This window comes from Ictalurus punctatus, chromosome 11 (assembly GCF_001660625.3).
Source record: "Ictalurus punctatus breed USDA103 chromosome 11, Coco_2.0, whole genome shotgun sequence".
Lineage (NCBI taxonomy): Eukaryota > Metazoa > Chordata > Actinopteri > Siluriformes > Ictaluridae > Ictalurus > Ictalurus punctatus.
In genome coordinates, this window is record NC_030426.2 from 9,782,772 (window position 1) to 10,016,198 (window position 233,427).

The 233,427-nt window shown below is 38.9% G+C and overlaps 7 protein-coding genes and 1 long non-coding RNA gene across 12 annotated transcripts; 3 read left to right on the top strand and 5 right to left on the bottom strand.

Annotated features, from left to right (window-relative positions):
• The first annotated feature begins 5,658 nt into the window (after positions 1–5,658).
• Positions 5,659–20,363, top strand: wnt2ba (wingless-type MMTV integration site family, member 2Ba). 2 transcript variants are annotated; one of them, XM_017479568.3, is made up of 6 exons: positions 5,659–6,046; positions 13,894–14,114; positions 14,840–15,117; positions 15,401–15,665; positions 16,007–16,123; positions 16,281–20,363. In XM_017479568.3, the coding sequence occupies exons 1-6, from the start codon at positions 5,925–5,927 to the stop codon at positions 16,373–16,375; spliced, it is 1,098 nt and encodes a 365-aa protein (XP_017335057.1). In that variant the 5' UTR covers positions 5,659–5,924; the 3' UTR covers positions 16,376–20,363. The 2 variants fall into 2 exon arrangements, with proteins under 2 accessions (XP_017335057.1, XP_017335056.1); XM_017479567.3 differs by having other exon boundaries at positions 16,007–20,363.
• Positions 20,364–22,891: 2,528 nt separating this feature from the next.
• Positions 22,892–40,722, bottom strand: st7l (suppression of tumorigenicity 7 like). Its single transcript, XM_053683509.1, has 15 exons — positions 40,463–40,722; positions 39,951–40,033; positions 38,319–38,478; positions 37,900–37,954; positions 37,668–37,783; positions 37,483–37,561; positions 32,296–32,384; positions 32,103–32,203; positions 31,733–31,847; positions 31,521–31,593; positions 30,977–31,079; positions 26,842–26,992; positions 25,314–25,406; positions 25,016–25,155; positions 22,892–23,126 (listed from the first exon to the last, which is right to left on the bottom strand). The coding sequence occupies exons 1-15, from the start codon at positions 40,629–40,631 to the stop codon at positions 23,031–23,033; spliced, it is 1,623 nt and encodes a 540-aa protein (XP_053539484.1). The 5' UTR covers positions 40,632–40,722; the 3' UTR covers positions 22,892–23,030.
• A 2,857-nt stretch (positions 40,723–43,579) lies between these two features.
• On the bottom strand, positions 43,580–57,512 carry capza1a (capping actin protein of muscle Z-line subunit alpha 1a). Its single transcript, XM_017479564.3, has 9 exons — positions 57,458–57,512; positions 49,858–49,921; positions 49,552–49,603; positions 48,270–48,327; positions 47,891–48,097; positions 47,551–47,630; positions 47,309–47,459; positions 45,309–45,371; positions 43,580–45,136 (listed from the first exon to the last, which is right to left on the bottom strand). Exons 1-9 carry the CDS (start codon positions 57,494–57,496, stop codon positions 44,996–44,998), a joined length of 855 nt encoding a protein of 284 aa, XP_017335053.1. The 5' UTR covers positions 57,497–57,512; the 3' UTR covers positions 43,580–44,995.
• A 3,940-nt stretch (positions 57,513–61,452) lies between these two features.
• On the top strand, positions 61,453–80,539 carry mov10a (Mov10 RISC complex RNA helicase a). Of its 2 annotated transcripts, XM_017479562.3 has the most exons (22): positions 61,455–61,627; positions 61,907–62,006; positions 62,180–62,376; positions 62,609–62,850; positions 64,200–64,455; positions 65,756–65,893; positions 67,699–67,861; positions 68,055–68,206; positions 68,308–68,478; positions 68,557–68,704; positions 69,014–69,175; positions 69,262–69,365; positions 69,517–69,614; positions 69,689–69,787; positions 71,669–71,780; positions 71,885–72,002; positions 72,162–72,353; positions 72,432–72,494; positions 73,382–73,507; positions 73,757–73,845; positions 74,292–74,410; positions 78,473–80,539. In XM_017479562.3, the coding sequence occupies exons 1-22, from the start codon at positions 61,509–61,511 to the stop codon at positions 78,529–78,531; spliced, it is 3,027 nt and encodes a 1,008-aa protein (XP_017335051.1). In that variant the 5' UTR covers positions 61,455–61,508; the 3' UTR covers positions 78,532–80,539. The 2 variants fall into 2 exon arrangements, with proteins under 2 accessions (XP_053539467.1, XP_017335051.1); XM_053683492.1 differs by lacking the exon at positions 78,473–80,539 and having other exon boundaries at positions 61,453–61,627; positions 73,757–73,847; positions 74,293–74,410.
• Positions 80,108–99,789, bottom strand: rhoca (ras homolog family member Ca). 2 transcript variants are annotated; one of them, XM_017479560.3, is made up of 5 exons: positions 99,637–99,789; positions 90,026–90,183; positions 86,834–86,954; positions 84,325–84,455; positions 80,108–83,230 (listed from the first exon to the last, which is right to left on the bottom strand). In XM_017479560.3, the coding sequence occupies exons 2-5, from the start codon at positions 90,179–90,181 to the stop codon at positions 83,057–83,059; spliced, it is 582 nt and encodes a 193-aa protein (XP_017335049.1). In that variant the 5' UTR covers positions 90,182–90,183; positions 99,637–99,789; the 3' UTR covers positions 80,108–83,056. The 2 variants fall into 2 exon arrangements, with proteins under 2 accessions (XP_017335049.1, XP_017335050.1); XM_017479561.3 differs by lacking the exon at positions 99,637–99,789 and adding an exon at positions 99,292–99,413.
• Positions 99,790–102,939: 3,150 nt separating this feature from the next.
• On the bottom strand, positions 102,940–120,282 carry ppm1j (protein phosphatase, Mg2+/Mn2+ dependent, 1J). Of its 2 annotated transcripts, none has more exons than XM_017480457.3 (10): positions 119,714–120,282; positions 112,676–112,793; positions 110,411–110,740; positions 108,626–108,738; positions 108,349–108,433; positions 107,825–107,943; positions 107,622–107,685; positions 107,281–107,388; positions 106,887–107,038; positions 102,940–105,398 (listed from the first exon to the last, which is right to left on the bottom strand). In XM_017480457.3, exons 1-10 carry the CDS (start codon positions 119,968–119,970, stop codon positions 105,251–105,253), a joined length of 1,494 nt encoding a protein of 497 aa, XP_017335946.1. In that variant the 5' UTR covers positions 119,971–120,282; the 3' UTR covers positions 102,940–105,250. The 2 variants fall into 2 exon arrangements, with proteins under 2 accessions (XP_017335946.1, XP_017335947.1); XM_017480458.3 differs by lacking the exon at positions 119,714–120,282 and adding an exon at positions 119,466–119,677.
• Positions 120,283–132,963: 12,681 nt separating this feature from the next.
• Positions 132,964–222,800, top strand: tafa3a (TAFA chemokine like family member 3a). Its single transcript, XM_017479188.3, has 5 exons — positions 132,964–133,564; positions 182,933–183,045; positions 210,944–211,093; positions 214,143–214,267; positions 220,048–222,800. Exons 2-5 carry the CDS (start codon positions 182,934–182,936, stop codon positions 220,057–220,059), a joined length of 399 nt encoding a protein of 132 aa, XP_017334677.1. The 5' UTR covers positions 132,964–133,564; position 182,933; the 3' UTR covers positions 220,060–222,800.
• On the bottom strand, positions 195,643–196,539 carry LOC108271549 (uncharacterized). Its single transcript, XR_001813853.3, has 2 exons — positions 195,919–196,539; positions 195,643–195,737 (listed from the first exon to the last, which is right to left on the bottom strand). It is a non-coding gene; the product is annotated as an uncharacterized LOC108271549 (long non-coding RNA).
• Positions 222,801–233,427: the final 10,627 nt, after the last annotated feature.

The window sequence follows — 233,427 nt, forward strand, 5'->3', positions numbered from 1 at the left end:
GAGTTTCTGTGCATGCTCTCCCCATGTCCATATGGGTTTCCTCTGGGTTCTCTGGTTTCTTCTCACCTCCCAAAAGCATGTAGATGGATTGGCTATGCTTAGTAGCCCCAGGTGTGAATATGTGTGCAGGGTGCCCTGCACTGGACTGGTGTCCCATTCAGAGTGTATTGCTACTTCAGGCTCACTATTAATAGGATAGGCTCTGGATCCACTGCCACTCTGACCAGGATGAAGAATGGTTACTGAAGAATTAATGAAATTTCAAATGTTTATCTTAGTATTCACTATGTTTCTCTGTTTTTTATTAATATTTTTCTTAGTGCTTCAGGGGCTCTTGCAAAGATTTATGGCATCATTAATTCCACTAAGTATCTGGATATTTTAGCCTTAAACCCGGTTCGAGCCTAAAAGATTCAATCCAAATCAACACAGAAATGGTTGTGGGACACAAAAAACAATGTTTTGCAATAGCCATCTCAATCCCCGGATTTGAACCCTGTTGAAAACATGTGGTCTGAATTGAAGCGTGGAGTCACATGCACAAACCTAAGATTATAAAGAATTAAAAAGTTCTGCAAGAAGGCGTGCAACAAGATACATCATGTTCTTCAACCTTCTTATATATATATATATATATATATATATATATATATATATATATATATATATATAAATTTATTTTTAAAGGGAATTATTGGCAATTTTTGTGGTTAACTTATATACACACTGAAGATGTGAGAGCAATCTAACCTTTAAAAGAAGTAAATTTATTCTGAGAAAAAATTAGATAAATAAACCCTTAAGAAAACCATTAAAAAAATTTTTTAACTACATTAGCAATTATTAGCACCCAGACATTCCTATGAGCAAAATGTAAATGTTTACGGACTCTTATGTGGTCATCCATGACTTCCTGTTTCACTGGGGTATAAATGAGGTGACATAGAGGCCAAATCCCTGCAGTCATTCCTCACCATGCAGAAGATTAGAGGATACACAATGAAGGGAGACTATATATATATATATATATATATATATATATATATATATATATATATATAGAGAGAGAGAGAGAGAGAGAGAGAGACAGAGAGAGAGACAGAGAGACAGAGAGAGAGAGCGATAGATAGAGATATAGAGATATAGATATAGATAGATAGATAGATAGATAGATAGATAGACATACATACATATATAATGTATGTATATATATCTGGCATATCTATGCAATTGAAAATCTATATGTATCTACTTGTATCCACATTTAGGACAGTAATTAAGAAGAAAACAACTGGAGCTGTAATGAACCTGCCTGAAAGAGGACGCAGGTGTGTTTGGCCCCAACTCATGGTGAGAAGATGATTAGAGAGGTAAACATCTCTCAACGGATCACAGCTGGAGATTTGCAGAAGACGGTCATGGCCAGAAAAGTCACCAAATCCAGATTTCTGTAAAGCTACTTTGTGATAATATCAATTGTTAAAAGCTATACTGAATTAAAGGCTACAAAGCTATAACTAAATGTCAACTCCATGGCAACAAACTGTTTGGAAGGTGTGCCAGAAGAAAGCCTTTTCTTTCATCTAACCACAAATGTAAGCACCTGGAGTTTGCTAGACACTACTCGAACTCCTATGGACAGATGAGACAAAAATAGAGCTGTTTGGCAACAAACATTTAAGGTGGGTTTGGCATCAAAAGATGAATGGTTACACAGAAGACAACCTAATCCTCACTGTTCAGTCTGGTGGAGGATCTATGATGGGTAGCTGTTTTTCCTCCAATGCCATTGGAACTTTGGCATGCATGCCATTATGCCATTAAAATGAACATCTGGCTGCCTCTATCAAGAAGCTACAACTTGAACTTCCAGCAGGACAATGATCCAAAACATATGTCCAAATCCACACAAGGATGGTTCAATGACCACAGAATCAAATGTTTTACTGACGTGGCCATCCAAGCCTTGGCTTAAACCTCACTGAAAACTTGTGGGGAGAGCTGAAGAGTCCACAAGAGAGGACCTGGAGCATCTGGAGAGATTCTGAATTGAGGAGCAATCTCAGATGTTCTTGCTTTGTGATCTCCTCATCAAGGAGAAGATACTGTGCTGTATTATTTGGGCAAAGGGGGGTAGTACAAAGTATTGATTGCAGGGGTAATGCTACTCATGACAGTGCTTTTTATATATATATATATACAATTCTCTTTGAATAAATTCAGTACTTAATAAATTCAGGATTCAGTATTCCATTCAGTAAATTCAATAATGCTGGAGCTGACTGTAAATATCTTTTAGAATATTGCTATAAAATGAAGAGAAATGGCCTGCCCAATGATCAGCCATTGTTAATTAGTGAACAGGGTTTAGAGTTTCTCCATGTGCTCACTCCTCTACTGGATATTACCAATTAACATTCCTGTTAAGCACATGAGTTTGTGGTTATTAAGCCTGCAGAGACACGTGCATGGCCTCCAGAAATCCCTCCTCGTGAACACTAGCTCTTGGGCATGAGAGAGGAAGATAACTTCACCACATCAAAAAGGGAACAGACATCCCATGTGAATAACATGATGATGACCAGAATGGACATGATTATAATTTTTGCAATAACATCTGGAGGAGCTACTACTTCATTGTGGATTTAAGAGAAGATTATTCGAAATGTAGTCTTGTCACAACTAGAAAAATTGTTACCCATTCCCTATATTCCACTGCAGTGCTGCTGCCTGTCCAGGCAATTTAATCGCCTGGAAATCAAAGCTACTAGACATGCAGAATGATACTAATTGCCAGTTGGGGTTCCCTTTTCCCATATAATCTTTCTTTGGCGCACATACACATATTCATCCAAAACAGTGAGGTTTCCAATGGGTTTATCAATCATCAAACCAAAATCTCACGGGACTCACCATTGATCCAGAGTAGAATTTTTGCAATGCTGCACTAATAACAAGACCACAGCCTCTATGGACAAGCATAGCAGTCATTATTCTGCAAATAATTTGAAACTGGTCCTAGCCACAAACCCCAGCTCTCCAATGAGCTTTTTGAAGAGGACAAGCCTGAAAGTCTGTTCGTTCCTGCCTCATCCCAGGAGAGAACAATTATACTAGTGTGATTACAAAGCCAAATAACTGCGCTCTATATTATAATGCAGAAATCGAGTCTGGGCATGTTTAAAGGCAACACCACAACCACATCTAAAGCCTGAAATAAACTGGCCCTTCAGGCACAGCAAAGCAAAATGATAGAGGTTCGAGTTTTCTTAATGCAAACATTTTAAAATATAGAAATGATATTTTGATTATCAACCCAAAAAAACTCCCCCTCTAAAACAGTTGTTTCTTCTATAGCAGACACCCCCAACATGGTTTTAATGGGTCACCATGTCCCAGTCCCGGCTGCTGTCATAGAGATGTCACAGTAAAATCTACAACCTAACATGTGGACAAACTAAGAGTGGGTCACAAGCTAACAAGCATACAGGAATTGAAACGGCAGACGTAACAAAGTCACATCCTGAAATAAATGAGCAATGTCAACCATCTTCACAGAGAATGTGTTCATTGTGCTAAATATAGACTTGAATAAGCTGCTCTATGCTGCTACCTAGACAAACTGGACTACAGGAATTAATGTCACTGGTATAGATTATACAAGCCCTTGTGCCCTGTAGATGAGGACATTATCACCCTGGAAAAGGAAACTCCTATCAGGATAGAAAGGTTTCATAGGATAAAGGTGATCCGATATTAATCAGCAGTGACTTGCCCCTCTATGGGGATACTGAAAGTGGACCCAAGCCATGCCATCAAACCTCCTCCCTACTGCTTACAGAAGCCACCAGTGTTTTCCTTTCATTTGCAAAACCCTGCAACGTGATGGACTATCAAATAAGATTTTTTTATTTGATTTGAACTATCAAATAAGGATAATGAAAGTCTTTTAGGAAGCTAGGAACATGTTTTTTCTTTCTATCTATGTATCTATCTAGAAGAAGAAGAAAAAGAAGGACAATATATATTTTCTTCTTTTTTTGGGCAGTTTGGTAATTAAGCATTTTTAAAAAAAATTATTTAAATTTAAGTAAGCACAGACATGTGTAAAGACACATCCTGTATGTTCATATACACATTTTGGGTTTTCATATACACACATTTATGCAAATATATTGCAAACACATTTTGGCATCTAAACAAAAGAATAATAGGTTTGCCAAAAAGGCAAACAAAACAAAAGAAAAATAATTTTTATCAGTAAAAAAAAAAAAAAATTGATATATGGAAATATATCTATTATGTTTTTAACACCAATACCAGTAGCTTTCTGGGTGAAGTTAATCAAAAACATTTGAATTCAGTGGTCAGGTTCATGTTTATTTTCTGGAAATTTGGGAACTCTTACTTTCACTTTTCTCCGACAGGACCTTAATTCCTTCTTCGTTTCTTGTGTTCAAGTCCGCACTCTTAAAAAAATGATTAAACAAACAAACAATAAATTAATAAATAAACATTACAAATAAGTAAAGATCCTGAATCGTCTGCCTACATTAATAACACTGTAAAACTGAAAATTTGTTCATAAATTGATTTGTTTGTTTATGATGCTGCTGATGTGAAGCACGTTAGAGTGGCTCAGAGGTTTAAAAATGTGGCATTTGTTTAACCTCTTAAACCAGTGGTCACTAACCCTGGAGATCTACCTTCCTGAAGAATTTAGCTCCAACCTGTTCCCACCTGACCATCTAATCATTGCCTTAAGAAGTTCTTGATCAACTAAAGTAGGTGTTAGATTTTGGTTGGAGATGAAACCTGCAGGAAGGTAGATCTCAAGGAAGAGGGTTGGTGACCACTGGTCCAAACAAACAAGTTTTCTTATACGTTGTTGTTATTTGTTACTTAGTGTTATGTTCTACACTCTTAACAAATGTAGGTTATTTAATGGCTCTTTACAGCATCTTAGGTCCTGCAAAGAACCTTCTTCTTGTCAAGCCCCATTTGTCATAGTATAGCATTCTTGAGTTGAGCGATATGGTTCTTTGGAGGTTAAAGAAGTTCTTTATGGTTCATTATAGGTTCTTCAGAGCAGTGTATTGGTTCTTCAAGGTATCACCCCTTAACAGGTTAAAGTGAACCCTGTAAGGTTCTTTGTGGGACTGGAAATGGTTCTCTTGGCATCTCTCTTAACTCTCTCAACCTTACTTTGGTTCCTTAAAGCACTAACTAAAGTTTTGTATGTATGTATTTATTTATTTCAGAGAACTTATGATAATATGGTTTCTTGTGGCACTGCTGTGAAGAACCATTTCTAGGTTCTTTACAGCACCACTAAATAAATGGTTCTCTAAAGAACGTGAGAGTAAAAGGTTTGTTGTGCAACTTAAAAGGGTTCTCCTATGGCATCAGGCATTTGGTTGTAACCGGAACCTTTATTTTTAAGAGTGTTTCTCTTGCTATCCTTGTGAGGACCTTTCATTGACATAATTGTTAATACAGATAGGCCTAATTAATGCTAAGACACACACACACACACACACACACACACTATCAGTACCGACACTAAACACTGTCCAATGAGGGAGCGGGACGGAGCAGAAGTGATCTCTCCCCCCGCCCACATCCACTTATTATCCCTGACAGTCGGATGCTGCAGCAGATACACGGCACTGCTCTCAGAGCTGCTCTGCTTCAACTTCCAGCACAGAACGAAAAAAAATGCTAATAATGAAAAGGATTTTACGGTAACTGGATTTAAACCTAGATTTTTAACACAGAGGACAGCTTCATTCCCTTCCTAAGAGACATCCAGAGCAGAGAACAGGTACAGCACTCGAAAGATGGGAAGGCAGATGTGTTAAAGACTACGCAGGACTGCTGAACTAGTAGAAGAACAGAGGGGAAACTCACTGCTTTCCCCTAAGATGCTGGAGCTGCGTAAAGTCAGGAGGTCGGGAAGTAGCGGACCTGAGAGAGCGCAGGGGATCTGCCTGCCCTTCATCCTGCTGCTGCTCATGTTCACTCCGAGCGTGGACTCGTCCTGGTGGTGAGCGCGTTTTCATTTCCTATTTAAAGTGACATAACTGAACCACCCATGTACTTTTAGTTAGCTTTTAGAGGAATGATTTAAATGTAGCCTACACTAAATGCACCTTTCCAGGTGGTACAAAAGATCTACAGAATGCTTGATGGTACCACAACAGTGACAAGGAAATGCACATTTTAGTGGCCCCTTTTTCTGGGTGTCAAGCCACTGTAGAAATAATTAAAAGCCAAAGATCAATACTCAAGTATGAAAGTAACTGACTAAAATTTAAGCGCAAAGAAGAAATGTATAGTTAATTATAGGATAGATAAATAGATTATAATAGTCTATAGATATGAAACTGTAGGCCAAACTTTCATGGTCTCTGGGGTGGTACTGTTATGGGTATCAATGGTAAATCCTTTGTATCTTTAGTATGAGACTATTTTCCTGGGAAGGTGCATGTGGTGTACATTTAATTATTTAAGGTTCACTTAATTTATATTGAAAGGTGAAAGATGCATAGTCAACATATTAAAGATGTATGCTTGCTGGTATCATCCAACCAACAATATAAAAGCACAGTTTGGTTACGTTTATGTATGAAAGTGTGAATATAAAGAGAAATATGGTGTAATCTACAGGATATATCCCATGTTTGTACCTACTCAAACTCTAAAGCATCTGTCAAAAACAAATCTCAAAACATAAATATGTAACTAAATCTCGATATTAATAATCGGTGATCAGTAGGTAGCTCTCAAATAATGCAGCACTGAAATAATGATGTGTCAGATACAAGTACTCGTAAAGGGCATTGAAATGCAGCAGTTGTACAATGCTTGAGTGTGACTACTTTATCAAAAAACATCTTGTGGTTAAATTTGATCAAATCTGATATCTGAAACCTGATCAGAACTATAAAGGAGCTTACTTTCCACCCACCAAGTAAAGAACCATGTGTTTAATATTAATCTAAACCCTACACTGAATAAAATCTAAACTTAATATAAACAGTTGCCCACTGGAAGTTTATATAATAGTGACTATGGTCTGTTAATCACACATATCCAGTGATGGCACAGTAAACATGGAGGGCTATACAGTACTAAGAATACTGAAGGTTTTTTTGTATGCCCTTGTTGAATATTTTGTGTGAATCAAGTCCCACAAACACCTCCTGTTAAAGCAGGCTGGGGTTTTCTGTACTATTTATTACATATTCAACCTGCACTTAATTTGCACAATGCTACTATTTGCACTTTTAGTAGACGCTAAACTGGATTTCGTTTCTGAGTACATGTACTGTACAATGACAATAAAGTTGTATCGATTTATCAAGTTAAGAAAGGTGGTCAGATCACATTTATTTATTAAAAGTGAGTCTCAAGTCACCTAAAGGCAGTAATATAATAATATTCCTCCTCAATATCACGGACCATTTCACAATCGACATGGTCGAGAAATGTATCCCACAGATTTCATCGCATTTGGATCAATGGCAGATTTTAAGATCATTTTTTAGTTTTCTACAAATGATCATTGTAGAGAAAACTCAGGAGTCAGTGAGAATTTTGGAGAATTACTTTGTACTGATGCAGTGTTACTTTAAGATTATTTTGAATTTATTCCTTTTGCTATAACATTAATTTGGTTTACTCTGTGCTGCTACAGTGCCATTCACTAATCTTGGCACCCTTGGTAAATATGAGCAGAGAAGGCTGTGAAAAATTGTCTTTTTTCTTTTAACCTTTTGTTCAAAAAATTCACAAACATACTCTGCTCTCATGGATATCAAACAATTGCAAACAAAACACAGGTTTATCCAAATATATATATATAATTTGTTATACTTTGTTTTATATATATATATATATATATATATATATATATATATATATATATATATATATATATATATATATATATATACTTTGTTATGTGAAAAAATATAGGTGTGTAACAATTATTGACACCTCTATGAATTCATATGAGAAAAATATATTTGAAGTACATTCCCATTCGTATTTTACATTTTCTTTAGTACACCTGGGTGATTAGGCAGAGGAAATTGTTCAACCATGACTTCTTATTTCACAGGGGTATAAATATAAGGTAACACATAAGGCAAATTCCCTTAGTCATTCATAACAATGGGTTAGACCAAGGAATATATGTAACTGTGATGTGCGGCAAAAGGTTGTTGAGCTTCATAAAATGTGAAGTGGCTATAAGAAAATAGCACAAGCATTGAAAATGTCCATTTCCACCATCAGGGCAATAATTAATAAGTTCCAGTCAACTGGAAATGTTATGAATCAACCTGGAATTGGACGTGTGTCTGTATTGTCTCAATGCACTGTGAAGAGGACGGTTCGAGTGGCCAAAAAATATCCAAGGATCACAGCTAGAGAATTGCAGAAGTTAGTTGCGTCTTGGGGTCAGAAAGTCTCCAAAATCTGAATTCACCTACATCACCACAAGTTGTTTGGAAGGGTTTCAAGAAAAAAGCCTCTACTCTCATCCAAAAACAAACTCGAGCGTCTTCAGTTTGCCAGACACTACTGGAACTTCAAATGGGATCGGGTCCTATGGACAGATGAAACCAAATAGAGCTTTTTGGCAATAAACACCAGAGGTGGTTTTGGCGCACACAGAGAGGTAGCCATATGGAAAAGTACCTCATGCCCACGGTTAAATATGGTGGTGGCGCTTTAATGTTTTGGGACTGTTTTTCTGCCAGAGGACCTGGACATTTTGTTCGGATACATGGCATCATGGACTCTATCAAATATCAACAGATATTAACTGAAAATCTGACTGCCTCTGCCAGAAAGCTTCAAATGGGCCGTGGTTGGATCTTTCAGCAAGACAATGGTCCAAAACATCCATCAAAATCAACACAAAAATGGTTTACTGACCACAAAATCAAGGTCCTGCCATGGCCATCCGAATCCCCTGACTTGAAACACATAGAAAACCTGTGTGGTGAATTGAAGAGGAGAGTCCACCAGCGTGGACCTCAAAATTTGAAGGATCTGGAGAGATTCTGTATGGAGGAATGGTCTCAAGTCCCTTGCCATGTATTCTCCAACCTCATCAAGCATTAAACAGTAGGAGAACACTCAGAGCAGTTTTCTTGGCAAAGGCAGCTTGCACAAAGTATTGACTAAAAGGGTGCCAATAATTGTTGCGCACCTATATTTAACAATGATATTATTTTTGGATAAACTTGTGTTTTGTTCGCAATTGTTTTCCAATTTTTCACAGCCTTCTTTGCGCATATTTACCAAGGGTGTCAATATTAGTGGAGGGCACCGTACAAAATTAATTGGAATGAAGTGTACTTTGGCGCGATCCAAGACACACAGCGCCATCTAGCAGAAAATAAAGATATTGTTAAACATTATATAACATATTATTGGAGATTGCCATCGCACATGGTAACATACTGTAGTACTGTCCTCTTTGTGTCTGGCACAGATCCAGATCAAGTCCATAGAATAATGTTGCATTGATTTATGGTCACAAGAATTATGTTGTCAATTCACCAATATGTAAATAGTTCAGCCAATTTTTATTTTGATTCCCTATTGCTTATCAGCCTATAGAAAGATATGTATCCCACACATATGTACCATAGTTCAAGTGAATTGGACCTATGGTTCATAAGGAGAAGATGTTTGTAGTTTTGGCAAAATTTTCAATGAATTGGAAAGTTTATCATAGCAAACTTTATGGGTCCCAATGGCTTTTTTTTGTTCCCCATGAGACGTAGTGCTACCTATGGGCTCATGTGTGCCATTTCTGGTGTGGCAGTTACTTGTGGCCTGTAGTATCAAATTTCAAAACTTCTTACCATTCAGATCTAGTTATTGGGCACTTTAGGGAGATAAGGAGAATAAAAATAAGAAGAAGAACATTAACAATAACAATAGGTTTCCTGCTGACAGAGGAATCCTAAATAAAGCTGCAAGCAGCATTTAACGGGGCCAAGCACCAAAGGCGCAGCAAGCGGAATGCAGAGCCCAAAGAATATAAAGGAGAAATAGAATGTATATGAATGAATAAAAGATAGGTTCAGAAGCACAGCTGAGAATAAGATTGAACAGGAAATTAACAGAACAGAGGTATTTATTTGCATGCCAAGAGGTTGAAAGGTGACCGCAATGCTGAGCCACAAAAGAAAGAAACCAAAAGACAAAACATTGCACAAACATTTAAGAATGTGCACCACACAGGAATTGAATCCAGGACCTTTAGAATTTATGCTTGTTATTTATCACAGTGTGCCACACATGGAATGACACTTACAAAAGAAATTTTGGATAATGTTTGCATAAATTATGTGTTTTTACATAAAACCTTATATCTCTAGAACACTAGGTGATACTGTGTTCAAATTTCTCAGGTACCTAGAGGACATGCTATGAATCATCCGTCCGAAATTTTTTGCCAATATGTCAAATATTTTAAAAGATATTACAATATATTTCAAATTTCAAAATGGCGGACAGACCATCTTTCATCCAATCTTGGCAAAATTGGTATCCCCGAATTCACCATGACCCAATGAATCCCATAATAAAAAGTATTCAAAAGTTATAAGCAAAAAATAAATGTTTCAAATCTCATGACCTGTAGGAGCCGCTGTTCTCAAATTTGTCATGGACCCTCAGATCATGCTGATGATGAAGAGTACAAAGTTTCATCGCGATTGATAAAAGTATGGCCAAGATACAGCCTCTGACTCAATTTTGTTCAAAATAACTTTTAAACAAATATGAATATCAAAATTATATTTGGTCATGGCTCTGTCCACTGATCAATCATCTGAGCCAGTTTTGGTAAGAATTGGACAAAATTTGAATGAGCAATATAAAAAATAATACTGAATACTGTACATTTCAAAATGTTGACTGTAATGGGTGGAGTCTTAATGTAAGTTATGGATTGTGATCACTATGAGGAGAGTAATCTGATTAACTAATTTTCTTTTCTCTAGGACAAAGTGTTCAACAATTCTAACCATTTGGATTATTTTACTGGATCATAACTATGAGTGTGCCAAATTTCATTTTCCTACTTACATAGACATGCCATAGATTCCCAGTGGGAATAATAATAATAATAATAATAATAATAATAATAATAATACAAAGAAAAAAAAGAAGAAGAAGAAGAAGAAGAAAGGTAATGAAAACAATAGGTGCCTATGCACCTTTGGTGCTTGGCCCCTAATAATAATAAGAAGAAGAAGGAGAAAATACATAACAATAACAATAATTTTCCACCTGATGGAGGAATCCTAATAAAAATAAAAGTCAGGAGTCTTTGAAATTGCATTACTTTAGGGTGGCATGGTGCAGTGGTTAGTGTTGCTGGCATACAGGTTGAGGGTCCCTGGTGTGATCCTGAGCTCAGGTTACAATGTGTGCATTTTTGCATGTTCTCCCCATGTCTGTGTGGGTTTCCTCCCACCTACCTTTAAAAAAAACAAACTGGTAGATGGATTGGCTATGCTAAATTGCCCCTAGGTCTGAATGAGTGTATGAATGTTTGATGGACTGGCATCCCATCCAGGGTGTATTCCCACTAGGGGCCCAGTGTTCCCTGGATAGGCTCCATATCCACCATGACCCTGACCAGGATAAGGCAGTTAATGAATGAATGAATGAATATGTGTTAGCTTATCCATGAGGAGAGAATTTATTGGTACAAAAAGCCAGTAGGTGGAACCTACTCTTCTAACATTGCGTTCATCCATTGCTAGTGACAATCCTTGGAGTGTGTTAGAATACACACTGCTACCAAATTCTACAAAGTTATTTTTAGGAGAATAACACAATAGTAAGCCAATTATGAAATCTCAAACATTTATTGATCAGTGCAGCCAAGTAATAAGGAAAACAACTTACCAGCTGGCAAAGATGGTTTACCAGGTTGACCTGGTCGGCTTGTGTTGTGGCAGCTGGTATCTAGTCAGACCAAGCTAGATATTTAAGCAGGGCTTAGTAGTAGTATTGAAATAAAAAAAAATATATATATTAAAAATGTCTATCTAGATCCACAATGTACACTGTAAAACCAGATAAGTTCATTTAACTTAAACTAATTACCTCAAAATTTTGAAGTTGATAAATCAATTTCTTTAAGCCAAATACACTTTAATATAACAAAAGATTTATGCAAATTTTGTAATTTAACATACATTTTTGTTATATTTAAGTGTATTTGGCTTGGCTTGTATTTGGTATTTTCATAAACTCCTTTAAATGCTAGTATTATCTTGATTGCAAGCTAGTCAATGTTAACTACCTTTTTAGAAATCTGGCTTGCTGGTAGCCAAAATATTTTTTTAAATAAAGGAATAATGGAAAGGTATAGTCCTCTGTGTCAGTTTTAGTCCTACATGATGTTAACCAATCTGTTTAATTCTTTTGAGGCAGAGCTGCCTTCAGAGCTATATTGTACATGCCCATCTCACATTCTTGTTCAGGACCACAGACTATGTTTCACTTTGGTCATGGGTTATTGCTTTTCAGCTCCCAACAGAAGATGTGATGAAAGATTGGTAGATTTCTCAATTAAATATTTCTCTCTGTCACTAATTGAGGGATCAGTGGGCATTCCATCACGTCTCAGTGATAGCAATATCAACATAGCCCAACATCCTTACCACGCTTTTGGCCGATTGCATTGCAGTCTACAGCTGTGTAAACAGCAGAAAGTTTCAGTAGTCTACCCAATTTTAGATACTTGCCCCCTACCAATGTGAATGTCCGCTTTCTCAACCAAACAGGCAGCAACACTGTACCTGTATCTTTGTAGCTGTGCTGAAGTAACTAGAGGGGCCGTGCTGCTTCATATAAGGCAGTGGGGATCTGGTAGTGTGAAGTTTAGCCAGTAAGACAACTATGGCTGTGTGCCCGCAGCCTCAAGAACCATAGTGATAAATATCTCTCCTTTCCTACAGTAATTTATGCAGTTATGGGGATTGTTGTCATCATAGTAATCAATTCACACAGTGCTTTTCTGGCTTGCAAGCATTAGTCTTTCCCAATCCCAGACACATGTGGCTGATAAGTCTTTTGCTGTGGAGAAAATGTGTGTGTATGTGTGTGAAGGATTAATAGGGCAGCTCTGTAGAGCAAGGCCTCCCTGGTTGTTGAGAAGGGTATTGTGCAGTGTGTGTGTGTGTGTATGAATAAAGAGAGGGACGTCCATAACAGGAGTGGAAACTGAACACTGTGTTCATCTGAGCACTGTCGCACGAACTTGGTTACAATTGATTGGATAATGAGATCCAGGAAGAACAGCATAAACCTTACAGTCTGTGTGTGTGTGTGTGTTTGTGGTGTGTGTGTGTGTGTGTGTGTGTGTGTGTGTGTGTGATAACTCTGAATCAAAGAGGCCAGTTAGAGGACACTGTAACCCCCATTCATAATCCAGACAAACCAGGATGAAGTATAATCTAGTATAACAGTATAATCTATTACAAACATACTGTGTTAGAAAGGATCAATCTAGAACTCTAAAGCATACTTCGGCTTGTCTTTCTTGAGGAATACTTTAAGGTTCTATACTGAAGCTTATTAAACCTGTTTTCCCTAACAGAGAGGGTTCTAAGTAGAAATGTTTTAAGAATCGAAGAACCATTAACTATGAAGAGAAAACTTGAGGAACCCCTTTTCTAACCCTGTATGATGAGTCTTAGCTTTTGAATTCTCAGCTCCTTATTGTAACTGAATCAGTTTTGTTCTAATTGTTAAATCCCGCATGTGCATAATACATTGTTACAACATTGTTATCAAACAGCGGTTGATCGTGTAGATCCACATATCTTTTGTGGTTCTCCCCTTCTGCAGGTACATTGGTGCACTTGGTGCACGGGTCATATGTGACAACATTCCTGGCCTGGTCAACAAGCAACGGCAGTTGTGCCAGAGACACCCAGACTTAATGCAGTCAATTGGTGAGGGAGCCAAGGAATGGATTCACGAGTGTCAACACCAGTTCCAGCACCATCGCTGGAACTGTAGCACGCTGGAACGTGACCACACTGTCTTTGGCCGCGTCATGCTCCGAAGTGCGTCCCACAGTTACTTACAGTGCACTTACATAACACATTAAGTACAATAACATAAATCATTTATTCAGGAATGTGTTAAATATTGCCTATAAGTAAGTCATACCAGAATAAGAGGGAGTAAAAAAAGCCATCACTTCTCAGATTTCCAAAATGGGCGGGAATCTGAAAGAGATTGGATATTCTCCAAATACAAGTGGTGTGCAGGGGGATCTGCACGGCCGATGTATAAACAGTAATAGGAGATGTAAATATTTGTGAAGATGACTCTGGCAGACAGACAAAACTGCTCACTTTGACATATCACCCTCTGTTTTGGCTAAGTGCATAAGCGGGAGGATGAATAATGAGGGGAATAGGGGTCATTGTGTTCTCCACAGAAGGAAAAAAATACACCTCAAGGCTATGAGTGCAGTCATCCAGACAATGAAGGTGAGGGAGTGTTGGTCTGAATCAGTCTGAGGGTAGGAAGCGCCAGGGTGGCCTTCCACACTTGAATAGGCCCGGCATGTCAAGAGCTTAAACCTGAGAAGATGATGATTATGTGATGATCCATCACACCAACACAAGGACCTGCACACTTTCATACCTGGTTCAATAAAAGGAGTTTATTCATCTACGCTGAGACCTAGATCGATTTTAAAGTATTATTGAATGTTTCCATTGTCTTTTTGTTCTTGAGATTTATAGCTAATAAGCTGATTGTTTTGTTCCGATCATGACAGGTAGCCGTGAGGCAGCATTTGTGTATGCAATCTCCTCTGCTGGAGTGGTGTATGCACTCACTCGAGCCTGCAGCCTGGGGGAGCTCAAGAGCTGCGGCTGTGACACCCACAAGAGAGGAAGAGCACATGATGAATTGGGTGACTTTGACTGGGGTGGCTGTAGCGACAACGTGAATTATGGTATCAAGTTCGCCAAAGCCTTTGTGGATGCCAGGGAGAGAATGGTAAAAGATGCCCGAGCACTGATGAACCTGCACAACAACCGCTGTGGCAGAATGGTGAGGATGCGCCATTAGGGTTGAAAGGTTTTCATAATAGTGATGATTCATGAGACGCTTGGTTAATTTAACACTGCCTGTCGACATATACACTAAAAGATCTTGTCTTCTCTGCCGTACATTAAGCCAAATCCCATACAATCTTCATTACACTACACGTACGCTGTCTAAATGACTGAATCCAAATGGCTTTCACGTCTTGCTCCACTATTACTGTGCGAATACTTTGAAAAATAAAGTCAGTTCTTGCCTTGTGGAGTTGCTCAACCATTATTCTTCTTAGGCAGTGAAGCGCTTCATGAAGCTGGAATGCAAGTGTCATGGTGTCAGCGGCTCATGCGCTCTGCGGACATGTTGGCTCGCTATGTCTGATTTCCGGCGCACAGGAGATTACTTGAGGAAGAAGTACAACATGGCGGTGGAGGTCACAATGAACCAGGATGGCACAGGGTTTATGGCTGCAGGCAGGAACTTCAAAGGTACAACGAAAAACGAACTGGTGTACGTGGAAAATTCTCCAGACTATTGCCTCATGGACCGAACAGCAGGTGGGTGAATAGTCGCAGCCATTGAGCCCTTGTACTCTACTCAGTCTAATATTTGGAATAATGTGATTTAATGGAAAAAAAAGAGGATTATACAGATTTGGATGATTTATCTCAGTTACTTTAGCTGTTACTTACATGGTGATCTTTCACAAATCTCTTATTCTTGGACTCTTCAAAGGCCAAAAAGCAAAAAACAATGATCCTCAATACAATCCCATTTTTATTTATAGACCCTTGAGCACCCTGTCCATATCCATGACAGAGGTAATGACAGTCACTAGCTGGATGGAGAACAGTGGATGCGTCATTATCCTATATCTGTTTCTTCATGCTTGTTTCAGGTTCTCTAGGCACAGCAGGGAGGGTGTGCAATAAATCTTCCAAGGGCATGGACGGCTGTGAAGTTATGTGCTGTGGTCGTGGATACGACACCACACGGGTCAAACGGGTCACCAAGTGTGAGTGCAGATTCAAGTGGTGTTGCTCGGTCGAGTGCCAAGACTGTGAAGACACCGTGGATGTTCACACTTGCAAACCGCACAAGCGCCCAGATTGGCTAGATCTTACTTGATTTCTGTGGGTGTGGCCAGTTATTGAAAAAATTTCTCTTCTCAGGGATTCGAAGTGGACCAAAGAATCAGAGGATGCATGGTCTCTGTCTACAGAATGTTAATCCTTGTTGGACTTCCATGGCAACAGTGCAGAAGTAAAACTGTTCTTCAATCTGGAACATTGCTAGTCTTTGGACAGCAAAAAGAAAAAGGATTTAATATTTGTTTTGTCACTGTTGTTGTCATGGTTTCATGACCTCAGATAAGAGCATAGAAATTGCTGCAAATGGCTTAAAAACGTACAGACAAAACAATTTTGACAGCTTGTGGACTCTCTGAGAAATTGAGCACTAGACAGACACTGGACGCAGTGCATCATGAATATCATCTGCGACAACTGCCTGTAAACGGAATAGAACTTCCTCAAATTGAAACTGACTGGAAGTGTACCCCGCTGTATGATCTGTACAATAAGAATAACAAATCTGCAGGAGGAGTTCACACTGTTAATGTACATGGAAGGACTCAGCATTTAACATGACACACTGCTATGACACACTACTATAACACAATGCTATAGTTAACGTTTCTTCAAAATTCTTTTCATTTTTAATATATATCGGACTTGGAAAAATACTGAAAGATCAGATCCTCTTGTAAAGCCTTTTTGTCATTATGCGTTATAAGATGTTTCTATTAGATGTTATAAGATCTTTTGTTATTGAAACTGAATATCTACGCACTTAAGCATCATTTTTCATGTGAGCACTTTTTGTGAGGGTTTAGATAAAACTGTGATCAAAGAGTGTTTACATTTCGATTCTCTCAAAAATCGAGCATTGTTTACATTGAATGAAATAAAACGAAAACCAAAAAAAAAAAGCTGACACGGTTCATGGAACTGTTATTCCATTTAATGTACTTGATGCACCAAACTGATACTAAATTCCAATATTGGCAATAATTGTCCTGAAACATTGGATTGATAATGGGACTGGATTTGATATATTTTCCATTCAGTGACAGTGATTGTAGTGAATGTGTGTGGTGTTGACTGGCATGACACAGAATTTGGAAGTGAATACAGGACACAGCTTCTTCTAAAGCATGTCACCGTCAAGCCCCTGATGTTTCACATAACTTGGCAGCATTGGGTATTATACAATATTCAGTGCTCTCATATCAGTATCATATCGCTAATGGAAAAAAAAGTGGGATCAGTGCATTCTTTAGAGTGCAGTTCATACATTTTTGAAAGCCCGTCCCTCTGGTCTCTAAGCTCATAACACTAGTTGTGTCACTGTCACATATAGACTGCACTAAATCACAAGCAGTTAACCAAATCACATGGTAATAGATCCTAAAACGTGTCAATGTGTTTAAAAAAAAAAAAAAGTGATTATTTCCCCTCTGCAATGTCTTAATTGTTTGCCATCTTTATATCCTCGTGCAAAACTATATGTGTATGATACTAAATGTCAAATCATTACCATTTAAAGATATACTGTACCATGATTGAGTAGTAAAAATAGCCAGGACAAAATGGCAAGCATTCATTTTGCTACGCCAAACGTTCTGTTTCTAAATTTGTTATGAAGCTGGATGAGCGGAGTCAGGGCTTTGGCATACTGCTGGGATAACGCGTGTCCAAAATGCCACTTCCATTAATCTAAAGCAACCTGAACCTTTGTCATGTGCAGGATGAGGAGACTTGCGCTGTTCTGGGTTATACTGGCTGGAAGGTTAAAAAAATTTATTAATTTAAATGGGGGGCGTCAGGTTTCAAGCAAAATGTTTATAGTTAAGAAAAATCAGTTAGTCTCCCTAACCTCGATTATGTTTTCACTTTCAGGGTCTTATCCTAAGATATCTTTTTTCCATTCTCTGTTAAAACCCCTGTCAGATTATGCTTTCTGGCATTCAACAGCACTGTCTTTCACCTTTTCTCAGCAGAGGAAAAGATTATGTGTTGAGAAAGACTTCAGGAAAACATGTCAGTGTGTTTACTTTAAAACATTGTACAATAGCCCCTTTGATACTGTACGGCTGATGTTGAAATTTATACATGTTCTTAAACAAAACAGACTAGCATTTTAATTAGCACACTAATCCCTAAAATTTGAAGTGTTTTGGTTGAAGGCTTGGTTCTTACATGTTATTTCGGTTTCCTGAGGCAAGTGGCATTAACAATGGTTGATTAAAGGGATAATGAACATAAACATTACATGACCATTTTCACACAGTGCCAAGTGTGTGTGGTCCCAGTAACTGCTTTTGTTTGGAGTCATATGCTGTAGATAATGATCTTGTCAGGCTGAAAACCTCCCAGCTGTTTTCAATTCAGCCAAATATAACATTCTGTTATTTATTTCTCTTTTTCATGACGAGTTTGAGGTAGTTCTTTCAGAGTTGGCTCATGAACGCTTATGAAATAGTATGTACGCTACCATTTCATTCGTTTAAAAGATAGATGGCAAGTCAAAGTCTTACACGGAGAACATAATTCTTGCTATTACAATTTGTGTAACATTTGACATGGGATAAATTTAAGCTGTTATTTAACTTGATTTATTTACCCCCAAAAGTGGTACAGGAACATTAGTAATAGACTTATTATATAAACTCATTTTTGCCCTGGTGTATGTACTTCATGTCATTCTTTTGCATTTTAGACATATGCAAACAGGTAGGCCTCATGGGGGACTTTGTGCTTCCCTCTCATGACTGTCGTTCATGGTTCTGGTCAGTGCCAAATTTATAGTGGAGTCTAGTGTAATATATACATGTCGCTCGTGTCAGGGGGTGAAATCAGTCCCAGAGGTGAACAGTTGGGAGGTTTAGCACGCCTGCAGCCAGGCCCATGGTATGGGATTAACACATAAAAACTCTTATCTGGTGTGTCAGCTGGCAAAAATGAAGCTCTCCTTACTTTCAAAGCTAAGACCCTTTGGGTGCTACAGCCAGGGAGGATCAGAGACCTTTCCTTTCCTCATTTATATGAAGTGGCTTTGATTGTGCTTGAGGTTTAAGAGTCCATACATGTGGTCTGGTGGAGGGCTGGGATACATGATCAGAGAATGGCCACTGATTCAACTCTTGCCGTCAGCGTCCCACTGTCTTGTAGTTATGTTTTTTTGTTTTGTTTTTTTACCCCCAACGCACCCAATTTAACTGATAGAAAGCTTGATAATTACCAGTTCTGTGTGCCCCACCAAGGAACAGGCAATCCAGAAGACATCCAACCTCCTTGTACACATTACAGTGTTTGGTCTCACTGTCATCTCAGAGAAGAGCCAAAGCAGGTCAGCAACATGACTGCATGAGGATGCATGGATATTATTACTCTTGCCAGTCAGATTCAACAGGTGTCTGTTGAGGATGCTAGGAATGATGAAGGTACCCACATTGGTAATCCCACTAAACTTACTGTAGCTATTGGCTTTCCCCAGCGAACGCACTGTTAGGGCAGCACATATGCCGCGGCAGTAGCATCTCTACCCAGACGTGGTAACACAAATATAGGTTTGGAAATGTGCATATGGATCTTTTCACCAGTGCCAAATCAACACATAGCCGGTTGTGGATCTCTGCTGGGACAGAATGCCTTAGCCCACGACTGGCCTCACCACTTGTTGTATGCCGTTCCTCCTTTACTTCTGATTCTTCCTATACTGCTTGTGGCCTTGATATGTCTGGCAAGACCTTGGTTCCCACTGCTTCCTTCTCTAGTAGTTGGAACATTGTAGTGGCTTCCTCCCTGAGCAGATCTGCCATCTTAAATAGATGCTGTTTAGAACTGGCACTCTCAGCCAAATCACCAACTGAGGACTGTGATCTAGGACTGTGGTTCCCAAACTTTTCCAGGGCAAGGCCCCCCAAATGGCATTAACATTTGACCGAGGCCCCCCTTTTGCCTTTAAAACACATTAAAAATACAGACTTCTGAATATATCCCCCTTGTTTATTCATAATTACATCTTACATCTTTAAATTACATTAGGAATTGATTGTGTGTGTGTGCATGGCTGTCTGAGAGTGAGAAAGAGAAAATATACTAGTGGGAATGGGCTTGGTGGCACTGACACAGTTTGTCAAGCCTGGCCAAATTGTTGAGGCCCCCGGGGCGCCCCCCAAGGGGGCCCCCACTTTGAAAACCACTGATCTAGGACATGGGTCTTGAATGCCCATCAGTGGAAGTTGTTCTACAAATGGTGTCCACCTCATTAGCTGGCTCATGTGCATTGCTTGATTCCTAGGATTCTGACTTTCCTTCAAGTCCCATACTACCCTACCCTACAGGAAAATGTAGGGCCTTCCTGATTTATATTATGCTTCAATACAATGAGCCAACTATAGTATAAGTGTCTGAAAGTGATATATTCTGCATGCTAGATATAATGCTGGATCAAGCACTTAGATAAATCAATAAATCACAGCAGAACACTTTTGGTAAAGTGTTGGCTTTTATACTCTTTATATATGTTAATAAACCAAGGGTTAGCACTACATTACTTTATGGCTTGGTTGTCATCTGTAATTATTTCATTATCAGAGTATCTTCAACACTTAACATAGTTTTGCTTCTTCTTGTATCGATTCTGGATTCCAGACAGGCATGTTCTCTTCATTTTGAAAAGTGGGACAATTCTAATTACACTTGTGCAAGTCCAACATGTTAGAGAGATAGGGCACCATTTAGGGGGATTCCAGGTATAGTGTTGTACATTACACATCAGTGGTTTTGGGGGACTTCTGCACTTTGGGATTTGACATTTCATTGACTTTTGGGGCTCCATCATAACTCAGGGTCCAAGCAATTGCCTGCTTTGTGAGTCCTGTAGCTATGACTCTGTATGTAGAGGCCCATAGGCATAGACATCTGATCTTCTGACCAGCTGTTCATTTTCTATTGATGCTTCCTTCTCTAAGCTGGTGCTGGCTCCTCTGTTTGAACATTACATTCTCCATATAGTCCTTTCACAAATCACTTCTGCAAGGTAGAAACTGTAGTGTGTATATATGTGGGGGTTTACAGTGGTCACAGGCTCTTGGGTGGGATTTACAGTGTCACTTGGCTGATGGTTACTGTAATACCACATTGACATGTTTGTTAGCAAGAGAAAGCAGTGTTTTTAATCTGTTTCTAATCATTACTGTAATTATCATTATAAATAAAATGGTAAAGTGTTAGATTTTGCACTTCACTGTAAGCCTATTTAATTTTCTCTCTGATATTTTTTGGTGTCATCCGTAATAAATATACTTAACTGATGTGAACTAACATACTTACCTAATGTAAGTGAAGTCAAACAAACACTGATAGATTTTGTTTCACATAAATGAACTCAAAACATTCTCAATTTACCTTGACAAAAAGCAAGGACACCGAGTCAGCACATCTTTCCAACGGGAAAATCGAGACGATACAAGAGGAGACGGGACTACTGCAAGATGGGGAAACAAGGATACAGGCCTTCCAGGATGTTAGATAGTCCAATACACCTACACATCTATCGGTCATTCCAGATTCACAATTGGCTCATCATCTGTTTTATTGTGGGGGAAAAAAGATGACTGCTCTTTTGGTTTTTTCAGTGAGAACTCATGGCAGAATACTCAAAATGACTCAGATTTACATAGAACCTTCAAGGGTTACCTGTAGGCCACAGGCAAAGAGCGACTCATCATAAACATGGATTCTTTCTGTGAATGCTGGTAAAGTACAAAGGCATTATCGTTATTGTTTCAATTTCACTCACACACTTAACGAGTATGGAGAGAAATTATTCAGACCTGCTGATGGGTATTATAAGAATATACAGTTGTCAGGAGTCTTGAGATTTCAAACTGTTAATACAGCATCACTTATTAATATGATTTTGTATTTAGGGCACTTTGCGTTCCTTTGAAAGCACCATCATAGTAACGGATGAACCTTAGACAAACAATCAAGTTCCTGCGTGTGGTTTTCCTTCAGAAAGCACTCATTCATGTGTTTGTTTTAGAAATCCATGTGGTTGGATTCCACTTCTTCATAACAAGGCTGCAATCATCGCTTATGACAACATAAACCTCTCGGACTCTCAGGTACTTATCGAGTTGCCTGTTAAGCTTGTTTACCTAGCAGAATGGCCTCTTGAACCGACATTTTGTTTGTAAACAGTCCACTGAAAAAAAGCAAGCACGTCCACCAGTTTTTACAGTCACTTTTCCTACCTGCATATATTCTTTCAAATATCACATTATGTTTTCGTTTTTAATACACAAGGTCTTTTATGTATTGATTGTTATTCATAATTACTGGGACAATAACAAGCCACAAAATCTCATCCAGCAGCTGATCACTCTTTTTAACCCACACCCACATTACAAAAGGAGTTGTTTTGATTCTGTAAGATGTGCTTGTGTGTAAAACTTGCTTGTGAGAGCTGCTAAAACACTTTTACTGCTTCTGTCAATCTCCAACAAGTTCAACCAGTTCTACCAGTTGTTGCTATGGCAGAATGCCTCACCTCTATATATCACCGTGGCACTCAGCGCCACGGGAAGGAAAACGGATCTAGTATTATCGGCATGGGAAGATGGCATGTTTCAAGATGGCATGCTCTACACAATCAGAAGACCAAAAAACAAGGCAAGATTCGATCCAAAAAAAAAACAAAAAAAAAAAAACCAATCGCTCAAAACATTTTATTACGATCAGCACGGATCACACAGAACTTCTTAGCACATTTAATGCTACACATCCAGTAGATTGACACCGGGATGTCTGCATGTATTTTGGTGGGGGGAGGGGTGTAGGGAGGGTTGTGTTTTAGATTCTTGTCAGCTGGTACCAAAGGCAGGAAGGCATAAAGTTCTCCATCTTGTCTGCAAAAAAGCCCAATGGTGCAAAAAGGGTGCTGAAGAACTGTGGGGGGAAAAAGCAAAAGAGAAAATAATCCAGTGAAAAACAAACTGCATTCAGTATGTAGGCATCTTATCTGGACAAACAACACAAGGTGTAAAAGTACAATTTCAGTTAGTTCAGTGACAGCTGGTATAATTCTCAGCTCTCCTCCTGACCCCATGTTTTTCCTTTTGAATAATTTTTGTTGTTTTAACATTTAAAAAGTCAAAAGGAGTGGCCTGTCAGTGGCTGTCATTGTATATGCTGCTGTTTTTGTGCTTCTAATGAACAAAGCACATTATCCTTGTGAAAAAGAAAGAAAGAAAGAAAAAAAAGGCAGAAGAATGAATTATAACCAAGTTGCTGATTCATTCCGTCCATTGACAGTCAGCAGAGAATGCATAAATACATAAATTATTAAATTTGCCCCTCTGACTACTACACTTTGAGTCATAGCTCAAGAGGAGCGCAGGCCAGACACAAACATTAGCGACGTTTTTCTCCAAACTCAAGCCAGCGCACAGCTCCAAGTCGGCATGTTAGCATGAAAGCGCGCATCTGAATAGCATTTGAAGGATTACAGCTCGACTGATCATAAACAAGCGCTTAATGTGTTTATGAAGAGATGCGTTTCACAGATGAACAGGTGTTTATGACTGAACATGGCAAGTTTCAACTGCAGTGCGAACAACAAGGGAGGAAAAGATTCTGATGCTCGGAGTCGGAGCTGGAGAAGCATCATCTATTTAAGCGCAGATCCAGGGAACAGATACGGCTAATGTAAATAAGTGCTGTACCATGACAAACGAGAATGATAAAAAGATACAGGCTGGCGAAGGTTGGTGTCCTCATAATGCTTAGTTTATTACTATGAAAAATTAGGGTACTATTCGACTTGAACAGCATGTTTACAATGGACATGTGTGTGCTCGATGGGGTGGACGTGGAACTGTACGTGCGTCATTGCGTGTATGTCATGAAGGACTTTGTGATTTGAACAATCTGTGTCAATGGCAAGCTCCTTTTTACCCTTTCCAAAACACAAGAGGCTTTAAGTGCACGCAAACCAAACCGAAATCCACATCATTCGTCAACAAAATTAGGGGAAACAAACACAAAATAATAATAATAACAACAATAATAGTAAAAGATGCGAGTGTCCAGTCACGCCATGTGAACTGGGTTAACGTTTGAATGGCGATCAGACCACAGCCATGGCTAATCTGGAGGAGATTTAGAAGGTCTGGCCTGAGAGCTCTGCTTTTTCTCACCTCTCTTCCTCTTGGCCCATTTCACTCACTTGTTTTAACTGAGGGTTACATTAAGCAGGCTCTGGTTTCTACTGTAAACTCTTAACATATGTGGAAACTTTCTTAAAACAAGAGCCTATAAAGCAAATATCCAGTGTTAGGCTTTATTTAATGAGTGTGGAACAGGCCAAGTGTAGATAAAGGCCCAATAAAAGATAGAGGCTAGGGTTCTAAGCTACTACTTGAATATCCTGACATACAAACTCATTTTACTTGTTGTATTTGTTAGCTTATTCAGATATTCAAATAAGGCACATGCAATATGAAATAGTAATAAAATTAACATTAAATTATTGTTAGATTTTACTGAGAAATACCACCATGATGTTTTGATTTGCATATTTTCCATCTATATTAGGCAGAATATTAATTTAGCAATAATAGTAGTAGTATTCTAACGGTTCTCGAGATGGATACCATATCCAGGTCAGACTGAAACGATTAAATTGCAATTATGGCTGCATGCAAAAAAAGAATGTTAAACTGTTAACTGAAAGGAAAAAAACAAAAAAAAAACAAAAAACTGTGGTCTGTTATAATGCTCATGGTAGTGCTACCTCAAGCAAGTGTATTCACATCAGTGCTGCTATAGAGACTTACAGCTTTGACAAAGACGCCCATGAGATCGGGGAACTGGTGTGTGAGCATAGCCAACATGGCAGTGAAGGAGCACAGGCCTGCTGTAAACAGGATGAAGAATGGCAGCTCCTTCTTAGGGTACACTGACACCTCATGAAAAGCTGAAACAAAAGAGGAAAACACAGATGACCACATTTCTGAGATATATATATATATATATATATATATATATATATATATATATATATATATATATATATATATATATATATATAATCTGAATGACATGGCTAACCTGAAATAAGAAGGCTATACTCACATGGCAGTAGTTCTCTGTCTGCTGTCTCTGTGCAGCCGGGGTATGGGTAGAACAGATGACCCTTCTCCAGTGGGTAGGGAATAATCCGGAATGCTGGGCAGTGGATATCAAAATGAGATGAAGCTGTCATTTTTCAGGTGTTTACCTCAAATCAAATCTGGGATTATGTGGGGTAGGGAATCATCACAGGTTTCTTATTCCTTCCAAATTGCAGAATAAATCATCCAAACTTACGTCACTTCTGCTTTCTGAGCAATTTTTTGCAAAATCCAAGACAAGAGACACAGTACATAACTATCTTGTTCTTATTTGTGTTTAAATTAATTAATTAACTAATTAAAAATAACACCACATGGGTCAACTGTACATGACTTTCAAATTTGCAAAGTTACATAAAAAAAAAAAATCAATCAGGTTTTTATGAGTTGCATTCAGGCATTCTCTCTCATCTGGAAACTGCGCCGTTGTAAAAATTGAAAGAGGTCACAAATTTAACCAATCGCAGCATGGGCTACACCAAAGTTCAGTTGGGAGATAAACTCAGGCCACTATTTTCAAGAAGACCAGTTCACTAGATCAAACGCAGATTCAGAAAATAGCTTTAATAGCCGGACTATCCAAACAGACAGAAGCATTCAAATATGCCTGTTCATGCTTAGCGCCATGGCTGTTTATTTATTTACATTAATTTGCATTGTTTTAATTCATATGTGGATTTAGTGTAACTTTGGTTTACCTATTATTGCTATGATGAGAGATCTATCAGAGAGTTCTTTGCCATGAGGTGCCATGTTGAACTTCCAGTGACCAGTATGAGAGAGTGTGAGAGCGATGACACCAAATTTAATACACCTGCTCCCCAATCACACCTGAGACCTTGTAACACTAAGAAGTCACATGACACTGGGGAGGGGAAATGGCTAATTGGGCCCAATTTGGACATTTTCCCTTAGGGGTGTACTCACTATTGTTGCCAGTGGTTTAGACATTAATGGCTGTGTGTTGAGTTATTTTGAGGGGGCAGCAAATCTGCACTGTTACACAAGCTGTACACTCACTACTTTACATTGTAACAAAGTGTCATTTCTTCAGTGTTGTCACATTAAAAGATATAATCAAATATTTACAAAAATGTGAGGGGTGTACTCACTTTTGTGAGATACTGTGTATATATGTATTAATAAAATTTATTTATTTATATTTATGCATTATGTTTATGGATGCCCAAAAAGCACTGAATTAAACTACAGTCCTGAATGAATAATATGTTCTGGTGTGTGTATTGGGTTCTTTTCAGTCTTATATATTTGGACAAACAGTCATGTAAAGTTTGAGTGTGAAGTTTATATTTGTGACACTCAGTTTGTGGCTTTTATTTTAAATAAATTTTAAAAACGGTACTGAAAGTTTGGCCCGTGCACACCCCGCCCCCCCAATCTGATTAATCTATCAATCCAAAAAAATAATCGGCCAACTAATTATGAAAATAATCGTTAGTTGCAGCCCTAATATATACATATATACTTACTGCCCTCCCAGGTGCAGTGGAGCAGGTTGAGCGCTCCCTCTGCTCGTTTCCAGTGCTGCAGGTGGAAGAACGCGTATGCCACTGCTTCACTGTCACCCCTCTTCAGAATGTGCTCTGGTGGCAGGATCAGGCTCTTCATCTCTAAAAGATACTACACACATGCGTTTTACATGAGATTCTAAGCAAAATACTGTGAATTTTGGTACTGTGTGTTTGAGCTCTGTGCATATACAAATATGTTCATGATCCATTGCATTTAGGCTTCAGTGGATAGCAGCTACATTATAGAATTCCTGTCTGGGGACACAGAATAGTTCCAGAGGACAGGAATCTCATTCAGTCTGCTTGCAATAACAGACATCCATCAAAATGCCTCCATCAGATGGCTAAATGACCCCTTTCATGGGCACACTGGAGTCATAAATGTGTCCATGTGCCACCAACAAACAGGCATACAGACAGACATACATCTGCCCTTCCTGACTACCCCTGGCATTAGACTGGCATCTGTCCTTGGTGGCATCCCCTGGCATGCACACGTGCACACACACACTGCTTTGAAGTGGGGATAGAATGTCCGTGCCTTTTATGTTGCTGGCTCTCTTAAAACAGTGTTTCTCAGCTAAGCCTCTGTCTGCCTCACACTGACCATCATTCTTTCAGTCTGCCAACAGGGACCAGACGAGTGCACTTATACTTCACACACACACACACACACACACACACACACACACACACACACACACACTCTTGTGGTTTCCTAATTGGCAGGCAATTGGGAAACCATTGAATAACCATGTGCATATACTGCCCTCCACAATTATTGGCACCAATCAAGAAAATGAGCTCAAACATACAAGTTTGTATTTACAAGTATTTACAACATACAAGTATTTGTATTTAAACATTCCCCCCCGCCCAAACACTAAACATATTTAAATGTTTCTATAAAAAAAATTAAATAAAAAAAAAAAAAAAACACTGGCTTTTTGGCAACCTTTCAATTTATATTATTTTGTGTGACACCCACCCTAGAAAGAATAGCAGTACGTTATTATATAAGCTCATGTGTGCATTTGGACTTCTCTTTCCCGTCCCGGCAGGGCAGCTGTGGCTCAGGTGTTAGAGCGGGTTGTCCACTAATCGCAGGGTTGGCGGTTCGATTCCCGGCTCACATGTCTCCACAGGCCAAAGTGTCCGTGGGCACCACTCTGAACCCCAAGTTGCTCCAGAAGGCAGGCTAGAGTCTTGTGAGTGTGCGTGAGAATGGGTGAATGAGACACAGAGTAAAGCACTTTGTAGAACTGCTAAGGTTAAAAGGTGCAATATAAGTGCAGTTAAGACTAAAATGGTCATTGCAAAACAATGAGTTCATGTTTCTTGAAACATTTCTTTGTTGATGTGGAAGTATGTTTGGCTCATCTCATTGAAAGCTGTGCTTGTGGTCAAGTCTGTACCCACTGGCAGAGGCAATCAGATTTCCAGCTGATAGGCCCTGGTACTTAGCAAAATTCATGATGCCAACACTCATCCCAAGAGCCCCTGAATCACTAGCCACAAAACAGCCTGAATCAGTGATCCACCACTATATTTAACAGTGGGGTGTCAGGTGCTTTTCCTTATGCAGTCCCTTTCTGTCACCAGACATGCTGATGGAGTGCACAAACAAAAAAATTTGATTTTGGTCTCATCTGACCCTGACCCATGACGCATAATTGCACTTGGTGAAGTTCATGCGCTGCATTTCTTGCAACGCTTGTTGGTGAATTTCCAACTTTTGCAGATGTGAAAATTTTGTTACAGCCCTAATTGTGCTTCGTAATATTTACATTCCAAAATGGATTAAATTCATTATTTTCCTCAAAATTCTACAAACAATACCAGATAATGACGACGTGAAAGAAGTTTGTTTGAAATCTTTGCAAATTTATTAAAAAAAAAAATTTAAAAAAAAAAGCACATGTACATATTCACAGGCTTTACTCAATACTTTGTTGAAGCACCTTTGGCACCAATTACAGCCTCAAGTCTGTACCTGATGGAGTCCAACCTGTTGGAGCTTGAGAGGTCCTGCAAAGAAGAATAGGAGAAACTGCCCAAAAAAAGGTGTGCCAAGCTTGTAGCATCATACTCAAAAAGACTTGAGGCTGTAATTGGTGCCAAAGGTGCTTCAAAGTATTGAGTAAAGCCTGTGAATATGTACATGTGCTTTTTTTTTGTTTTTTTATTTTTAATAAATTTGCAAAGATTTCAAACAAACTTCTTTCACGTCGTCATTATCAGGTATTGTTTGTAGAATTTTGAGGAAAATAATGTATTGAATCCATTTTGGAATAAGGCTGTAAAATAACAAAATGTGGAAAAAGTGAAGCGCTGTGAATACTTCCCAGATGCACTGTATAACTGCTTATGTATTTTTTTTTTTATATACCCATGACCTCATTTGTGCAATTCAACAACTATCTGTTGCTTTGGTGTTAACCAAGTTTTTAGTTGTTTCGGCAGGGGACACCCTTGACAGGGTACCAACCCATTGCAGGGCACAATCTCGCTCATACACTCGCACACACACACACACACACGCACGCACACATACAGACACACAGTACAATTTAGAGATGCCAATTAACCTACAATGCATGTCTTTGGACTGGGGGAGGAAACCGGAGTACCCAGAGGAAACCCGCAAAGCACTGTGAGAACATGCAAACTCTGCGCACAATAGGGCAGATGTAGGAATCGAACCCCTAACCCTGGAGGTTCGAAGCAAACATGCTAACCACTAAGCCACCGTGCCCCCGCAAATTTTTTTTTTTTACTATTATTTAAAAGGCCATTCCAATGAGAAATTATCTAGTTAGAACAAAGATATATAGTTTCTCCTATTGTATGAGTGGGAAAAATAAATCATTGTGTGCAATGTTATTTTATACAATTATTTTTGCTCATTTTTATGAAGGGTGCCAACAACACTGGAAGTGTAAAAGTGGGTAAGTTGCACAGGTACCAAAAAACCTCTCTGAAATAAGAACTTTTTGTACTAGAAAATGGTTTTCTGGTGCCAAAGATTCTACTATGTGCAATGTTTTTAGACACTTCACAGTATGTCTCCAGTGTCTCCTATGATGTAGGGCCATACAGGCACTATGGCAGTTGAATGTACAGGTGTGTGTGTGTTTGTGTGTGGCATTCATCTTAGACAGGTGCACTTTGTAGTCAGATCCATTGTGTTTGAGGCTACATGGTGTAGGTGTGGGTGTGTATGTATGTGATGGGGCCTGGACAAGTTAGAACCAGGTACTGAGAGAAATGATGCATGAGGGCTTAAGAGAGTTTTAACTTAATCTTAAAAGAGCAAAGTAAAAAAATAAAATAATAAACAAAGAAAACAAAAGGAAGACAATTTAATACAGTAAACAATGGTCAGGCCATTGCTGCTGTTGTTCAGCCAGCTGTTCTACCTGCATATCTGAGAACATAAAACTCCAACTGAATTCTTAATGTGCAACTGGGGGAGATTTGAGGGGGGTAAAAAAACAAAAAACAAAAAAAACAATGACTGTCTATAATAATGCAACAGCAGCACCTACTGGTCTGTTTAGTAAACTGGGTTATGGTACTTTAAAAAAGAGAGTTTTCTGAGCACCACTTTCTGCCTCTTCCAGTGTTTCCAATTGTAATTAATTTTAGTCAGTTTTTTCTTTTTTAAATACTTTCCCTTTTGCTAACTCTATGCAAATTGTATTTTACACCACGGACATTTGCTACACGTCGTACTATGTATGATGTGTGTGAGAGACAAAATTCGAATTTGATTTGAATTTGTATTTTTCTGCCTTCGAACAGATGAACATAATGAAAATTCAAATTGTGTTATGATCTAAATGATAAAACATTAAAAATGTTAATACTGGGGGCGTGGGGACAAAAATGCAACAAGATGCAAAAAGAAGAATTTTACTTTGAACTGTAATCAAATTGAACTCTAAGGCCCAAGGCCATACACACCTGTACTGAGAAACACCGCCAGCCCGAAAATTAAAACGGGTATTTATGTAAATATGGAAAAACTAATTACAAACAGCACACAGGAAAATATCAGTTTGTGTCGATAATAAAGGTGATGGAGTCTAACCTTTGGTACATGTGGGTTGAACTCTACAGCTCTGTGTATAGCCTCCACAGCATTCATCTCTGCAGTGCTAAGTCCTCGCCTAGAGGCTGTCTCCGGTGAGAATCTGAAGCACACACACATGCAGAAACTCAATTATTTCCTGCTAATCCAATTAATTACACTACCAGTTAAAGGTTAGACACACTAGGAACTAAATTATTTTTAGCAACTAGCTCAATTATATGACTTGTAATCCTTGTTTCCCCATGCAAGTACTTTTTACTTCAACTTTAATAGACTTCTCCTGGGTAAAGCTCTGAAGTGAAACTGGATGAGAAAATGCCAAGATGCACAACCTCATCAGGAATACTGTTAGACATTTTATAACAAGAATAATTACTTTAATGCAGTTTTTTTTTTAAATATAAACTAACATCAAAAGAAAAGCCTTCTATGAACACAGGTGTCTACACTTACTATAAAACAATAGAAATGGTTCTGTTAGGAGGTTTGTATTAAAGCTGAGAGAAATGTGTTTAACTGGAAATGTACATTACCCACTTACTTGTCTGACACTGCCCGTGCTTTAAGTAAGGCAGATGTGTAGCATATAGTGGCAGATTTTGGCAAGCTGATATCTTGAAAAACAGAGCAAAGAAACAAATGAGGCTTAGGAGCATGTGATGAGGATGGAAAATAAGTATGCTATCCTACTGCTAAACTAAATAACTAGATCATTGTTGTAAGATGCCAAATGACAATGCTTCTTCAGCTCACCATCATATTTTGCTAAAACTGCTTGGACATCAGCATAGGCCTGTAGCTCCAATAATGCTTCTAGAAGGTTCTCGTGTATATTTAACATTCCAAGTAAGGGATATTCTTTTATTAACTATGGAAGAGAAGGGAAAAAAAACAAAAAAAAAAAACAAATCACAACAAAGCCATTCAAACTAGTAGAATAAAAATGAATGAATATCAGCGTACTGCGTAATAAAATTATTCTTGTTTGAACAGTACAGTCAGAGTGATTGCAGTATTTTTCTAAATATTCAAACAAGAACAATTCATCACATCACAAAATACCTATCCTGTATGCAAATCTCCTCTGCAAACACTGCATGCAAAGTATACACATTGGTCTTACATCTCTCATCATCTTCACAGCTTCTTTTATACGTCCCAGTTTACGAGCACACATGGCCAGTCTGCGCTTGATGTACACCAGAAGATTTGTGTCTTTCCCCGCTGATGAATCAAAGGCAATTAGCATTATTATAAATACAATTATACCATGTGGGCTGAGTGTGCACAAGTGTGTGTATGTGGATTTCATGTACCGAACTTTAGCGCTTGTTTGAAGAGTCTCTCAGCTTCTATAATGGTAGTGGCTTCCTCTTCAGCAAGAAGCACATACGCTGCAGCACATCTGTACAAATGTAAGTGTGGATTTAAGGCTGAATACCGCAATTGTCCCCTCTAGAGCAGCGGTTCTTAACCTTTTTGCGAGTGTGACCCACTTTTAAGAACGACATCCGCCAGTGGCTTCTCTGTGAACCTCTGTGTATGATCGCTTAAAATAAAAGTTTTGCCGCAACCCCCCCATGTTAAGAACTGCTGCTGTAGAGAAAACATGACAGCTACCTTTAAATCAGAACAAAAAGCTTCCCATTGTTTGTTGTGTCCATTATAATCAAGCCAAATTATGGAGGAATATTTAAAAAATATATTTTTTTAAAAACTAAATAAACTTAAAAAAAAAAAAAGAGTAATAATAACTAAATCTAATATAATGAAATGATACAATTTAATTAAAAAAAATTTTTTTGAAACACTTTCACTAGAAACAGTGTAATATTACAACAATTAAAAATAAAAATTCCCCATTAGGGATTTAATATATAACAAAATAACAAATATAAACAATATACTTATACAAACATTGACCATTTCTATTGCAGTAATATCCAGAGCAATGCTGACATGTAAATACAGGCCGAGGTTAACCATAATTCATACAAACAGGTCAATATTACTTTCCAACATGGACTCACCCTCCACTTTAATAGGAACACCTGTACATTCATGCAGTTATCTTATCAGCCAATCATGTGACAGCAGCACAATGCATAAAAAACATGCAGATACAGGTCAAGAGCTTCAGGTAATGTTCACATCAAGCATCATAATGGGGGAAAAGTGTGGTCTCTGTGACTTTAACCGTGGCATGCTTGCCAGATGGGTTGGTTTGAGTTTTTCAGAAACTGCTGATCTCCTGGGATTTTCACACACAGCATTCTCTAGAGTTTACAAAGAATGGTGCCAAAAGCAAAAAAAACATCCTGTGAGCTGAGGGCATGCAGGTTGAAACACCTCATCGATGAGAGACACAGTGTTCTCTACTAATATTGGCACCCTTAAGAAATATGACCAAAGGAGGTTATGAAAAATTGTCTTTATTATTTAACGTTTTGATCTTTAGTTCAAAACCTTCACAGAAATACTCTACTTTCATGGAGATCAAACAAAACACACACAAAAAAAATTCTGTTAAATGTGTGCAACTATTACTGGCACCCCCATGAATTAATATGAGAAAAATATATTTGAAACCAAAATAGAGCTTTTTGGCAATAAACACAAGAGATGTAGCCATATGGAAAAGTATCTCATGCCCACGGTTAAATATGGTGGTGGCTCTAATGTTTTAGGGCTGTTTCTCTAACAGAGGACCTGGACATTTTGTTAGGACACATGGCATCATGGACTCTATCGAATATCAACAGATATTAAACGAAAACCTGACTGCCTCTGCCACAAAGCTTAAAATGGGCTGTGGTTGGATCTTCCAACAGACCAATGATCGAAAACATACATCAAATTCAACACTAAAGTGGTTTACTGACCACAAAATCAAGGTCCTCCGATCCCTTGCCATGTATTCTCCAACCTCATCAGGCATTATAGAACACTCAGAGCTGTTATCTTGGCAAAGGGAGGTAGCACAAAGTATTGACTAAAATGGTACCCAAAATTGTTACATACATTTAACAAAGATTTTTTTTTAATAAACCCATGTTGTGTTTGCAACTGTTTGATATCCATGAACTTTAGAATATTTTTTTAACAATATAGACAATTTTTCACAGCCTTCTTTGCTCATATTTACCAAGAGTGCCAATATTAGTGGATGGATGAATTCTCCACTGTATCAGTGGGGAATGACCAGAGTAGACTGAGCTGACAGGAAGTCTATAGTAACTCAAATAAGCACTCGTTACAACTGTGGTGAGCAGAAAATCATCTCAGCATGCACAACACATCAAACCTTGAGTTGGGTGGGCTACAACGGCAGAAGACCTCGGGTTCTAGTCCTGTCAGCCAAGAACAAGAATCTGAGGCTATAATGGGCACAGACTCACTGAAACTGGACAGCTGAAAACTGGAAAATGACCAGTTGATTCTGTGCCCATGATGGCCTCAGATTCTTTTTTTTGGCTGACAGGAGTGGAACAATGTGGTCTTCTACTGTTGAAGCCCATCCACTTCAAGATTTGATGTTTTGTGCATGCTGAGATGCTTTTCTGCTCACCAAAGAGTGATTATTTGTGTTACTTTATCCTTCCTGTCAGCTTGAACCATTCTGGCAATATTCCTCTGACCTCTCTTATCAACACCCACAGAACTGTCACTCATTCAGTGTTGTTGTTTTTTTTGTGCTTTTTCATCATTCTCTGTAAACTCTAGAGACTGTTGTGTGTGAAATTTCCAGGAGACCAGCAGTTTATGAAATACTCAAACCAACCCATCTGGCACCAAGAACCATGCCACAGTTAGTCACAGAAATCACATTTTTTCTTCATTCTGATGTTTGATGTGAACATTAACTGAAGCTCTTGACCTGTATCTGCATGATTCTGATGATCTGCACTGCTGCCACATGATTGGCCGATTAGAAATCTACCAAAATGCGCAGGTGTTCCTATTAAAGTGGACGGTGAGTGTATATGCTTATATGAGGAGCATTATTATGGCTGACTGACAGCTCAGTTGGAACAAAAAACATTTTAGTATACGAAACATCAGAGGGAAGCAGCTGAATAAAATTTCTATTCAATCATTTGAATAGTGTGCTACACAGAAGAATAATTATTGTGTAGACCTTTGTATCTGATTAGTTTTCCAATTGGAATCGCTGCATACTTTTATGAGAGTCACGACACACAGTGACCGACATGGACAGTGCTAAAAGGTCCTGTGGGGAAACAAAGCTCATTACAGATTTTAAACGATTCATGAAATGATTGAGAGGTTATATGGGCGATAAAATTGGCAACAAACTAATATCTAACAGCAGATACAGGACATGAATTCTCCACAGTGAAACTGGCTCAGCTTTTACCATTCACCAGACATCCAGATAGTGCTCTTGTTTTCTCAGAAAATGTAGCTACATGGTGAAGAGAAACCTATCTAACCTTTTCACATATACATAAATACAATTTTAGGGATGTAACGAACCACTCTGATCCGGTTGCAAAGCGATGGTGACGATTCAAGTCGGTTGAGATATTAAACGAATTGTGATGTGCGTTTTAAACAGCGGGGGTGGTGAAGCAGTATACTGTGATACAGTATACACCTCGCTTTACAGGCACGATAGCAGCGAGCAAGTTGTAGCGTTAGCAGCAAACTCATTCAAATCGGAGGAGTGACGGCATTTTGCCTTTCCGAAGACTAAAAATGAAAGCAGTGAAGTGGTAACAGACAAAACAAAAACTGTGTGCAGATACTACAAGATGTTAATATACACTAATAACACACACATGATGCGGCATATAAACCATCACCACAGCGAGAAGCTCCATTCACCTCCGTCTTCATGTAAAAAGCTATTAATAGGCCACACCACACCGACCGGCGGATTTGCAGACCTGCTCGCGGTAACGAGTGCGAGAGCCACAGAAATCACAAGGTGCATCGGTGTTTTCATGGAAAAAGAAAACAGCCACCTTTGTCCCTAGTGAAAGGGTTTTTTTCCATCAACAGGGGACACTGTGAATGTGCAAAGATCTCAACTTCTGCCGGAAAATGCGGATACGCTGATATTTCTTTTAAATTTTTTTAAAAATTAAACTTTTTTTTTAATCCAAGCTAGGAAACAGCACAGGCAAGGCGTTAGTTTGATTATATAAAGAGATTTCTTTTATTTGTAATATTTATTTATTTCATTTGTGATTTGTTTAAAAATTCCAATTTAGTTTTATTATTTGACACAAGATATAAAATATATTTCAATTTCACAAAGAAATATGCAGCATTTTGTCTGAGAAATAATAAAAGGACACTTTTTCCATTTAGAATTTGTCTTAAATCTCATTTTGCTAAAAATATATATATATATATATATATATATATATATATATATATATATATATATATATATATATATATATATATATATATATATATATATATATATATATATATATATCATGAAACCAGTATGGTGAATCGCATCGCATCGCGAATTGAGTGAATCGTTACATCCGTGATATATATATAAGTTATATAGATATAGAAGTTATAAATATTAGAAGTTAATTAAAGGAAACCTGTTAACCTGTTTTATGTCTGCTTGAATGGAAAGGTTTAAATTTTCTGTTATCAACCAGAGCATGTGAGCAGAGCAGCTGAACGTCGGGCTGAATTTTCTGCGGCCGGTTGGAGCGTACAATATGTGGCTATTTAACTAAGTGAATAGTAAACTAAAGGAAACTCTGGTTGATATCAAGATAAACATACTGACGATCGGACAATGTAGTTATATAAATACAAATATCTTGTCTGAACAAAAGAAAATGCTTTTTTACATGTCCTGTGAATGACTGCCTGCCGGTCTGTCTAAGTAGGCGCTCTGAATGTTGCCGTGGCGACGACCAACTGCCTTGGCAATCTAACTGCTCATTGCTTGTTGTGTTATTGTTGTAGATGGCAGAAGAAGTGGGTGTGTCATACATACTCAGCCAATCACCAAGCCCTTTGTGTTTGATGAATAAAAGCGACAGTTTTCATTTAAAGCATACTTTAGGTAGCAGGCAACATCACTTGTTTCATTGACTGTGATTAACTGAATGAAAGAATCATTTTTATAAATCAGCTATTTATTTGTGCTCAACATTCCCTGCATTATTATTTACGTATTCTTATACGGCACAACCTATATAACTATTTATATATTTATTTTAAACACTGTCCATATACTTATTTTAACAATGTCCAAAATATTGCTCCATATTGTAGGCACAAATGAAGTTTCCAAAATCAAATATAAAAACAACTTAAGATATATCAAATAATAGCTACATGATAATGTGTCTTTAACATAGACATGTGGATATTCTACTAGATTTGCTCTGAACCTAAACATATAATAATACAGAGACGGAACTAAGGAACCAAAAACAAGAAAGAGGAAGGAGGAGACAATTCATTACAAAATAAGAATACGAATTACTATTACTCACTCATGGTTGAGCTCAATAGCCTGGTAAGCAGCTCTGATACGAGCCTGAGGATTCCTCTCTCGCCAGGCCTTCTGCATCACTGTTTCACACACACACATTGACCTACTGCCATCCGCACAGACTGCATACGACTCAATAAGTAAATATGTTCTATAGCTTTACAGATTGAGGAAGACGAAACTAACCAGTATCCTCTGGTTTGAGTTGTTGTGTGTCAGAGGTAAAGAAGGTCTGATGGTCTTGTGCTGACAGATTCATGTCGTAGTAAGTCAGTGGTTCTTTACCTGTCACCCACGTGTACCTGAGGAAAGAGAGAGAGGAAGGAGGAAGGTAATGATGGGTGACAGCAATATTTATACACAACAAAAAGGCTGGATGCAAAACACAGGGAACTAATGACAGAGATAGAGAGCTCACCTGTTATACTCTGCACCTCGAAAAAGATTAAGGGGGTTCCTCCATACTTTACACTCTGCGAACAGACGCATGCCACCAATTAGCCATTTCAGTACAGGCTTACTAACAGAACAAAAGCACACGAGGTCAGTGCGTGTGTTAATTCAACAACCTATGACTGGTAATGTTCAAGTGTGTTTTTGTTACAAACTACACAAATTGTCCAAGAAAATACGTCTCGTTAAAAATGATCCTCCACGACAGTTCCCATTGCACACGACGTTTTTACTTGCTTGCCCCTAGGTGTGTAACTCAATACACATGCATCTTCAGTTATTCCTTTGGACATGAGATGATGTAACCTTCCCCACAGAAGTGCACTGATAGTGTAGGAGAAGAAAGGCACAGCTGTGTTCTTACAGATGTGCGTTTATGGCTACCTGAGACACTGGGCCGCTGCTCCACTTCCCCATTAGCTGAGGAGAAGAGACTTGCTGAGCTGTTGGTCTCCACACCGCCGAGGAGGGGACGCAAGTGACTGACAGACACCTGTTCGATGAAGGACGTGCCGTACTTTCTGAAGTACCACCACTCGAAAATCTGAGCCCGAGGATGCAGATTGATGACGAGGAAAAAGGGAGTGAGAGGTAATGGAACAAAGACAGACATTTCACATGTGATTTTCTATGTTTTTCCTCTTTTGGTCTGTAGGGCTGTTAAAAGCAGTCTTTCACCTGGGTTCTCTGGTTTCCTCCCAAAAAATAAGGCAGTACACTAAATTGTGCCTGGGTGGGTGTGTGTGTGTGTGTGTGTGTGTGTGTGTGTGTGTGTGTGTGTGAGTGATGGACTGGTGTGCCATCTACGGTGCCTCACAACCAGTGTACCACCCTGACCAGGATGAAGGAAGGAAGGGAGGGAGGGAGGGAGGAAGTGAGAGAGAGAGATTCTCAGAATTTTATTGCCAAAATTGTTTCCGTCAAGCTTCACAGGTGCTGACGTGACGCTCTGTCCAACAGCTAAGAGATCAGAAATATATATATCTTTGGGTATGAGGAATTTAGGGTGTTTTCAAACCTGGTACATTTCCTCCCTTGGTTTGGTTCGTCTGGACACATATGAACACGGCAATCAGAGCTCGGAGAGGTTCTCGTGGTGAGAAAGCAATCTGACCCAACAGAATGATGAGCCAAACTGTATAGCAATGCATGATGGGAACTGCGTTACCTTTGTTTTTTGTTTTTTTACACGTGTTTGCTAAAGGCTCACAAAATGAATCGTGGTTTAACTTGGACCAAAGACGAGGTAAAATGCCTCATCGACATTTGGTCTGACGAGCATATTTCTGAACAATTTTCAAAGTCAAGCATCTCAATGAGATGGGCTTTTAATTCTTCTATGGAACATATCGATTAGATCAATTATAATAACTACAGGTAAAAACGAAAGCCACAATAAGCTCACGGACCTACTGTCTATCCAACTTGATGGATGATCGCTATGAGAGAAACCCCAAAGCAGGTGCACTCTGACCAATAAGAGGACAGTTTACTCACATGTGACCTGCAGAAACACATTTTGGTACTCTTTGAAATGTTGCCTTGTGAAAGCGAACCGAGCCAAGGAGAAAATACAGCGTTGTGACAATTTAAGTCCGTGTTTCGGCACAAAGCAGAGATCTACAGTACTGAAAACGCCACCAATCATTCATTCATGTGCTTAATCCTGGTTAGGGTTGCGGTGGATCCGGAGCCTCTCCAGGGAACACGGGATGCGAGGCAGTAATACACTCTGGATGCAAACGCCAGTCCATCACAGGGCACCATGCATGCATGTGTGCGTGCGTGCGCGCGCGCGCGCGCACACACACACACACACACACACACACACACACACACTCCTAGGGGAAATTTTGCATAGCCAATCCACCTAGCAGCATGTTTTTAGGGGAAACCAGTGAAACCGGACAAAAGTGCAAAACTCCATATTTTTTTTTAATATAAAGAGAGAGAGAAACTTGAGGTAAAGACTCTCTGACTGCTAATAATGTCTTTCATCATGAATATGAATCTTACCAGTATAAGACCAGAGATGAGCGAGGAGGTTCCTGTGAGTGCAACATAAAACTTAGGGGTAAGAGTGTTCAAAAACATGGATGCTGCAAGAAAAGAAAGAAGAGGAGAAAAACAAAGGAAGAATAACGTGTTAGTTGAGTGTTAGCTCCAGATGCCAGAACACAGGGACATCACAGAGAATCCATACTGTCCTCATACATGCATTTTAATCAGTGTATACACAAGGCTTCAAGTCTCGGTTCCTCCAGCAACACAGTTAGCATTAACAAGCTACCATGAGCGACCAAAAATACATAAATAAATAAATAAATGAATGAATAAATAAATAAATATAAAGCCCCGACACTCTTCCCTGCAGTCTTTAATAAACCTGAACCTTTAAAGAAACCCCAAAGGAACCAAACTAAGCTGCTGTGCGCAAGAACACACAGCGATACCTGCTAGCTAGGCTGCATTAACATTAGCAGTCCGCGCGACTAGCATCAGCAGCAGCTTGTTGTTTTGAACATTACCGGCAGCGACGGACTCCTGGAGCTTCAGCGGACTCCGCAGCACATAAATCATAGTTAACACCATGGCGAACCAAACCGCACACACGTACGTCCACGAGCAGGACAGCCACGACTTCAGCTTCTCCGCAAAGCCATGGGCTTGAGGAGCACTGCTGTTCTCGTCCGCCATTTTTCACCGTATGACAATAAACATGAGAATGACGGGATACCGGAGAAGGCTGTAATATGGGCAAACCTCCATAGGACGGCGCCGGCGCCACGTTCCTCTTCCCACCCGTATTCGGACACATTTCCCCCCGCCTCCTCTGCACAAGGATTGTGTCGTTTAGTGTTACAGTAAACCTGTGCTTCCTTCACATGCGCCCTTGCGTGCAGGTTTTCCAGCGACTGAATGTTTGGTATTAAGTTGGCTAGCCGTATCTTCCTCTCATTGGCCGCTGTTTAAAACAGACTACATTTGCTATATAAGGCAGTAGCTGGGGTTAATCCATACTATAAGTAAACTGTATTTATAAACATACACAAAGCCTTATTTCTGACCAGTGGTCATCTAGTACACCATAATAATAAAAAATGATACGATTTACCCCATGCTGCAAAGGAGAAAACTCTTAGGAAACTTATTTGAGTTAAATCAAAAAATCGATCGTCGTTGTATAATCTAACATGGAGAACATATCGAACAGTTCTAATGATTCAGAAAAGATTTTATTTGGATCATCTCGCACTAAGTCACAAACAAGTAGCCACACTGTGGAAGGGCGGCTGAAACGACTTTTAGGTTGGTAACTCGTATTTCACAACTCCGCAAGCACATGAAGGAAGCACGATTGAATAGCTGACTGCTCAAGCTGTGAACTATCCAATCAGAGTGCTGCAGTAGGGCAGGGAGGCGGGATTAGCCGTAATACTGGTGGAAAGTAAATCCACAGACTGCACCCGTTTCCGAAGCGGTTCCAGCTGTTCGTCTGAAACAACGTATAGACAGTTGTTGTTTTTTTTTTGTTTGTTTTTTTTCAGTTAGTGTGTGGATTCATTTCGCCTCCGAGAGATGCGAAGCGCACATAAGAAGACATAAGATAGACATCCGTGCACATTTAGTTTCCAGTTTATCAGGTCCATCTTGTAGCTACACTCATTGTCCTTGATAAGGTGCAGAGGCACTTGGTAGGTGTGCAGTTGCTGACTGTAATCATGTGATCTTGTTCATTTGATTACAGTGCAGGAAATCACACCCCAATATGATTAAAGTTAATTATAGGTATTAATGAAGACTTTGCAGTTGTTAGCCTGTCGAGAGTCGTGTATTTCTCATTTGAACAGTTACACTGGGCACTGCACTGCTTGTTAGACTGGTCCCTTGAATGGACTGGGTTTAGTCCAAATTCAAACTCACTGGACACTTTATTAGGAACACCTGTACACCTACTCATTCATCCATCCATCCATCTTCTACCACTTACTCCTTTTCAGGGTCACGGGTATCTGGAGCCTACTCATTCATGCAATTATCTAATCAGCCAATCTTCTGGCAGTAGTGCAAAGCATAAAATCATGCAGATACACTCCAGCAGCTCCAGGTCATGTTCACATCAACCATCAGAATGGGTTGGAAAATGTGCGAGTTTGATTGGCATGTCTGTTGGGCTGGTTTGAGTGTTTCTATAACTGCTGATCTATAACTGGGATTTTCACACACAACAGTCTCTAGAGTTTACTCAGAATGGTGTAATAAAGAAAAAACATCCAGTGAGCGGCAGGTCTGAGGATGTATAAGATATGCCACAGTAACTCACATAATCACTCTATACAATTGTGGTGAGCAGAAAAGCACCTCAGAATGCACAACACGATGAACGTTGAGGTGGTTGAGCTACAACAGCAGAAGTTCATGCCAAATTCCACCTCTTGTCAGCCAAGAACAGAAAGCTGAGGCTGTAATGGGTACAGGCTCACCAAAACTAAACAGCTGAAGACTAGTACAAAAAAAAAAGAGAGAGAGAGACCACTGTACGATCATATTTGGGTGGTGCTCCTATTATCCCAGGAGTAATCATCATAAGATGGGACAATTGTGGCCATAAAGGGATTTGAGACCTGGTCAAACAATACTCGATCGGTATTAAGGGAACTAAAGTGTGCCAAGAAAACATTTCTCACATCATTACACCACCATCAGCCTAAACTTATGAGACAAGGCATTTTGAAACAACCAGATGCAGTCTTCTGCTGTTGTAGCCCGTCCACCTTAAGGTTTGGCATGCTGTGCATCCTGAGATGCTTTTCTACACACCACCTCTGTAAAGAGTAATTATTTGTGTTACTATGGACTTCCTGTCTGCTCGAACCAGTCTAGCTGTTCTCCGCTTACCTGTCTAATCAAGGAGTTTTCCCACATTATAAGGTCTGATGTGAACATTAACTGAACATCTTGATCTGCATCTGCATGATTTTATGCATTGCACTGCTGATATGTGATTGACTGATTGGAGTTATAATCATTCCATTAGAAATTAGAATTTCAATTAAATGAAAACTCTGAATGTGAATTTGAATCATACCATCTGAAGTTTTGAACTTAAATTGAATTTCATGTTTTGCAACAGCACAAACAAATCTGAGGATGAAATTCACTCAAGTTGTAGGATTAACACTTGAAATTCAAAACGTTTGTATACAACTCATTTCCAAAAAGCATTCGGCCTCTTTATTAATTCGTAAATTCTGTTAGAATTTATTAATCAAGTATCATTTTATTAAGTTCAACTTTCCAGTGTCATGAAACTGCAGCTCTTACAGAATGAAAGTGTTTTGTAAAAACTAGGCTACAACACTGGGGAGAGATTTTCTTTCCTAAATTTATTCACCCCCCGCCCCCATTGCATCCTTTGTAACAGTATTGTAATTCACTCCATTCGAAACAATGTGACTAACATCAGGGAGTTTACAAGCTGCTGATGACACGTGAATCCCCCAAAAATAAACAAACGAATCTTCCATTGCAAAAAAGAACACCATGATTTGTGATATTTAATCAATTCTAGACCCTTCAAACCCTTCTGTAATATAAATTTAAATTTAAATGACCCTTTAAAATATACTCCATAACAAAAGACGCAAGTTGGTGCAAATACTTTATTTGTCCGGAATCCTATTTGTTCATACACTATATAAAAAAATAGCAAATGCTCGGGAAGGAAGCAGAAACTGAGGCTAAACTGTGGAACTGCATACAGTAATGCTACCAGTGGGAGACACCAGGGGGCGATATTGCGACCACAGTTGGTGGGGGTTTTTTTGTTTTGTTTTGGCAAATTTTCAAATGGCAGTACACTTAAGAAGTACTGTCAATAAACACTGCTCTCAGGGAAGAAATTATTGTGCTGATTAAACACTGGCATAAAAGAGGCATCAGGAAACCCTGTTCAATTTTCATTTGTCGGGTGAAACAAACACACACCTCACAAATGATAACTAGAGTATTAAGTTATTGTCCATAATAATATATTCCAATAGCAGTGATTTTGTATGTGGAGCTTTAAATGGTGTAAATATGCTTCTATCACTCAGGTACTGAGGAGTTTTCAGGACAGAGAGGTGTAATATTGCCAAAAGAAAGACACATACTTAAACATACAACTTTAAATGACTTGATTTTGGACTGCAGATTAGTTTAAGCTAATTGCGGAAACAATTTCAAAAAATTTAATTGAGGACAATAATGTGGACACACACACACACACACACACACACACACACACACACATACATATACATATATATATATATATATATATATATATAGCACTTTTAGAGGTCTTGAGAGATTTAGTTTAGTTTTGTTTATTTATTTAACTATTTTTATCATCCAAATCAAGTTCATGTAAATGTTAATGAAGGTGTGTAAAGGCTATTCAAAGTGGCAAAAAAAAAGGCTTTAACCTAAGCAGTAATCACCCTAAACCTTCTTCATACAAAAAAACCCATCTGCTCAAGATTGAAAAAAAGAAAAAAACCTGGAATTTTGGATTAAAATCAATAACTTTCAAGAAGGTTTATAAAATTAAACTCTATACCAAAGCGTATTTAAAAACAGCATTTTAATTAGTGGAGATTAAACATTTGGTCAAGGACATAATTGAAGCGGTGTCCAGAAACTCCTCTGAGTGATGCGTATAAATCAGGGAGGTGGGGATAAAAAGTATAACATTTCTGACCCTGTGCACTGGTGTTGCAGGAGGTATTGGTTCAACAGCAAGGACCACTGCTACTGTACACCCAACAGAACAATCTCACAGCCTTCTGACAATACAGAAAAGGAGGCAGTCTCTTTAGCTGAGGTTAAACCTTGGCTTTTAGGGAAAAAACAAAAACAAAACAAAACAGTAAAAGGAAATAAGGACATTTCTTAGCACATTTGTCCTAAGTGCCTGTGCCCAAGCCTGGCCCCGGCCTCGAGCTCAAGCCCAGGCTCCCCGCAGGTCATTTCTTGGCTTGTGCTGCGAGCAGAGGGGGAGGCATGCCGGCTCAGCTCTAAGCGTTCTGCATCTCTTTGCCGATTTTATAGCTGAGGATCTTGTTCCAGTCGATCTTGGTACGGGTGACGGGAAGCGGTCGGCGTAAGGCTTTGAAGGTGGTGTCCGACATGTTCTGGTAGTTCTCATTGATTGCAGTCTGAGAGACAAAAATAAATAAACAAACAAATAAATAAATAAATAAATAAATGAATGAATGAATGGTTTCGTTGTTTAATACGCAACAGATGACGTCTTCCAGACAAGGTGCAGTGAAATGGTAGAAGTGCACAATCACCAAATGAATAATAATGTATCAAATTAATTCCTACCTGGTATTCAGTCTCTGCGTTGTTAATAACTTTAACAAATTCCTCAGCAGTCTGCTTCGGATTCTGTCAAAAAGATACGGACAAGCACAACTTAAGCACGAAATAACTCGAAGGAAAGCGATTAGAGCCGATGCCCAGGGTGTGAGAGTGACACTTGTTATCAAGTAGACTAGTCACTTGCAAGAGGCTAAATAATAAACCTGAAAGTTACATGGACAAAGGGAATAAATATCTTGTTTCTGTCAAGAGCTGATGGGCCAGGGTAGAAACTCCAAGATAGGAATAACCCTCATGTGGACAGAAGTTAGCAGTCACAAATCAGACTATCAGGAGTCAGAAATCAGACAATCCATTTCCAATTAGCAATAGAAATAATGATGTGTTTTCTTTAATGAAGAAAACCACACACTGCCAATGTTTACTGTTATTATACAAATACATACTGTACATGTGCAGTACAGCAAAATCATCCCAACTTAAAAAAAAAGTCAAGAGTGCAAGGTTAGCCAGAATGCAGTCTCAAGCCTCTGCACCAGACAAGGTTACGGGACTGACTTGTGTACCCTTCTGTTGCAGCGTGTTGGTGCTGAGATTTGAACCTTTTCTCCAGTAGCTCAGACTCTTAACTGCTGATACACTAACGAAACTTGTGGTTCAACAGCATTTAGCTGAACTTGACTGGTGTGAAGTGAATTTAATTGCTACCAGAAGCACATTCCTATGTACACTGTATGACCAAAAATATGTGGACACCTGACCATCACACCCATATGTGGGCCTTCATCAAACAGTTTCCACAACGTTCGAAGCACACAATTGTATACAATGTCTCTGTACGCTGTAGCATTAAGATTTCCCCTTCAGTGACAGTAAGAAGCCCAAATCTGTCCCAGCATGACTATGCCCCCATGCACAACGCAAGGTCTATAAAGACACGGCCTGATAAGATTGACGAAGAACTGGACTGCACAGAGCCCTGACCTCAACCTCACTGAACACCTCTGGGATAAACTGGAACGTCGACGTCACCCCAGGTCTCCTCACCTGACATCAGTGCCTGACCTCACTAACGCTCTTGTGGCTGAATGAGCAAATCCCAACAGCCACGCCCAAAATCTAGTGAAAAGCCTTCCTAGAAGAGTGGCGCATATTATAAGAGTAAAGGGGATCAAACTATGTAATGGGACGTTCAACAAGCACATACAACCAACTATTGGCCATATATAATTTTCTTTGCCAGACAAATGATATTCAGTCTGACAGCTTATACATGGTTATGTTCTTAACGTGACTGATCTTAAATACTGCAATCGAAAACTACTGGCCTGATTTGTTTTTGTGTTAAAATGCTCTTAGCAAATTTAAATTAATTACTTACATTTTGGGGAATTTAACCCACGGAGTTCATGAAAAATACTGACAATTTGTCGACCACCAGCTTACAGAGTATCTGTAAGAGTGGGAGAGTATTTAAATGACTCCACCCCAAACCTAAATCCTCACATTTCTCTCCCAGTTTCATTTTGTATTGCTTTCTGATACTTTTCTGTCTCCCCTTATTACTAGGATTATTATATAAAAACACAAATTCATCAGAGAGCTGTGTCATGTGAAAAATACTGTAATGCGGGGTTGTGTGGGCCCATGACGAAGTAATCAGTGTCGCTTAGCAACGGGACAGTCTAATACAGGTATTAGCAATTATGCTATTAGGCTTAAGCAGATAGGTAACAGCAAAAACAATTAGTCGGCAACAGAAAAAAATAATTACTGTATATTACTTAAAGTAAAATATGTATATGTACATGCATTACGCCTGTGCAAACAACTTATATATATATATATATATATATATATATATATATATATATATATATACACACACACACACACAATTATATTATATTATATTATATTAATATATATAGATCCCGATAACCTCTATTATCAATGTGCGCCCATTTCTCACAGGCATTGCTGTAAATGTTGTTGTAACTCACAGAAACAGTGAGAGACTCCTGAATGTCCTTGTGGCTGACCAGTTGCACATTGCCATCTTCATAATAATGCACCTGGACCTTGAGCACACCCACCACCTGAGTCACACCCTGAGACACGCTGAACTTCCATTCGGACCGACAGCGACCGTTCCTGCACACACACAGGACACCACCTCATGATTTCCTCAAGACAGTTTGAGAGGTGAAATACAAAAGGACACAAAGGACAAATGCTACCTTACCAGAAGTTTTTGGGTTGAAACTGATGTCCTTCAATGCAGGCAATGATTGTCTGGTGGCCATCAATGGTTTTCCCATAAACCTACAGGAAGTGAGATGGTTGTGGAAATGCACAAACACTGAACACTTTAAACAGGAGAAATGTTCAAATCGCATAAGAGACGGATAAATTGACTACACTGAGACAGGGGAAAAAGCTTAACGCTTAACACACTAGTACTAAGCCCTTTTGGGATTACAAAACACAAAGGGAAATGATGCATGGCTAGGCATCAGGGAGAGATGCGAGATTAGTTCCAAAGCTCCCAGATCCAGAAGCAGGGCAGGATGGAGCTCACTTACAGTGCACACTCCAGTAGGGTAGTGATCTTTGATGTAGGCCCTGAGCGCAGTGTCACATGCGTCCCTCCACGGCTCCAGAGCTGATTCACCCTCGTAGGACCGCAGGTCGCTGGCCTCTTTCTTCAGGTGGTCAAACTTAAACGAGAGCTTGTTTCGCGGGTCAAAGAAGCGCCCGTTTCCCAGGTCTCCATGCTCCGTGATCAACACCTGCATTTTAACAAAGGGTTTAGTATTACTCCATTAAGAACAGTCAAACTGACGATCATTTATATAATTATGTAAGGAATGGTGACAAATTAGTCAAAGGACCAAGACATTGTTCAGGCTAACAAATTATCATATTAGTTAAAAATCACACTGATGCGAAGGTGCAAATGACCTGATCTTCCTTAAGTTTGGTGGGTGCAAACTGGTCCATGTTGTACTGGGCAAAGGCACTGTTTCATGGAGAGAAGAAAAAAAAATGGATTGAAAACCAGATTAAAGGGACGGTTTGAAAACATTCCATTCTAAGCTTTAAAATCGGATAAAGGTAAAGTTAATAAAAGTGAAGTTAATCTCACTCCTAAGCCATCAAAAACCTGGGACTGAAATACCTTTTAGAGAACCAGCTGAACTGTATTTTATCTTAAGCGGCCAGTATAGAAACATGAGAGAGACATTTTGCTCCAATAACAGGACTAGCCAAATCTGACAATGGCAAAATGGTGGGAAGTGTTTTGTGGGAAGAAGGCAATAAAACCCAAGCTTCCTAGAAAGAGCTGATATGAACCACAACAATGACTACGTTTACATGGACAGCAGTAATCTAATTATTGACCTTACTCTGAGTAAGATAATAATGTGACTAAGGTGTTTACATGAGTCGCTTTTAGAATACTCCTGTCATGTTCCCGTTTTACATGTTATAGAGCATAATTAGATTAACAGCCCACGTCATTTTGTCACCGCTCCACGCCGTCCCTCCAGAATTTCACGTATCAACATACAGTTGGTCTTCGTTATGGTACCGTATACAGTTTTGGGTGTTTTTATCTAATTTTTTACGAACGCTTTAAGTGCAGTTAATTATTTGTCGTGCTATACGTGCTAATAGACAACTGCTTGAAGCCGTGGGCTGCGTCCCAAACCGCGTACTTACCATCTATATAGTAGCCGAGATACATGTATTTTTCCCCACTACAGGCCTATATAAGGTAAGTATGCGGTTTGGTACGTAGCCGAACTCTCTTTTCGCCGTAAAACGGCCGTGTGTGATCGTGTCCTGTCGCAAAATGGGGTGAAAACTCTCACACGACCTTAATAATGTGATTAAGGTGTTTACATGTCTGTAATACTCGTCCATAATGTGACTAAAACAGGAATACTCCACATGTCTCAATTTGGTTATTGCTTACTTCGAGTATTATTGCTTACTTAATCAGATTAAGGTAATTAAACATTGCTGTTTACATGGTAGTTTCTTAATCAAAGTATGGCCTTAATCGGGTTAAGAGTGGATTATTGTTGTCCATGTAAACGCACTGAGTGTCAGAAAGAGGGGTTAAGCTCTGGACTGGGCTCACTTCATTTATTGGGGTTGTGGGACATAGGTGAAGAACAGAATTAAAGACAACACAGTCCCACTGAAACGTAAATTTGTAACAAAAGTGAACACTCACTGAGCCGCCCCTTCCCTGAGCAGATTGTCATTGTTGAGCAGTAGCCGGACATCTGAAATCACACAACAGCATTCTCAGTATGTTTCAGCTGTGATACAAAAGTACACGTATACACTACTGCAACACCCTACAGAGCTGGTGTTCAATTCCAGCCCTCTGGATCGCCAACAGGATCCTGCTCGAACATGAAAATCCATCTAATTTGATTATCATTATTATTATGTCTTCCATGAGCTGAGACAGATCACATTCACATTAGTTTCTGGTGGAAATTATTCTTAGCTGAGTGCAGGTTTGAGCTCTCACCATTGAAAACTTCATTGAATTCTCCAGGTGGTGCGTGGATAACAAAACCGGCAGCAATGCGGACCTGTTGCAAAAAAATATATTAATAATAATAATAATAATAATAATAATAATAATAATAATAATAAATGACTGACAGATAACATCAGGTAATTGTTTGACGCATACTATATTAGGAAAATTTAATAAAAATTAATTGTTTAGCAAGAAGGTTTCACAGATGTTTCTACATTACCACAATAACAAATACTGTACATTAGTCGAATGTAGTTTTAGGGGGAAAAAAACAAAAACAAACCCCCAAATACTGTATGTTATAAAAAAAAAAAAAAAATTATTATGTACAAAAACTTGTTGTCTTAATAATGTCCTTTAAACTGTTTCAAAGCACCTGATATTGTTTTGTTGGTTTCGCCTTATGGTGTGGATCAAGAGGTCTGCACAGGGATCCCAACAGAAAATTCACAGACGTGGCTATTCAGGCTACATCCACATTAATCCAGATAGATCTGAAAACGGCATTTTCATTTTTAAAAACGCTCAAGTCTACACTGGCGTTTTCCAAAAATTGCTTGTCCGCACTGAAACATCTGAAAACACTTACATCCCTATACCGCGCATGCGTAAAACCATAAGAAGCTTTGGCCTGCGTCATTTCCGTCAGTGGTTTGTATAAAAATGCAGTCTGAAGGTTGTACAAAGTGCCATTAATCTTTAACAAACCTATCAAACAGGATCGCATCACAACAACTGCAGTACAACATCGTCCACCAACTTGTTTAAGTTGAACGGGTCACATGACTGACGTTTTCAAATGTGTCCACTTGGGAGGAATGTTTTCAAAAAGCTCTGTTTCGCAGGACAAAACGCCGTCTCCGTGTGGAGGGAAAGCCAAAACGTAGAGAAAAAGACGCGTTCTCAAATGTATCTGGATTAATGCCTCAGATATGAAGTTCGCTGGACAAAGGCCACACTCATTAACATGAACGCATATATAGTGTTTGCGTGGCGCTGTGTCCCCTTTACTGCTTACATTCTGTCATTCATCATTTCCTGCTTCATTCCAGTCAGGTTCACAGTGGTTTACATTACTAACTTGTTTATATTTTCACAAATAAGACCAATAAGGTCATTGGAAAATACCAGGATTGGTAAAGAATGTCTGAGAGCAGAGGGGAATAAATTATTTTTAAAAACCTCGAGTTTGGTTTGTCGCTCTGTTACAGAACACAACCCCGACATGTAAACAACATGGGGGATGCAAACTTTTGTAGTGTAAAAAAATTAGATATTTTATTCATAGAAGACTAGGCCAGAGTTGCTGTCAGACATTGCAATGTGCTCTCTGGTCTGTTCAGCGCTATAGGCCACTCCTCAGAAGGGCGAGGTCTTTTCTTAACAATGAGCTGATGGCCTCGTCACACTTCCCACAGCAGCAAGAGTTAAAATAATTTTTTTTTCTTTTTTTTATAAAAACAGCTCACACAGACTCACTGTGGTTGACTTTACACAAGGCCGCCTCACTTTCCGAGCTTCAATACGATCAGTTTCATATCCCTTAAATAACACGCTATGCAAGCTAAACTCAAGTCAGTAGAATGGCACAAACTTTGCTAGAATCCCTCTCTTCTGTACCTCTCAGCATTTTCTTTTGCATTCTCAGCATATAATGAGAGAAACAAATAAACACAGGAATGGATGCAAACACAAGCACAATCACATACATCACTTTTCCAAAGTCTTATATTTGGGTACCTTGCTAATGAAGACAGGAAACAAATCGACCTAGGAATGTCAGCGTATAAAAGTTATTATATATTAACTCCATTGCTAAACAGTCAATGTGAGCGAGAAATCATTGTGACTTCTGAATCTGGATTCAGCAGGTTAGACGGTAGTACAGCCTTACTATAGCAGCGAATTATCTGGACCCCATTAATATTCAGGAATTCAGTTCGATTCCCTCCTTACTCCGGGCATTACATGCACAAATGAACCATAAAACTAATAATATGAATTAATGTTCAACACGAATGAAAATGAAGGCAAGTTAGTGTGTCCCAAACTGTATACTATGGAATGTAAATTGGGAAGCAGGTTTTTAAATTTTTTTTAAATTTTTTTTTTATGAGCTTCTGTTTTGTTTTTGCTTTTACTACTGCCAAGTCCTGGTGTAATGACGTATTTCCCCTCACACAGATGTAGAATGTACGTACAGTTGAGGTCACAAATTTACATATGCCTTGCAGAATCTGCTTATTTTGGAAACATGTAAATATCTTGTGTAGCTTCTGGAGGGCAGTGCAAAATAAAAATAAAAAATTTCTGTAGAAAATCTGTAGTGTGTTGCCTTCTTGAGAATCAGTGAATGTTAGCATCTTCTGTAATACTCGTGTACGAGTCCCTCAGTTGTCCTAAGTGTGAAAAGATGGATCTCAGCATCATACAGACACTGTTGGAAAGGGATTAAATATGCAGAAGATGCTGGAAAAGCTAATAATGTGCAGGACCTGGAGGATTGTTCTGAAGAACAGTGGGCAGTTTAACTGCTCAGGACAAACAAGGGACTCATGATCAACTCTCACAAAACATAAAAACCATCCAGGTAACAACACACAATATTAAAGGAGTTATATCATAATTTTTAATTTTCCTTTTGTTTGGGTGTGTAAAGTATCTGTTTGTGCATGTATCTCCCCCAAAAGGATTTATTTTACCTAACAGAGAACACTGCTCCAGACCTGCACAAAACGTGTCGTTCGAAGTCCAGACTTACTTCCATAACACGTCTACATCACAGTGTGCACTATCAGCATAATCCTGCCCAAAGGCAGGCACGAAAAAAAGAAGGCGAGGCTTCAGTGAATTCATGCGCCATGTTGTGGAGACGCTGTGTGTTTCGGTGCAAAAGCAAAATCCCTTTGTTTAGCCTTCCGAAAGGAGACAAAATTAGTAATCAGTGGTTACTGTATATTTATAAACTTCCTGAGCAGTACAACCCAAACATTTACTTGTGCACGGCGCATTTTATGGAGGACAGCTTCCTGAACCTGGGCGAGTACAAGGAAGGCTACACACAAACGCTACTCGTGAAAAGTGGGGCGATTCCTTGTGCTCCTGAATCAGAACCTGTACATGTGTTTGATTATTTTATGAAGTATCTGTTATTCACTGTTCAAATGCGGAGTTTCGTGTTGTGGTTCAGTTGTAGACCTCTAGTAACGTTCTAGCTAAAGTTTGCTAAGTTGCCTCAGTTTTTTAAGTGTGTGTTTATATGTTAGTGGTCTGACAGAGATGTAGATTGTAGCTGCTGTTGTGATTGTATCTTAAAACGGTTTATAACAATTGAATCACAAGAATCTTAGTTTTCCAAAGGTATTTTGCATGAGTACCCATGTACACACAGAAGCTGTGTACATAGCATACATTTGGTCAATCACAACGCAACGGGTCAGCTGGCTAATCAGAGCACTCTGGGCTTTTCAGAGGTGGCGCTATTGAGAAATCAGAGCGTTTCAGGCAGCCTGGGAATAGACATACAGCAATAATGTACAGTATGTGACAAATAATGTGTTTTGTGAACATTAAAGCATGTTAACCTATTCTATTACACCCAATAAACAAAATCAATGTTTAAAAATCATTATATGACCCCTTTAAGAATCAAGGGTATGTAAACTTATGAACGGTTTCATTTGTGTAAATTCTTATCGTGTCTTGTGGACTCTATGTTAACATCTCTTATATGAAATAGCTTCTTCAGGGCAGTACTACATTTTTTTTTTTTTTTTTTTAAACGCAATTTTTATGATATTTTGTTTTAAATGAATAACATTTTGCAGATTCTGCACGGTGGATGTAAACTTTCAGTGGTAAGTTCTCTTTAGACTGATCGCCATGTCATTAACTCTAATTTCACCTTAAATTAACTGCTAATCCTAGAGGTGCACATACTTTTGCCACTCATGGCTATGTAATATTGGATCATTTTCCTCAACAAATAAATGACCAGGTACAATATTTTTGTTTCATTTGTTTAACTGGGTTCTCTTTATCTATGTTTAGCACTTGTGTGAAAATCTGATGTTTTAGGTCAAATTTATGCAGATGTATAGAAAATTCTAAAGGGTTCACAAACTTTCAAGCACCACTGTATGACCTCAAGTGTATATGTTAACCATCTGCTGTTGTTTTTGCAGGGAAACTTTGTACAGAAAATGCAAGATGGCAGGAAGTGATCTTCAGGCAGACTTGTTTTGCACTTTTTTTTAACATAAGCTTGTAGTGTCGAAGAAACTTCGGCACATTTCTGTATGCGACACAGCAGCAACAACAAAATCTTAATTAGATCAATTTGAGCATAAATTTGAATGCTAAGTACTTTGAGCTGGGTACAGGAGAACCCTAAAAAAAAATGTTCATGGACATTGCTATGTCAGTGGTGACTGAATAATTGTGCCATGTACAAGGCTACAGAAAATGTTCAACAGGAAGTTGTGATAGCTTGTGCCTTAACACTATATACACCTCTAAAATACCATCTATTACTGCCAAGAAATTCTCAGCAATAAATTCACAGGTGTGACCAAAAGGACATTAGCCACTGTGGCCAAGTTGCTGGGGAGTACTCCTGAAGTGTTCAAGTCTCCCAGAGAGAAATTATGGAGACTTTGTTGGCTATAGGGTGACAGTGGATTTCCCCTCCATGTCTATTTAATATTACCATATATAAAATGAGATTTTAAATCACTTTGAACACATTTGGTGTTCATTTATATGTCAAAAAGAAAGAAATAAAAATCAAACATGAACATAAAATCAACAATTTCCAGAAGCTCCAACAAGCAAATAAAGTCCAGTGAGCTCAGGGCTCAGGGATACTACCCTAATTAGTATTACTCTGTGAGAAAATTATACTATTTCTTTCTAAATAATATTTAATTTGGAATGACTCAGAGAGACAGTCAGACGAACCTAAAGCCAAATCTACACAATCCAAGACATACTGATTGAAAGGGTATATATACACAGGGCTGGACAAATCCGGGACAAGCAAATGTCATGTCCAGGTTCCTTACACTGAAAGACATTTCTATTTGGTGTGTATATATAAACACAATGCACTTTATGTTGGTGCAAAGCATAACGATACTTAACTATTGCACACATCACCCACAACCATCATTCCACAGGTATGAGGAAACACCCAAAACCAGGTGGAATAAAATGCAACGCACAGTGGCCATATAACTAGCACTTACACCACCTTTGTGGTCAAACACTAACCAGAACCAAATAATGTCCTTAACATGGAATGTGAGGACAGAACCACACAGTTCATTACTGAAACACTGGCCAACAAGCCAACGGTGTGTTGAAGGGGCACAATCACTATGTGCTGCTCTTAGTCTCTATTAATACACTTAACTAGCAAAATACTTCATCATACATTATGTTAGGTGGTTTTCCCACTGGGTATGTCTGCTGCGGCCCGAACATCCCAAACATGCATGGAGAACACAAAGCGACTCAACATATACATTTCTTTTATTTTGGTGCTATTATGGAAAGCAGTGGACATTTTCTGTGTCCCACAACGTTCCCCTGCCACTCATGGTAAACACGTTTTTGTGGAAACTAGTGATGTCGTCGTCGGATAAAACGCATGCGTAGGTTACCGAGTGCGAGTTGCGTTCACATCCACGGAAATCATGGAACAGTTCCAGTGCAACCGGACTCAGACCACCAACTACAGGTAGACTCAGGTTCGGTACCGCGGTGTGCTTCCCAGTCCGCATAACAGCTTTCAGATGATTAATTTTTCCATGTACACCGTGCTCTGTTTCAGACTAAACTGCCAGTGAGAAAGCCCCCTTAGTTTGCACTTTTTAGCTTAATCAACTAGGTTTCTGAGCAACAATAACATGAGACTGGACAGCACTTTATTGCCCCGCGGCCTAGCTAACGAATTTATAAGTGTTCAACCCATGCTATGACAAAATTAATAACTTTTTCTAGCTAAATCTGTGAACTATTTATGGGGGACAACCAACAAATCTCTGTGTCCGATTCAGCCAAATCAGCCTAGTTAGCGTTTTAAGAAGAGACGCAAAGTCTGTAGTGCTCAAACGCTAAATCCTGAGCATTTTGCTTCCATGTTATACTAAAAACCTGCTTGTTTAACGTAGTTAGCGAACTAAATTACTCCAGGCTCCTGTACCAAAACCACATTATTCTAGTATTAGTGCATCTTCAACATGCATCAGAGTTTAGGACTCATCACTCGGAGAAGAGCTAAGGCCACGGGCTCTCCATGTTGAAGCTCAAATAACTCAAATACCCCAGCTTGCTTCTGCTGGTCTCTACATGAATCTAACCACATAACTGTCACAAGCTTGCAGGGTAGCAGCAACGCTAAGAACCGGAAGAGATCATTCGCTTGAAGCAGATTGCAGAAGCACAGAGGGATGGTGGAAGGAGGAAGGCATGTAGCAGCATGCACACTCAGGGCTGGGGCACTGAGACTCAGCTGAGAATACAAACAAAAGCCAAAGGCATTGTACAAAATCAAACAAACTGTGAAAATACAATCAGAACAACAACAGCACACAGTTTGGGTAATGCCCAGTAGTTTGATGATCCTGTTTAAACATCGAAGCTTTATCAGGTTCAGTCGAAACATACAGGATTTCGACAATAAAGGTCCAAAAATGTGGAACGGAAAATGTGATTGTCTCTCTGTGGTTAAACACAGAGATAAAACACAGATGCAGCCAGAGTAAAAATAAACAGGACTCGGTCTGTTTCCATAGTCTCTAAGAGGAGTGTGGAGAAGTGTTGTAACTAGTTCATCATACATGTACATTATTACACTACATTAGTTGGCACCTTCTAACCTATTCCCTTAGGGTTCTGGGCAACCAAAAGAGAAATATAAATAAAGCAAATGTAATTATTGTCATTTAGGACAGTGGAGTCGCCTGCTCTGTTGATTTTATTGACTCTTCCAGTGAAGTTAAACTGTGGGCTGAAATGAAGAAGTCGGTGCAGTCGTTCTAACTCATACACTTCCCGACATTAAAATTGCCCCCCCTTGGTAAATATGAGGAAAGAAGGCTGTGGGGGGGAAGTGTCTTTATTGATTATCGCTATCAGTGCAATATAACGCACTTGATTACTAGTCGTGCTAGTTTTCTTGAACTATGAAACTGCACTGAGCAGTTAAACTCACTTCCACAACGGTTGACTTGGATTACTAGCCACCCAAAACTAGCCAGGCTACGTCCCAAATACCTTCCTATATCACCACATTAGCGCACTTCATAGATTATAGAAATAATGCCATCCACACCCCATTTAGTGCACTAGACAAACAACAGGAAGCGATTTGAACTCCAGCCGGAGCTTGATACGGTCCTCGTCTCGTATTACATTACGGTACAGAGTGCTAGCAAGCTCGTTTAGTGAGATTTTCCTGCACATTCCTAAATCCTGTAGTTACAACGAGCCAGGACTGGAAACAATATTGAAAACCACTTATCTGTAAAACGGCCATAGAGGAAAAAAAGAAGCGCAAAAGTTTTAATCAATCGGTTCCTACCTTCTCCTCATCAGTAAGCTGTTCGTCGACGTCCGCCATCTTGGCTCAGCTGGACCAACCATGTCAGAATGCATCACGGGAATTCGCCGAAGCGAATTGTTACAAAGAAAGAAAGAAAGAAAGAAAGAAAGAAAGAAAGAAAAGCAATAAAACATTTTTTAAACAAATGTTACGTCGGTTTCACATAATATATAGATATAATCAAGACAGCATAACAATTTACAATCAAGCTGTCATAGCCTATTTGAGTCATCTCTATTAGTGAACTCAGTAAAGTAATAGAATAATATTTGATCTTGGCTTTGCAATTATTGTGTAAAAAAACAAAACAACGAACAAACAAACAAACAACTACATTGTAATTGTGACAGTTTGTGAATCCTTTGAGTATAATATGGTTGCAGGCACTGAATCACCGTGACACACCCTAATCTTTGCTTATTTGTTATACTCATGCTCATCAATGAACAACTGTTTCCTGTATTCTGTATAGCTGCCTGTCTGTTAGTGAGCTTCGAGATTTTGTGGTTGTTCCACAAACACCTCATCAGGTAAGCACCCATGTCTTTATATACAGTTGAGGTCATAAGTATACACACACCTTGAAGAATCTGCTAAATGTTAATCATTTTATATAATAATTTAAATAAATAATAAACATTTAAATAAAAAAGGTGTGAACATTCATAGGTTCTCAAGAACAATATACATTAAATGCCAGGGGTGTGTAAAAGTTTTAACAGGATGAAGGGCAGAACTAATAATTAAAAAAAAAAAAAAAAAAAAAAGATCTTTAAACAAAAATAATAACAATTTACACCAATCATCCTGTTCCCCTGGCTCTTACTGTAGTGTGTTGCCTTCTTGAGAATCAGTGAATGTTTGCACCTTTTGTAATAGTTGTGTACGAGTCCCTCAGTTGTCCTAAGTGTGAAAAGATGGATCTCCACATCATACAGGCACTGTTTTAAAGGGGTCAAATATGCAGAAGATGCTGGAAAAATAAAGAATGTTCTGAAGAATTCTGATTTTTCTGAAGAATGTCGTGGAAAACAATCTTTCCAGCCTAACAAAAAACTTCAGAGTCAAGAGGGTTTGTACATGCCAAAAGGTAATCAAACTTTATTGAAACAATAAAGCGTGGCAGTCTGAAGAAAGTCTAACTTATGCAAACACACACAGCCCTTTTTTTTTTATACCTTTCTCCACAGCGTACTTCTCTTAGGTGGGGTTTTGCTTTTTCTCATTAAAAACAGACAAATCTTCTTAGCCACAATTAGTTATTCATGTCTATATGTTATCTTAAATTTGAGGAGCATGCGCATTTAGTTGTTTTTCTTGAAATGGTTTTATGAGGACAAGGTTTCTTTTTTATAAAAAAAAAAAAAGAAAGAAAGAAAGAAGAAAAAAGGTTTAACTGAGACAGAGACTTTGTTTTTTGTCTCTGACCAACACTCCCTTCTTATGTCTTAATGAGCTTCTGTCTGTTTCTATCTGCCGTCCTAGCTGATATCTACCTCCCTTCCTGAGGCCCTAGCCTAACTCATTAATTGGTATCCAGTCTCAAGTTTGTTTACTTACAAAACCAGTTTCAGCAAATGTCTAATGCTAATTTATTGCTGTGCAGAAAGGTGCAGGACAATACAGAAAAACAATTATTGTACAGTAAGACACAGAATTCATCTAACTCAACACACACTTAGAATATACCTTGATCAAAAAGTGTTCTGTGGATTTAGATTACACTTCTAATATTGGTTATACATATAGAGTATGCTTGGTAACTAATATTGATTATTAGATTATGCTTCTAAGTAATAATTCTAAATGTTGGTTATAAATATTAATTGTACTTTATTAACATATCCAAATGTTAGTTACACATATTGATTACACTTCATCAATATATTCTATAAGAACAGTGGGCTGTTTAACTGCTCAGGACAAATGAGGGACTTGAGATGAACAGTTATCAGAAAACAAACACAGTCGTTGATCATCCAGGTAACAACACACAGTATTAAGAATCAAGTGTACAGTGTGTAAACTTTTGAAGTGGTTAATTTGTGTAAATTCAGTTATTATTGGGTCTTGTGGACTATATGTAAACATCTATTATATGAACTATCTTATTCACAGCAGTACTATATAAAAAACAAAATGCAATTTTTATGATCCCTCTTATTTATTTAAATTATTCACACTTTGCAGATTCTGCCAGGTGTATGTAAACTTATGACCTCAACTGTACCACTTTCTCAGAAGTTTTTGTTATTGTGTGATTTAAGAAAAATAGTTGTTTATCGCCAGAATAAGCATTGGACCATTAAACAGAGAAACTTGACTTATTCAACAAAGAGGGAAAGAAGGTCCTCACTGGATTGTTGTGTGCCTCAATGTGGTAATTCTACAAGATATAATTTGGATTAAACTTTTGTGCATTTCATTCTGATTCAATAAATTTTTGGCCTTAATGTTGATAATTGTGTCAAATTTTGTACATTTGCCCCCTTGCAGTTGATTACAAATCATTTAGGCTAGACAAGGTAAGTCTATCTGTCTGTCTGTCTGTCTGTCTGTCTCTCTCTCTCTCTCTCTCTCTCTCTCTCTCTCTCTCTCTATATATATATATATATATATATATATATATATATAAATACAAAATATTTGATAGAACTGACCAACTACATAGTACTTACATTTATAATATAGCCATTATTATGTTATTTTTGTTTGATTGTGTTTTTTTTTCTTTTGTTGTAGTTCCCTCTCTTATTGTGGGTGTTGTATCGCTTTGTTTTTCTTTTTTGCTTCAAATGTAAGAAAACCAATAAATAAATAAAGAAATTGACTTTCTTAAACAAAGTAGTAGAATCTAATATATGAGTCTGGGTCTTTTAAAGGTAACACCTTTAATACATTTTAACACTTTATATAATACTTTTAACACTTTATAAAATAACAAACTAAATTTTTTCCTACTCCACTCTCTCTATATATCCCCTGAATCATATCTTCTTCCACAATAACCACACCACTCAAAAATTATACCACTCTATTCCGGTAAACAACAGCTGACCTTGGACCTACCAATAGTGTCACCCTGTTTTTTCTGGTAGGCACAGTCCACATTGATTTTGGTGTTTAGGCACTTGATTGCCAGCAGACCAAAGGGTGACCACTCAGGTGGTTTAAAGTCCCACATATACAAATACAACGCAATCAGGAGATGCCCTCAGATAGGACCACTAATGGTAATGGTTTTAATAGTTAGATGATTGTTTGTAATGATATTTGTAGTGGAAACCATTAGAATTTCTGTGATGGTTTCTACACTTTTTTTATTTATTTATTTATTTTTTTTTTTTATAAATTTCAGCACTGAAATTACACTCAAGTCAGAATCCTCCAGGTACATCGAGAATGCAACCTGAGTGATTATATAACACCTGCACCGTTCATACACGGCACATTCACAATTCCTTTAAAGAATGGCTTAAATTCCTACAAAACTATTTTTTGCCTTTATTGATTGAAGTTAATCCGCGCCATTTTATGCAACTAGCCAATAGGCGCACATGCATGCATTATTCTTTTCAATGAAAGTTATTATTATTATTATGTGTCAACACTTAATTCATTTACGGAAGCAAACAAGCACAAATTGTACATTTAAGACTAGTCCTTGTTAAATTATCAAGTTATTCAAAATCTATAAATATTAGTGATCAAGTATCAACGGATGTAGCGTCAAGGGTGCTCAGGGACCGTCTAAAAATTATAATCTAATAATTTGTTTACCTTCAACAACATGCAGTTTTATAGGCTCTTTGTGTTGGTCGGAGATGATAAAAGCTTATTATATTCATAAATACGTCAAATTGTGCATGAACATGTATCTTGTTTTCTGGTCTGTGCTGGGATTTGTCTTCGTTTTGTATGTGTTCATGTCATTGCTCGTCTCAGACGCGCCCTTGGTTTATTCCGCCCTATGTGAAGGGGTTACTACACAGCAGAGGAACTGTAACTCTAGCAGCTGTTTAACAGAGCAATGCCTTCACTCAGAGAAGTTTGCGAAGTTGGCTTGGATTTCATCGAGTTCTTGGGGGAGAGAAAATCAAAAACGGACAAAAAAGAACTTCGAGACATTTACAACCTCGAGTTTAAAAGGTTTCAATGGGAAAGCTTTCTGTTTATTCTGCAGGCTCGTTTGCAATAAATAGCTTTAACCTTTTAAATAAAGTATCATTCTTAAACTAAGTGTAATTCTTAACCCTAAGGTATAATGCTACACGTAGTTCGGGTTATATGTCCAGCAGAAATACAAAAAATAGCCTGTCATAATAATTGTGTGTTTATTGTGTTTGTGAAGTTCTTCCAGACAAGACTGTATGGTAATGATGACTAATGGTCGTATGATTGTGACTGTCCCAATTCCTGGTTTCTTAGGGAAGGAGGACCTGCTTTTTCTAGGTTGGTCTCCGCCTTGGTGTGTTTCAACAAAGCCAGTATAAGACGAGGTGAAGTTGTCCTGCATGGCAAATCTCAGGTAAGTCCCCTTTCTATGTGTCTGTCTATTTTTTGCGCCTTTCTTACTTTTTCCTCAGTCTCTACTGCTGCGCTCTCGCTCTCTCTCTCTCTCTCTCTCTCTCTCTCTCTCTCTCTCTCTCTCTCTCTCTCTCTCTCATATATATGGTACCTCTCCTGAATTCTCTTACATAGATACGTCTGTACTACTGTGACCAGTGGAGATCCAGGACACACTCAAATCCGACTGTAGGCTCGAGACCTGATCATGAAGACAGCACAGCTCCAGACTCTAGACAAGGTGCCCCGTACTCATCACCCCGTGTCAACCCTGTCCTCATGCCAAAAAAACGACTGGCTCAGGAAACCCTTAAAAAACTCAGGGCAAACAGGTAAAGGCTAGAGCCGTTGCTGTATCCAGCAGTGATGAAGTTCTGCCAAGTTAGGTTTTCTAACAAACTGCGATTACCACAGCACAAAGAACAGATCTTGACTTCACCAGCAAAACCAATGCTCAGTTTATGGATACAGATGCACCTTATAACATATCTGTCTTGTCCACGTATAAGTTTTTTTTTTTTTTTAAACACCAATCAATCTTTGGTATTTTATCATTCTTTACAGACCACAGCTTATCTCTGACAAGGGAGGCATCGAGGTCACATCATCTCCTGTAGGCAGAAATGGAAAGGTCGTGCTCAATATTGAGCTTCTAGACACAGTGTATGTGGTGAAGTTCCAAATCGTAAATAAAGGACAAAAGTGCATTCACTTCACCTTCTACACAGCGCTGCACAGGATACGTTGCTTCACTTTAGTTGATGAGAGGAGAGTGAGCAGGGTTTCCCCTCTGCTCCTTTGTCCAGGTGAGAAAAGCCTCTATGAATGATCTCATACTAAACCTACTACTGTATATATTTCAGATGGAAATAAGATTATCAGCCACTATTTTAACATGATATTTAATTTCCATTCTACATTATATAAAAAAAAAATAGATAACGGTGTGTACTGTTACAGAAAAATGATAATAACGGGGTGGTGTCATGCAGCACATCCTGAAGTATAGCAGTTTGCCAGCACTTATGAGATGAGAAAGGAACGTTATACTTTTTTAACCATTTGCAGTTATAGTTAATGTTATGAAACTGCTGTGAGACAAGTACATTCATATTTGAACTTGTAACAGTTATAAATAGACAGACTCTCTTTTCATCTCAAGCTAATAAGCCAAAAAACGCAGCTTGCCACGTTTTCCGCATACAACAAAGCTCTCTGTTGTGATGACTTTCCTGTGTTTGAAAACGTAAAGAAGCTTTACCTCTGATTCACAGTGTTGACACTCAAAACTCAATAAAAAAATCTCCTCACAGAAAACTTCACCATATCAACAAAAGAAAATATTTTTTTATTATTTTTTAATTAGTTTATTGGAAGATGCACCATACAAGTCCCTATATACAATAATGTATTAGAACAAGCACTTTAATGTAAACCTGTGATTTGTCTCGTAGCTGGAAAATTAATCAACCCCTTATGACCAATCAGAATTGAGAATTCAACAGTGCAGTGGTATAACACACATTAATAATGGATGCATGGTTTACTTGTTCACATTCAATATCGGAATCTAGGGATTCACTGATCCAATACTGAGTATTGGTATAAGGGTTGATCCTGAATGTTGGATCAGTCTTGGATTTGGCATACGTTCTGACATTCATTTTATAGATAGAAAGTGGCTGTTGATTGACACAATTCGGATCTTTTAAAATGAATGTTCAATATACAGCATGTCCTTTCTTAAAGCCCTGGTGAAATTATTTCCATAATTACCTTCTTACTATTGGCTATATCTTATGAAGAATTTACTATTGATTGCAATGGAAAGAACAATGTTGGTCTTTCACAGCTGAGGAATTACTGAATTTCCTTTAGAATTGTTTTAATTTTTCTAGTATTTTTTATATAAGCTATCACCACTGTGATATTTTGCTTATTGTGGCAAGGTCAGAGTGCTTCAGTGCTTTTGTTTGACGAGTATGTATGACAGAATCAGATCAGTATTGGGTCTTGGCCAATGCTTGGAGCTCAAATATAAGTATCAAAAATAGAAAATGGGGGATTGGTGCATCTCTCGGGGAATCTGACTGTGCGAGGTAAAAACAAATAAATAAAATATTTCTTTTGATTAAAACCTGTTAATGTCTACCAGGTGAGAGCTATGCAGTTGAGGTGAAGTACCAAGCTCGCAACTATGGCTATTTCCCAGCCACGATGTACTTTGAGTTCTGCCCCGAGTCCGAGTCTTCAGAACCCCCCAAACCATTCTGCATTGTGAGGGAAATTGAGGCAGTGGTGCACACTCAGTTGAGCACTGATCTGGGCCCAACAAGTCCATATAGAGCCAGACAGAAAGGGCAGAATCGCCCCAAGGACCGAGTGGTGGAGGAGGGTGTGCCTCCTGAGAGGTAAGTCTACTGGAATGTAGAGTTCTCTTCCCAGAACATAGGAAAGATAATGGGTGGATTACAAAATCAAGCTCAATTGGTGGAAAGTACTGTTACCTTGCCAAATAGTAAGTCAGTCTTTTCAACACTATTTACTGATGTAGTTTTATTGTTTAAAGGCATTATGGCATAAGGCATGAATGCATTTTGAAACATTTTGAAAGGCAGAATCTGCTTTCGACACGTCACACCAATGGCCTTGCACAGTTAGGTCTGTCATGATGATTACTTTATCGACTTATCGTACGATATATGGACATGACCTCGAAAATTTTTGCTGACCTTGATAATGCCCATTGTGTTTACATGCGTGTTTGTTTACATAAGAGTGAATAGCACCATGTCAGGCAGACAAAATCAGTAAACAGAACACAGGCACAGGCCAGGCAATCAGTGCACAGCAAAAACAGGGATAATCCAACGTACACAAACAAGAAAACGGAACTAGATCAATAGCTTGGAGAATACGTCAGGCGTCAGGTGGCAAACACTGAACTGCACACAGCGGCCGGTGCTAGGGGGGGATTCCTGGCACACCAACATTTTAACCATTCGTGCTGCTTCTTTCTTCTCGTCAGCTCTATTCTTTGCATTTAAGAATAGTTCTAGTGTTTCAAATATTCCAGTCATAGTCAATAATGTCGGGTTTAAGCTGCTTATGCCACGTGAGCTGAAGCTGAACAGTGAATGAACATCGGTAAACTGAAGTGCTTTATTAGCGGGTTAATTAACTCACCCAAACGCATCATGTACACACATGAGATTAATCCGACATTTACACAACATAAACCTAATATTACAACTTGTTTCTGTACGAAATGACACAAAACCATGTTTATGCTAATATATAAAATGTGTAAATATTTGTTTTAATTTTTGCATTTTCTCTTCAACTAAAATGCCACTAATATTCAAAGCCATTTTAGTCAGAGTAAAATTGACTTAAATTAATAAATATGACATGACAAAATATTGACTAAATTTAAAGCATATTTTTGTCAGAAGAAAAAAAACCTATGCTATTATCATTAGCCTAGATCAGTGGCATAAAATGGTCTTAAAATGACAATAATATTGTTCTTCGCAGTTATCTCTGGGACTATATATCGTCCACTAAAATTACTTCTTGTGACAGGCTTATTCACAGTACTAAAATTCCCTATAGGAGCTTTTACAAGATTTGTGTGCAACATGAACATTGAATGGATTTACATGGATTCAGTGCAGTTATTCTTTCCTTTTTTTCTGTTCTCTGTATCAGCATGACGCATGCTTTAAAACAGCCTGTGAAGCTCAAAGACTATAAGTACTCCGCTTACCTGAAGAACTTGGTCCACCACTGGAATAGTGATGGTGAGAAACTTTCTCCTACAGCCAGGCAGCAGCTTCACAGAGCGAGGTGAGTTTCTGCTAATCAGAAATGTTTACCATTTAGGTTCTGTTCACTACTTAGCAATCAATGCCCCATTGACCCAAGTCAAGTCTCAAATGCAAAAACCTCAGTATAATTTCACTTATTATCTGTGAAAGCTATATTTGTGCCATATTATTATGTTCTTTTATAATAAGTGAATTAAGTGAATAAAGTGAATGTGCATAATTTAAAACTGAACAGAAGGCTTAAGCAACAAGGATGTACAGTATCTCACAAAAGTGAGTAAACCCCTCACATGTTTGAAAATATTTGATTATATATTTTCATGTGACAACACTGAAGAAATGACACTTTGCTACAATGTAGTGAGTGTACAGCTTGTGTAACAGTGTACATTTGCTGTCCCCTCAAAATAACTCAACACACAGCCATTAATGTCTAAACCGCTGACAACAAAAGTGAGTACACCCCTAAGTGAAAATGTCCAAATTGGGCCCAAAGTGTCAATATTTTGTGTGAAGATGCCCCACAGATGCTCAATAGGGTTTAGGTCTGGAGACATGCTTGGCCAGTCCATCACCTTCACCCTCAGCTTCTTTAGCAAGGCAGTGGTCATCTTGGAGGTGTGTTTTGGGTCATTATCATGCTGGAATACTGCATACCGATCATGCTCTGCTTCAGTATGTCACAGTACATGTTGGCATTCATGGTTCCCTAAATGAATAGCTGTATGAGTGCTGCCAGCATTGCTGCACAGGTTGAAGGGGTGGGGGGTCAGCCTGTCAGTGCTCAGACCATACACCGCACACTGCATCAAATTGGTCTGCATGGCTGTCGTCCCAGAAGGAAGCCTATTCTAAAGATGATACACAAGAAAGAACGCAAACAGTTTGCTGAAGACAAGCTGACTAAGGACATGGATTAAGAGACCAAGATAATCTTATTTGGTTCAGATGGTGTCAACTGTGTGTGGCGGCAACCAGGTGAGGAGTACAAAGACAAGTGTGTCTTGCCTACAGTCAAGCATGGTGGTGGGAGTGTCATGGTCTGGGGCTGCATGAGTGCTGCCAGCACTGGGGAGCTACAGTTCATTGAGGGAACCATGATTGCCAACATGTACTGTGACATACTGAAGCAGAGCATGATCGGTATGCAGTATTCCCGCATGATAACGACCCCAAACACACCTCCAAGATGAAAACTGCCTTGCTAAAGAAGCTGAGGGTGAAGGTGATGGACTGGCCAAGCATGTCTCCAGACCTAAACCCTATTGAGCATCTGTGGGGCATCCTCAAACGGAAGGTGGAGGAGCATAAGGTCTCTAACATCCACCAGCTCTGTGATGTCGTCATGGAGGAGTGGAAGAGGACTCCAGGGGCAACCTGTGAAGCTCTGGTGAACTCCATGCCCAGGAGGATTAAGGCAGTGCTGGAAAATAATGGTGGGCACACAAAATATTGACACTTTGGGCTCAGTTTGGACATTTTCACTTAGGGGTGTACTCACTTTTGTTGCCAGCGGTTTAGACATTAATGGCTGTGTTGAGTTATTTTGAGGGGACAGCAAATGTACACTGTTACACAAGCTGTACACTCACTACTTTACATTGTAACAAAGTGTCATTTCTTCAGTGTTGTCACATGATAAGATATAATCAAATATTTACAAACATGTGAGGGGTTTACTTACTTTTGTGAGATACTGTATATGTTTGACAGACTTTCATAATGTCTTAAAGTTCAAACCCGGTGCAAAAACCCGGTGCAAACTGCAAATATACACAAGTGCATGTATTACCATTGCTTACTGGAGTTTTTTCATATTCTCAGAGGTTTGTTGGAGTCGCCCATGTCTGTAAAGCAGTATGCTGAACGTTTCCAACTTATCCTACACCTAGAGGAGATTCAAATGGAAGAGGATATAAAGAAGTATGATCTGTATGGCCAGACCATGAAACAGGACAAAATGAACAAAAACCTACTTGTACTGCGGGTGAGTGCCAATTCTTTCATGTCCAAAAAATAGGTGTAAGTGGTATAATATACAGTAGTGAGTCCTTTTGTTATTTATTTGTTTGTGTTCTAATTTATCTAATTCCTTCCCTAACACCCAAGGTCATTTAACAGCATTTGGATTGGATTTATTTGGATTGGGTTTATTGTTTTTCTGTCTCTCTCTGTCTCAGGTACCTGGCGTGGCAGAGAACAGGCCATCTGTGCTAAGAGGAGATAACTTGAATGTGTATTTGTCTGAAGATAAGGCCCAGCCTATCACTGTGTATAAAGGCTATGTTCATCGTGTAGAGCTGGAGAGTGTTAAGCTGGGGTTTTCTAAGAAGTAAGAAGGGCAACAAGCCTTGAGAATCAGTATTTTTTTTATACCATGAATTAATATGCTACTGTTGGACCAATTTTTTTCTTTCTTTTTTTGTTCTGTAGGCTTATAAAGAAATTCATTCCCAAAATGAAGTTTAATGTGGAGTTCAGCTTCAATCGCTTCCCACTTAAGCTCCAGCATCGAGCTGTACAGCTGGTGGCTGAACACAGGCTGGGAGACGTGTTGTTTCCCATTCACAATGGAGTCAAGCAGGCGGCCCTGCCAAAGCTAAGGTCACTCAGATTCAACCATTAACTCCATATGATAACCAAAAGTATATTTTTTGAATACAAATTATTATTACTGTGCAGGATATACAACCGAGATCTGGAGACCAACCCTGAGCAGAAGGCAGCAGTGCAACACATTTTGTCTGGCCAATATAAACCTGCCCCCTACCTGATCTTTGGTCCACCCGGCACAGGAAAAACTGTCACGCTGGTCGAGGCCATAAAACAGGTATATCATTGCATATTTCTGAATGTGCATAATTGAGAATCAGGAAATCAGACCGCACCCATTGGACCTTGGAACTGAATCCATTGTGTAAATTGTGGTTTGATGTTTCAGTATACCATTCATCAACATTAATATTACAAGGGTCCAATTAATGCTGTAAAATAGATGATGTATCTCGATGGAACAAATCTGACAGACTTTGGCAGTGTATTTAAAAAAAAAAAAAAAAAAAAAGAAAAGAAAAAGGAAGTAATATAAATAGTTCACTGGTGAAAACCAATGGTGTCTTTGCATGTTTGCGTGGTTTAGGTGAATAAATCTGGTCCTGGTGTCCATGTTCTGGCCTGTGCACCTTCGAATAGTGCTTGTGATCTGCTGTGTGAGAGGTTGCTGGGATTCGTGGATGCCCATCGACTGTTTCGTCTCTATGCCTGCAGTAGAGACCCCCGTACTGTGCCACTGAAACTACTGGTATGCATACATGCTACATAATCGATCCTGTAGAAAGGTTTGTGTTGAGATTATTTATCTTAATTTATTTGTGTGTCTCTTTACAGAAATACAGTAATTGGCTAGAAATGCAGGACAGTTTCATCTTGCCCTCAAAGGAAACTCTGATGAACTACACCATCATCGTGGTCACGCTCATCACTGCTGGAAGGTAAAAGCCCCTCTGCCCTAACAGTATTTTATAACTACATGTAGCATAACACGATTTCAGTTTTTTTGCCACTCATCTTACCTCTAAAAATGACTTTCATTCAGCATCTTACATAATAGTGTTCCTGAGCTACTGGTTGAACTGTTTTCAGGCTTGTATCTGGAGGCATCCCAGTGGGTCACTTTACGCACATCTTCATAGATGAGGCTGGGCAAGTTGTGGAACCTGAATGTGTTGTCGGAATTGCTGGTAAGTAAGTATGACAGTCTGTTTGAAAGTGCAAGATCATTTCTGTTGTCATTTCTTGAATCATGTTTCCTCAGGTCTTCTCCATCCCGAGAAGGGCCAGCTGGTTTTGGCTGGAGACCCTAAGCAGCTTGGCGCTGTCCTTAGATCTCCACTGGCACAACAACACGGACTGGGTAACTCGCACTGTTGTACAACCCCAATTCCGAAAAAGTTGGAACGGTATGGGAAAAACTACTAAAAACAATGAGGAGTGATTTGTAAATGTACATTGACTTGTATTTAAAACAAAAAACGTATAAAGAGAAGGCATTTGATGTTTTACTTAATCAACTGCATAGTTTTTTGAAGGTAAACGTTTACTTTGAGTTTGATACATCCAACATGTTCAAAAAAAGTTGGGACAGGGACAATTTAGGACTAATAGCGATGAGACAAGTTGAAATAAGAAGGTGATATGAAACAGGTGAGGCAATTGTCTAATGATAGAATATATCTAAGAATATAAGAAGCCTTATTGGATGAAACAGGCAAATAATCCAACACTTTGAGAACAACATTCCCCAAAGACAAATCTGTAGGATTTTGGGGATTTCACCTTCTACAGTGTACAATATAATTAAAAAATTCAAGGAATCCGGTCAAATCTCTGTGCTTAAAGGGCAAGGCCAAAAACCACTGAATGCGCGTGATCTCCAATCCCTCTGACATCACTGTCTTAAAAACCATCATGAGTCTGTAATGATATCTTGACCTGGGCTCGGATTCACCATTTGCCGCTGCATCCACTCGTGCAAGTTAAGGCTTTACTATGCAAAGCAGAAGCCAAACATCAACACTGTCCAGAACTGCCGCTGACTTCTCTGGGTTTGGTCTCATCTGAGATGGACAGTAGCACAGTGGAATCGTGTTTTGTGGTACGACGAGTCAACATTTAATGATAATGCATCTTTATTAGTCACATATACATTACAGCACAGTGAAATTCTTTTTTTTCGCATATTAGGAAGCTGGGGGCAGCCATGATACAGCGCCCCTGGAGCAGAGAGGGTTAAGGGCCTTGCTCAGTTTGGCAGTGCTGGGCTGGGCTCAGGGCTTGAACCCTTGACTTTCTGATCAGTAACCCAGAGCCTTAACCGTCAAGCCGTTTTTGTTTTTGGATAAAACAGCCGTCGTGTTCTCCGGGCCAAAGAGAAAAGGGACCATCCAAGCTGTTATCAGCGTCAGGTCCAAAAGCCAGCATCTGTCATGGTATAGGGGTGTGTCAGTGCCCATGGCATGGGTAACTTTCACATCTTGAGGGCACCATTAATGTAGAAAGATATGTACACGTTTTGGAGCAACATATGCTGCCATGCAGACGTCTTCTTTTCCAGGGGATGTCCCTGCATTTTCCAGCGGGACAGCGCCAAACCACATTCTTCCCGGATTACAAGTGCATGGTTGTGTAAGCAGAGTGTGTGGGTTCTAGCATGACCTGCCTGCAGTCCTGACCTGTCTCAGATTGAGAATGTGTGGTGCATTATGAAGCGCAAAGTAATTCAATGAAGGCCCAGTACAGCACAGCTGAAGAAATACATAATGGATGAATGCAGGAAAATTCCTGCTAAACTTCAAACTTGCTAAACTCAACTAGCTGGTGTCTTCAGTGCCCAAATGTTTAATAAGTGTTCTTAAAAGAAAAGGTGATTTTTACACAGTGTTAAACAGTCGACTGTCCCAACTTTTTTGGAGCGTGTTGCAATCAGATTTGAAAGGAGTGTAGTTCAAAAAATAAATTAAATTCACAAAGTAAAACATCAAATAATGTGTTTTCAATATAGTACAGGGTGAACTGAATTTTCAAATGGCTTTTTTTTTTTTTTTTTTTTTTTTTTTTTTGCATTTTCCATACTGTTCTAACTTTTTTGGAATTGGGGTTGTATGACTAAATATTTAGATGTGTAGTAAGACTCTGGGCTCAGCAGAATAGTTAAGCTTTTAACATTTACTCTGGAATGCAAAATTCAGAGTGTTAAACATGCTCTTTGGCTGTAATATCCATGGGTGTGAAACAGGGCTTTCACTGTTGGAGAGACTGATGACCCAAATCTCCCTCTATCAGAAGAACCAAGATGGCCGCCAGGGTTATGACAGTTGTTTTGTCACAAAGCTACTACGTAACTATAGGTGCCATTTTCATTTCCCCTTTGGCTTTGTTTCCATGGTTACAAGGTTATTCCAACTGGTTCTGAAGCTAATTAATGTTCAGTTGTTTCATCTTATTTTTGCAGGTCTCATCCTGCTATTCTGAAAATCCCTAATGAACTTTTCTATGACAATGAGCTGCAAGTATTTGCAAATCAAATGGAGCGAGAGGCCTTCTGCAAGTGGGAGCACCTTCCGAAACAGGTACTTCAGTCTAATGCTTTGTAGCAGTTCCCATGAGAAATTTTTGCAGCTCTTGGCTATTCACAAGGTAATGTTATGACTGACGCCTGTGGAGAATGTGGCTTGTTATGGAGACTGTGTGCTGAGTGTTCAGTTTGGCAACATTGTGTTATTGACCAGGGCTTCCCAGTGATATTCCATGGGGTGATGGGAAAAGATGAGAGAGAAGCAAACAGCCCATCCTTTTTCAATGTGAGCGAAATAGAGGTCCTCATCGGCTACCTCAAAAAACTCCTGCAAAGTCATGGAAAGAAGGGTCTGCCCAAACTCAGTGCCAGTGACATTGGCATCATTGCTCCCTACAGGAAGCAAGTAAGAATACTCATAGCTAATTTTAGTATCTATGTGGATAGATTTTTGATTCATTAACTTGAAAATATATTTCACCAGGTGGATAAAATGCAGAAAGCTCTCAAAGCAGTCAGAGAACTACATCAGTGGAAAGACATTAAGGTTTGTCAGCTTTTCCTTGGAACTAGCTTATATTTAGAGACCTGATCATGATAAGTTTCTGACTTTGGTAAACATAGATTATTTACATGTTGCTGATTATACACTCACAGAGCACTTTATTAGAAACACCTGTACACATACACATTCATGCAATTATTTAATCCGCCAATCATGTGACAGCAGTGCAATGCATAAAATCATGCAGACTTGGGCCAGCAGCTTTGGGTAATGTTCACATCAACCATCAGAATGGTGACAAAATGCTGACCATGGTATGACTGTTGGTACCAGATGGGCTGGTTTGAGTATTTCTATACCTGCTGATCTCCTGGGATTTTTACACACAACAGCCTCTAGAGTTCAATTAGAATGGTACACTAAAGAGAAAATGTCAGTGGAGAATAGCCAGACTGGTTCAAGCTGAAAAAACACTACAGTAACTCAGATAATCAGCCTGTACAGTTGTGGTGAGCAAAAAAGCATCTCAGGATGAGGCTGCAGTGGGCACAGGCTTACCAAACCTGGACAGCTGAAGACTGAAAAACCTAGCCTGGTCTGATGACTCTTATTTCTGTTGAGGCACACAGATGGTTGGGTCAGAATTTGGCACCAGCAACATGAATCCATGTATCCAACCTGCCTTGTGTCAACAGTCCAGGCTGGTGGAGGTGGTGTAATGGTGTGGAATCATGTCAACATGGACCAGAATCTCAAAGAAATGTTTCCAACATCTTGTGGAATCCATGCCATGAAGAATTGAGGCTGTTTTGAGAGCAAAGGGAGACCCTACCCAGTATTAGTATAGTGTTCCTAATAAAATGTTTGGTGAGTGTATGTGAGAAAGTTTACACCAAAACGAGGTATGACTTATGTACCTGGTGCTACAGGTGGGCTCAGTGGAGGAGTTCCAGGGGCAGGAGAAAATGGTGATCATGGTGTCTGCAGTCAGAAGCAGCAACAGCTATGTTAAGATGGACCAAGATTTTAACATTGGTTTCCTCACAAATGAGAAGGTATACCTATTTTTGCCCTGTGGCTGGGGCTTACGTTTAGGTCAGAATTAGACCAATACTGGTTAATGCTGAGGAAACGGTTCTAAGGGGTACTAAAGTAATGGACTGGTAGATGTAGTATGTATTTTTTCTTTATTTATTTATTCATTCCTGTATAAGAATTAAATTGTTTACTTTGTTGGACAGGTATTTGTAGTGCTTAGCATAGCATTAAGTTCTGTGTCTGAACCTTTTTCTCTTCTGCCACAGAGGTTTAATGTAGCCATGACCAGAGCCAAAGCTCTGCTTATTGTGGTAGGAAACCCTGTCATCCTGAGCAAGAATCCCACCTGGCAGAGGTAGGACACAATATCTTAAACTTTTAGGACACATGTAGGAATTTCAAACTAGTTCATTCTTTTCTAATGCAAAACAGTATACAGTTATTCAGTAGTTAGACCCAATGTGCTAATCCATATACCGTGCCTTGTATAAGTATTCACGCCCTTTGAACTTTTCCACATTTTGTAGTGTTAGTAACTGAAATGGGTTCTTTTGTGTGTGATTCGTGGCATAAAAGCCCAGTTAGGCCTATTTCAATTGACCAAACTATTGTGGCCAGTGGTGGTCCTATGGCAGTCCCTTTCATTGATGCATGGTGTATGCTGATAATCTACATAGCAACTGTGGGGCTACAGTCAGGATTTATATACCTACAAAGTGCACCTATGGGGTGTATCTGATAATGTGAACACTGAGTCTATATGGGTACGGATGACCAAATACAATTCTGTGTATATGTTAGGTTTTTTCAGTACTGTGAACAAGAGCAGGGCTACACTGGCTTTGACTACAAGGATTTTGAGGGGGAGGACGATGTGGTGACTCGACTGGCATCTTTAAAAATCCATACCTCTGCTGATGGTATGTATCTTGCTCAGAAATATTCACATTGATTTGTTTTCAGTCTTCTATCCTTAACAGACTTCTCAGGAAATAATGATGTTAACGAGTAAGAATAATTAATTACAGTAATTTTGGTGACGTTCAAGTCAGTTTGTGTGTGTGGTGCTGATTATCACAGTATTCCCGATTCTCTTGATGTAACGTGCAGAAAAACCTCTGGTGAGGTGTACTCTTATGCCAGACACTAAAGCAACATCTACAATGACAGAAATTTGGGAATGTACAAAACCAACATTGTCTCTCACTGTTCTATACTGACAGGAGTGATTTGTCCACACGGCACTAAAGAATGGAAGGATGATTTTTAAAAAGGTTTTATTAGTTTAATGCGTTTTTAGCAGTACAGTGGAAATACAAAAAAGTCTACACACCCCTGTTAAAATGGCATGTTTTTATGAAATCAAGATAAATCAAGTCAGATCTTGTTCCACTTTTGTGATTATAGCAACCACCAAAATTCTAATGAAAAACAAATAGAATTATTTTTTAGGGGGAAAAAAACTTACAATAACCTTGTTGCATAAATGTGCACACCCTTTAACTAATAGTTTGTTAAAGCACATTTTGCTTATAATACAGGACTCTCTTTTTGGGTAAGAGTCTACTAACTTAACACACCTAGACTGGGTGATTGTATTCCACTCTTCTTTTCAAAATTGCTATAAAATTGAGCCATAGCAATTGAGCCTCTCTCGATGGCGCTTAGAACTCTTCCTGTATTTCAGGGTATAATTTGCAAAGGAATTGAACATAAACTAACCCTATATGCTGATGACTTACTACTTTATGTTACAGATCTGATTGCATCTAGTTCTGAGATAATACGCATATTAAATGACTTTGGGAAATTTTCCGGGTATAAACTGAACCTACAGAAGAGTGAATGCTTACCCATAAACCAATCTGGCCAAAAAATAAAACAGACTGAAATACCTTTTCATTTGGAGGACTCAAAATTCAAATATCTCGGAGTTAATGTCACCCGTTCTTATTCTGCGTTAATGGCGGCGAATTTTACACCCTTAATTTCATAATTTGAAGTCGGCCTTCCAAGGATGGGCAGCTCTACCACTATCCCCTCTTGGTAGAATAAACACAGTAAAAATGAACATTCTTCCAAAATTCCTCTACCTTTTCCAGTCCATCCCTTTGTTTTTACCCAAATCTTTCTTCAAGAATATAGACCAATTAATCTCCTCTTTTGTATGGGCAGGGAAAACTCCCAGGGTTTCCAAATTTTCACTTCAGAGGAGTCGACTAAGTGGTGGCCTCTCCTTGCCCAATTTCATGTATTATTATTGGGCGGCTAATATTCAGAAACTGGTGCTCTGGGTGCAGGCCCCCTATCTTCCATGGTGCCACTTAGAAGCGAAGTCTTGTACTTCAACCTCCCTCCCTGCTATGGTGTTCTCCTCCCTTCCTATATCCCTTTCACAATACACGGATAATCCAATAGTATGTACCTCTCTAAAAATTTTCTATCAGTTTCGCCGTCATTTTAAATACATCTCGGCCTCAACCATGGCACCTATATGTAATAGCCACCTCTTTCCCTCCTCCTTTATGGATTCCACGTTCTCTTTGTGGGAAAAGAAGGGTCTGAAACGCTTTGAGGATCTTTTCATTAATAATGTGTTTGCAAACTTTTCTGAATTATCCTCGTCATTCAGCCTGCCTCCGTCTCACCTATTCCGTTTCTTTCAAGTTAGGCATTGTGTCTCCTCCCTATTCGCTGGTTTTCCCTCCTTACCTACAAAGTCTGCATGGGAAGAGGTGTGCAAGCTGAATCCTAATAAGGGTGGCATTATTTCATGGATATATGCAACGATCTGGTCACAGGACGATTCTTACAATATCAAAACCATTAGTGCTTGGGAGGAGGAACTGGGCCTGGAGCTTGAGGATGATTACTGGGGCAGAGCGTTAGATAATATACGTACCACCACGTCCTGTGCTAGACTTAGTTTCATACAATTTAAAGTGGTCCATAGAGCTCACTTCTCTAGGAGTAAACTGTCTAAAATATATCCCAATGTTCCTGACATGTGTGGAAAAATGCAAACTTTCACCCTGTAACCTCAGTCGTATGTTTGCACTCTGTCCCAAATTGCAGAACTTTTGTGGCTCTTTCTTCTAAACTATGTCTGACGTTCTTAAAATCAAATTACATGTCTGTCCTTTAATTGCCATCTTTGGTGTTCCATCTCAGCGTCAACCTCTGAACCATAAAGAAGCTAGTGTTATGGCCTTTGCATCGTTACTTGCTCGGCGCAGAATACTGTTGTCTTGGACCTCTCCACAACCCCCCTCTATATCAGTCTGGCTTAAAGATTTAATCTTCTTTTTAAAACTTGAACAAATCAAGTACATCATCAGAGGCAGGGGTGACTCATTTTTGGCAAAATGGTCACAATTTATTACCTACTTCAATGATGTACGCACCCTGGTGGTGGATTGAGGAGAGGTAGACAGATCATCTTACCCCCTTTTTTTGTTGTTGTTGATCTTCTGAAGCATTTCTTAGTTAACTTGGATTTGTGCTTTGGGTCGTTATAGTGCTGGAAGGTGACAGTTTTCTTCATCAAAGAATGGCCAAGATACAGCCTCCGATCCTATTTTGGGTTGCCAGTTATGACATCATAACTTTTGAAGACATATGAATATCAAAATTATATTCAATCACTTTTGTGCGGCTCTGTCCATTGATCATCTGAGCCAATGTTAGTAAGATTTTGACAAAATTTTAATGAGCATTCGTGAAAAAAACTGAATACTGTACATTTCAAAAGAGTGAGTACTGTAATGGGTGGAGTCTTAATGTAAGATATGAACTGTGATCAATATGAGGAGAGTAATCTCTAAGAGTTCAACAATTATAACCATTTGAAAAGTGCATTTTTTTTAACTACTGGTGGCGCTATAGAGTTGCTCCTAGAGACCCCATAATTGATCAAGATACTATTCATGGTCATATCTATGAGTGTGCCAAATTTAATATAGAGCTGCCATAGACTCCCATTGTGGAATAATATTATTATTAATAATAATAATAATAATAATAATAGGGAAACTAACTGAAACTAAGGGAAACTACGCAGCTTCGGTGCTTGGCCCATAATAAAGTAAGTCCTACAGCAAGATCTTTATTAGGGGTTAGAATAACTACATTGATGACAGGTGTATGATAATTATGTTTGAACATGAGTTTGATTGGTGTGATTTGGTTAATTCTGAGTCACATGCCCCATTATAGAAGGATGTGCACACTTGTGTACTATTTTTATTTATTTTTCACTTGAATTTTGTTGGTTGCTAGATCACATTAAAAGGTGGAAAAAGATCTGACGATCAGTTTTAACAGGGGTGTCTTGACATTTTCTATCCACTGTAGACATGATGAAATTTGAGGACATCTTTACCTCCATGAGTGCATAGCTTCTGATGAGGACAACATTTGGATGAGGACTGTAGACACTTCCCTTAATCAGAAAGCAGTTATTAAGCCTGAAGTGTCAGTGCTACAAAGCTTGAATTGTTATTACAGACGCAGGAAGGTTTCAGGAAATAGGGTGCTCATGTATCACATGCATCACACCATAGGATTATTATTTTGTCAGTTAGCCTGAATGTAGCTCAGAATTAAACCTCACAACCACAGTACAATAAATTGCAACCACTAGACCACAACACTGTCTTATTTTTTATGAAGTTCCAGCAGATAATTTCTTACTCTCTACATATGGGTCCTGAACATGTCTAAAGACCTTGACACTGTCACAGACACATTTTTGTTTGTCAAATATTTTCCACACATTCCCAGATCTCAGGGACATATAGAAGGCGACATGTAAATTAAGTAGCTATTTTACCTCCCTCCCCATCGCTGTAATAAGCATAATGGGGGGGAAGCCCCACACACACATCTGCACAATTCAGATGTCATGCAAAAACATGTGGAAGCTGTCAAGATGTACACATTTACATCTGCATGTCATTAAAGATTTGTGTGATTCTGTGTAGAAATAGAAGCGAGTGCAGTGCAACAGCATGTGCATCCAGAGTGGAGGAACGAACAGTAACAATTCCCACAGATCAACCGTCGACCATGTGCGCAGTGAGAATCTGGGCTGTGACCATTGCAGCACCTTCCTAAACTGTTGAGAGAGCTGCTAAGAGCAGAGAGACACATTCAAAAGTTAATACCAACAGTACTACCTGAAACATTTCCTCATGTGCTGATGTGATACATAGTTACATTGTTTTCATATTAGATTATATTTCCTACTTCAATTAAGGTACCATAAATAAAAAAATCATCACAGATCACATTCGATAAATTTATCCTTAAAGTAAATTGAACAAAATGATCAAGTGCTTAGTACAAAATCATTTTATGTGTTCATGATTTCTTGCTTTCAGAGTGAATCATTGACTATGTTTACATGGACAGCAGTAATCTAATTATTGACCGTACTCTGAGTAAGATAATAATGATTATAATAGTGATTAAGGTGTTTACATGAGTCGCTTTTAGAATACTCCTGTCATGTTCCCGTTTTACATGTTTTAGAACATAATTAGATTAACGGCACACGTCATTACGTCACCGCGCCACGCCGTCCGACTCCCTCCAGAATTTCACGTATCAACATACAGTTTTGGGTGTTTTTATTTTTTTTTTTTATGAACGCTTTAAGTGCAGTTAATTATTTGTCGTGCTATACGTGCTAATAGACAACTGCTTGAAGCCGTGGGCTGCGTCCCAAACCGCGTACTTACCGTCTATATAGTAGCCAAGATACATGTATTTTTCCCCACTACAGGCCTATAGTAGGCAAATATGCAGTTTGGGACGCAGCCGAACTCTCTTGTTCGCCGTGAAATGTTGAGCACTGCCGTGTGCTCTCACATGTTCATAATGTGATTAAGGGGTTTACATGTCTGTAATACTCATCGATAATGCGACTAAAACAGGAATACTCCACCTGTCTTAATCCGATTAGTGTTTACTTCGAGTATGACCTTAATCAGATTAAGGTCATTAACAATTGCTGTTTACATGCTAGTTTCTTAATCACAGTATCGTCTTAATGGGGTTAAGAGTGGATTATTGTTGTCCATGTAAACACACTGATTGACCTTTTGGTATATCTTTATAAGGCTACCTGTAGTCCTTTTTGATCAATGCTTTTTTGAAAGAGGTTGGTTTGTTTGTCTAGTTTAAAAAATGAGGTTAGTTTGTCTAGTTGAACATTTATGTGAACTGCCGTTTTAAAGCCTTAATCAGTTCTCAGTCCATTAACAGAAACTGCTTGCATTTTTTGAGGGAAAAACAACAATAATGCAATTTATTTAAATTTCACCTTTCCATGCTCTACAAAGACCATACATGTTCACACATCATATTCTTACTGGAGTTGGGCAATAAATGCAATAAAAAACTTTTCTATAAAAATGTCTACATTCGATGTTACTTTCACACTGCCGTCTAGGATCCTGAAAAGGCAACATACTATACAGAATGGGCTTGTTCCAAAACCAAATTTATTTACTTAGAATTTATTCAATATTCCAGACTTTCAGATGAAAAGTAAGATATTTTAGTAACCTGGAACTGCAAGTTATAACAAATGATCAAAGAAACAAACACACAAATTAAGTGTAGATATTGTGCTCCTTTATTTTGTGTGCTATAATTGATGGTATGGTGCCGTTTGACTACTGAGTGATATGTTCTGTCTTACATCTCTGGCAAGTTCTAAATTCAGAACATCACACATTATATCTGTGTACTTGGTTTGTATAGTTTGCATTCTTTATCCAACTAGATTTAGATGCTACAAATGAAGAGCAACAAAGTTGTTACTTTGAATATTTACTATACAGTACATAGAGGTTACTGAAGTCAGAGTGTAGAAAAACAAACAGCAGTGAGTTCAATCTTTAGCATTAAGACCGTGCTGTGTGAGGTTGACTTTTAATCACTTATCATCTGAAAGGGGCAGTAATGTAAACTATTGATACAGAATCTTACTAAAAGCTGTATCTGCACATCATCCTTGCAAGCAAAATAATAAAAAAAAATAAGAGAGACAGTACAGAGGTTTCAGACCAACACCAATGTGACTGGCATGCAAGACTATAACACCACTTCTATAATATAACACCGATTCCAATAATACACTCAGTGCTTTACCTACAGTGAAAATGGCCGACTCAAAAAGCAACTGAAGGCACAGAGGTCAATAGGAAGTGTGTATGTAAAGGTGCACTCAAATGGTTTTTCTGTTTGTTTTAACTTATACATATACAGTCATGTGGAAAAAATAAGCACACCTCATGGAAATTGTTGGCTTTTTATTTATTTATTCATTTCCTATTTGGACAAGCAAACATTTGATTGTCTTTGAAACAGTGCCTATTAATAAAGTTGATACACTATCAAATGACATAAAATTGACATTTTGTTGTCATTTTCACAATTTAAATGAACAAAAACCAGATCAGTCGCATGGAGAAAGTACGTACACGCCATAAAATTAGAATCAGGTGTTGAAGATTGGGTGCCAGTGAGCAGAACCTGCTTAGGAAGTGCAAGTGGAACCTGTTTTATATATACACATCTCATATCTAGTGTCTGGAGTTCCCTTTGCTATTGAGGTGTGTGGCGTCATCATGCCAAGAAAGAGTTCTCTAAGGCCTTCAGAAAAAAAAAAAAGGTTGTGAATGCCTATGAGTCTGGCAAGGGATTTAAAAAGATCTCCAAATTATGTGAAATGCGTCATTCCACTGTAGGGAAAATAATCTACAAGTGACGCAGATTTCAAATGACAGCCAATTTGTCCATGACTGTCTGTCCCAGCAAATTCAGCCCAAGAGCAGACCGTCTGCTGCAAAAAGAAGTCTCCAAGAAGCCCAAACGTTCTTCATAGAACCTGCTAGTGTCTTGCAACTGTTGGTGTCCAAGTGCATGCATCTACAATCAGAAATGTACAAATTTGATCTGCATGGGAGGCGTGCCAGGAAAAAGCCTTTGCTGTCTAAAAAGAACATTAAAGCAAGATTACAGTTCGTCAGTGATTATATATGCAAAGACGAGGTCTTTTGGAATAATGTGCTGTGGACAGACAAATCAAAGATAGAGTTGTTTGGTCACAGTAACAGCAGACATGTTTGGCACAGACCAAAGACAGCTTTTCAAGAGATACTAACTGTGAAGCATAGTGGTGGAAATGTTATGGTTTGGGGTTGCTTCACTGCCTCAGGGACTGGACAGCTTGCATTCATCGATTCAACTATGAATTCTGCATCATATCAAAGAGTGCTTGAAGATAATTTGAGGCCATCTGTACAAAAGTTGAAGCTGAACCAAAAGTGGACCTTTCAACAGGATAATGATCCTAAGCACACCAGCAAATCCACCAAGGAATGGCTCAACAAGAAGAAACGGGGGGTTATGGAATGGCCGAGTCAAAGCCCGGATTTGAATCCCACTGAAATGTTGTGGGGGGGATTTGAAACAGGCAGTACATGCAAGAAAACCCTATTGCAACTAAAAGAATATTGCATGGGACAGTGGTCAAAAATTCCAGCAAGTCACTGTCAGAGACTGGTGGACAATTATGCAAAATGGCTACAGGAAGTTATTTCTGCTAAAGGGGGCAATACTAGCTTCTGAGGCTAAGCAAGGGTGTACTTACTTTTTCCACAGAAGAATATCAGAATGCTGTTAGATGAGTGATTGAAAGCTATTTTTCCTTGTGATTTTGTTCAAGTAGATCCACTTCATTAATAGGCACTATTTCAAATATCATCAAATGTTTGCTTGTCCAAAAAAAAGCCAGCAATTTCCAGAGGGTGCACTTATTTTGTTCATATGACTAGATTTAGATGCTTTACTGATGCTGTAAAAGTTCACGTGCATAATGAGACTCTAACCTAATTGAATATGTATGGCAGACTTTGGGGTGTCCTGTTGGTTTGACTTTCACTGCATCTTTGCATACTGATCTGAGTACAATAGAATACAATCTCTCAGCTACTGAAACCCAGATCAGAGCAGCATCTAATGGTATACATCAGTGTATATCCAGTATAGACAGCCAACACATCCATTAGCAGAAAAAAAGTTCAATTAACATTTCAGAGAAGCTCAACCATGTAAAATGACATTTGAATCCACAAAAAAAAAAAAAAAAAAAAAAAAAAAAAGACGTGTCAAAGCATCAGTGCATAATGCTTTGTTAATTGGTAATTACTTATAACAAGTTCAAATGAACAATTCAGATGCCACATCTAGAAATAACAGCTATGATCAGGGTAGTGTCTAAACATGTACACTTAGTGTGAAATAATACAGCATAGTTATATCAGGTGCAAATCTCACTTTGTAACAAGTGTTACAGGCAAATAAAATAAAAATAACCGAGGCATCTTGTGCCAGCCTATATTACTGTCAGTCTTGGTCCTTTTGATGCATATGCGATATACAGTACAGTACATAGATGCTGTTTGGTTACAAATCAGATGTTCTTTCATGGGCTGTTGAATGCCATATATTTCTAGGACATCGGCAGATGCTTCTGCAGGACTCGACAAAATCTCTCACAAGATCAAGCAGCCACTCCTCTTTTTCCTCTTCCGGACTTGCAGCGCTGCCCTTGTGGCCATTTCAAACACTTCCCTCACACCATCCTTGGTCTTGGCTGAGCACTCCAGGTAACCGAAGGCACTAATACGGTTGGCCATGTCACGGCCTTCCTCTGGCTTAACAGGCTCCTGCAATCAGGGCATAACAAGTACAGGCGAGATGTTCAAGGACGTTTTTCTCTACAACATTTATAAATGTTTTGCGCATGGAGTGATTTTGGAAATTAACATGTTGTGGCCTGAAATGCATAAACTTAATGCATTAAGGATCTTGTTTGAGACTGGCTACAGTATTGCTTAAACAAAATCACACACACACAACCAAAATTATGTTTAATCTTTATTGTTTTGAGGGAATTAGAGCTAATATAATCTGTTGACTCATAAGATTCTTATTAGGATTATAGGCTAGGCATTGCATAGCCTAGTCAACTAATACACTGCTGTAGGAATCTGCTGAATAGCACACGGTGGAAAAACCAGAAAAGGCAGATGGTAAAGAAAGCAGGATAAAATGTACCTTGCTAGTCTGAAAATATTTCAGAGTAGATGAAACCAGTTCTACAGTAAGACTACACAGAAGTCTTTAAAAAATATATATATATATTTTGCTTTATTGGAACTTTAGCACTTTGAGATCACTTTGTATGAAGTGTAGAATGGTGTGCTACAATTTAAAAAAAAAAAAAATCCCACTCCTGCTTGCTCCTGAAGGAATTTCTCCTTTCTTCAGAGTTAAATAAAAACCCCTTGCACTGGGTCATAGTGAACTCGGTCATGATCAGCACTGTGCAAAAGACTGCATTCGCTAGCCAAGCCCACTCAGCTAGTTTAGAGACTGGTGCATACCAGGTCACCAAGGCAGCATTTAACTAGTTTTTACTATGGCAAAATGACTATTCTGCTACTTTTTGAGTTACTAGTAAAAATAAAGAATTGTGCAACCTCGAACGTGGGCTTAATTTAGGTCTAGTGCTACAGCAGAGTAGCCAGCCACAATAAATCCTCCTGTGAAAAAAGTACATCATTGAGCAGTGTACACACTTATTGCATCAGCCACTGACTCCTAGGTTTGGCAGGCAGCCAGCAGTCCTAGTGCAATATGTGCTTGAAAGAAGTCAAATGATGTTCATGCTTCACAAAGCAACAATAATACCATCACCTAAGTGCTTTTTAATGGGGCTACTTTAAGCCATGATGAGGCCCACATGCAGGGAACCTACCTGTTTCATCTTGGCCAGCTCTCTCCGAGTGTGGTCATCATTCCGCAGGTCTTTCTTATTCCCCACCAAAATAATTGGAACATTGGGGCAAAAGTGTTTCACCTCTGGCGTCCACTTCTCTGGAATATTCTCTGAAGAAATGAACACGCGTACGCGATTTATAAGCATGAGAACAATAATTCACTCATTAAGACTTTAATACAATTTCTGTCATGATCATTAATAGATATTAAATTATAACTCTACCACTATTAAAGTTTCTCATGTTTATCACACCAACGGGACATATACTCATGGCTTCTGTGACTTACAGTACTTATGAAAATGACCTGCTCTTAATAAAAAAAATAAAATAAAAAAAAGCCATCTTGGCAAGTGAAAATATTTTGAATATAGTCCAATATAGCTACTATAAACATTACAATAAACCAAATAGATAAATAAAACTTTCTATACATTTTTCCAAGATAATAATCTTTTTATTCTGGCAGCTAAGGCTTCTAATTTTAAGTATTTATTTCTAGAAAGAAGCAAAATTAGCTGCCCACAGACTAGCCTGAAATGAACAAAAGCATCTAAATACAGGATAAATGACAGTACATTTGATTCCACAATAAGATACATTACATAAATCTGCACATATTCAAGATAGTTCACTTGCCAAGACAATTTTCTGTACATAGGGTCTTAATATGACGCTAACAATTATGAATGTAGTGTTAAAGAAACACTAGACTTCTATGGGTACGTGCCTAAATGCAACTCCACAATGTGACGTACGGTCAGGTGCATATGAATTTGGGCAGTGACCATTTTCATAATTTTGCCTCTACACCACCACAATGGATTTGAAATGAAGCAATCAAGATATGATTGTGTGAAGTGTAGACTTTTAGCTTTAATTCAAGGGGTTTAACATAAACAAATATTGGATTAACTGCTCAGGTTTACAGCCATTTTCGAGTAACTGGACAAACTAACAATCAGAAATATTAGGATTATTTTTAATACTGAATACTGAAATCTGGAACCCATGGACATCACCAAATGCTGAGTTTTTTCCCTTGAGATGCGTTGCCAGGCCTTTACTACAGTTGCCTTCAGCTGCTGTTTGTTTGTGGGTCTTTCTGCCTTCAGTTTCTGCCTTTTTCCACTTACTAAGCGGGTTGAGGTCATAATACATATAATTAAGAAGCTCTTGGGTTGCTTTCACTGTATGTTTTGAATCACTATCCATCTGTATGTTGAAGTGCCATCCTTTCAGTTTGGCAGCATTTGAGTGAATCTGAGTAGAAAGTATAGGTCTATACGCTTCAGAATTCATCCTGCTACTTACAGCAATCACATCATCAATAAACACCAGTGACCCAGTTCCACTGGCAGCCATACATGCCCATTTCATAACACCTCCTCCACATATTTGACAGATGATGATGTATGTTTTGGAACATGAGCCCTTCCTTTCCTTCTCCATACTCTTCTCTGCCCAGTATTCTGGTACAAGTTAATCTTGCATCAGAACTGGTCAGAGGGTTTTTTTTTTTTTAAAAAAACAAAACCTAATACAACCATTTTGTTCTTGAGCATTACCAGTGATTTCTTTTTAAGAAATGTACCAAATTGTTGATTTGGCCATTCCTAAGGTTTCTGGTCTCTCTCAGATAGGTCCGTCTTATTTTTATCCTAATGATAGCCTCCTTCACTTGCAGCGATACCTCTTTGGACCGCATATTAAGAGTTCCCATGAACAGCTACCAAATGCAAATTCAGTGCTGTCAAATTCAGTCACAATTACTTTTAAGCCTGTGAAAATAAAGGGACTCTGTTTTAAAAAAAAAAAAAAAAAAAAAAAGGCTGTAATTCCTAAATAGTTAATGCAATATTTTTGTTAAACTCCTGCTCAAAGTCTACACTTCAATCACATCTTGATTGCTTCATTTCAAATCCATTGTGGTGGTCTACAGAGGCAAAATTAAACACTCTGTCCAAATACTTATGGACCCAACTGTATATTCATACTATAAACAGTCACAGAACAAAATCAACACAAGGTTCAAGTATCCCACCATTTTAGGAAAAATTGGTGAAGAGTAAAACCATTATGATCCACAACAGATTTGATAAATAGTTTTTTTTGTTTCCAGAAAAGTCATCAGCTCTATGGTGACTCACTAAACCAAGTCAGAGCTTAGACTTCCTGCTATTCACCCAGACAGACAGAATTTGACAAATATGTGTTTCAGCTCCGATAAGAGGGAGAAAATGCGTATTTAGATGATCCACGAGAGTACTTGTACAATTAAGATGTTCACCATAAATCTAATACAGCATTAGCACACAGCCGGAACTGCCATGAAAAACCTGCACATGACTCAGCTGAGGAACTTGTACATTAACCCTAGCTGAAGGGGAAAAACAAAACTCGAAGGCAGGGATTCCATACATGCCCAAAGCAGAAAACAAGAATCTGATGACCTGTATGTGAGATACTTTTATAGATAAATCATACCTAAACTGTCAGGACTGTCGATGGAGAAGCACATAAGGATGACATCTGTATCTGGGTAGGAAAGTGGTCTCAATCGGTCATAGTCCTCCTGACCTGCTGTGTCCCACAGTGCCAGCTCCACCTGTCAGTCAAACATAAAGGAGCCATGGTGAAGACCAACAACATAGCAGAGTGAAACCTACACTGCCACGGGTTCTCTGAATTCCTTTCATTTTGATCATAGGTGGTGTTTATAGTGACAGCATACTTTGGCATTCTGATAAAGACTCAAACGCGAGGAAAGGTGTGACATTTCTAGTATGAACAGATCCGAACGAAAGCAGTTAACTGGAAATATTTCCAAGTGCTTAGGTCTAAGACGTCTGCCGTCATACTTGCAGATAGGAAACATGTCCACTAGGGGGCACAAAATGAAAAATGGATGAACCAAAAGCAAAAGTCAGCTATGCATGTACTGTAAGCCAAGAACTTCTGAAGCTGTAGAAAGACAAAACTAATTGATATTCCAAAATATTTATAGATGCTGACAAGCTGAGCTCTCAACCCTTCTTTCTCCTTCCTCTCTCCCATCACTGCACATCAGCACTTTGTTTGCTTAGTGCTCATTATAACGCCAACTCAGATTTATGCTGGACCTGCAGTAAGAATAATGAGTTGTATTGAACAGAAAAGCAGTCTTTACTGTCTATTAACGCTGTGCAGGACCATGAGACACCGCATTTATGCAATTTATGAAAGATGGTCAATTTCAAAGTCTTAAAGTAGTTGGAAAAAATAAATAAATAAAAAGTTTAGTTTCACATCATTTACAGATGACTCATTTTAATAATATTGTACTGTCTTTACCCTAACACAATTAGGGCTAGAGAGGAAAAAAAAAAATCGTTCACATGTCTGAAACAGCTGAAAATTTTCCATGAATTGGTCCCATGACTACCCTGTACCTCTAATTTTTGAGGGGAAAAAAATCCCAAAGATTCGTTTTCAAATGACGCAGTTTAACTGATTTGAATTCTTCTACTTGTCAAGTTTGAGAATTAAAATGTTAAACACTAGTCACTTTTCATAATGTTTTTTTGGAATCGTCACAAGCTTTTGTCAAAATGCAGTGTTAGATGCTTTGTTGTTAGAACTACATTGTTTGTAGTCATTGATGCTTTTGTGACTGCTGGTTCAGGTGTGCTTGTGAACACTGATTGCATTCATGGACTCTGTTAAGTGTTGGGACATACCAGTCCACAGACTGGTTGACTCTGCCAGGAGGTTGAGACCTGGCCATAGATACACCCAGAGGTGCCACCATCTATGGTTTAGGACATGCCTGAAAACTATGCTTTTCTTTTTTCTCAGCCAAAGCAACAGTTAGACCAAATGCAAAGTGCATAGCTGTATCTTGGTTGTGTTAATAGTATTTACCTGCTTACCAAATAATAATTATTATTATTTTTAATCTAATGATGTTTGCATGTAGAAACTATCTTTGTGTTGAAAGTTCTTTGGTTTCTTCCTAACATAATGACAAATGGACTTTATATTTGTGCAATCTTATATTTTTATCTCAGGGAAACAGGACATGGTTAAAGGCAACAAGATGTTCTAATGAAAAGTTGTTTTTTTTTTGAGAATGGATGATTAGAAGAATCAAACTGTTCCCTTGTGGGTAAAACCTTAATAGGAGCACTGAGACTTTGCAAAGCTGAGTCATCCTTTGGGAGGAAACTCCTGGGACTGACATAGGAGCAGCTTCAACCATCCATATCCTAATCTTATTCTTGATAAGGACAACCATAAAACTTCAGACCGTGGATGAGCTTTTTTTTTTGGTAGGCATTGTGTACACTGTACAGACACTGTAAGCTGGTTACTGAAACAGATATAGGACACCTCTTTTTCTGCTATGTGCACAAGCTTCAGCACCAAACATTAAAAGGGTAGCGATAGGGAAAAGGAGCTATTTTTAGAGACAGCGTGGAGGAAGAGTATACAATGCTTCGGTTTGGCCAGAGGGATTTAGGCTGAGATCAGAGTTTGTTGGAGTTTGGGAATGTTCTAGATCTCATGTATGCTTGCTCTCAAGCAGGGTAGATTCTGTGGAGCTTGGCCACACACCAAGAATGAAAGAGGCAAAAGGAGACTCCAGTGTGCCACTCTCCTAAATGTACAGACAAAATCTTATTCAGCAGAAACAGCACCTCGAACCACAGCTCTCTCACACGCACACACAGGAAGTGAATTGACCTGTTTATCAACCCATGAGGGCCACTGGGAGGGGGAATATCCACACATCCATATTTCCAAATCAAGCCAGGAAACAAGCAAGTACAGCCATTTCCTGTTATGGCCATTCTTTGCCTGGCCTTAGCACTAGCCAGGGTAAGACTAGCAGTATCAGTGTCCACTAATGGTGGAATATGACTAATGACTGACCACTGACCACTGACCAACACCTCAAGTCTGCTGGGAACTTCAAGCATTGTTCAGGATTTGCAGCTCGGTGCTATGTGCTCCAAATGCCTTTATGTAAGGATCTCACTAAAATCACAAACTCCGCTCTTAGATTTGGAGAAAATTTAAAAATTGCACCAATACGAAAAAGAAAGATTTGCCATTATCTGGATGTTATGGCCTACAGAAGTCAGTTCTCATCACACCCCTCCTAATGTACAGGATTGTTTAACCAGGTAATCTGTTTTGTGGCAATCCCTGAAGTATATGAACATAAAATTAATGAGTTATAATTCAAACATTACGAACCCAGAACCATAACAAAAGCTAGCCAACAATTTCAGAGGAAGTCATACATACCAAATATTTACTCATTCATTTCTGCTTCAATCTAGAACATGGCAGTGTGTCATATTGAATACTGATGGACAGATTTCAAAAAGAGAACACTATTTGTATTTGGTTGTCCTGCTCAAGTCTTGCAGGGCCAGATGTGATCTCAAACAAGAATACACGTCTTAGTTAACCATCCTTTTAAAAGACTTGACTTGCTCAAGGTGCTGCCTCCGCAGATGTTAAAAGGGGCATGGACTTACAGGAAATCAGGGCAGTGAAGCCAGTGGGTATGGCTTGTTTTAGTTTGACCAGATGGGTATTCTTGTTCGAGATCCTGTCTAGTCCTGCAGTAGCTTTAATTACCTGGCAAAACTCACCACTACACAAAATGACAAGCTAATACACACCAACCTGTTTGCCATCCACCTCAATGTCAGCAATGTAGTTCTCAAACACAGTTGGCACGTAGACTTCAGGGAACTGATCTTTACTGAACACTATTAGTAGACAGGTCTTTCCACATGCTCCGTCTCCCACGATCACCAGCTTTTTCCTTATGGCTGCCATTCCTAGAAGGGCAAGAACAACATATTACATGTTCGTATAAGCAGATTTCACCAGGTACAATCATAAAAATGGACAGACTTTCATTTTCCGTCCCATGTTGGAGTCCAGACGAACGGTTGGAACAGATGTATACCAATATAAACAGAAGGTTGAAGCTAAAGCATTATGCAAATCACTCCCATTATAGACTACGCAGTACAATGTGCAAAATGTCCTGCCACTTAAAACTAATGATTCTCTAATGCCCGCAGTCTTTGCTGATGAGACCAGGAATCCGCGTGCTACAGAACATCTGAGCATTTCTGCACTTTCTACACACTGAAGCCTACAGCTGTATTTGTGATTCTACGGAGCATTTAAAGAACCACCTTGCCTGTGTTTAAGATTGACAGCATTTTCATGAGCACTGATGTGTGTGGGAAGAAGATGCACAGTCACAATGAGCACCAGTAAAGAAACACTTAAGTCACCCACTCACTACTGCTTCCTAAGATCTGAACACATGCAAACACACACACAAAATTTAAAAATCACTAGTCACTTGTGTGACCAAAATGCACTGTATACAATGCTTCATCCACCCACAAATGCAGGTTTTGTTTCCGTCCAACAGAAAGGGAGCAAGTAATGAAAATCTTCCACGCTGCACTGGAAATAAACACAACGAAGAGGCACAGTCTCTGTACTACTGGTTCTCAGCTCACCATGCACTCCCACAGATTTAAGTTTACAGCACAATTGGATTCAGTTTAAAATCAAAATGAGTTCCATAACATGCATTTCCTAAAAAAGAAAACAAAGTAGACAGATTTTGAGATACTCAATAAAATGCTTGTTCTTCACCCTTGACAGCTAACTGATAAAGCACAGGGTTATCAAGATGGACCAGAAAGCATAACCTTATCAGTGTGAATCACATCAAAACATTAGCCAGATGCAGCTCTGAACCACTGTATGACTTACATCAGTCAGAAAAACAACTTGTGAATACACAGATGCTTATCAGAGCAATGAGAATATAACTGACAACGGCTCTTCGAAGGCTTCAACACCGAACACCCTACACGTTTCAAACCAGCAATTTTATGAAGTGTGAAAAATGTGCAGCTCAGTTTTGACTTATGAAAAACTTTTGAGTTTTTGAATTATGCATTTCTTCAGCTGCGCTGTATGGGGCTTTCGTTGCCTTATTTTGCGCTTCAGAATGCGCCACTCATTCTCAATCTGAGACAGGTCAGGACTGCAGGTAGGCCATGCTAGAACCCGCACCCTCTGCTTACGCAACCATGTGCTTTGTAATCCGGGCAGAATGTGGTTTGGTGTTGTCCTGCTCTAGATGGCAGCATATGTTGCTCCAAAATGGGTACATATCTTTCTGCATTAATGGTGCCCTCACAGATGTGAAAGTTACCCATGCCATGGGCACTGACATGCCCCCATACCATGACAGATGCTGGCCTTTGGACCTGACGCTGATAACAGCTTGGATGGTCTTTTTCCTCTTTGGCCCGGAGAACACGACGGCTGTTTTGTCCAAATACTATTTGAAATGTTGACTCGTCAGACCACAAAACACGATTTCACTGTGCCACTGTCCATCTCAGATGAGACCGAACCCAGAGAAGTTGGCAGCGTTTCTGGACAGTGTTGATATATGGCTTGTGCTCTGCATAGTAAAGCCTTAATTTGCATATGTGGATGCAGCAGCAAATATTGTTGACTGAAAGGATTACCAAAATATTCCTGAGCTCATGTTAGGATATCCATTACAGACTTATCATAAGTCTTGACTTTATTTTTCTCTCTCTCACTTTGTGCTTTTTGTGTAATCTGGGAGAAATGTCTGCTGTCTGCGTTTAACACGCTGGCCACTAACGTGGCTCAATTCGAGTAATATTTGTATGTGTAGCTTGAGCGATTGTCTAACCTCCTGTTGTCTCTCAGTATTGGATTCTCACAGTGTTTAATATTGTTTTTGCTTAACTAAGATGGATTACATCACTGATATGTGCTATATGTTAATGTGTTTTGATTATTCTGGCCTCCATTGTTATTTTTTTTCAAGAAACTTCAAGAAACAATTCATTCATGCAACGTGAGATTCTCGTGCAGTCTATTGTCATTATTGTTGGGCTTCTAAACGATTTAGCTGTGTTTTTTTTTTATTTTTTATTTTTTTAAAGTTTTTAGACAATGACGTCTGAGGGATCGGCGATCACGCGCATTCAGAAGTGGTTTTCGGCCTTGCCCTTTACGCACCGAGATTTGACCGGATTCCTTGAATCTTTTTATTATTATATCAAGCACTGTAGAAGGTGAAAGGCCCCAAAATCCTACTGATTTGTCTTTAGGGAATGTTGTTCTCAAAGTGTTGGATATTGGCGAGCCTCAACCCATCCTTGCTCTTGAAGGACTAGGTCTTTTTTGGAGGCTCCTTATACACCATGATTAGCCGATTGCCTCACCTGTTTCATGTCACCTTCTTATTTCAAACACGTCACACTGCTATTAGTCCTAAATTGCCCCAGTTCCAACTTTTTTGGAACAGGTTGCATGCATCAATTTAAAAAAAAAAAAAAAAAAAAAAAAAAAAAAAAAAAAAAAAAAAAAAACCTATGCAGTTGATTAGGTAAAACATCAAATACCTTGTCTTTAAACATTTTTTTTTTTTTTTTAAATACAAGTCAAAGTACAGTTACAAATCACTCCTCTTTGTTTTTATTAGCATTTTCCCTACTGTCCCAACTTTTTCAGAATTGGGGTTGTAGATCGAGACCCCTACGCTTCCAAAAGCCAATAAACGTACAGTCTGTACAATTTTGTTTCTGGAAATGATTAACCGTTTACGATCATGTCCAGTTGTTGGATTATACTGGTTTCATAAAACACTTTAGACATATGAAAATCCTGCAGTTGGTTTATCACGTATGCTTTTGGTTTGTGAACAAGGCTAAAACAAAAACAAAAACAGTTTTACCATTCTTAAAATGTTTTAGTAATCCATCTTGAACTGATGTTTTATTCTATGTTTCTTCTGCATTGCCAGATGGTATTGTAGAATTTAAGATTTTTCATTAATATAGATTTGTTGCTCAAATTCGTTATGCAGGAAACAAAACAAGCACACAGATTTGGGAGTTCCCCATCATTTCCCTGAATCTGTCAAATGACAGTGTATCTGGAAATACATTCTACACAGTTCACCCACGTACGGCAGACTTTCGTTTGAGTCATTCCAAATATTTCACTTCTGTTTGACAAAAAAACCTGTAAGAGTTTCAGAACAAGCCAGTTATTCAGGTCTGAAAGGAAAACACGAGGCATTTTTCAAAATAACCTTGCCACATCATACTTATAGGAACAGTATTTCTGTATTGCTTTCCCCACTGTTTAATATCAAATTAAATCACACAGTTCCCTCAAAAACTATTGGAACTGCAAGGCCAATTGATTTAGCTGTAGCCTGGACATTTAAGGTTTGAGATCAAAAGATGAACATGAGAAGAGATTAGAATTTCAGCTTTTATTTCCTCGTATGTATATATAGATGTAGATGTGTTAAAGGACATAGAACACAGCACAACACCCAATATATAACCCTGAGCATCTACTCTTGGTTTTAGCCTTCAGAAATCACCCGTGAAGACTGCATTTGTTGTTAGGACTTGTTCAATGTCCTGGCTATGTTGAGTTCAAAATATTAATACGTTGAAATTTAATTACCTTTTACAAAATTTGCACCCATAATGGTGTATTAACAGATTCATTTTTAGTTCAGTTCAATTAGCTTTCTATAGCACATTAAAACCACAGACATGGCCACAAAAAAGCTTTTACAGTAATCAGGATGGAGAAAGACAGATGACGGTGGCAAGGAAAAACTCCCTGAAACCACACGAGGCTCCAGAGAAACCCCGCCTCTTCTTGGTGTCACTAGAGCGTGGGAATTTACAGTCGAGAGTGAAGGCACAAGTACTAGGCTAAATGTTGAAAGGATGTACAGTATGCGCTGTCCTGGGATGAACAAAGCATAATCTTCATGATTTCAGCAGCAGTTCTTGGGTACAAGTCTACAGTAACCAGGTGAGATTATCCAGTGAAGTATGGGTGTGCATGGGCATAAAATGCTTTTGGGAAGTGCAAATATGTAGGGTGTCCACATGGACCAGCAGGGAAATTGCTTATTTCCAGCTCCAGGCAGCACACTAGAATGCCAGTTGTACAAATTTCTCAAGATTCCCCTATATTCACTGGGAGCAGACCATGTAATGGGACAAATCAATATGTCCAACTGAATATTGCAAGCAAAGCAAGCTGGATCTGTAATTCTTGCGAGTATGGATTTGTTGTACATAACGCTCAGACAAATTCATATTTAACAAATTAACTGCAAATTGCTTTGCAAGTAAAGTTTGTATTGGTTGTCTCTGCCCTGTTTCCCATGACCTAAACCTAGATATAATACAGCATTCTGGGTTTAGCTTGCCTACAGTGACACAAACAATAATCTTTATTACATGGAGCAGTTTTGAACTTTGAACATTCCCTTGTACCATAGAACAATGAGTGTCATACTGCACAGCTTTTGGGAAACACAGCCTTGGGCTCTGGGAGGGAGATCTTTAATAATCCGTTCCGATTACCTTAATTCTTCAAATGAGTTATTCTTGGACACAGTTTTACAACAGATCAAATGTATACAGTTGAGTCTAAATATTTGCATAACCTTGCTTTAAATATGATCAAATCATTTATAAAAGAGAAGTTAGGTTTTACATCCATTATCTGTACCACTTTTCCTACACTGGGTCATGAGTAGCCGGGAGGCTATATCCCATGGAACTTGGGGTACAGGGCGGGGACAGCCCTGGACGGGTTCAACCCATCGCAAGGGACAATCACACACAGTTAGTTACACACCCTTTCACACATTGGCAATGTGTTTACAGCACGTCTTTGGACAAGGGGAGGAACCTGGAGTGCCTGGAGGAAACTCCCGAAGCTCTGGGAGAACATGCAAGCTCTGCGCTCACAGGGTGGAGGCGTGACTTGAACCCCCAACCCTGGAGGTGCGAGGCAAATGTGCTAGCCACTAAGCCACCACCTCGATGTCACTTATTATAAGTAACAGACATGATCAGAACATGCATGAAAAACAAATTATGTTCCTAAAGTTTATATAAATAAGGACACTCCCCACACCCAAATTTCAGTTGTCTGTTGAATCTAGTATATGAAATATTATTTAAACGTATTAGACATTTCAACTGGCAGCAAAACACTTTTTGGCTTACTAATAAAAGATACCATCTGACATGAACTTAAGCCACATTATAATATGGATGTTTAAAGACAAAATTTCTTTAAATGATCATGGATTACACATTTTACAGAAACTAGAAGTACATTGTTTTCAACTATAATTGCTACAAATTACTTCACATGCTGTACAACGCCTACAAGAACCAGGAGTAGAGAATCACTGGAATCAACTCAATCTGGATGCTGTGTAGCCATGATTTTTCTATTGTTTTTGTCCAGACTGACCCTATCTAGACTGATACTATTTATCTCAGCTGGTCAGGGTGTGTGCATTAGATCAGTGGTTCCCAAACCTGCTCATGGAGTACCCCTGCTGTGTTTATTTTGACCCCCCCCCCCCCCCGCTGCTACATTTCACCTGATCCTACTATCTCCCAATTAACAATGCCTTCCTGATTCAACATAGGACAGGAAAAGAAAGCACTAACAGGCCTTCTGAACAAAATAGTTCACAGCTTGTCTACAGAGGCAAACCCAGGGCTGTGTCCTGAACGAGTGTGTGGTTGCTTTTCCATTGCTTCAGTCTAACCACAGGTTATAGGCAAGTGATTTGAGTAAAATACTACTAAAGATTCAAACAAACAATTTTGAAGTGATACTGGAATCTCTCATTTGATGGTAAAATGTTGCCACATTTCTATCTCAGTAAAGCATTGCAATACTTCAATATTTAGTGAAAATAAATTAAAGCAAACTTATGTAATGGCTGCCCATGTGTGCAAACAGTGAAGGGTGCGAATACTTTAATCCTTAGTATAAACACAGAAGTGCTTGCGTGAAAACTTCACCTGACTTTTAAGTAGTTGTCCATTTTCTGTTGCGCTATACTCTACACTAGAATTCTACCAAAATTGTTTGTGCTAGTGGAGGAGTGATTCCAGTCGCAGGCATTAATCATGACGTCCGTGTTGCTGCGTTTTAACAATCGATGATCTAGGGTAAAGGGCAGGAGCACACTGGGAACCAATGAATAAGAGTTTCTTTACAAGGTACTTTGTAGTATTTGATTACAAAGAACCCAGAGACTGCCAAGAGTCAGATACAAGACTTGTGTAGTGGAGGGAACAGACCCTGCAATGGAAAATATGTATAGCAATGTCTACTTGCTCGCAAGGATTTAATGATGCCACATAACTCAATTAATGGCCACTCCAAATATTCTCAATATTCTTTGTAGTTTCAGTTTAATACCCTTTTGAGACAAAACAAATAAAAGTTAATTGTTTGACAAGATTGGCTGGGTTTTAATTACAACTGCATGACAGTAAATACAACTTGTATGTAAAAGATCCCATCTAATAAACTACTATGGATGTGCGTGTGGTCCCCTCTGAAAGTATTGGAACAGCAAGGGCAATTATTTTATTTTTGCTATACATTGAAGACATTTGGGTTTGAGATCAAAAGAAGAATTAGTGATAGATCAGACTTTCAGCTTTCATTTCCTGATATTCACATCTAGACATGTTAAACAACTTAAAACATTGCACTATTGGTGGCAGACCACCCAGTATTTTGGTGTACAAAAGTATAGGAAGTTATTCTTAATGTAAATAACACTTAATATTGGGTTGCATATCCCTTGCTTGCAATAACTGCATCAAGCCTGCCTCACTGACATCACCAAACTGTTGCATTCTTCTTTTGTGATGCTTTTCCAGGCTTTTACTGCAACTTCTTTCAGTTATTCGTGTGTGTGTGTGTGTGGGGGGGTGTTCCTCCTTCAGTCTCCTCTTCAGGAGGTGAAATGCATACTCAGCTGGGTTAAGGTCTGGTGATTGACATGGCCAGTCTAAAACCTTCCACCCCCCCACCCCCCCGATGAAGTCCTTAGTTGTGTTGGCAGTGTGTTTTAGATCATTGTCTTGCTGTATGACAAGTTCCTCCAAATTAATTTGGATGCGTATCTCTGCAAGTTGACAAAGTTTCTGTAGATTTCTGAATTCATTCTGAGTTACATCAATGAAGAGTAGTGAGCCTGTTCCAGAAGCAGCCATGCAAACCCAAGCTATGACACTACCTCCACCACGCTTGCCTGATGAGCTTGTATGTTTTGGATCATGAGCGGATCCTTTCTTTTTCCACACTTTGGCCTTTATGTCGCTTTGGTAGAGGTTAATCTTGGTTCCAGAACTTTTGTACCATCACCACTGCCCTGTGGACGTTGTTGGTGATGTCACTGACTGTTCTCTTGGGGTTTTCTTCACAGCTCTCACAATGTTTCCACCATCAACTGCTGTTGTTTTTCTTGGCTGACCTGCTCGATGGTTTCTTGCTTTTCAGGACATTCCAAATTGCAGTACTGGCTATGCCCAATGTTTGTGCCATCTTTGATCAATTTTCTCAGATTTAAAGTGGCTTGGTTTTCTCCTATAGACAACTCTTGTCTTCATGTTGGTTTATTCTTGTTAACAAACAAATACTGGCTTCACAGACAAAACCCAGGGTTCAATGAAGACATTCAGAGTGCTTAACTATTTAAATAATCAATCGAACATTGCACCCCTGGGTAACAAAAAACCTCACAGTCACGTTAAAATATCTTTCATTACTTGAAAAATACAAACAAAAAGGTGTCATGTTCCATGTTGTTTAACATACCTAGATGGAAATACCAGGAAATGAAAACTGTACTGCTGATCTATTGTCTCATTTATTTATTTATTTTTATAACTCAAACCCAAATATCTTCAGGGTATAGCAAAAACAAAAGAATTGGCCTTGCTGTTCACAGTGCTTTCAGAGGGAACTATATGTCTACCACAATATACCCAAGTTGAAATTGAGCCTTTCAGCTAGGGCTGAAGTTAGGGCCAGTTATCATCTGTCCACGGGCCACATTTAGCCCTGGGGGCAGACTTCGGAAACTCCTGGATGAAACAAACACTGATTGAAAGAGACTAAGACACAGTACTGCTCAAAGAACTTTAGGCTTCTGTGGATGTTTGCGAACTTATTTCACTTGTTATTTTCATCCAAGCTCAACAGGTCCTTGTGTGTTCCCAATACGTGTCCAGCGTTCATAAATAAGGACATTTTTCACAATTCCTTGTCTGGAACTGGCTCCAGGTTAGAGTTACATAATTATTCCACAGTGTAGGGCTTGGAGGACAGCTCCATGTAAATAAACTGCTCTGAGGCGATGAGTGTTATTGAAAATTAGGACTTCAAACTAAACACAGCCAAACAGAATTTAACAATATGTGGCTGTCAGGTCAATAGTAAATTAGGAGCGCTTATCAGGTCAATAGTTTGGAAGTTGACCTAGTTTTTCCTCTTCCTCATGGCTTAGGGAGCTAGCTGGTTGTGGGGCCTACTCCTCTACAACGACAAAAACAAACAGTCTATTCAGTGTTTCCAGTTCAGTGACCGCCCGTGTCTCAAACTGATTCATAACATATCATTTTCAAATCTTTGCTTTATTGCAGTGAGGGAGTTATCATCATCATCATCATCATCTCGAGTACTTGTGTGACTCGACGCAAGTTAGTTGTTAGAGGCAGTCCAAAACAACGCCCTGTGACTGCGACAGGTTAGACCACGTTTGCAGTAAACAAACCCTCTCCTAACTACATTGTGCCGGAAAAAAACATCTACCTCAAAGCGAATGTTTGTTTAGACTACACCCACAATCGACAGCAATGGCATTGTAAATGATTAAAAGTACATTCGCTAGGTTAAGATCAAACAAGCAGATCCTTGTTTAAGGCACAGGGACGAGGCGGTAACGTTAAACTCCCAAACTGTCTCTCCACGCTGTGGTTTTAGGTGAAGTTGTTTTCCCTTACCTCACCCTGAAACATTAGCGTCCAGGGAAACTGACTGGTAGAATGAACAGGTGGTACAGAATTAACAGGTTAACAGGATATCGCCCAACTCTACTCATTACCGAAGACTAATTACAGCGAAAAGAGAATAGACGGACGGACGAAGCAACCAATGAGCTTTCAGATGACCAAAGGACACTTTCAGATCAGCGCGCGACCACATAGCTACTGCCACACACCACCGCCTTTCCCAAAAAAAAATAAAAAAATAAAATAAAACCTTATTCCCAAACAACATCCTCAAGTTCCATAGATATTTTAAATCTGGTTCCTCAAACTCATAAAAGTGAATAAAAAAAGATGTACCTTATATCTGACGTTTCGTGATGTTCTACTGTACGATACACTTCTCCCTGCCCAAGTTTCGTCGCAGAGGACCACTGAATATCTGGACTCTGCTCTATTGCTAAGAAACGAAGCTGACAAACACTTGCCCCGCCCACATCATGAAAAAAAGGACTTACTTGTCTAAAATCCCTATTGGCTGAGGAGGCGGTTCAGCCGTTAGGAATTTTTCAGCCCCGCCTCCTCGGCCGCTGATAATAATGACATCATTCCTTACCGAAGGCAAGATGAAGCTTCCTGAAGTAATGAAGCTTTCATTTGCAACTGTTTCGGAAAAGCTTTTCAGCACAGTGCAAGCTAGTGGCATCTGGTGGCAAAAAGATGGAGTGCACATAGTAATTTACTGCATGCTAGGGAAGGCTGAAACGGGTTTTTTTTTTGGTGTTCCAGCTAACAAATGTGTACCAATGCTAGGAAAGCGCTTTAAAATAAACAAACAAACAAATAAAAATATATAACTGGTATCACTGAATAATGCTTTGTAAAGAAAAAACGATGCACTTTATCATACTTTTATTATAGGTTACATCTATTTATAGTAACTAAAACACACGTAAACCTATTCATTTTTATTTAACCCAGCCCTAGCCCATACCTTATAACTTCATAAGTGAGGGTTTAACTGAACTGTTTGGCATGAGGGATTGTGCTTGTTGATTTTGTCAGTGAGACTATTAATACCAGGTGCAATGTGGTTTAGTGGTTAGCCTCACACCTCCAGGCTTGGGAGTTCGCTTACCGTCGCGGTAATCTTACATGTTCTCCTCGTCCTACGAGGGTTTCTTCCGGGTACTTCGGTTTCCTCCCCCAGTCCAAGGACATGCATGGTAGTCTGATTGGCATGTCCAAAGTGTCCGTAGTGTATGAATGGGTGTGTGATTGGTGCCCTGCAATGATTTTGTACCCCGCCCTGCGCCCTGATGCTCCCTGGGATAGGCTCCAGGTTCCCTGTAGGATAAGCAGTATAGAAGATGTATGGATGGATTATTACTACCTCTTCGTTATTAATTCCTATACATAGACAGCCATGAGAGTTTTTTCCCCCTGAACTTCAGAACACTTTATCTTTTCAGGTTGAATAACTATAAAACATCTTTATATCAGTAATTCAATCACAACGCTACTTCAGTTTCCAAAGTAGTCATGTGGTTATGTGCTGAAACGAAGCTTCTGTCGTCACTGGTCATGTGTTTATGGCAGTTTGACTCTACCTGATACGTGTTTTGATGCTCTTATTTCTGAGGAAACTGAGAATTAAACAGGAGGCCAGACCAAAAGATTAAACAGACCACACACCGATGTATACTTCACTAATAGACACCAATGCTCCCCCCCTTAAAAAAAACAAAACAAAACAAACACCAGTCTTTTTAACTTTTTAACTGGAAATAGGTTAAAAAAAAACAAAACATGAATAGTGTTCATTTTCCCCAGTGAGTAGGATTTTTTTTTTAAATTCAGAACGAAAATGGACCAAAGAAAGCTCAACATGCTGACACTATTAGCTATTGAGTCAGAGCTTGTTACAGAGCTGAACTTTGCACAGATTTTCAGCATTAATTTGAGGGTATTTACATCCAAATTGGTGTAGGAATCACATTTGACATGTGGTCTCCCACTTTTTAAAAGACCAGAAGTAATTGGACAAAAAATTATTGGAATAAATTAAATAGTCATTTTTAATACTTGGTTGCAAATTCTTTGTAGTCAATGACTGCCTGAAGTCTGGACCTTATAGACATCACCAGGCTCTGGGTTTCTTTCCTGTTATTCCTCTACCAGATCTTTACTGCCTTAAGTTCCTGGTTGTTCTTGAGAATTTTGCCCTCAGTTTTTCCTGATGCCAAAATGCATGTTCAGTTAGATTCCTGATCAGTTCAGTTGGATTCAGGTCAGGTGACTGACTTGACCATTGCAGAACATTCCACTTCTTTTATATAAAAAAAGTCTTGTGTTGCTTCAGGTCATTGTCCATCTGCACTATGAAGCACCATCCATTGAGTTTTTGGTTGAAGTATTGGCTGAATCTGAGAAGATAATATAGCCCTATACAGTTCAGAATTCTTCCTGCTGCCTTTGTCATCAGTCCCATCATCAATAACTACAAGGGAACCTGTTGTACTGGCCGCCATACATGCCCACGCCATAAGATGAGGTGGTATGCTTTGGATCATGAGCAGTTCCTTCCCTTCTCTTACATATCTCTTGAAATCAGTTCTAAACATTTTATCTGCTTACTTGTAAGTGAAATAATGAAGGAATAAGAAATAGAAATAGACTACATTTCCCATGCTTGTAAACACAATAGTAAACTCCAGAGGCCATGGCTTCAGCTCCCGCCAAATACAGAAGGGACAAAGTGGAAGATCTGCTGCCCACCAGAACAACTCACCAAAGGTTGCAGTTTAGAACTGTGATCAGAGCATTTAAATTAAACAACCTGTCAGTATGAGGTTCAGTGAATGACTGAAGCACTGCTTCTTTTTCACCATTTCAAACTGGACATGTTAGGTCATTAACCTCAGTCTCCTGGAAAGAAAAAAATTAAGAATACTTTCCCCCTTTTTTTGTTGTCAGATTGCAATGATGAATAACATAAATGTAACCGTTTAACCCTCCTATTATGTTATGGGTCAATTGGACCCAATTCCACATTTGAGATGTCTGAAATACTGATTAATCTCTTTTTCTCTTTGAAATGACTTTCCTCATTTGGGGTCATGAACTTATATGCAAATATTACTTCTTATGCCTTGTCTCAGACAAGCCATAATAAAGGTTTACTGTTTTAAGCTGTTCTTTGCTGTTTGTGTGTGTATTTAAACTGTGGAAGTCATTTTGACATAATGGATGTGACCCAACATAATAGGAGGGTTAAACACATGGGTTTATTTAACCTGTTGACACACGAGTTCCAACATTGTTTAGCTTGGTGTAATACAATTGGGTAGTGGGTATCCTTATGAAGTTAGCTATTGTTTGAATTGAAGTGCTATAAACAGTCAGTAATATACTTATAAATGATATGGGCATATGGAGGAGAATTAACGGTCTGTGCTGTTCACTACAACACAGTGTGCAGTAATTACAGTGTGTCCAATTACTTTACAGTAATTAAACTTTATACCTGAATGTATAAAGTTCGTTAAACAACTATTCCTAGTGCAGAATCTTCAATATTGAATATGACAATGAGCTATCTGTTAGCATCAGCTGAATTTTAAATAGCACACTGAATCTAATTCATGGCAAAGAGACAGAAAATAATTTATTCAAAGATGGGAGATTTATTTTGAAGGAATCACAGTTGCTTAGGTGTTACAGCTTGACAAATGATAAAACAGTCAGCAAATCAACTAAACATGTTATAGCAAAAAACAAAGTTTGTTAGCAGTCAGCATCAACTCAAATGTTCACATATATTCACAATCGGTTGTTCAAGATAATTTAAGCATGGGGTATTGAAATAAAATTCAGGATCAGGACCTTGGCTCTAATGTTGAAATGTGTTTGCATTAAAACATTATTTGTGGGAAGCTAGCTGCCACCTAAAACCCTTTTCAACCCATTTTTACAAATATGGTACCTCATGTGAAAGTTATAGTAATAATACATTATAATAATGAATTCATCATGAATGGTAGGTTTCTAGGTTCCATATAAGTGCTGATCTTGGACTAAAAGCTGCTTTAATAGGGATTCTCAATATATAATAAGCTTCTATACTTGGCTCAGAAAAAAAAGCTACAGTTTAAGTGAAAATTAGTGTGCACAAATAATGCATCTGGGTTTGATTATAATCAAAAATCCACCTCCTTGCAAGTTTTAGGTTCATTGTGAACATGGCTTTGTGGAGAGTTAGGGAACCTGGGTTTAGTCAAATGTGCAAGAGTTGAAATGATGGCCTCTATTTTCCAGAACTTTGTCAAGGTGTGGGTTACAGTAGTATATCTCATTTACATTTATGGCATTTAGCAGACACTAGAGAGAATGAAATTTTATCTCATTTATACAAATTAGCAGTTGAGGGTTAAGGGCCTTGCTCATGGTCCTAGCAGTGGCAGCTTGGCAGTAGGGATTTGAATTCACGACCTTCAAATCAGCAGAGTTGGGTATAACGCGTTACTTTGTAGGCCTATTCGCATGATTTTTTCTGATAACACTGTAATGTAACGCACATTGTACATTTCAAATATATGTAATTTGATTACAGTTACTGATATCAATAAAATTATGTTACTTGCATTAAAAAATTTGTTAAGAAAACAATATTAAGCAAAATGCATTTTTAAAATAAATCATGTTTTTCATGGCTGCCAGGGGCGTAACCTGGCCTGGGCTGTAGCCCCAAAGATTTTTTCTTTAGCCCCGATTAATTCTCCACTTGGAGTGGTTTGTCACTACGTAACTGAATGTCATTAAAAGAAGACAGCGGTGTTGTAATTTTATATCTTCGGTGAATGGACTCAAGACCATTTTTAGCCTAGTTTGAAAAGTTTTATATTTTATCGGTCTGTTAGTTCTAAAACAGTGACAACACCCGAGGCATGTTTTATGATGAATCCAACTTTTTCTGATCATTTCATACATTGACGCACGCTAAAATTACTGAAAGAACTACGAGTTACACATTGTAGTGTATTTTTGTAGGTTTGATAGGTTTCAGAGTAACTTCAAAAAGTAAAGTAATTAGTAATCTGATTTTACCTTATCAGTAATGTAATCAAATTACAATTTTAAAGTAATAATTAGTAATCTGTAGTGGATTACTTATTTTTTTGGAGTAACTTACCTAACACTGCAAATCAGTAGTACAACGTCTTAACCACTGAGCTACCACTGCCCACAAGTGCCACAAGACAATTCTACACAATGGCCTCAATCACAATAATATTGTTCTTTTTCCAAAGGAGAAGTGTTTGACCCTGTCATTGTCAGGACTAATGAGAAAATTGTGCTTCCCTTCTTTTCTTGGTGATCATTAGTTTCTAAATAAAGCTACTGCAAAGTCACTGAAATGCATGTGTTCAAATAGACACACTCTTTGGAGACATTTAGGAGAGCTGCAGGAAATGGATTAATTTGCTAAGTTTTAATTACAGGTTGATAATTTTAAGCTTAAAGATAAAGTGCTTACATCTATACATTCTCAACCATCATGATTTCATCTCATATCACCAATGCTCCATTCCTCTGTTTTCTTCGGGTCATGTATAAAAGACCCTGTTTATTTACCTGGCACTAATCTCTCTTCTTCTCTATCTCTCCAAATAGACTTACAGAGTATATGTTTATATCACAGCGGCTTTGTGTGTTCTGAAGTCTTTCACAGTAAATCTGTGAGAAATGTTGAATGAGAAGAGTGGCACTTAATGATGATGTTATCCCAGGCTTGATAAGAAGAGGTAAGAGTCGACACGTTTCCTCTGAAAAGTCAGAGGAAGAGGAGCAATGCATATGTCTTTCCCTTCAGCTCAATTTAGCATGGATTTTTTGGTATTGCACCCCTTCCTCAGCCGGCACGAATTAGCGCCGTGTCCTGATTTGCTCACCAGAGAAGAACTGAGCTGCCTTGTCATGTCTCTGACTCTGCCCCAGCCAATGGGATGACAAACACTGTTATGTCATCACCTGATCCCAGTCTGTCATTGGGCAGCCTCCAACCCCGCTCTTTCAGAACACCACGAGACCTCATTAGGAGATCTTGAGCAGCCAAAGTATACCTTTCACAAAGAGAAAATAAGAATATATAAAGTAGGAATATATAAATATATATACAAAATATATAAAAATAAGGATATATTTTCAATATATACATTTGATAATGGGAAAAGATGTTAAATGGAGAAATGCAAACCACTGACAGCTACTGATGCATCACACCCACTCAGCTGTGCTTTTAGTCTTCGCAAATGTGGGGTTTGATTTTATGCCTCCACCACTGAATGGTGAAGGCATTACTTTTTTCGGGTTGTCTATCTGTCCGAGATTATTGTTAGCGTAATATCTCAAGAACGAGTGTTTTTATGTTTGCAGTGTTTATATGAAATCATCATTGGAATCAGCAGATGAACTGATTAGATTTTGGTACTGAGCCAAACAGGGTAAAGGTCACAGCAAGGTCAAATGTCTGAAATTGTTTTTTTTCAGTAGCTTCTTTCATGTTTGAATTACACTGTGTGATCAAATGTATGTGCACCCTTTGCTAACCGGTGCATAAAATCAAGCACATAGCCATGCAATCCCTATAAACAAACACTGGCATGAATGGGTCATACTGAAGCACTCAGTGACTATAACATGGCACTGTTATAGGATGTCATCTTTGCCACAAGTCAGTTTGTGAAATTTCTGGCCTGTTAGATCCACCCCAGTCATCTGTATGTGCTATTATTGTGACCTTGAAGTGTCTAGGAGAAACAATAGCTCAGACACAAAGTGGTAGACCATGTAAAGTCACAGAGTGAGGACACAGAGTGCCACAGAGTGAGGACACACAGTGCCAAAGCACATAAAATTCACCTGTTCTCACTCACTACAGAGTTCCAAACTGCCTCTGGAAGCAACATCATCACAAGATCTGTGTGTCAGGAGCTTCATGAAATGGGTTTCCATGGCTGAGCAGCTGCACACAAGCCTAAGATCACTATGCACCATGCTCAGCATCAGCTGGAGTGGTGTAAAGCACACTACCACTGGATTATGCAGCAATGGAAACTGGAGATACTGGAGTGATGAGTGGAGGAACTCCGGTGGTCCAGAGTCCTGATCTCAACCCAAATGAACACCTCTGGGATGAACTGAAATGCTGATTGTTAGCTAGTCCTTCTTCTGACCAAATGGGCACAAATTCCCATAGACACCCTCCAGAATTTTGTAGAAAGTCTTTGTAGAGTAGTGGAGACTTTTATAGTCACAAAGTTTACTCTCTGACATAGTAAACACCTGTCTCTCCCTCTCTGTCCTCATCACGCAGTAGGCTGTGCTACTGCATATTATTTCAGTTTGAAAAGTATATTACTTTTCTGAAGGAGTATAACATGTTGTAAAGATTTATTTCTCATGTGTCACCTGCTCAGTGGTGTGGTCAATTTTGAATTCACAATGAATATTTAACGAAGTCAGGCTTAAAATAAAAATAGTTCAATCTTTATCTTGTTTATACATGTATGTATGCAGTTTAGGAAAAAGAGCTGAAAGGTTAAAAGTACCTCATTGGGTCATTAGGCTCACAGCAGGACAGAAATTTTGTCACTGCATCTGCTACTTCTCTGTCAGAAGTCACATCCCACAATCCATCAGTGCCCATAATAAGGACGTCATCAGGGCCATGCTTGTGCTCTGAAATATTGTATACTTTCACCTGAACATACAACAAGAGAGCAAAAGAGGAAATTAGTATAAAGCTAACACAATCTTTGCCTTGACTGAGCATGTAAGATGTTGTGTTACATATTTTAAAAATCCTAAAAACCTTTGATTTAAATCATCCTGAGTCAACAGATTCTCAAAATGAATTAACAGAAGAGACCAAAAGATGGCACAAGTGGATAAAGTCAGTGCCAAACACTAAATGATAACTGTACAACCACAATTATAACCTACCTCTGGACAGCAGGATAGGAATGGTTTGATATGAATGTTTGAATTGTAAACTTTCAGATCATGGTCTCCTAAACCACGTGTTACTCCAATTGTGGCCATGACTCGGGCCTATGAACACACACACACACACACACACACACACACACACACTTATAATAAAAAAAACACAGTAGGGTAAACATCTAAGGAGGAAATTGACAAGTAAAACTGAATGAGCAACGGAACAAATATAAAAGTGCAGCTGCAATAACTCTATAGTTTGTGTTCTTATAAGTTATGAAGCACATTAAACTAATAAAGGTTATTACAGATTGAGTATATAGCTCCTTTAGATTGATTACCTTTTTCCCCTCTCCATAAATGAGGGGGAACTTGAGGTCATCTTCAACAATTGTCTTATATGCCCTGTAATCAAGAAATTAAAATGCGTCATCACTAACACAGATGTGGAATATTTGACCAGAATCTCACATATTGATTTAGTAAAAATGCTTGCATTGTCTACAGATAATCAGCTAAACCTCACACACTCAGACATACTTACCACCCAGTCATGGTGTGGTCTCTAAATAACATCTTCTTGCCTAGCTCGCTGTGCTGAATGCGTCGGGGAAACTCAATGTGTGTGAACTCGTTCCCAAGCAGGTCTGGTTTAAGGAATCCCTATAAACACCGTAAAGATCATGAAGCAGTTTGTTATTATAAGGATTTTGAAAAAGTAATCAAACATTTTCAGAGAGGAAGATATCTACATGAAGACCTTAGCCTGGTGAGCGTACACTCTTGCTCAACATCTTCCAGACACAGGCCTGCAGTGATTCTCGACTTTTGAAAATTATCATTCCTCAGTACATTTTTTTTTTTTTTTGCCACTCACTGACTATCAAAACATCAGGTTGGAATAAATCATGATATCATCTTAAATTCAGCTTTGGTAAAAAATGCACATGTTAGTATGGTTCTATTTATAACATTTCCATTAAAAAAAAAAAGAATTTGTTTTGTTTTCATTCAAAATTACCAGTGAACTGATCTGTGCACTTATGGTACTGCAGGTGAGAAACTCACCAGGTACTGCAGCCGTTGTCTCTCACTCTCTGGTGTGAACTCATTAGACATGGGAATAATCTCATCATTGCGAACAATTATGGCTCTAAAATACAAAGAGTAGATCCTTAATGCCTAGAAATGTATAGTTCTTTCAACAAATATTATAGAAATAGGACTTTTGTCAATTGCATCCCAGTAAATTACAAAACAATGTTATAGTTTAATTAGATAATTATTTTAAAAACTGTAAATATTTGTAATATTTTAGTGTCGGTTCATTCTGTAATCTTCTTACCTGCTGTCACCTGCATTTGCTACGTAGAGTTTCCCTAACAAATGCACAGCAGTCAAGGCACAACATCCTCCAGAAATGCTGTAAGATGCCTTCTCCTTTTCAATGAGGTCATCCTTCGTAGAAAACACAGCAGAATATTATTCTAACCAAAAATACACAGTGCTGTCTGTAAGTAATCGTGCCAAGCCTTTTGGTTTTGGCTCTGTACTGCTGCTCTGTGTGACATGGACTCATTAGAACATTTCAAATAAAACAATTACTCTAACGAAGAATGAAGTAATGAAGTAGGCACACAGTGTGAGATTTTATTAGAGGACATACCCATATCAAGTATTATAGGCTTTTTTTCTACTTCTTTTTTTTTTTTAAAAGATGGCACTCCCATTTTAGATGGCAGGACGTAAAAAAAAAACTGCCTATGTGTTGCCATATCCTTAATGAATGTACAAGAGAGCTAAGAAAATGACTGGAATGAAGTGGCATTTCCACCTTAATCCTGCTTCTGTCTCTCAGTGTGTCAGCCATATAATTGTCACTGACACTAAAGCAGCCCGTCATGACACTGCTTTAATTAATCACATTGACAATGTGAAAAAAATACTGCCAAAAATAATAAGTGAAAATGAACTGTTTAGAATATTGCTAAAAAGCACACAGCTCTACATAGGTGCTTTTTAGCAATATTCTAAACAGTTCATTTTCACTTAAAATGATAAACCAAAATACTGTATATCAACTCAAATATGAAATATGGTGTCATGGCCATGCAGTACCTCCCAGTTAAACTGCATTACTGTAACCTGCATTACTATCTCCCAGTTAAACTGCATTACTGTAACCTGCATTACTATCTCCCAGTTAAACTGCATTACTGTAACCTGTGTTACATACCTGGTAAAACATCACCAGAGAACATAAATGTATTTCAGCAATGGATTTACTAGCAAGTACTAATTGTGATGATTTTGTGATGTAATTATAATTGAAGTATAACCGAAGTAGATATTCCGCACTTTCACCTCATGTGTCTAATCTAATCTAATGTAATCTGTTAAACTGCAGAGACAAATTTTTGCTTTCCAGATCAAAATTTATGTCACTGTCCAAATATGTTGACTGGGCTGTAAAACAAATATTTACGACATTCACAGAGATCAGTATAGCTTGTCACAGTGAACACAAATTGGCTAAATAGTGTAGCAGATATTTGATTAACCCTATTAGACCAGCTAATCTGATATAATTCACTGACGTCTTGTGAGCATCACCATGTCATAGTTATTTATGTGAGAGAAGATGGTTTTTGTCCAGATAAAACTAAAGACACTGTATTTGGATAACTACACAACTAATTTTTCTCCTTTTTACAGACTAAAAAAATCTAATTGGTTAAAAAAAGGCATGAAGTTTATTATGCTGGACTGTGGACTGCTTGCTTCATCACTGAGTATGGATCAGGGTTTTTTTTTTTTGATGGATCTTTTGTCTCTGGAAAGTTGCACCAGAGTGAATTGAAGTGTCCTATTAAGAAGACTAAAAAGTGCACGTATATAGTATTGGCTGTTTGAGATGTGCCATGATGAATTGGAATGTTTGGCTGACAAGAGTAACTGGTCTGGCTGGTTATGTATATCTATGTAAAACCTATGCAAAGTTTCATGACATTAATGTAGGTCTGAAAGGGTTAAACTGATTACGCTCACTAGTTCAGTACTGGTTGTATATTTGTGATCAATATTTGACTCAATGTCAAATATTTTAAGGCCTGGAACGTCATGGTCTCACCATCTGTTTGAAGGCATTCTCTATGATTCCCATAACCAGGCTTTCCAGACTGACAACCTTCTCCATGTGGAATCGAGCAATGGGATCTGCAGGCCCATCCTGGTCTTCTGCATCCATGCAGGATCCCTTCTTTTGCTCAGCCTGATAGGGACTCCCATTTTTAGCTAGGCAGATGGGTGGTGGGCTGCTCTGATTCTCCAAAAGATGGGCTACTTCACACAAACGATCTCGGATGAGACGATGGAGGAGTTTGGAGGCCATGAGGGCGGCTCCAGAGCCAGCATGACCATCAAATACACCCCAGAAATGCATGGGGATACCTGTGGTGTCCTGTAGACAGAAAGAGACAAAGATGGGTGGTGGTGTGAAAGGAAAGGAGAATAGGTACCCAGTCAGAACAAAGGTGTGATTTTATGATAAATGTGGTTGTGAAAGGAGTTGTCACAGGGTTCAAAGGTTCATCTTACTAATAGTTACAATAAGCAACACAACTGTAGAAAAGCATACATGAGGTTAATTATTGCATCTTAAAAGCAGTGTTGTACCTCTGATCTGTGTAAATTGTTATTATTTCGTCTTCTGGGAAACATGCAAATATCTTATGTAGCATCTGAAGGGCAGTACTAAATGAAACAATAAGATCTTTAAAGAAAATAATAACAAATTACACCAATCATCCTGTTTAAAAGTTGACATTCCCCTGGCTCTTACTGTAGTGTGTTGCCTTCTTGAGAATCAGTGAATGTTTGCACCTTTTGTAATAGTTGTGTAATAGTTAATCCCTCAGTTGTCCTAAGTGTGAAAAGATGGATCTCAACATCATATAGACACTGTTGGAAAGGGGTTAAATATGCAGAAGATGCTGGAAAAGCTAATAATGTGCAGGACCTGGAGGATTTTTCTGAAGAACAGTGGGCAGTTTAACTGCTCAGGACAAACAAGGGTCTCATGATCAACTATCACAAAACATAAAAACGGACATTGGTCATCCAGGTAACAACACACAGTATCTATAATCAAGCGTATGTAAACATTTGAACTGGTTCATTTGTGCAAATTCAGTTATTATTGTGTGCTGTGTATGTAAACATCTCTCATGTGAAATAGCTTATTTAGGGCAGAATTAAACATTTAGCAGATTCTGCATAGGGTATGTAAATTTATTAGCACAACTGTATCTGCACCGCCCCTTCCTATATAGTGGCAAACATGCTACATTACAAAATTCAAGACTTACTGATGTAACTTGAGGGAATTAATGATGCATTCAAGCTACGTCAGAAAGATCGTATTAATGAGTTGAACGCACATGAATGCCGCCACAAAGTCGTAATTACGAGTGGGAAACTTGAGTTGGGGACATGTCAGTAAGAAAACATGGTGGACTCAATGGATGCAACGTCTGTAGTTGACGGTAAATTTGTTGAAATTGAATGCTTACAATAAATCAAGCTAACTGCCTGCACAAAATACGATAGCATCGTACAATTACAATATAATATGTAACACTAAACTGTACAGTGGCTTCATAAATTGATTTGAAGAAAAAAAAAACACACCTGATGCACATTCTTTGTTCTTCTTCATTTTCTAGACGTATAGTTTAAAAAGCTTGCGGTATTATTTTCTGTAGTTAATTAAGAGAATTTACACCAACTCTGAAATACAAACTTCTCAGGAGGACTTGAACAAACAGCAACTCAGGAGATTAAAACCTTGTTTAGTCTTTCTTAGGCTTGGAAAAGCAGACATGAAGCTAGTAGTAAGACCCAAAACCACAAATCAATGGCTACCATTGCAATGGAAAATACAGTGTATGTGTGTGTTGAAGTGGTCTAAGTGTTAAGTTTTAATATATATATATATATAATAAATCATATTATATATTAAACCTGAACACAAGGTTTGTGTGGAATGTGGAGGACAACTACATATGTGTGTGTGTGTGTGTGTGTGTGTGTGTGTGTGTGTGTGTGTGTATTAAGTATAGGTTATACATAACAATGTTGATTTATTTGATTGACAATACAAATAAATAAAAGCACAAAAGAACAAATAACTGTCTGCCTGTGTTCTCTGAGCACTGCACTGCCAAGATTATTATACACATACAGTATTATTGGTTACAAACTATTTTGGAAGTTGAACTGCAAGATAAAATTGCAGTCCAAATGTGAGAAACTGAATGAGGAACCTGAACCTGAAACTGAGATGAACTTGCTTTCTGTGGCCAAACTGTGTTGGTCTAGACCTAGTAAATCTTACCCCACTGTCCTCTAGAAGCACGGAGGCACGCTGCTGTTTGCTTGTCAGCTTCTTCACGTATAGCACGTCACATGAGGCCTGGTCCTCATTCAACATACTCTTTCCTGCATTTATCACCCTAAGATAAATGAAGAGAGAAAGTTTATTTGTGTAGTCAAATTCTTCACATTATCAGATCATGTTTTCAGCTACATATCCTCAGGTAGCCTGGCTAAAACTTTATAATACATTGGAAATAAAATCAAGTTGAACAGAACGGAGCATTAGGGCATTGAAATATTTAGAAAACTACACACTGAAAGATTGTTAAAAGCAATAAAAATGACCACACTGAGAACTCGTCATATAAAGCACATTAGCAGAGACAGTGTGCATTGAAAAACCTGATCCCTACCTAACAGCAACTGGATCTGATAGTGATTAAAAATATTAATCTGAAAAGGTCTCATTTACATACCATATTGAAAAAAGTATTTCAAATAGGCTGTATTAATAACTTTACGAACTGCATTAAATAGTAATTTCTCAGTATGTGGCTTTGGATCCCTGAATGAATCCTTATTGATATGCAAATTTACTTGGCCTCTTCTTAATATCCTTCACTGCTGCATTCATAAACTCTTTGCAGGTCTTCATGTATTATTATAGTGAGTGTGAGTAAGTTCTTATGTAAACCTTACTTCCTTTTTATGAGTAAACAGATGTAACACCGTCTCAAAAAGCTCTCAGCTGCTTACATACTTTTCAGGAAATAGCATCTCTGCACTCAATGCCGAAGGAATGAGGAAACCCCTTCAGATTATGACATTTTTAGACATCTTTGACATCTTATATATATAGATCTAAAAAGTATAGAGTTTCTTGAAATGACATGCGCTTCTCTTTTTTCAAGTATTTTAACCACAAGTAATGTTATAGCATTTTAAAGTCTTTTTCGTCCCAAAAGTAAAAAGGGAAAAAAATGCATTTAAATTCCATTCTAACAGCCAGTATCAATATACAAACTGAATCGGTTAGGATTATGTTCATTTCACTACAGCCTTAATTTACCTTAATCAAAGTGTGACGTTCACCGCGTATGGAAATTTAAGGTTGTAGACATCTGTACACAGATCGACTGCATTTAAAGCTATGTTTGTTAACACAGCTGGTTCAGTGTGATCATTTCCGGAAGGTAGCTGAGGCAAAATGTAAAAAATAAAGTAATTTTGGTGAAATATGGTTTCTTCAAGTTGGTGTCAAATTATATATATGTTTTTGGAGGGGGGGGGGGGGGGGGGGGAGGGTACTTTGTACAAGTAAAAGGGAAAAAAAAATATCTTTAACACACATTTTAATGACAATCAGTAAAAATAATCTGACGTCCGTTTTACTCTGTGCAATTACATTAGTCTTGTCACACTGTAGATACACATCCAATACAATCTCGGCTAAATTCTATACCACACTGTGCGATATATGATCTATAGCTATCGTTATCATATCTATCCTCTAACAGCAGGGCTGTGATGAAAGAAAACTACTATTTTCTGCTTATGTCATCAATCAACATGGGACTAAACTAAACAGAAACATTCCTCAAAGTGAGTATGAGATAATACAGTTATTTTCCCCAGCCATTAATGTGTACTCACTTATTTTGACACTAGCAAGTCACAATTCATCTACCATATCACAGACATACTATACAAATTCACATGTCTAGATTCATCCATCCATCCATCTTCTATACCACTTATCCTTTTCATGGTCACGTGGAACGTGGAGCCTATCCCAGGGAACATCGGGCACAAGGCAGGGTACATCCTGGAGAGGGTGCCAATCCACTGCAGGACACAATCACACACACATTCACACACCCATTCATACACTATGGACACTTTAGACATGCCAATCAGCCTACCATGCATGTCTTTGGACTGGGGAGGAAACCGGAGTAACCGGAGGAGAACATGCAAACTCCGCACACACAGGGCCACGATGGGAATCGAACCCCCAACCCTGGTGGTGTGAGGCGAACGTGCTAACCACCGTGCGCCCCATGTCTAGATCATCCATGTTATTTTGTCATACTTCGATGATAATCCACTCTAGTTTAACCAGAAGGGAAATGAAAAAGACTGCTTAAAGATTATAGAACACAACTCAACTCAAACTAAACAGAGACAATACCTGTGGCTCCTGCTTCAAACTTTGACATTGACATAGACCAACATGCCAATCATTATATAATATCATAAAGTACATTTTGTGAGGATTGTATCAGGAATTTCTTATATAGCAATTACTTTGGTCCCCAGTTAACCTTATGCGAGCTGCTCTCAAATGAGGAAGTAGAACCGCTGTCTACAAGTTCCTCTTCTGAGGTCACAAGCGCTAACAACACTGTTTCTGAAACCAGGGTTTCCGCTTCAACATTATTTATCTTTAGACAACAGCCCAGTATGAGTGCTCAATTTATTGGCTTTCATCTGCACAATAAAGGCAGAACATTTGGGGGCTTGAAATGTTGTGTATTATTGTCTAAAGGAAGTCTGATAAGCCACATTTTAATCCACCATTTATTTAAAATGAATCACAAAACAGTGAGTATCCTTAGAAATATATCATATAATAAATTTGATAAGTCCTGATAATTGTACCAAAAATATAAATAAAACATTACAAATAATATAATATACACAAAACATTATGAGTCCACAAATAAGTATTCTGCAATAAAAGGTATCTTCTAAGAGGTGACGAAACTCTTCTAAGAGGTGACAAAACTCGAATAAGCGTTTCCTGTTTTAGATGACTTCAAATGTAAATAGTCAGTGTTTTCTTAAGAAAAGTGTATAAGAATCTCCACATCATAATTGAGTACTTAAATATAGTATTTTAGGAAACTAGAAAGTAGTGTAGTCAAGAACCCTTGGAGCAAATGGCTCACAGAATTGCTATTTAGTGTCGGATGCTCAGCGATGACATCAAGCACCACTCCCAATCCTGTTAGGCTGACAGTAAATGGAGATAGGGAGAACTGAAGATAATGTTGTATAGATGTCTTCTGATCTAGACAATAGCCTACAAATTAATGTATCATGTTGCAGATCAATGATTTAACTCTCTACAGGACAAACAGTAAGTGCTCCATTAACACAATGTGACTGATAGCTACAGAATCACATCATTCGAGCCACATGCTTAGTGTGTAGTGTAGTGTGTTCTGTAGGTCGGGTGGTAGTTATGCTTTGGGTCTGAATATGTTTGGAACAGAACACTGGAAGAAATACAGCTACAATGCAATGTGATAAGACATGATACATAGTACTTTGAACACACACAATGTTTTAGCAAAACACTGATTTCAGATTTGAAGCGTAAAGCACAAAGAAAGATCACATTCATTAATGTGAATATAAACAATGTACAGTGATACATTTACAGTGTTTATTCAATATTCATCCTTAGTAACTGCCTGGTTAAGGTTACAGAGGTTTAAATCAGGGAACTAGTTTGTTTTAGGCCTATATTATGGGGAATATAGTCAACTACCGGTAAATTAATTAGAAAATGTCACGGGGCAGGTAAAAAAAACTGTACTAGCAGAATTTTTTAAATAGTCCTGCACATATCTCTATAAAACAAAACAAAACAAAATCCTTCTGATTTATGCTACACCCACTTGGGTTTAAATCTGAAAACAGACACAGGTATGAATATCTGGAGCTATACAGATACGGACAGTTCCATTGCATTACACTCCTACTATATATGGGGACCAAGGGTCAATCCTATGTGGAAATTTGAATGTTCGGTGATTGCATGAATTTTCGTTGCTAGGTGTGAATGTGTGTGTGATGCCCTGTGATTTTTTTTTGACGCAAGCTTCGTCATTCATTAGGGCTTCACACATAATCAGAATATGACAGTGGAATCTGCCAATTTCAGTTTCCAATGAGTGGTATCATCATTTCGAAGTTCACAGATTTTAGTTGTAATCAGTCCTGCCTGTGTTGATTGTGCCATTCATGAAATTCAGAAAGTACGTGTTCTTCTCATTTCCGTACTTGCTCTTGCTCATTTTTCTTCCTTGCTTCCCTAAACACTTCTTGACTCCCTTATTATAAGGATGCCATGAAAGGATTCAAGAGAAGGAAATAAGGACAGATTAAATTAGTGTTATTATTTGCAAATGTTAATATTATTTATAAATGAGATGCCCTTACTCACTGAAGTGTCACTTTAAAGTGTTATGACTTATTGATATTTAATTATATATATATATATTTAGCTGTAATGTCTGTTCCTGGGCATAGGAGCTGCATGTACACAACATGCTGTGATTACACACTTAATTAAAAAATAAATATCAATTTAAGTATTAGGTAACAAGCGAGGTCAATGTAAAGCATAAATTAAAGTTTTGCAATGGCATGGGGAGGACAGCCAGAATTAGTTTCGGGTTTGCTGGGGAAAACAAGGATATAATTAATAATGCAGGTCAGTGCTACTGCCTTGAGTCATCTGTGAGATACACTGCTTTTTTTTTAATTTAGATTCCTATGTAGTCTCATATATATTTTCTTAGAGGTCAGTAGCTAAAAGTGGGTTTACTCACCTGACGTGGCATAATAAAAGGCCTGTAAAAATACTATTTCTCTTTAGAATAGTCTTAAAACATTTAATTCTATTTCTCACTTAACTCCATATTTAAAAAGAGAAACAAACAGTCAGTTCAGTAATAGTTCTAAAAACTGTCAAATATAAAACTCTACTTTAGCTCTGCTCCCTCAGGCCAGTGATGCCATTTTTCCAGGGCCAGTTTTACTGCTAACATATTCCTGTTTCCAGATTAACAGTAATAGTAGTTGTGTTCAACTAGCGATGGTTTACAGGAAAGGAAAAATTCACGGTAACGGCATCAACGTCAACATTGTATATGAGTGAAGCATCAGGATCAGGATTGGAGTAGTGGAAAAAGCTTCCTTGATTTACTAGAACTCTTGGTCATCTTGAGAATTCCAGGAGAGTTTTGTACCCAAGGAATTTGCAAGCCAACGGAATTTTTAAGGGTCATTGATGGTTTTGGGGTTTGGCCAATCACTTATGGCTTTGCCAATCCCCAAAACCATTACAAGCTACATGCTGTCTTCCACTGGTCCTCAACCTAGAATCTGGATCAATTTATATCCATTTCCTGAGATTTAGTGAAGATACTGGCAGATTTCAGTTGTCTGAATGCTGATGGGCCCCCTGTAATCAAAGCATGGGTAAATATTTTGAACAAAAACAAATATAGAGATGCAGGTGAGGTAGATATATTTGAGCGCCATGGTGATGTATTCATCCATAGTCTTTCTCTGAGTTTTGCAGGTGGAAACACCTCGTCAGTGAAAGACTCTCCGAGGAGAATGGCCAGACTGGTTTAAACGTGCAGGAAGGCTACAGTAACTCAAACAGCCATATACGTATTACATATGTGGTGAGCTGAAAATGCACATTTCAAACCTTGAGGAAGATTAACTAAAACAGCAAAGACCACACTGGGTTCCTGTCAGTCAAGAATAGTGGGCATAGGCTCACCCAAATGGGACAGTTGATGATTGGAAAAGACCAGGCAAAATATTTCCAACCTTCAAATTCAACACACATTCAATTGGCATTTAGTTGTTCTAGACCAAGCAGAGTATGTGCAGGTATTGGGGGATGGGTATCACTGGTTGAAAAACATTGTTTCATTTGTAGTCTATACTGATTTAAGACTACATAAAGGTGCACCTGTGATAACCTAATAGTATCAAGCTTTATGATACATCACATAATTTTGCAATCTTCATAATCATGAGTAAGGTTTCACAAACTAATATTGTGTAAAAATAATAATAATAAACAATGTACACAAATATATGGCAGGTTTTCAGTCTGGTCTGATGGGGTGCATGCAGTTCATGTCTATTTCAGACCTTGTTTTCTGGCTTTAAAATATGAAGTGGCAGAGGTAATCAAAGGATGGGCTGAAAACCACTGCTACTCTCACAGGAAAATGCCTATTTTCTTCATACAAATATATCCCGTGTATCCTAACTGTGGACATTAAGAGGATTGCAGAAATAAAACTCATTGCTAATGAAAAAGGTACAGCTCTAACATGGTGGCCTTGTCTCATCACAGCATACTGCAGAAAATAGTTCTATTGCTATTTTGAAGAAAACAACAACTAATGACAAAAACGCAGGGCCCCAATGACACTATTTGATTAAGGCATGTTAATCCTAATGAATCTTCTCATACATGTCTACACGTAATCTCCACTAGCCTGTTTAACCCCTATCAACAGGACTACTGTTATAACAGCGTGCAGAACATCCTTTTATCCTAAATGATATTGCAACAGGTGGCACATTCATACATTCATAATCAATAAAAGAGGAAAAAATAGCTTGCTTTGCTTTTGGACTCTGAATAAGCAGCTTTTCAGTCTGCACCCTGATCACGTGACTTGATTCTGTCTTTTCATGTTTTCATGTTTTGAGTTGAAGCAAAGAGGATGCGGTGTGTGCACTTACTGGCAGATAGAGCACGGTGTTCGTACACTGTCTAGAGGTGTAAAAAGCCTGCGTATGCCGCAGTTTACTTTAGGCTGCTGAACGCCTCAGATCACCATTCAGCCAAGCCTGCTGTCGATCGCAGCCTACGTCATCATTACACACTGAGAGATGGCGCACGGGGCTTAGAGCATAACGTTCGCTATACAAAACAACAACATCAACAACAACAAAAAAAACAGTGTTGAATGAATACCTACGCTGGTTATATGGGTCCCGATTAATTTAAATGAAGATCGTAGACGTTAATTTAACACTGTACCCAAGACGCGTACTGCTGCGCAGTTGCATTACACCGAGCTGAGCTGAGGTTTGCCCTTGGATGTGATGTATGTGCCTCGCAGCATCACCGACCCGAACCCTAAAACACATTCAGTCCACTCGCACTGAATGAGTGACCCATAACGGAAGGTGCATGCGCAAGAACCATAAATAATCTGCGACTCACTCTGCATATCCGGTGCGCCAGGGCATCTTGGCGTCTCTCCGAAGTGTGATTACGGGCCGGGATGCGTGCTCGGCCGCGTACTGCACCAACTCATTGCTCAGCTCCAGAAAGTCGGGCCGCGCGTACGGGAAACGCGGGGGCAGAGAGTCCGCTCCGCTCTGCTGCTGCTGCTGTTGAGGATGATGATGGTGGTGGTGGCCGTGCGGAACAATGCCGCCTACCAGCGAGGACATGGCATTTTTCACTTTGCTAATCATTGCGGCGGTACAGCGCGCGGAACTCAGGGGAAAGCTAAAAGCGAAAACGGAGCGGCGCAGCGGGCGAGACGCGGTGCAGGAAGCCAGCGCTCCTGAGCTCGTATGACGTCCGAACACACGATGGTATCCTCATAGCGGGGGAAAAAAACCCCAACCTCACCCGATCGAGTGTGGATCATCCAAGAGGCTCTGAGGAGGCAGAGAAGTTCTGCATGTCAGTCTGGTCGCTGTGAGGAGAATGTCTTTACAGCGTGTGCAAAATCAAGGGAGGGGGACCTTGAGAGTGAGGCAGTGACGCCGCGACGTAACCACAACGACCGTGCCACTGATATTCTCTAACCAGATCACTCTTCTTCTTCTTCTTAACAACAACAACAGCAACAACAACAACAACAACAACAACAACAACAATACTAATAGGCCCAGTAATGCTAATACTGCCACTGATACTCTAACCATATCACTCACTTCTTCTTCTTCTTCTTCTTCTTCTTCTTCTTAATAATAATAATAATAATAATAATAATAATAATAATAATAATAATAATAATGACAATACTAATAGGCCTACTGATACTACTACTGCCACTGATACTCTAACTTTATCACTATTGTTATTCTTAATAACAATAACTATAATAATAATAATAATATTAATAATAATAATAATAATACACTGAGTTCAATTTATTAACTAGATACTAGTTCACTTTAGCCTGCCTAATAAATATATGAACATCCTTACACAGTGTTTTAAACCCCCAGCTACACTGCAGCTCTTGATACACTGGTATCAGCACCATCACACACAGTCATTGCCACTGCAGTTTCAATTGTTGTGCAAATAGAATTTGGTCAGTGGTGGTGGGCCTGTGTACAGTAATCCCTTTTCACTGACGAGATAGACCATGTCTTGCAAATTGGGCATAAAGGGCACCTACATGGTAGGTGTATCTGATAAAATGGCCAATGAGTGTAGCTATAAGGGGTAGCTAATAAACTCGTAACTGACTGCACACAGCATGCACAGAGTTGTGTAGGCATTATAATGTAATATAATATAATATAATATAATATAATATAATATAATATAATATAATATAATATAATATAAAAATTTGAGTTGAATGTATTAGTTACCAGAATGCTACCTAATAAATTGTATACTAGGTTAAGCATATAAACATACTACATATATAGTAGGTCCTACACAGCATTTAAAAACCCCAGCTACACTGGAACACATGATACATATGATACACATGATACACATGATGCACCACACACACAATCACACCACTTTGTGATATGTGAGTGGTTCACTACTCGAATGGTCAGTGGTGGTCCTATGTAGTGTCTTTCCACTGATGGGATAGTTAGAAACCAGACCTAATAAACTGGTAACTCAGTATACAGCAGGTGTGTCTCCAGTCTTATCCACAAAGGGCTGTTGTGGCTGCAGGTTTTCATTCCAGCCAAGCAGGATCCACACCTAATAGTTGTTTGGAGACAAAAATGCACTGATTAAGCTTGTGGAATCAGGTGTGGCTCCTGCTGGGTTGGAATGAAAACCTGCAACCACATTGAACCTTTACAGATAATACTGGGCACCCCTGCTATGTAATATACATGGAGTTGGGCAGCTCACCTAGATATCTAGCAACGGAGTAAAATAATAATAATAATAATAATAATAATAATAATAATAATAATAATAATAATAATTGCCTTAGTAGTTAGCACATTTGCCTCATGACCCAGTCAATCACCTGACTTGAATCCAATTGAACAAGATTTAAAAACAATATGTTTAGAAGAATGGGCCAAAATCACACCTGAATACTGCAGCTGATTCATTTCTTCATACAGGAAGCGTCTTGAAGCTGTCATTACAAACAAAGGCTTCTCCACTAAGTATTAAATAAATTTCAGTTAGCATGTTCAATACTTTTTTCCTGTGCCATTCCTTTTTATTACACATAACTTCATTTATGGACTTTAATGTTTGGATTTCTTTATATGTGTGGATTTCTTGAGTTAATACTGATGTCTGGTGAAAATTTCATGTGAATAACCTTATTGGAAATATATTTACTGAAAAAAATGTTGATGCATTCAATACTTGTTCCCCCACTGTATTTCAGTTCAAACTGTAACCATTCTATGTATGATTGAGTGGAATGAAACTGAACGTGTTATGCCATATGCAGAAGTGTAGGGCAGTAAATACCTACCTCATCAAATTATTGTATTACTTGCTAGAATGGCTGCCTTTAATCTGAAATATATTTTCCTTCCGTAAATTCCTTTGCTGTGTCAGCTGTACACATTATTGCTTCTTGTAATCACAACAATGCAATGTGAATATGCTGAGTTGCCATTTTATTAGATAATAGATTAGAATAGTGAAATAAACATGTTCAGGAAATAAGGGCCACACATATTTGAGCATGCGAGACACTAACAATTGAAGATTTGTATTATCTGGTGTTACAACTGAAGGTTTTATATATATATATATATGAAGAAATGTTCAGCAGAAATGTTCAGTAGAAATGTTCAGCAAACATGTTCAGCAGTAATGTTCAGCAGTAATGTTCAGCAGAAATGTTCAGTAGAAATGTTCAGCAGAAATGTTCAACAGAAATGTTCAGTAGAAATGTTCAGCAGAAATGTTCAGTAGAAATGTTCAGCAAACATGTTCAGCAGAAATGTTCAACAGTAATGTTCAGCAGAAATGTTCAGTAGAAATGTTCAGCAGAAATGTTCAGTAGAAATGTTCAGCAGAAATGTTCAGTAGAAATGTTCAGCAGAAATGTTCAGTAGAAATGTTCAGCAGAAATGTTCAGCAGAAATGTTCAACAGTAATGTTCAGCAGAAATGTTCAGTAGAAATGTTCAGCAGAAATGTTCAGCAGAAGTGTTCAGTAGAAATGTTCAGCAGAAATGTTCAGTAGAAATGTTCAGCAGAAATGTTCAGCAGAAATGTTCAGCAGGAATGTTCAGCAGGAATGTTCAGCAGAAATGTTCAGCAGAACTGTTCAGCAGAAATATGGAGTAGAAATGTTCAGCAGAAATGTTCAGCAGAAGTGTTCAGTAGAAATGTTCAGCAGAAATGTTCAGCAGAAATGTTCAGCAGGAATGTTCAGCAGAAATGTTCAGCAGAACTGTTCAGCAGAAATATGGAGTAGAAATGTTCAGCAGAAATGAAACTGGAGATTGTTTTTTGAGCTGAAATAAAAAAAAAAAAGAAAGGGGGGGGGGGTTTCATATTGACTTTGAACAGAGGGTTATCAACTCTAACACAATAGTCTAATGAGAAGGAGAATGGAAGATAAACTATTTTAGCATTAATGGTGAAAGAACAGGAAGAGAACACAACAAATTAATCATTTAAGGTCCAAGTGATTTTGTTTGTGGATAGTGGTTTTATCTCCAAAGTGCAGCTGAAATTTCTGTCCAAGACAGGCCATTTTATGACCAATTACAACCCAATTCAAGACCTAATGTATCAGAGTCATTGTTACTCTAGGCCTAGATGTGTGAGGTGTTTTCCTTTAGTGTGGACATAACTGTTGCTTGAAAGCTTATGGTGCAGGACTAAAAGATTTTGGAATGGGCCCAACAGGCCGTCTGATTTAAACATCATTGAAAAGTAAGCAGGTAGATCTTAAACATGCTATGCATGCAAAATGGCCTAAAATGCTATTTTTTTTTCTGTTTTCACATCAAATATAAAGTAACTGTGAAATAATATTTGAAGAAAGTGTATTATTTTTAAATTAGTCTGTTGACATGCAAGAGGTGTTTATTTCTTTTCATTTCAAAAATCAACAAACTATGTAATTTATCCAGGGGTACCCAAACATGTGCATACATCTGTAGGTATATAAACTAGCATCTCACTGTCATTTTATTAGGTATGCTGATCCTGTAGGTAATAATGCAACATAAATAATGTAACTCACTGTCTCACTGTACACCATATATTACACACAAGGTGGCATTTATCTGGGGAGGTTAGTGAAAGACATTACAAAATAGCTAAAGAGTTAAGAATACCGGAACCATTTACACACATCATGCCACTTTCATACCTATATTCCATTTGCTCTGTTGATACCATGCCTTTTGCACATGTCACTTGCACTTTAATGGCAGTCTACCTCTTTGCCTCTTTGCACTTTACACCTAATGCGACTTGCTGCTTTGCTACTTGCTGGCTTTGTACTTGTACTCTGCCCAATAACTATGTTTACATGCACATCAAATTCTATTTAAAGTCTATATTTGGATTGCGATCATATTCCCAATACGATGTTTATATGCATACAGGCATCAGAATGTTCCTGTATACATGGTTGCTGTAAGTTTGTCTACAGTCTAGAGCTAAGCATCAGTTATCACCCACAATTCCCTGAGGACTGAATATGTGCATATATCTCCTTTTAGTGGATTTTCTGAGTAAGGTGTTTACATGCAACAAATTTCCGATTAACACCGGCATATTCCAAGGTGGGAATGAAAATGTGGGGAATCATAATATTGTCTTAATCTGAATCAGGCAAACAGATTATGGTGTTTACATGATTCAGTACTAATTAGAATATTGCAATTCTAATTAATATCGGAATATTGATGTGCATTATTGTCAATGACAATAAACTTGAATCTAATCTAATTCATATATAGTACACTCATTTATTGGGTTGTCACATTTGTATAGCATTGTATACTGGCAAGTCAATGCATATACATTATTACATATAACATGCAGTTTATTACAAAAGAATCTAGCAGCTTAGTGTAGAAGTAAATATCCTTGATTCTAAGATGAACATTATGCATATATATATATATATATATATATATATATATATATATATATATATATATATATATATATATATATATTACCTCCATCATTGTTCCATTTCAAAACAATCAATATGTCAAAGCAAACCCAATGAACCCCATGTTTCTGTGCACATATACTGTATATATTGTCCACCAGAAGAGGGAGGCAGTGCATAACAGATGAAAGTAAAATGCACAGCGCTCTGTCTCCTGTCTCTCTTTCTCTCAAATAACTACTTGCAATACTCCAACAATACCATACAATAACCCATGAGTGTGATCATTGTAATGATTATAATTTCAGTGATACTCAGAACTGCATGTTGCTTAGCAACTCAGTAATGTTGATTGCACATTATAACCGTCTCACTAGAACTAATACTTTACTTGGGGTTTAGTAAATAAAACTCAATTATGAAAACATATCCCATATACAGTACTAAGCAAACATCTAAAGCACCCTAATCTTTTTAAATACAAATTTTGTCTTAAATGTTTATTTTATGACTTCTACATTATTGAGTCAATACAATTTTTTTATTCTAAACATTACCCCCCCCCCCCCCCCCAAAAAAAATCTAATTTTACAGGAAAATGTTTGTATGTCAGTAAAGAAAGAAACATATTACCAAATACACGACTTTTCAGATAAAATATCATAATGAGGTCTGCCCGGGTTTATTTGCAAAAACAGAAACAACTATGACAGTCAGAATCTCCAGAAGAACTGTGCCAGATTCTCCAAGATTTTCAGAAAAAGTTGTATGTACTCAATTGATTGAGTAATTTTGTTCCTTCAATTTAACTGAGTAATGGGGTCTCTCAAAACTTGTATATTTAAGTTCACTTAACTTGGTGTTCATTTCAAGCGTACTTAACTACATGTTGTCCCAAAAGTCTCCATACATAGGGGAAATTAACACTTTTGAGCAAAAAGTAACTTTATTTACAAAACCTCCTCTACATGATTGCTATTTCTTTTGTAAACACACATGGAGTCGTCTCTCCTACTCATGATGAACTCTTGAATTTCACTATACAGTACCAGCAACAGATAAGATTATCTATTATCTACCAGTCAGTGCATTAGTTCACGTGCTGCTAGGCAGAACTCCTTGCATGGCCAATCACATCAAAGAATGACTAGCGAACTATTTTCATAAATCATGATTTTGAGTTCATAACATTTGAAATCTTAAGTTAATGTATTTTGTAGGCAAACAAGTTAAACAAACTTAGATTTTTGATTTATGGGTCCAAAACACAACATTTTAAGTAATGTTTAGTCATGATTATTCATAGTTTAAGTAAAGACAACATTAGGGTTTACAGTGTAATTTCCTTATAATACTGCATAAAGTGTACCTGTGATGACTGATGCATTTAAAAAAAAATATTGGCTTTGTTTAGTTTATTTTTGTTTATGTACAAATGTTTGATTTGATAATTTTGAAGGCATCTTTGCTTTATAGCATTTCTTTGCATGTGCCTTTTGCAGAGACTTTTGAAGAGTACTGTATATTGGATTGAGAAAATGGATCTCTGACAGTTTATCACACAGCTCTCACACAGGGATTGTTATTTCAATCTAACATGTAATGTTATATTTTTAATGTTTAATGTGATTTTCATTGGTGATTTAACATGAACCGACACCAAAGCCTGGGAGAATTATGGCTTTTTGTTTCCTTATTTCCCGTGTAGGCCTAATTATAGCAAACTCTACAGTTTCAATCAAAATTATTCAACCCCCATAGCAAATCAGGCATATTGTCAAAATTTACAGGCGTTCAACTGTTTGCAATGAACAAATTAAACAAAAGCAACTGAATAGTTCAACACAACAAATGCTTCAAGTGGTTTCCCCAAATTCAACTGAAAATGCAACTTATAATGACTTCTCCAGTTTCATAATTATTCAAGCATGTTTGCACTTAGTAGAGCATGCTTTTGCTGTTATGGCCTGCTGCAAATGAGATGTATAGATTCTGGTAGTGTTCCTGAGGAATCTTATCCCATTCCTCATGAGTAATGGCCTCCAGTTCAGTAATATTCTTGGGTTTGCGTGCTGCAACCGGCTTCTTCAAATCCCACCAGAGATTTTCTATGGGGTTCAACTCAGGTGACTGTGATGGCCCTGTAGAATCTTCCAGGAGTTCTTTTGCAACCAAGCCTTGGTGGAATTTGAGGTACGCTTGGGATCATTGTCCCGTTGGAAGGTCCAATGATGTCCAAGATTCAGCTTCCTCACAGACAGCATGACATTTTCTCCTAGGATTTCCTTATACTTCAACGAATCCATCTTGCCTTCCACACACTGCAGGTTTCCAGTGTCAGAGGATGCAAAGCAGCCCCAGAGTACCACCGAGCCATGACCATGCTTGACTGTGGACAGAGTGTTCTTTCTTCTTCCTCCAGACATACAGCTGATCCATCGTGCCAAAAAGTTCCAGTTTTGTTTCATCGCTCCACAGAACAGAATCCCAAAACTTCTCAGGCTTATTTATATGATTCTGAGCCGACTTTTCGTGTGCTTTTGGGTCAGTAGTGGTGTACATCTTGGAGTTCTGGCATGGAAACGTTCTGTGTTTAGTATGCGTTTTACTGTGCTCACTGAAACCTCAGTGCCTGTTGGCAGCAAGTCTTGCTGCAGGTCTTTTGCAGTCACTCGAGGGTTTTTCACAACCTGCCTTCTCAGAAATCTGGTTGCAGCCGTTGATAGCTTCCTTTTTCTGCCCTGCCCAGGTATTTGTGTATTTTCTGCCCCTAGCCAGTTCAAGTGTTCCAGCTGAAGCATACCTGGTGCAACTAATGAAGCCCTTGATTAGTTGCATCAGGTGTGCTTGAGACAAAACCTGTTTTGCATATTTGTGTTGTTGTGAGGGATTCTGCTCAGGGGGTTGAATAATTTTGAAACTGGAGAAGCCATTACAAGTTGCATTTTTCAGTTGAATTTGGGGAAACCACCTGAAGCATTCATTGTTTTGAACTATTTCAATTGCTTTTGTTTGATTTTTTCATTGCAAACAGCTGAAAGTCGGTACATTTTGACAATTAAACCAGATTTGCACTGTATACGCTACTGTGAATGTTTTAGTATACAGTATATCTTCACACTCTTGCAGTGGTGTCGCCCAGCCTGCCTACTATACGTCATCTACATTAATTTATTCAGCCCTGACATTTCCCTTGACATTGTTGCTTCACACCTCTATAAGAAACCATCTATGCCTCTCCATCCTGCCTTAATCTTCAGCAAAGCTGGAATGGAGTCGTGCGATTAACCACTTGACCCTGAAACTGATGGATCCTCAAAAATCACTGGAATCTTATTGAAAACTGTTCCACAATCACTCCAGCGCTATCTGTCCTGTCCCGGGCTGCTATGCCTTCTAAGATATGTGTGTTTGTGCAAGGTCAATCTTTTTTTTTGCACTAAACAGTCTGACAAGTGGAGAAGAAGCACCTTTAGAGGAAGGGTTACATAGTATAACTACACAGACAGTCATCCATCATTGGAAAATCAGGACAGATAAGAACGACCTCCTCCCATTCATCTTCCTGTACTGTCCTACATCTCCAGAAAGAGTTTATACTAGGTAAAGGATCATCATGCTAGAAGGTACACTTGACAGTTACAGACCATTATAGGGGTTATAGGAATTCACCAGTGGTAAACTATATTCCAAATGAAGTACAGCTCAAAAGAGGTAAGTGGATCAATACTTTACTTATAGAATCATCAAGAACCAGTTTACATTCAAACTCCAGTGTATCTAATATTCTAAAACCTTTGTGCATATACAGCTAAACATTTTTTGTTATTAATTTCCTAAATGTTCAAAAAAAAACCCACCACAAACAAATAAATAGGCAGACAGATTTGGATTTGAATGTGGTGTTGCTCAGTTTGGCTGTGGAGAAAGAATGTAATAACAGAGGAAATATGGAAGAATTTATGATGCCAAAGTGTTAATTTCCTCTTGTCATTAAAGTTGACCACTTTTGTGTATACCATCAGTGAGCTCAGGCAATCTCAGGCACTATTGATTGCTCCCCTTTGCCTTATGGAAGCAAAAAGGCAGAGGCTAAGAGATAGTCTAATGATATTACCAGAATGGAAACGTTTTTACAGTGCAAGTTAATGGCCTGTGCCCAGGTGAAGAGAAGAGCTTGGCAACAAGGAAAATAACAGCACTCCCTGCATTCATGTTGCAGCTGAGTTGCGGCAAAAATGCCAGGACATTATTCTTTAATGATAATGGCAAATGCATTGCAAGCTTAGTTTCTAAAAACAGGAAACTCTGAAATATGATGCAACCTCTTCTTTTAACAGTTTATATATATATATATATATATATATATATATATATATATATATATATATATATATATATATAGAGAGAGAGAGAGAGAGAGAGAGAGAGAGAAATAGATAGATAATGCATGTGCAACACCATTTGAGGCAGCACCTTTTGTTCTTCCTAATTAAAAAAAAAGTGTTTCAAGTCAGCAATCATGCTGTGTTCTGAATAGCAAGCATGGTAAAGAGAAGTGCCGTTCTTTCCATTAATCAGAACTCTTGATCAAACCAAGGGACACCTTTGGCACTTTTTGTAATGTGTACTTTGACTGGATGATGTGTGCTTAATCTGTTTACTTCTAGTTTCACTTCCAAAGGCATTTTTGAAAAAAACAAAAACAAAACACAAAACACTGGGGGTATTTCACTCTGTACAAACACTTGACATGACTGTCAAAGCCAGCAACAATGGCTGTGGGAAAGAAAGAAATCAGCCCCAGCCTTTACTTTGTATGGTGGTGCTGTTGATCTTGGTTCCACCAAAGTATAAGACAATGTGGACGGTAAAAAAAATAAAAAAAATATAAAAAAATAAATAAATAAAAAAATAAATAAAAAAATAAATATATATATATATATATATATATATATATATATATATATATATATATACACACACACACACACACACACACACACACACACACACATATATATATATATATATATATATATATATATATATATATATATATATATATATATATATATATATATAAGTATTACAGCAAAAATGCTTGATAGCTTGTTTGATAACAGAATATAATGATATTGCATTCATTTACATGTGGATTAGTTAAAATGTATTTTCTTTTCATGAACATTAAATACAGTTAGGTGAAGGAAATACATCTGAACACTAAAGCATAGTTTTAAGAAATAACGCCTCATAGTGGAACTTTTTGATTAAACTGCATTCTGCACAATTGCTAAGTGTGGTTGTTGTCTCCCAGAGACCTGGTGGTCTGACCTGTACTCAATCCAGCTGTTTGTGGCCGCCAGGTCAAAGAAATGCAGGACCGTACGGATGGTCCATTTTCTTGTGCGGCTTGACATCAGGAAAAAAATAGCTGATCATACGGTCACACAAATCAACTCCACCCATGTTTTTGTTGTACTCAGCCACAACAGCAGGTCTAGGCAAGTAACATGGTGCTTCTCTTTCACTGATCACCTCAGACAGCTTGTCTGGGGCTCTATGCCATGGACACTGGAGGCCATCAGAACTGCCTTATTGTCCTGCCACTTCATCATTGCAACCTCTGATGGTTTTCTGACAACTATTTCGAATGCACCTTTTCCTTGTTTTTGTAGTTTGGTGTCATCTGACATCTCTGACTTTTTCTCTGCAAGTATTCTATTTTTCATAATGGTCACTGTTCCCAGGAGACCATTTGCTTTCAACATATCCAGTACTTTGACCGAGGTGAAATACCTGTCAAAGTACAGGTGTGTTCCTCTTTGAAGAGACTGCACCATCTGAGCGACTGAATTCCCTCCGATTCTCAGCTGCTGGTCAGAAAGTATTACCATTCAGGGTGTGTGTCCACTTCATGCCCAGAATTCCCAGGATAGGATCTGGATTCACTGAGACCCTGACCAGGATAAAGCAGTTACTGAAGATCAATTAATGAATACCTACAGCTCTCACACATGTTCTAACTGAATGATCAGTGATCAAGCACTGCATGGGAGTAGGTAAAACTTCCAACTGTATAGTGCAGTGAACTTTCTGCTCTGCACAATTAACCAGCAGGAAGGTGCAATCAGTAGGCGAAAGTAAAGCAGTTCAATGGCCATTTATATTTAATTCACTTGAGTGACACTTTTATGCAAAGCAACTTTCAACTGAGAGAGAGGACACAACAGAGCATTTCCTCCAGGGCTCAACAGTGGCAGCTTGGTGGTGCTGGGATTTGAATACATCAAATCAAGTCAAGACAAGTCGAGTGGATTTAACTATATATAGCTAGTATACATTGGCATGAAATGTCAATTCTCCAGGACCAATCGACACAGAACAATACAGTAGTACAGTATATAAGATTAAAAAAGTGCAAATACACAACAGTGTGAGAGAAGTACGAACACCGTAATCCAAGTAATACACTGTAATCCACCGTAATTCATGTTATGCATTTTCTCCCTAGTAGAAAACCGTTATAAAGAAAACACTTAACCTGGCTTAATGTATGTATTCAAAGACCAAATTCAGCATACACCTTATTAATAAAACATACTATGTACAGGCAAGCAGATGAACCCAGAATATGAATGCAACGTGCAAAGTTTCACATTATAACAGGATTCTATGGAGGAAAATGCTTAACATGAAACTTTGCACATTGTATTCATATTCTGGATTCCTGTATGCCTGTTTGTACAGTAGTATGCATCATCAATAAGACGTATACTGAATTTGATCTTTTAATACAACTGTCCTAATACATTAAGCCATGATAAGCTTTTTATCCATAATGGTTTTCCATGGGGAGAAAATTCGAAATTGCTGCTTTTTTATTCAGTTAACAGTGTATCTTCTCAAGACTCTGCTTAAACATTTTTGCTACATTATGCTACATTTTCAGTATGTGTGTGCATGATGCCCTGCCATGGACTTGTGTATGGGACACAGAGTGTGTTCCTACCTCATGCCCAGTGTTCCAGATCCACCTTGTTCAAGCAGTTGGTGAAGATGAATGAATGAATGAATGAACGAATGAATGTATGAAAGTAATGCAGCATTCTGTTATAGTGCATAACTTATATGATGGTTTCCTTGGATGGCTTAATCTTTGTGGTGCCAGAGATTCATAGATTAAATAATACCTTAAGCCACTTCTATGGGGTAGAAAATGCTTAACATGAAAATATTGTCTTTCTACTTGGATTATGTTGCGTTAGCAGTAGATAGTTAAAGCGCACCTATTATGGTTTTGAAAAGTTTCATACAATAGGTTTACATGGATCCAAGGTCAAAAAACACTATAATGTGCTCATAATTTAAACTGCAGCATTACCTCCCCCCCCCCAAGTATCACCAATGACTCGTTTAATGATCCTTCTATAGGATTCATTCGAAACTCCTCCTTTCAGAGAGCATACTCTGTTCTGATTGGCCAGATGTCCAGGTCTGTTGTGGTTGGGGGAAAGGAAACTACCATATCCAGTCGGTAACACGAGCAGCCAATGAAGACCAGAGGCGGGGCTTTTTGTTACAAACCTATGTAGGTTTGTACAGGAAGTAAGTCTGGAATTACTAACGCTGTTCAGAATCGGTTCCTTCTTTTGGGAGTCAAGAACTCCATTTGTCGTGCGCTTTGATTTTCAGAAACTCTGCAGACGTTTTTTACATTCACAAACACCTATATAACACACTACATGAAAAGTCCCATCCATCCATCTTCTATACTGCTTAATCCTTTTCAGGGTCACAGACTACATGAAAAGTAATATTTGAAAACCATAATAGGTGCACTTTAAGCCACTTTAAGAATGTCCCATAGCACATGTCTTACACACATGCTGTCCCAAGCAGTATACCACTCTCCTGAGCTATCACTACCCACTAGCCATATCATTAAAGCAACAAATAATATATATATATATATATATATATATATATATATATATATATATATATATATATATATATAAAGTTAAAGCAGAGTCCATTGATCCAGAGATCCATTGTTAACTGAATGAAAAAAGCGGCTATTTGTAATTCCAGTCTACGCTTCCGTGTCTGACTGTGAAGGTGAACCACAGGGTAGCGCCATTTTGCTGCACACAGATCTGAAACGCCGAGTTGATTCCTCCGGCGGCTCCGCGCGCGCCTCATCTACAGTACACAACACTTCAGAGGCGAGATCCCCCTGTTCCGGACGGAACTCCGGCCTCCGCGCTTTCCCAGCGCATCGTTTCCGCAAACTGAACCCGGTACCGGATGAAAGGACGAAAATGAATGGAGGGATGTTTTTTCTTCTTCTTCTACAGTTGAAGACTTCACGTAATTGGGACTGAACAGCTCTGCGTAATTGGCCAGCGGAAGTTTGTGAGCCAGCGCGCGCTGTCCAAGCAACTTTGCCAAGGAACAGGCGCGGGAGTTTCGCGGAGCGTGGAGGTCTATTTTTAGACACGTTTAGTGTTTATTTTATTTTATTTTTTAAAAAAAAACAGGCTAGTGAAATACAGGTACAGAAGAAGAAAATACTTTAGACATACTGGCCAATATTTATCCGTAGGTGATGCTTTTTCTCGGGAACGTTTTAGCGCAAAGCAAAAGATCCGCCTTTGACGCCGGGGGTTTTATTTCTGCCAATGGAGCGCAAATGAGACGGCTATTTGCACTGTTTGATTGACAGCTCGACGACAGGTAAACAGGTTCACTGATTTATTATTTGGTTTATGCTTTGTTTCAGATGAAATATGTAAAAAATATTATCCTAGAATCTGTGGATATTTTGCGTGCACCTTATCCGTATCCAATTTATTATTATTATTATTATTATTATTATTATTATTATTATTATTATTATTTGCAAATAGGCTACATAATGCATCTTAGTTCAGTTTATTATACTGGAGGATTGTGTGCCTAGTGGAGGAAGTTTGAATTTGAATTACGTGTATATTGTGCTGGAACGTTAAAAGAACTGATTGCAGTTAATCAGAAGAGCAGACAGCACTGACTTTCAATTCAGAAAACACTGAATGGAGGTCTAATATCACACAGCAGGTGCAAAGGAACTAATTATTAATGCAGCTGCGTTAGACAGTTACTGCATATTTATATGTTGCTGGAAAACCATAGAGCTGTATGGACTGATAATGCTAGAAGAGTGACCACAGAGGTTGAAGGTGAAGGTGAAGGTGGTGCTGATTTGGAGGATGCTTATAGTGTTGACTGCAGTGCTTCAGTGATGAAAGCATTGCCTGTGTAGTATAGTAGGAATGGATGAGGTACCTGCGTGTCCGTGCCCCTCTATGCCCTATTGACTAGCTTTGGGGTCAGTAACACCTCTAATCTTCATTAACTAACAAAAATAACTTATTTATTTTAGGTACACAGCTAAACTGTCTCTTCCAGTGTGTATATGCACTAATATACATTGTTTAGCCAGTATATTAGGTAAATTAATTCATAGTCTGGCCGGTCATTGGAGTCATACTATGTCGTAAGGTTTGTTAGAGGTGCTTAGTGAGTATTCGAAGTTTTCTATGTGTTATAGTTAAGAATTCATTCAACACTGGGATATCGCGGTGTATTTTATAGTTAATCTCTGTATATGTGTCGCTAGTCCTCATGGGGGAAAAAACATAAACAAATCTGATCCAATGCACAAGAAAAATTGCATTTAAGAGAAAAAGGGAAGAAAATAGCCTGCTGTTGAGGAGGGGAACAGTGCTCAATCTTGTTAGAGGGTTTAGTCATGGTTTCACCTTGGCATTTCATGCTCCTTCTCTTCCTCTAGCACCCCTGTCTCTGTTCTTGCACTCTTTCCACTACCCTCCCTTTCCAGCTTTTAGGGTGTCACAGACACTTAGCTCTGGTCCGCAATTAGCGCCATCATGGTGCCCCGTCCTGCTTCGCTAATAAAACCTTCGTTGGCTCTTGTTGCTCGTTGTGATTAATTGCTGCCCTGAGAGGAGCCGTACATCTTCCCTTTCACACCCCGGTGACATGCAGTGTTGCAGTGTTTTATAGATCACCGTCAGCAGCACTGAAACCAGCCGGTGGGCCTCTGGCTGATCAGCTTTATTGTGCACCATGTTATTTGTGGCAATTGCTGACGGGGTAGGGCAGAGTCCCACCATACCATTCAGCTTTGCTCTTAGACGAGCACATTAAGCGGATGTTCCAAATCAAAAGCTCAAATTCTGCTTTGTACACAGAGTTCCCAGGGTCATGCTTCGAATAATGACTCAGGTTATGGAATGAGCACGATAAATATCAGTCTGTATGGTGTAGTTATTGCATATTTTGCATAATAACAGTGGGTTATCTGTATCACTGGCTTTAGGGCATCTGTATTATGCGTATGAATGATGCATATATAAATGATGTAAGTAATATATGAGTGGCATCATGGTGCAGTAGATAGTGTTGCCCCCTCACAGCTTCAGAGTCTCCAGTTTGAACCTCTCTCTGTGGGTTTCTTCCCACCTCCCAAAAACATGCCAGTAGGCAGATAGCCTATGCTAAATTTTCAGTATGGTGCCCTGCGATGGGTTTGTGTATGGGACATAGGGTGTGTTCCTACCTCATGCCCAGTGTTCCAGATCCACCTTGTTCAAGCAGCTAGTGAAAATGAATGAATGAATGCGTGAAAGTAATGCAGTATTCTGGTTATAGTGTATAACCTATATGATGTTTTGTCTTGGATTACTTAATCTTTGTGGTGCCAGTGATTAATAGATTAAAATCTAAATATGAATAGATTTGAGTTGTTTATTTAATGAGACAAATCTCCAAATGAATTTACATAATGTAGGCGTCATACTAAATTTGTAGAATCATTGTAATGACTGGTGTGCTATAATTCTTCTGAATTGAAATGCATTAACTTAAACCGGTTAGCCAATTTGTCTGTATCTTTAGCCAGGTTTAGGACCAGTGTGTGATAAAGTGGCCACAGAATAAATAGGATAAAAACTAGATATATGGCTGCATAATATGCAAGAGGATCCCTTCTGTCAGCTTGCCAAGACAGGTCATTAACGATAATGAGAGAAGTGATTTTTGCAGCTATTTAAACTGGTAATGATACAAGACTTAACATTTTGCTTTTAAGTTCAGCATATCCAGCAAAGACTAAGACTAATAGTGTATCTGCAGATGGAGCAAATGTGGTAGTGTTTTGGACCATATGACTCACAACTGGTATTACAGAAATGACATGTGGAATGAAGCAGGTGTTGACAGAGTTTATCCCTAGTTGCTTAGCAGTTCTATTTCTCTCATAAAAATCTTACTTGTGTTTTCATTGCACAGGTAGAATTTTGGATCAAAGCTCAAGGCAACTTTAGCTTGCCGCGAGTGTCGTCTAGAATTACTTTACATGCATGAGATGGCAGATGATTTATTGCAGAGGTGAGAGGAGATGAAGCCAAGGTGCGAGAGCCTTGTTTTGTTTCCAGCGGAACAACACGGCACTGGCGTCCTTAGCCTCAAGACCACTATTGAATTTGAGAGGCAGTAATTCGGGAATATTGCTTTGCATGCTTGTGTCAGTATGTGAGACCAAAACTAGATGGGTTTGCCATTATCTCTGAACTTCAAAACTATAGCTCAGCTGTTTTCAATTTGGGCCAGCCCTATGTCAAATTTAAATCAGAACAGCCTGTAAAGAAAGAGAGAAAGAAAACTCGGCATCAGATTGCATCAGATTGAGATACACACAAGCCAGATTGGAATAAAGGTTACTCCTGAATAATAATAGGGGATCAGCTTTTTTTTGGTTTAAAATCATATTTTTAACACAAACACAAAACACCTCATTGTTCACTTCTGTCACAAGTATAGGGATAAAAAAAAAGTATAGGATATCATCTAGTATATACTAAATGACGGTTTATTTGTTACTAATATAATGACAATTCAGTGCAAGCATGAAGCAGTAATTCAAAATCCCATGTAACTCCGCATTTCCAAGTATGCAAATTGCATCCATGATGTTGTATCACACTTAGAAAAGGAAATATCGTACCATAAATAATGTGCCCACACCTATCGGCTGTAGCGGCTGCCAATTGCGCGAGCCGTGACAGCTCATAAGAGTGGAGGCTTATCCTTTTCTCAGTGTTGAACAAACAACAACAGTGGCTCCCCCACATCACAATATGATGTTGAATACAGCAGCATAAGCCATCTGGATGAGAGCAGTGGAGTGAAGCGACAGGCTAGCTCACGGCTTTCAGGCAGATGAAGGTTTATGACACCAAAGCAGTTTTGGGTTAGCATGAATTGCTGATGGAGGATGGCCGACACATTGGTTTGAGAATGGTTCTAGCATTATAATGTTTATAAATGAATTGTTTCAATGGATGTATTTTTATGGCATAGGTAGGGCTTTCAGTAAGATGCAAATGACTCACCTTTTGCCCTGTGGGACAGGGTGATTTCATTTACATTTACATTTATGGCATTCAGAAGATGCCCTTCCAGAGCAACTTACATTTATCTTGTTTATACAACTGAGCAGTTGAGGGTTAGGGGCCTTGCTCAAGGGACCAGCAATGTGTGCTTGGTGGTTCTGGGATTTTAACTCACAACCTTTTGATCAGAAGTCCAATGTCTTACTCATTGTGCTACCACTACCCGATTTTATTATACAGTTATGCAGAAATTCACATTAGACACACAGTTACTGAATGCTTTCCACCAGAATCTTGAAAGCAGAACCAGGTAATGACTAAAACTGGGTAATTTTAGCCATTGTCAAAGCAGATCTTGTAAATATGAGAACTTTCTTGAAAATATTTGTCATAATGGTGGGATTTACTATATGTTGTATTAGACTGCAATTACTATGATGACAAATATTCATGCAGGGTGTCTCTTTAGGTCCAGAAAATGTATTAAATTGTCTGAAGCCTCAAATTGTCTTAAATGTCAGTTTAAATGGTCTTACATTTTAGGCGACAAACACTCCAGTTTACTCCACTAACCCGGTGTCATTAAATTTCCTCTCTCTTATGTAATCTGATTAGTTTTGAAAACACTGGACACTGGACACTGGATAAGATGAAGTCATTTGCTCTAAAAAGGGGCACACGGTAAACCGAGGATAATGTTAGCTGTTGAGTTGATGTACACAGAGACATGTGAGGAAATGTAAAACTGGATTGAGAACAACAAAACAAAGAATGGCTTCTTATCTGTACATTATTTTAAAGAGTGTGCTTATTTGCTATATCATTACTGCAACTGTGGTCTTAAATTACATTTGAAATAGCAAAAAGAAGTATTACATTGAACTTAAGCATAATGGTAGACATGCTGTTTGCAGCTTTCTTTTAAATTGTCATTTGGCAGGAACACCATCTGTTATCAGTGCACATACACTTTGTTCATTATACACTCTTATACAGCAGTATTATGGAATAGTTCGTAAGTTTGTGTCCTGTAAAGAAGCAGCATGAAAACTATGACAGAAAACTTTCCTTTCATCATGCACAAAATATAGAAAAAACTTTAGAAAAAAACAAATCGTCTTACTCATTATAAGACTAAATTTCTCAGTGAGCAGGATGGCTGTGGAGAAATCATGAGTAGAAGCTTTTGCATCAAGACATAATACCAGAAATATGTGAAGAGAGAGAGAGAGAGAGAGAGAGAGAGAGAGAGAGAGAGAGAGAACGAAGAGGACAGGGGAACCAGGGGAATAAAACGTCAAGACAATAAACAAGCAAATCAGGGAGCAAGAGAACACTCAGTATAATGTGGATCTCAGGAATCAGATTGGTAAATCATGCTTCTGCCAAACGTTTCTCTCTTTCTTTCCTCCTTGCGCAGGTAGTCGGGCTGTACATACTGTTGTATTACACTTTTGCCATCACACTGTTGTCCACCACACTAGCCTTGCTGCTCTTCTACTGGCCTCACAATGCCTCCGAGCCCATCACACTGAGACTATGAGGCACTGTTGTGAATCGCTTTGCAAACACACAGTGTAATTCCTTAGGGGTGGATATCTCTTGCTACTCAATTTTGCTCCTGCTGGACCTATTTTCAGTGTGCCACTCAAAAGAGCCAGCCATATTACAATGCGCCTTCTCATTCAGCGTGGCTATGCAGGAATTGATTGCTTTCACTCTTTCCACATATCCTTCAGCTTTCATATTTCATACAAAGATGGTATTTGAGCCAACTGGAGTGATAGAGATGTTTTCTTACACAGCTAAATCCCCAGCGTTGAATGAGCTCTTCCCGTGTCTGTGTCCAGATGGACTTATACATTCAGCAGTGGGATGTTTGCTGTGCAGAATTAGAATATCTATTATACGCCAATACAGAGTCTCCCACAGGTCTGAAGGAAACCTGGAAGGAGGACAGTGTGTGATGATTGAGCAGTGGTTTGAATGATAATCGGAACATTGGAGGTGGTTGGGGATGTGTTTTTTTTGTTTTTGTTTTTTTGTGAGATTTATCATTCATTAAACTTTCTTTGGTCAGGATCCGGAGATCCGGAGCCTATCCTGGTAACACTGGACACAAGGATGTCAGTCCATTGTAGGGCACCATATACATACACATTCTCACAAACAGTCACACTTAAGGGTAATTTAGCATAGCCAGGCAACCTATCAGCATATTTTGTGATCAAACAAGAGAACCCTTAGGAAATCTACTAAGACATGAGAAGAACATGATAAACCAACACAAAGTTGGTAACCCAAGCTCAGGATTGAGCTGAGACTCTGGAGGTGACAATGCTACCTGCTTTGTTGCCCTGTGATCTAGTTAGTTTTTTATAACCACTAGCTACTGACCAAATGCGAAGAGTACTTAACATCAAACCATTAGCACTGAATGATGAGCTATACCAGGTCCTTCACGTTCATTTCTCAACTCATTGGGTTCTGTTCTGTTAAGCAACTCTGCTCTCTGCACTGCACTCTCCCCTATTTCTCTCTCTGCTAGCTTTGAGCTTGAGCTTCGCAACCAAAATGCAATACATTTTGAAATGGTACAAAATATACCTTTATGGCTATAAACATAGTTGGCCTCAATGTGTAATATGTTACAAGTAACACAACATATAATGTAATGTAGCATAACAGCATAACATGACATAACATAACATGACATAGCATAACAAAGAATAGAAGAGAATATCTGTATGGTCAATGTACAAGGAGAATGAAATTGAATATTACACATAATAAATACATTATACATCGAGGCCATGTATGAAATGCATTAAAGAAATGCAAAAGGTATTTGATTTTACAGGATTTCAAAGTTTCTAATTTATTTATGTAACCATATACAACATATGAGTTTGTTGTTATTACTCAAAAATAAACTGGCAACTCAGAGTATACATTTATACATTAACTCGAAAGTTTATTGGATATACCAGTCTAGTAACTAATAAAATGGCAAGTCATTGTACGATCGCAAAGAATACAAATTGACCATTTCTCATAGGATTTAAAGATGTAACAGGTCAGGAGCAATACATATTTAATTAGATCATTCCAAATGACTTTTTAGAAGGGTCACAATTCATAATGGAGCTGAGCCTATATTTCTTTTCATGGTAGACCATATATAATGCTACCACATTATAAGCTTTAAGCTAGGTGCTTGATTCCATGGCAAAAATTTATCCTTTATTTGACAGAGACAAAGTGCTGTCAAAGCTAAGAGAGAACAAAAACACAGCACTTCCTCACCTCAGAGTATCAGAAAGCATGTACTTTAGCTGCTCCTCATAATCTGACTCTCAGGTGCAGAAGGAAGCAGTGGAGCTACTTTTCTACGCCATTCATTGTAGCATGCTGTCGTTTTGTTTAGTTGCCATTGTACCTGCTGTTGAATGCCTGTACGGTTGTAGACCATGCTCTCATTTGCACAATTCTTTCTTACACCGTTTCTATTTCCTGTGAGGTTCAAGGCTATATAAATTTCTAAAGGCTTTTTTCTCTATAATTCACATTTTACACTACAGAATTGTGGCCTTTCCATTCTTTCTGATTGTCGGTGTCACTTGTTCTCTGACTGAAAAAAAGAGAGCATTCATTGCAATGTTCTCTCTCCCTGCCCTTGTCTTTTTTTGTATCTTACTTGCTCTCGCTTCTTTTTCTTCCCTATTTCTTTCTGGCATTGTTTCAACATCTCATTCACTTGTGTCAAGCTCCGCCTCATGCAATCATGAGGCCATAATTTCAGGCTGAAAATTACAATTACAGGCTGCAGTAGTATTTTTCTTTTTCTTTTTTTTCTTTTGCTGCCTGTTATTCTTTGTGAGAAAAGCATGGCAACAGATCGCCTCTGCTCTGATTGTAATTAGGGGACTAAGAGGCAATAACACGCACAATTATGCTAAAGGTTCTGTATCTGCATTTGACAGCCCACAAGTTCGGTGTGGGAATAGTAGAAGCAAAAAAAAAATGGATCAAAAAGAGTGCCCATGGCAATTTTTGACCCTCTCATGTCTAATAAATATACTGGCAGGGGAAAAGGCAAGAGCCCCCCCACCACCACCTCATATGCAAGGGCTCTTTTTCTGACCTAACAGAAAAAGTCTTCAACTTACTCGTTGTGAGATGATTCTTTGAAAGAGCTGCAGGGACTTCAAAGTGAGCATGTCATCAAAAGAAGAGAGGCCCTGTGCATCGATAAATTCATTGTACAGAGGCTTTTCTAATCCCTAGATCGCGACAGAACTGGAATATGAAACGGATGTGAAGATACATTCTTTCGATATATGCGCTGAATCAGAGATTGGCTACAGGCCAACTTTATGCACTTTGCTGTTTGATCTAGCCTGTCTTTTATGCTAGTTAGACATACGAGTAGATGTGCTGCAGATGAAGTATAATCATCAGGCAAAATCCACAATATGGAGAAAGCCTAAAAAAATAGAAATGACAAATTGAACTACAGACAAACCAACTGTTGTTTGAAGGATACAAATGTTCCGTAGTTCCCGAAGCCAATCAGTTACAACAGACGACTGCGTTTTTTTCCTTTAGCCACAATGCCTTTGTACTAAGGATTTATAGCTGAGCCGTCATGCATAGACAGAAAGTCAAACGTAGCCTTGACACTTTAAATTCCATCTGTCAACTATTCACCCCCTCCCCCCTTCTCCCCCATCAGAACAAACTGAAATGTGAAAATTAGTTTGAAGACTACACAGACAGCATATGCACAGTTTAACCTCTCTTTTACCTCTTAAAAAGCCAGGCATATTTCTGGATATATCATATTTCGGAATACAAAAATGATTGCTTTTTGTTATAAACCACAGGGGTGGCTGCTTTCGTAGGTACCAGCAATTCTCAGAGCCTGTGTGGAATCATAAGTCAGGAGGGAGAAAGGAGCATGGCATAGGATCCAACTGTCTGCATAAGTGGAAGGGACTAATTTCTCCTGGGCTTTGGTCCTTCGCTGAGGGTGTGAGAGGAAAAATGGGGGAGAGGAAATGACAACAAGACAGAGAGAGGGGTAGATGAGTTTTGCTGAAATTCTCCCAGGAATGGTCGAAGCTGTCCACATCACTAAAACTTACAATGCTCTATTCTCTCCTTCTTCTCTGTCTCTCTCCCTCTCTCCCTCTCCCCCCTCCCTCTCTCCCTGTGGCCTGCTGTCTGGCAGGTTGATCTGTGTTTACTTCTTCGCTTCAGGAAGTACTGACAAATCATGAACGCCTACAAATACGTCCACCTCTTTGCCCCCTCGTTCTCTCTCTCTCTCTTTTTCTCTCCCTCTCTCTCTCCCTTCCTCAACACAAACTCAGTAAGAATAGTCTACCCAGATGTTTTTTCTTTTTCGCATGTGGTTCCACTTTCGCAGTTATGTGTCAAGGGGCCAGAAAAGACCTGTCAATCACCTCTGGAGCTCACACATCCACATGAGCTGGAGAACACACACATTTCCGGCTACGCATCTACACACCATATATTCAACTGTCACTGATCGACCATGTCTGCAGACAAGCAGTCGGCAATCGTAGTAGAGCTGGTCATTTTAGATTGATTGCAAAGTCTCACAGGCCTGTCTCACAGACAGGCCTGTAGTTTCAGTCTCAGTCAAACACAATGACTGTTTTTTTTTGGGTCAAAACTGCATTCAGATTGCACTCCAGCTTACAATCATGCTTAATCTGGCATGCGAAGCTGCCACTTTATTCAGATGCAGGCTTTTCTAGACTAATTTCTAATCAGTTATTTTCACAGCAGCAGAATAATTGATTCAGATGAATGTGACGAAAAGCTGCACTCCTACCATACACGACATCTTGCTTGGAGATGTTTCTGACTAAAAATTAGGCTATGAGGCATATCACTTAAATAGCATTAATAAGTGGGCAGTTTTCTTCTGCAGTATTTAAGCTTTTATACTACAGCTACAGGGTGCCGGACTGCAACATGCTTAGTTCCATTCATAGAACACATTTTAGGGGTGACATAATGACCACATTTTAGGGGTGACATAATGACCACATTTTAGGGGTGCTTTTCTCACTGTTTATCTTCCATCACCTCTTATCTTCCTTGTCTCCCTTTCTTTATCTCTCTCTGTCTCACTGGTCCACACACACACTCTTATTCATTCATTTAGTAAAAGCCTCAATCTTATTTTTTTTTCCGCTCAGCTACCCTCTGTGTATTACAACGAAGCAGACAGTCCAAGCATCTGGTGATGACAGCAAGAAAGTGTGTGTGGACAGACAGCCTGTTTTTGGCCTCTCATTAATGGTAGCCGGAGTGCACACGAATGCACTAATGCACTCTCTTACCTTGTTCTCTTGCCTCGTCTTCCCCTCCATGACAGGAAACCCTGGCTCTCAGCTCAGGTACGATGTTCAACGGCTGATTTCTTGGTCAGGTTTTTTATTTTTTATTTCCTTAGTGTTTTTCTGCCTTTCTATAACCTTTGCTCTTGCTTCCATTGCTCTTCATTGGATCCAAAAGAACAGTAACCTTGCAAGGGAAAAGGTTAAAAGTGTAGGGCAGAGAGTAAATAGAAGAATGGCTGCAATATGTACGCTTCATGATTCATTTTCCTCTTATCTTCTTCCTCTTTATGATATTCTTCTTTTATTCTTCGTCTTCTATCAAGCAGCTTTTTCAGCAGCTGTCCTGGTTTCTGGCTCTCCAGAGTCAGGGCCTATATTCAGTCTCCCTCTCTCTCTGTTGGCTTAATCACTATCCAGCAGGGTGGTGAAACAGCAGCAAGCTGATGAAAAGAGACAGAGGGAGGAATTCACAATACACACGTAATGCACAGACGCATAACGTTGACCAGTTGGGACTCAGCGAGGTAAGATGCTGTAAATTAAGGATGTCGTAGGTTCTTCCAAAAACATGCACAAAGGTTATAGCAGTATCTGGGCTCCTCATGCCGTACGATTCCCAAGCTGCATGATTATAAAGATAAAAATAAAAGAAATGCAGCCTCATACTGTAGAAGTTCTCTAACACTGTCACTGCTTCTTCTCAGTAGCCAACTGAACATATTATAATATTAAAAGCTTATGATAGTAAACAAATTTGTCTGCCTAGCCAGAAATGCAGCTAAAATTATTAAACCAATATACATGTATTTCAAATCCAAAGGTTCCTTTGCAAGTCTAGATTTAGACAGAGGGGGGCATGGTGGCTTAGTGTTCAGCATGTTTGCCTCACACCTCTGGGGTTGGGGGTTCAATTCCCGTCTCCGCGTCTGCTCTTGCATGTTCTCCTCTGGGTACTCTGGTTTCCTTCTCAATCCGAAGAAATTTGTTGTGGGCTGATTGGCATCTCTATATTGTGCGAGTGTGTGCACAATTGTGCCACAATTGGTTGGCACCAGGATGTCCCTCAGCTTGTTCCCTGAGTTCCCTGGGATAGGCTCCAGGCTCCTTGCAACCCTGTATAAAATAAGCAGTACAGGAGATGAGTGGATGTATAAAGACACCAAGTCATATCAGTAGCATAGTGCAAGTTGATCACGGAGGATGAGTATGAACACAGAAACAATAAACACTGCAGTGCAACAACCACACACAGCCTGTGTAGTGTTTCATTGATTTAAGCCAGTGGCCACCAATTCCCAGTGAATCAATTTGAAAGTACTCACAAAATTGATATAAACACGCATTTATTAAATGTGTTTGCACACTAAACACACCCAGTAATGAGACTCAGAATTAGCTGAGCTTATACTAAACCCCCCCCCCCCCCCCCAACTGTATGAAGATGGAAGAAAACAAAGGCCAACTGACTTTGCAATGAGCACTGTATTAGATGTGCACACCAAAATCAATTTGAAAAATATAGAGGCAATTATTTAGTCCTCGACACAGCCTGACAAAATAACTGTCAAGTGAAGCTAGGGGGAGAAATAAATAATGAAAAAGACAGAATAAGAGAAAGAAGTGTGCAGGATTGAGTCAGAAATAGAGAAACCCATATTCACACAAATACATACATAAGCAGATGGCAAAAACATTGCAGATGCAAACACACACACACACACACACACACACACACACACACACACACACACACACACACACTCACACACGCACACACACACACAGAGTTATTAAGCCTGGACCATTTTGTTCTCATACATAATGCAGTTAGGGCAGCCATCATCGACCAGCCACTGTGCGGGAATCAGCAGATGTCAACTATACATTATTCCATAATTAAATTTGTTCACTTGCTAAAGCTGGTTCAGGTGTGTGTGTGTGTGTGTGTGTGTGTGTCTGGCATGTGTACTGGAGTGAGTGTATCTGTGTTTTGACAGAACTATTTTTTTCAGTTATACATCAGCCAATAGTAGAAGTGCCTTATTCGTTTATTCTTCTTCAGTAACTGCATTATCCTGGTTAGGGTCACAGTGAATGTGGAACCTATCATGACAACTCAAAAGAAACCCAAATAGGGCACCGAAAGAATGTGAAAACTCCAACCTGACATTAACAGGAACTCATGATCAAACTCTGGACCCTGTAAGTGTGAGGCACCACCCCTACCTGACACATGAATTCCATTAAAGGTAGTTCCTGTGAAATTAGCATCTTTTCATCTCCATCTGACGAGCTTTCATATTTTAACTCAAAAGTTATATTCCTGAAAAGTATCTTTGCCATATCTGCTGATGATGTCACTAATACTACTGTTGTAACAGGTTCAAACTAGGAAGTGGAATTTTACGTGGCGAACACAGAAAAGCAGAGTGATACACACAGTGAAAATGTCCCAGTGCGGTAATGTAAAGGATAATCGACGGCTAGGTGTGAATTACACAATTTTAATCTACAATGTGGAGTGCATTAAAATCGCGTAATGCACACCTAGCTGTGGATGATCCCACTTATACCATGGTTAAAGCTGTCAATGATGTTTGCAGTGCAAAATTTGACTGAAAGGATAAAAATAACGGTTAATTTTCATTAGTTAGATCTAGAATTTTGCCCCCTCTAAATCATACACAGAGATAAAGTAGTGTGATAAGATTACATTTATTTGGATGAATTATAGTACATAGTTATTAGAGAGTGAGCGAGAGAGAGAGAGAGAGAGAGAGAGATGTGCGTGTGTGAATGACCTGTGTCTGTGCCTCGTTTTCAAAAGTAAAACATAACTTTTTGATTTGAAATAAAGGTTATGTTCAAGTTGCGTTTACTCACGTGTTTAAAGCGGCAGGTGAACTAACGTTTCTAAGGTTAACCACCTGAAATGTTTTACAGTGTATAAATTAAATATAAGCACTCTTGGAACGCTGCCCGACCAGAACTAACTGTTATAGATTAAAGGAAAAACCAACATAAAGTGTCTAAGTAAGTAATTGTGCTGTCAAAAGATACTAGAACAGGTTCAGTGCACTATGGCACCATGGCAAATTCGACAAGTCTGTGCAACTGTACTAGAGGGATGAACAGCATTCTTCCAAAAGATATTCCCCCAGTTGTTGTTTTGAGCTGTTTGAGATCTGGTGACTGTGAAGGAAATAGCATATTATGTACATAACTTTCATACCCATCAAATCATTCAGTGACCCCTCATGCCCCTTGTGCCCTGTGGACGGGGAGATCAGCCTGGAAGATCAGCCTGGAAGATCAGCCTGGAAGAGACCACTTCCAGTAGGGTAGAAATGATTCATCATAGGATATCAGTCAGAATAACTTTTTCAAAGTGGGAAAGTGGTGCATGTTATCACCATGGCCTATAGATGGGTTGGACTCCCAGTCCCTAATGTGACATCCTACACAACAAGAGGTTCCCCATGGGCATTATTTACTGGTGTTATGAACTTGCATCAGTGTCCTGAGCTTGCAGATGTTTGCACGAGTTGAAGAACATTTATATAAAGTATGAGGTAAAAGGGCTTGCAAGTTCCATTTTCCCACTGGAACGCTGTCACCATTGTACTGTCATCACGCTTTCCCATTCTTTCCAAGAATAAACTTATATAACCATGCATAGTTTAACTGTTTCACTATTTCCAGACTGGACCAGTAATCCAATCAATATGTCCCCCAGAATAGAACCAATATCAAATTTCAGGCTTAAAAATGTATATTTAGTAAAACAGTATGTAAGGTTTAAGAGAACAAGATTGCTCAATTTTGGCAGCTGACACCTTAAACAAGTGGTGAACTGTGTAGTTTGTTCTAGGGCTTCACTATGCTCTTTGTTATTAAGAAGTCACTGGGTGTATTCTAATGGCCAGTTGTTGCCATGTTTAGCTCACCTTTGCAAATTCAGTGTGATTTCTAATACATTGTTCATTATAGAACAGCAGGCACTCAAAGCAGTATAGTCTTTTGTTATAAGCAGATCCTGATATTCACATTCACTTACCTGAAAGACACATGCAAACATGGCTACCTATGATTGTTGATATACACTTTACAACCAAAAGTTTATGGACACCTGACCATCACACTCATATGTGGGCCTTCCCAAAACTGCTGCAAAAAATGTGGAAGCACACAGTTGTGTAGAATTTCCCTTCACTGGAACTAAAGGGCCCAAACATGTTCCAGAATGACAATGCCCCTGTGCACAAAGTGAGGTCCATGAAGACATGGTTTGCCAAGGTTGGAGTGGAAGAATTCAAGTGGCCTGAACAGAGCCCTGACCTCCACCCCACTGAACTTCTTTGGGATGAACTGGAACACCGACTCCACCCTTGACCTCCTCACTGGCCAGTACCTGACCTCAGAAATGCTCTTGTCTATCTGCAAACACGTGTGAATGCATAAAACAAGGCCAGCTAGAAATGTTCACGTGGTAATATCTTACCATGAAATCTGATTGGCTAAAATCTACTTTTCTCACACTTCGATTTATTGACGAGGATTACATATAGAAACAGAATGAGAAGTGGAACACCATCTGAAGCATACAAACACACATAGTAGATAAGAATAAATAAAATAAATAAACATAAATTTTGCACAAAAAAGCATTTTTTTCTTTATATAAAACATTTTTAGGCTAGCAGAGAATAAATTCTTGGCCCTGTGAGTTAACTAGTGGTATAAATTGTTCATAGTTAATGATTTGCATGGCTGTGTAAATTCTTATATGTAAATCTGATAAGACACAAAAAAAGATTAATCACATATGAACAAATGAATGAATATGGAATGTTCATATAGGTTTTTAAAATAACAATAAACCATCTGTCTACCAATGGTGGTTCACATAAGATTCCTTCACCAATCCATATTCTGTCTCTCTAATTGGCCTTACTAAGGATGTTTGATTGTCCCACCCCATACCAAACACCCCCTCCTCTCACCTTCCCACCCCCACAACACACCTACACACAGAAGGCTACTGAACCACAGACAACAGACACACATGCAAACACCAAATATTCTCACACATCACTTGGAGGAACAGATAGGCTTTTAGAAGCATGACTATAGCTACTGTAATGAACTTGTGCCCCACAGTGGGGTGATGAATGCGTGACTTGGCTGAAGGATCTGCCCAAGGCATTCCTGTTTGCACAGTTTCTTTCTTATGCCCCCTTTCATTCTGTCTTTCACTTTCTCCTGGATAAGCTGATGTAACCACACGACAGAATCGTGCAAATCGAAGAAAGGAGCCCAACTGGATGGAGCGATGAATCAGTCGGAGGAAGAGTGGGCGTCTGGGAGAACGAGTAGACAGCTTGTAGGAAGGTCACTATTTCACGTGTAGGGAGCAGATCATGAGGGACAAACCTTCTGTGCCCATTACACAGCTTTCTTGTTTCTTGCGGACAAGTGTATTAGCATTCTGGATGCCACTGGTGGTCAGTTATGGGGTGCATTTCCAAGGCATTCAATCTCTCTTTCAGACATGTGCAATGAGGGTATAGTTAAAACACAAACACTTTTGAGTGGGAAAGTGGATTTTGTGATGAGGCCTATCATTTAGTTTGAGAGGCAGTGTGCTTTGCAATGTTCATGTTTAGTGTAATGACAGGTTGGAGAGGTGGAGAAGGAGCAAGTGCATCCTGGTGGCAGTTGATGCAGGGGAAAAGAAATCATCTGATGTCCTTTTTCTTAACAGACTACAGATGTATGTACACATCTGTGATGAATAAGTGCAGAATATTTGCGTGGCCAACATGGTATCATCTGCTATATTTGAGTGAACTGGCAAGATGTAACAGTGTATGTTGCATGTGTGTCTATTTGCATAAACATGTGTGTGCTTCCTGCATGCTGTTGCTTTGTGGGTACATCCGTGGGCGTGTGGGAGTGTGTGTGTGCAGCAAAGAGCAATAGACCCTCTGTGTTTTGGGGAACTCTGCTTTGGCTGTCTCCCTGTGGACAGGAAAGTGCCATTCAGAGAAGAATGGGAGACTGTGTGAGTAGAACCTCACACAGAATGTAACATAATGAATGGACTCATTTTAATAACCTCTCCGCTGCAACTGTAATCTGTCTCTACGTCTTTTCCTTCCTCTTCATTAAAAAAAAAAAACATTCCTTGTTTCTCAGGTGTTGGGGCAGTAAGCTTGTGCATGACTCACTTCATTCTTTATGACTGAGTGTCATGTCAATGAAATAATCACATGGGCACAATATTCAGAGTTGAGTTAAGCATACACAACTCTAAAGTTATGTGAGAGATGTAGAGAAAGCATGTTTTAATTTATTCATGATTCAGACTTTGCAGTTTAAGAGCATTCTTGTTGCACGATATTCACTCTAACTATGAGCTATATTAAGTCCAGTATTAATTTCTAACTAATTATTCAACCAATATGCAACCTTGAAATATATGTTTTGGCTAATAACCTTCCTATTACGTTATGGGTCAATTTGACCCTTTTCCACATTTGAGATGTCTGAAATACTGGTTAATCTCTCTTTTTCTCTTTGAAAGTTTTTGACTTTCCTCATTTAGGGTCATGAACTTATACGCAAATATTCCTTCTTATGGTTGTCTTGGACAAGCCATAATAAAGATTTATTGTTTTAAGCTGTTCTTTGCTGTTTTTGTGTGTATTGAAACTCTGGAAGTCATTATTGACCCATAACATACTAGATGTAACTTTTTTTTTTTAACAGAATAGGAGGGTTAAAGCAGTTTTAATTTCATAACTATGGCATTTTGAAATAAATAATTGTGTGACGTGTTCACACTTCTGTTGCAACAGGGTGGATTGATATCAATATCTAGCATACACACGTAGCTGGCGTTTCATGCCAGCATATTATCTGACATATTTTCTGATTCACTTGTGTCCTGAGTCATGCTGTGAATGTGTGTTATGATGATTCATACAACACAGATCTTGAACATGAACATGGGATACAAATGATTGTAAAGCCTGCCACTATTGTACAACTTATGTCTTGCGGAACTTGTAAATAGAAGCTTGAGGAGAGTCAATTAGTTACTTTAATATTAGCCTAAAATGTTGTTTTTTTATTGTCTATGGTTGTTGTGTATCATCATATTGCAGTTAACAGCAAAAAAAGTGATTTACTTCATTAGTCCACATTTTCACGCGCACTATTATTTGGGCTTAAGGACAAATTGAGTTTTAAAGGGGGTCGACTAGATGCATTTAAAGCACTTGAGAGTACTACACGAGAAAACTCTGGCAACCTTGGAGGGGAGGTTTCAATAATATGAATGGCTGTATCTTTTGACTTACACTTGAGGCCAAGTTTACATACACCAAGGCTAAAGATATTCAGTCTCAGTTTTTCCTAATTCTACATTCTACATGTTTCAAGTCAATAGGGATAACTACTTTGTTAACATCAGAGGTAATTTTAAAACTTTTGATTAGAAACAGATTTATTTCAGCTTTAATTCAAACTCTTTAAACAGTGTGAAGGATTCCAGAAATTGATGTAATGACTTTTAGAAACTTCTGATTGGGCAGTGGCACAATTGGGAGTGCACCTGTGGCTGTGAAAGGGTCTACCTTTAGAGCCAAAAATGCGTACTTTGACAGTACCTACTGCATTCGATTCAGTACCTACTGCTCAGCTGTTGATACAGTACGTACTGATCAGTATATGCGTGTAGTATGAATACAATCCGGACACACTACAGACACCATGTCGGCACTGAAGAGCCGATATGCTGCCTTCCTCCATTTGTGATTCTGATGGCTCTTCCGTGCCAATCCCATTGCCTTATGGGATAGTGCAGTATCAAATGGTTCCCTGCTGCAAAGTTTCAGCGGAAGCAGTAGGTCATTCGGGTATATCTCACCTACTGTTTTATGAATACTGAGAATGCGGACATACTACTCCTTTGCCGTTCTGCTTTTCGCCTATTGCATAGTAGGGTAGTAGGGCTATTCCGATGCAGCCACTGCCTTTTTGCCCTTGTTTCCCTTTGAAAAATCCAAGCAACTCAAGACCTCAGGAAAATAATTATGGGCCTCCACAAGTCTGGTACCTCCTTAGGAGCAATTTTCAAACAACTGAAGGTACCATGAGCATCTGTACAAAATATTTTATCTTTGGAGCACATAGACACTGCATCGTTCACTAAGGAGGCACAAATTAAGTCCCTTCTTAAAGGTTTTTTTCTGAAAGCTTCAACTAAACCCTAAGACAAAAAAAGGAACTGGTAAAGTAGTTGAAGGCATCAGGTACTGTGAAGTACATCAGGTCAATACTGTAAAGTATTTCCAGCCAACATTAAGAGAGTACTGCATCACCATGGCCTTTAAGGCTATCGTGCATGGAAGAAGCTCCCTCTCTTTAGACGGCCATAAAAAAGCCAAACTGAAGTTTGCAGGTGATCAGCAGCCATTTGGAGGAGTGTTCTCTGGTCAGATGAAATAAAAATAGTGAAAGAGCTATATATAAATGAAAAAAGTGAGCATTTTTTAACCAAAGATTTAGATGAATATGGTATTATGAGGAGGATTATCTAGAAATACTAAAGCATCAATCACATCAATCAGATAGTTAAATCCTGGTTGTCTTCCAGCAGGACGATGATCCTTAGCATACCTCCAAAGTTGTAACAAAATGGCTTAAAGACAACAAATTGAAAGTATTGATGTGGCCATGACAAAGCCCTGAACTGAATCCCACAATAAATTTCTGGATTGATCTGAAAAAGCATGTCCGAGCAAGCAGAACTACAAACCTGACTGAATTGCACCAGTTCTCTCAGGAGGAATGAGGAAAAAATTCTATCCAACATTATTAGGCTTTATTAGGAATTATTCTAGCCTACACAACACTTTATTATTAAATTCAGTCATGTGTCATGTTTTTTCCCCATCATAGTTCCATTTTTTAATATGGTTGCCTTAATGAGTGGCTTGATTTAATGGTAATAAGGTTTGCCATTTGATTTTATAATGATGTGCTGTTTTCATGGAGATTGTTGCTTGCATTTGTTGTTTTGAAGGAGAGCATTTGAGAGGCCAGCCGGAAAGCAAGGCTAAAAATAATGACTCCCATGCAGGGCTTGAGTTGACCGGCTCTTAACACTTCCCCCCCAAGGTATTAGTCTCTAAATGCATGTTGCAAAAATTCAACTTGTATATTTTTCCTCTTTGTCCTTCTGCTGAGACATCTAAACAGGAAAAGAATAAGATGGGCAAAAAATAGATCCTATTAGTCTGGAATGTACATACAGTGATGTGGAATGTACCAGATGTGTGCATGTGTATGCCTATACTACCGGTCGTAGGTTTAGACACAATTGCTTATTATTATTTTAGAGCAGTATACAAGACATTAATGCTGTGGAATTATGCAGAGACCAAGAAATTGTTAAACAAATCAAAACAATCTTGTATTTTAAGTTCTACCAGTATCCCTGATAAAAAAGGTTACACACTATTGGCATCTTGTCAACCGGCTTCATGATGGAGCTTCACTCAGGAGGATTTTCTTTCAATTAACTGCTCAGTTGCTTCTTTTTAATTGGAAGCAAAAACTACTTGTTTGGAGAAGAAATAATTTTTTAAAGTATAAAATACTTTAAAAAATGTGGGCATTCACTAAACTCTTTACATTTGTTCAGAAACAATTTCAAATCCTTAATCAAAATGTATATTTTTCATTAGTAAATAATCACACTGCACATTCATGAAGCTAATTCTGCTTGTGCTATCAATAATATACAAATATATAATTTTTTTTCATTTATACTTATGTGCTGTAATAATTAAGCAATTTGGCCATGTGAGTAGAGGATGCTGCATAGTGAATGTAGCGTGTAATAGACCACACAATGGAGGAACATGAACATTCAATTTGATCTGAGTTTATAGTTTTACTATTTCCAGTTAACCAAGGCTTTCAGTAAATAAGCAGCCCTGGGAAATAACGTCATACCTACATGCCACATAAACACACTCCTCAAGAGATACTCTGTAGGCACTAAGATTCAAGAATGTCACACTAGTGCAGCAGTCAGGGTAAAGTACTTCCTGTGATGTAAAATGAAGCTGAGACCTGGCATCCTGTTAAACATTCACCTTAGATGATGATACAAAACGGCTCTCTCTTTCCCCTAACCCTTTGATATAAGTAGATCAAGCTTCTCTCTGCACTCCTCCCCAGCTCTCCGTACCTATGCCAGGTCCTCTGACAGCTCCAACCCTAGACTATACTTGACACAAAAGGAGTTCACATCTGCGTGGTAGTGCCTCATCAGAGTATAAATGCACCACTCAGTTGTGTGAATACAGATCACAGTGTGATCCACACTCCATTTTCTGCCTTTCTGCGCAGGCATCTGGAGTGTCTCCTGATATAATGAATAGCCTTTAGGCAATTACAAACATAGTGTTTGATGATGAATAAATAAAAGAGAAGGAAAACAAAAGGGAGAATGGGGTCTACTGGATTAGGGAACAGATGCTGGGGGTTCTCATGTTGAATGACACTTCTCCCATGCTTGGCAGAGGACTGAGGGAGATCAATGCCAAACATTTTGTGTTGTCGTTTGGCAGATCTGTTGTTTTTTGTTTTTTTGTTTTCACTTTTGGTTGATGTGTGAAAGAAGAAGCATGACATCACAGCCTGCAGCATGCCCAACTAGGAACAGGTGCATTTTTCCAACCTGACAATTTCATTTAAGCTCTCTGAAACTAGGATCTACTGTATGGTGGTGCAATATATCCATATCATGATAAATGATTACACGATACACTGTTCTGAGATATTGTTGGTATAGTGGTGTATTTTTTTTATGTTTTTAATAATTACAAATTAAATGGTACTGGATGGATGCCCTTGATTTGACCTAATTTGATAACTTAATTAGGAATTCTCTGTCAGGAGGAAACCTATTGTTATTATTATTATTATTATTGTTATTATTATTATTATTATTATTATTATTATTATTTTTATTATCTCCCTACAGTGCCAAATAACTCAAGATCTGATTGGTAAAAAGTTGGCACATCGATACTACAGGCCAGGCCATGCCCAAAATCTACATAATTTTCCCTCTGCCCCATAAGTCCAAAATGTCTGGAAAATGGTATACATGCCTTATTTCTCATGGGGAACAAAAGCACCATTGGGACCCGAAAAGTTTGCTATTATAGATTTTCCAGTACATTGAAAATTTTCCAAAACTACAACAAACTTCTCCTCATGTACTGTAGGTCTGATTGACTTGAACTGTGTTAAATATGTGTGACCGAACTATTTACATATTGGTGAATTGACAACTGTTGCACATATTTCTTGTGTCTATAAATCAAGGCAATATTAACACTACAGTATGTTATTATGTGCGATGGCAACCTTATATCTCCAAAAACAATGACATTAAAAGGAATAATAAGATCTGTTATGTTTAACAATATCTTTATCGTCCTCTATATGGCACTGTTTGTCTTGGATCGAGCCAAAGTACACCTTGAAAGACAAAACGTTTTTTGTAGTGTTTATGCCCGCAGTAGCCATTTTATGTCAATATTCATGTCAGTTATGAAATGGTCCGCAATCTTCAGGAGGAATCCGCAATTGCTGCTTGCAGCTATATTCTTTTTTTTGTCTTTGTAGGCATTAAAGAAAAATATTGTTAAACTCAGTTTGATGTTGTTTTTGTTTATTTTACTACTGTTTTGCAGACAGTTTGTTATCTAAATTATATATCTTAATACACATTGTGTATATATCATAGTAATGTCCTGAAGTATCGTGATATGATATTTTTGTCATATCGCCCAGCCCTACTGCATGTGATTTCAATGGTTTCAGGACAAGCATCATTATAAGTACAGAGAATTTAACATGCGCAGTCTTTTGTCAACTAATATAATCTAGTCCAAGAACCTTCAGCCGAATTTCTATTTCACACACATTCCACACTTTCTTAGAAGGGTAACCTCATACTTATTTTATTACTGTGGTATCTCTTATAACATGGAACAAAATTGATGAGACAGGTACTCAAAACTACTGGCCTGGCCCATTCACCCTCCTACTACTATATATACCAACTTTTGAACATCCTCAGAACTTCTAGTTGACATGCATCACACTGTCAGTTCAAGTCTGTATCCTGACAGGCTACTGCCTAACACAGAATTATTGATTGTGTTTCCTTTTCAAAATCTGAGCAATGCACCTGAATGTCCTTTTGTCAAGGCAAGGAGACTTGCTGTGGGGGGGGTTCTTACTCTGCAGCAACTTGCCTCAAGAGGGCTTTAGTGAAGATGCTCACACTCCATTGCCAGTGGTGCGAGCGCTGATGAGCTGATGTTGTTGGCATGCTTACCATAGGGTCTAAAAATGAACTGAGCCTAGGGAAAACACTTCTCTGTGCCGGTACTTGCTGAGGAGTTAACTCTGTGCTTGGATGAAACTAACTTTGGCTTTAAACTCGCTTTATTCCCCCTGCATAGTTTTTTTTTTCACATATACCGTAGCGTTTATTTGGCTTTCAAGCCTCGATATGCTTGAAGTATTGAGAGAGAGAGAGAGAGAGAGAGAGAGAGAGAGAGAGAGAGAGAGAGTAAAACTTTCCATATAGTCAGCATTCTGCAGTGACCCTGAGGCTAAGTGCCTAAGCAGAGTCAAGTATATTTTTCCTATATTATAGTTTTCATTTTTCTTATGGTCAAATATATGTCTCTGGGTCTTGAAGGGATAAACTAACAGTTCAACTGTTCAACTAGCAGTTATCCTGGACACAAATCGTTCTGTTGTAACAAAGTCAAGCCAATGTGAAGCCAATGATGACATCTGGAAGTAAACCTGACTTTGTCCTTAAACTCCTCATAGGCTTTCTCTCCAAACTTGAATCATCATTCCCTCCAGGATTTCATGATTTTGCGATCGCAGAAATTAACACAAAATCAGGAAAACTTCACAGTATTCAGAGGAGCTTGCTATTTTCAGAATTATGGCAGATTAAAAAAAAAACAAAAAAACAACACAGTTTCTTTGTTAAAAAAAAACAATTGGTGACAAAGCTTTTTGTAACACAAGATAACAAATTCTCCTGAAAACAAACCATCACACTGAAACGGTTCACAACAGGAGCCTGCTAAATTTGTTTCTGTCTTCTTCTCTTTATTTATTCCTGCAGCTTCCCCTGTTGTTTCCAGATGCACTTGAAAAAAAAAAAAAACAGCCTTCAGAACAGAACATAATTTTGAAGCATAGAATAGATACATAACATTCTGTTTCAGCTCTGCTTCCCTCGAGTCTGATGGTACGTCTGATCCATGCTAATGCTACTATGCTAATATATTTTTAGCATAATATATTTTTTTAAAGGTGTCAGGAAATGAAAAAGGTCAGACACAGCAAAATGGTTTCTCCAACATTATCTCTCTGCCTGGCCACAATGCAGTAATGAAAACTGCTGTTTTTCAGAGCCGTGTTTCTAGGCATGATAAGGTAGATGTGGTTACAGCGTGAGAGGCTAATGGATGTCCAACAGGTTTATTCCGTCAGAGCCTGAATTCAATCAGGTCGCCATAAATCCACAGGTTGAACCTATTAATGTGTCATATGCCATTAAGAGAAAAAAATCTGCTATCTAAAAATGACAAAGAATTCAATCATAGCCTTTTGACATTTATTATATATTTAACATTGATTTAATCCGATACTAAATCTGGACTAATGTGTTTATTGAAATAAATTGCTGAAGGTATGTTGATTTTATTTATTGAAAATAATGGAGGTCTTTATTTCCTGCAAAGGTACAAATGCATAAAAAGTATTATTTCCCACAGAACATCTGTGCAGTTTGGTGCGTTATAAATGTGGAACTGCTGCATAGTGTACCCTCACCTGTAAACCACAGGCTGCTGATGTAGAGCTCATTATAATGGAGGCACACTGAAAAAGATAACAGGTACACATGCAAATGAAACCTTTGTGGATTTTTACATGGCAAATATGAGAAATATTGAGAAATAAACTGGCAGAGATATATGAAAGAAGGAATGCAGAAGTTTTTTTTTATGACCTCATTCCATATGGCAGGTTGAAAAATAGTTTGCCTGTTTTTTTTTGTGTGTGTGTTTTTTTTAAATGATCATCTGTGTTATTGCTGACTTGTATAATACAAAAAGATATTAAATTTAATTCGAGCCAATTATATGAGCTAATTAATTAGTTATTTTATTAATTGTCTGCAATTTGACAGTTCAACTCTGTAAGAATATTAAAAGAAACGGAATGATTGAGATTTGTTAAAGCAATTTCAGAGCTAATGGAGCTACCCATACTTTCCTCATTACTTCAAAATTCCCTGTAAGCGTTATTTCCACACTGGTGAATTTTCGTTCTTGGGTCATTTAGAGAACATGACTCTTGCCTCATCAGTCTGGTATCAATCTTACTGTGACTTATAAGGTCAGATCTCACAGATTTGAAGTACTGCACTGTTTAGCACTGACTGCATTTTTCCAAGTTTTCCCCACAAAAGCTATCTTTTCAACTAGTATCTCTCTTAGACAGGTATTCAACCTCTCAGAACTGCAAATGGGAAAACTATATAGCACCGTTCTTATATGCAGTCGGGTCTATAAGTATTTGGACAGTGACACAATTTTGGTAATTTTGCCTCTGTATAACACCACAGTGGATTTGGACTTTGTAGACTTTCAGCTTTCAGGTGTTTAACATAAATATTGCACTAACCATTTAGGAATTACAGCTGTTTTTTACATAGTCCCTTCATTTCCACAGGCTCAAAAACAATCAGACAATTGACTAATAACTAGTTTCGTGGCCAGGTGTGGCCTGTTTCCTCATTATTTCATGACTTATTAAGGAGATAAAAGGTCTGGAGTTCATTCCAAGTGTTGAATTTGCATTTGATAGCTGTTCATGAGAACTCTCAATATGCATTCCAAAGAGGTGTCGATGCAAGTAAGGGAGGCCTGGTAACACTCAAGACCAGAAAGGCCAGATTAACCTTTGCTAGAAAACATCTAACAAAGTCTGCCCAGTTCTGGAACAAGATTCCTTGGATAGATGATACCAAGATTAACTTGTATGAGAATACTGGGAAGAGAAGAGTATGGAGAAGGAAAGGAAGGGCTCATGTTCCAAAACATACCACATCTTCTGTCAAAACATGTGGAGGAAGTGTTATGAAATGGGCATGTATGGCTGCCAGTGGAACTGGGTCACTGGTGTTTATTGATGATGTGATTGCTGTAAGTAGCAGGATGAATTCTGAAGCGCATAGACCTATACTTTATACTCAGATTCACTCAAATGCTGCCAAACTGAAAGGATGGCACTTCACCGTACAGATGGATAGTGATTCAAAACATACAGTGAAAGCAACCCCAGAGCTTCTTAAGACAAAGAAATGTAATGTTCTTAAATGACCGATGTACCTGACTTCAACCCAATTGAGCATGCTTTTCACTTACTGAATGCAAAACTGAAGGCAGAAAGACCCACAAACAAGCAACTGCAGAACTGTATGCAATTCTGAAAGCAGGGTTAAACATAGCTGGGGAACATGAAAAAACAACAAAAATAAAGCATTTCAAATTCACTTCTGGACCATAGAGAAGACTTGTCAGAGAGTTTTACAGCCATCATGGACATACACAGCAATTCTAGTTCTGTGTAGTGATGGATAATTTCATAAAAATAGTTCTCTTAAACCCCATAGATTTTTGTTGTACATGAATCACACTGTAAAAAAAACTGGTTGATCTGTTGCACATTTCCTCTGGTCATAGGACACAAGCTGAACCCTGTAATAAGCCTCGGTTGGCTGGGCAATGCAGCCAGACTAATGGAGCATAGGATAGATATGACTGTCTGGTCTCAACTGTGGTCCCAGCAGACACTAACACTGGACATTACATCAAATAGTTGTGACCTGAGAACACATTTGGGGATCACTATGGGCTTACATGGGTCAAAGGAAATAGCTTTAGACACCAGGTTCTTTTTATAAAGCATTTTAGATCCAAAAATCAACATTTACAGCAACTTAAAAAAATCTCCCACCCAGCTCCCTGAAAATACCCATTGTAAGGATTTAAAAAATGATTTAAGAACTCTTACTGCAAATGACATTTAAGTATCATTTATGTATAATAACTGAACTAGTGAGAGGTTACAACTTTTATAACAACTTTTTATATTTTTAAAAGCATGTTTCTTTTTTTGGTTACCTTTTAGACATCAGAATGCTTGATAAGGAACCCAATGGACAACAGTGGTGCATACATCCTGAAAATGTATACAAGTTCAGAAGCTGTCAGGTGGAAGGCTGTTTCTTTTTTCAATTATGTTCAAATAGAGCTTGATCAATTTGTGGTGATTTTCTTATAGACAAAGAGAATCCCAGTGAGCTCTATGTCAATAGAGTAGAGGAAAACCAATTGATCTTAGCAGGTGATCATTCATCTGTACTCGCAGTTGTGTTCAGTTTGTAATTTATTTGGTCATGTAAAACAACGTTTATTTCTGAAACAAAGATTTAATTAATTCAGTAATTCATTTAGCTTTATCCTGGTCGGGTTGCACTGGATACATTGCCTATCTTAGGAACACTAGGCTGGATGCCATTCCATTGCCGGGTACCACACACAAATCACACACACCTAAGGGCAATGTAGTGTAGCCAAATCCACCTGCTGACATGATTTAGGTAGGTCTCGAGGGGGCCAAGCATGATATCTAAAATGAATACATTTCTGGGTGCAGTCTATCGAAATAAAAAAATGAATTGCAGTGAAAGTGAGCAGAGCAAGACTATGCCCACAGGCTTTCCCTTTTTGTTGTATTTGTTGTAGTCTTGCACTTTTAACACCCAGAGAATTACAGTAACAGTTTTGAGTGAGTTAAGTTTTCATAATGGATGTTTAACTGGTTTTACTGCTGTGTACAGATCTGTGCTTAAATGGTGTCTCATCTGAAGACTTCATATCCATCTCCATGGCCACCATATACTGGTACACTTTCATGGTGTTGAATTTGCTAAGAAATTTAAAACCGGCCCCCAAGTAGGCAACAGAAAAGCACATACCCTATTGTTCAGAGATTTCAAAATGAGCACTCTCTCATTAGAGGTAGAGGAAGGTAGAAGGTAGGAGGGAACCAGAAAGTACCAGAAAAGAAACCCTCAGACATAGACAAAATGAGAACATAAACAACTTTATACAGAAATTAACCGGAGCTCAGGTTATAGCCCTGAATCCTGGAGACGTGAGACACCAACATTATCTGCTGCACCATTGTACCATGCTGGAAAAAAAAGAATACGGCCAAAAATGCTTGATTTTGCTACAGTTTTGTTCATAATTTGCCATGCAACTTATGGAGTTGTTTTTTTTTTTTTTTTTTAATTAGAAAACTTTGTTGAGTTGACAAAATTGCAATTGCATGAAATTGTTTTGCATGATCTTTCGGCAGTGATGTTTTTTGGTTAGTGAGACCTTTTAGCCGTACTCATTTTTGATGCACATGAATCGAAGAGGACTTTGGCTGAATGCACATTGTGATGATGTCACATGATGTGTCTTGAGCAAAATCTGTGTTAATTTTGAAAAATGATAAGTTCTCCAAAATATTGCAGAGTTTGCTTGATTTTGCATTAATTTCTGTGATCACCAAATCGCTAAATCCTGGAGGGACTGATAGGCCCCTTTCCTATCACATATCAATGATGTCATTTAGCAAAGATGAAACATGGATGTCTTTTCTGATGTGAATACAGCTCACTGTCTCTTCACCCTGTAAGAACAATACCCACTTGCTCGGCCAAGTCACTTTGGCTTAGTGCACTGCATGTGGTTACAAGTCATAAGCAACCATCCTCAGGGACTCTACAGAGACGTACAGAACAGTACTTTACAGGGTACACCTTCACTGACTTGCTGTGTTTGTGTTGTGAGGATATTCATTATCAGCATTTTATTTCATGTTTAATTTGGTACACTAAATTTTTATTCTCGTTACATGTTTCCTTTTGAAAAGATAATGTAAGAGTGGGGGGAGAACTCAGACAAAGGGCTTTTAAAAGAGGAAAAAGGAGTGAGTGTAGAATGAAATGAACAGAAATATCTCCACCATCTGGATAGCTTCTGGGCTATTCCACCGAACTCGCTACTGTATATCAAGTAATGCAGAGGAACCCAAAACTGCCCTTGGCAATCTGCAGGGGTTAACTTGCAATTATTTCTCTTTAATGTAATATCAGGAGCATCACTTTCTTCCTGATAGCACCACTGGGTTATTTTCCCCACTTCTGCAACTCCCACACAACCAGGCAAAGGCGTATGCAGAAGGCATGCCAGTGAGAGAATTTTTCACAGAATTTGTTTATTTTCCTCTAAAATTTTAAAAATGGGACAAAAGGGGGGAAGATTAGTGCCTCCTTCAGTGATTATGCTTCTTAGCCTAGTGCTGGATTTTAGCATGAACAAGCAAAAAAGGACTTAATGTTTTTGTTGGTCCTTAATTGCTCCTTCATTTACAGTACAGTATATTTCAACATATTAGACTCAACTGAAATTTAGGTTCTCTGCCAATGTGTAGCTTGGACTTTAGGGTAAAGTTACAGGCTCTGTGGGCAGATGTGATTCTTATTTCTCACAATGTTGATGTGTAATAACAATAGAATTGTAAAATATTTTGCCAGCTGCATCTAAATCTCAATAAGCTTATGATCGTGTTCAGCTACATTAAGAGGTCTTTTACACAAGTATAGGTGGAATAAATAAATGCTTTTTTGCAGACAAACCAAAAAGTGGTGGAATCATACAGACATTTTACTCTAAATGAGCTGGTGGAAATATGCTGAGACAATCTGTGAGTGCACAAACAGTGTCTTTGTGAATACACAAGGGAGTCCCACACAACAGGATCTCTTGAAGGGACTTAAAAAAGTGAATTAAGCAGGGCTGTCAGAAATTTGAAAAGGCTTTTGAATAGAGAAATGATTCTTTCAGCTTCTATCCATTTTTTTCTTTCTTTTTTCTTTCGTCTCATCTCCACCACTTTCATACACTTTCTTGATCTCTTTTTCCTTCTCCATCTCTGTTTTTCCTCTGACAGTGTGTCACGTAATGGAGGCTAAGATGGAAGCAAGTGCAGGTATGGCAGTTTAATAAAATAACAAGTCCAAGGGATCAGGCAGAAATCAATAAACATAGACAGGCAGAAGTGAGGCGATCAGGCAAACAGTCCAAACAAGGAAAGACAAAAACACGAGGTCAAAAACAAGAACAAAGTCAAAACTAGAATAAACAAACAAGGTATCTAACCCTAACCTTAACCCGCCAAAGCCCAACCTGCCAAACCCCAACTCTAAGTGCCAAAAAACACTTCCTCCCCTGGCGGTCCTGGCCCTCTGGTCAAAATGTTCACAAAGCCCCTCAGGTTCCAATGCTGGCATTGTCCAACAATTAGCAGGTTCCTCTAGGAGCCAAGGAGCAGACATGAGGCTGGGGCTGGTTCGCCGGGGTTATTAGGTCATTAGTGTCGTCAGCTTTAGACGGGGGCTTGACTTGGTGGGCTGTCTTGTCGGCCTTTCTTGAGTGTGGAGCAATGTCCTCCATGGAGCACGGAGGCAGAACGATGTCCTCAGCAGAGCAGGATGGCAGAGCGATGTCCTCAGCTGTGCAGGAAGGCAGAGCAACGTCCATATAGAAGCTTGGCGCTGTGACATCTAAGGCAGAGTAGGGAAGCAAAGCGGAGCTCTTAGCTGGAATGGGAGGCAGAGAAATGTCCTCAGCTAAACGGGGAGGCTGAGTGGCATCCTCAGTCGAGCAGGGAGGCCAAGCGCCGTTCTCCATCGACTCTGCAGTCTGAACTTGGTTGGCCATGTCAGCAGACTCGGGTGTAAGCAGAGCTTGGTTGGCCATGATGTCGACCTCAGACAGATACCTGGCTTGGGAGGTAGTTTTGTTGCCCTCGGACAGGAACAGGATTTGGGAGGCTGTCTCGTCAACCTTGGACAGGAATTTGGTGTGCTCTGTGAGGTTCAGGTGTGGGGCGGTTACTTCTGCACCGCAGGGAGATGACATGATATCCCCGGCTTGGCTTGAATGCAGAGCCATGGCTACTGTGCAGCCAGCCGGAGGAACGAAGCTCAATGGGGAGCCCGAGGGGGAAGCGACGTTCTCCATGAAGCTAGAGGAGCAAAGTTCTCCACAAGGCCGGGGGGGGGGGGGGGGGTTGGGGGGAGATGTCCTCCTTGGAGCAGGAAGGGGGCGCAACTTACAACGCGAAGCAAAGAAAAGGAGCGAAGTCTTCAGCCGAGCAGGAAGGCGGCACGGCGTCTTCAGCTGAGCAGGAAGGCGAGACGACGTCCTCAGCCAAGCATGAAGGCCGCGCGATGTCCTCAGCTGAGCAGGAAGGCTGCTTGACGTCCTCATCCGAGCAGGAAGGCGGAGCAATGTCCTCAGCCGAGCCGGAAGGCGGTGTGACGTCCAGTGCGGAGCCTGACGTACTGACATCTGAGGCGGAGCAGAGAAGAAAAGCGGAGCTCTTGGCAGCACCGGGAGGTGGAGCAACGTCTTTATCTGAGTAGGGAGACTGAACGGCATCCTCAGCTGTACAGGGTTGCTGAAAGACATCCTCAGATGAGCAGGGAAGCCGAACGACGCTCTCTGTTGATTTGGCAGGCTGAACATGATCTACAGTGGGGGAGGGAGGGTGGGGGATGGTTCCAGCCTGGTTGGAAGGCTCCTTCTTGACATAACCCCTGATGACGTACATCATATCAAGCTCCTCCTGATTGGCTCGAATCAGGAAGAATTTCCCCTCCTTCTCCTACCTTGGTTTTTCCCTTTCATAAAGAGCCTCTTGGACTCTGCTGCATCCATGTTACGGTGAAGTATTTTGTCACGTAATAGAGGCTGAGATGGAAGCAAGTGCAGGTATGGCAGTTTAATAAAATAACAAGTCCAAGGGATCAGGCAGAAATCAATAAACATAGACAGGCAGAAGTCAGGTGATCAGGCAAACAGTCCAAACAAGGCAAGGCAAAAAGTCAAAACCAGAATAAACAAACAAGGTATCAAGGCTTGGTAATGTTAGAGACAAAATGTAACTGAGTGTATACTTTGCAATGGCTATGTGTGAGAGTCTCTTAAGTGGTGTGGTGTGATTGAGATTGCAATTGGGAACAGGTGTGTCTGATTAGTTCTCAAGAGAAGGTGGCATGACAGTGTGTAGCTTTGGGTGTTGTAGTCATGGGCCATGTTTGTAGCTCTTGGTGCATTCTGGGAAATGGAATCGCTGGTTTGCCGTGACATGACACAGTGTATGGAGAGGGTTCCACATCTTTACTGTTGAAACTTATAACTACCTTCACCCCAATAACAGCACCACTGTCTGGATGTTAAAATCTTTCATATATGAGTCTATCTGTAAGAGCTCATTCAGACAATACAATTTCTGGCAGTCATTTGCTGTTAAACTGTTTTCAAGCTTATGGTCTCAGCCATACCAGTTTCAAACCTTTTACAAAATGTAATAAACACACTATAATTGTGAATACATCCAAGAAAATAGAGAATCAGAACTGAGGTCAGGCATCATCTCTTTCCCTTTAAAGCAGATGGTGATTAAGAGTCTAATTGATTGGAGCAGTGCTTTAGAGAGATAGAAGTAAACAGTTTGTCCTAGCACTTACTCATTCCTGACACTTTGCACGCCTGCCTTCCTTTAGTTGTTTATTTGAACATCTGGATCATGCAGATGCTGGAACTATGTGGCTTTTACCATCCTGCCTATCTCAAACTGTCAGCACGCCAACTAAGTGACAGTACCGTTTTCTATATTTTCTGTAATTTTATTGCTCCATTCAGCACTAAAAGTTTTGCATAACCGAAAGTCAGTAGTTACATGCTGGCTACCAATTGTCTGTCAGATTACTTAGTGGCTGTTACTTGAAAGCATTTAGGCCATAAATAGACCTAGTTAAATGTGAGACTGACTGTGAACAGTCCAGTGTAAGCATAATGAACACGTACTAAATAGTTCAAGAGGATTAAATAAAAGACAATATAGCCCTTTTTATTCTTTGCAAAAGTATATGTCTGACTAACATAGTTAGAATTTTTCTCTACTGTTGGCACACCACATTCACCTGATCAGCTAATTATAAAATCCTTAATGAGGTGGGCCATGTGTGTTGTGGTTATGAAAAACTCAAACCATGCAGGGCATGGGATCCTCAGGATGAAAATGGTCTAAAATGATAGCCAATATAATACAGTATCACAGCACAGCTCTGCTAACAAGCCATTTGGGGCTGTTCGGGAGACATTAATCAGAGAACCTGGTTATAAACCGGGAGATATTTTGACTTTGATCCTTACTAGCTTCTAATACCCTGCTATCTAATGGACTTGCACATTATCAACATTCCTGCAAATCTGTCTCTGCATTTTACATTGGGCAAAAATGTCAGCTAAATTACATGGCAACTATACAAATTCCTGTGAACCGTTTATTAGCCTTAACAAGTAATGTAAGTTTTGCAGCTCTGTTGGCAGGAGCAATTCCACTACTTCAGTATTACCCCAAAATTCCAATTACAGAATAGGATTAAGTTCCAGCGAAGGTAGAGGGACTGTGAGACAAACAGAACTGAATCTCTGTTCTTATTCCTTATACCTTTTGGTTGCATGTGGAATTCTAAATTAGTTTATTAGGAACAGATAGTCCTGCTTCAGTGTTTAGCAAGACTTGATAGCTGTGTCCTACACAACACACATTTCTTGGCTTTCTATATAAAAGTCATGTCCTTGTTTCACTATGACTAATGCCACCAAAAAGCATTTCCCTGCATAGATTTTAACACAGTGCAAAAAAATATCAAAATCAATAATGAGCAAAAGTGAAGTAAAGTAGTCTACTAGTTGAGTGCTAGTCACAATATGTAACCACTTAATGAAATTGTTTTCTTTGGCTTGACAAAAAATAATAATAAAAACAAGCAAAACTTAATTTCCATTAAAATGTGAATCAGTGGGGGTGGTGTTGTCTCTTGTTTATTTCATACCACTCTCATTAAGCATGAGACAAAGCAAAGCCAGTATTATAATATTAGTGAAAATAGTATGTATAATGCTAATACAGTGGGGGAAGTAAGTATTGAATGTGTCAACATTTTTTTCAGTAAATATAATTCCAATGAGGCTATTCACGTGAAATTTTCACCAGACTTTGGTATTAACTCAAGAAATCCACACATATAAAGCAATCAAACATTAAAGTCCATAAATGAAGTTAAGTGTAATAAAGTGGAATGACACAGGAAAAAAGTATTGAACACGCCAACTGAAATTTATTTAATACTTAGTGGAGAAGCCTCTGTTTGTAATACAGCTTCAAGATACTTTCTGTATGAAGAAATGAATCAGCTGCAGTATTCAGGTGTGATTTTTGCCCATTCTTCAAAACATATTGTGTTTAAATCTTGTTCAATTGGATTCAAGTCAGGTTATTGACTGGGCCGTTCTAACACCTGCTGGTGCTTCTGGAGCTCTTTCCGAGTTGTTCTTGGCTTTTGGTCTACTCTTCTGTCTATTCTTCTGACTCCCTGGTTAGAAATCATGCGAGGAGCTCCTGTGCCGGGCTGGTTGATGACCGAGTGATGTTGCTTCCACTTGTGGATAATGGCCCCAATGGCGCATACTGGAGGATTCAGAAGTTTTGAAATACATCTGTATCCGATTCCATCATTATGTTTTGCAACAATAAGGTTGCAAAGGTCTCATGAGATGTTTCCTGGTAATGACAGGTAACGAAAAGCCTTTTTATAGACTATCAATTTCCTTACCCAGCTGATATTAATTTGCACAGATAGGAGGTATAACTACTTATGGATTTCAGCTGGTTCCTTGCCTTACCTTGCCTTGGAGAACTACTTTTTCTTAGCGTGTTCAATACTTTTTTCTCGTGTCTTCCACTTTATTACACATAACTTTATTTAAGGACTTTAATGGTGTGAATTCTTTATATTTCTGGATTTCTTGAGTTAATACTGATGTCTGGTGAAAATTTAATGTGAATAACCTCATTGGAAATATATACACTGAAAAAAATGTTGACGCGTTCAATATTTATTTCCCCCACTGTACATGTCTGCTTGGTGAATCGCAAATGGGGTTCTAGTGCTCCATGTTGGTTCTACAATGCCAATTTTCTTATGTAGTGAGCACATAGTGAATTGGAAGTTGTTTGACCTGTTTTACATGGATTTTAGTCTAAAAATATTAAATTCAGTTACATATCAGCAACAAGATCACCTAACCAACTCATAATAAAAAACAAAAAACAAAACAAAAACAACAACAACAAAAAAAAAAACCATGCACTTACACCTCTACTCTGCACTTTGCTTCTTCTGGAATTCAATTAATAGATCTTGTATGGTAGCACTTCTTGTATTGTTCTCTGCTTGATATATCGCTTTGCTTGTAGCTTTCTCATTTGTAAGTCGCTTTGGATAAAAGCGTCTGCTAAGTGAATAAATGTAATGTAAATGTAAGATATTACTATAGGTAAATAAATGAAATGATTCTGAAACAAGTTTTTCTCTTATTGAATCGGTGCTGTTAAATTTCTATTTTAAATATTAAGTAATTTGATTACTAGCAGGTTGCCTCACAGTTTCGGGGTCTGAGCTTGGGTTAATGTCTGTGTGTCGTTTTTGCATTTTCTCTACATGGATTTCTTCATCCCACTACCCAAAAACATGGCAGTATGTGGACTAGCAATACTAATCTGAATGAGTGTGTGAATGTGTGTGTGCACATGGTGCCCTACTATGTCCTATGTGCCCCATCCACCCTCATCAGGATAAAGAGATTACTGAAGATGAAATATCACACATTTTTATATGTATTTTGCACTTGCCTACACAATTAATTTAAATTCCCACTACTAACAATAATGCCATTTATTCAAATGTATTATTTGTTATTTTTAGAAGGGCTCTGATTACCAGGAAATCTAGTTAGACAGGATATTATTAGGAGGAAATAATCTTCTCAGATAAGATTACAGATATTTTGCTTTACATCCTTTAATGTAGAGATATCAAAATGCAAATATAAAATGAAAATATTGTTCAAAAAACACTTGTGTAAACATATAAATGAAAAATATTTGAATTCAGTGAACATATATAAGTTAAAATAACTGTGACCAGTTTCTAGATGAGGGGAAATAAAAGAGCAAAAAAGGCTAAATTCCCAAGACTAGTAGTGTTTTGATGTAGACTGCATTACAGCTGTGATAAAAAGTATTTACACTCATACTAATATTCACAGTTTTGCAGTAATATTAAGTTTAGTTGCTTAGCATTTCTGTTTCTTCTACTTTCTATTAATCAAGTAATGCATAGGTAAAAAAGTGTATCCACATAAATGGTAGATTCATTTTCTATTTTTTGGCTGTGTGCCTCTGCTTGACTGGTAATTTGGAAAGGGTGTTTCTGCGAGCTGCAAGTGGATTAGTGTTTGTAGTCAAACTTCAGAAGCACCCATGGACTCATGTGCTAAAAGGAGGCTTTCAGCTTTGGAATTTACGATTCTGGAATTGTAATGACTGAAATTAAGGCCCAAAATTGCTTGGAAAATTAGCTTGTCCAAACATGCAGAGAAACTCAATTACATATCCAATTAATGTCGACCGCGTCTCACCAGGGCAAGAGCTGTAACAATTTTCATTAGTCGACCTCCAAAGGAATATTATGTTTGAATAATCATCAAGATTGGCCAGGCATGGCGTGCAAACAATGCTCCCTTGGAAGACTTGCTAAATGGGTGAAATGCATCTTCTCGCAGCTTGCTTTCTGCACTACAGATTGCTGGTTTGCATGTGAGTGATGTGGACAGTGCTGTAGACTGGGTGACATAATGACAGTAGTATTTGTAGACAGGCATCTCCATGTAGTTAGCCTGTCTACAAGCACACAGCCTAATTCATCAAGCTGTAAAAGGAAAACAAGTGAAAAGTCATGAAAAAAGCCTCCTGCAGTGATGTATGTGCTGTGACTTGCTGATCCCAGTAGTCCAATAATTTCTAGTGGCAGTTTGCCCTAATGTTGTGGTAACCATGTTTTTTTAATTTATTATTTTTAAAATTCTTATTCCCCCTATGTGCTTATTCATCATTTGGCATTTCTCCTTTGGGTGGCCAGTTGAAACACACTGCATCTGATTAACTCTTTCATTCTTTTGGCTGGCTGGAGAATTAAGAGCACTTTGTCTGTGTCTCACTGTCTCACTTTCCTTCCTTCTCTTTCTTTCTCAATGCCCCCCGCCCTGTATGAGGTGCTTCTGCTGGTCAATAATGGATGAGAGCATGCTCACTGCCCCCCTGCAGGGAAGCAAACGGAGCAGGGAACCCTGCCTGCCTATACTGTGAATAATGCAGGAGGCCAAGGGCCGTGCTCACTACCAAGAGATGTTCCAAGAGCAAGTTAGCTCTTTAGTGCTTGCTCGCTAGGACTACTACAAGACTACTACATGACTAAAGACCAGCATCCCTGTTCAGAGACACATGCTGAATAAAGGGATTTTCAAGGCCTTACATCATGAACAGAATGTAGGATATATAAAGAAGGATATATAATGTATTTAGGACTAAACTAGATGGTCATTGAGATGCTGGCAAGATCAGGTTTCTGACGATTGCAGTGTCATCAGGACTCATGCTGATATCATGAACGCAGGTTGGAAACATTTATGCTCTTTTCTGATGTCCGTACTATCTCTCCAGTCTTGTGCTGAGTATGCAGAATTTTTTAAGGTTCAGATATTGGTAGGTTAAAATTATTGTGTGAGGAAAGGATGTGTCTTCAAGTATGGTTGACAGTGTCAGCAGTTTCAAAGATCCATGACAGGCTTCTATTAATTAAAAATACACACCAATTTTGAGGCATATGTAGGCTGTAATTATTTTTTTTTTTCGGTATCATTAGATGGCACTTTGTCTCAGACAATACTAAAGTGCTTAACTGAGCTATGAGACCATGCAAACCAGCAGTGTAGTACATGGCATATTGATGTTAAAAATAAGGATAAAGGATAACTGTACTTCCTTGGGGACTGACACTCACTGACAGTGTATGGCACAGCTGGAGCTAAAATCCTTAAGGGAATTTATAAGGGTTTGACAGCCAGACTGTGGAAGTTAATTTAATGCCAGCATAACCATAAAAAACACAAGCCTTTGTGTTTAAATATTATGAGCTTTTTATGTGTCTACTAAGATATATTCAGAACAAACATTAAAAAAAGAAAAGGGCTAAGTAAAAAGAACAAACAGTGTTGTTTTTTTTACTAAGCCCTGTGTGGAATTGTGGTTAATGTATTAACTGGGCTACTTTTGAGTTTCAACACTGGAAACAATACTATTTTGGTCTGATTGAATGAGTCTTTCAGCTCTTGGAAAGCTCAATTAATCACTAAAGACTGTTTTCCCACCAGCCTCTGTTAATGCATGGACTATGTGACTCATAGCAACAGCTCTGTGTAAAGGTGGAACAGCATGCATATTCTGGGGTGGCACTATTTTCTCAATTCTGAAGGTTTAAGCACCTCTAACCATAGTGTAAAATATTCCAATAAAGGTTAAGGTCACAGCAAAAGTGCTCTTAGCAGGACATAAGCCTTATTTGTTTCTGGCATTAACACATAAGCAGATTTATGTGCAAGCAGTTGTCTGGCTCACCTATAAAGCATTTAGCATAAGGATAGTGACTCTGACTGACAGCCAGCCATTTGGGTGCTCTGAACAGCACTTCCCTGTTGTTCCTATGATCGCAGAAAAGACCTGAAGTATAAGTAACTTTGGCTGCTCAAGGCTTCCATAGCATCTGTGTTTGAAGTGAGGTAAGACATTCATCTGGCTTTAAAGGAGCTTGTTTGAAGCAGTGTTGAAGGTTATTCTTTCATGATGTGATTGTAGAATATAGTGTGCGTGTGCTTCTTGGATGTGCTATAGAAATACAGTAGGTGAGGCAATTTGTCATAGGCAGCTTACATAAAAGAAAAAATGAAACCATTAAAAATATTATGGTCTTTTCAAACCCTAAACCTTCTTAAACAGTAACCTCAGTAACTACATAGAAAGCAAAACAAAATACATTTAAAAATTATGTTATGGGGGGGGGGGGGGCATGGTGGCTTAATGTTTAGCACATGTGCCTCGCACCTCCAGGTTTGGGGGTTCAATTCCTGCCTCTGCCCTGTGTATGTGGAACTTGCATTTTCTCCCTGTGCTTCAGGGGTTTCCTCGGGGTACTCCAGTTTCCTCCCACAGTCCAAAGGCATGTGTTGTAGGCTGATTGGCATCGATGAATTGTCTGTAGTGTGTGAATATGTGTGATTGTGCCCTGCAATGGGCTGGCATCCTGTCCAGCTCATCTCGTGCCCTAGACATACCTTCCTGGGATAGGCTCCAGGCTCCCCGTAACTCTGTGCAGGATAAGCTGTACAGAAAATGGATGGATAGATGGAAATTATGTTTTAAGAGTGATGGGAAATTATGTGATAAGGAGTGGGGAATGGTTGAGTAATTAGACTTTGTTATTGTACTTTATTCCAGGGTATTTCTACTTTATGAGCGTTGAATACTGGTACTATTATTTAACTTATTTTTACACATTAAAGTATTCATTACAACATTACAATTCTCAAAGGTTTCTTCTTCTCTCATCCAACCAATGACTGTATGCCCATGCATTTTATTTACATTTCAGTTTATAGCATCCAATCAATAGCAACCCCTCAAGAATCATTCCAGTTTGTCATCTTCAGTGACCTTCTCATGCTACACAATGTAGTTAGTGCAATAGCTTTCCATATGCATTTGAATATGGATAAGCCATCAAACTGCAGTTTTGAACTTGAGGATGAACACCCCTGGCCCTACCTCAGTAAGATGTGTCAATATACTGGAGTAAGCAAAGACCCTTATACAATGAAAAGTATCTTCTTTGCCTTTCTAGAAGGTATAAACGCTATCTCATTTGCAGAAGCATATTGAGATCACTTTTGCTAATTTGCTAAGATTAACTGGCTATTTAACCAAGTTAGTCTGTTTTCGTTGCTAATGACAGCTTAGACTAGCATCGATTCCAGTTGCTAATGTAATTGCTTAGGCAGCAAGTCAAATTCTTACTAATTGTAAATATTGGTTATTTACAGAATATTTTACTTCTGATTAATTAAATTTGCAATCTAATTATAGTTAGTCATACATACATTATGACAAGCAAACTTACAGAGATGGCAAAATCGCATGGTTGCTTATAAAAGTTTTAGGTAAGTAATAAAAATTACTTTTTGTGTAAAAAATGACAATTTATTTAACATGAACTTTTACATTTTTCATACTTGAGTATGTGTAAAAATAGCAACTTTTTTACTTTCACTTGTTTTTCACTGGATGCTTTCACTTTTAACTAAGTAAGGTTTTGACACATTACTGTATCCATGCTTTCTCTTAAGTACAGTTTCTTGGCGTTATTTAGTTTAGGTATTTAGTTACTTTTGATTGGCATATTGCGCAGTGAAGGGACAGTGATATCACATCTAATAGTGATCTCACTATATTTTACAACAGTTACTTCTGGTCTACTAATTTGATTGGTTGAGTGGTGTTCCAAGAGTACTTATATTTCCTATAACTGCACTGGGACATTTCACTGTGTATCACTCCGCTCATCTGTGTTCGCCACGTTAAAATTCCACTTCCAAGTTCAAAACCGTTATTACAATAGTGTTAGCGACATCATCAGCATACATGCCAAAAGATACTTTTAAGGAATATAACTTTAGACTTAAAATATGAAAGCTCATGAGATGAAGATGAAAAGGAAGAAGAGCCACTAATTTTAGCGGAAGTACCTTTAACAGGAATGTACAAATCAGTGTGAGCTAGCCAGCCAGCTAGCCGAAGTGTGTGGCTTCTTTGGATTCTATTTCTGCTTGCGGAGCAAAAATAAATAGTACATTTGGACATATTGTGTCCTAAATGTCACTAACTCTATATTAATTTCTTGTTTATAGAACTGTTATATAAAAGCAATATCACACTCACAATTGTACAGTTATTCTAAATATCGGCAATGCTGCAGACTCTTACCTTCGGCCAAATAACAGCCATGGCGATATTCAGTATATTCATTATTACTCCTACTCATGTGATATTGCTAGGATACTATATAACTGTACTAGTATACTATATATAGTAACAACTGCAACCCCCACCAGAAAAAGTGGAAGGAAAATGAAAAAAAGAAAAAAGAAATGATATAGGAACAGATTTAAGTTGTCTGTGCCTTCAATTATTTACTTTTTTCAGGTTGCAGTAAGAAATCATCTTGTAAAAATAATACATCTCAACAAATAACAGTGTTTCACTAGGAAACAGATTGTGTCATTTGTTTTGGATTGCTGCAGATGTTATCAGCCTGTAAAACGGTTTTGGACAGAATAGTTGATGGCGCGGTACAGCATTGCCTGATCAAAGCTTTAGATCAATCTAGACTTGATTTATCCAATCCATTTATATTGATTCCTCTACTTTCTGAATTTTAGTGTGAGCCATTCGACAATAAGAGAGAGTGTATTTTTAAAAAGGCAAAAACAGCTGCATAATTTTGGCCAAGCCAGACACCGAGAAGCAAAAGTAAGGCTTGAAGATCCACTTAGGGTGGCTTTGATTATATTAGAGCTTCGTGAGCACTCTCATCCTTTCAATTTAAGTCAGACTTTCTGCTCATTCCTCAGTGTATTCATCTAACCGAGTGAAATCTCAGGCCCAGACTGGCTTTATAGATGAGCCATTGTGCCACTGAGAATAAAAGAACTGGCATTGTATTGAACAACAGTCATAAATTTTTTAAAACAAATTATGGCCAGAATTTTTGTAGGGCAGGTGCTGTGTACTGAATACTTTTCAACAACTGACCATTCCTTTTTGAGAGTGCACAGAAATGGGAACTAGATTGCAAGTTGAGCTTAGGTTGAGCTCTGACTTATGCCTGGATCAGTCTTCACTTTTTTATCCAATACTTGTCTCGCTGTACAAAAGTGTTTTCTGATGTTGTGCGTTGTACACTAACAACAAACCCTGATTTCCTGTTGTGACATTTCATTAGTCCAGACAAACTCTGCTCTTTTCCTTGTGGTTATGTCTGAACCGAAACCACTGCTTAAGCTTTGTCCCTCTACACAACCACTTATACAGTAGCAAGGATTGAGTCTGCATAAAATGCACACCTGGAGAGGACGAAGTGAGCCGTGAAGTGTGTGCCTGTGCGTGTATGAGTCTGTGTGCGGTGTGAGTACGTTGTGTGTGATGAGTCCGGATGAGATGTACTCTGACAGGTCCGGCTGTGTAATTTTGGTTCATGCTGATGAGTTGGCGAAATCAGCGTCTGTTCTGTGTTACTTCCAGCATTTACAGACACATGACCCAATAACTCAGGATGTGTTGCCGAAGGCTTCCTAAGGATCATCTAACAGCTTAATCTGCATTTACTGGAGATGAACCCAATTCCACCTGTCTTTAGAAAAGATAATGAATTAAACCAGCAATATTCCTATTGACATTAGATGGCATTTTTATTGCAGACCTCTTCTATATTCTCTGCAGTTTCATCGTTACTACTGCATGTAAACTTCCTAAAAGTAATCCTAAGGTGCAATGATTTACAGTTTTCTGCTTTGCATATTGTGCCACTGGCAACCAAATGCAATCTTGCAGAATTCAAATGAGCACTCAGTGAAGCTGTCACTTAAGTTATTTTTTTGGCATGTCTCTCATTGCAAATGCTTACTGTAACATATGTCTGTCACTGAAGAAAGCGATAGAAAATATGGTCTACCTATGAGTCTAGGTATTGAGCTCAAATGAAGCTTTTACTGCTTGCCAAAACCTCCACCAGACAAGGGATTGGTGAAAAGTCATCAAGTGGTGAAAATGCATCATTCAAATTGCCTCATTTAGTGTGATATTAGATGGCGCTGGACAAAATAGAAAAAAGTTTTCTTTGAAGTGTTTGTCACCGCCAGTGTCACATAGACAGGACTTTTGTTAGTCTGACAGGCTGACCATATGCCGCATTATTGGTTTCTTGAAAACCCTGATGTTCTTATGTTCCATTTAGGATGACGTTATTGAGTGACAGATTTGTGCAGCTCCATGGAAGTTGCATATAAACGTCTGATTGCTTCATCTTTGAAAGCATCAGCCCAAAGACAAAATTCTTTGTATTCAAAAATGCCAAGCCTGTCTTGCATAAATGCTGTGAAGTCTGTGTATAAAAGAGCTGGCTGAAAAACTCCTTTCTTCTACTCCAAGCTTTTGCTTGTCAGTGTCAATCAAAATTCATGCTGTGGACTTTAAGGTCTACCTCAGGCATGCATGTGTTTGAATGGCCTCTGTTCTTCTTCTGTCACACCATTTATCCATCCTCCTTCGTTCCCTCCCTCTCTCCCACTGTCTATACTTCCATCTCTCTTTTTTGCCCTTCTTCTTTAGGTTTTTTTCCTGTTTAATCTCCTCATCCACCCTCAAGCTTTATTCCCTACTTTATGGAACAGATGTCTGGATCTTTTGCACTGGCACACATTGCATGTCCGGTTCCTTCGGTAGCCTGAGGGAGGCAAATCTTTACACATATCTCTACCTCTGCTTTACCCACTCAAACACATACACACACACACACACACAGGAAACCAAACAGTGCTGGACAGCCTCTGTGATGCCACATCATTGAGACAGAAAACACCGGAGAGTTGCCTCCATTCTCATGGGCAGAGAAAGAAAGAGAGAAAGAGAGAGAAAGAGAAAGAGGGAGGGTGAAAGTGAAAAGGGAAGAGAGAGTTTTGATGAGAGGAACAGAAATAAATATGTCAGACATCTTGCCATCTGTACTGGGGGCACTCCAATGGGACTAATTAGGCGGCTGAGGCAAGTTGAGGAGCTCGTTTGAAAATGGTGCACTCTTCCGGGGAAACCGGGAGGTGCAAAAGGAGTCTCCACTCATCACTGACTCACTCCTACATGTTTAGGCGTTTTGAATCCCCTTTTGCTCCGAACGCCTGTTCGTCGGCTGTGAAGCCCCTTGATTTGATATTTTTGTCCAAGGCTGATAGATATTCTTTGTATTCCTGATATTTTAGTTAATACCAGATGCTGGAACATGAACAGTTTCAGGAGGTTATTTTATATCTACGTTTGTTGATCGTTTTGAGACATATTCCAAAATAACTTCTGTCCTCTGTCTTGTGCAGTGTACAAAAGTAACATAATGAGAGCTTAATTGATTTTTTAAATATTTAATGCATTTCATTCTTGTCTCACCATAATTTTTTGAAGAAATTCAGCTAAGGATCAGTGTGATTTATACCACTCACTTGTCTTGAAATGCATTTCAGCTAGAGTTGTGAGATGTCTACTGATCAAAAACCAAAATCTTCTTATTATTTTCTTATTATTCAGTGGCAGTTTGCTTGAGGCTATTTTATATGAGTAAAAAGAAAGTGCTGGGATGCAGTTTCAGGGTCATTTTAATAAAAATTTACATTATTAGCCACAACACTGTACTCTCTGTTGATCCCTCTTTGTATATGGCATTGCCTTTCATAACCCTGTCCACTCTTTTCAGCAATTCAGACGAGTCAATGCACAGTAGAGATGCATGGCCTGGCCTCAGGGATATGTCAAATGCTACATAACTAGCTACTTAACATGGAAACACTGAAACATCATGAATGGTTTGTTTTGTCCTTAAACCAAAATATGACAATAATGCCGCTGTGTGTTATTCCTCACACTGCTGGAAAATGGTTAAGGCATTCTGGCATTAAGTTTACTGACATCGCCTTTAATCAGAAGATTAGGGTCATTTGGATGCTGGCTGGACCACATGTTATGTCTTCAGGTATACTCACTGTTGAATTGGGTAAGAAGGAAACTAACAAAGAATAAATACTGAAATCACTGTATCAGACTTGCCATCCTTTGTGAATTATGTATAGGAAAAATTATGTATATCAACAAAAAAAATGTCAGATGAGCCAGTCGGCATACGATTGATTGACATGATCGACAGTCGAGTATGTGCTTTGAATGCTCCACTTGATGCAGCCTGTTTTGTGTCCATGTACAGTGTTTGACCTATCACTAAATAAGAATACTGCTTAGTTAATGTATGTTATGTATGTTTATTAGGGATGTGACCTATCACTAAATAAGAATACTGCTTAGTTAATGTATGTTATGTATGTTTATTAGGGATGCCACCAAAGATTTTCTGCTGAAAATGGTACAAGACAGCTCTTTCAGTTTTCGGCCAAAAGAGAAAAAAGGCTGATGTTTTTGACTGAAAACAACAGATTAAAAAGGATGATAATGAAGTGTCAAATTCCACTTTACAACACTTTACAAATTATTAAATACAAATATTAATAATAATTGTAATTGGACAGTGATTTAAAACACTTTTTGTTTGCTATGCTGTTCTGTGCTGGTCAGTTTGAGCAGATCTTCATGTGAAGAAGTGAATACTCTTCATGGTTTCTCTGAGGGACATTAGACAAGATTTGTAAAAGGATTATAACAAAATGTATTGTGTTATATTCTGCCCTTCTCTAAAATGTACTTTGTTATATTCTGCTCTATTATATGACTCATTTTTATGTGATTTACTCATTTAATTTAAGTATTTATTTATTCAAAATATTTGTATTTATAATTGTTTATATATTTATTTGCCAGTTAATAATAGGCACTTGGTTTCTCCCCCAGTTTGGCCATCTGTCAGTTCCTACCCACCAGCCAGCTATCATAGGACATCTACCAACAAGGAAGGGTGAAGGCTAATGTGCTTCCTCTGAGACATGTGAAGCCAACTACTGTATCTTTCCTAGCTGTTGCTTATGCTGCATCACAGGGCAGCATGTCACACTCAGAGGAAAATCATATCTGCCCTCTTCCGCATACATGAACTCGCAGATGCCCATGATTGGCATGAGTGTCACCGCAATTGACAGGGAAGAGAGAGTATGCCATCCCACCCACCCAGAGAGTATGGCCAGTTTTGCTCCCACAGAGGGCTGTGTTGTCAAACTTGCGAGCTCGTTACTATAGGGTGAATGCTTTTCTGATGTCCCACATGGGAGCCTAGGCCATGATTGTGTTTGAGCCAGTAAGGTTTTGGAATGTTTCTTTGCAATGTGATGAACCAAACACTGACACAATGACATTTTTTAAATTAGTTTGAAAGCTGAATAAAACAAGTATTGTCAAGTGTGTAGTATTTTATTGAATTATTGTTTTATTATGATATATTAAATTGTCTCTCTTCCTGTGTCATGTCAAGGCTTCAATGAATAAAGCCTATGTTTGTGAGTTTGTGCTAAACAGAGTTAGTTTTCAAACATTGCAGTCATACTTGGAAAGGAACTCTTTTTTTCCCAAACAGTTTACAGTAATTATTTAATATTTTAAGGTTTTTTAAGAGCTGGAAGTAATACAGATGTAATAAGATGAGAAACAAATTATATTGTAAATTGAGTAATAAAAAGCAAAGTGATTAAATTTAATCCAGAGACCCTTTGATTAGAGCAAGCTGAACTAAATTGAACACTTTATCATGCAACGCTCTGTTTATTGATTTTTTAGACTTGCCATTCATCTCATGAATTTGCAATTATATTTCAGAAGCAAAACTTAATATAATTTGATGCACATTAATCCACAGATGCAAAAATCAATCAGACCATGTCATATATTAGACTCAAAAAATGAGGTCATAGCATCAAGAGTATTGGCCATAAGGTTCAAAATGTTACATAGAAATGTTATATGAGATAAAAATAAAAAATGTTTTAAAGTTAATTATGCAGTATAATATTCTACAGGTTTGTAAATAGCATTACCTGTGTCACATGATATAATTATACAATATGATTGGAAAATTGCTATAGTTAATCTGTTACCTTCCTTTAAATGATACTCTGAGAAACTTGTCTCAATCTTACTGTCACTCTTTTCTGACTGATTTAAGTAGAACGTGTTACTATTTTGTGCTGTAATAGTTTGTAGACATATACAGGAAAGGAAAAGTAGCTTGGTAGATGGAAAAGATGGAAATGAAGTGCAAAATGGTGGACCAGATATGGAAAACACTATGGTTATTATAGTCATCATCATCATCATCATCATCATCATCATGATTACACCCCTATCTTCACTGACCTTAAAAACTCTTTATATTTGAGAGTTTGAAAGATTAGAGATGCTTTGGTGAAACATATAATGACTGCAGTCTAGCAAAGACAGCCTCTTGACACTACAGGATCAAAGCTCACACTATGTTCCACACCTGGGGTGGTTGGATGATTTTAGTTTAAAATTAAAAAGATTTCCACTTCTGATGAATGAGAACATTTTTTATCTTGTGTGACTCGAAAACGGCAGCCAAAACTATAAAGTAGAATTTATTGTCATTACAATGATATATTACAATAATATTACAGAATGGTTGCTTTATCGAATGCTGTTCTTTTATGAACTTTAACACTAAAAATAGGAACAGGGTGCAAAGAACAAATTCCATAACTGAATAACTGCAGTGTTCACTGAAATTGAGAAGGGGAATCTGTGCTTCCAGGCAAAAAAAAAAGATCTTCTATGAGAAGTGGTTGAGGTAAAAGTCTATACTTACTGCTTAGGAAAATTTTTATGGCTAAAAATTTGGTTGAGAAAGATTGGGATTAAGTTATTCATTAAAATGTGAATTAACCTGAGAATAGACTAGACAATTGTTACATGTTCCATTTGAATGAAATTGCGGACATACATGTGAATGTCTACCTAATAATTAGAAAAATAATCGAATATTATAACAATATATAGTCTGTAACTGTTTAATATTTTTAATTCGGAAAATATGACAAAATATTGATTATATTTTTAATATATTAAAACACTAAAATATCTAAAACACTTGACACACACAAGCAAAAAATAAAACACAAACTATAGAGCCAATGCTATTAAAAAAAAAAAACTATTAAAAACTACTGTCAGGTTATGCTCTATGACCTCACCATTTTTCTTTAAAAATTATTATTATTTTTTTTTATTTTTTAATAAATTTGTAAAGATTTCAAACAAACTTCTTTCACATTGTCATTACGGGGTATTGTTTGTAGAATTTTCAGGAAAATAATGAATTGAATCCATTTTGGAATAAGGCTGTAACATAACAAAATGTGGGAAAAGTGAAGCGCTGTGAATACTTTCCATATGCTCTGTATATTGAATTGAGAAGAAAAAGCATGTCAAAGATCCCCTTAAACTACTTACCCTAAACTGCAGGATGTAAGGTTTTGGAATTTTACCCTCTATGGTAGTAATGGTATGGCACGCAAAATCGTGAAATGTTACCATATATGCAGTGAATGAACATTTTACATATGAACATATGAAGATTTTCTTACAGGTGTTGTGTTTCTTCACTGTATGGATTAATCTGACGGCTGCAAGGAACACACAATCAATGAGAATTCAGGGCTGCATTCCAGACCACATTCTATGCCATCGATTGACTGGTTCTTGCTAATTTAACTGAGTTTTAAATGCAAAAAATACACAACCCATTAAACACACCCTGTTAACCACTAGCCCATGAGCTAAAACCAGTCCATACAGGATTTTACTGAGTTTTTTTTTGTGATTGTTATGGCCAAAACTGCTTGATATTACTGCAGCTTTTTTCAAAAAAAATATTATGGTGTTTTATTGATTTTGCATTAATTTCTACGCTTGCAAAATCTTGCTAACGATGCAAATCCCCCAACGAGAATAAATCACCTGACTATTATTCATTGGCTTTCCAATAAATTACAGAACAAATAAATGCTTTACATGTTTATCAAGAAAAAAGCCAAAACTCCATCATGCCTGAATGTTTTCCTCTTACAGTGTAATATTACACTCTTTCCCGCTCTCAATCTTGTTTTCTTTCTCTATCTCCTGATTGGCTTCAGCTCCTGCTGGTTACTATGTAGCCAGATATCTTTCAGCTGGGGTGTGATGATGTTGGATGTATCTGATCTGGCATATGACGTATGCATACAAATTTCCTGCCAAGCCCTGAAACAGCACTGACTCTGAATAACTGTTACAGGATTGTCAGGATGATGGAACATCCGATTATGCAGCATTTCTTCCCTGACTCAATACTCATGAACATTTTATTTGTTCATTTTTAACCAAAAAATGCTTTACAGTGTAGTTAAAATATTCCATTTTAAAATGGCACTGTTCCTTTAGAAATACCATGTTGCAAAAATCCCTTTATATACTCAACACTCTTTATTGTCCTGTCTTGCAAATAAACAGTTATTATGAGGGCATGCTCTTATTAAAAGAACAACATGCCTCATTCAGTGGATCAGGGAGTTCTTTATCACAAGCTTTTATTGCTTTAATTATTTAGACACCAAAACCTCCACAGACAAGAGCCAGTGAAAACTTCAGAGCCTGCCTTACCGCTAAGCATATGCAGAAAATCCTCACAGGTCTCTGCCAAGAGAAGAGGCAGAGAGCTCTGCGCAAGAAACTTATCTGTGCCCTAATTTGATGAGATACGCTAACAAATTGCCTGAAAAGATGACTGTGATTTTCAGATTACATTTTCCCCTTATGGTTAGAACACAGGTTTGGCCAGGCAGTGAGATGAGCCTCTGATTGTTTCTGTGCGTGTTGAGTCTCTCTGGTCCTTTCACGAAGGAATTGCTGTCCAACAGTGTCTGATATTGTATCAAGACCACCGTGTTTGCCAGCTGAGAGAAGCCCATCAAAACAGGGAGGGATTGTTTTCACTGACTAAAACGCTGAAGAATGGCTCACTGAGAGGCTGGTATTTGAGAACATACAGTAAATGATTGATGCAATCCTGACAACACTGAACCAAATGATCCTGTGTTTCTCAACTTTCCAGTGTTTCAGTGCAAGCGTATGTATGTATTTGACCAATAATCTGCAATGAACCATCTGTGTGTTTCTATCTATATTTATCTATATGTTTGTGTGTATGTGTGTGTGTGTGTGTGTGTGTGTGTGTGTGTGTGTAGGATGCGGGAGAGGGAGCTGCGGTGCGTGGGCAGGAGATTGCTATTGCTTGGCGTCTGCCTGCTGTCTCTGTGGGGGCAGCTGAGCCTGGCCTCCTCACACCGCAGCCACATCGGTGAGTCACACACATACTGATAATTCTCCATAACAGAAACACCACCTATTAACTCCAAGCTTAATAATGAACTACTGAGCCACAGCTGAAGGCTGAAGGGATGCTGGTTCTGGACCTGGTCATCATGTACTTGGAATGTCTTTTTACTTCTACAAGTTCACTCATTTAAACTCCACTTAACCTCTGTTTGCTATCAGACCTACAAAAAACGAACAAAAGTGCTCACATCCCAGCTTGGTGAGTCATATATAGAGATACAGTGCTGGCTAATGCTAGCCAAAGTCACATCAGTGAACAGTAATACTAGACAAACACTATGTGCAAATACATCATCTCAGCACAATATTTCATTTGAATCTTTCAGAAAGGTCATTTAAACATAGGTACCAAATGTTGAATGGTAGTGACGCTTGCCATAAAGAAAAGCCCACAATCAATATAATTCAGGAGTAATTCTATATAATTCTTTATTATTTCCCCCATTCTTATTAATTATCAGTCTTGATTTTGGCATTTTCAGTTTTGATTATGTTTAGTTTATATATTTATAAAGCACATTTAAAAACAACAGAAGTTGAAACCAAAGTGCTGTACACGTAATATAAAACCGATTTAAAACAAAATTCCATATTATCAAATACCGATGGACAAATGAAAATTCTACACCCTCAGACAGAATTAAAAGATAATGAATAAAAGTGGGTTTTCAGAGATGATTTGAACATGGCAATAGAGTGGGAAGATCTAATATGAAAAGGGAGACTATTCCAGAGCATGTGAGCAGCTACGGAGAGAGCCCTGTCACCTTTTGTGAACGAGGGACTGAAAGGAGTAGTTGACTAGATGGTCGAAGAGCTCTTGCGGCAGTATATGGGGTAAGGAGATCTCATATGTACTGGAGAGCAAGTCCATGCAAAGCTTTAAAAATTAATAGCAGAATTTTTAAATCAATTCGGAAATTGAGGTTTCTGTGTGAGAAATCATCTCCTGAATAAACTGATGATTTCCAAAAACAGTTTGAGGGCAAATTTATGACATGGTGTGCTGCTCTCTGTGGTTCTGTGAAGACTGAAGAAATGGGCTTATTGACCCCAACTGTAGACATTTTGTTTGCTGGAGGTTAGGTGCCAAAGACAGTGATATCCCATAGAATGAGTGAAGGAGAAAGAAAGAGAGAGTGAGCAAGGGGGTAAGGGGAGCTAAAGGTGGAAGCTGTGACTTCATATCACAATAATGAGCTCCATACATAGGGGAAAACAGTGACAGTGTGGAAGCCTGAAGTGGGAAAATTATGAGGAATTCAACCAAGGGCAACAAAAACTTAGTGACAGCTTAACAATATACACAAATCTTCCATTGATTGGCTACATGAATTTTAGTGAGGACATGTTTTGTGATCACATGCCAGGAGCCTTTGCAAAGAGCCATCGGGGACAATGTGAAGAGGCAGCAGCAATTAATCTTGCCTTCCTGAGCCAAAGGGCAGCTCTAAATAAAATCACACAGCATTTCAGGAGCTGTGACAAAGATAGCAACAAGTTAAGGGGACCCCATCTTTCTCCCAGCACTGCTATATGTGTGGTGTTGGCAATAACGTCGATGATTGATTATGGTGAGGGCACCCAATCACTCAGCCCTCAGTGAGCAGAAAGAGCTGCTTTCCAAGCTGCCAGAGCTCCAGCGCTCCTGGCTAACACTGAGCTAATCACACATTTAGTCCCAGTAGTGTTTTGAGGTCAGACCAAGGTGTACCAGTAAACAAACCACTTTAGCCCCACTGCCTAAGAGATCTTGGGACCTGCTGCCACTCGAGCACTTCGTATTCTCCCTATAACCTTAAGAGATCACACATCAACCTACTAACACAGCAACAGTGCCAGAACTTGTTATCCAGTCATGACAGAAACAAGGAGATGTGGAGGGATGTGAAATGTAGAAGTAGTAGAAGAGAACTGTTGGGCATGGAGGTACAAAGAAAGTGACACACACACACACGCACACACACACACACACACACACACGCACACGTATTTATACATTCACTGGCCACTTTAACAGGAACATCTACACTGCACCTCATTTATGGAGAAACTGCTGATCTCCTGGGTTTTCACACACAACAGCCTCTAGAGTTTAAACAGGTTGGTGCAAAAATTAAAAAAAATAAGCACCCAGTGAGCAGCAATTCTGAGGGCAGAAAAGCCTTGTTGATGGGAGAGATCTGAGGAGAATAACCAGTCTAGTTCAAGCTTACAGGAAGGCTACAGTAACTTAAATAACCACTCTTTACGACCAGGGTGATCAGAAAAGCGTCTTAGAATGCACAACACGTCAAGCCTTTAGGCAGATGATCTACAATAGCAGAACACCACATTGGCCCACATTGGGGTTTATTCCTGTCACCCAAGAACATAAATTTGAGACTGCACTGGGCACAGGCTCACTGAAACTGGCCAGTTGAAGATAAAAAAAAATGTTTTTCCAATCTTGAACTCTCCAGTTTCTCAAGCCTTGGATATGCTGTTGTATCAGTAAGCAGCAGAAGATGATTGAACCATTAACACTCCCTTGTAGTTGAGGTGGTTGAGGAACCTTTTCCAAGCCTGTAGAAACCTGTCACTGATTATAACTGAACTGGTACTCAAAACTGAACACTTGGTGTGCTTTTTTTATTGATAGTGCAGACCATATTAATTCTTGATAGTCAGGCTTTGATAACACCTGCTGGTCTCTGACATCTTGGTCTTCTTACTTTGGTGCACCAAACAGCACAGAATCCAAAAGAACCAGCAAGCGAATAAAAAGGAGTATTTAATTTTGTTAAATAACAACATCCATAACCCTGTCAAGAACCCTTTTTTTTGACTCATTAATTAAGATTATATGAAATGTAAATCATAATCATTTTAGCATTTCTTGCAGATAGCAGCTGAATGATATAATATGAGTTATATACTGCCTGGTTTCTTGCTAGAAAGATTACATTTGCAAGTTAATAGTGTACAGCAATCAGGTATTTTCTGAAGTGGAGTTGTTGGATTGTAGGGTGGAATAAAACAGGCATGACAAACACTGTAGACGCTCATCTGATGAAACCTGACATCTGCTGTCTTTACTGGAGACAGAAAACTATAGCATATGCCTTTTTGTAATTTGTGTGCATGAGGATATTTGCACCACTAGTACTAGGAACATACAATAACATAAATGGGCACTAGATTAAACTTAACTGGCAGTTTAGCAAGTATATCTTGGTAACACTGACACTATTATTGTATTACTGTTATGGTGCATACTCAACTATAAGCCCAATTATTTGGCAGTTAGTGCATGCCAGAAGTCATTCATGGTCACATTACAGCTGGTCTGGCAGTGGGCACCCATGCCTACAGAGTAATATGGCATGCCTTGGTTGATATATTCTGTGTTCGTTGGAAGTAATGTACAGCTGGAGATAGCGTGAGGACGGGGACAGAAAAATGAAATGGAGAAACCTCAGCATTCACACCTTGCCATTTTTGTGCACAAAGTGTGGGATATGAAGAGCCATATGCTCTGGTTTGAACAGTAGATGAGGCCAGAGCACCTGCATGCCATTTGGAAAACAGGTGGATAAAAAGATGGAGGGCATAGATAAAACCAGAGAGAGTTGGAGAAAGGGGGTAAGGAGTGACTTGCTCTTTTTTTAATGGATGGTACGGAAATAATTTTTGTGTCCCTACTCACACTGTAGCTTATACATAAAGTTAAGGAAAACAACAGTGAATTTAGCACAAATGCCTTCACCATATTCTGCCCTTAAGTTTTAGATTAGTTTTGGAACAAATAATCACTGACCGATTTTGGGTGATTTAATATGTGTCATAAGAACAGAATATATGGTGCATTAAAGTTTAAAAGCACAAATTTAAAATCAAATTTAAAAGCACAAAGGATATTGGTATAAGGTATATTGGTATATTATTGGAGGAAGATGAACATATAGTCTGTTCAAGTCTTCATTTTTTACATATGAATCAAAATAACAGCAAATATGAGAGGTACGTTAAACATACACTCACCATACACTTTAAAACCTATACACCTGCTCATTTATGCAGTCATCCAATCAGCCAATCATGTGGCAGAAGCACAATGCATAAAGTCACACAGATACAGGTTACGAGCTTCAGTTAATGTTCACATCAAACATCAGAATGGGGGGAAAAATGTGATCTCAGTAACTTTAACTATGGCATGATTGTTGGTACCATATAGGTTGGTTTGAGTATTTCAGAAACTGCTGATTTTCTGGGATTTTTCACACCCATCATTCTCTAGAGTTTGCACAGAATGGTGTGAAAAACAAAAACACTGCATGAGTGACAGTTCTGTGAGTGGAAATGCCTCGTTGAAAGAGAGGTCAGAAGAAAATGGCCAGACTGGTTCGAGCTTCCAGGAAAGCTACAGTAACTCAAATAAGCACTCTTTACAACTGTGGTGAGCAGAAAAGCCTCTCAGCATGCACAAAACATTGAACCTTCAGGTTGATGGGCTACAACAGAAGACCACATTGGGTTCCACTCCTGTCAATCCAGAACATCAATCTGATGCTATCCTGGGCACAGACTCAATGAAACTGGACAATTGAAGATTAGGGGGGAAAAATCACCTGGTCTTTCTCCAGCCTTCTGCTCTCCAGTTTTGGTGAGTCTGTGCCCATGATACCCTCAGATTCCTGTTCTTGGTTGACCAGAGTGGAATCTGATGTGGTCTTCTGCTGTCGTAGCCCATACACCTGAAGGTTCGATGTTTTGTGCATGCAGAGATGCTTTTATCCTCATCATGGTTGTAAAGAGTGCTTATTTGAGTTACTGTAGCCTTCCTGTCAACTTGAACTAGTCTGGTCATTCTCCTCTGATCTCTCTCATAAACAAGGTTTTTCAGACTGCAAACCCACCTCAAACAGTTTCTTTTTTTTTTTGCACCATTCTGTGTAAGATCTAGAGAATGTTGTGTAAGGAAATCCCAGGACATCAGCAGTTTCTGAAATACTCAAACCAGCCTACCTGGCACCATCAACCATGCCATGGTTAAAGTCACAGAGATCACACTTTTCCCACATTCTTCATTGATCTCATTCATTGACATTAACATTAACTGAAGCTCTTGATCTGTATCTTCATGCTTTTTTGCATTGCACTGCTGCCACTGGCTGATTAGTTAACTGCATGAATATGCAGGTGTACAGGTGTTCCTATTAAAGTGGACGGTGAGTGTAGTTGGCAGCAACAGCTGCTGTGCTGTAATGATCAGTTCTTTATTTTGAGTATCAACCTTCCACTTTCTCTGTTTTTAATCACAGTGCTATCTCTACACTCAGCTCTTGTCTGGCTAACTCATCTGGCCTGTGTGCAGTCTAATCACTCATCTGACCTACGGCTATTTCTCATTACTAACCTCTCATTATCACCCATTGAGACATGCGCCTGGATGGCCTGTGACTCAACGCAGCATGGTATTTCCTGTTTTGGATGAGAATTAATAGGGAATGTAATGATTTTCTGATGGAACCTATAAGCAGAAATTTCTGACAGCGGCACAGTGTCTATTACTGAGAACTGCGAATCAGTGTGCCTTCAGCAAACCTTTATAGTGTAGTGCCTTAGTACAGTATTTTAAAGGGTTCAAATACATGTGGTCAGGGGCACAATGCTTAGGCTAAACTAAATCTTGTACTTTTCTTATAATGGTCATTTTGTACTGAAAGAGTGTTCAAATGAATGACTTTAGATACCTGTATTTGAAACAGCAGTTGAAGGTGGCATGAAAAAAGTCTATTAATTTGGCTATTGAAAACCTTGTTTAATATATGAAACCAGCTATAATTGTGCCAAGGCTGGATTAACAGGGGACATTTATTTTCTCCTGGAGAGTACATTACACTGTCTGATTAATAATTCTGGCATATAGTAGATATAATATTTGTAGTGGCTATAATATAGTATAGTATATAATATACAGCCTAAAAATTCCAATCCATAAAATCCTGCAAAAGGCTTACTGCTGTGTTCTTCTTCCTCTCCTTTATCTTCCTGTTTTAATGTGATGGTAAGATGCTCCCAGCTAGTCGTTTGAGCTTAGAAATGTTCTTGAAGTCGAGTGAAATAGAATGTTCTAAAATGAGGTCTATCAATCGTCTCTGTAGTCACTTCATTACATTTGGTGACTGTGTTCCTCAGTGTGATTCACTGCAGGAATGAACTGCTGAACATGGTATCCTGAGCAAGCAGGCAAGCAAGACTGAACCATCTTGGCTGAGTGTTCAGCTACACAAACGGGCCATAAAATTTAACAGTATTGAAACTGCTCATCTGCAGTCCACATTCCCCGAAATAGTGTTAGTGTCTATTTTGGAGGGAATGTTTTTGAAACACACACATGTCTGGTGGCCCAAAATGCCAGCTAAATTACCGTGGAATAATTTATGAAAAAGGAAATGGTCTGTGCTTGAAAGGAATACAGTTTTAACCATGAGTGTGAAGTGATTATGACTATTAGAGAGGTAGCAGTATGTTAATGACTCATGAACTGGGCTTAGTTAATGTAATTTAGACATTTAAAATTCACGTTTATATTTATAATACTTTACCTTTCTCACAAGGTCCTTTCTCAGTGATCAGTGCAACTTTGGGAATTATAGTCATGGGGAAAAAGAAAGTACCCCCTCCTTCAGTTGTAGGTTTTTACTTACAGTATCAGGGTCTAAATAACAATTGTGTGGTCCTCACCAACTTCTATAAACAAAACAAATAACCTCAGGTGACAACAACAAAAAACCACAACAGATTTCACAATGTAGCCAATAACACCCCCCCCCCCCCCCAATTTTTTTTTTCCTAGAAAACAAGCATTCAGAACTGGAGGGTAAAATAAGTACGTCTCTCACATTGTTTTGGAGAAATTTTGGCCCACTATTCTTTACAACATTGGTTCTGTTCAGCCATTCAGATGTTGATTTGGTAATGTGCTTGGTATCATCGTCCTGTTGCATGACCCAATTTCAGCCCAGCTTAAGCTGCTTGAGAGATGGCCTCACATTTGTCTCAAGAATATTCTGGTATAAAGTGGAGTTCATCCTTGTTTCAATGACTGCAAGTTTCCCAGGTTATGTGTCTGCAAAACAAGCCCAGATCAGTCACCCCTCCACCACCATGCTTGACATTGCATGATGCACCAGACTGCCAAAAGTTCTGCTTTTATTGAGGTAGTTACACTTCTTGATGATGAAATAATCTTGTGCATTTCTTAAATAATGCCTGGCTGCTAATTTCATGCTTAATGATTGTGGAAGTAGGAAGGGTGTACTTATTTTTCTCATCTGGTTCATGAATATTGGTTTACTTTTTGCAAAAAAAATGACTGCATATTGAAATCTGTTGTGATTTTTTATATTTGGTGAGGACCACACAACAACTTGTTATTTTTGATCAATAAAAACCTAGAATTGGAGGAGGGTGTACTTTATTTTACCCATGACTATAAGAATTAGTCCTCATAGTTTTTCCTGTGGTTCGGTTAAATGGTAAGTCATGACTTTTTTTTATTACTTATCAGATCCAGGGTCCCTGGTTCGATCATGAGCTTGGGTTACTATTTGTGGCATGTTATCCCTCTGTTTGTGTGGGTTTCCTTTGGGTTCTCCAGTTTCCTCCCACCTACCAAAAACTTGATAGTATGTGGATTGGCTATGCTAAATTGCCCCTAGGTATGAACAAGTGTGTAAAATTCCTTGACAGCTTGGCTTAATTTCAGTGTTCCTGATGTTGAGCTTGAGCATAATTCCGTGGTGCTTTTTTCTTTAGAACTTTTTGAGTCTTCAACTCATTGGCCACTGCAGAGCATCTGACCTGATTACCACACCACCCACGTTAGAGTTGAGATGTAACTGGCATGTGAGGCATAAAACAGCATGGGAAACTGATGGTGTTGTTTTTTACAGAGTTAGTATGCCTGATGACATCTCAGTGTCAGTCATGCTAGGAAGGCTTGAAGAATTGGGTGTGTATATGTATGTGTGTGTGTGTGTGTGTGTGTGTGTGTGTGTGTGTGTGTGTGTATGAGAGATGTAAAACACTACTGACACTTCGAGGGTGGGAACAGCATGCTATTTAGAGCAAGCATGACTGGCATCTCAACTCAGGCAGTGTGCATATGTGTGAAGGGTAGCATCGTGCAGTGAATTTGTCTGTCTACCTGCCTTTCTTAATAAAAGCTCTTAACTGCACTTGCATCTGTCTCTAATCCCATTATGTGAAAGAATACTTCTCCTGAACATGGATTCAGCAGGAAAGTGTAAGGAAAGTCACGCCGGAATCTTTCTGCCGGCGTTTGATTCTGTATGATTTCTCCAGTGGCTTTTCTTGGACACTCCGGCTCCATTTCAGGGCCTTGAAAGCCCCTGAATCGATTTTTTCTACAATTCCAATTTTATTTTGAGAACCTCTTAAACCCCAAGCCCGAAGAGAAGCAGTGACTTGGGTTCATGCTGTCCCGGTTCACTGGCCCAGCCCACCAGTGGCAACTTCGGCCTGGGAAGCGTGGCTGAGTTGGTGTGCCTCATGATTTTTGGTAACGCAGACCTTCAGTTTGATTTGGAGAAATTTTTTGGGAGGGCCAGCCTGACAGCCGAATCTAAGAGGCCGTTCACCACATACTACGAAAGGGAGCCAGAGGCCAATGTGGCGGCCTCACCTGCAGAGCACCCTCTAGAGGCTGACATGGTGGCCTCATCTCCCAAGCTACAGCTTGAGAACAATGATGTGGTCTCCCCTTCAGAGATCCAGCCAGAGGCCAACGTGGTCGCCTCTCCTACCGAGATATGGCCAGAGACCAATGAAGCAGTCTCCCCTGTGAAGATCCAGCCTAAGGTCAATGTGGTGACCTCCTCTCCAGAGCTCCAGCCTGAGACCCATGAGGTGGTCTCCCCTGCAGAGCTCCAGCTGGAGGTTAATGTGGTGACCTTATCTCCAGAGCTCCAGCCTGAGACCGATGAGGTGGTCTCCCCTGCAGAGCTTCAGCCTACTAAGCCCTGATTGCACCTGAGGCTGACGAGGTGGCCTACAAAGACCTGAGCCCTTTATCTGCCTGCTTCTCTTAATAAAAGCTCTTAACTGCACTTGCATCTGTCTCTAATCCCATTACATGACACAAGACATATACTAACCCTATATGATTCTGATAAACGAGTACATGCTTTCATAAACTATAGATGAGACCAATGTAACATGTTACTAACTACCCCTCCGTATCTTTATATAAGGTTCAATTAGTTCTTGCTGATCTTTGAAGGGAAAAAATGGCAGCATGCAGTGGCTTCTCGAGCTCCTGGTTCAGCTCTTAGTGTTTCGCCAGTTTCTCCGGCTATAGTGAAAGATAGTGAGGGTACGTGTGCAGGGAGGTTTGTGCGATACAACCCACTTGAGCTCTACGAAATTAACAGCAGATATGAAGCAAAACTACCACAGAACCTGAAATCAGAGCTGGGAAGGATGAAGCTTCTGAGGACAGTGGCATGGCGTTGCACCATATGCCGTCTCAGAGGCAAGAGGATGTGGTACGCTCAGAAGCAGATGAGGGGCAAGCGAGGCAGCCTGCAGGCTAAGCTAAAAGCTAACAGGAACAGACTGGTGATTCCGTCTCTTTTTTTAGCCAATGTTCGTTCGTTGGATAACAAAATGGATTACTAAGGCTGCGGATTAATGTGTACAAGGAGATGAGGAACTGTTGTGTGCTTTTATTGATGGATGGCTTAATGGCAATGTATCAGACTAAGTGCTCCAGATTAGCAGCATGCTACTCCACCGAGTCGACTGGAGTCGGTTATTGAGAAAAACTTGGGGAGATGGACTTTGCATGTATATTAACAAAGTTTGGTGCACCAACTCTTCCATTATTAGCAGTCACTGCTCTGAAGCTGTTGAATATATGACTCTTAAATGTAGGCCATACTATCTACCAAGCGTGCTCACAGCTGTGTTCATCGTAGTTGTTTACATCTCTCGAGCGCAAAAGCTAGGGAGGCGTTTGAAGAACTACATGACAACATGTGCTCTCTCCAAAACAAGCACCCGGTTACAGTCTATGTGATTCCTGGAGATTTTAACCATGTCAGTCTGACAGACGTTACCCCAAGTTTTTACCAACATATCACAATTGCAACCCGGGGAAATAATACCCTGAATCGTGCGTACAAAAATAGACATGGAGCCTACAGAGCAGTCCCTCTTCACAACCTTGGAATCTCTGATCATAACTCCATAATGCTTGTTCCCGCCTATAGCCCTGTTGTGAAGACAAAGAAACCAATACAAAAGTCAATCACAGTGTGCTCAGTAATGCTGCCTCTGTGCTTCAACACAGCTTTGAGAGTACTGGGTGGCAGGTCTTCAGGGAAGCAGTGACAAATACTGGAGAGGTGGATCTGAAGGAGTATGCATCTGCTGTCACCAGTTACATCAGTAAGTGTGTGGACGATGTTACTACTACCAGAACAATAATTATCCACCCTGACTAGAAGCCCTGGATGACTACAGGGGTCAGAGCTCTTCTGAGAGCACGAGACTTAGCATTCAGGAATTGTGACACTGAGGTGCTTAGAGTGGCAAGGAGAAACTTGAGAACCGGCATTAAAAAAAGCCAAGGTTGATTATGCTGTTAAGATACAGGGTCACTTTTCTACAAACGACTCCCAGAGCATGTGGACTGGCATTAAGAGCATCACTGATTACAACAGAAGAGACACTGTATGACCTAGCGACCAGTCTCTTCCTGATGCTCTCAACACTTTTTATGCACGCTATGAGGACTCTAACACCACTACTAGCACTAGATTCACTATACCACCTGGTGAGCAGCCACTCAGTGTAACCACAAAAGATGTTAGGAGGGTCTTGCAGAGAGTCAGGCTATGGAATGCTGCAGGCCCAGATAACATCCCAAGCAGTGTCCTGAAAGACACTGCACATCAGCTCTTAGAGATACTGAATGACATTTTTAACATCTCACTTTCTAAAGCAGTTGTACCATCTGCCACCATTGTCCCTGTGCCTAAGACCACTACAATGTCATGCTTGAATGAGTATCGCCTGGTAGCACTCACCCCGATAGTGATGAAGTGCTTTGAGCAGTTGGTCATGACTCAAATCAGTGAGAAAATGACTGCATTGACTTTAATCAGTATGCATACAGAAAGAACAGGTCCACTGCAGATGCTTTTTCATCGGTTGTACATCTGGCCCTCACCCACCTTGGGAGCAAAGACACCTATGTAAGACTGCTCTTTCTGGATTTTAGTTCTGCTTTTAATACAATCATTCCACAGACACTGATACATAAACTGGAGACTTGGACTGAGCTCTTCATTGTGCAACTGGGTACTTGGACTTTTTAACCAATAGAAGACAGTCTGCAAGGATCCATAACATTATTTCCTCCCCCATTGTTCTCAACACTGACTCTCCGCAGGGATGTGTCCTGAGCCCACTGCTGTACACTCTGCTAACACATTATTGCTCTGCCAGACATCTGAGTAACCATATTGTCAAGTTTGTTGATGATACTGTTGTGGTGGGACTCATTTCACAGAATAACAAGTCAGTTTACAGATTAGAGGCGGAACAACTGATGGCCTGGTGCAGGGACAACAATCCTTGCGTCAATTAAAAAAAAACTAAGGAAATGAGCGTGGACTTCAGAAAGGCCACCAGGAACCAACCCAACGTCCCCCCGCTTCCCCTGCATCAGGGGAGCTGAGGTTGAAGTCATCTATTTCCAACCTCACTTGGAAACCCAACTGCAGCAGCTTGGTAAAAAAGGCTCACCAATGGCTTTATTTTCTGAGGAGGCTTAAGCGGGCTGGATTGGGAACTACAGTACTGACATCTTTTTATAAGTGTGTGGTGGAGAGCATCCTCAGCTCATGTGTTACCGTGTGGTATGGCAACTGCTCTGTTGCAGATAGGAAGGCCCTGCAGCGTGTGGTCAAGTCAGCAGAGAAGATTATTGGATGCAGTGCCCCGGTAATCAGTGACACATACATCAGCAGATGCAGGAGTAGGGCCTCCAGCATTATGAAGGACTCTTCCCACCCTGCCAACAGACTATTTGTCCTTCTGCCCTCAGGCAGGAGGCTGCGCAGCATCAGAACTAGGATGACCAGGTTAAAAAACTGTTTAACACTGCCACACACCAGAACTTATAAACTGAAAGTTTTTCATGTCTTTTGCTATGCTACTAATTTCTCAGGTTTTAGTGCAAATATATGTATGTGTATGATTGGGTATTTGTGTTTATTTATTTATGAGTGGGTTAGCTGTTATTTACTTGTGAGCGTTTTTAACTGGACCTTTGATACTTATGTTCATTCTCGCTCATGTACATGTGTTGGAATGAAAATAAAAATTCTTGAATCCTTGAATGATAGCCTATCTCAAACACACTGAGGCAGGCCTACTGTTATTCTGGAGAATAACTTACCCCTAAATTTTGGAATATTATTCCAGAGTGTAGCTGCTCCCAAACTTATTCTTCTGGTCAGATTAAAACGTACGCTTCAACTGATGTTTGTCGTTTCTTTAATTGCATTCCTTCACAACTTAAGCGCATTCAATCACCGTCAAACACCATCAAACACCATCAAACACCGTGAAAAACTGAAATAAAGTGCATAACACATTCTCACATGAGCATATTGTACATAAGCATGTTCTTAAGAGTCCATGAGTATTCATTCATCTTGCTCACATATTAAACTAGCATTAATGGCCCTAGGAAACATTGCGCTATTACATTGCAATACAAACATGAAATGCACAACATCACAAACTAACATACCGTGTGCGCCTTCCGACCAGAAATCTAGGAGTTGCTGTAACGCTTTACTGTTTAATTATTCTCTTCTTTAGCATCTAACTCCGTGTACAGCGTAGCACCAACAAACTGCATGCACATTTTGCACTGCTATTAGTTAGGCTAATCACATGACCACAGTAACTTAAATTAAATGCAGCTCACTAGTTTAACCTGTAGGTGTCACTATTTCTGCAACCCTTGTAAAACAAAACTCACATAGGCAAATTACTATTAATATTTACAGTGCATTATTGTAATAATAACATAACAAATAAATACTTTAAAGGCTTAAAGAAAGAAATGACACATACATGCTTTCAGCGACAGCTACACTGCCACCAAAATTACAAAGATTTATGTTAACCATATTCTGAATAAACTGAATAAATCGTGTAATTTTCCTATACATTTAGCAAGTAATTTTTGATACTTGGTTTTGAACAGCTTAGTCTGAAAGTTTAATATTTCCTGTTTATTGTTTTAGGATACTAGTCTATGAATTCTGCTCCACTAGCACCACTAATTTTTGAACTGGACGCTCAAGTGAAGAAAGTTGCGTTATGCGCTCACCTTTCTTTCCTAAATTACTTTGTCCTATTTGAATTTTGACCTTTTCGCACAAGACCATCACCATCTGCCCTTGCCTCAACAACTCTGGCTAGCTTCCACTCATTTCTGGGAATATTGTCATCCTTGACAATAACGACATCCCCAACTTGCACATTTCTTCTGGGCACATGCCACTGTTGTCTGAGGCTTATGCTGGCCAGGTATTCCTTGCGCCACCTGCTCCAGAATTGTTCCGAGAGGTACTGCACTCTACGCCACCTCTTCTTGGCATACAAATCTTCCCGGACAAATTTGCCTGGAGGCGCGAGGGGCACAATGGACTTCATTGTGAGCAAATGGTTAGGTGTCAAAGGTTCAACACCTTTAGGATCATTGATTGTGTTTGTTGTGAGTGGACGACTGTTAACAATTGACATGGCTTCATAGAAGAATGTCCTCAAAGAGGTGTCATCCAGTCTCCCTTTAGCCTGTGCCAGAACAGAACTCATCACGCTCCTAACCGTCCGTATTTGGCGTTCCCAAATGCCTCCCATGTGGCTTGCTTCAGGCACATTCATCAGGAAGTCACATTGCTTTCTTGCAAGGTAAGTTGAAATCCTTTCCTTGTCAAGTTCCATTAGACCTCTCTCCAACTCATTCTTTGCTCCAAGGAAATTAGTACCTTGGTCAGATCGGATTTGTCTTACCGCTCCTCTAATTGCTATGAAGCATCTCAAAGCATTCAAAAATGCGTCTGTTGTGAGATCCTCCAACATTTCTAAGTGGATGGCCCTGCAGCTTAGACATGTGAACAACAGACCATACCGCTTGAATTCCTTTCGACCTTGTTTCGTGTTAAATGGCCCGAAACAGTCAATTCCGGTGTACAAGAATGGAGGAGATGGATCTACTCGGTCAACAGGCAAGTCTGCCATTCGCTGTTCTTCAGTCCGTCCACGCACCTTTCTGCAAGTGACACAACTCTTGATGTGCTTGGCCACTACCTTGCTTGCACCTATTATCCAATATCCGCTGGCTCTGAGCTCATTCAAGGTTTGACCTCGGCCTTGGTGCTGAGTCCTTTTGTGACAGTGGTCAAGTATAAGCTGTGTGACAATGCCTTCCTTAGGAAGGATAACTGGATGTTTCAACTCAACTGATGCGGAGGACATTCTCAACCTGCCACCAACCCTGAGCAATCCATTCTGAAAGATAGGGTCAAGTTGATACATCTTGTGAGTTTTTGGTAGCTTTGTGGATTCCTGACTAAACAATTTCAGCTCCTTTTCAAAGGCTTCTCTTTGTGCTGCTCTGATGAGCACAAGAGCGGCTCCTCTTCGTTCCTCTACACTAATGGGTCCAGACCTGTCTTTGTGTGCCAGTCTCTGAATCCGAGCAATAATGTTGAGGGTTGTATTCCAATCTGAGAGTCTTGACAGCCTATGGAGGAAGCTGTCTCTTTCAACAGCATCTGTTTTCAGGACTTTGACCTCTGGGTCACCTACAAGAAGCTCTGGGGATCTTTGGCTAAAAACAATTTCTTGTTCCCATAAGAACTTTGGTCCTCTGAGCCAATTTGATTCTATTAGGTCTGCCACCTTGAGACCCCTAGATGCGTGGTCGGCTGGATTCTGGCTTGTTTCGATGTAGAACCACTGACTAGGATCAGTAGTGTCTCTTATTTTCTGGACGCGATTTGCTACAAAAACATGAAAGCGTCGGGCGTCATTCTTGATGTACCCGAGCACCACCTGTGAATCAGTCCAGAAAAACTCCTGGTCTATCTTCAGCTCCAGCTCTTCTCTAAGGACACTACTCACAGCGGCAGAGACTGTAGCTGCAGTGAGCTCAAGGCGTGGAATGCTGACCACCCTTGTGGGTGCCACTCTGGCCTTACCCATGACTAATGCACAATGTACTTGTTCATCAGCAACAATCCTGATATAAGAACATTGCCCATAGCCATTGTTGCTGGCATCTGAAAAATGATGCAGCTCAATTTTTCGTATTGTGCTGAGGTGATCAGGAATGAAGCATCTTGGTATTTGAATTTTCTCAAGATTTTCCAGGTCATGGAGCCATGTTTCCCACTTTTGCTTCAGTTCAAGGGGAACATGTTCATCCCATCCTACACCTCGTTTGCACATCTCTTGCAGCACTCTTTTCCCAGTCAAGATGTAGGGAGAGAGAAATCCTAATGGGTCGTATACACTAGCTACCGTTGATAGGATTCCTCGCCGGTTGGCTGCCTTTTCATTGAGGACGACATTGAATGAGAACGCATCCGTCTCTATGCTCCACTTCACTCCCAGCACACTCTGCATTGGAAGCTCGCTGTAGTTCAGGTCCACATCCTTCACTGCACTTGCCCGTTCACTCTCTGGAATTGCATCCAAAACCTTTCTGTTGTTAGAGACAAATTTGTGTAAGCGCAGCTGTCCTTTACTAAAGACTTCCCGTGCTTCATTCACAAGCTGGTTGGCTCTTTGAACTGAATCGACACTGATAAGCCCATCATCCACATAGAAATTTTTCCGGATGAAGACTGCAGCCAATGGGTAATCATTCTCATATTTGCTGGCGAGGTATTTCATGCCATAGTTAGCACATCCAGGCGATGATGCTGCTCCAAATATGTGAACTCGCATCCGGTATTCTTTGGGCTCTCTTGCGGTGTTCCCATTTTCCCACCACAGGAACCTCAAGAAATCCCGATCTTCTGGGGTTACGTGGAAGCGGTGAAACATTTTCTCAACATCGCAATTAATCGCGATCTGATGCTGGCGAAATCTACACAGCACTCCAGTCAGAGTATTTGTTAGATCAGGTCCTGTGAGGAGGTGGTCATTCAGAGAGGTGCCTTCACATTTGGCAGAGCAGTCAAATACGACCCTAATCTTCTCAGGCTTCCTAGGATGATACACCCCATGGTGCGGAATGTACCATGTGTTGCCTTCCTTTGTGGTGGCATTTGTTTCTTCTGCATCACCATCTCTAAAGACATTGTCCATGAATTTGATATAATCTTCCTTGTACTTTGGACTCTTTTCCATTTTTCCTTTTAAATGTTTCAATCTGACTGTAGCCAGCTGCTTGTTATTTGGAAGCTGAGGACGCTTTCTAAATGGTAGAGGCATCTCCAGATGTCCCTCTTCGTTATATTGAATTTTCCCATTCAAGAGATACAGAAATTGAATGTCATCTTGGGATATTGTCCTTTCTCTTGGATTTGTGTCAAGAAAATCTCTCTCTAATGCTTTGATCACAGAGGCAGGTGTGATAGGTGGAAGTTCTTTCACAGAGATACGATGGCAGAACCCTTCGCCATCCCTTATGTCAGTGCAAGGCATTTTGGCTCCAACTATACTCCAGCCTAAATCTGTCTTGACTGCATAAGGTTCATACTCTTCCCCTGATATCACTGCTTTTGGTTTCAGAGCCCGTGCACAGTCATAGCCAATCAGAAGTCCTGCAGGACAGTTCAACAGATCTGGCATCTCTTCGGCTATGCTCAGAAGGTGAGTCCACCCTGCTGCTGTTTCACGAGTGGGAATGCTATTCTTCTCTAGTGGGATGTATTCTTGAGTGTATGCTGGCGGTAGCTCAATGTACTCTTGTAAATTGTACCCTCTCACCTTCAGTCCAACAACTCTGTGACAATTCAGTATTGAACTCTTGTCAGTCATTGTTGACAACTTCAGTTTGACAGGTTCTGTGTGCGCTTGAATTTTTCCACAGACATCATGGTCAATGAAGGTACTGGTACTCTGTGTGTCCAGTAATGCATACACTAAAGTCTCTGGACTATTCTTGGCCGCACTAGAGCGCCACACTGGAACAATCATGGAAGTGCGATCACCATTGTCCATTCTCACGGTGCATAAGGCAATGGAAGAATTGTCCTTTTGTGGTAATGCTTCTAGCTTTTCTCCTACAGGGCGTTCTTCGTGAAGTGGAGATGGATGACTTTGTCTACAAATATTGCAAGTAGCCCTCTTTCTGCAATTTTTTGCAACATGTCCGACTCTGAGGCACCCGAAGCACATATTGTTGCTAATGACAAATTTTTTCTTTTCCTCTAGAGGCATCGCTGCAAACTTTTCACATTTATAAATAAAGTGATTTTGTTGACAGCACACACAATCTATTTGTCTTTTGGTTTGAGTGGCAGGAGAGTTGGTTGTAGAACTTCCTGATGCACTTGAGTCCTTTGAAGTGAAGCTTGATCTTTGAAACACCTTTGTTGACGTTGCTAGAGTGCTGGCTTTGAGACGCTTCTGTTCCTTTCCATTTTTCTCATCTGCTTGTTTTAATGCAAAAAGAGAAGAAACTGGATTGCAAGCAACACGTGCCTCTTCGGCTACAAAGTCTGAGAACTCCTTAAAGGCAGGATATGGCTTCCCTTCATCTAGTGCTTTAGTGACGTACCGGTTCCAGCGAGTTGTTGCCCAGTCAGGAAGTTTTTGTAACAGCTTTTGGTTTTCTTGACAATCATCTAAAACCTTTAGACCATGAACGTAAGGCATTGCATTCTTGCAGGAGATGAGGAAATCACTAAATTCCCTTAATTTCAGTGATTCCTTTGGTCCAATCTTGGGCCAGCTACTCAGCTTCCCCCTGAATGCTCTTTGAACTATGAAGGGGTGACCATAACGTTTGTTAAGGGCATCCCAAGCCTGCGTGTAGGCTTCCTCATCACTTCTATAAAATGTTCCTTCTAACACAGAAAGTGCTTCTCCACTGATGTATTTTTTCAAGTAATATAGCCTATGAGCTGGGTTTGTGCAACTTGTTTCGATTAAGGCCTTGAAGCAGGTACGCCATTCAGTGAATTTAAGTGGATCTCCTGTAAACATGAACGGCTCTGGTGCTGGAAGTCTAGTCATTGCCAGGGATTCTTTTAATGCTTGAACTAGCGAGGCTTCATTTGATTTTGGTTCTATTTTGCTTTCAGAACAAAAAGGGATTGAAAGGTCTTTGGGATTCTGGGTGCATGGAGTGCTGTTATGCTGCACTGGAAGCTGACTTGGAGACAAAGTGAAGATTTCTCTAGTTTCTCCTATTTCAGCATTCAATTTTAATTCCTCTTCAGCATATACATTGTATTCAGCTTCCATAGCCTCAAGATTCCTTTGTTCTTCCATCAGTTTTAACTTATCTTGTTGAGCTAGCACCTCTTTTCTTTGTGCAGATATTTCCCTTTCCCTGTTAAGTTCAGCACGTTTCGATGCCAAGCGTGCCGCCGCCTCTGCTTTCTTTACTGACACTTGACTATCTTGCACACTACCCACTCCAGCTCTTGACACAGTTGACCCATAAACTGACCTTGCGTCTTCTCTCTGGAGTAATTTTGAAAGAGTTTCCTTAACAGCTTCTGCATTAAACTCTTTATCAGCTTCTGCGTAACGCACTTTCAGAAGTGTAGTTATTTCAGAAGTCACTGATGTGCAGATATCCATTCTCCTTCGTATATCTTGGGCTGGTGTGGTCAGTGCACGTAAGCTCTTATATTCCTGCTTTATTTCTGACTCATACTTTTCCAAGGTTCTTATCATTTCGCCTAAGTCTGATTTACAACATTCTTCCTTTAGTTTAGTTCTAATATACTGAACCTCAGCTTTGAAGGTTAAATATGTTAACATGAACTTTCTTTCCTTTTTTATGCTCTCCTGTTTAATGAGCTCAAGCATCTTTTCTGTTGGGTGTTTTTCTCTTTCTGACCGCCTCACTGCTTGTTCAGTGCCAGGTGTTGGCTCCTGGAGCCCTATCCTATGTATTTGGAGGTCTTTATTAATTTCAGCTAACCGTTCTTCAATTCTTTGTTTCTCTGAGGTTTCAAGTTCAGTTTCTAATTCCTTCTGTAATTCTGTTTTCTCGTTTTCTAGAGCCTGTAGTACTCCTTCTAGTACACAAACATCTGGTGTGCTTTGATCCATTTTAGTAAACTATTTTGAAACAACACTACTGAAATATTAAATGATGAAAGGTAAACTAGAATGACCAGGAAAATACACACTTTCAAATGATCAAACAAGTACGTTATATACACACTGCTATTCAACTTACAAAACTATTCAGATGCAGTTCTCATTTTTCCTTTGTTTCAAATAATAAATTGGAATTGCAATAAATAACAATTTAAACAAAACTGAGAAATGTAAATGCACAGTCTGACCTGGAATCCAGATTTAATGAATGTTCACAAACTCAATTGTCCAAAGATGTCGCGTTGTTGCTTCCCTGTGGCCGTTCTTGGCAGCTGCAGCACCGTCTTCTTCTGGGTTCCACCTTCACGCTGAACTGAAGCTCGCGAGGTCACGTTGGATGAATGCCAGGATGGGTAGGCAGGTCGTTTACGCTGAGTGTGGGACGGAGACTTCACAAGGGGCGGCCCGTACAATATTCCCTGGGATGCTGGCAATCGTTGCTCACTCTCCAATGGCTACATTGTACATGTCCATGGATGGCGATGTTTTACACCACACCAAACAATACTTTTCCACTGCAGTTCACGAAGCAGTATGTTCTTCACTGTGGCTCGTGGCAGCAGGCCACGTTTTTCACTGCTTTTCCAGAATAGGCCTACGTTCTTCTTCACTGCCTTACCAAAGGCAGTAGGCCACGTTTTTCACTGTAGCTGCTCCCAAACTTATTCTTCTGGTCAGATTAAAACATACGCTTCAACTGATGTTTGTCGTTTCTTTAATTGCATTCCTTCACAACTTAAGCGCATTCAATCACCGTCAAACACCATCAAACACCATCAAACACCGTCAAACACCGTCAAACACCGTGAAAAACTGAAATAAAGTGCATAACACATTCTCACATGAGCATATTGTACATAAGCATGTTCTTAAGAGTCCATGAGTATTCATTCATCTTGCTCACATATTAAACTAGCATTAATGGCCCTAGGAAACATTGCGCTATTACATTGCAATACAAACATGAAATGCACAACATCACAAACTAACATACCGTGTGCGCCTTCTGACCAGAAATCTAGGAGTTGCTGTAACGCTTTACTGTTTAATTATTCTCCTCTTTAGCATCTAACTCCGTGTACAGCGTAGCACCAACAAACTGCATGCACATTTTGCACTGCTATTAGTTAGGCTAATCACATGACCACAGTAACTTAAATTAAATGCAGCTCACTAGTTTAACCTGTAGGTGTCACTATTTCTGCAACCCTTGTAAAACAAAACTCACATAGGCAAATTACTATTAATATTTACAGTGCATTATTGTAATAATAACATAACAAATAAATACTTTAAAGGCTTAAAGAAAGAAATGACACATACATGCTTTCAGCGACAGCTACACAGAGAACATTAGGAATATGTTTTTCTATTAATACTTTGTTTATTAATCTGTTAGTTATGTACTCACAATGCAATTTAAAAAAGATTGCATGTTAGTAGTGTAGCATAGAATTGAAACCTCATGTTAAATGAGGCTTTTCCAGATCAGATGGTATTGTTTTAGCTGAAGTCTTGAGTGATTCTCTTCAGCTTCACTTGCTCTCACCAATTGCAAGGCATGTTAGCTGGGCAATGATCAACTACTTGTGTGCTCTCCATTAGTTTCAGGGTGCTGCTCTTTTTTTTTCCTGGAAGTGAAATGTAATAACATTCAGAGACCACTGACTGAGATGGGTGTGTGGTTCCTCAAGAAAGGGTCATTGATCAGATGTAGCCTCTAACTGTGCAATGTGGAAATGAATGGCCAGGATTTCACTGGTGCCCTTAGTTGTATACTGTAGTATTCCGCCCTTGTGTGTTTTGCTTCTTCTTTTCACCTTTATCTGTATATTCTTTAACTTTATCTCTGCTAATTTACTTTTAACACACAAACTGCCCAGCCTCAAACTCCAGAGTGTCAAAACAACAAGAAGCTGACAGCATACGTCATGCCTGCCATAGAAATCCTGTCTTCAAATGTGTTCCTCTATCATTTATTCATGCTACTTCTTTTGTGTGCCTTCCTGTTGTTTTGATTTTAGTCCTTTTTAGAGTACTTTTGGAACTCTGCTTGGATACAGGCCTGATTTGGAAGTGCTGACTTGACTCCACATTAGCTCTGTCTAACCACAAACTGTTGAGTTGGTGGAACCTAAACCCCATATGTCATTGGCAGAAGATTCCCGCCTCAGCGGGATAGAAGACAAAGACACAGACTAGTAAAGAGAATTTGATGTGACATCTATTCATTTGGATTTTTTTAGAGCCTGGCTCAATGACTGCTTTTCCTCCTCTTCCTCATCCCCGTCGCTCTAATTGTGTAACTGGAGCTGCAAAGAGCCCGGCTGTTTGATCTCCCTACTCCATGTGCCACAGATGGCCAACTCCTTCATCGCTTCATAACAATTTCATAAGTGACTTGCTGTAAATTGCCACACCAATGCCTGTGGTAATTGGGTTGCCACTCTGCTCCTCTCACTCGCAGACTTTGCTAGGAAAAAAAAGGAGAAAAAGAAAAGCGTTTTTCTTGTTTGCTGCTGTCACACTGAGTAATAAGTGTTAGGACAGATGGAGGGAAAGTGAGTTTGATCACTGATTTCCTCAGAGCAAATGCTCTTACTTCCACCAAGGTAGTTGTGAGTAATTTCATTTAATGTCATACATTGAATTAAGCTTGAGCACATCTCTACTGTCAATGCGTTCCATGCATATTTCACTGTGCACAAAAAATTTATTGAAATTAATAAGAAGCACATTTGCTACAGGTTACCATAGCTGAGCTCACATAATACGTAGGTTAACTGTTAGGATTTGTGATCTTTGGGTTACAATGTTAGGAAAAGAGAAAGTACACAAAAAGATGGCGCCTTCACCCCGCCACACACTTCCCAAAACAAGGCCTTGGGGGAATTTGCCAGATGACACACAGACACACAAAATTCAAATGGCAAGATCTCTCTTTATTCAAAGAAGGGCAGAGTATATATCATGCTTGACACAAAAGAGACAGTGGGTTAACTATTGATTGGCTAATCGGAAGGGCATATTTGCATTTAACAGGAAGCGTATCAAAGTAAGAGAGGAACAACTCCGTATATGGTATTAGGGAAGTCATGGGAATGCAAGCAGATGTTGTTCGGGAAGGTATGTAAATGTGCGCAAATGGTATTTGGGGAGACAAAGGAATGTCCAAATGGTGAGGGGCTTTATCTGTCTGTACCTGGTTGGGAAAAGTTACAGAGAAACAAAGAGGAAAAGGTGTTAACCCAGGAAGAAAGATGTAAAAATAGTGTTAACAAGGGAACAGAGATGGAAGGGTGTTCACAGTAAACTTATAATTGACTTTTATAGCTTATACTAACTAAACAGTTCAACAGTAAGTGCCAGCTATGGTTGTTATGTCTAAATGTAAGACACACTGTAATTAGACTAACAAAACATGATCACAATAAACAGTGCCAAACAAATGCCACTGCACAGCTGTAGCATTTGTTTGGAAAACATAACATGCACTGTGCTTGTGTGATGTAGTCAGCACAGTGTCTATGAATACTTCATGATGTTACTTTACTTGCTACAAAATCAATATGAACCATCCTCCTTTATTGAGCCTTGCATATTGATGAGAGGAATGCACAGTGCCTGACTCTTTATTGCAGAACACACTTACCTAGTACATATTAGGTTTTGAACAACACACTACAGGAAGCCGAAAGAGAGAGTGAGCGAGGGAGAGAGAGAGAGAGAGAGAGAGAGAGAGAGAGACAGAGAGAGCGAGCGAGCGCATTCTCGCTTCACTGAGCAGCTGAGGCTGATGTGGTCTGCCAGCTCCAGCTTACCTTGTAAAAAGACTGAAAATTTCTCCACTGGCCTCTATGTGTTTGGTCTTTGCATCCTGGCATGATCTTACTGCTCTCATTACTGGATCAGTGAGTTGGGCGTTTTAGCTTCACCTTCATTTACAGCTGCACCTACTGTTTCTTTACCAACTGACTATGATTATTTATTTTTCATTTATTTAAAATGTATAGGGTCTAGTGACAATCATGAACTTAAATATTTGTTTTCCTGCTGGTCTTCCTATTCAAATCCAATGACATATATCATATATAACCCCAACATTAAAGTAAACTATTTTTGATTAGTTTGGCACTATAATTGGTGTTTTGATTGAAGTTTAGAGTTAATGAGAAGTTGCAGCGTGTCATTCTGAGCTTTTATGTGTTCTTCCATTTTGCCTAATATAATGCTTGTCAAACACAACACTCTCCACAGGACCTTTGGCAAAACAAAGCCTGTTGTCCTACTCCTGCTGCAGTCAAAGGCAACAGTTGCCATCTTATGGTAATTTGATATGAGCACAGGGGGTTGCTTAGATCCCCCCCCCCCCTCCCTATTTGTACTGTATGTGAACTGTTTAGACATAAGCAACCACGCAAAGCTCTGAAAGCCTACTCTTAGCCGACTGACAGGCCACAAAAGAACTTTGAAAAGGGAAAAAAGCCAGCTGCAGTGTGTTCTCAGTTTTATGTTTAAGTAGCATTTACCCTTGTAATGTCACACAGCTCAGTGTTAGATGCTTTGCCCATCAAATCACATTCATGGGAATCTGTGTGGAGAGAGTTGGTGACTTCCTCTGACAAATGTAAGAAGTATTTTTTGACATTTTATTTTCACAATACTTTGAGATTCTTATATATTTTCTGATGCAATCATTGCATGATGCAATCATGTCAACATGGACCAGAATCCCAAAGTAATGTGTCCAACATCTTGTGGAATCCATGCTATGTTTTGAGAGCAAAGGGAGGCCCTACCCAGTATTAGTATAGTGTTCCTTATAAAGTGCTCAGTGAGTGTATATGAATGTAGTTAAGTGTAATGTAGCCTATTTGTAAGTGTGTTGAAACAGGGTAAGCAGTAAACTGTTGATGCTGGAAATTAACATTTATTCCAAAAAAGAAAAGAAAAATATATCTATTTTAAGGTCTCACTGTCTATTTTTTAACAGATAGATATTATGGTCCCACACCATCTGTCCAAACACAAGGCGTAATGAGAATGCTGCTCCATTTCTAAAAGATTCTAATATTGCTTTTTGTGTCTTACGTATTTTGTTTGTTTAAAACCAGTTAATTAAAACCAGATTGCTATCGTAAATCTACTTTTTCTATCTTTTCTATCAGGGAAAAACTATGTTGCAGTTTTTATTATACAGTCCCCTCTGAAACTACTCGAGCTGCAAGGCCAATTCAAAAGAAGAGTATGAGAAAAGAGATCACCTTTTATTTCCTGGTATTTATATGTTGATGTGTTAAACAATATAGAACATACCACATTTTGTATCACACAACCCAATTTGTAAGTGAGCAAAAATATTGGAACAGGTAACAGACAGGTGTTTCTTGTTACCCCGGTGTGTCCTGTTAGATTGTTTAAAAAAAAAAAAAAAAAAAAAAAAAAATATATATATATATATATATATATATATATATATATATATATATATATATATATATATATATATATATATATATATATATATAGCTCTGATGATGAATTCAGGAGTTTACAGGAACATTTTGTCTGCCAGTTTAGAGATAAATGCATTCAAATTAAGGATGTGGAAATTTATGATGCAGCAAGACAGTGATCCAAAACATGTTGCTAAGTCAACAAAGGACTTCATCAAGGGGAAAAAGTGATAGGTTTTATACTGGCCAAGTTAATCTCCAGACCTTAACCCAGTTGACCATGCAGTTTAATCTCCAGACCTTAATCCAGTTGAGCATCTCCTCTTCACTTCCTGAAGAGGAGAATGAAGGGAGAAACCCCCTGAAACAAACAACATCTGAAAGAGACTGTAGTAAAAGCCTGGAAAAGCATTACAAAAGAGGAAACCAACAATTTGGTGATGCTACTGTGTCAAAGGCATGATTCAGTTATTGCAAGCAAGAGATATGAAACCAAATATTATGTGTTATTCACATAAAGACTTATCTGTTCCTATACTTTTGCTTGCCTAACAATTGGGTGGTCTGATACAAAAGGTTGTATGTTTTATGTTGTTTAACACATGTAGATGTAAATACCAGGAATTAAAAGCTGAAATCCTAAACCCTAGTCTCATATCCATGTTTTCATATCAAACCCAAATGTGTTTGGTATATAGCACAAACAAATGAATTGACCTTGCCATTCCAATAGTTTCAAAGAGGAGTGTATAATGCATTTAAAGTATAAAAATGTATTAATTTGACCGAAGGCAGAAATATAAAAAAGAATATTATTGGAAATCATTAGTATAAATTAATATATATATATATATATATATATATATATATATATATATATATATATATATATATATATATATATATTATTTTTTTATTATTATTATTATTATTATTATTATTATTATTATTTTAACACTGGTAGACTGATGTATTGCAATACTCATTTGTGAAAATGAAAGTATAAGGAATTTTCAATTAATGTGTAGAAGGAACCCATTAGAAAATAACCGAAAACAGTAGAGCATCATGAAACCAGTAATAACTGCTACAGCAATCTATTAATCCATCAGTGAGCATCTGTATATGGAGTTACAAATTGATTATTTGTGGAAGATCCTGATTAACTTCCTGGAAACATGCAGGCAGAGATTCACAATGACTCCTGATCCATAACATCTCAAGGCGTTCTATGGGGTTAAAGACCTTCCTCTGACTGGTCAGTTTCGATGCCTTTTTCAGTGCTTGATATACTATATATCATTATTTGTTAAGAATTCTGATCATGTAAGCCATTATAAATAAACAGTTAAAACTGTGGCAATCAGTTAGAGCTGCTCTTGCTGTCCTGGTAGTGACAAATATATTTGAATGTGATATTGCTTGTCAGCTTTTTCCAATAGCCTCCAGTAATGATAAATCACTTAGCAATTAAAGATCAATGGATGTTAATGAAGAGCCAAGTATTGTGTCTGAGAAGCACTGACCTCCTGGAGGTCTAGAGCCCAGTGGCAGTCTATATTACTGTTAGCTCTTAGCTCTTTGCTTCTCCCATGCCTGATGCATGCTCCCTGACTTGCTAGTTGATGGCCAGCCTGAATGCATTAAGTGAAATCTATTGATCGTAGGTGCAGCATGGCATAGGAATTTTACACAAATGTCAAGACGAAGACACAACACTCTCTTAGAAAAGGTCATGAAGCACTGGGATGGTGTCATCAAGCATAGATTCTCATTGCTCCTATGAGAGAAATGTTCATGCTGGGTTTGTGTGCTGCTCTTTCTGCTCTTCTCCTAACACACAGGGTCAGGGGCTAGGATTTGATAGGTAGAGCTTTCTTTTTTACCCCTCTTTTAGTAAAAGCCAGAACCATGTCAGAACCAGAACACCTGCTTAGAGGTGCATAGCCTTTTATTCCAGTGAGACATCTCCCAAGGTAGCTCAAACTTACTCTTTGATTAGGAATGAAACAATTTTTATTTTAACAACCACTGATAATTTTTTAATCGGGTATACAGACGTTTGTTATTTAAATGTTCATCAATCCATCTCACTGAAAATTTTTTTCAATTTTTTTTTTTTCAATTTTTTTTTTTGTCAGGTTCCTTTTGTTAATACAAAAGGAACCTGAAAAAAAAAAAAAAAAACGTTCCCCCTACGTTCATCACCCCAAACAAACTTTGAATATTCAGTCTTCGACTGTTCAAACTTTCTAAATTAAGTTTCACCCTATGTGTGTCTTGGGTTGGGAGATAATCACAAAAATAGCTCAGACCTTCACCCTTACACGCCCATACCAACAAATTTGTTTTCTTTCTCCAGCAAGTGATTGGCCCTCTGCATGATAGGCCCTTTTGTGTTTGTCCGCATGGCTTCTTATTGATTGGAGACAAAATGTTTTTAATGTTGTTGATGAGATTTTCAGATTGGCCCACTAATGGGAAGATATAGGCCCCTTTTTCAATCAATTTTCAGCTCAAGTTATAAATTGAAAATCTTTACCAATGTAATTAAGGCTGATTTGAAAAGAACGCTAAAACTTTGAGAAAATGTCTTTTTTTTCTTTACTACCAGATCTGGCCCACAAGATGTGTATAAGTAAAGTGTGAGTGTTTTTTTAATGTTTGCATATATGCTTCACCACTTCCTTGGAAAACCCAAACAGCTTTTCATTTCCAAACATATATGGTAAATATAAACCATACATCCTAACACATACTACTCATAACTATAACCAAATGCACATGAAAGTCGTCTAATAAACCAGCTTTTCATTGGTGACATAAAGCACCACCATATCCTATCATTTGTTTGCTTTTGTGTTAATAAAAATAACCCCTTTGCCATTGCAGTATTACTTTTTCTTACTGCCTAGAACCAGAGGTGAAAGCAGATATAAAATTGCAGACTCAAGAGTCAAGGTTTAAACAGCTGTCCAGTTTTAATGGTTTTGTGTCCTTGTTTTGTTTCTGCAGTACATGTCAAGGCAGGAACCTGTGAGGTCATAGCAGCGCATCGTTGTTGTAACAAGAACAAAATCGAAGAGCGTTCTCAAACTGTCAAGTGCTCCTGCTTTCCCGGACAAGTCGCCGGCACCACCAGAGCAGCCCCCTCCTGTGTGGATGGTAGGATTTGTTTTTCTCTTTTTGCCTTGGCTTTGATTTCATATGAGATATTACTGTTTTGTGAGGTCCTGGGATGGATATTGATAGTCTCTAACCTATTTATTTTTTACTCCTGCCAAAAAAAAGATGTTCTGTTATATTTCACTACATACCTACCATCATATTAGAGCAAATATTTTCATGTAAATGGAGTGTAATGTAAGTGTCATTTTGTCTAACACAGAGACAAATACATTATATGAAAATTGCTGACTGATGTAAACACTTCTGTTGCATCAGTGGTTAAAATTTAATTGTCTGTGTTTAAAGTCATGTAATCGATAAAACATGCCCCAAACTGTTTCTGCCCATCAAACTAGAGCCACACATCTCTATCGCTATCTAATTTTTTGCACCTGTCACTCCAGAGTCGAGAGCCATTTCAGCATGACACCATCATCCTCCTGCACGCTGGAGCACGGCAGAGCCTGCTCATCTAATAACATGTTGACAGGCTCTCTCTCTGAACAGGTCAATCGATCCTGCTCTTCTTTTCAGCTCTATAATATACCGGGAGATTCTGGCTGCCCTCTGGCCTCCTGCCTCTTCCAGAGCTCTGAGACCCTTTTTCCTAAGGTGCACTAGTACAGTAGTAGAACCAAATAAACATTAGTAAATTTTGGTAGGATATACATTTATGCCATGTGTAAATGATTGCTTTTATTAATTAAAGACAAATACATCATACTTTAATCAGTTTATGCATGGTTACACTGAACGATTCAGAATGTCCACAAGTTAGTCTCTGTGATCACTTAAATTGTAACAGCTATATAAAGTCATCCCCTCACTGGTCTTTTTCTCTCTCTTCAATTTAATAAGACAGAAATATTTCACTTGTTATATCATTGAGGAACCCCAAAGCATAAAATCCTCTCTCCTGAAGACTCGTGTGACAAAAAACTGATTGTTACAAAGCACTGACACATAAAACGCCTTCTATATATGTTAAATTATTATAAATTATATAAAGCTTCAGCATATTAGCCATTATATACTCAGCAAAAAAAGAAACATCCCTTTTTCAGGAGACTGTATTTTAAAGATAATTTTGTAAAATCCAAATAAGCTTTACAGTTTAAACCCTTTCTTGGAAAGGGTATAAACAATGTTTTTCATGCTTGTTCAATGAACTATAAACAATTATTGCACATGCACCTGTGGTACAGTCTGGAAATATTTGCTGGAAGTAAAAGCAGTTGAATGTGAGAGGACATTTCTTTTTTTTGTTGAGTATGTTTTTCCTTGTTAATTTACATTTTTAATCCACTTATTGCTAGTCTTAGATTATGTGGAGCACCGGAAATACAAGTCACTGTGAGTTGTTACTATAGCAAAAATAGCATATTAGAATGAACCTATGATTTGAACCTGATAAACCCTGTGATTTGTCTTGTAGCCACTATCATATAAGTATACAGTTCTGCGATAACATTAAAACCACCTGCCTAATATTATGTAGGTCCCCTTGTGCCATGAAAACAGCTCTGACCCATCAATGCATGAACTCCACAAGACCTATGAAGGTGTGCTGTGGTATCTGGCACCAAGATGTTAGCAGCAGATCCTTTCATTCCTGTAAGTTGCAAGGTGGGGCCTACCTGGATTGGACTTGTTTGTCCAGCACATCCCACAGATGCCCGAGCGGATTCAGATCTGGGGAATTTGGAGGCCAAGTCAACAGGCCTTAAACTGTTGGTCATGTTCCTCAAAACATTCCTGAACAATTTTTGCAGTGGTGCAGGACGCATCATCCTGCTGAAAGAGACTATTGCCATTAGGGAATACCAATGCCATGAAGTGGTGTACTTGGTCTGCAACAATGTTTAGGTAGGTGGTACGTGTGTGTCAAAGTAACATCCACAGGAATGCTAGGACCCAAGGTTTCCCAGCAGAATATTGTCCAGTGCATCACACTGCCTCCGCCGGCTTGCTTTCTTCCCATGGTGCATCCTTTGCCATCTCTTCCCGAAGTAAGTGACACTTACTTGGACCACTTTTGGTAGGTACTAGCCACTGCATATTGGGAACACCCCACAAGACCTGCCATTTTGGAGATCAAAATTGGGCCCTTGTCAAAGGACTGACTGTTCATTTTCTGCCTAATATTTTCCAGCTCAGGACAGGTGCCACTGTAATGTGATAATCAATGTTAATCACTTCAACTGGTGGTTTTAATGTTATGGCTGATTGGTATATATATACTCCGCAAAAAAAGAAAAGTTCTTTCACATGCAACTGCTTTTATTTCCAGCAAATTTTTAACATGTGTAAATATTTGTATTAACATAAAACATTGAACAACTGAGACATAAACAACAACTTTCACAGACATTTGATGAACATAAATGGAATAATGAGTCCCTGAACAAAGGCGGGGGTCAGCATCAACAGTAACAGCCAGTATCTGGTGTGGCCACCAGCTGCTTTAAGTACTACAGTGCATCTCATCCTAATCATGGACTGCACCAGATTTGTCAGTTCTTGCTTTGATATTTATATATATATATATATATATATATATATATATATATATATATATATATATATATATATATATATATATATAAATCTACCCCCTTAGCCTTCACTGTTGTTATCATTTCTCACTATGGTTCACTACATTTTGACACATCTTGACATACCAACCTTTGCCTTGTTCCTTGAGACCAGCAGCAAACCAGTGAAGGATCCTAGGCATCAGCAAATGTTGAAGCACTCCCAGGCTGATTTCTTCTGATGCAGAGAGAAAGGGAGAGGAAGAGCGAAAACAGAGGGATAGAAAAATAACAGAAAAGAGTTTTATTTCTTTTGTTGGTAAATTTTTATAGGGGTTCAATAGGGCTTCATCCTTGGAAATATTGGATGTGGTGTGATTGTTGTATGTGTGTTTGAGTGAGTGTTTTATTTTTCTCTCTAAATGTGCGTGCAGTTTCTAGAGCTATTAGGAGTGTGTGAGCCAGAGAGAAAGTTATTCTCTTCATTTCTCTCTCTATGTCTGTCTCCATAGCATCTATAGTAGCCCAGAAGTGGTGGTGCCAGATGCAGCCCTGTATGGAGGGTGAGGAATGTAAGGTGTTGCCAGATCTTAAGGGTTGGAGCTGCAGCACTGGGAACAAAGTCAAGACAACCAGGGTGAGTAAAGGCTCCGCTGAAACTTCTTTCTTTTATGACTCATGACACCCGTAATGTGTTTGACAATCAGTCATTGTGACACACCACCAACTCATGAAGTATCATGACTTTAAAGTATTAATAGCAGCAAGATACCAATTATTAAGATTTGGTTAAATGAATGGTTTGATTAAGGTTAAATAATCCATATGGCACCATTTATGTAGGGATGAAACAAATGGTACAGTACCTGCTCACCCACCAATTTAGTGACTGGTGACTTAAGATGAAACAAGATACTGTTAAAGAATATCAAGCTAAATCCTTCAGCTGTCCAGGGGATTAGTTAACATTCAAATTGCCCCATCAAGTTTTCCTAACAGTTGGTGTAATAGATTTACATTTCAAATTAAAAAAAGTCAAACAAACTAGTCCTGGCAGCTATTTCTGAATTATTAGTATGGGTCAACATGTAAAAGCACTGGTTTGGAAATTACTGACAGATTACTGTGTAATTTATGTGCTACTTATCTATGATAGGAGACTGAAATCATGCTTAGCTTATACAAACGAAGGATATTCTCAAAAGCTATTTTGTAATTTGCTTGAATAACAATCTTGTGTAACACGCATTACTTTCTGTGGAATCATTTACTCCATTGCCATCTAAAGCCTCTATTTCAGGATCTGAGGATTAGCTTCAAATGACTGTTTATAACCCTTGCCTTCTATTCAGACCCCCAGTGTGAATACATCACATTGCTATTTGACCCAGATGAAATTCTGCTTCTAAAGTAAACTTAAATTTAGTACTGCAACTAAAAAAAGGATTTTGACACACGCTTTCTGGGTAAATATTCCTAAAATCAGTATTTCTGCACACTCTGTGTGAGCGTGTGTGTGTATTTTGTGAGTTTTCAGGTACATGTCTGTGTGTATCAGTATGCACATCTTAACGGTGACACACTGAGCTCGTAGCCATCCGTTAGCCTGAAGTGTTTGACTAACCAAACACCTTCTTCAGCCAGTTCCTAAATTATTCATAGGACAGAGGGGGCTTATGTGAGGCAGCCCTTTTTCACTTTAGCTGCCTTAAATAATGCATGCTAGAACACTCACAGTCACGTCAGTGGCAGGCATGCCTCTGAGGTGCTGCCTGCTCTTCTCAAACCTGGCTGCTTTGATTTTTGGAGCTCTCCCGGCCACCGCCCTGACACATGTCTAGAATACAGCAAGAGTATGGAATCCCAGATGTGTCACCATGGTGACATGATTGGTTGTTGTTTTTTTTTGCTCCATCGTCAGGGCTGTGGTAATGAGTGTAAACCATCGATTGACCTTGTTCTGCTATGGTTTTGTTTTACATCCATCATAAAGCATTGTAGTACTGCAAGGCCACTGATAAACAGATTTGCTCGACCTGAGGTACATACTGCAATAGAGATATGAGAATTTTACTAGAGAGGGTATTGACTAGAGAGGTTATTGTTATTGTCAGTTATTTAACTAACATAAAGTATTATGAAACCAATCTGTAAATCATTCGCAACATGCTATAAACCACTTGACATTATTTCAGTGCACAAACAAAATTAGTTATATATAAAAGGACCTCAGTATCCAGCAAGGTGAGGACAAAAAGTAATAAGTGCTATAAAATCCTACATATATTAATATTTCTTTTGCACAACTAGTCAAGCTGGCAGGAATTTTGTGCAGGACCAATTACAGTGTGCACTCTGGCCAGCATCAACACAATGTAGCAAAAGTCTACATGCATGAGCTTGTGATGCACTGGGGAGTGCACAAGAAAGAAGTGACCTAAACACCTCCCGGCTCTTCAGCGCACCCGCCAGCTCCCTGATGTCTCTGATTTGAAGGTGTAGATTACACTGGGATTCCCTGCACAGCCAAGTAGCATAGTCTCGTCCTTTGATACAGAGACATAACCTAGCTTCAGCTAGCTGCGCCCTCCACCCTGCCAGAGTGTATGTGTGTGTGTGTGTGTGTCACCAGGCAAAAGCAAGACCAGACCAGCATGGTAAAGGCTCTCAGGCCCGACAGGGCTCTCACCTCCCATCCCAGCAAGCTCCAGAATGGTATTTTGGGCCGTGGCTGCTGAGTTGGAAGAGCTGCTGAGGTTAATGAGCCTGATAGGTGCTGTTGCAGGGAGGGGTGTGAGCATGAGTTAACCACAGCGTTAACACCTCATTTGCAGGAAAGAAGCTTTAACAAGAGCAGTTATGGGTTAGATAATGAGGAGAGATCAAGCGAGAAGGACATGAAGTCTATAACAGATGTTCCTTTTGCAGACTGATCTCAGGCTGATAAAATTGTATGAATTCTAATGAACAAAAGTAATCATAACTTTTCATAGTTGAGTTGGTTCATATGAATTTTAAGATTTTTTTTTAAACATTTACCATAAGAAGTGGTATGAGGAAATACCCAGTTTACTGTAAACAATTTATGGTAAATATATACAATTGATAAATTCTCAATAGACTGCTATATTTATTATTATTAAAATGTTAAGTTTTAATTAATAATGTACATTTGTCTTGACTACAGCAAAATTCAACACATTTGATCATTGATTTAAAATGACAACCTTTGTACCAGCCTGTACTTATTATTTCAATTACAATAAACTGATGTAACATAACAAAAGCCACCCTCAAGAAATCTTAATGACCATTGCCTCATAATATCATGTATCAGAGAAGGAACTCTGAACTAGTTCCCACCTGCATCTGAATAACGTTCTTGTTAATGAGCCCTCGTGTATATAGCCACAGTTTGCACTGCACTCTTTGTCTTACATTTGTCTTTCTTTTCTGTTGTCTTTGTTGCTGTGTTTAGGACTTTGGTTTATGTTTAGTCTTTGCCATAGTGTTTTGCCACAAGGTCTTTGTGTCTTTTGTGTTGTTGTTTTGGTCGTTATTAAATTTATTATCTGCACTTGCATCCGTCTCCAAATCATGACAGAACGTAAGACCTCAACATGGATGCAGCAGAATTTTTCAGGGTCCAAGAGGCCTTGTGTGAAAAGGAAAAGCTGAGTTGGGAGAAGGAGGGAAAATTCTCTTTCATTAAAAACAATAGGGAATACCCCACCCTCCCTCCACCACTGTGGATCTAGTCCAGCCTACCGGGTCGACTGAGAACATTGTTCAGCCTCCCTGCTCATCTGAGGATGCCGCTCAGTCTCACTGTTCAGCTGAAGACGTTTCTCCACCTCCCGGTGCGGCCAAGAGCTCCGCTTTTCTTCCCTGTTCCGCCTCGGCTGTCACTACGTCAGGCTGCACTTCAGACATCGCTCTGCCTTCCTACTCCACTGAGGACGTCGCTCTGCCTTCCTGCTCGGATGAGGACGTCGCTCCGCTTCGGACATCGCTCTGCCTTCCTACTCCACTGAGGACATCGCTCTGCCTTCCTGCTCGGCTGAGGACGTTGCTCTGCCTTCCTGCTCGGCTGAGGATTTTGCTCTGCTGAGGATGTCGCTCTGCCATCCTACACCGCCTTCTTGCTCCACTGAGGACATCGCTCTGCCATCTTGCTCCTCTGAGGACGTCGCTCTGCCTCCATGTTCCGCTGAAGACGTCGCTCCTTTTCTTTGCTTCATGCCGTATGTTGCTCCCAGTTTCTGCTCCACGGAGGACATCGGTCCCCCCTCATGCTTCACGGAGATCACCTATCCTCCTCCTGGCCTCGCGGAGAACTTCGCTCTCTCCTCTAGCGTCAAGGGGAACAATGCTTCCCCCTCAGGCTGCGCCATGTACTTCATTTCCTCCCAGTGGCTGTGCAGTAGCCATCGCTCCTCATTCAAGCTAGGCTTGGTATATCAGGTCATCTCTCTGCATTGCGGAGGACCTTTTGCACAGAGGGCCAGGACCACCAGGGGCGGGAGTGTTTTCTGGCGCTCCGGGAGTAGCGCCTTTGTGGGGGGGTGCGGGGGGGTCTGGGGTCTGTCATGTATCCGAGAAAGAAATCTGAACTACAGTTCCCAGCAGGCACTGCACCTCACTACATCAGTCACATGACCACCTGTACCGGAATAATGTTCTTGTTAATGAGCACTCGTGTATATAGCCACAGTTTGCACTGCACTCCTGGGCTTACTTTTGTCTTCCTTTGCCATTGTCTTTAGGGCTATAATTTATGTTTAGTCTTTGCCATAGTGTTTTGCCACAAGGTCTTTGTGTCTTTTGTGTTTCAGTCTTTTATTAAACTTATTATCTGCACTTGCATCTGTCTCCGTCTCCAAATTGTGACACATAAGCATTACTGACACTCAAACTCAATACTCAGGCAAGTGAGAGGACACACAGTGATCCTCAGATCACTATTAGCTCAAAAGGTTTTTAGAGAGGAGTGTTGGCAAACTGTCTAGATTTTTTTATTTTGTTTTTTAGCTAGCTAGCAGTAATTCAAAGCATAATAGCAAGTCAGTAACTGGTCAGCTGAGCTAGCTTGTGGTAAAACATTTGCTAAGGTGAAGACTTGTAGGTGAATGAGCCAAAAAATTGGCTAGTTAACTAACCAATTAGTTAATTTGGAAGTTCATATCTGAAGTAAACAGAACAGCAAAAATAATACATTTTAGTCGTATCTAATTAAAATCAACTCAAAATACTTTGAAGGTGAAGGGGATTAATGTCTCTGCAAATAAAGATTCCAGGATTAATTGCATTTTCTATTATTTTACAGTAACACTCTTAAATAATAATACATATTTTCCCACAAAACACAATTCCTCTGCTTTTCATCTCACACATTTATCCTTCAAAATGTCAGCTACCCTAAAAATATTGTAGCATACTTAAAAAAAAGAAAAAACAACACCTATCATCTATATTGGAATACCATCCCACGGTAAAAAAACATACAAACAAAAAAACAATAGAGACAATCATAGAATTTGTAATGGTTATAATGGGAATTGCATTGGTTTTAATGGAAGCTGTAATGGTCCCTTTGGGTCTCTATTGGTAACTTGTTGCCTTCGATTGGTAGCATGTTATGTCTAGTGGGTACCATTAAGGACCTACATCTTTAATACGTTGTACTACGTAATGGAAACCATTTGGTAATGGTTTTAATGGTTAACAGCTGATGGTTTGTAATGGTATTTGTAGTGTAAACCATTACAATTTTCTGTGATGGGGTTCATTGTTTTTTTTCAGCAGGGATAACTGTAATAGTGTAAAAAAAAAAAAAAAGCCATATCTGCGTCAGTCTGAGGTCTTCGGATTTCAGAGTTGACGCCACCTCTCAAAATCTATGCCGATATTTATTCTCGTTTTAGCATGGGCTCTGTCGCTTTCCCTTTTTGACTGCAGGCTCTCCGCAGTTTGGGTTTCACATCAGGTGATTCTCCAGATGTGAACGATAATTGCGTTTAATACTATCCAGATTGACAGCAGCCATCTAGATGACAAGTTAAAATTCTAAGAAACTGTTGTAAGAACAAGCTACAAACACTCCACCATCCTCATCACATTCTTTCTGTTTACGGACGTGACATAACCACACAGACGAATGACGTCAAACTGACGTTTCCTGTAAAATCCGACCCGACAGCTCAAATTGTAAATCATTATTTTAATCCTACCTTTGCAAATCAGGGTAAGGTAAGGAGACCGTTTCAAACACTGATTTTTATGTACTTGCTTAATAATTGACTTTTGTTCATTTTTAAACAAGAAAGTTTGATACTGCAGCTGCAAAGTCTGAAGGTTTTAAGCATTGGTAGGATGTTTTAGCTCATACAGTATATTAACATAAGTCTTCTTTTTCAGGTCACACGGTAGTCTGGGATAAGGATATCTGGGACTCATCATCTTCTTCTTAGATCATATTATGGAAATGCAGGAACCAGGATTTGAAGACTGCTTGAGGACAGTGGAAATTATGTATTTGGATTTCAGTGGAATACCGATATCCTTATAAATGGAAACTTTCAAACAGAACTTCTTTGCTTTCTTTGGGCACCCTTCCAAACTTCCATCCCTGTTTTATAACTAGTGGACAAGGAATTCCATCATGTAAAATTTCATGTTCACCAAGATCTTGACATATTGACAATAAAACAAGATACTATTCCAGAGATGCCGTGACACTCTGCAGAACTACAAACAACATTTTCTTTCTTTCTTTTTTTTGAGAGTACATCAGGCTTGAAAAGTTCATTAACTCTTTGAAGTGTATGTGTTCCAGAACTGATTGTGTTCCCTTCTCCATCCCTTAATGCTAACATTTCTTTCTTCTTTTATAGGAAGATTTTTTGTGAGGTGTTTACTTTTAAGGACAAACCCAGAGCATTTGTGTTTTGAAATGAACTTGTGCCATTGAAAGTACATTAAGTATTAAAAAAATTATAAGAAGTCTAAACAATAATGGTTGGAGTTTGGCAGTGGTCCACTGGAAATTAGTATAACTTTGCAATCACAGATTTGCTGTTTGTTTAACAAAAAAAAAAAAGTGACTGCTATTGAGTAAAAAGTGTAAGTATTATCTTAAATAAAAGTGTCTCTATGGGAAACCTCCACACACTATTTGAAAGAGTTTAAAAGGTACACAAAACAGCTATTGGAAGCAGCTATTTTTAAATGTATTGCAATGCCATGCTGCATTAAGATGCATAGCCACTTTCATAGACTCATGATCTGATGCTACTGTTTTTCATATACAGTAATAAATGTCATTTAACTGTCAAGATTATCACAAAATTATGCTAATATCCTAAGGAAGACTGGCACACATTATTTCTGAGATATGCTCTTTGCAGACACTACTTTGTCAGTCTAAGATTCGCAAAGTGCTTATGCAGCTATCACAGAGCACTTAAGACTAAATTGTGGAAGACAGAGGTAAGGCTATTAGCATAATACCATTAGACAGTACTTCTGCCTGGCTAATTTACCATTAGAATTACCAACGGTGGAATGAGGAGAGCACTTGGAAGTAAGTCAACATGTCATTTGCTGAGAGGACCAAAGTGACGCAAACGATACCCCTCAACATGCCATAAACATCATTTTCAGGTACTAATGTGCTAATGTGTTGCCCTAAATCACAGACTATGCACAAGCCTAGCATTTAAAGGATATGCGATAAGCAAGGAGTATTCACAATTTATTTAATTGTTTGCTTGTGTGTGGATATGTGTGTTAGCGTGTAGGAGCACCAGATGACTCAGTTTCCATTTGTATTCACAGCAGAATTCAAAGAGTTGCAAGGGTCTTGACTTTCCTTATAGCGCACTCACACATCTCTCCTTCATTTGTTCTTGAGGCTTTTCACCACACATCATTTGTAGCAGCCAAAAAAAGTGCATTTTGTATGCCTGTAAATCCCGAATGCATATTAAAGACACCAATAAGATTAGAAAGGCTAATCAAACTCCAGCAGTGGAAAGTATTTGAGTGGTCTCAGGGAGGCTACAGTGACTGGGGAGAGACGCGTCAGTGCTTTGGGGACAAGGATTAACCATTCCCTTCGATGTTGGGTGTCTTTGAGTCTTAATCTATTTGAGACAAGGGTGGACACAGCATACCCTAACATCACAGAACTCTTGGGTATGCGTGAAAGCTCACACATTGTCATTCCAGGAATCCTTATCTGCATGCAGTGCTTTCTCAGGTGTCTGGTGAGGAAGCTGTGAAGAGGATTGGGTCTGCAGGTCTCCAGGCTAGGAATGGAGATGGAGAGAGCACATGCAGGTTAGGGATCTGTTTGTTATTGCCCAATGTTACTTTTCCAACCGCCATGGCCAAACTGCTTTCCCCCAAATATGAATTGCAATGCAGATATTTAATATAGGAATACAATACAAATGGAACAGTGGTTCTCTCTCTCTCTCTCTCTCTCTCTCTCTCTCTCTCTCTCTCTCTCTCTCTCTCTCTCTCTCTGTCTGTGTGTGTGCGTGTTCATGAGGCATGTAAAGTGAGAGCAGTTATATTTTGGATGATTTTGAACAGGATTTATTTGCTATTTTACTGTGTCTAGACACAAACCAAATGCTTCATTACGATTATATTTGTTTCTGTGCATCACATTTTGTTGGTGACAAAATGTTCCATCGTAAGTGCAGTTAAGGGATTTGAGAATAAGTGTGTTTCACCACAATATGCTTTTCATGTCCCTTGTTCGTCCTTCATGCCATAAGAGGGATATGTTTTAAAGTGGAGAGAGTTAAAGGGAGATTAGTATATTCCATGTTTATAAAGTAGCATCTTACCATCCCTGTCATTTCTGAGACCTGCAAAATAGTTTGTGTTCATTCACAATGTGTCAGGTAATTATGGGTTGTAGGGAACTACTGAATATAATTTTGTATGTAAAGCCTATAGGCTGTTTCCTCATCAGGCTCAATACATGTAATATTTCTTCCCATTTTGATACAAAGACAGGATTTTCACTTTCACATTTTTTGTCTAAGAAAAAAATGTTAAATATGTCAAACTGTCTCAAATCAATTATTGGTAAAAATAAAGGAGAATTGTAATCTGTTACTTATATTATACATCTCTAATAAAAGGTATAAAAGTTAATAAAAGTCTAAATAGTCAAGTTATGCTAGCTGTGTGTATCTTTAAGGCTCACATCCACATATCATCTTCTGGCATTTTCCTCCTAGCGTGTTAACTGATAATGTTTTATAATCCTTGGATGTCCTAATTCAAATGCACAAGCTGCCATTTTATAAGCCAATTACATATTGGGTGTTCATATAAATTATGTGGTAACTAATACTGTATAATTCATGCAAAGCGATGTATTTTTATGTTTCTAATTAACCCATCTATTCCCCATATCTAAAGCTTTTCCATTCACATCATCACCTAAATCCTATTATCCTCATATTTCCCTAAGGTTTATGTAGAGGAGAAATGATGTCTAGCTGCCTTCTTTTGATGGAAATCTTAGAAAACGAAACTATATAGTTATGCGAAAATGCTTTGTTAATTAGTCTTTTAATGAATCAGTGGAGGAATGCTCAACAGCTAATGCTCATGTACAGTGAAATTTCCAAAATGTTGACTGTAGAGCAGCTCAATGTCAGTCAACTAGGTACGTTCTACTGTCACACTTCTAGAGGCTTCTAACAGTCAGGTGCTGCTAACAGGTCATTAGTCAGAGCATTTTATGTTATGTTATGTCAATTTTACTCCTGTAATTGAAACTGTTCTCTCACCATAGGGTAGTCCTGATAATGAATACAATTAATTAGTAGAAATTAAGTATAAATTAAGGACACATGCTCCCAAGATGTAGTGAGGTGGGGGTGGGGGGTATCCCCAGAGTGAGTGGAGAAGAGTGGTTACTGTTAGCAATCTACACTGCAGTCTTGTTTGGTTAAAAGTCATTAAATTACATTAAATGACTAATTTCTTATTCGTGTTTGCTATTCGCCAGAGACCACTGTAAGTTTTTAATATAAGAAAGGGCCTGAATAACAAAGCAGTAATGTACCCAGAGAGAAGGAGAGAAGAAGAAGGAGAGAAAGAGAGAGAGCGCGCTTTGTATAAAGCAATTCAAAATTGCATTAATAAAACAATATGGAAACATTCAGAAATCATTGGAGATAAAGTCTATTTGCATAATTCATTAAGATTAATCAGACAGCAGGACATTCAGCTCTCCTCTGAGGAGAGGGCAAACACGAATAGTTCATTCCCATGAAAGACCTTTTTAATCTACAAACAATGATGTAAATCTAGATCTGGATAGCAGAATTAACCTCCGTGTTCTCCATAACCCCCAACCACAAGCCTTCAGTGATTTGTCTTCATGTAGGCAAAATTTCATTAATATTAAACACTCCCTTTTTATGAATCCTCATATAAGATATATCCAGTTTGGTCAATGCATAAAGTTCAGTTCCTGTTGATTTAATCTTTCTGTAATGGACTATGGCAATTGCTCTCCAGTAGTAAAGGAAGAAGGACAGACGTCTCCAAACCATGCCCATCTCCAAATGAAAGATCTTGTTTTTCAGAATATACCTCTATGTCAGGAATGCAAAGCAAGCAGGGTGCAGAACTTAGGGAATGGATATTTAATTAATTTAATGTAACCTCATCATGCTCGCACCATGTTCTGTGTCTCTACTTAGACAATATACATCTTTCTGTGCTTAGATAGCAAGGTCATGTTGGCCATAAACAATCTCTCTGTTTTCATGATGGCTCCAGAGACCTCTAAGGTAAATGGAGTCCGATCTCTGAACAATTTTCATGTTCGAAAAGCCCCACCCCTTTCACCACAGCAACCAAGTTTCATTTAAATAGGATTAATACTAAACAATCTTCAGTGACAAAACAGTCTTATGAAATTGTTAGGATTAATTAATAAACATATTAATAAGCAGATTGTAAAATTGGACAAATGTTTGCTATGACACAACTGTAAATCTGAAAGGCTGGATCACACTCCAGAAGACAACATACTGCTGTCATAATGCAAATATTATTAGCTCTTTAGTGTTAAATGCAGCATATGGTAGCTTCTTATACTTTTACTGCTCTTAAACTATACAGCTAGTTTAAACACACTGGGGTCATGAGACGGAGGTGTGAGGAATATAAGAAACAAAGCAAGGATAAAATTCAAAAGCACAGCGTTCTGCCAGCTGTAGGGGACTTTAAACAGTTTGTGGGCAAGGAGCTGAGGGCCCGTTTTCCACAAACACCATCTGCTGGGTTTGTCCAGGCAGCACCTTGACAACATGAATTAGTTTGAAATACTGTCAAACAAGCAGAAGCAAATTAAATTTTCCCACACCATAATAAAAACTGCACAGAGTGTAATAAAGAAAAGTGTTGGATTTGGAAAACATTTAAGATGAACTGGAAGAGAAAAGCCAGACCGAAGAGCTTTGCAGAGATCTAATTGTTTGTTGCTTGCTGTTCTGTATCCAGGTGTCTCTAAATTGGATATAATAACTCAGTGTGGGATGGGAATGTGTTATTTTGTGTGTTGCTCGGTCATATGTTTGCTAGCTGTCAGCTGTTTGATGGGAAGAAGTCACCATTTCAGCAATTACTTCACTATAATGTAAACCAAGGTAGAATTTTTTTTCTTATCACGTAGCTGTATATTTGGAATATTGATACTGCAACTCTTTCCATCCCTGACTTCTGCTGTATACCTAATTGCAGTGATTCATAGTGTACCTTATGAAACTATGTGCTACAGTGGGCACAGACTCACTGAAACTAGACAGAAAAAAGACCAGGAGATTTTTTCTTCTAATTTTCTGTTGTCTAGTTTGGAGGAGCCTGTGCCCATGATAGTTTCAGATTCCTGTTCTTGGTTGACAGCAGGGGCGTTTGAACAGTTACTCATGCGGGGCTGAGCCCAGATTCTTTTTCATCTAAATAGACTGTTTGCGTGCATTTTTTTTCTTGCTAATTGCTTAAAAATTTGAAAATTGGACAAAAAGTTGGGATATATTATAAAACTTGCCTTGGGTGTTATCGCTGTTTGCAGGACTACCAGACAAATTAAATATAAAACATTTTGGCTATCTAACACAAGACTAAGCTAGTTTGGTGTCGATACATAAGGGGAGGCACACCTAAGATCTCACTGTATGGGTTTAGCTGCTTTAGTGCCATGCAAAGTACCTTATCTGCCCTTATGCTCTGCTCATATCATGTTCACGTAACATACGTATTCACAAACTCATAGACATTTACACACCTTGTTTTCCTGCTCAGCATGAGAGGATGTTAGTGTTTCAGTTTCAACCCATTTACTGGTTTAAAAAAAAAAGGTGTATATCCATTTTTCCTCACACTAACTGTGTGAGATAGCGTTAGCGAGCAGCCAATAAGACTCAAGTATTTCCGTGTATTTTCCTGTAAACCCTGTCTGATTAGTATTCCCTCAGTTCACTGAAGATACAAAATTACAGGCTGACAAACCACTCCAAGTGGAGAATTATTCGGGGCTAATGAAATTTTTTTCGGGGTATAGCCCCGAATGCCCAGGCTGGGTTACACCCCTGGTTGACAGGAGTGGAACCCAGTGTGGCCCTCTGCTGTTGTAGCCCATCCACCTCAAGGTTCAATGTTTTGTGCATGCTGAGATGCTTTTATGTGCATCACAGTTGTAAAGAGGAATAATATGAGTTGCTATATCCATCCTGGCAGTGAAAAACCAATCTGGCCATTTTCATTTGACCTCTCTTATCAATAATGTGTTTCCACCCACCAAACTGTCGTTCACTCAAAGTTTTTTGTTTTTCCTCGCCATTCTGAGTAAGCTGTAGTGACTGTTGTATGTGAAAATCCCAGAAGATCAGCAGTTTCTGTAAAACTCAAACAGCCCATGTCATACCAACAACCATGCCATGGTGTTGAGCTTCACAAAATGGGTAGTGGCTATAAGAAAATAGCAAAAGCATTGAAAAGGCCTATTTCCACCATCAGGGCAATAATTAAGAAGTTCCAGTCAACTGGAAATGTTATGAATCAACCTGGAATTGGACATGTGTCTGTATTGTCTGAATGCACTGTGAAGAGGATGGTTCAAGTGGCCAAAAAATCTACGAGGATCACAGCTGGAGAATTGCAGAAGTTAGTTGCATCTTGGGGTCAGAAAGTCTCCAAAACTACAATCCAAAGTCATCTACATCATGACAAGTTGTTTAAAGGGTTTCAAGAAAAAAGCCTCTACTCTCATCCAAAAACAAACTCAAGCATATTCAGTTTGCTAGACACTACTGGAACTTCAAATGGGTCAGGTTCTATGGTCAGATAAAACTAAAATGTTTTAGTTTTATTGGCAATAAACACCAGAGGTGGCAGAGGTGCACACGGAGAGGTAGCCATATGGAAAAGCACCTCATGCCCACGGTTAAATATAGTGATGGCTCTTTAATGTTTTGGGGCTGTTTTCTCCCAGAGGACCTGGACATTTTGTTAGGATGTTAATAGATGTGATACTCTTCTGTGGAAAAAGTAAGTACACCAGCCTCAGAAGCTAGTATTTCCCCCTTTAGCAGAAATAACTTCTTGTGGACATTTTGCATAATTGTCCACCATGCTTGCTGGAATTTTTGACCACTCTTCCATGCAATATTCTTTCAGTTGCAAGATGTTTGAGGGTATTTTTGCATGTATTATCAATTTCAAATCCCCCCATAAAATTTCAATGGGATTCAAATCTGGGCTTTGACTAGGCCATTCAATAACCCTCCATTTCTTATTTTTGAGCCATTCCATGGCGGATTTGCTAGTGTGCTTACTATCATAATCCTGTTGAAAGGTCCACTTTCAGTTCAACTTCAACATTTGGACAGATGGCCTCCCATTATCTTCATTCTTTGATATGATGCAGAATTCATAGTTGAATCAATGAATGCAAGCTCTCCAGTCCCTGAGGAAGCAAAGCAACCCCAAACCATAACATTTCCACCACTGTGTTTCACAGTTGGGGTGAGGTACTCCTGAAAAGCTGTCTTTGGTCTGTGCCAAACATGTCTGCTGTTACTGTGGCCAAACCACTCTATCTTTGATTTGTCTGCCCAGTCTTTCCTGGCATGCCTCCCATACAGGTCAAATTTGTGCAATCTCTTTCTGAGTGTAGAAGCATTCACTTTGACACCAACAGTTGCAAGACTTACTAGCAGATCCTTTGATGAAATTTTGGAGTTCTTGGAGACTTCTTTTTGCATCAGACGGTCTGCTCTTTGACTGAATTTGCTGGGATGGCCAGTCCTGGACAAATTGCCAGTCATTTGAAATCTGCGTCATTTGTACATTATCTTCCTTACAGTGGAATGATGTATTTCAAATTATTTGGAGATCTTTTTAAATCTCTTGCCAGACTCATGGGCATCCACGACCTTTTTTCTGAAGGCCTTACAGAACTCTTTAGATCTTCGCATGATGACACCACACACCTCAATAGCAAAGGGAACACCAGACACTAGATATGAGAGGGGTATAAATAAGATAGGTTCCATCTGCATTTCCTAAGAAGGTTCTAATCACTGGCACCCAATTTTGAATACCTGATTCTAATTTTTGGATTTGAAAGTGTGATAAATGTAGAGATGTACGTACTTTTTCCATGTGACTGATCTGTTTTTTGTTCATTTAAATTTTGAAAATTTAATTTAACAAATTTCATTTGATAGAGTGTATCGACATTATTAATAGGCACTGTATCAAAGAGGATCAAATGTTTGCTTTTCCAAATATGTCAACAAAGCCAACAATTTCCATGGGGTGTGCTTATTTTTTCACATGTCTTTATATATACACTGTATATACACTCCACAAAGTGATTGAAACTGGAAAACAGATAATTTGTGGGGGAAAACTGTCAGCTCTAAATGCTCATGTTCTTTGCATGGCCAGCAATGACTCTATTCTTCTTTATCACACTTATTTCTTTCTATAATGAATGCAGTTTTAAGTGGGGTTTGGGTTGCAGTGCCGGTGGAAGACTTCCTGCAAGTCTCATTCTCTCTTCCCACTCTGAATTACCCCAATGCCCAGGGGTCACCTGAGGGGGCCACAGTCATTTGAAAAGGAAATGATCTCTTGTGATTCTTACCAAGACAGATGGGGAGTGAGAAAGCGAATGACAAGGAAAGTGTGAGGGATAGAAAGGGAGATGGAGTAAAAGGATGGATTTCTTTCTTTGCAACCTATGAACAGGTTAATGGGAGCTTGTGGCGGAATGAGCTGATACCTATCTCTTCTCTGGGCAAGAGAGGGAAAAAAGAGAAAAAGAAAGAGGGAGAGGGAGAGAGAGGGGGAATGACTATTTGATGGTTTCTTCTTTCTCCTTGGCCCTGTTTCTTGATGTGTGCTATTATTTATTTATTTTTTCGCTGGTAAATAGCTTATCCGAACGTGAGCCAATTTTGCCTAATAGGCAGGTTTCCATAAGGTAGGTCAGAACACTGATAGCAAGGCTGATGAGTTGGCAGGAAAGGTGAATGCTGTTGTTCGTCACCATATTCATTATCAAGCTTCCTCAAGAGACACCCTTCATGTAGCAACCAATACAAGATAAGGACACCGAGATGAAACAAATATGTTTCTTATTCTCATTTGCTGGCTATATACTGTGCACACTCTTTTGATGAAGCTGGTCCATTCTTTTTGATGTATCTTTAAACAATTTTTCAATTACTGTCAAATATTGATATGCTTGTGCTGTCTCTATGACAAGTTCTATATGTTATTGTTACATTCACTCTTATCTACTGCTCTAACATGTCGGACATTTTTTTTTTCTCAAATAGGGACAATCATATCATATCACTATACATCAAACAATTCTCACTGGCCTGGTTTATAGTAAAGCTCAACTGCTGAAGCAAGATAAGCTTGTAAAAAAAACAACAACAAAAAAAACACAGAAAATATTATGGTGTTTATGCTATCTGATTTCTCTGGTCCTCTGCCCCAAATCTGCATGATTAGCATTCATTATCGTAATCACACCCTAAATCCCAACAGGCAATACAGTACAATTTATCATCCATAGCAATAAAGATTACAGCATCCACCTAAAGCCTTGTTTGACTTGTTTGAGCTCACATCTCCCACCATGGTTGAAGGAACCATGAAGAACAGATGTTACTGACTAATTATTCCTTGTATCACACTGCTCAAAGGCTCACTGCTGGGTTCCTACGAGAGCTGGTCATTCATGTTTGAGCATTTCCAGTAACTGGAGGGCACACCAGTCCATCTGTGAGGGAACAGAGAGGGTGTTCTGGAGGAACTAAGTCCAACTGAGAGAGTGCTTTCTGACTCTCTCCTGTTGCTTAGTGCCTTTGGTGTTGGAAGAGAATGGCTATTTAAAATGCATGGGTTATTGCTAGCACATGGGATTGTCATACCTAACAAACTGTTGGTGTTGGAAAAAATGAATGAAAATTAAAAAATATTGCCCTTTTGCTTGATCCAAAAAGTAAAACAATCCCTCTCACAAAATGAGATTAATTAAATCTATAGTAAAGCTATACTAGGCTAATCAGTAGCTATGTTTCCATGCAAGTTGCAAATTTAACATAAGGGAAAAATTGGAATATCGAGTAAAACATTCAAAAATAAAGCACCATATCCATCCCATGTGTTCAAGAGAATAAAATCGTCACTTCTGGGGACATCACTTCCTCCTCGTCTATCCAAACATACCTCTGACTTTTGATGCTCATCGAGGAATTTCTTTGACTTTAAATGTGTTTACATCATGGTTTATGCACATGTCTTCTTAGCCGATAAAAAAAAAAATTATGCACATTTTGGAGATTTTCTTGTACACATGGTAACATGCTAGCTAGTTTTGAGTCTCATGGTTCATGCTCTCAACACAGACATAAAATGTGTGGCTTAGCTAATGGCTCATGCTGCAGATGTATCTGGATTACCTGGATGTGGCCTGAAGTGATTCCAGCCACTCAAAATAAAAATAGGATTGGATAATTCCACTGTCAGTTCTTAATTATGTCACTGATTAATTGAACACTTAACGTCTTCTTTCCAGCTCCTGAAGTCCTAACCAGTGGAAAAAAATATCTTGGTTGTGTCTATGAGGCAACGTGGGAAAAAAAATATAAATGCTATAAAATAACTAAGCTTATAATTCACAGAGCTAGCTATGAATCAGGTTCTCATAAGGTTTCTTCATCCTCACTTCCTCTGAGAATTTAGACTTTCACCCACCTTCACCCTTGGTTTGCTAACTGTTCAGGAACTAATAGGAATACTTTATTAATATAATCGACCGTATAGTTTTAATGGTATTGTAGAAATAAAGTACGTTTCAACTGAATTCCACTAAAGCAACGTCTGGTTTATTACAACCCCAATTCCAAAAAAGTTTGGACACAGTGTAAAATGTAAATGAATGTAAATAAAAACAGAATGCAATGATTTGCAAATCCCATAAACCCATATGTTATTCACAATCGAACATAAAATACATCAAATGTTTAAACTGTGGAAATGTAACATTTGAAGAAAAAAATAAGGTAATTTTGAATTTGATGGCTGAAACACGTCTCAAAACAGTTTGGATGAGGGCAGCAAAAGGCTGGAAGTGTTACTCAACTTTTTTGGAATTGGGGTCATACACAAACAAGTAGAACTCAAAACCAACAGCATTGATGGGTGTTTCTCTGGCTCCAAGTCTAGTCTTTCTTGTTGCTAATTTGTATGCCTCAAATGACATTAAAATATAGACAAGAAGGGAGCTATTGAAGAAAAACTATTTCAAACATTTGACTTTGCTGTGACACTGACCCTGTTTGTATCAATTCAGTCATCTAATACGTTCATCTGCTGGTGAAAAATGATAATTCCATATAAATCCTAAAACATTCAACCACTCATACAGTGCCCTCCACTAATATTGGCACCCTTGGTAAAAAGAAGTCTGTGAAAAAACTGTCTTTATTATTTAACCTTTTGATCTTTTTGTACTCTGCTGCATAGATATCAAACAATTGCAAACAAAACACAGGTGTATAAAAATATCTTTGTTAAATATAGCTGTGCAAAAATTATTGGGATACTTTTAGTAAATACTTTGTGTCTTCTCCTATAATGCCTGATTAGGTTGAAGAATGCATGGTAAGGGATCTGAGACCATTCCTCAAGGTAGAATCTCTCCAGATCCATCAAATTTTGAGGTACCTGCTGGTGGACTCTCCTCTTCAGTTCACCCCACAGGTTTTCTATGGCTTTCAAAACAGGGGACAGATATTAAATGAAAACCTGACTGCCTCTGCTAGAAAGCTTAAAATGGGCCGTGGTTGGATCTTCTAGCAGGACCTTGATTTTGTGGTCAGTGTTTGTGTTGATTTTTATGTATGTTTTGGATCATTGTCCTGCTAGAAGATCCAACCACGGCCCATTTTAAGCTTTCTAGCAGAGGCAGTCAGGTTTTCATTTAATATCTGTTGACATTTGATAGAGTCCATGATGCAATGTATCCTAACAAAATGTCCAGGTCCTCTGGCAGAAAAACAGGCCCAAAACATTAAAGAGCCACCACCATATTTAACTGTGGACATGAGGTACTTTTCCATATGGCTACATCTATGTGCACCAAAGCCACCTCTGGTGTTTTTTGCCAAAAGCTCTATTTTTTTCATCTGACCATAGAACCCGATCCCATTTGAAGTTCAGTAGTGTCTGGCAAACTGAAGATGCTTGAGGGTTTTTTTGGATGAGAGTAGAGGCTTTTTTCTTGAAACCCTTCAAACAACTGGGGGCGATGTAGGTGACTTTGGATTGTAGTTTTGGAGACTTTCTGACCCCAAGATGCAACTAACTTCCACAATTCTCCAGCTGTGATTCTTGGAGATTTTTTGGCTACACGAACCATCGTCTTCATAGTGCGTTGAGACAATATAGACACACGTCCAATTGCAGATTGATTAATAACATTTCCAGTTGACTGGAACTTTTTAATTATTGGCCTGATGGTGGAAATGGGCATTTTCAATGCCTTTGCTATTTTCTTATAGCCACTTCCCATTTTGTGAAGCTCAATAACCTTTTGCCGCACATCACAGCTATATTCCTCGGTCTTACCTATTGTTATGAATGACTTGGGAGGGAATTTGGCCTATGTGTTACCGCATATTAATACACCTGTGAAACAGGAAGTCATGGTTGAACAATTTCCTGTTCCTAGTAACCCACGTGTGCTAAAAAATAAAAGTATCAATGCATTTACTGTATTTGAATGAATGGGAATATACTTCAAATATATTTTTCTCCTATGAATTCATAGGGGTGCCAATAATTGTTGCACACCTATATTTAACAAGGATATATATTTTTGGATAAACCTTTGTTGTGTTTGCAATAAAAAAAAATCTATGAGAGTATTTTATAAATTTGTTAAACAAAATATCAAAAGTTTAAACAAGAAAGACATCTTCTTACAGCCTTCTTTGCTCATATTTACCAAAGATGCCAATATTAGTGGAGAGCACTGTAACTGAGATCACTAATGAGAATCTTGGACAGATGGACAGATGCACGGACACACTGACAACCCAAAAACATAATGAATGAGCATAACAATAATAAATTAATAATTAATGCATATATTAGTATATTATAAATGATAATAGCTGCATTTCATGTGGAGATGTTAATTGGCTACTATACTTGGAAAACTACTTTCCCGTA

Bases quoted from the DNA above. Each gene is read 5' to 3' on its own strand.
- st7l (XM_053683509.1), bottom strand. From the start codon at position 40,631: ATGGCGGACGAGAACAGCAGTGCTCCTCAAGCCCATGGCTTTGCGGAG. The intron at 38,479-39,950 runs GTAAGATTCATA...CCTCGGGCTCAG, and splicing joins TCATCTCTGGTCTTATACTG to ATTTTCGAGTGGTGGTACTT. The intron at 23,127-25,015 runs GTAAGTCTCTAT...TTCCCCCCACAG, and splicing joins TGGGCGTCTTTGTCAAAGCT to TTCTTCAGCACCCTTTTTGC.
- rhoca (XM_017479560.3), bottom strand. From the start codon at position 90,181: ATGGCAGCCATAAGGAAAAAGCTGGTGATCGTGGGAGACGGAGCATGT. The intron at 84,456-86,833 runs GTATGATTTATC...TCATTTCTTCAG, and splicing joins CGACAGTCCTGACAGTTTAG to AGAATATTCCAGAGAAGTGG. The intron at 83,231-84,324 runs GTAGGTTCCCTG...CCCTGATTGCAG, and splicing joins AGCTGGCCAAGATGAAACAG to GAGCCTGTTAAGCCAGAGGA.
- ppm1j (XM_017480457.3), bottom strand. From the start codon at position 119,970: ATGATTAGCAAAGTGAAAAATGCCATGTCCTCGCTGGTAGGCGGCATT. The intron at 110,741-112,675 runs GTAAGATTTACT...TTCTGTCTACAG, and splicing joins TGCTTCTAGAGGACAGTGGG to GACACCACAGGTATCCCCAT. The intron at 107,944-108,348 runs GTGAGTTTCTCA...CGGTGTTTATAG, and splicing joins GACAACGGCTGCAGTACCTG to GGATTCCTTAAACCAGACCT.
- mov10a (XM_017479562.3), top strand. From the start codon at position 61,509: ATGCCTTCACTCAGAGAAGTTTGCGAAGTTGGCTTGGATTTCATCGAG. The intron at 62,851-64,199 runs GTGAGAAAAGCC...AATGTCTACCAG, and splicing joins CCCTCTGCTCCTTTGTCCAG to GTGAGAGCTATGCAGTTGAG. The intron at 73,846-74,291 runs GTAGGACACAAT...TGTATATGTTAG, and splicing joins AAGAATCCCACCTGGCAGAG to GTTTTTTCAGTACTGTGAAC.
- tafa3a (XM_017479188.3), top strand. From the start codon at position 182,934: ATGCGGGAGAGGGAGCTGCGGTGCGTGGGCAGGAGATTGCTATTGCTT. The intron at 183,046-210,943 runs GTGAGTCACACA...TTGTTTCTGCAG, and splicing joins CTCACACCGCAGCCACATCG to TACATGTCAAGGCAGGAACC. The intron at 211,094-214,142 runs GTAGGATTTGTT...CTGTCTCCATAG, and splicing joins AGCCCCCTCCTGTGTGGATG to CATCTATAGTAGCCCAGAAG.
- capza1a (XM_017479564.3), bottom strand. From the start codon at position 57,496: ATGGCGGACGTCGACGAACAGCTTACTGATGAGGAGAAG. The intron at 48,098-48,269 runs GTCATTTGCACC...GTTAAAATGCAG, and splicing joins CCAAACTTAAGGAAGATCAG to GTGTTGATCACGGAGCATGG. The intron at 45,372-47,308 runs GTGAGTTACAAC...TCTTTTTGACAG, and splicing joins AGGAGTCTCTCACTGTTTCT to AATCCGAAGCAGACTGCTGA.
- wnt2ba (XM_017479567.3), top strand. From the start codon at position 5,925: ATGCTGGAGCTGCGTAAAGTCAGGAGGTCGGGAAGTAGCGGACCTGAG. The intron at 6,047-13,893 runs GTGAGCGCGTTT...CCCCTTCTGCAG, and splicing joins AGCGTGGACTCGTCCTGGTG to GTACATTGGTGCACTTGGTG. The intron at 14,115-14,839 runs GTGCGTCCCACA...CGATCATGACAG, and splicing joins TGGCCGCGTCATGCTCCGAA to GTAGCCGTGAGGCAGCATTT.